Source organism: Botrytis fragariae, assembly GCF_013461495.1.
Source record: "Botrytis fragariae strain BVB16 chromosome Unknown tig00000075, whole genome shotgun sequence".
Classification (NCBI taxonomy): Eukaryota; Fungi; Ascomycota; class Leotiomycetes; order Helotiales; family Sclerotiniaceae; genus Botrytis; species Botrytis fragariae.
The window spans coordinates 1,234,630-1,461,350 of record NW_023500995.1 but is presented as its reverse complement, the minus strand read 5'-3'; the positions used below and the strand labels follow the sequence as shown (position 1 = coordinate 1,461,350).

The 226,721-nt window shown below is 42.1% G+C and overlaps 80 protein-coding genes across 80 annotated transcripts; 40 read left to right on the top strand and 40 right to left on the bottom strand.

Moving 5' to 3' along the window:
- Nucleotides 1-676: 676 nt before the first annotated feature.
- Bfra_005946 (putative serine threonine-protein phosphatase pp2a catalytic subunit protein) lies at nucleotides 677-1,837 on the top strand (the record flags this gene model as incomplete). The annotated part of the gene is made up of 4 exons (XM_037336321.1): nucleotides 677-692; nucleotides 751-975; nucleotides 1,046-1,300; nucleotides 1,374-1,837. The coding sequence occupies 4 exons, from the start codon at nucleotides 677-679 to the stop codon at nucleotides 1,835-1,837; spliced, it is 960 nt and encodes a 319-aa protein (XP_037191531.1).
- A 911-nt stretch (nucleotides 1,838-2,748) lies between these two features.
- On the bottom strand, nucleotides 2,749-4,039 carry Bfra_005945 (putative rho protein gdp dissociation inhibitor containing protein; the record flags this gene model as incomplete). The annotated part of the gene is made up of 4 exons (XM_037336320.1): nucleotides 2,749-2,879; nucleotides 2,932-2,980; nucleotides 3,041-3,366; nucleotides 3,946-4,039. The coding sequence occupies 4 exons, from the start codon at nucleotides 4,037-4,039 to the stop codon at nucleotides 2,749-2,751; spliced, it is 600 nt and encodes a 199-aa protein (XP_037191530.1).
- A 1,899-nt stretch (nucleotides 4,040-5,938) lies between these two features.
- On the top strand, nucleotides 5,939-7,414 carry Bfra_005944 (putative bouquet formation protein; the record flags this gene model as incomplete). The annotated part of the gene is made up of 3 exons (XM_037336319.1): nucleotides 5,939-6,002; nucleotides 6,061-7,315; nucleotides 7,381-7,414. The coding sequence occupies 3 exons, from the start codon at nucleotides 5,939-5,941 to the stop codon at nucleotides 7,412-7,414; spliced, it is 1,353 nt and encodes a 450-aa protein (XP_037191529.1).
- Nucleotides 7,415-8,023: 609 nt separating this feature from the next.
- Bfra_005943 (uncharacterized protein) lies at nucleotides 8,024-11,251 on the top strand (the record flags this gene model as incomplete). Its single annotated transcript, XM_037336318.1, has 1 exon — nucleotides 8,024-11,251. One exon carries the CDS (start codon nucleotides 8,024-8,026, stop codon nucleotides 11,249-11,251), a length of 3,228 nt encoding a protein of 1,075 aa, XP_037191528.1.
- Nucleotides 11,252-11,986: 735 nt separating this feature from the next.
- On the bottom strand, nucleotides 11,987-13,189 carry Bfra_005942 (putative mitotic checkpoint protein bub3 protein; the record flags this gene model as incomplete). Its single annotated transcript, XM_037336317.1, has 4 exons — nucleotides 11,987-12,678; nucleotides 12,738-12,820; nucleotides 12,876-13,122; nucleotides 13,180-13,189. The coding sequence occupies 4 exons, from the start codon at nucleotides 13,187-13,189 to the stop codon at nucleotides 11,987-11,989; spliced, it is 1,032 nt and encodes a 343-aa protein (XP_037191527.1).
- A 256-nt stretch (nucleotides 13,190-13,445) lies between these two features.
- Bfra_005941 (putative atp binding protein) lies at nucleotides 13,446-14,918 on the top strand (the record flags this gene model as incomplete). The annotated part of the gene is made up of 3 exons (XM_037336316.1): nucleotides 13,446-13,470; nucleotides 13,722-14,191; nucleotides 14,256-14,918. 3 exons carry the CDS (start codon nucleotides 13,446-13,448, stop codon nucleotides 14,916-14,918), a joined length of 1,158 nt encoding a protein of 385 aa, XP_037191526.1.
- Nucleotides 14,919-14,923: 5 nt separating this feature from the next.
- On the bottom strand, nucleotides 14,924-15,564 carry Bfra_005940 (putative rpp14 family protein; the record flags this gene model as incomplete). Its single annotated transcript, XM_037336315.1, has 2 exons — nucleotides 14,924-15,279; nucleotides 15,348-15,564. 2 exons carry the CDS (start codon nucleotides 15,562-15,564, stop codon nucleotides 14,924-14,926), a joined length of 573 nt encoding a protein of 190 aa, XP_037191525.1.
- A 181-nt stretch (nucleotides 15,565-15,745) lies between these two features.
- On the top strand, nucleotides 15,746-19,963 carry Bfra_005939 (putative molybdenum cofactor biosynthesis protein; the record flags this gene model as incomplete). The annotated part of the gene is given in 8 exon segments (XM_037336314.1): nucleotides 15,746-16,012; nucleotides 16,063-16,141; nucleotides 16,191-16,760; nucleotides 16,776-17,867; nucleotides 18,245-18,420; nucleotides 18,561-18,771; nucleotides 18,910-19,333; nucleotides 19,444-19,963. The coding sequence occupies 8 exon segments, from the start codon at nucleotides 15,746-15,748 to the stop codon at nucleotides 19,961-19,963; spliced, it is 3,339 nt and encodes a 1,112-aa protein (XP_037191524.1).
- Nucleotides 19,964-20,359: 396 nt separating this feature from the next.
- On the bottom strand, nucleotides 20,360-21,169 carry Bfra_005938 (putative v-atpase proteolipid subunit protein; the record flags this gene model as incomplete). The annotated part of the gene is made up of 5 exons (XM_037336313.1): nucleotides 20,360-20,462; nucleotides 20,514-20,822; nucleotides 20,876-20,967; nucleotides 21,021-21,055; nucleotides 21,112-21,169. 5 exons carry the CDS (start codon nucleotides 21,167-21,169, stop codon nucleotides 20,360-20,362), a joined length of 597 nt encoding a protein of 198 aa, XP_037191523.1.
- A 259-nt stretch (nucleotides 21,170-21,428) lies between these two features.
- Bfra_005937 (putative transcription initiation factor iia small chain protein) lies at nucleotides 21,429-22,121 on the top strand (the record flags this gene model as incomplete). Its single annotated transcript, XM_037336312.1, has 3 exons — nucleotides 21,429-21,472; nucleotides 21,538-21,685; nucleotides 21,776-22,121. 3 exons carry the CDS (start codon nucleotides 21,429-21,431, stop codon nucleotides 21,926-21,928), a joined length of 345 nt encoding a protein of 114 aa, XP_037191522.1. The 3' UTR covers nucleotides 21,929-22,121.
- Nucleotides 22,122-22,323: 202 nt separating this feature from the next.
- Nucleotides 22,324-22,882, top strand: Bfra_005936 (uncharacterized protein; the record flags this gene model as incomplete). The annotated part of the gene is made up of 2 exons (XM_037336311.1): nucleotides 22,324-22,424; nucleotides 22,747-22,882. Exons 1-2 carry the CDS (start codon nucleotides 22,405-22,407, stop codon nucleotides 22,880-22,882), a joined length of 156 nt encoding a protein of 51 aa, XP_037191521.1. The 5' UTR covers nucleotides 22,324-22,404.
- A 248-nt stretch (nucleotides 22,883-23,130) lies between these two features.
- On the top strand, nucleotides 23,131-24,093 carry Bfra_005935 (uncharacterized protein; the record flags this gene model as incomplete). The annotated part of the gene is made up of 1 exon (XM_037336310.1): nucleotides 23,131-24,093. One exon carries the CDS (start codon nucleotides 23,131-23,133, stop codon nucleotides 24,091-24,093), a length of 963 nt encoding a protein of 320 aa, XP_037191520.1.
- Nucleotides 24,094-25,531: 1,438 nt separating this feature from the next.
- Nucleotides 25,532-26,467, top strand: Bfra_005934 (uncharacterized protein; the record flags this gene model as incomplete). Its single annotated transcript, XM_037336309.1, has 4 exons — nucleotides 25,532-25,572; nucleotides 25,600-25,773; nucleotides 25,837-25,924; nucleotides 25,949-26,467. The coding sequence occupies 4 exons, from the start codon at nucleotides 25,532-25,534 to the stop codon at nucleotides 26,465-26,467; spliced, it is 822 nt and encodes a 273-aa protein (XP_037191519.1).
- Nucleotides 26,468-26,482: 15 nt separating this feature from the next.
- Nucleotides 26,483-27,376, top strand: Bfra_005933 (uncharacterized protein; the record flags this gene model as incomplete). Its single annotated transcript, XM_037336308.1, has 2 exons — nucleotides 26,483-26,543; nucleotides 27,132-27,376. The coding sequence occupies 2 exons, from the start codon at nucleotides 26,483-26,485 to the stop codon at nucleotides 27,374-27,376; spliced, it is 306 nt and encodes a 101-aa protein (XP_037191518.1).
- A 576-nt stretch (nucleotides 27,377-27,952) lies between these two features.
- On the top strand, nucleotides 27,953-29,322 carry Bfra_005932 (putative transcription initiation factor iia small subunit protein; the record flags this gene model as incomplete). The annotated part of the gene is made up of 3 exons (XM_037336307.1): nucleotides 27,953-28,440; nucleotides 28,640-28,736; nucleotides 28,864-29,322. 3 exons carry the CDS (start codon nucleotides 27,953-27,955, stop codon nucleotides 29,320-29,322), a joined length of 1,044 nt encoding a protein of 347 aa, XP_037191517.1.
- An 805-nt stretch (nucleotides 29,323-30,127) lies between these two features.
- Bfra_005931 (putative rad5-like protein) lies at nucleotides 30,128-33,127 on the bottom strand (the record flags this gene model as incomplete). The annotated part of the gene is made up of 5 exons (XM_037336306.1): nucleotides 30,128-31,106; nucleotides 31,156-31,326; nucleotides 31,382-32,414; nucleotides 32,490-32,601; nucleotides 32,657-33,127. The coding sequence occupies 5 exons, from the start codon at nucleotides 33,125-33,127 to the stop codon at nucleotides 30,128-30,130; spliced, it is 2,766 nt and encodes a 921-aa protein (XP_037191516.1).
- A 921-nt stretch (nucleotides 33,128-34,048) lies between these two features.
- Nucleotides 34,049-34,531, top strand: Bfra_005930 (uncharacterized protein; the record flags this gene model as incomplete). The annotated part of the gene is made up of 2 exons (XM_037336305.1): nucleotides 34,049-34,054; nucleotides 34,118-34,531. 2 exons carry the CDS (start codon nucleotides 34,049-34,051, stop codon nucleotides 34,529-34,531), a joined length of 420 nt encoding a protein of 139 aa, XP_037191515.1.
- Nucleotides 34,532-34,929: 398 nt separating this feature from the next.
- Bfra_005929 (putative histone h4 protein) lies at nucleotides 34,930-35,635 on the bottom strand (the record flags this gene model as incomplete). Its single annotated transcript, XM_037336304.1, has 5 exons — nucleotides 34,930-34,992; nucleotides 35,051-35,113; nucleotides 35,164-35,251; nucleotides 35,303-35,350; nucleotides 35,484-35,635. The coding sequence occupies 5 exons, from the start codon at nucleotides 35,633-35,635 to the stop codon at nucleotides 34,930-34,932; spliced, it is 414 nt and encodes a 137-aa protein (XP_037191514.1).
- A 270-nt stretch (nucleotides 35,636-35,905) lies between these two features.
- Bfra_005928 (putative survival factor 1 protein) lies at nucleotides 35,906-37,447 on the bottom strand. The gene is made up of 3 exons (XM_037336303.1): nucleotides 37,095-37,447; nucleotides 36,237-37,041; nucleotides 35,906-36,185 (listed from the first exon to the last, which is right to left on the bottom strand). The coding sequence occupies exons 1-3, from the start codon at nucleotides 37,439-37,441 to the stop codon at nucleotides 36,081-36,083; spliced, it is 1,257 nt and encodes a 418-aa protein (XP_037191513.1). The 5' UTR covers nucleotides 37,442-37,447; the 3' UTR covers nucleotides 35,906-36,080.
- Nucleotides 37,448-37,805: 358 nt separating this feature from the next.
- Bfra_005927 (putative mitochondrial 54s ribosomal protein 19 protein) lies at nucleotides 37,806-38,387 on the top strand (the record flags this gene model as incomplete). Its single annotated transcript, XM_037336302.1, has 2 exons — nucleotides 37,806-37,934; nucleotides 38,053-38,387. 2 exons carry the CDS (start codon nucleotides 37,806-37,808, stop codon nucleotides 38,380-38,382), a joined length of 459 nt encoding a protein of 152 aa, XP_037191512.1. The 3' UTR covers nucleotides 38,383-38,387.
- A 725-nt stretch (nucleotides 38,388-39,112) lies between these two features.
- Nucleotides 39,113-39,669, bottom strand: Bfra_005926 (uncharacterized protein; the record flags this gene model as incomplete). Its single annotated transcript, XM_037336301.1, has 2 exons — nucleotides 39,113-39,303; nucleotides 39,522-39,669. Coding segments are annotated over 2 exons (339 nt in total), but the record flags the coding sequence as incomplete, so codon positions are not given.
- Nucleotides 39,670-40,652: 983 nt separating this feature from the next.
- Nucleotides 40,653-40,937, bottom strand: Bfra_005925 (uncharacterized protein; the record flags this gene model as incomplete). The annotated part of the gene is made up of 2 exons (XM_037336300.1): nucleotides 40,653-40,818; nucleotides 40,906-40,937. 2 exons carry the CDS (start codon nucleotides 40,935-40,937, stop codon nucleotides 40,653-40,655), a joined length of 198 nt encoding a protein of 65 aa, XP_037191510.1.
- Nucleotides 40,938-41,229: 292 nt separating this feature from the next.
- Nucleotides 41,230-43,922, top strand: Bfra_005924 (putative protein kinase protein; the record flags this gene model as incomplete). Its single annotated transcript, XM_037336299.1, has 4 exons — nucleotides 41,230-41,278; nucleotides 41,372-41,625; nucleotides 41,898-43,287; nucleotides 43,339-43,922. The coding sequence occupies 4 exons, from the start codon at nucleotides 41,230-41,232 to the stop codon at nucleotides 43,920-43,922; spliced, it is 2,277 nt and encodes a 758-aa protein (XP_037191509.1).
- A 753-nt stretch (nucleotides 43,923-44,675) lies between these two features.
- Nucleotides 44,676-45,496, top strand: Bfra_005923 (putative 10 kda heat shock mitochondrial protein; the record flags this gene model as incomplete). Its single annotated transcript, XM_037336298.1, has 4 exons — nucleotides 44,676-44,717; nucleotides 44,963-45,190; nucleotides 45,351-45,409; nucleotides 45,472-45,496. 4 exons carry the CDS (start codon nucleotides 44,676-44,678, stop codon nucleotides 45,494-45,496), a joined length of 354 nt encoding a protein of 117 aa, XP_037191508.1.
- A 1,198-nt stretch (nucleotides 45,497-46,694) lies between these two features.
- Nucleotides 46,695-48,135, top strand: Bfra_005922 (putative glycoside hydrolase family 61 protein; the record flags this gene model as incomplete). Its single annotated transcript, XM_037336297.1, is given in 4 exon segments — nucleotides 46,695-46,887; nucleotides 46,954-47,139; nucleotides 47,256-47,866; nucleotides 47,881-48,135. The coding sequence occupies 4 exon segments, from the start codon at nucleotides 46,695-46,697 to the stop codon at nucleotides 48,133-48,135; spliced, it is 1,245 nt and encodes a 414-aa protein (XP_037191507.1).
- A 1,377-nt stretch (nucleotides 48,136-49,512) lies between these two features.
- Nucleotides 49,513-62,649, bottom strand: Bfra_005921 (putative dynein heavy chain protein; the record flags this gene model as incomplete). The annotated part of the gene is made up of 3 exons (XM_037336296.1): nucleotides 49,513-49,974; nucleotides 50,023-62,300; nucleotides 62,352-62,649. 3 exons carry the CDS (start codon nucleotides 62,647-62,649, stop codon nucleotides 49,513-49,515), a joined length of 13,038 nt encoding a protein of 4,345 aa, XP_037191506.1.
- Nucleotides 62,650-63,592: 943 nt separating this feature from the next.
- Nucleotides 63,593-64,530, bottom strand: Bfra_005920 (putative mitochondrial import receptor subunit protein). The gene is made up of 4 exons (XM_037336295.1): nucleotides 64,422-64,530; nucleotides 64,118-64,363; nucleotides 63,964-64,064; nucleotides 63,593-63,912 (listed from the first exon to the last, which is right to left on the bottom strand). The coding sequence occupies exons 1-4, from the start codon at nucleotides 64,480-64,482 to the stop codon at nucleotides 63,802-63,804; spliced, it is 519 nt and encodes a 172-aa protein (XP_037191505.1). The 5' UTR covers nucleotides 64,483-64,530; the 3' UTR covers nucleotides 63,593-63,801.
- A 530-nt stretch (nucleotides 64,531-65,060) lies between these two features.
- Bfra_005919 (putative exocyst complex component exo84 protein) lies at nucleotides 65,061-67,243 on the top strand (the record flags this gene model as incomplete). The annotated part of the gene is made up of 4 exons (XM_037336294.1): nucleotides 65,061-65,237; nucleotides 65,316-65,879; nucleotides 65,931-66,844; nucleotides 66,895-67,243. The coding sequence occupies 4 exons, from the start codon at nucleotides 65,061-65,063 to the stop codon at nucleotides 67,241-67,243; spliced, it is 2,004 nt and encodes a 667-aa protein (XP_037191504.1).
- A 619-nt stretch (nucleotides 67,244-67,862) lies between these two features.
- On the top strand, nucleotides 67,863-69,197 carry Bfra_005918 (putative serine threonine-protein phosphatase pp2a catalytic subunit protein; the record flags this gene model as incomplete). The annotated part of the gene is made up of 7 exons (XM_037336293.1): nucleotides 67,863-68,030; nucleotides 68,106-68,147; nucleotides 68,199-68,304; nucleotides 68,360-68,893; nucleotides 68,945-69,017; nucleotides 69,069-69,118; nucleotides 69,175-69,197. The coding sequence occupies 7 exons, from the start codon at nucleotides 67,863-67,865 to the stop codon at nucleotides 69,195-69,197; spliced, it is 996 nt and encodes a 331-aa protein (XP_037191503.1).
- A 743-nt stretch (nucleotides 69,198-69,940) lies between these two features.
- On the bottom strand, nucleotides 69,941-70,235 carry Bfra_005917 (uncharacterized protein; the record flags this gene model as incomplete). The annotated part of the gene is made up of 2 exons (XM_037336292.1): nucleotides 69,941-70,090; nucleotides 70,182-70,235. 2 exons carry the CDS (start codon nucleotides 70,233-70,235, stop codon nucleotides 69,941-69,943), a joined length of 204 nt encoding a protein of 67 aa, XP_037191502.1.
- Nucleotide 70,236: 1 nt separating this feature from the next.
- Nucleotides 70,237-71,882, top strand: Bfra_005916 (putative mutator-like element protein; the record flags this gene model as incomplete). Its single annotated transcript, XM_037336291.1, has 2 exons — nucleotides 70,237-71,338; nucleotides 71,395-71,882. The coding sequence occupies 2 exons, from the start codon at nucleotides 70,237-70,239 to the stop codon at nucleotides 71,880-71,882; spliced, it is 1,590 nt and encodes a 529-aa protein (XP_037191501.1).
- Nucleotides 71,883-72,821: 939 nt separating this feature from the next.
- Nucleotides 72,822-75,290, top strand: Bfra_005915 (putative wyosine base formation protein; the record flags this gene model as incomplete). Its single annotated transcript, XM_037336290.1, has 2 exons — nucleotides 72,822-72,873; nucleotides 72,931-75,290. 2 exons carry the CDS (start codon nucleotides 72,822-72,824, stop codon nucleotides 75,288-75,290), a joined length of 2,412 nt encoding a protein of 803 aa, XP_037191500.1.
- Nucleotides 75,291-75,365: 75 nt separating this feature from the next.
- Bfra_005914 (putative williams-beuren syndrome chromosome protein) lies at nucleotides 75,366-75,998 on the bottom strand (the record flags this gene model as incomplete). Its single annotated transcript, XM_037336289.1, has 1 exon — nucleotides 75,366-75,998. One exon carries the CDS (start codon nucleotides 75,996-75,998, stop codon nucleotides 75,366-75,368), a length of 633 nt encoding a protein of 210 aa, XP_037191499.1.
- Nucleotides 75,999-76,634: 636 nt separating this feature from the next.
- Nucleotides 76,635-78,175, bottom strand: Bfra_005913 (putative isoaspartyl dipeptidase protein; the record flags this gene model as incomplete). The annotated part of the gene is made up of 3 exons (XM_037336288.1): nucleotides 76,635-77,053; nucleotides 77,107-77,654; nucleotides 77,727-78,175. 3 exons carry the CDS (start codon nucleotides 78,173-78,175, stop codon nucleotides 76,635-76,637), a joined length of 1,416 nt encoding a protein of 471 aa, XP_037191498.1.
- A 930-nt stretch (nucleotides 78,176-79,105) lies between these two features.
- Bfra_005912 (uncharacterized protein) lies at nucleotides 79,106-79,729 on the top strand (the record flags this gene model as incomplete). The annotated part of the gene is made up of 1 exon (XM_037336287.1): nucleotides 79,106-79,729. The coding sequence occupies one exon, from the start codon at nucleotides 79,106-79,108 to the stop codon at nucleotides 79,727-79,729; it is 624 nt and encodes a 207-aa protein (XP_037191497.1).
- Nucleotides 79,730-81,798: 2,069 nt separating this feature from the next.
- Bfra_005911 (putative maltose permease protein) lies at nucleotides 81,799-83,440 on the bottom strand (the record flags this gene model as incomplete). The annotated part of the gene is made up of 3 exons (XM_037336286.1): nucleotides 81,799-82,890; nucleotides 82,941-83,204; nucleotides 83,261-83,440. 3 exons carry the CDS (start codon nucleotides 83,438-83,440, stop codon nucleotides 81,799-81,801), a joined length of 1,536 nt encoding a protein of 511 aa, XP_037191496.1.
- Nucleotides 83,441-84,112: 672 nt separating this feature from the next.
- Nucleotides 84,113-84,919, bottom strand: Bfra_005910 (uncharacterized protein; the record flags this gene model as incomplete). The annotated part of the gene is made up of 1 exon (XM_037336285.1): nucleotides 84,113-84,919. The coding sequence occupies one exon, from the start codon at nucleotides 84,917-84,919 to the stop codon at nucleotides 84,113-84,115; it is 807 nt and encodes a 268-aa protein (XP_037191495.1).
- A 2,305-nt stretch (nucleotides 84,920-87,224) lies between these two features.
- On the top strand, nucleotides 87,225-88,792 carry Bfra_005909 (uncharacterized protein; the record flags this gene model as incomplete). Its single annotated transcript, XM_037336284.1, has 3 exons — nucleotides 87,225-87,320; nucleotides 87,561-88,265; nucleotides 88,337-88,792. 3 exons carry the CDS (start codon nucleotides 87,225-87,227, stop codon nucleotides 88,790-88,792), a joined length of 1,257 nt encoding a protein of 418 aa, XP_037191494.1.
- A 1,014-nt stretch (nucleotides 88,793-89,806) lies between these two features.
- On the bottom strand, nucleotides 89,807-93,698 carry Bfra_005908 (putative voltage gated chloride channel protein; the record flags this gene model as incomplete). The annotated part of the gene is made up of 8 exons (XM_037336283.1): nucleotides 89,807-89,859; nucleotides 89,953-90,598; nucleotides 90,860-92,781; nucleotides 92,807-92,836; nucleotides 93,021-93,128; nucleotides 93,183-93,338; nucleotides 93,391-93,406; nucleotides 93,474-93,698. The coding sequence occupies 8 exons, from the start codon at nucleotides 93,696-93,698 to the stop codon at nucleotides 89,807-89,809; spliced, it is 3,156 nt and encodes a 1,051-aa protein (XP_037191493.1).
- Nucleotides 93,699-94,224: 526 nt separating this feature from the next.
- On the bottom strand, nucleotides 94,225-96,337 carry Bfra_005907 (uncharacterized protein; the record flags this gene model as incomplete). Its single annotated transcript, XM_037336282.1, has 4 exons — nucleotides 94,225-94,620; nucleotides 94,642-95,805; nucleotides 95,865-95,966; nucleotides 96,149-96,337. The coding sequence occupies 4 exons, from the start codon at nucleotides 96,335-96,337 to the stop codon at nucleotides 94,225-94,227; spliced, it is 1,851 nt and encodes a 616-aa protein (XP_037191492.1).
- Nucleotides 96,338-97,970: 1,633 nt separating this feature from the next.
- Bfra_005906 (putative 60s ribosome subunit biogenesis protein nop53 protein) lies at nucleotides 97,971-99,336 on the bottom strand (the record flags this gene model as incomplete). Its single annotated transcript, XM_037336281.1, has 2 exons — nucleotides 97,971-99,132; nucleotides 99,185-99,336. The coding sequence occupies 2 exons, from the start codon at nucleotides 99,334-99,336 to the stop codon at nucleotides 97,971-97,973; spliced, it is 1,314 nt and encodes a 437-aa protein (XP_037191491.1).
- Nucleotides 99,337-99,628: 292 nt separating this feature from the next.
- Bfra_005905 (putative ras small monomeric gtpase protein) lies at nucleotides 99,629-100,517 on the top strand (the record flags this gene model as incomplete). The annotated part of the gene is made up of 6 exons (XM_037336280.1): nucleotides 99,629-99,675; nucleotides 99,727-99,752; nucleotides 99,807-99,895; nucleotides 99,950-100,079; nucleotides 100,130-100,405; nucleotides 100,462-100,517. 6 exons carry the CDS (start codon nucleotides 99,629-99,631, stop codon nucleotides 100,515-100,517), a joined length of 624 nt encoding a protein of 207 aa, XP_037191490.1.
- Nucleotides 100,518-101,299: 782 nt separating this feature from the next.
- Nucleotides 101,300-102,333, top strand: Bfra_005904 (uncharacterized protein; the record flags this gene model as incomplete). The annotated part of the gene is made up of 2 exons (XM_037336279.1): nucleotides 101,300-101,341; nucleotides 101,410-102,333. The coding sequence occupies 2 exons, from the start codon at nucleotides 101,300-101,302 to the stop codon at nucleotides 102,331-102,333; spliced, it is 966 nt and encodes a 321-aa protein (XP_037191489.1).
- Nucleotides 102,334-103,355: 1,022 nt separating this feature from the next.
- Nucleotides 103,356-108,544, top strand: Bfra_005903 (putative sulfite reductase subunit beta protein; the record flags this gene model as incomplete). The annotated part of the gene is made up of 4 exons (XM_037336278.1): nucleotides 103,356-103,467; nucleotides 103,600-103,748; nucleotides 103,812-108,182; nucleotides 108,239-108,544. 4 exons carry the CDS (start codon nucleotides 103,356-103,358, stop codon nucleotides 108,266-108,268), a joined length of 4,662 nt encoding a protein of 1,553 aa, XP_037191488.1. The 3' UTR covers nucleotides 108,269-108,544.
- Nucleotides 108,545-109,841: 1,297 nt separating this feature from the next.
- On the top strand, nucleotides 109,842-111,843 carry Bfra_005902 (putative amino acid protein; the record flags this gene model as incomplete). The annotated part of the gene is made up of 4 exons (XM_037336277.1): nucleotides 109,842-110,317; nucleotides 110,376-110,444; nucleotides 110,498-110,675; nucleotides 110,746-111,843. The coding sequence occupies 4 exons, from the start codon at nucleotides 109,842-109,844 to the stop codon at nucleotides 111,841-111,843; spliced, it is 1,821 nt and encodes a 606-aa protein (XP_037191487.1).
- A 947-nt stretch (nucleotides 111,844-112,790) lies between these two features.
- Nucleotides 112,791-114,307, bottom strand: Bfra_005901 (putative nucleoside-diphosphate-sugar epimerase protein; the record flags this gene model as incomplete). The annotated part of the gene is made up of 3 exons (XM_037336276.1): nucleotides 114,228-114,307; nucleotides 113,968-114,173; nucleotides 112,791-113,635 (listed from the first exon to the last, which is right to left on the bottom strand). The coding sequence occupies exons 1-3, from the start codon at nucleotides 114,245-114,247 to the stop codon at nucleotides 112,791-112,793; spliced, it is 1,071 nt and encodes a 356-aa protein (XP_037191486.1). The 5' UTR covers nucleotides 114,248-114,307.
- A 2,325-nt stretch (nucleotides 114,308-116,632) lies between these two features.
- On the top strand, nucleotides 116,633-118,161 carry Bfra_005900 (putative 3-carboxymuconate cyclase protein; the record flags this gene model as incomplete). The annotated part of the gene is made up of 3 exons (XM_037336275.1): nucleotides 116,633-117,126; nucleotides 117,201-117,672; nucleotides 117,760-118,161. The coding sequence occupies 3 exons, from the start codon at nucleotides 116,633-116,635 to the stop codon at nucleotides 118,159-118,161; spliced, it is 1,368 nt and encodes a 455-aa protein (XP_037191485.1).
- Nucleotides 118,162-132,371: 14,210 nt separating this feature from the next.
- On the bottom strand, nucleotides 132,372-134,649 carry Bfra_005899 (putative alternative nadh dehydrogenase protein; the record flags this gene model as incomplete). The annotated part of the gene is made up of 2 exons (XM_037336274.1): nucleotides 132,372-132,515; nucleotides 132,579-134,649. 2 exons carry the CDS (start codon nucleotides 134,647-134,649, stop codon nucleotides 132,499-132,501), a joined length of 2,088 nt encoding a protein of 695 aa, XP_037191484.1. The 3' UTR covers nucleotides 132,372-132,498.
- A 738-nt stretch (nucleotides 134,650-135,387) lies between these two features.
- Nucleotides 135,388-136,660, bottom strand: Bfra_005898 (putative ctlh domain-containing protein; the record flags this gene model as incomplete). Its single annotated transcript, XM_037336273.1, has 4 exons — nucleotides 135,388-135,870; nucleotides 136,059-136,254; nucleotides 136,483-136,589; nucleotides 136,658-136,660. The coding sequence occupies 4 exons, from the start codon at nucleotides 136,658-136,660 to the stop codon at nucleotides 135,388-135,390; spliced, it is 789 nt and encodes a 262-aa protein (XP_037191483.1).
- A 483-nt stretch (nucleotides 136,661-137,143) lies between these two features.
- Nucleotides 137,144-138,998, top strand: Bfra_005897 (putative uridine kinase protein; the record flags this gene model as incomplete). The annotated part of the gene is made up of 8 exons (XM_037336272.1): nucleotides 137,144-137,299; nucleotides 137,359-137,486; nucleotides 137,579-137,723; nucleotides 137,784-137,826; nucleotides 137,921-138,034; nucleotides 138,127-138,168; nucleotides 138,220-138,451; nucleotides 138,515-138,998. 8 exons carry the CDS (start codon nucleotides 137,144-137,146, stop codon nucleotides 138,996-138,998), a joined length of 1,344 nt encoding a protein of 447 aa, XP_037191482.1.
- Nucleotides 138,999-140,271: 1,273 nt separating this feature from the next.
- Bfra_005896 (putative n-acetylmuramoyl-l-alanine amidase) lies at nucleotides 140,272-147,078 on the top strand (the record flags this gene model as incomplete). Its single annotated transcript, XM_037336271.1, has 1 exon — nucleotides 140,272-147,078. One exon carries the CDS (start codon nucleotides 140,272-140,274, stop codon nucleotides 147,076-147,078), a length of 6,807 nt encoding a protein of 2,268 aa, XP_037191481.1.
- Nucleotides 147,079-148,485: 1,407 nt separating this feature from the next.
- On the top strand, nucleotides 148,486-149,090 carry Bfra_005895 (uncharacterized protein; the record flags this gene model as incomplete). The annotated part of the gene is made up of 2 exons (XM_037336270.1): nucleotides 148,486-148,785; nucleotides 148,881-149,090. 2 exons carry the CDS (start codon nucleotides 148,486-148,488, stop codon nucleotides 149,088-149,090), a joined length of 510 nt encoding a protein of 169 aa, XP_037191480.1.
- An 843-nt stretch (nucleotides 149,091-149,933) lies between these two features.
- Bfra_005894 (uncharacterized protein) lies at nucleotides 149,934-151,699 on the bottom strand (the record flags this gene model as incomplete). The annotated part of the gene is made up of 2 exons (XM_037336269.1): nucleotides 149,934-151,000; nucleotides 151,051-151,699. The coding sequence occupies 2 exons, from the start codon at nucleotides 151,697-151,699 to the stop codon at nucleotides 149,934-149,936; spliced, it is 1,716 nt and encodes a 571-aa protein (XP_037191479.1).
- A 1,042-nt stretch (nucleotides 151,700-152,741) lies between these two features.
- On the bottom strand, nucleotides 152,742-153,971 carry Bfra_005893 (putative norsolorinic acid reductase protein; the record flags this gene model as incomplete). Its single annotated transcript, XM_037336268.1, has 2 exons — nucleotides 153,802-153,971; nucleotides 152,742-153,751 (listed from the first exon to the last, which is right to left on the bottom strand). The coding sequence occupies exons 1-2, from the start codon at nucleotides 153,869-153,871 to the stop codon at nucleotides 152,742-152,744; spliced, it is 1,080 nt and encodes a 359-aa protein (XP_037191478.1). The 5' UTR covers nucleotides 153,872-153,971.
- Nucleotides 153,972-155,345: 1,374 nt separating this feature from the next.
- Nucleotides 155,346-156,886, top strand: Bfra_005892 (putative mfs monocarboxylate protein; the record flags this gene model as incomplete). Its single annotated transcript, XM_037336267.1, has 2 exons — nucleotides 155,346-155,910; nucleotides 155,970-156,886. 2 exons carry the CDS (start codon nucleotides 155,346-155,348, stop codon nucleotides 156,884-156,886), a joined length of 1,482 nt encoding a protein of 493 aa, XP_037191477.1.
- Nucleotides 156,887-158,333: 1,447 nt separating this feature from the next.
- On the bottom strand, nucleotides 158,334-160,406 carry Bfra_005891 (putative argonaute sirna chaperone complex subunit arb1 protein; the record flags this gene model as incomplete). The annotated part of the gene is made up of 7 exons (XM_037336266.1): nucleotides 158,334-158,437; nucleotides 158,490-159,295; nucleotides 159,349-159,591; nucleotides 159,657-159,692; nucleotides 159,742-159,759; nucleotides 159,808-159,871; nucleotides 159,929-160,406. 7 exons carry the CDS (start codon nucleotides 160,404-160,406, stop codon nucleotides 158,334-158,336), a joined length of 1,749 nt encoding a protein of 582 aa, XP_037191476.1.
- Nucleotides 160,407-162,403: 1,997 nt separating this feature from the next.
- Bfra_005890 (putative inositol polyphosphate multikinase protein) lies at nucleotides 162,404-163,504 on the top strand (the record flags this gene model as incomplete). Its single annotated transcript, XM_037336265.1, has 2 exons — nucleotides 162,404-162,465; nucleotides 162,523-163,504. The coding sequence occupies 2 exons, from the start codon at nucleotides 162,404-162,406 to the stop codon at nucleotides 163,502-163,504; spliced, it is 1,044 nt and encodes a 347-aa protein (XP_037191475.1).
- A 985-nt stretch (nucleotides 163,505-164,489) lies between these two features.
- Nucleotides 164,490-166,141, top strand: Bfra_005889 (putative pre-mrna cleavage complex ii protein clp1 protein; the record flags this gene model as incomplete). Its single annotated transcript, XM_037336264.1, has 4 exons — nucleotides 164,490-164,528; nucleotides 164,591-164,695; nucleotides 164,773-165,778; nucleotides 165,843-166,141. 4 exons carry the CDS (start codon nucleotides 164,490-164,492, stop codon nucleotides 166,139-166,141), a joined length of 1,449 nt encoding a protein of 482 aa, XP_037191474.1.
- Nucleotides 166,142-166,398: 257 nt separating this feature from the next.
- On the bottom strand, nucleotides 166,399-167,031 carry Bfra_005888 (putative stress response rci peptide protein; the record flags this gene model as incomplete). Its single annotated transcript, XM_037336263.1, has 2 exons — nucleotides 166,399-166,820; nucleotides 166,974-167,031. 2 exons carry the CDS (start codon nucleotides 167,029-167,031, stop codon nucleotides 166,399-166,401), a joined length of 480 nt encoding a protein of 159 aa, XP_037191473.1.
- A 420-nt stretch (nucleotides 167,032-167,451) lies between these two features.
- On the top strand, nucleotides 167,452-168,513 carry Bfra_005887 (putative dna-directed rna polymerase iii complex subunit rpc37 protein; the record flags this gene model as incomplete). The annotated part of the gene is made up of 2 exons (XM_037336262.1): nucleotides 167,452-167,974; nucleotides 168,029-168,513. The coding sequence occupies 2 exons, from the start codon at nucleotides 167,452-167,454 to the stop codon at nucleotides 168,511-168,513; spliced, it is 1,008 nt and encodes a 335-aa protein (XP_037191472.1).
- Nucleotides 168,514-168,942: 429 nt separating this feature from the next.
- On the top strand, nucleotides 168,943-172,545 carry Bfra_005886 (putative cpsf a subunit region protein; the record flags this gene model as incomplete). The annotated part of the gene is made up of 3 exons (XM_037336261.1): nucleotides 168,943-169,037; nucleotides 169,108-172,132; nucleotides 172,192-172,545. The coding sequence occupies 3 exons, from the start codon at nucleotides 168,943-168,945 to the stop codon at nucleotides 172,543-172,545; spliced, it is 3,474 nt and encodes a 1,157-aa protein (XP_037191471.1).
- A 575-nt stretch (nucleotides 172,546-173,120) lies between these two features.
- Nucleotides 173,121-174,434, bottom strand: Bfra_005885 (putative 3-hydroxyisobutyrate dehydrogenase protein; the record flags this gene model as incomplete). The annotated part of the gene is made up of 3 exons (XM_037336260.1): nucleotides 173,121-173,855; nucleotides 174,084-174,253; nucleotides 174,308-174,434. 3 exons carry the CDS (start codon nucleotides 174,432-174,434, stop codon nucleotides 173,121-173,123), a joined length of 1,032 nt encoding a protein of 343 aa, XP_037191470.1.
- A 1,278-nt stretch (nucleotides 174,435-175,712) lies between these two features.
- Nucleotides 175,713-177,096, bottom strand: Bfra_005884 (putative acetyltransferase protein; the record flags this gene model as incomplete). Its single annotated transcript, XM_037336259.1, has 2 exons — nucleotides 175,713-176,596; nucleotides 176,946-177,096. 2 exons carry the CDS (start codon nucleotides 177,094-177,096, stop codon nucleotides 175,713-175,715), a joined length of 1,035 nt encoding a protein of 344 aa, XP_037191469.1.
- Nucleotides 177,097-178,195: 1,099 nt separating this feature from the next.
- Nucleotides 178,196-178,610, top strand: Bfra_005883 (uncharacterized protein; the record flags this gene model as incomplete). The annotated part of the gene is made up of 2 exons (XM_037336258.1): nucleotides 178,196-178,204; nucleotides 178,440-178,610. 2 exons carry the CDS (start codon nucleotides 178,196-178,198, stop codon nucleotides 178,608-178,610), a joined length of 180 nt encoding a protein of 59 aa, XP_037191468.1.
- A 624-nt stretch (nucleotides 178,611-179,234) lies between these two features.
- Bfra_005882 (putative epl1 protein) lies at nucleotides 179,235-179,687 on the top strand (the record flags this gene model as incomplete). The annotated part of the gene is made up of 1 exon (XM_037336257.1): nucleotides 179,235-179,687. One exon carries the CDS (start codon nucleotides 179,235-179,237, stop codon nucleotides 179,685-179,687), a length of 453 nt encoding a protein of 150 aa, XP_037191467.1.
- Nucleotides 179,688-180,012: 325 nt separating this feature from the next.
- On the bottom strand, nucleotides 180,013-181,531 carry Bfra_005881 (putative wd repeat protein; the record flags this gene model as incomplete). Its single annotated transcript, XM_037336256.1, has 3 exons — nucleotides 180,013-180,798; nucleotides 180,847-181,150; nucleotides 181,308-181,531. The coding sequence occupies 3 exons, from the start codon at nucleotides 181,529-181,531 to the stop codon at nucleotides 180,013-180,015; spliced, it is 1,314 nt and encodes a 437-aa protein (XP_037191466.1).
- A 1,176-nt stretch (nucleotides 181,532-182,707) lies between these two features.
- On the bottom strand, nucleotides 182,708-185,228 carry Bfra_005880 (putative c6 zinc finger domain-containing protein; the record flags this gene model as incomplete). The annotated part of the gene is made up of 5 exons (XM_037336255.1): nucleotides 182,708-183,278; nucleotides 183,338-184,484; nucleotides 184,537-184,579; nucleotides 184,712-185,048; nucleotides 185,182-185,228. The coding sequence occupies 5 exons, from the start codon at nucleotides 185,226-185,228 to the stop codon at nucleotides 182,708-182,710; spliced, it is 2,145 nt and encodes a 714-aa protein (XP_037191465.1).
- Nucleotides 185,229-190,132: 4,904 nt separating this feature from the next.
- On the bottom strand, nucleotides 190,133-191,264 carry Bfra_005879 (putative six-bladed beta-propeller -like protein; the record flags this gene model as incomplete). Its single annotated transcript, XM_037336254.1, has 2 exons — nucleotides 190,133-190,206; nucleotides 190,271-191,264. The coding sequence occupies 2 exons, from the start codon at nucleotides 191,262-191,264 to the stop codon at nucleotides 190,133-190,135; spliced, it is 1,068 nt and encodes a 355-aa protein (XP_037191464.1).
- A 2,315-nt stretch (nucleotides 191,265-193,579) lies between these two features.
- Bfra_005878 (putative integral membrane protein) lies at nucleotides 193,580-195,157 on the bottom strand (the record flags this gene model as incomplete). The annotated part of the gene is made up of 8 exons (XM_037336253.1): nucleotides 193,580-194,042; nucleotides 194,098-194,128; nucleotides 194,176-194,243; nucleotides 194,298-194,437; nucleotides 194,487-194,707; nucleotides 194,769-194,898; nucleotides 194,945-195,075; nucleotides 195,127-195,157. 8 exons carry the CDS (start codon nucleotides 195,155-195,157, stop codon nucleotides 193,580-193,582), a joined length of 1,215 nt encoding a protein of 404 aa, XP_037191463.1.
- Nucleotides 195,158-197,341: 2,184 nt separating this feature from the next.
- Bfra_005877 (putative cytosolic fe-s cluster assembly factor nbp35 protein) lies at nucleotides 197,342-198,373 on the bottom strand (the record flags this gene model as incomplete). The annotated part of the gene is made up of 1 exon (XM_037336252.1): nucleotides 197,342-198,373. The coding sequence occupies one exon, from the start codon at nucleotides 198,371-198,373 to the stop codon at nucleotides 197,342-197,344; it is 1,032 nt and encodes a 343-aa protein (XP_037191462.1).
- A 2,189-nt stretch (nucleotides 198,374-200,562) lies between these two features.
- Bfra_005876 (putative phosphatidylethanolamine n-methyltransferase protein) lies at nucleotides 200,563-203,887 on the top strand (the record flags this gene model as incomplete). The annotated part of the gene is made up of 3 exons (XM_037336251.1): nucleotides 200,563-200,737; nucleotides 200,812-203,534; nucleotides 203,822-203,887. 3 exons carry the CDS (start codon nucleotides 200,563-200,565, stop codon nucleotides 203,885-203,887), a joined length of 2,964 nt encoding a protein of 987 aa, XP_037191461.1.
- Nucleotides 203,888-204,650: 763 nt separating this feature from the next.
- Nucleotides 204,651-206,588, bottom strand: Bfra_005875 (uncharacterized protein; the record flags this gene model as incomplete). The annotated part of the gene is made up of 2 exons (XM_037336250.1): nucleotides 204,651-206,095; nucleotides 206,198-206,588. The coding sequence occupies 2 exons, from the start codon at nucleotides 206,586-206,588 to the stop codon at nucleotides 204,651-204,653; spliced, it is 1,836 nt and encodes a 611-aa protein (XP_037191460.1).
- Nucleotides 206,589-207,924: 1,336 nt separating this feature from the next.
- Bfra_005874 (uncharacterized protein) lies at nucleotides 207,925-208,620 on the bottom strand (the record flags this gene model as incomplete). The annotated part of the gene is made up of 1 exon (XM_037336249.1): nucleotides 207,925-208,620. The coding sequence occupies one exon, from the start codon at nucleotides 208,618-208,620 to the stop codon at nucleotides 207,925-207,927; it is 696 nt and encodes a 231-aa protein (XP_037191459.1).
- Nucleotides 208,621-209,207: 587 nt separating this feature from the next.
- Nucleotides 209,208-210,599, bottom strand: Bfra_005873 (uncharacterized protein; the record flags this gene model as incomplete). Its single annotated transcript, XM_037336248.1, has 1 exon — nucleotides 209,208-210,599. One exon carries the CDS (start codon nucleotides 210,597-210,599, stop codon nucleotides 209,208-209,210), a length of 1,392 nt encoding a protein of 463 aa, XP_037191458.1.
- A 199-nt stretch (nucleotides 210,600-210,798) lies between these two features.
- Bfra_005872 (uncharacterized protein) lies at nucleotides 210,799-211,294 on the bottom strand (the record flags this gene model as incomplete). The annotated part of the gene is made up of 2 exons (XM_037336247.1): nucleotides 210,799-210,990; nucleotides 211,100-211,294. The coding sequence occupies 2 exons, from the start codon at nucleotides 211,292-211,294 to the stop codon at nucleotides 210,799-210,801; spliced, it is 387 nt and encodes a 128-aa protein (XP_037191457.1).
- Nucleotides 211,295-213,603: 2,309 nt separating this feature from the next.
- On the top strand, nucleotides 213,604-215,239 carry Bfra_005871 (putative lipase b precursor protein; the record flags this gene model as incomplete). Its single annotated transcript, XM_037336246.1, has 4 exons — nucleotides 213,604-213,829; nucleotides 213,882-214,129; nucleotides 214,179-214,587; nucleotides 214,641-215,239. The coding sequence occupies 4 exons, from the start codon at nucleotides 213,604-213,606 to the stop codon at nucleotides 215,237-215,239; spliced, it is 1,482 nt and encodes a 493-aa protein (XP_037191456.1).
- A 959-nt stretch (nucleotides 215,240-216,198) lies between these two features.
- Nucleotides 216,199-219,380, bottom strand: Bfra_005870 (uncharacterized protein; the record flags this gene model as incomplete). Its single annotated transcript, XM_037336245.1, has 7 exons — nucleotides 216,199-216,557; nucleotides 216,633-216,688; nucleotides 216,782-216,888; nucleotides 217,413-217,546; nucleotides 217,596-217,934; nucleotides 218,550-218,726; nucleotides 218,774-219,380. The coding sequence occupies 7 exons, from the start codon at nucleotides 219,378-219,380 to the stop codon at nucleotides 216,199-216,201; spliced, it is 1,779 nt and encodes a 592-aa protein (XP_037191455.1).
- A 1,025-nt stretch (nucleotides 219,381-220,405) lies between these two features.
- Nucleotides 220,406-222,696, top strand: Bfra_005869 (putative spc97 spc98 family protein; the record flags this gene model as incomplete). The annotated part of the gene is made up of 2 exons (XM_037336244.1): nucleotides 220,406-221,020; nucleotides 221,074-222,696. The coding sequence occupies 2 exons, from the start codon at nucleotides 220,406-220,408 to the stop codon at nucleotides 222,694-222,696; spliced, it is 2,238 nt and encodes a 745-aa protein (XP_037191454.1).
- Nucleotides 222,697-223,218: 522 nt separating this feature from the next.
- Nucleotides 223,219-223,452, bottom strand: Bfra_005868 (putative nrps-like enzyme protein; the record flags this gene model as incomplete). Its single annotated transcript, XM_037336243.1, has 1 exon — nucleotides 223,219-223,452. One exon carries the CDS (start codon nucleotides 223,450-223,452, stop codon nucleotides 223,219-223,221), a length of 234 nt encoding a protein of 77 aa, XP_037191453.1.
- Nucleotides 223,453-223,503: 51 nt separating this feature from the next.
- Bfra_005867 (putative nrps-like enzyme protein) lies at nucleotides 223,504-224,929 on the bottom strand (the record flags this gene model as incomplete). Its single annotated transcript, XM_037336242.1, has 4 exons — nucleotides 223,504-224,049; nucleotides 224,096-224,536; nucleotides 224,591-224,754; nucleotides 224,815-224,929. 4 exons carry the CDS (start codon nucleotides 224,927-224,929, stop codon nucleotides 223,504-223,506), a joined length of 1,266 nt encoding a protein of 421 aa, XP_037191452.1.
- Between the last annotated feature and the right edge of the window lie 1,792 nt (nucleotides 224,930-226,721).

Genomic DNA, 226,721 nt, shown 5'->3' with positions numbered 1-226,721 from the left:
AGGGCAGCAGTTTGGGAATGGATGCTAATATTTGATTGCACTTGGATGAAAATGCGAGTAGAGAGAGAGAGAGGCCAGAAGAGATATTACCCTCCTCCGTAGTAAATTTCCTATGCAGCTAGGTACTATGTAGGTATCGACAAGGGTACCGGTTGGAAAGATCACGCTAATTTGAACGATTCATTCATTCCACTAGCTACGGTGAACCTTTGAGACTAAGAGCTCAATGTGCATGAGGCACCCAGGCACCCAGGCACCCAGGCACCTTGAGGCCATCTTAAGGCACCCTCAGGCACTCATCTGGCGCCACGACTCTCGAGCTACTAGAGGTCCTAATCAGTCAACGTACAAGGCCTGCCGGGGAGATAGATAGGTACGGAAATGAACCAGGTACCTAGGTATATTCACAACCAACGTAATCTTGATAATCAACTTTGTATATGTTGCCCGCCCGCTTCATATATTTGTTGATAAGTAACAATCTTTTTTATTCTTTCTTTACCTACCAACCAGCGTTTTCATCTTTGCTTATGACTTGAATACTTTCTTAAGCGACCATGTTGCTTTGCCAAAATACTATTCTCCAGAAAATCACAGGTGGTATCAACTGTCATTCTTCCACATTAGATTTCGGTGGCGCAAATCGGAGGTGATTACCTCTGAACCCTTTTGCAATATGCCCGGTCTGCCATGTAAGAATACCGCGAACCTTCTGAACTGACAAGAGGCCATGCTGATATGTATCCATAGCTTCCGTCGATCTCGACCAATGTATAGAAAGTCTCTATAAGAAAAATCTCCTCGCCGAATCTGTTATTGAAGCAATATGCGCGAAAACGAAGGAACTGCTTATGCAAGAGAGTAATGTGGTTCATGTGTTAGCACCTGTTACTGTAGTGGGAGATATCCACGGCCAATTCTTCGATTTGATAGAGATATTCAAGATTGGGGGTTCTGTCCCGATACAAACTACTTGTTTCTAGGTATGCCCCGCATTCCGACTCCGCACACATTTCCCCAATGCTAATATATGATCTTTCTCTAGGGGATTACGTGGATAGAGGCATGTTCAGCGTCGAAACGATTTCTCTTCTTGTTTGTCTTAAACTACGATACCCACATCGCGTTCATCTAATACGAGGAAACCATGAGTCGAGGGGAGTCACTCAGTCGTATGGCTTCTATACGGAGTGCTCCAGGAAATATGGCAATGCAAATGTATGGCATCATTTTACGGATATGTTCGACTTCCTTACATTGAGTGTGGTCATCAATGATCAAATATTTTGTGTTCATGGAGGTATGCTCCCCACCAAAATGCTACTTGGCTTCCCTTGTCCTGAAAGTCCTCACCTATTGACAATTATCTGCAGGTCTCTCCCCTTCAATACACTCTATCGACCAAATAAAAATTATAGACCGTTTCCGCGAAATCCCCCACGAAGGGCCTATGGCCGACTTAGTCTGGTCCGACCCCGATCCCGAGCGCGATGAATTCTCCCTCTCACCCCGCGGTGCGGGTTACACGTTCGGCGCGCAAGTGGTGAAGAAATTCCTCGAAGTGAATAAGATGTCGCACATATTGCGAGCCCATCAACTTTGCCAAGAAGGATATCAGGTTCTCTACGACGATCGATTGAGTACCGTGTGGAGTGCGCCCAATTACTGCTACCGATGCGGGAATATGGCAAGTGTCCTAGAAGTCAGCGACACTGGGGAGAGGTTCTTCAATGTATTTGCTGCCGCGCCGGAAAATGATCTACACAAGGGAGAAATGCAGCAAGCAGGGCAGGACAAGACGGCTGATGGCAATACGTTGCCAGATTACTTTTTGTGATTCGAAAAGAAAGCCGGCACGTAGACACTAGATCTCATTCTTTCGACACGCTACTCCTCAATCAACAATCACTCCCGCCATTCGACATCATGGAGGCATTTATTAAAAAAATATCCGGGGCAGCTGAGACAAAGTTTTCGAGAACCCGCTGTGCGCCAGATTTTCCTGCCAAGCAAGCAGTTGATGCAAATGAGCAATGTCCATTTTATTCCATTGTATACATACACGACACTGCACTCCAAAAACTGGATTGTAGTCATGATATGATGTATGTCATTTCACACCTACGAATTGCGTTTTTGTAAATCAAAATTCCATAGAAATACGAGAAGATACCCATTAATGGATGCAAGGGCAGGACCAGTCATGTAACATGATTCTCTCCATCCATTTAAACACATTAGATACGAAATACAATGAGATACGAAGTTCTATACTTGAGGAAAAGTGAATGAGTCTTTTGAATTTGAAATAGTGTATGCGCGCCTGTAGGGAAAGAATGCCTCCAAACAACCACAGTATGCTTGGGTACTTTCTCAAATCCACATCTCGTTCGTTCATTCAATCCAGATCATGTGCATGATATGACCAAACATCTTCGTTTCATAACTCATCTGATCATCCGTCCATAACTTATCTCATTATCCACCCATAACTTTTTTCTGTCCAAAATATAAATTTGCAAGGAAAACAAATAGGGAAGAAAACGATCGACTATACTCCTAGCCACAACACAATAGCAAAATCGTCCAAAAGCTAGCCGTCCAAATCGCATGCGCGCAAAGGTATGTCGAAAACTTGTCATGTGAGTGCTATGCTATGTGAGGATTGGAATAGGTATCAAAAGAGGCGAATGCGATACGTCAGGCGAAAAGCAGAAGATCAAAGGTGAAGGAAGTAGATGGGAACATCTACCAGTCCTTGGCAATATCGAAAGACCACTCGAATTCAAGATGCTTCTTCTTGTCATCATCGACGAAAGTAGAGATGGCGGTGTAGTGACCTCGGGCCATCATTCCACTTGGGGCATCCTCGTCGGCGACTAGAGTGTTTGGTCAGTTGGGGAATTTGAAATAAGTCTAATATGAACATACATCGCTTGGTGTGAACGGGGTTCTTGTCAGTGTTGGGTGCGTAACTTCCCTATTGGAGAGTCAGTTCATGAAACATAGTGTAAATATTGACGTGCGCGGAAGCACTTACAATCATCTCTTGCAATTTATCGATTCTGATACCCTTGCGCTTGATGACTTGGACATATTGGAGACCACTCAAAACGTTGTGTTGCACTTTGAAAGTAGCTGTAAGGTTGAACTTGGAACCTTCCTTGATCTTGAAAGGGTGATCCTTCAAGGTCTTGAGAGCATCAGGAGTAGAAAGCTCGAGCTTGACTGGAGGACGGCCTTCGGAGTTCATCTCAAGAGTGAGAATAATGCAGTCACGTGGATCTGTTGGGTCACTGAGGTCCTGTCCACCACCGCCAAGTCCAAGGGATTCCTTGTAGCGTTGAAGAGACTCATCTTCAGCATCTGCATTGAAATATAGAGTCAGCAAAACCTAGATGGCTATGATATATATCACGGGATGGGCCTTTGAGAAAGCAATGGGGTTCTGCTTGCACAGTAGATAATAAGTAGATAAGAGACGTGGTAATATATTATCTCAATATAAGTACTTCCTTCGAACTTGAGACCATTCGATGAACTTGAATCAAGTGGGAAGGGAAGCTTCTAGCCATTGTCCTGGTCTAATCGGGAAAGCTATGAGGAGTGAAAATATAGTGTTTTGGTACTCCCATAGTCGATGTGGCAACTCAAAGACGCTTGCAACAATTCTTGTACAAACTATTGCACATGATCAAGTTGCCGTGATCAGATAGACTCCAGATATCAAAAGAAATGTTATTTCGAATGAGATCTCCTTCTGTTATCTCTCATAGTTTTCTCCAGACCGCTTCGACTGCGGGGTATAGCTGGAGGGGTAGACTTGACTCCAACTAGGTCAAGAACATTCCCAAAAGCATTTGCTAAGTAAAACAGGAGCTGAAAATGATCGCAGGATCTGAAAAGCAACAACGAAGACAGGATGAAAGGGGTTTCAAAACGTACCCATCTTGGAATACTCATCCAAAGTCTTTTTCTCCCCCACCTTGAATCCATCAGTCGTCTCGGGCAAGAGCTCGTTTTCTTGTTGGTCGGCCATCTTCGATATGTTGTAGTAGATTTATAAGGGTAGTAGGTGTAACTTGGAAGAATGGATAAGAAAAGGAAGATCTGTAGGGAGAAGTCCAAACACAGAAATTTAAAAGCTGTTGAGTTTGTGGATGCTGCACTTTTGATACAGCAGCGTTGGCAATCGAGATGCAGCTTAGTGGGGCTTGAGCTATGATCCTTGCTAACCCACGGAGGTACAGTAGTATGCAAGAATCTCGTGACAATGAGGATATGTTTCTTTCGAGATTATTATGTGAAAGGAAGAAGAAGCTGTTGATGAAAGATTGGACTGAAGATACTTTTGAAAGAAATGGATGGGAGATAGTAGTATTTGTTGATCAGCGGATGTTTCCAGGTAAATATAAGAAGTACGGCAAGATCATGTCATGTGATATATTAACATTCATCATAAAAGGGGCATCCCCGTCCAATCAATCAATCAGCCAGACATACTGGACTGGTTCCAGAAGCTTTCCCCCCCGTCTCCAGTGTCTCCTTTTCCATGGTTGACGTTCAAGCCAGATAGCTCTACCTTGGTATAATGATCACAAGAAGAATAATAATATGTCAATAGAAGCATAGCACGAACTTTATACCTGGTTGTCATCGGATAGGCAATAGACATAGCTATAGCTAGGTAGGTAACGGTCGCTGTCAGTACCTATCTAATGCCAGTATCTAGGTAGCTGGAACTGTAATACATTTACGTCGAATTGTAGTAAAAGGATACTATATGTTGACTACTATCTACTATTTATTATCTATTATCTACTATTTACTATCTACCGCTATTACCTCCTACCTACCACTATTCTCTCCTATTACCTCCTACCTACCACTACCACCGACTACCTACTACCGACTACCGACTAGATACAGTGCTCGAAAGTAGGTAAATAGAAAGCATTTCATTCTTCGCACCTATGTAGATTTATTCCATATATCATTATTATTCTGTCCAACTCACCGTGCATCTTGGTGTAGTGAATTGTAAATGTACACACGACATATATACCCAGATAGTTTGGAGAATGTTACGGTACGAGGGTACTTGATGTCTGTCATCGAGAAAGCCGCATATGGAAGAAAGGATGAAAGCTCCGACTCTGGAAATAATGTTGCAACGTACATACACCGTACATACACCGTACATACATACATACATACATGCTCGTACATATATATCACTGATCATTCCTCCCCCCCACCCCAGCAAATCCACTTTGCAGGGTCAGAAAACCACCAATCCTCTTCTCAAAATGTCCCAAAGCCCTCAGGGATCGCAGAATCTCCCACACTGACTTTGTATTCTTTTACTTTTATACCATTCCCTCCCTCCACTTACAATTAATCCTTGATCATAATTCATCCATTCACGTCTGCATTCACAATCACAAATTCATCATCTTGCATTGCTTCCTGCTCGTTGTTGAATTGAATCAGTCTGGGGTTACTCCGATTTAAGGCGCACATTTTATATCGCGTACTTAGGTATATGTACTGCGATTTTTGGCGGGAATCTCCAATCAATTTTCTTCGATAACCTTTCTTTCCTTCCGTGTCCCGTCGCGAACAAGATCAAAGCTTCTTCTTCACACCGGATACTCCTTCCTTCAACGCCCAACGCGCAACATCTACATCAAGAAGGCGTTGATCGTGTTAAGTGTTTTTCATGTACGTTCCCTCTTTTTGTACTCCCCTTGTTGTATCAATTTGAATCAAAAGATCAACAAAAATGTGTGCTAATCGCGTAACCACGAAACAGAATTACAGTTTCTCCGAAATCTTCTTAACGAAACCTTTAGATTTATTCAATCTAATATTCCATCCGACAATCTTCTATCCGCATCCTTTCTAGCGTGTTATCACTGAGCCAGTTACTATCGCAATGCCTGCCTCGCGACACTTACCCGCAAAGGTCAATCCTTTGATGACCTCGGAAATTCCAGCTTGTAAGGCGATGCGCCAGTCGCGTACGTGGTTGAGAACCAGAGCTAACAATTTCCGCAGATGAAACTTTGGTCGCCAGAAGAAGACTGGGCCAGACAGATCTTGCTGTGAAGACCGGTCAACTCAACAAATCGAACTCTACCCAGCCCAAGAATTTGGGAACTTTCGATTATGCACACTTACGTGCTCCGCTGCCCAAAGGCATCCACAGCGGCATTTTCAAGCCTTCGCCCGCCTCGTATTTCTTGATGCGCCGTAGCAACGATGGCTTCATCAGCGCGACCGGGATGTTCAAGGCTACCTTCCCCTACTCGGAGACTGCAGAAGAAGAGATGGAACGCCGATATATTAAGAGCTTGCCAACAACCTCTGTAGATGAGACCGCAGGGAATGTTTGGATCCCACCCCATCATGCGCTTGAGCTTGCAGAGGAATACCAGATCTTGCCTTGGATCAAAGCTCTGCTTGACAATGCGCCAATTGAAGTAAACCCAACCAAAGACCAAACACCCAAATCAATTGCGCCCCCTCCAAAGTTTGACTTTAAAGATCTCGCTCCAATTCCCGCACCAAAGCTACAACTAGATGAGGCCCCTCAAATCTCTCCTCCTGAGGCACTAGCTGCACCAACTACCAAAAGTGGCCGCCCTCGTCGATCCGCATCACCCAGCAAGTATGCAACTTCATCTCCACGCAAGATCGCAAGGGCACGCAAACCAAGTGCTAGACTAGCAAGTTTGGAACCTGTTGCAGCTGCTACTAATAATGTACTCGAACAAGTCCTGGAAAACGGAGTAGTTGAGGCCGAAGGGAAAGGAGATTCTACAGACTCCACAGCTTCCCAATCAATTCAGGAGCAAGTCGAGGAGCAGGTTAAGGAAGTTCAGGAATTCAAGGAAATTAAGGAAGTTAAGACGCAAATTGAGGAACCAATCACGGAGGAATCAAGCGAAGAAATCTCGGAGCCAAAGGTCAGAGTCAAGGTTGATACTGATGTCGAAGTTAATGGCGACATCGAGACCACTCACACTCATGTTCAGGTTGAGATGCCAGCTGGTACACCAGATCTCCCTCTCCCAGAGGATACGGAGGCTATGATCGCCAAGGCGAAAGAAATGGTAGAGGCTGCTGTCAAGCAAGACGCCGGAATACCAACTCGCTCGAAGAGAAAGGCGGAAGAGTATGAGGAAGATGATGAAGAGGAAGAAGCTTTGGATGTGGGCCCAGCTAAGAAGGTTAAGGTAGCAGCCGACTTGAAGAAGGAGAGAGTTAAGACCCGGGCTTTGATTGGTCTGAGTGCAACTTTGGCAATTGGGTAAGCCCCCTTCCCACTTCATTAATTTTATACTTGGTGCGACGCAGTACTAACATAAATCGCAGTGCAATGATTCCATATGTATTTGGCGCATTTTAAAGTGATCACGCTGGACATGGGTTGTATATTGTTATGTTTTCTATTTCATCTCCTGTTTATTAGTCGAGGGGCGTTCATGGCAGGGACACTGGATTTTCGGATGACCTTGAAGACCTGTGGAAACTTTTGCTGGATCACTACCAAGTAAAAAGAATATTTTTCAAAGTAGATATTACAGCACTAGAAGCCACGACGACTTTCTGGGAGTAAACGCGGTGACGTTTCTTCCTCATACCATCATTGTGTTCTGATAGGCAAAATCAAATTAATTTGACCATGGGTTTCAATCAGTTCTTGAGATTCACATAATGCTGGGTAGGTGGATGTTGGTTCGTTCCTTTTCAATTGGTGAAAAGGAAAGAAAGGTCCTAATTGGGAAGTATCACCATCGTGCCTTCCCTAGGTGCTAGGTGGGTGCATTTCTTTTTCGCGACCTTTGAATTCTTATTTCTCGAATCTTGAACGCCCTTCCTAATTAATCCATTCTTCTATCTCTTTCTTCACTATATCCAAGATGTAAAAATGTGATCATAATTATACTCACCATCATTTCTACCTACAGTGAGGATTGAGCATCAAAAGGGTCTTTCATATGGCCACAGTCTTGCCATGGCACAACCAGAAACACCTGCAAGCGCATCGCGACATTCCATCATTTCACCTCTTGCAGGTGGTATGACCACCGCTCAATTGGAACAAGTGTTACAGAGAACTCCTCAAATGACTAGATTCAATCCTTTGAGAAGACATCTTCGGGCACCTAAAACTCCCAATTCTCGCATTTCCAAAAGTGAAATCATCGCTAGTGATGACGAAGCAGCGACCACATCACCGTCAGCCCCGATCGTGCAACCACCGAAATCTCTAAACGGTGAAGCTATAAGAGTTAAAGGTAAAGAAGTGTCTGTAGCTATCGGAGGGGATGATGTTGATCAAGGGACTTCAAAATTCATTGACACTCTGCATCCTTCCTCTCATGAAAATGTTTCGCGTTCGAAGCAACTAGGTGAGACATTGCCCAAGAGGTTTTTGAGAACAATCGCGAAGCGCAAAAAGTCCCGGAGGGAGCAACGTATCGCATCCAAGCCGGGTACTATACTCTCTGCCGAAGAACCATCGAGCAAATCGTCTCATGGAAAGAAAGGCGAAGAGAAAGCAATCTTAACCTCCAGTGGGTCTGGCCGCCCGGCTGAATTGAATAGACTTTTCAAGAATCCTGACCCTCTTAGCGATGAATCATCCGATGGCAGTCAAGAATCTACCAGTCTTGAAGAACTCATTCGAACAACTTCACGCACATTCAATTCACAGCCTTCTAGTGATCATGGAACCAGGGACATCAGTTTTTCATTTGGTGCTCCGCGGCTGGTTCGACGAACAATTATGGGCTCACACAAAAAGGTCAATAACAGTAATAATCTCGATGACCTTGAACTCGAGATTCTTGGATTGCCTGATGCTACTCATTCATCTGATTGTACGCCTGGCCCAAGCGACTCACAGGATGACTTCATTGACCACCATACATCTCAAAAATGTGATCGTCCAAGGCCAATGAAAAGGCAGAAGAAAAGGGTGAACAAGAGACCTCGAAGACTTCCAGTGGATGAGTTGCACCTGGTATCTGAAAGTGTGGCGGGATTCAGTCAGGAGAATGATGAAAATGGTATGATCAAAGTTTCACTAAGTTTGTGGTACAATATTGATCAAAGTATAGTGGAACCTTCAGCTGAAATTTTAGATGACCCAATCTCTCAAGACTCGTCGGATGCCCTAAAAATTGTACAGAGTGTTGGGCGGACAAAGGGTGAGAAAAAACTGTTTCAGACATACCATGGCGCCTTTGGAAATATTGATAGCAAAGCCTTTCGGTTCCCAAATCGTTACAACACGTCTCCTCGGGCAGAATCAAGCAACCGCCATGAGGTGAGCTCGTCTCATTCTGATGGTTTCGTGGGAGCTGAAGCAAATCCTACTGGCAGATGTATGCTGCTACCTAGGCAAAAGCGTGCTTGTATTAGTATATGGGGACTGACTACCCGAATAGCGCAATTAGAGTTGGTTCGCGAAAAGGTCCACGGGCTAGTCGATGAGCTAAATAGCCAAGCTGAAAGAAGAGTTCCAGCGAAAAATACCAAGAGGCGTTTAAAGAAGAAAGCTACACTCAATGCGTCGGTAATGATGAAACTCGAGTCTCAAGCAGATAAAACGGGCGAAAGTCAACAAGATGACCAGGATAGCCAAAGTCATGAAAACCGTGATGCCCATCAGGATGATCAATCAATGCGTGGATATCTTTCTGGCGATGAAATGATTTCGGTTGCGGAAGTTAATTCCCTTTCCCCGCCCACTAGGAAAGGGTCTCGAAGAGTCATCTTTGACGAAAGAATCGAGATTGATCGGCGTGTCAGAATACCTTCTTTGGACTCTGAGAATCCTGAAGATTCTTTCGAGGTGAAGAGAAGAAAAACTTCTTCTGATTCTGCGGTTTGGCACAATATGGAGACGGTCCGCTTGAACAGGTGCCACGACGAAGACAGCGAGCAAGATGTGTTATCTATCAATGAATTGAAACGAAGCATCATCAGTATTTCAAGTGACAACGACGAGATGGAAGAAAGCGATGGATCTGGCGGCGACAGTGGCGAAGAGACGGGCGACGAAGACGAAGCCGAAGACGAAAATGAACATGAGAACGAGGGAGAGAGTGGAGAATGCTTCAATGTGCTAGGAGTCCGTGAAAAACAATCAGATGAATTAATTGACGGGAATATCCTCTCCACTGAAGACGAATCAAGCGAGCAAAGTCAACAGTGCAACGGAAAGGATGACGACAGAGATGAATTTTATGCTTCTGAAGAAGAAACGATTCTGAACAAGCCAGTGGGTGGAGAAGAAGAAATTACCGAGATGTTTGTCTCGAAAGGCTTGGTCAGGAACAAGAAAATCTGTCCGATTGACGAGTCGCTAGTGCAAGAATCACAAACGACAAGAACTGAAGGTAAAGACAATAGCCAGTTATCACAGCTATCAATTGCCATGAGCTGGCACAATAGCACACAAGTATTGAAAATACCAGAAGCCGATGACTGGAGACCTCGAAGGCCAAAGTCAAGCGACGTTATGAACGAGACACAAGAGGACATTTTTGATAGTTCAAGTCCGATATCAACGATCGCCAAAAGGAGATCAACTGGTTTGCAGGTACGTAGATGGACAGCATTCCGGGGTAGACCGCTGGCCCTTACGGTCGGTAAACCTCCTACGCCACCTAGCCCTAAAATTCCAGAGACTCAGATTGTGGCACCTAAGATACCAGAAACACGACTGATTGCAGTTCGCGACATATCTCCTGAGCTTGGTGAATCGCAAGTATCCAATACACCTAACGAGTTCAATGAATCTATACCGGACGCATTGCTCCTTACCAGCAACAAGAGCCCGCTTCATTCTTCTCAACTTTCATTCATCCCAGATGAGATTCCGGAGGAAACCTTTTTTTGCCGAGCTTCTCAAGTACTGGGAGAACATAAGACACCTGTGTCTAGAAGCAAGTCAACTCCAGGTCGCTTCTATCCCGCTCAATTCAAGAGCATTGCGACTCCCATTTATGCCCAACCGAACACCGAGACTACGGAGAGCGAGACATCTGCCCCAAGCATGTCGCCCAAGTTCTCACAACAGTCGTACCGACCCACGCCTAAGTCAGAAAAAAGCTTAAGTCGTCTTACGCGACAGGCCAGTTCTGCTTTGGGGACTTTGCCAGGCTCCGCTAGAAAGAGAACAAAAACTTTACCATTCAAACCGCCATTCAAAAAGCCAATCTTGAAGATTTAGCAACGCCTGATTCACTAAGCCAAGACGAGATTTACAAAGGGACGAAGAGATATTCCTTGAGATTTAGCACATAATTACTTGCTTTTTAGGTGAGAGCATCGTGGTGTTAAGAGCATAAACATGAAACATTCGAGATTTGCATGGAGATTGAGCTATTGGCAGTAACAGAGAGGAGCAATTCGCAACAATATTCGAGAGGCTGATATTCACATTATTTTATTCATAATATGTACATTCAGGCTTGATATATCCATCATTGTAGCTTTTAAATATCTAAGTATCCTTGACATCACAGGTCCGCTTCTCACGCGGTGTGTTTGATTGATTAACTATCTCTCAATAATGTTGTGCTTCTAGATACAGGCCGAGATACTAGACAAGATGTGAAATGTGAGAATCTCTGCAATATCATAATTGATTCTCAGCTTGTACATCACTTAACATCTACTAGTTTTCAACTCACCTCATCATTTATGTTGCTAGAAGAGTCAGTCTTTCCTTACGTGAGCGGCAGTGGTAGAATCTTCAAGTTAGCGAGAGAGTGCGTTAAGATGTACAAAGCAGATTAGTAGACAAGGCGATAATTTCACCGTCCATTTCTCACAGTTGCAGTTCTCCACCTATCAAATTCCTAAGAGGAAACTTCTCATTCATTTTCTGTACCAGAACGCCTTGCTAAATGAACAATTTGGCTAGTACAATATCTTTCCAGGAGTAGACGACATTAGATCTAAATTATTTCGCACCTTTCCCCTTCGCTTCGTTCTCGCCTAGCTCCCTTATATACACCTTTGTCAATCCTTCTCCACTGTAGTCTTCCTGTCCGTTCTCGAACCCTGGGCATACGCCCACAGCTAAATACTTTCCATCGCTTGAAAATGAGAGAGCGGCTACGCTCGTTGGGTATTTCTGATATTGTCTAATTCTTCTTTTCGCAACGGCATCCCACAGTGCAACGACTCCATCTCCGCCTCCAGATGCGAATGTACCGTGCGTGGGGTGGAATGCGAGGGCGTTAACTGGATATACGATATCTGTTCCATCGCCTGCAGCATCAGGTTGGCGATGGCATTTGAAAGCGTATTTGCGGGCTTGGGATTCGGTGGATGGATCGAACCATTCGACGGCGACACGGCCTTCGATAGAGGAAGAGGCATAGCCGTCATCGTTGGGCATGCAGGCTACGGCGCGGGTCATGAATTTGAGAGAGGATTCGCGTTGTTGCCAGGGTTCTTGGGAGGGATTGGCAGAGAGGGGGAGGGAATAGATGTAGAGAAGTCGGGAGGACATGGCGACTACGAGTTTTGTGGCTGTGAGGGAGAGAGAATGCGGTTTGGAAGGGAGAGGAATTGTCATTGGGGATTGCGAGGGGTCGGAAAGGTTGTGAATGTGAAGTGTTTGGTCCCACGAAGCGGATATGAGGAGAGCTAGGAGGTCATATTAGTATTCTGTAACAATTGACATATACGAGGGCGGAGAAATTTACAATGCTCTTTACTATACACCACCGACTTAACTGGCGCCTCATGGGTACTCAACACTGTGTGTTCTCCGCTCTCCAAATCAATCCTATTTCACATTAGCATTCCAAGCCTAACTCAATTGTCCCGTTGATTGAACGCACCTCTTCACCTGCCAATCCATACCAGCCGAAAACGCCTCACTCTCATCCTTCCCAAAACAAACATCCAGTACCGGCGCCCGATGTTCGTAAGTTCTCATCAGCTGGCCTCCTTCAGAAACATTTTCTGTGTTGTATAGATAGACCTTCTTATCCCAGGACGAAACAAGTAATCTGGTAGGTGTATAAGGCGAGTATTGTAGAGAAGAGACTGCGTCAGTAGGTGGCTCAGAGAGTTCATATTGTACTGCTAAAGAGCTATGTTAGTATCCTTGCTTGAGCTTGGGGTGATGCAGAGCTTGCGTACCTGGCGCCATGTTTGTGTAATAAGACGAATATGATATTGAGAGCAGAGTTGATTCTTTGCGCGCAAGAATATAGAGTCTGTAATAAGGAACTTTTCAAAAGAGTGATTCGTCAACGATAATTCAGTTCGAATGTAACCAGGTTCCAGTGAAATATTTAGATTGATCTCGAAGCCGCGTTTCTGCAGAAGGCTTAGTGCAGGTATTCTGCCACACTCACCGCTGGGATGTTTGTCAGCCTTGCATTAAGCCTTTCAACTTTTGCCAAATGTGCCCCTCTATACTCAACAACCGTTCCTTCAAGCTTTCCAGATCGCAATAAAAATAATACTCCTCTCAAAGTCTCAAAGCTGAGAGTGCGGACAGACGTGCAACAAAACTCTTGAAAGGTTCTAAGGGTGAGCTAATATTGGTAGTGAGCAACAACTGCGACCTTCGCATCTCACCACTTTCTCCGGCATTTATAAACACACTTGACCGCGAATATCTGATATTTCGTGCGTTCGGAACCAAATCTGAAGGAGACATTGTTGCTATCTAACAGCACAAGAGAAACAAGCAGATTCCTTCTCGTATCTACCACTCACCAATCACTTCAACTTAAACTTCGACCATATACACAACATGCCTTTCGCACAGCTCGTACTCGGCTCTCCTGGCGCTGGGAAATCCACATATTGTAATGGCATGCAGCAGTTCATGTCTGCCATAGGAAGAAAATGTTCCATCGTGAACCTCGACCCCGCCAATGATCACACAAGCTATCCCTGCGCCATCGACGTGCGCAATTTCATAAAATTAGAGGACATTATGGAGGAAGATTCATTAGGTCCCAATGGTGGCGTACTATATGCACTTGAGGAACTAGAAAATAATATGGAGTGGTTGGAGGAAGGATTGGCAGAACTGGGCGAGGATTATGTACTTTTTGACTGTCCAGGTCAGGTCGAACTTTATACACATCATTCGTCTTTGCGAAACATATTTTTTAAGTTACAGAAATTAGGATATAGAGTACGTTATTCAATTCTTTATTGGGAGTCTACTTTCAAAAATGAAGAAGCTGACATTTGTGCAGCTTGTAGTTCTCCATCTTTCCGATTCCTATTGCTTGACTTTGCCTTCATTATACATCTCCAATCTGATCCTCTCGCTGCGAGCAATGCTTCAAATGGATTTACCACATCTGAATGTTTTGACGAAAATGGACAAATTGGCCTCGTATCCACCACTACCTTTCAACTTAGATTTCTATACCGAAGTCCAAGATCTTTCACACTTACTTCCCAGCCTTCAGGAAGAATCATCGTTAATGAAGGGTTCAAAGTTTGAGGGTCTGAATAAAGCGATCATTCAACTTGTCGAAGATTTCGGGTTGGTGGGATTCGAAACCCTAGCCGTGGAAGATAAGAGAAGTATGATGCATCTACTTCAAGTCATAGATCGTGCCGGAGGGTATGCTTTCGGTGGTGCGGAGGGTGCGAACGATACTGTATGGCAAGTAGCTATGAGAGAGGGTACCACAACGATGGATATAAAGGATGTTCAGGAGCGCTGGATTGATCGTAAGGAGGAGTATGATGAAGCATATCGGGAGATGGAGATGAAGCAATTCGAGGAGCAATCCAAGATGCAGGAAGAGGAAGAGAACTCGAGAGCTGCAGAAGACGATGATGACCTCGAGGAGATGGCTCGGGCGCCATTCGATTCAGGCGTAAAAGTTGTTAGAACAAATCAATGATACCCTCAACCATTTCCATCACTTAATTCTTCATCGTCTTCACTATCCACTGCATCCACCATCATGAGATCTTTCGCAGAGTCTGCCGTAGCTCCCTTTGTGCCAAACATCTTCTCCAAGGTAGATTCACTTTGTTCGCCCAGGTCTCTGCGGGCTTTTAATATCATCCCCCTCGCCCTTCTGATAGCTTCTTCCTCTGCCTTTCTAATCGTTCCACTAACCCTCACAACTCTGAAAACGCAATTTTTACCGTTCTTAATAGGTAAGCTATTCATTAGCGACAAAGCTGCCCAAACAATTCGATAATGCGCTCGCGAGACCCGTAGAATAAATGTCGACGTCGCAGATGACAAATATTTTACTACATTGCAATCGCATCAGTATCCACCCCGTTAGATCAAAACTTGTTTCAGAAGAAAAAGAACAAACCTGCAATACTATCTGCAATTGCACCGCTTCCATAATCTCCAAACAGATTCGCAACTTCCAGTTGGATACCTCTCAGTAGTGCGCGCGAAGTCAGTGCATCGACGGTTGGCTGATTGAACACCACTACATCTGGTAGTTTTTCTTTGCCGCCGGTATTTTTCTCCAGTTCCGGGTAGAGAATATTGACCAGAAGGTATCGATTCTTAATCCGTACCATGGTTGTTGAGACTTGATTTTATCAATTTCTTTGGTCTGGAACAACGCGCTGAACAAAAAAAAAGTCCGGGATACGCGATTTCTTGTGACGTCGGCCTAGGGATCGGTAAGTGGGGAAGTTCACTATCTGCCGAGGGGTAGCGATGACTAGAACCTCAAATCATTCGATGGCAGATTTCAAAATGGATAAACAGACTCTGAAGGCAGCAATTCTTATTGTGTCGACTACTGCAGCTAAAGATGCGTCAACCGACTCCTCCGGTCCTGTTTTAAAAGGCGTTTTCGAGGAAGCAGACAGCCAATGGGAAGTTGTGGAAACGAAGATCGTGAGTGATAATGTGACAGATATTCAGAGAAGTGTGATGTCCTGGACGGACCAAGGAAGTACTATCAATGTTGTGATTACTACTGGTGGGACCGGCTTTGCAGTCTCAGATAATACTCCTGAGGTAATACAGTCTCCAAGGTATTATGCGCATGCTAAAATCTACTATCATAGGCAATTACACCCCTTCTACACAAGCAAGCTCCAGGACTTGTCCATGGAATGCTTGCTGCTTCATTGGCAGTCACCCCTTGTAGGCTTGGAAGAATCACGAGTACCAACAGTTAGCTGACTGATAATAGTTGCTCTCATGTCAAGGCCGGTAGCGGGTGTTCGGAACAAGACAATCATCGTCACATTACCTGGATCTCCCAAAGGAGCAAAGGAGAACCTTCAATCAATATTGAAGCTTTTACCGCATGCTTGCCTTCAGGCTGCAGGAGCAGATTCCCGGACGCTTCATTTGGGAGGTGTGAAGAAGCTCGAGAAGGAAGCTGGTATTGGTTCTGAGGGTGCTTCCCTGTCGGTACATTCACATAAACATGATCACTCCCATAATCACTCACATGGTCACGGTCATAGCCATGGGCATGCAATGCCTGTTAGACATACTGCGCCAGATGAAAATCCTCGTTCAAATGATCCCGCTCTCGGTCCAACGCGACGGAGTCGTTCATCGCCATACCCCATGTTATCTGTCGAAGAAGCTTTGAAGCTAATAGAAAAACATACACCTGCTCCACATGTCGTGAAAGCTGATGTAAATGGAGACATAGTAGGATCTGTTCTAGCGGAGGATGTTACGGCAACTGAAGCTGTGCCGGCATATCGCGCCAGTATTGTAGACGGATATGCGGTCATTGCTACAGAAGGTAAATCGAACAAAGGCGTGTTTCCTGTGGCATCGATATCTCATGCCACCGCCGGTGAGCATCCTCTTCTGCTAGAAGGTCAGATCGCACGCATTACAACTGGTGCACCACTTCCGCCTGGGGCTACTTCTGTAATAATGGTAGAAGATACTGTGCTGAAGACGATGACCGAGGATGGTGGGGAGGAGAAAGAAGTCGAGATATTAGCCGATGGAGTAAAGCCTGGTGAAAATGTTAGAGAAGTCGGTAGTGACATTGAAGCTGGGTCTATTATCATGCGCAAAGGGGAAGAAATATCTGCCAATGGTGGCGAACTCGGTCTACTCACGTCTGTCGGCAGAGCAGAAGTCACTGTTTACAAAAAACCAATCGTCGGTGTGCTCTCCACAGGAGACGAAATTGTCGAACATAATAGACCTGGCTCTCTTAGAATGGGAGAAGTTCGTGATTGTAATAGGCCAACAATCATGGCTGCCGTGCAAGGTCTAGGATTTGAAGTCATAGATCTCGGTATCGCTCGAGATAAGCCTGGAGATTTAGAACAAACACTTCGGGATGGACTTCGAAAAGTTGATGTTGTTATCACCACTGGTGGTGTATCGATGGGCGAGCTCGATCTTCTTAAACCTACCATTGAGAGATCATTAGGGGGAACAATTCATTTCGGTCGTGTATCAATGAAACCTGGGAAACCTACAACTTTTGCAACGGTACCAGTGAAGAACAACGATGGGGAAAGAGTTTCAAAGGTCATATTTTCTCTACCTGGTAATCCGGTCTCAGCTATAGTTACCCTACATCTATTTGTTCTACCTTCTCTACATCACGCTTCTGGAATATCTCCTGTGGGATTGCCTAAGGTTCCAGTAACTCTATCACACGATATTCGTTTGGATCCCCAAAGAGTTGAGTACCATAGAGCGATTGTCTCAATAGGGAGAGACGGCATTTTATATGCAAGTAGCACTGGCATGCAACGCAGCTCAAGGGTTGGAAGCTTAAAGAGTGCAAATGCATTATTATGCTTGCCAATCGGATCGAAGGATTTGCCGAGAAAGACAAAGGTAGAAGCGTTGCTGATGAGTATGGTCAGGAGTCAATATGAAGGTTGATTGAATTTTACAAGAGGGCGAGAAGATTCAATTGAGATGGATGTTGGTGGTTGGTGGTTGAATGGATGGATTTTAATGTCATGATGAGTAAAATTACCTAAATGGGAATCAAAAGTGAATTAAATGTAATTCTCATTCTTTAATTGGAAGGAGCTCTTCCTTTCTCTCATTCTCGGTATCAAAAGTTCTAGAACATCCTTAATATGGTCTTTTTCTCTCCTTCCCAAACATTTACATTCAAGCCTTCTTTTGTTTTTTGACTGTCCACAATCATAACAATATTACTTTCATTTAAATACAGATACTTCATAATGTGTCAATACGAATACTATCAATGGCAAAAATGTGGCCATAAATCTATCGAAATCACAGAATACTGCAATACAGTTTTCTGGAGAGCTGGTATGACAGCTCGCCTTAATCCATGCCCCGAACAAAATTTCAGAGCATTTTTTGTGAGGGTTGGCATCTTGGATGGCTTGGATTTTGGTACTTGTAAATGGATCGGACAATCTGGATACTGCAAAATGTGTGAAGAAGAATACCATGTATGTTTAGTTGTGTTGTGTTGTGTTGTTCTATATTCTTGGTCAAGATTATATACACCGGAGAACTGGTAGCTTTTATAAAGATCTGCTTGAAGTCTATGAAGCACCACGAATGCTACCACATTACTAATTATTTGCAGATGCCAAAAGCCGTTCCATTCCGCACCTATGAAGACTGTGAATTTCTCGAAGGAATTGGCGACCTCACCGGCCCAATCTTCGCAGTCAAGTTAGCTGAACCGATCACATACCCTCCTCCACCTCACTCAATCCAGTTCTCCTCTACTCCAAATGAATGCGTGTCCAAAGACTTTCTTGACATGGAGATAGCCAAAACATCGACTCCCCCACGTGAGTACAATTTATCATTATAAACCCCACTCCGTTTGAGTTTTTCCAGCTTCTGATCAAACCCCTACGGCTCAATATCCAGATATGCCTTGCTTTCCAATGTTTCCATTGAAAAGTACTAACCACACAAGGTTGTAGATGAAGCAACACCACCCACTGGAGAAAACTTGTTAGAGCGTAGACTCAAAGCTTCATTACACCATCCCTACATCTTCACGCCGTACATCAACAATGCCGTTGCAGACTTGATCTCCGTTAAAGACCAGGACCTCGCAATTTTGATCTCGATTCAAGAGAAAGACATTCCCGAGGGAGCTTCAGAGAAAGGTTCCATAAAAGATTTACGAGAACTATACTTTCCAGCAAAGATGCAAATGTATGAACTGAATCAAGGTGTAGATGGTGTTACTCAACAATGGAGTAGCCGAGGTTATTATGAAGGACTAATGGTAGAGGGTGTACCCAGCCAGTACTTCTGGAATCACTGTGGAATGACACCTCAAGATGAGCAGTATGTCGTGGATAGGTTGAAGGACGGCATACCATTGCGACACATTTGGCGGTAAGTACGACGTTTCTCTGATTTTGACTGTGCTTATGCATTTAAAACATCCACTCCCTTTAACTGAGTGCTGCATATCAATATATAAAGGCTGATTCGTACTCTTATAGTGAGAAGTTCAAGGAGAGAGGCATGGATATTGCAATGTTCTATCAATACGGGCGAAAGATGGAGCAGCACTTTGAAGCTCGTGGAGTACGGGTAAACTCCAAGATGGGAGAAATTCAACGCGAACTTGGTACAAGATCCCAAGCAGCCGATGGCATGCAGCCATTTGGTACGTATCGACAGGGTGTGAACAGTGATTTACAACCTGGCTATGGGGTATCTCATGCTCAAATCAATCCTTTTGGACGAAGCTTAGAGGATCTCAATCAACAACATCGGCAGCAGCAGATGCAAGAACATACGCAACAAAATGTGATGCAGCAGGTGATACAGCAGCAGTTAGTCCAGCAACAAATTGCCAAGCAGCAGATTCTCCGACAATACCAGGTGCAGCAGCAACAGATGTGGCAACAGCAGATGATGCAACAAATGCAACAACTACAGGAACAATCACAAAAGGCCATGGATATTGAAAGGGGCCCGATTGTGGCTGCGGAGGAAATCGAGTCGTATGAGCTATAATGGAGCAGGGGAGGCACAAAGCTTGTGACTTCGAAGATGATGATAAAGCAATAAAGCATGGCGTGTCGCTAATTGAATAATACCCGTTGGGGCGTGTAAGCTGCAGTGGAATAGTCATGAAATGTTGCACTTTGGCACTTAATTATGTTCAAGAGCACGAGCGTTCCATTTACTACAATGGCATTTTAATAATACAATCTAGCGATACCACCATTTGACAATAGTAATATTAATGCAACCTTGCCTAAAAACCCAAAAGTGCTTGAAATCGATTTCTCCCTGAACGCCATTTGTCGGCTTCCACTTGGATGATATACACGGTACAAAACAGTCATTTATCTAACGTCTCTTTCCACACCAGAACTGCAACTCTCCTTCACGCCCACAGCTTATCCTCTACTCGAAGTCCGGTGCCTTTGATGAAACCAACAAGCCGATAATGAGACCAAAAAGTCCTAGTACGGAACTGAAAATCTCGATAACCAAAATCTTAACAAACCTGTCACGGATTAGCATCTTCAAGCAGGTTATATCGACATGCTACACTTACAAGCTTGGGTCAGCAGCATCTGCTAGGGCAGCACCACTACCATTGATGCCGACTGAAACACCGCATATCAAGTTGCACATTCCAACTGTTATGCCAGACCAAAATAGGGCGTATCCGGTGTAGTAGTTGCTGGCAGAATAAAGGTTTTCGCTCTCCATGAGACCGAGCTTGGATGAAAAGACGATGGACATGATGACACCGTAAATGGCGACAACTTCGCAGAAAATAATGGAGATAAGATTCTTGGTTCGAATGCGAGGAGCTTTAACACCACCACCGAGAATCGAAGAACCGGTAATCAGAATTCCCCTACATACTTTGTGAGCTGATGATCGAGAAAGAGGGGCGAAGTTGTTGCGTACCATGCTGCCCCAACAACTGACAATCCTATACACATGCCAATACCCATGTCTGCCCACGCGTATGGCGATATCTCCTCGAGGAATTGTCCGAACTATTACTCTTATTAGATTCACTGTTTTGTAGATCGCGCTTCGAAATTCGTACATTGAAAGCTTCTCCATCGCCAGTAAAGAGCATATCTAGCAGCACCTGTTAGCTTTAAATCATCGAACCAAACAGGACATCCAAAACTTACAAGCCCCAACCACCGCCAACGCGGTGGTAGCACCACCAATTCCATATGTAAGGCTCATCTTGTCCAGATAATCTGCGTCAACAAAGTGAAAGGAATTGAGTATTTATTTGATGTCGACAAGCTATGGTTTGGGTGGTCTGGTCTGTACCTCATCGAGCTCCAACCGAAAGAGTAACCTAAATCGCCAACCGTAGCTAGCGCCAAACGCTGCGCAACACAGCCGCTTACTTCAGCCTTCCCTCCATATATAAACAACAACCATCAACAACATCAACTTTTCCCCTTCGACCGCAAATCTCAAAATACAATCATACAAGATGGCGGCTCCACAGTCTTTCTACGAGCTCTACCGCCGTAGCAGGTACTGTGCCTTATTTTGCTACACAAGTTCACAAATATATCTACATTTACTGACAAAGCATTAAGTATCGGCATGGCGCTCACAGATACCCTTGACGATTTGATCAGCGAGAGACGTATCGAGCCTCAGCTCGCAATGAAAATATTGGCAAACTTTGATAGAAGTATTACGGAGGTTTTGGCAGACAAAGTCAAGGCGAGATTGACTTTCAAGGTATATGCGCCCAGGGTCTTTACAAGGAACAACACTTTTCGACATGAGTGGCGACAATGAAACAGAATTTTAGCTGACTGGATACTGAAGGGACATCTGGATACGTATCGTTTCTGCGACGAGGTTTGGACTTTCTTGATTAAGGATGTTACTTTCAAGATGGAGAACTCCAGTCAGTCAGTCACGGCGGACAAAGTCAAGATCGTGAGCTGCAACAGCAAGAAGCCCGGTGATCCTCAGTAGATATTAGGGAGGACTCTTTACGGGCATTCGACATATTAGGGACATAGTGGTGGATAGATTGGGAGATACAGAATGATTTTCGGATGATCAAGAATGGCATTTACAGATTGGGCTCTTCAATGACTTTAGAGAAAGGATATCTCGGGCGTTTATTGGTTTCCGTGGCGTTTCATGGCGCTTTGCCGGAGAATGAGGAAAGCATGCCTAGCTTGTTCGTATATAGCGGCATGGTATCAAAATCATAGACATCGCAATGCGATGCGTCACTAATTTAGTAGCAGAACCATGATAATTCTGTTTACCAGTCTTTCTCGAAAGAGCCACACTATGCTCCAGTAAAAGTGATCATGATTTATAAATCAGAGAGACAAAGCAATTCCAACAGAGCTTTTCAGTGTCCGAATGCTGTGAACAATTGAAGATACTCCAAGGAAAGAAAATAAATAATCCCTCCATCACTGAGGGTTCCTTTGTCAATGCTACCATTTATGAATCGGTATATTTACATTGGGTAAAGTCGACTATACTAGATAGGTACTAAGTTGGCACCCAGTACATGATCATGAAGGAATCTTTCATCGATTTTCTATTTCTCTTCCCTCTTTACTGTCACCTAATGCCCAGTTTATCCATTCAATTATAGGGACTAGTTCATACATTGAATGTTTTGAAGAGGTTTACTCTTTCCACTTGGAGCATCTTCCAGCTTACCCATCATGATTTGACCATCCAAATGTTTCTTGAGGTTGCTGATCAATCTCTCTCAGTATTGAAGCGATTTCAATGAAAATACTTGCGCCAACACTCTCTACACGAAGACAGACTACTCAGCTCATGACGATCCATGGGGCTCAGCTATATGTGTTTTCTTTCCAATTATCTCAAGTTCCAAACTCGAGACCATCATTCAGGTATTCTCACCAAAAGTCCAGACCAAGATGCTTGGCTAAATAAAGTTGCCATTGAAACGCCAACTGAGCATGAGGATCAAATCTGATTTGACCCGGTACCAATACGAAAGCCCGATATATTTGACTAAAAAGAAACAATTGATATTATTTGTCAATGGCTGAAGTTTCAATACAAATGATGGGGTACCCCATACTATAGCTCCCATATATATACTTTGCGCTACCTAACGGTATTCGTCATTTACCTAGTCTAGTGACTTTATGGGCAACTCAACCGACACACCTCTCAATATGTTCGAAAAGAACTTTCAACTGAACAATAACCTCATTGTATCCAGATCTCCCTTCTCCCTTCCTCCTCGAGTTTCAAACATTGAAACCATGCCGTCTCCGGGACCAACGATCAAGAGGCTCTTTGTAGCTGCAAAAAAAGTAGTGATACAGAAAACAAGACCTAGATCCTTCTCTTCGGCTACCAGGTCTTACTTGGGCTTTTCGCCACCTCTAATCATCCTTCGCAATAATGCTGTTCCATCCCCTATACTCACCACCGATTCTTTGATAGCTTGCGAGGAGGGTTCTGTGACTGAGGTGCCAAGTGATATGTATAGGGGTGTAATTCCTGAGTTTGAACATCGACCTTTGACTGAGAACCAGTTTCATATACTGGATTGGTTGGATGAGTCTGAAATTACATTCTTTGAAGAGAAAAAGATATGGAATGATGTGTCCGAGCATGGAGTGTTCAATGATGACCTGTATTTCACTGCAACCGAGAGTGAAGCGTCTCAGGATGAATCACAGAACGAGGGTGAAGAATTCGAGGAAAACTACGGTATACCAGAAGGGGATTACAGCGAATATTACTGGGAGGCGATGGTGGAAACGGGCGATGAGGGAAGAGATATTCAGCAGGACCTCGACGATGTTGTAGTTCGGCTCACGGTCATTGGCCTAATGACAGAAGGCCGTAAGGAGAACAGTTCGGCTGTTTCTGCCCTGGGATTGTTTGATGAAGATAGATTTGAGACTGTCCCATCTGTGTTACCGGGTGAATTCGACGAAGGAGAGATGGAAGACATGTCGCGGGATTTCAATATGCGCCTGGAAGAGGCACAGACACAGATACAGGAACAGGAGTCTCGAAGAACTTCGTTAAGTTTGAGAAAGACGATAAGTAACAAGTGGACTGAAGTTAGAGTTAGCCTGCGCTGGAAAATGTCATTTTCGTCTTTACAGACAAAAGATACTTGAGAGCCATCGACATTGCGCGCAAAAGACTAAATCTCTGGTAGCTGAACATTGCGTACATTGATATGCGAGCTTTCAAGATGTTGACACAGCTACTATGAATATTGTCGATAAGAACAAGACTTCACCAGCATATTCAATCTGGCAGCTCTCACGTCATTCTTTCTCCTCCTATAAAAGGCCAGTGAAATGGAGAGCTAAGGCAGAGAGACTGCACCCAGGAAATCATACGCCAACCCAACCGACTTACAGTTTCTAATAGAACGAGCGTTCGATTCCAATTACCCAAACACTGCCTGTTAGGACCGCGCCTCTACGTAACCCGGTAATTCCCCAGTAGCAGATCATACAGAAGCGAGGGCAATAATGTTGTACCACTAAACCCGAACGTTTCGACAACTGAGCTTGTAGTTTCCGAAGCTTGCTTGGGAGGAACAAGGCTTGAAAGTGGCGATCGAGTAAGACCATGGGGGTTTCGATATGTGACTGCTCTACTCTTCTTGGGAGGAAAGTACCCGTAGCTACACAGGCGACGAAAGGATTACTTGCATTTGATATCGGCAGTTCAAATGGGGGTATTTGTAGGAACCCGTGAAAGAGTCGCCGAAGAGAGATGTGTGAGGTATCCTACTCGATAATTTGAAGGGAAAGATGCTAAATGGTATAGACTTCATTTAGTTATCTTATATTTGTGAAGATTTGGAAGATGTACGAAGTTTGAACATTAAAGATATGCAGTATTATGATGTTAAGATTTTAATGAGTAATGATATCAATATAATTAACTGTGTATCTTTCACTTCAAATTTCACTCCCAATACCATCATCTGGCTCGCAGCTAGTATACTATCAACAATACTACTCGATCTAGAGTAGACTATCGCACTCCCTACTCCACAATCTTTTCCACCAATTTCTAATCATGTCTTATTAAAATCAATGTTATTCAATGCGCAAAATTCTTCTTTGCCAAGCCGGTTAGATTGTGTTGTCCGTGAATGAATCCTCATGAACTTTTGAAATATGTCAAGCTTAAGTCTGTTTCCGAGTATACAGTATATTCTTGATCTGCATTTTGTACCTTTCCATATCCTCGGAAGACTCAAAGCTTCATCTTGAGAGTGCAATTCTAGTCATAGAGATGCTATGATAATTCTAGCATTAAAGTGTATGAGTTGATTCATTGATTCCTAGTAGGGAAGCTTCGAGTCATCCAAAAGGATGTTTTGATTCATACCCCTTTTCCACATTATGATTCTAAAGACCATAGTCTTAGTGCGAGAATTGTACTCTTAAGCTTCGAGATTTCCTGAGGAGAGGGGAAAAAAGTTGAAGTACCAGGAACTTACTTCCTTGGACTATTAATAGGATTATTTGCATATTCTCGACATTCTGAAAAGATATTTTCAACTGTACGCTCATTCACAAGAAAAAAGCAACCATGTCTCAAGATCCTAAGTTCAACAAGAATTATCTCTACTCGTAGGTAGCAGATCAGCCGTCTCCCAGTTCAAAGCCGTCCATGAACAACGCATTCCCTGCCTTTTCTGCCACCGTTAATGCTCCAGATCCTCGCTACAGCCAGAACTTTCCCCATCCCTCAATAAACCGTCAATCCTCTAGCGCATATGTGGCATATTCTACCTCTGCTTCTACCTCTACTAGTAATGCTTTAGCTCCACAGTACAACCAACCCCCCCCCCCCCCCCCCCCCCCCGCACTTCTTTAAACTTGCAAACGCTCCAGCGCATACTCGCCAAGCTCCACATCCTCTACATATGCCTCTGTTTCTGCTTCTGCTGGCGACGCCGCAGCCGACTATGTCCTCCCAGCAGTGACTTATTCTAACACTGTTTAGAAAACACGCCACCATAAATACGGTTTCTCATCGAGACTGTCCCAGGCCTCATGCTCTTCAGACACATGTTCTCAACCATCCTTACCCCCCTCTCCTACACCCTTTGACATGCGACCTACTCAGAAATGGCTCTCTCAATTGCGGTATGACATCCCAGTCAAGTTGACAGCTCAAGGAACAAAGGGTAACTCAGACAGTTTCCGTGACCGAGAAGTATCAGGCAGAATTAACCGCTCGGCTTCGAGATCGAGCTCCCCGACACCAACATCAGTGGGTAGCTCTTCTAGTAGTAGAGGACGGCCACGAGTAGGTGGGTTGTACGAGATTGATTACATCAGACCGAAGAGGAGGCCCTGCGTCTCTAAGGAAACTCGCAAAAAGGAGATAACAGAAAGACAGGCAATCGCGCGACAGTCGGCGGGAAGACAGACAGCTGAAAGCCCAACAGCCGACGAGGAGGAAAGAAAAAGAAAGAAGCCGGAGGATTGGAAAGAATGGCAGACTGATGAGAAACATTAAGGCTGGTTTTGATTAATGGTATCCTCGGCGGATTTCTTGAATCGAGGAGGGTTTTCTTATGTCTTCGGGCCTTTGCGTTATCATATTTTTATTTTCACTCTTGAAATAGATAACAAATTACTTGTTAGATGAATGATAGTATAATGATTTTACCTTATGATCACAGAGACAGTATGATGACTTGAGTGATCGAATTAGTGAGACCTTGAGGCATTTGCATATCAATGTCTTGTGTCATACTCTTTTTCAGTATTATGACTCCAAAGATTGTAGATTTCGAATTCTCGAATCCTATGCCTTAGAGAGAACTATCACCTGCTTTGTCAGAAGCGAATGAAACCGTCGATATTAAAAATGAGAATGGAAATTCTTTGATATCATATGGATTGCTCACACACAAGAGCCAAACTCGGTAGCTGATACTTCGACCTCAACCTCAACACACGTGGAGGATCCAGGATCGCACCACTGACGCTTAAATCAGCTCTATGAATTCGTTCTATTGGTCGTAAATCCGATCGGAATGCATTAAATGAGATAATAATGGTATGTATTCAAAAGACTCGGAATATGGGGTTTCTTTTCAATGTCTATGACATAGACATCGTCACAAGAAGATGGATCGTCTCCTCGGCTTCCTACTGATCCCTTGGACCATCCAAAGAACCCGAAGAGCTTCTCGTGGCAGTCACTAGACCATCGACCCCAATACCTGAGACCTGCTCTATCATAGGCACTTTATCCGCACCCAACTCTCAGGTTCCTGGTTGTAATACCAATTCCCCGAACGCCCTTCATTGCAATTTCAGCAACTGGCTCACGGTGGTTTCTTATGTGGGAACTGAAGAAAGATATGACTCTCGAAGATGGGCTTGTGTATTCGAGAATAGGGCGTACCGTGTAATTTGAAAAGCTGAGAGGAAGCACCTTGGTTCTTGAGCAACTGGCGCTTTAGTGTTGAAACGGGGGGAAGATATGTGGAAACGGAGAAGATGGTAACAGCGGGTGAGAGAGGAAGATGATGATCAAGTTTCGAGCACCAAAGCATAATAAGTTTTACTGAATACAGTAGAAATGATGGCGATGAACCTGGAGTCCAGCTAATTGAAGCAAAAATGAATTTGCCCCAGAAGTCCTTAGATACATGCTTTTGAAAACATGGCGTTATGCAGTATCTGTGAAGAGGAAGGTGCAACGCCCTCGACTCACTAATCCAGAAAAAGAAATAATTCCGATGATATGCAGATGACCTACTTACTTACCATTAAAACTGTTTGACGACAATTATCAAATCACATAATTGCTAGTGAGATTCTTCAATGACATCTATGATTTCCCGAAGCCCCTTGCAATCAGCATCAGCGCAGTGTCCAGGCTCATTTCCGGGCACCGTAACTTACTACATCACCCCAAACCACACCTCAAACAAAGGGATAACCACCTCTACCTTACCCTAACAACGCCCAACACTATAGGCTCTTCACCATGCTCCGCCCTGCCAAACGCAAAACGCAATCCTCTACCCTCTTCACCTCTGCCTACGAATCCGACAATCACGAATCCCCAGGATCCGTAGAAGCCAACGCCGGTACAACAACAGCACTCACTACCGGTTCTACCATGTCCGCTCTCACACCCGAGGCTGATGGTGGAGTAGACGCACTGGGTGGAGTTGGGGTGGATGATCCACGTAAACCCCTCTTGGGCACAACAGGAGCAGGGGTTAGATATAAGCTTCAGACTAAGAATAGGATTCTGAATGACGACGGGTCTTATAATGCAACTACGATTTCTGAATCAACATCTTTTTCACATCGTGAAGGGAATGAGCCAGAATTGGAATTAGAAGAAGACGAGGACGAAGAAGAAGAGCAAGAAAACACAATGGAGAATATTAGTCGGAAATCGCAGTGGATTTTATTGGCGGTGGCTAGTGGTGCTTGTGCGGCTTTCAATGGAGTTTTTGCGAAATTGTAGGTTGTTTTTGGATTATTTTTTTGGCTTCAGATGCGTTGCGCGGACTTGGCGATTCAATGGAAGGAACAGTATAGAAGAAAAGCGATTATGGATGCGCCGATGTACCGGATTGGTTTCTTTTCAAAGCTACACGGAATGATCGGATATGTCATGTCATTACTAGAATTCAATGCGCTGACACTTTATTGAACCCAGAACGACAACACAATTAACGACTTCATTCGCAGAGCATGTTGCAGGATTTTTTGGATTGGGGGAGGGTGAAAAGGTTGTTGAATATGGTGTGCGAGGAGTGAGCTTCCCATTCTTATTCAATAAGCAATGTTGTTTCTGGATGTTACCTTTCATGAGAAACGGAACACCAACACAACCACAAGATTTCTTAGACTGTACACATTGCTAATCTACAACTGCAATAGATATTTTTCCTCCTCAACCTGGTCTTCAATGGTATAATGTGGACTCTCTTTACCAAAGCCCTCGCTCGTGGTACCTCAACCGTTCAAGTTTCTATCATAAATACATCGTCCAATTTCATGATAACGGCCGTTCTTGGCTTTATAATATTCTCGGAAAGTTTGCCACCATTATGGTTTCTAGGCGCGGCATTGTTAGTTGCAGGGAATGTGATTATTGGGAGAAGAGAAGAGGAAGAGAAGGGAAATGGTGGAAATGATATGGAAAATGGAGAAAGTAGACGGAGAAGCGGAAGCGAAGGAGAGGAAAGGGAAGGACTATTAGGGGAAGAGTTGGAACTGGGCGGGGGTATTGTGGAGGGTTCTGATGACGAACGTTCTAAAAGAGATGATGATGTTCTGGATTTGGGATTGGATGATGAGGGGAAGAGTGACGAGGAAGAGGATTTATTAATCCATTGATTGGAAATTCCATTATTTGTATAGATGTGTTTTTGGCATATATGGCTCGATACTATACGGGCGGTGGAATGTTGTTTGGCGTTAACCTTGGGCTGGACACGATTTAATATGATGTTATGGTATGGTTATTAGATTTACTCGCTGGTTCTCATTCTGAGTCCCAATCATACATTCTCTAGATCTAGTAGAGAACTAGGATATGGGCAATCACTTATATAAATGCGATGTATGAAAAAACAAGACCAAACGTCGGAAGTCCAACTCAAACACGATCAAAATATCAAGATATTGTATCGAAGAGGGAAAGCTCAACCAAAGGCGACGAAGTTCGGCATTCAGATTTCGATCAGAGCTCACCGGGAATTGATTTGCAGAACTCCCTGGTGAGCTTCTCAATTCTTATTCCCATGGGCCATCTCTTTCGTCACATCGCCGGGCTCCGGCGTGCTTGGGTTTTAATGGGTTGGCCTACCTTGTAGCTCTTGCGGTGTTTCTTTTTACAAATGTGCTTCCTGTGCTTAGAGTGATATTTCACAACACAAGAACATCATTTCACTCGACGTATATGCTGAAATTTTACATTTCACAGATCTTTATTTCATTTATGTAGGTATGTTTGTACAATTCGCACAGGTTCATGAATCTATCCAAACGCCACGAGGCGAAACAGAATCATCTCTCTAAGTCATTCACACCCACCCACCCTTAACTCCACAAAATACGAATTCGCCATTCCCACAGATCCAAACCCCATCAAATACCCATCACCTACCCCAATAATATACAAATCCAACCTACTCATCACTCAACGCAACAATCTCAAAATATCTCCCATCCTCGTCTCCTTCCCCTTTCCTCTACCCTTACCCGCCTGCTCCTGAAATGCTCTACCGACCAATTTTCGCTTCTCCGCCTGAATCTCCAAAACTCTCTCCTCGATACTTCCCTCCATTACCAATCTCCAAACCTTGCATTCACGCTTTTGTCCCAATCGATGCACGCGATCCACCGCCTGATCTTCGATTGCCGGGGCCCACCAGGAATCGGCTAGGATGACTGTATCTGCTGCTACTAAATTGAGACCTACGGAACAAACGGCCAAACTGGCAAGGAGGATTCGACATTCGGGATCGCTTTCGAGGGAATGTATGCCTTTGTCACGTTGCGGAGCTGTCATTGAACCATCGATACGAGCGAATTTGATTCCAGCTTGCTCGAGTTGTTTTTGAACGATGTTGAGAAATGAGGTCCATTGCGAGAAAATGACGATTTTGGAAAGTGGGTCGCTGTGTGTGACTTTGATGATTTGCATGAGAGCTTCGGTTTTGGAAGATTGCTCATCTGTATTGATTTCCTCGTCTTCTGCTGTTTCGACAGCAGGGTGAACGAGGACTTCTTTGTTCTCGAGATGGGCACGGCACATTGGGCATTTATGTTGTATTTCGATAGTGCGTTCGATACATTCCTGTCCAAAAACGTGTTTGCAGGTTGTGATGACCGGGTTATGGAGTTCTTCGAGACAGATGGAACATTCTTCGTGGTTGTCAATGTTTAGTTGAAGGAGCATTTGTAGTGCGAGACGAGTCTCGGCGTTGAGTACAACTACGTCGTCTTTTTCAATAATGTCCATGAGGGTGTTGACTCTGTTCTCGCAAAGCTTCCAGTGGTTACATACTTGACGCATGCGAAGCAGAATTTCAAGAATGTGGGTATATTGGATTTTGTTCTTCATGAGAGATTCCGACTGCTTTTGATATTGATCGGCCATACCTTTAGCTTGTTGACTGATTTCTTGTTAGTATAGGTATTGGGAGATTGGATGTTGGTACTCACACTAAAGCTTCATAGATCTTCAATTCATCATTTCTGAACTTGACCTTGTGGACGAACTCAGACAATTCTGGCAATCTTAAATCGACAAACTTCATATCCTTCTTACGTCGCAAGCACAAAGCTCTCATTGTTGTTTGTAGAAGCAGTTCTGATTCACGATTCCTTGACGCCCTAAACGTAAGTTAGCATAAGTAATTAATGTGATGCTCCTTGAGTGAGCACTTACAATGGACGAGTAAACACGGCGTTGAAAACCTCAAGCTCATTGAGGCCACCACCAATACCCAGAAATCTGAGCATCGAGTAAAAGTCCTTGATAGTATTGACAATTGGTGTTCCTGTCAGTACCCATTTTGAAATGGCACTGATACCTGTTGCTGCAATCGCACTCTTTGTCTTCGGATTACGGATGATGTGACCTTCATCCAAGACAATTCTGCGCCAGTTGAAGGAAAACAATCCAGAAGTAGTCGGAAGTTTCGCGGGAAGCTTTGAACCGCGAGGGAACAATTCTGAGCTGAGTGTGCCGTAAGTGGTGATAACAACATCGTACTTTTTAAAGTCACTCGGGGTCATTGCCTTGACCTTGCCTTGGCTACCATGGTAAGTCAAGACTTTCAAGGCTTTGTCTTCCTTGATATGTCTTTCTATTTGCTGTGCCCAGTTTGACATAACACTGACCGGTGCAACGATCAAAGTTGTACCTGTTCCACCCTCAAGAATAAGGGAGATAACCTGCAAAGTCTTTCCAAGACCCATATCATCCGCAAGTATACCACCCGAGGCCAACTTCGGAGCTTTATCACAGTAGTTGGTTGCGATATTTTTGTAAGTGCCTTTATGTTCTTTTGAGGCTTTCCAAAGCTGCACAACCTTGTCTGATTTTGCATCTGGTAAAACTGGATTCTCTTTCTCAAGCATCCATGCTAAGCCTTGACGCTGATATGGAAGTAATGTAGCCTTGAGATCTTTTGGTTGCTCTGCCATGGGCATTTTTGAGAGTGCATCTTCAGGTAAGCCCAACTCTTCGGCCATCTTATCCACTTCTCTCGGATTGAATCGCTCGCTGTTCGCAACAAAATGTGCAAGATCAATTACTGGTTGAGGTGTTGGCTCTATTTGACTTGAGCTACTAGCTTGAGAAGATGTGAAACCCATTTGCTTCCTCTGCGGCGGTAGAACTGGAGCCTTCGGCGGCTTTGGCGGCGCCACTTCTCGTCTCTTCAATGGTAATCTCTTGGCCGCCAACTGCTTCTCCACTAGTTGTATAGTTAGCAAGCAGAAACATCATTCTAGAAACTTGCAGCAGATGACTGCTTGAGGATATAGCATACAGTTAGCTCTCACGGCAGGATCCGCCGGTCCATAAATCTTAAGCAAAACAGGGCAATCATATGCTCTCTTTTCTCCAGTAAGAACTCCCTCCATAACAATTGTTCTCGCGTCCTAAGTTTTGCATCAGTCTCCATTTCACATCGCCAATATCTTCAGAAGTACATACCAAAAACCCTGCCAACTTAGCAGCCAGCTCCCTCGGCAAGTGTCCGATCTGTGTACCTCTCACATTATTAATACGAATCGCATTCGAATCATACGGATTTCCCGGTTCTCTCCTAATCATGACTTGTTCACCAGCCGTCGCATATCCTTCATAAAATCTAACGCCCACAATCTTCCCATCAAGAGCTCCAACCAACACCCATCCAAACCCCTCTTCAACATCTTGGCTCAAATCAATAATCTCATCTTCCTCACCCTCGCCCCACTGATCACGGACATTCAAAGCTTGACTCGAACTTGAATTTCCAGCCGCCTGTGAAGGTCTTGAAGAACCAGAACCAGCTCTTGACAGACCAGGTGTAGAATTAAGTCTCGGTTGCTTGGGCTGAGCGCGCGGTACCTCATCCTCTGAATCCGAGTTTGTCAAATCGACAAAACCAGACGACGCGCTGCGTTTGCCTAGATTCGACATGATGAGTCCAAAAACCGATTTATCATGTACCAAAATTGCAAAATGTGGTTGTTACGAGAGAAAGCTTGACGCGTTTGCAAGGTTCAATTGGTTTCAAGAGCATCGGTGATTACATGGATCTATAACGCCTGAGCACGTGATTATGGGTTTTGTGTTCAATCGATTTGTTTGTATGTTTGGGTGAAGTGTTTCTCAGTAAGTTGATTGCTACTCCTCATCTGTTTCTGTCAACGATGTGGCTATTTGTTCTAGATCGCTATTGCTAGCTGGGTAAATGCTAGCATCTTCTACCCCGGCTTGGGGCCGCATAACCTAATGACTCCATATGCTAGCTCTCTTAGCATAGGTAGGTAGTTTTAGCTAATTTGATATACCACTATTCGCCATTGCGAACTAAACATCGATATTGCATTGTTATAGACTCAACTATTATAAGCATAGATACATTAACTCATGTTCTCTTTTCCTTTTCTCACATTCTCACATGCAGCTCATCGTCATCGTCATCAACCAAAACCAAGCTTCTTATCCCTGCTCTCTTCATTCGAAAGAACAGGATCCAACACATTCGGCTCCTAGAATCAATAGATAGATAACGCAAGCCTGATAAAATACTTGAATTTTATTGTCTTCCAGTTCCCAAGGTCTTTAAGATTAAGTTGATCTGATATTTGTGATTAGAAAGTCGTGTATTTTATTCCATTTTTGACAGCTTTTGCGAACTTTGGTGTGAATCTGTATATTTGAACAGGGCAAGCGAATTGTGTTTACGTTGTCTTTGGGATTCCAAGTCAAGATGATTCGAGAAAGATTATTGATGTTTTTGATTAATATTTTCTGTACGTACATTTTCTACAATTTTCCATCATCGAATTATACAATTAGAAAACTAATCGAATCAAAGGTCCGCCCGTGACAGTCATGGCTGTAAGTCTCTTTTCCACCTTTCTCAACCTCAGTGCCACTCACCTAGACTAAAATCTATCCTAGATCGCAGGCGTGGGTGCCGACTGTCTCCTCAACACTATCCTTTTCCTCCTTGGTGTTATTCCCGGCCACATCCACGGTTTCTACATAACCTGCACCTATTTCTCTAGAAAGAGTAAAGTTCGAAAGGGACAGTATCCAGGCGGACCGAAAATGGGTATTTATAGCGAGAGAGTTTGGTATGGGGGTGCCAGCTCAAGACGCATAGACGAATTGTGGGAGAAAAGGGAGAGTGAGAGGGTGGAAAAATTGGAGAAAAAAGGGAGAGGATCTATGGGAAGAAAGAGTCAAAATGGGAAAAACAATGGGAGAAGTGAGGTGCTGAGAATGCATAGTGATGTGGGAGTGGAGAGGATGCATTCAAGTGCTGGTAGAGGAGGTGGCAGAGGAATGGAGAGGAGTACGACTATGGCGTAGGGTATTGTAACGAACAACATTCAATTGGGTTTGGCATTGAGTTATGCTCACTTGAGCACGGAAGAAAAGTAAATACAGACAGTTCATCTTTCCTGGGCAAATAGAAGAGGACCGAAAAAAGTTGAACACACTTTTGCATAGAGCCTGCTCATAACCTAATGGCCTCCATTTGATTCTCCTCCTTCCAATACCATATAATCATCAGAATTTTGATACAAACGTACTTCTGCCGCTCGATATATCCTCAATATCTTGTCAGAAAAAAAGAAAAACTCATAGCTTAACAACGAAAAGTGTTGCGCGCCAAGATTCCCATATCCATAAATAGTCCTACAAATACGCACGCAACGGGTATCCTCGCAAAATAGTCGAAATGCACATCAACAGCGTGCAGCTGTTCACTTGTCGATGTTGTCAAAACCATAGAGAGGTCTTCCTTGTCGACGCAACGCCCAAATGACCTAACATGGCATTATCAGCTTTGAGTCTCAACCAGCTACTTTAGCACAAGGAACCCACATCGTTGACAGTGACCGTCTTTCTCTTCGAGTGCTCAACTATTGCGACACAATCCTTCAAAATCTGCAAGGTGTTAAAAACGACGATCTCAGTATTGTAACGAGTGCACAAACCTCATTCAAACGTGCTTTAATTGCCTCACGGACATCGCCATAGATCATCGATGAGATACGTTTGACACCGCCTCTGCGTGCTAGACGTCTATGAATTGTGATTAAATCGCATCTTCAGCCTTATCACGGAAGTTCTAACCGAATGTCACCTTTGGTAATACCATTGATGTTATCTTTCAAGACCTTTCTAAAATCAGAAGCATATTAGCAAATTGTCCATTGTATTTGTGAACTGTACAATCCTTGACAGTGATGAATGAAGTAACTTCAAGAATCTCCAAAGCATGGTGAAATCACAGAGATCGATCCAGAAAACTTACCGATGTCTTCTCAAACGAGAACCACCTCCAATTCCCCTACCACCAAGCCCGGTCTTGCCCTTGCCTCCGCCAAGGCTTGACATCACGCTCTTCCCGGCCATTGAATGATGTCCTTTTCGAGGGTATGGTGAGGATAAGGTTTGTGGTGCCATTTTACTACAAGGAGTTGATATCCGGCTTTAGAGGAGGTAGCAGTTTATTGTAATATTATTACTCGATCATACATCCAATGGAGTCGAGACAATTGTATGAAAGTTGAAAGGGATTGAACAAACGAAAGTTGAACGCGGCTGGGAAGCGGGGGAGAGCGAAGTCACGGGACTTGAAACTAGCGCGTTTTTCTGCTTTTTCCTCTCACCCAGGTCTCACTTTCAATACTAGATATGTACCGAGCGAATTTATTATTCTGAAAAAGAACTTCTGTTGATATCCAAGCCTCCTAAAGAGACTCTATTACCCCATAAGGTATCTCCAAGCCCTAAAATGTATGTACTTATTCTCCAATGCACCCATGATGTCTCTTGTTCTGCAGACGCCCAAAAACCAAAAAAATTGACAAGTAAAAACATCAATACCATAAACTCAAGTCCCAAGGTATCATTCGGAAATAAACGTTGCTTCGGTGTAGAGAACTCCCTCCTCTGTAATTTCTTCATCTCCAATCTTCAGTGTCAAAGTGGTTGGCTTGTTACGCGGGGAGTACTACGTGTAGTATTAGTATCACGGAATTTCGTAAAAGTATGTATGACAAACCTGGTAGATATATGGTCTTGTTCCAGCAACATTGCCCACGATTTTCTTCACAAACCCAGGGACTTCAGCCATGACATCAACTCTATCGAGTCTTTCCTCGAGGTCTGTTTCGATTAAACCAGAAACGGATTTTCCATCCTTTGTCTTTCCTTGCCAATCGAATTTGACAGCCTCTGGTTCCAGCCAGCCAGCATCCTCGTCATTCTTGATCCTGGTGTGTTTTGCGGTATTTCCAGCTCCAGCACAGATGATTTCGCCATCCTTGACTATGCCACCGACACTGACAACGGTAGAACCATATGCTGGAGGTGTTGTGTATTCCATCATTATGGCTGAAAATTGTGGACCTTGATAGTTGACAAAATTCCACTTTGCGGCAGCGTGATGTGGTTTCATTCCCTGGAGCGCATGTATAAATAATGCCTTGCCCTTGAAGTCTATTGACCCATCTTTGGTGGTAATAGAACCTTTGGTGATAGTTCGTGGCCAAAATGCATGTCTCATCGAGCCCCAAGGAGCCTTTGGATCCGTGCCATAATATGATTTGCCATCTTTACCGACATGGAAACCCGGAGCAACTCGAGTCACTGTGAGGTTGACGATGGATGCTTCATTCGTCATGGATTTGATAGTATATTCTGTGCCATCCTCAGAAAGATCAATAGCAACATCGTCTGCGTAGAAGCAGGTTTTATCATCGCTGAATTCGACGTTGCTGAGTTGATCGGAACTCCATAGATTAGGCTTTGAACTACCTTTAGGATAGGAGATTTTGCAGTTGAACTGAGTTGTCGTTCGCACGCCACTTCCTATAGTATTAGCATCTCATTCTTTCGAGGGGAGAAGTGTAAATCATACATAACATTACTGTGTATAATTTGCGCCATAGCAATATGTCCACTATCAGCCATGAAATAGAAGGTCTGAGTCTCTACGCTCGTCGAGTCCATAGCGGCCCATTTCATATCTTCTCGCGAAAGTTCAGTGTATGGCGTGGTTTCTGCTTGCTTGCCGACTGGTATAATTGCTGACGGTCCATAGATCGGTTCCGCTGTACCGGCAACATTGGCCATCGTCTTTTTGGCCCAGTTCATCATCTTGAATATTTGTGTTATTGCAACTTTGGGGGTTGAAATGATTTGTTGTGATGTTTGACTTTGAGAGAGGGGCAACCGTCCTTCAAGTACCAAGATGACCCCCATCATCTTGTTCCTGCCTAATGCATCCATCATCCATATTTAATCACGTGCAAGCCCCTTTCATAGATTTAGAAGGGATTAATCTTGCTGTCGTTTGCGAAGAATATCAAATTGTATACAAATGACGTATTATTGTAAAAGGCATTGTGTCGCATCATTTTACAGAAATCAAATGAGTTTCGGCATGTGGATTATCTAAAATTTGGGGTAACCTTGAAAGGCTGAATGGATCCTTGACCAAAAGAACCCATGTCATTTTCGGAACCTTATCGACAAGGCGACAGACGCGGCCTAAAATTTTAATTTATCAAATTGACCTCAAGAAAGCTTCATTGTCAGGACATCTTCCTCAGCCAGCACCTTGATAACGATGTCGAAAGCACGCGCAGCTTCAGATGTGATAGTGAAACTCATAGTAGGAGCAGGACAAGCCAGTCCTAGTCCTCCAGTTGGTCCTGCATTGGGAAGTAAAGGTGTGAAGTCAATGGATTTTTGCAAGGTACGCACATCCCCAAGTTGCGCAGTTCCTGAATTTTGCTGCATTTTCGAGTTCATTTGTATCATAAATACAAGCTTTGTCGTTCTCAATTGGTCAGTTAGTCTAACAGTTTCGCTAGGAATTCAATGCGAGAACTGCCCATATGAATCCAGGAACCCCAATTCCCGCGAGAGTTACAGTACGACCAGATCGGTCATTCCATTTCGAACTACGCACACCGTCAACGTCATGGTTACTTCTCAGCGCTGCGGGTGTTGAGGCGAAAAAGGGAAAGCTAAAGGGAGCACCAGATTCGACAACGGTTGTGGGTACTGTCAGTTTGAAGCACATCTACGAGATTGCCAAAATAAAACAATCGGAATTGCGCCTATCAGGGTTATCTTTGGAGGGGCTTTGCAAATCAGTGATTGCGCAGGCGAAAACCATTGGGGTTAAGGTTGTCGCATGAAGGGGGCGAGGGGTTGTCGATCAGGCTGATTCGAATAAGCTGAGTCAATTTACACGTGTGATATCATTGCGGCGGCGTTGGGATTCATATGTACACTACTCTCAGAGGGAAACCTGAGATTACATGGTGTAAAATAGACGATTTTCATGACGGTTTAACCTCGAGAATGTTTCGACTAGGACATAAATATTTCGTTAACAGTGTTGATGAATCCGAGCTATGAGTGTTTGTCCAATAGCATGCTCAGAGATGGACTCATGTAACAATACAAACTTTTCCAACACCATGCACACTTGGCCGATTTGTTTCATTCTGCTCTTCATTAAAACTGCGCTTCCAAATACTTGATTATTGGGCGCTCAGCGAGAGTAAATACTTGAGTAGGTAGGTCATGCTTCCTAAGATGTCTCTTCACGGAACGGATGTCTCTCATTGGAAATCCGAGACGAACTCCGGATTGCTTCGAGCTAATTGGATCACGTGTAAGCATCTCCTCCAATCCTTCTGGAACGCTTTGCGCAACCCCAGCAGCGAAATCGGGGCTTCAGGGGTTGTCCTCGGTAACACTCGGTATCACTTAGGCTTGGCTTTGACAGTGGAGTTCTAGAAGAAACCTAGAAGAATCGTATCCCAGCGAGCCCAGCTATCTACGACCAATGCAGCCTTAAGTGTCAATAAAGCAGGAAGATCTACAAACCAAATCGCCCCCCAAGAATGTACAACGATCCACTCATAGACGATGCTCAGTATCGGATGTGCCGGGACCAAATACGATGCTAATGTTGTACAAGCAAGCAGGCGCCTCTGTAGACTCGACGTGCATAATCTTGTGCCTGCTGAGCTGCTGTGCAAGATAAAGACTTTGGCGAATTAAGCAATTAGAGATGCCTGGTGTTAATTTGAGTCTTTTGATTTGAGCGACTCAAGACGGAACCAATTTCTCCATTGTAGGAGAATTGCTGGTTCCAATTACATAGAGACATATGCCTTATTTGTTGTAATGAGTTTGCTGTAATGAGTCTCAGAAGTAAAGATGGCATGCCAGTCAGTACTTATTGATAGGTCGCCCCCCTTTCTCATCACGGTTTATAAGGCGGTTTCAAGAATACAGAATCGCCAGTCAGCCACATCTACTGAACGACCACAGTCTACGTGCCTCTGTAGAAGTGCAGTTCTAGGTTGGGCTTTACATTTTCTCCATCTGTTTATTTTTATCCCGCCGGTGTTAAAATTTCGATCCACCTCTCCACAATGCCTGGCTGAAAACGGAATGATGGTGGTCGAGACCTAGATAATCTCAGCTTATGTGATTTGCTGAGGGCAAGAGTATCTATCTTCGTACGTACGTAGGAAAAAACTCGATTTTCTTTCTTGCATCACATGTGTTTAGAGAATGAAGCGTTTTTACCAGTAGACCTCGTACCTCGTACCTCGTAAAAACTTTTTCCTTTTTCTTTTTCAAGCAGCGACGGCCCAGCCTGACCGCATGTAGAAAAGAAGCCAAGACTTGTTTGTGGTGTGATTAGTAAGCCATGTGTAATCCAAATGAATGCGAGTCAATGGAAATTACCTCCAACCCTGGGAGTACCTTGGTAGACCGGCGGGTGGGAGGTATCCATTGAAGTTTTCTCATCTCTTCATCTCTCATCTCTTCATCTCTTCACCACAAACCACCTGCCGGCACTCGAGTAATATCCTTTTTGATGGATGCTTCTGAAATCTGAAATCTGAAATCTACTGTCCCGTTCTTCTCCATCTCACCAACCGTTTACATGATTCCTCCATAGCCGCCTTTTTGTAACATTTTGGTACGCTGTACATATCATCTCGATCAATTCAATGTAAAGTATTATCCGGTTTACATCATATATCCCACCAGACACCACACACCACACACCATACATCATACACACGAATTCGAAGCAAGTAAAGAAGGCACCGGAATATACCTAGCACATGCCTATCGTCACACTACAGTCCTCCATCTTCCTGTAGTTATTAAAGCCGATGCAAATCCGACCCATGTCACTTTACATTTTCCGTTACAGATTACCTGGTACACATCTTCGTGTCTCTACCTCTTATTAATATATCGACCTTTCCTACTTCATCAAGCATCGAGTATTACCTTGCCAATTCCAGTTTAGACATTGCTTATGATCTAGGGTCTCTTGGTCTTTTTGCATTCAAGGTTCAATTATTAACCGGTAATCCGTCATCATCATTATTCTTGTTCCACCCACCACCTAGCATTCAAAATCCCTCCTCCACTAAAACTTTGACTTCGACTTTGACTTTTTGCTACTCCAGTCGACTACCCACCATCCATTGAAAATCCTCAAAGATCCGGTCTTGGTGTTCCCGCTACCTCCGCTACCAGTTCTTGACCATTTGTTCATACTGTTCCTGGTACATAATTTCTTGGTTGTACATGATCTAATCGAATCAGTTAGAGAAGATTCTTCACTCGAATCTTCAAAGACTTCATTAAAATAAACAGTCAAAATTATACACAGTACATACTTTGTACGATTAATTACTTGCTTCATTTGCATTTTCTATCTATCTCTTTGCTGAATATTCAACCTGATGGTTAATCATTCATCGATTGGTGCAAAACTTATCATCTCGGCTTCTTCTTCCGTTTAGTCTGCTTTCTTACAGTGTTGTATCCGCTTTTGACTCAAGAGAAACGCTCCGAAAGCCCCACCATCAAACCTCCAAATTCTCCTTTCAGATTCAACCTTCTCATTTACAACCTGCCTCGACTTTCGTGAAGGCTCCGGAGGGCTATCCTCGACCGTAGTGCAATTGCTCCAACATCCTATACCCCCCATCGCTCTCATCATGGCTGAACCTCAAGAATCATCATCGTCTACTCAGACGGCCCCGCTTGGTGAGTCTCTGCGCTTACTCCTGCTGTTGTCGACCCAATCACGACATCTTATCGACATACATTGAGAAAATGAGGCTAACACTGGCCACGCAGGCTCTGCACCTTTCAAATTGAACGGCAAATCCTCTACTGAAGGTTCCCCACAAGTCCGGTTCGCCGCGGTCAACGAGCAAATAGCACCGGATGCAAGCTTCGCTGGTCTGGATCATAGCACGGCTACGCAGAACATGTTAAATAAGGAGCAGGTAGATTTAGATCAGTTATCGAAGACACTTCAAGGAACTCACCTACAAGAACGTCGCATGAGCCATTTTGCATTCGAGCCTGTGTCTCTACCAGCTTCGAGAGTACGTCATTTCTCTTTGCAACATTCCATATTTCAACGGGTTCTGCCAATGTGTGGTTTGATAGTTCAGCTTGAAGTGTCAAACTGTAACAAAGTCAAAATTTGGCTGAACCACGGGCTAGATTTAGTAGACTCTATGCATTAGGAACCACAATTTGCTTTGCAAGGGATACGCATTATATGGCCCACAATAGCGCATATTGCTATTGTTCATAATCTGACTTTGTTTCTGTTTGGAGTCTTGTACTATCCTACTAACCCGTTGAATTGTAGATACCCTCAACCGAAGAGAACTCGCGAGAGGCTAGCCGATATAACACACACAGTTCTTCGAGTCGACCCTCCCCCCATCAAAGTCCTCGAACATCATCCATGCATTCTCCACCCATAACCCCTGCTGCAACACGATCGAGAGATGCTCCGACCGAAGCAGCAAAGGGGGTTCCAGCCCAGAAAGTGGCTGCGGAGGGGGATCCGGCGGCTATGACACCTCAGATTTCACCACCTAGAACCTCACCCTCAACTACAAACGCTGATGCCTCTCGACCTGGATCCTCTGGACAAATAATGGCTAGCCCTACTAGCAATTCCAACGAATCATCTCAATCAAAACCACATCATACTTTTTCGATTGGTCCTACTGCAAACGACACCTCCGTTCCTGCATCTAGAGAACCTAGTCCCGCTCGTTCTGCTACTCCCTCGGCCTATAGCAGACCTTTTACACCAGCCGGTGATATAGATGATCCTTACGCCGCATCTAGAAGAGTCCCGCAGCCCAAGAATGCCGAAGCTATTGAGTCGAGGTTCAGATTTGGCGCGGTAGGCGCAAAAAAGCGACAATCTCCAAGCTCATCCACAACTAGCTTACCTAGATCCTCTAGAAGTGCGGCAGACGGAAAGACAACAGCACAAGGTGTCGAGAAACGACATACTGGATTGTTTGGACATAAAAGTCATTTATCAGGTGTCCACGATGATAGTGCATCAACAATACACAAAGCTCACGGTTCCATGTCAGAGCTCAAGCGATTCTTGAAAATTGGTCAACACAAAGTCAAGCGTGCTGGTTCTCCAACACCATCTACTAAATCCGGTACCTCAATAAATAAAGCATCGCCATCTAGCAAAGGACAGCAGCTTCCATTTGGAGATGACCACGGGCTAACTTCGAAATATGGCAAGTTTGGAAAGGTTCTTGGAGCTGGAGCTGGAGGCTCCGTACGTCTGATGAAGCGAAGTAGTGATGGTAAAACATTTGCCGTAAAGGAGTTTCGAGCCAGACATTCTTATGAATCAGAAAAGGAATACACAAAGAAAGTAACTGCCGAATTCTGTATAGGATCAACTCTACACCATGGTAACATTATTGAAACATTGGATATTGTGCAGGAGAAAGGAAAATGGTACGAGGTTATGGAATATGCGCCTTACGATCTATTTGCCGTTGTCATGACTGGTAAAATGTCGAAAGAAGAGGTTACCTGCTCATTCCTTCAGATTTTGAGTGGTGTCACATACTTGCATAGTATGGGTCTAGCCCATCGAGATCTGAAGCTTGATAATGTTGTGGTCAACCAATATGGTATTATGAAAATTATCGATTTTGGCAGTGCTAGCGTGTTCTTGTATCCCTTTGAAGGAGGCATTACGCTATCCAGTGGTACGTTACTTTAAATTTCCTCAAAAAATTATGCTAATATTCTTGTTCTAGGTATTGTTGGCTCCGATCCTTACCTCGCTCCAGAGGTGTATGACGAGAAGAGATATGACCCACAGCCAGCTGATATCTGGTCTCTTGCAATTATCTTCTGCTGCATGTCTTTACGTCGATTCCCATGGAAAATGCCTAGAATGACGGATAATTCCTTCAAGTTATTTGCCTCTCCTCCATCACCAAAACCAGAACATCAAAATGGAGCAACCACACCAGCCACAAAGGAGTCGGATACCAAATCTTCTCATTCGAAAAACGGTCCTAACGGCTCCGGTTCTGATGTTGACATGCTCACCTTGATTAATTCTATTGAATCAAGGAAGCCTCCTGAACCACCAAAGCCAGAAGTGATTAAAGGACCAGATAGATTACTCCGTCTCCTACCCAGAGAGAGTAGAGACATTATCGGATTGATGTTGAAGCTGGATCCAAAAAAGAGAGCTACGATGGCACAGATACTGGACAACCCCTGGGTAAGAGATACAGTGATATGCCGTCAAGATTCAGATGGCAAGCCCATATCGGCTCCAGGTCATACACATACTCTTGAGCCACCAACACCACCTCCTTCCTCGAAATAACGAATTTTACGTAGCCTTGGATGACTCCATTTGCATAGTCAGGGTTGGGATTAGGGGGCGTTTTGGGTGGGATTTACATAGGTTGATTGGTTCATATTGATGGCACTACTTCACAGTGCAGTGCATAAGGCTCATTTTTAGATAGTAGAGGAATTGTGGTAGATTGTATATCCATAGGAGTGCTGGAGATTTTATATTATTTTTGGAATCGTTACTAGATACATACCTCGAGGTCGTTTTAGATAGGAATGTTGTTGAGTCCTTATTATATTAACGACTGTTTTTAATTAAAGCATAGCTATATATATATATATAATTCTTGAAACACGATTGTAGTCTTCTTGTTCTTTGCTTACTTGAAAAGTTCAAACGTGAAGCATTGATAGAATTCGGCTGCTAAAGTGACATTTCGTCAATGTCATCCACTCCCATCCCTCTGGCGTAACCTTAATATATATATATTTTACAACTAGCACGACGCCTACCACTTCTATTCCCTCGACGGCCTCCATTAATGCTTGTCTCTCTTCTTGCTCGTTGATCCGGAGTATGCGCGGTTCTCGAGGATAGCATGTCAGCCAAGATTCGACAATTCAACGACTGATCAAGTTTAGAAGTTGCAAACTCTTCTTTGTTCCTCAAGCATTATCATCTGATAATTTGAGCAAATTTCCATGAAGGGTTCACTGCTGTGTATTCAGAAATGCATACAGACATGCATGATATCATGTGACCAGGTGGGTGTCTTGATCAATGGCCGATGTTCGGTTAAAGAAGATTCGAGAAACCCGAGAGGTACAAATTATTTTTCTCCACACCCAGTCCTCCGAGCTTCAATTCTTTGATATCACTCCAAACAACTTTCTGCCAATTACTTTCCATTCAAACTTTAAATACCCTCAAAATGGTGAGTGAGCTTCTCGATTCACTTGCGCCTTGAAGACTTCAAAGTTCAGGGCAGTTTCAATCCTTGTGAAAGCCTACCGAGCATTTTAGCTTTTCCTCTGTATTATATTTACTAACGAACGTTGATATTGCAGTCTACCGCCCTCAAGTCCATCAAATCCCTCGCTCCTCTCCTCGACCGTGTCTTGGTCCAGAGAATCAAGGCTGAGACCAAAACCGCCAGCGGTATCTTCCTCCCAGAATCAAGTGTCAAGGAGCTCAACGAGGCTAGAGTTTTAGCTGTTGGTCCCGGAGGTTTGGACAAGGATGGAAAGAGAGTTAGCTGTAGCGTGCAGGCTGGTGACAAAGTTTTGATTCCTCAGGTAAGCTCGATGAGTGTGTGGTAGATGAGGCGGGTGGTGCGAAGGTGGCTGCTTGGGGCCATTCTTGCAGATGAGGTCGATATCTGCAGCATGGATTATGAACGAGGGTTTTGGAAGCTGTGGAACATGTGGATCGTTGGGCTGCGCTAACTAGGAGTAGTACGGAGGATCGCCAGTTAAGGTTGGAGAAGAGGAATACTCTTTGTTCAGAGACCATGAGTAAGTACAATGTTCTTCGCGCATTCTACTGCCTTGCAACATGTTTCTGACATTAGATACAGTATCCTTGCAAAAATTAACGAATAAATGCTTTCACGATATGACGAGTTGATGGAGGGTGTACCATAAATGTATTAAATCGAGCATAGCGGGCAAAGAAAAAAGATATCAAGTAAAAAGGATGTTGGAAAAAACATGTCGATGAACTGGCCTAATACTAAGGGGCTCAAGGGGACGAAGTTTTTGTGTATACCTTGACCTCCGCCGGTGGATTGCCGTGCATGAATTTAAATGAATCTCTTCTCCTCAAATCTCAAAGTGTTTCGGGGTACGATTTTGATCGCAATCCAAGGGATTGTGTTTGCATCGGACATTTATTCGCAGGCATTGAAAGTTATGTCGTGCTTGTGTTAGAGGATCATTCCCGTATTGTGGTTCCTTTTGATGCAATTCGCAATGAGTAGTGAGCGATAGGGCAGAGTAAACCCCTGATGGACATGCAAGAGGTGCATGCCAATTTATTGCGGCTGTAAAAATGCAGGTGTAACTTTTGGGTAGTTGGGTAGTTAGGTAAGTGATATATGGGTAATTGGCGTTTGTTTCTCAAGCCAAGGATAGGGCCGTTTTCTGAAACCAAACGAAAATGTTTTACCGCCCTGCTCAATTTCTCGAGGAAAACGGAGAACCAATGAATGATGTTGTCATACATGTAATAAACATCCCTCCAGCTGCGCCTTTGACCCTACTACTTCATGTCCAGATTGTTCCATGGGTCATTTTGTAGGTTATAGGATTGATATGCATTGTGTAGATGATAGGATTGATACATTTCCTTTTTAGCATGCCAGTAGTTTGGTCTGTCTCTGAATCGAAACACAAGAATAAATAAAAAGTAAATTCTTACATACTTGTATCACAAAGTCCGCTTTCTTAATCACTAATAATCTAATCATTGTGAATGAATGGTTAAACCGTTGAAGTGAATAGGAGATTCGAACCCATAAACGAAAGCTTCGTCATATGGAAACAATCACAATATAAACGACTATTGTTTCTGTACAATAGCACACCGAATCCTTCTTTTTCTTGTCAGCCAGTACTTTTCGAATCATCACGATTCTGTTTACTTTTTATTCACAGCACCACACTCCTTTGGTTCTTCAGAAAGGAATCCTCTTCTTTGCAGTTGTTTGTCTTACTTCTTCTTACATACTACTCAAAAACATCGGTACGAAATTCAAGACTGTTTACACATCTTCTCCCAAAGTTGATCTTTCGAGGAAAAATGCATCTATCTCTTTTCACACTCGTCCTGGTGGCATGTTACTCTTCTCAGCTGGTAGCTGCGCATACAGTCTTCACGACACTTTTTGTAAACGATGTGTCGCAGGGCGATGGAACTTGTGTGCGCATGCCCTCAGATCCTAGCACGGCTACATTCCCCATCAACGATTTGGATAGTGATTCCATGGCGTGTGGTGAGTTTTCCGCTGTTGAGATCTTCTATGTTGGGATGTATTGAAAGGTGCTAATAATGAGGATAGGATTTAATGGGACACGAGGAGTCGAGCGCGTCTGCGCGGTTAATCAGACGGCGAAATTGAGCTTCTTGTTTCGGGAGTATGCGGATGGTTCCCAGGAGGGCGCTATCGATCCGAATCATAAGGGTCCTTGTGCGGTGTATATGAAGCGTGTGGCTTCGGCTATTAACGATACGGCGGTGGGATCTGGTAGGTGTTTTGCTTTTTTCTTTCTCGTTCTTGGATTCCTGAAAGCGGGAACCCTAGGGTTGCATGACTAGGTGTCTTTTTGTTTATATTTCTCGGTGAAACTAACTTGTCTATAGGCTGGTTCAAAATCTGGGACGAAGGCTACGACAATAGCACACAGAAATGGTGCACCGAGAAGCTCATCCAAAACAATGGCTACCTCTCCGTCAACATCCCCAGCGATCTAGCAGGTGGATATTACCTTGCTCGGCCTGAACTTCTCGCCCTCCATCAAGCTGACAAAACTCCTCCAAACCCCCAGTTCTACACCGGCTGTGCACAAATCTATCTCGATTCCACCGAAACCGCCGTCCCAAAAGATACAGTCAGCATCCCCGGCTACGTCAACATCCACTCCCCATCCGTCCTCTACAACATCTGGAATCCCCCACCTACACCCTACACCATGGCAGGTCCCGCTCCCTACCAACCTGGCACCTCCAGCATCTCCAACACCACCGGTAGCAAGGCCGCGAAATTCTCAACCTATACTGCGAAGCAAGACGAAGGGCTTCTACCGCAAGACGCAGCAATCACGAATGCGAATTGGTGGGGCGTCGAAGTCGCTGCTTACACGAACGAAGCTGGGTGCTGGGATGCCAGCGAGAATTGCTGGAATCAGACGACGGTGTGTTATGATTGTGCGCCGCCGACGGGGATAAGGGGTGCAGGGCGTGGGAGGCACATTGTACGGATATTCAGAAGGGGTGTGAGGGGGGAGATTTCAAAGGGCCGCCTGTGCTTGTTGAGACGGAGGGAGGGGTGACGATGACGGCGACGATTGCGCCGGCGGCGGAACAGACAGGGGGAGTGTATGCGGCGGGTTCGACGGTGGTGAGTGCGGGGAGTTTGGGGACGAGTGAGGATGGGAAGTGTGGGGACGGGAATGGTCAGACGTGTAAGGGGAGTGGGTTTGGGGAGTGTTGTAGTCAGGTGGGGTATTGTGGGGGAGTGTGAGTTATTGTGGGGTGGGGTGCCAGGGGGACTTTGGGGTTTGTGGATGAGTTTTGTTCGATTGGGGTGGGTTGAGTTGGGTTGGGTTGGAAATGAGGGGTGAGGTGAGGAGAGGGTGGATGAGAAGAATATGATGGACTGGGCTTGAACAAGCTGGCAGGTCTTTGTAGTGGAACATGGAATGGGGGAATTGGGGACGGGAGAGGGAGGGGGGATGAATATTCTACGTCGACTTTTTATGATAGTTTGAGGGAATTTCTCATTGCATTTGCATCTGCATTTGCATTTAGGCCTGGGTTCCAGTTCCAGTTTACTGATACACGACGACGCAATTTGAAAGAGAAAAAGGGATAGGAAAGATCGAGCAGACTTCGACACTCCTTCCTATATCAAGATGCAGATCAAGATGGAGATGGAAAGTAAGAGCATTCTCTTCTCTTCTGTACATATTTTTCCACACCCTCCTTAGATCCTCGATCGAACAAATGAAATATAAGGATTCAAACAGAAAATACCTCACCTGCTCGAGTAAATCAATATTTATGTTGATATGCACATTCATATCTGTATTTATCCTTCTTCAATTCGCGATTCACAAATATCGGAGCACGAAATGGGAGAGCGAGTGTGCGGTCATGTATACCTGTGTACATATGGATCACGATATCTATCACAGTAAACGCCGTCTTTGAATCTAGGTAAACATAACTTTATCATCACTTTATCATCACTTTATCATCACTTTATCATCACTTTATCATCAGTCTCATCATTAGAATCAAGATCGTAGGTATATAGGGTTCAGCTTCTCTGCTCCCCAAGGAAATACTCTCACAACAGAAACTACCCCCTACTTCTCCAAACCGGAGTTACAGGCTCAAAAGCCAATTTCATCTCATCTCATATCAGTGATATCACTTCTATAACTTCAAAGTATCTCATATGCGCAACATCTAGTGGTATTACACGTCAAGAAATCTCACATGCCAGAAATGATGCAAACACGAATGTGCGAGTTCCACGCTGTGCAGCTCTTCACATCACTGTATCAAATGCTACGCTTTAGAGCCATGCTGTGTCGAAAACACTGATCTGCGTTCTACGTATACATCATACTAGTATAATATGAAGTGTATTACCACAAAAGTACTTTATTACCAACATATCTTCCCTCAATCGTTCACCCTGCAGGCTATGTTGTGCTATGCAATAAAATCCCATAGAATATCAGAATCTTCGCTAAAATCTACAATCTACAAAGGAAAATTTATTCACAAAGCCCTTCAATGTAACTTCTTATCTTCTTATTAACCATCCTTTGACAAATGAAATCTAACATCCTCCTTTCTCTCTCATCCATCAAATTAACCTTAACAGCTATCAAGCAGCTTCCGCCATGATCTGTTCACCCTCATCCAACATCTCAGTAATCTTACCAAGATTCTGAATCATGCTACGACCCTGTCCCACCAACAACAATTTCTCCGCATTAGCCGGTAGACCCAAATAAGTAGGAGGTTCACGCTCGGGTAATTTCTTAACCCATTCTGTGAAATCTTTCATTGTAGTTCCGCTTGGTACGACTAAGTTTCCAGTCTCCGATTCATCACCTGCAACACCTTCGACCAATTTATGACCGATGTCATAGGCGGCTGGAGTCATGAAAGAGTGGACAAGTTGTGTGAGACGTGCGAAATCTCCTTCGTCGTCGATTTTACCACCGTATGTCTCCACGATCAGTGTTCGAAGCATATCCCAAGGGAGGTTTTGTGGGGCCACATTAGATCGTCCTGCAGCCACTGTTTCCACCCAGGTATCGATGATATATGCAGAACATTCATACTATAAGAGGTTAGTATAGTTAAAGGAAATTGGGTATGGCAAACTTACATCACTATCGTTAAACTCCCAGAACCCTTTCCATCCAAGACTAGGAGCGTATCTCAAACGCTCTTGAACGACAGCGTGCAAGAAAGACAAGAGAAGATACAATCTTGTTCTCTCCACAGGAGTCTTTGTACCTCTGGTAGAAAGCGATGCCATAGAATCCTTCATGTTGGCTCTGACACCGGCTGGCTGCTCATACATCAACACTCTGGATGCTCGCAACAAATTGACAGGAATCTTAGGACTGGATTCCATTGACAAGAACAATCTAAAGTTTGCATGGGGTTTGAGTGAATCCATGCGTTTCTCCAGACTCTGTAGCCAGGTTGGTGCCAGATGAACGTTCTTGACAAGGACCCATGATCCATTGGCAGCTGCATTACTGATAGCCTTATCAGCGGTTGCTAACCCTTCATTGGAACCCATAGCAATGTTTGTACACGCGGCTCGTGATTGCTCCACGAGGTTCTCGACTTTGTAACTTGCATCGAACCCAGGGCTTGAGCAAAGTGCAATAGGGCGGCTTGCAGACACTTGCTCGACAATTTGCTTAAGGTCCTCAGTGATGTCAAGAAGGCCAGAGCCAAATACTGCAGTAACAAATCGCTCAGCGGCAGGAACAAATCGATCAAGCCGGAAAAGCTTGATAAGCAATAAGGATATAAGCTCTTGATCTCTCTTTTCAACATTATCATCCCAGACTTGAGGAACGAAGTTTTCTGCCAGTTCCTCGGATAAGAAACGGTCCCAAGCTTCAGAAGACACACCCTCAAGTTTACCCTTGAAAGCAGGAAGTTTAATTGCATTGCCCATGACTTCATCCCTCATGTCACCATCTGTTGACAAATCAGTGCCCACCACAGTCTCATCTAGAATGACGTCAATAAGACTCTTGTCCATCTTGTATGGAGCTGCTTGGGCGAGAAGCATTGCTAAGGTAATCTTGTCTTTCTGGAGTAGTCCCAGAGATGTACGCTGGTAGGCGGTGACAAACAAGTCTTCAACGATAATATCCCGACGCCTATCGTGGTTCGTCTCTGATTCTAGTCGCTTATTACCCTTCAGCACAGAGTGGAAAATGTCGAGGAAGTACTGTAGAGAGAATTGATAGAAATGGTTCAGGTAGTGTAATTGTTCAAGAACGGCGAAAATGGCACTGCAAGAGCGTGCGATGATATTGTACTGGAGTGTAATCTCATCAACCTCAGCCATTACACCTTCAGTGTTACCCATCTTCACGGAGATTTCTGCAGCTTCCTTCTTCAAGGTCTCAAGAGTTTCAATAACGTTGTCATCATCAAGAATATTGCCACGTGATTCGTTCAAGGCTTGCAGCAAGCGCTTCTCGAGCTGCCTAAGATGAACCTTGAATTCGCCTTGTAACTTGATAAGATTAGAGCGTCTCTCGTCCACATCAGGTCGTTCAGATTTGAGAACGTCATTGAGTGACTGTGTTTGCAAACTACTCTGCGTGACTGTGAAATTGACGAATGTTGTGCGACTGCAAATGTCCGGTGCGAATGTTGCAGATGGATCTCTGGTGGAGAGGTAAATCTTGAATGCGGGCGAGAAATCGATTTCTTGCTTTCCAAGCTGGATGAGCACACGCCCACCAGTCTTTTGGTACTCTTTGTTGAGGACGTGGTTAAGAATTGGGTCCAGGTATTCAGCATCTTGGATAAGAATAGGATTTCCAAAACGAAGGGAGCTTTCTAGTTGTTTAGTGAAAGAGTCATCCAAGAAACTGGTGACGGTAAGCTTTCTGTCCTTGCTCTGCTTCTGCAAGAACTCTGTAGCACGACCAGAAGGATCAATAATCAATGGATATCTATTGAATCGTTTCAATATGATAGCATTTTCAGTACAAAGATCATCCACTGGTAGAGTGTCTTGTTGCCATCCAAGTCGCTCATCGGCACTTGAGAGATATTCAGTGACTGGGTTATGTTGTTTGTAACTGACTCCAGACAAATGGAGTTGATGCAGCCAGTCTTCCATCATGTTCTTCCGGTATTGCTGATCATAGAGACCACTGTATGCAAGAAAAGCAGCGGCAACAAGGACGTCACCCACAAGTGTGCTGATTTGTGTCTCAAACGACTTGCTTCCCTCTTCCCAGCGTATTCGTTCAGAAGAAAGACTGTCAAGCAATCGAACACTACGATCAACCTTGAATTGAACCTTTGACATCTCAGACTTGATAGCCTGTGTTTCACTGATCAGAGCTGCATATTCTGTCTTGTAAGTTGCAATACTTTGTTCCAATGTGTTGATAGTGTTCTCAATGGCCTGGGCCTCAGCTTTGGTTTGTAGAGCTTGTTCCTCGAGCAACCCAACCTCCTCTCTCAGTGGCCCTACGCGATCAAGAATTTCAGAGTAGTTGACTTGAGCCTGAACCCATTGAACGAGCGGTCCACAAGCTTTGCTGGCACGGTTGACTTTTTCGTAAGTGAAGTCATCGTTTGAAAGAAACTCGTTGCGCATCTTTACACGCAGATTCTTCGTCATCTGCCTCTCGTTGTCATAGTTGACAATGCTGGCAATGAAGTCATCTTTTCTGATAATACCCTGTACTGTCTTCCAACTCTCGATCTTATGGCCAAGGAGAGTGCAGACTGAGTCCAGAGCAAGTTTGACACCCTGAGGTGGGTTACCCATGGAACGAACCTCAGTTAGATGTTGTCGCTTGATGTTGCTAACACTCTTTTGAGCTTCGATAACAGCAGGCTCAGCGTTGGCCAAATCGTTGAGTACAACCTCACGACGTTCGGCGACTTCCTTTTCCTGTATTTCTAGAGCAGCTTGAATTTCGAGTGAAGTCGTTTTACGTTGCTCAGCCTCTCTTTGATCCGCTACCATGCGCTGCAGTTTCTCATTGGCTTCTGCATCTTTGCGTTCCAATTGACCTTTCTTGTCTGCTAAGCTAACTCTAAGATCACGCACTTTATCGACAGTATCTCTGAGCTTTTCCAAACCGACATTAAGATGTCTTTGCTGCTCCTCGAGATCATCTCGTTTCTCCGTGTACAGTTTGACGTATTGAGCCACGAAGTCTAAGAAGTGTCTAGGTGTGAGAAAAGTTACTTTGCCTTGCTGCTTAAATAACTTGACATTGAATCGGTGTAGTGAGTAATGAATGTACACCATTGAATTGATAATCGTCTCTCTATGATTTGCTGGCAAGCTAAGGTCTCGATATGCAACTGGAATGCTGTCTGGAGCTGTGAAGTTTGGTCGATCAAGATCAACAGATTGAGTCAGTTCTGTGCCTACTTGGAATAGTGCTTGATCAGACCAATCTCCAAACCAATTCAGTACGCAACGATTGAAGAGAGCAGGACTAGTTGCAGCCTTAGAAGATAAGCCGTCTTCAGGAGGGTTCATGGTGAAGACAACGTGCAGATTCTTCACAATTTGCCCGGTGAACCATTTGTAGAGCTCTTCTTGGGAATCCAGTAGGAGTCCTTGGCGCTGGGCACCTTCTTTGCAGGCTGTCATCAACGATGCGAATTCATCGCCTTCGAAAAGACCTGGAACTTCAGCATTTGCCAGTAGAGTGTTCATTCTTTCCAAGAAACCGGAGTCGAGGACATTTGATTCGTCCATAATGAAACATATCTTCTCTCCCTTACAGCCACATCGACGTAGTACATCACGTAGATCGTCATCGAAGTCTTCAGCGGAATATTTACCATGAACCTTGATTTGGAAGACTCTGAGACCATTCATCCAAGCAACAAATCGAGACAGCGTTGTCTTACCACTTCCACTGACTCCAATAAGGATTAAGTGACCCTGTGGTTGTCTGAAAACACGATCAATACGAAGTACGTGCTCCAGAACATCATTGAACAAAATAAGTGGGACGTCAACCTCCTCTTCACAGAATGTCTTCAAACGCGCCTTAACAAACTCTCTCAATTGCTCTCTATCGACTGGAACGTAGTTCTTCGAGAGCCAGTTGGAGAACAGAATTGGTCCTCCAAGAGCTTTATCTTCATCGATAGTAGGGAAGAAGTCAGTTGCAATGCGATGGACAGCGTCGTCGGTCCATTTACGTTCATCTTCAGCCACGAGACGGTCTTGAAATAATCTCAGAGCTTCATGAGCCCAGATTCTGACTAGACCTTCAATACTAAGTGTCTCAAGCGGTCGTATGGCTTCGTAAATGCCACGAACCCAACGGGTAAGCTCACGAGGACTGTACACATAATGAGGTTGAATTTTAGGAGTAAAGCGTTGCTGTGACTCGGTGTAAAATCGGACCATAGCTTTTGTCAATGCTTCAGAGTAGCCTCTCAATGCGGGAATAATCTTGAGAACAGCGTTATTGAAAGTGCCGTAAATCTGTTGGAGGGACAGTTCTCCTGGATAATCAACCATGATGAGTGGTGCGTGTCGCAAGAAACGATCTCCCATGGGTGTTCTACCAGCATCTGTTGGAGGATTACAAGCACCCACAAACTGAATGCGATCAAGTGTGACCCAGGTCTTATCTGACGTGCGCCAAAATCCGTTCTGCTCCACGAGCTGACGCAAGAAAGAGATGGCTCTCTGCGTACCATACTTATCTGGGGCGGGCAAGTTGATTTCGTCGCAGAAAAGCACAAGCCAGCGACCAATTTGAGTAGGTGAGAGCATGACTCCATTCACAGTTTTCTTGTACTCACAGTATTGTTCAAACGTCTTGATTAACAAATCCGGAGTAGTTGCACTAGAGAAATTAAGTCCAACGACCTCCATATTAGGAAGTTTACGTAGAGCACTGAAAAGAGTCATGGTTTTTCCGGAACCAGGAGGACCGCACAAAAGTAGCGGCTTGTGTTCTGCTAGCCAGGAGTATAAGACATCCTCGTGACGCACTGTATCAAGAGTAGGAATAACCACATCAGTTTGCGTGATGGAGTGCGTATTGACTTCGATAGTGGGTACTTGATTTTGCCATGAAGACCACTCTGCTTGGGGTAGAGTTACATCAAAATCGATGAGAGAAGAGTTGTCGCCCAATATTGGATTCCCAAATGTAGCCAACCCGGCGAGGCAATCTCCAAAGCTCTTACGATCTCCTAATGGACAATCCCCAGTCAACGACCAAACAAGCGCGAGAAGAAGCTTTTTGGCGATAAAAGATTCGATTTGATCTGGGTCAAGTGGGAAGTCGACATGTTGAGAATTATACTCGATAATGTCTCGCACAGCCTTGTTCAAAAGCGAGAAAAGTGTGTTGAGAACGCGAGCTACAGTGTAATCCATGATGTGGTTGAATCCTTCGGCGCGTTCTAAAGCATTAATGATGAAATCTTCTGTTGTGAGGAATGTTTGAAGAAGGTCCGCCACGTGAGATTGAATCTCAAGCGCTTGAGCGGCACTTTGTCCTGTTGCAACGGCATCTTCATCCAGATCCTCGAACGCCTCAGACCTCAATTTTTCTAGGTAATTGGAAACCATCATGTTGGGAGTAACAGTGTCCTCGCTAAACCAGACCATACCACATCGACTTACAGTTGCCAGAGTAGCGTACTTCAAAGTTTCGACTTCGAACATGATTCTGACATTTCCGGGAAGATTGAGACGTTCACCATTAGGTAAGGTGAGCAGTTTGTTATCATCCAAAACACTGTTCAGATTCTCAACCCATTCAGGATCTACATCACCATCAAAAACGATCCAGTGTCTCTTTGACTCCTCACCACGCAAATTATCTACAATCTTGCGGAGGATGCTTGTGAATAGACCATCGGTCCATTCGCGAGTAGTTGAATCGAGGTTACCGTAGAGAGCTTCCTTCGACATGACTTTTGAGTCTATGATATGGCACACCCCTTCGACTCCTTCAACCTGCTGCAAAGCTTGTAAGAGGACCTTCCAAGCCACTGACTTTCCAGAACCAGAATTCCCAACCATCATCACACCATGATGGATGCCTTGAATTTGGTAGAGCTGAAGAATTTTAGTCATCCAGGTATCATTTACTACCAAATGCTTCTCTTTCGCAAGGCTCTTGATAGCATTCTGAAGGTCGTCTAAACTAGCGGGAATGTATTCAACGCCGGGGAATGACTCTGCTTCGATGGCTCTCATGATTTCCACGTCGCTCTTGATCAATTTGGGGGCAATTGTCTCTCGAAGACTCTGTACAATAATTTGTGGTTCTACCTCCTCTTCAGGCCCGAGGTTACCATCGGAATTTGTTAAACGAGCACGTTTGAGCCCACCAGAACTGACAAGCACACTCTTCAAGGCACGCAACCCAAAGTCATAATGAGCTTGTTTGGAAAGTCGCGCAGCACAGCTATCGAAAAACGGTACAGTCTGCTTAGAAAGCTGTTTCGCTTGATTGAATCCTTGTGAGTATAACATGACTTCCGCGATAAGCTCTTTGTCAGGCTTGGACATAGCAACACTTCGGAATAATTTTTTCAAATTATCTGGCAAATTTGATCGGCCAGCATAACCTGGATTCATTGTAATGAATAGTCCGGTATTGGCGTTCACGTGCAGTTGTCTGCCAACCAATTCAATTTGTGCCTTCTCATCCTCCGCGCCTTGCTTTAGACCGAGCTGGATGTTCTGAACTTGTTGAGAAACCGCAGATAATATACGCTCCTCAAGTCGATTGAACTCGTCAAAACAACCCCAAGCACCAACTTGACAGAGACCTAGGAAAATACGTCCCATAGCCTGAAAGTCGAAAGTGTCATCACAACAGAACACCAGGGTGAAACGACCTAGCTGAACACCCAGAGCTTTCACGGACTCGGTCTTTCCCGTACCTGCTGGACCGTAAGGCGAGCCACCTAGACGCTGACAAAGAGCTTGCGTGAGCGTTAAGAAACATCGATCTGTCAATGGTGTTCTGACAAGACGTTCTGCTACACCCAAATACTCGAACCCATAATTGAGCTTCGCGTTGGCCATTTTAATGTAAAGGCGTTGCAGGAAATCGCCTTCTGGCTTGTAGACATATCTCATTTGCAGAAGCCACATATAGTGATTAGGCGTACTTGCATTGAGGTTACGTAGCTTTTCGATGACATCTCGTTGGTGGACACACTCAGTGATGAGGTGCTCGCATCGTTTTCTCTGAATTGGGTCGAGATCACCTAGAACGGTGGATGCAAGGAGGCGAAGTACTTTGACCTCCTGGTCGAATAACTTTTGCAAATCGGCGCCTTCGTTTTCAAGCGCTTTCTCTACACAGGAGGTCCAAACAGCTTGCGTACCTAATACAACGATTTGACTAGGGAATGCGGAAATGTATTGATTTAGGGCTTCTTGGTCTACATCATCCGCAGTGAAAATTGCCTCATACTGTTCAACAGCCTCTGCAAGCAATTCGGCGAGAGTTGACTTCATGCTGTTTTCAAGCAAGGTTAACCAGTCGTTGATCTTTGGAGTCTTGATCAAGGATATCTCTTTCTTGAGTCTGACCTCTTCGCCCTCTTTTGAGGTGAATCCTGAAATTACTTGCTCTTCATCCATGATTAGACCAGATAAGCCGGCAAACATCTTCTTGAAGTGCTTAGCAATCCGTAATGTATCGTTGCTGTTACCGATGATTTCAAGCAGATCTTCATCACCAACAAAGTAAAATCTTGGGAATGACACACGCTCTCTTTCAAGGTACTCGCCAAGAGCCTTTTGGATCTTGTTCAAAAGCTCTGCAAGACGTTCTAATGATTTTTGAACACCGGATATGTTGAGTACATCCAATACAAACGGTTGCTTGTAAACCTTTTTCATTACTGCGAAGAATTCAGAGTTGATGTTCTGGAATCTTGAAGATTCAATTGGTAGGAGATGTTTGATATCTGCATTTCCGGTGAAAACTCCTTCAAGGTAAACCCACTGGCGCTGGACGTCAATCCATACATCGAAAAGTACGTGTACGCGATTGAGTTTATCTTCCCATGACGCAGCTTCTTCCTCGAATTCCTTGTAATAAGGAGAATGCTTCATTGCTTGTAAGGAGTTCAGATTTTCACTGCATTTCGCAAACAAGTCATCCCAACCACGAATAAGGCGGCACTTGTTCTGATAATTCACAAGATCTAGTGAGTAATTGGACCAATCTTCGCGAACCTGCCTCAAGAACTCTTCCAAAGCCATTTCGCCTTGGGCCTGTGCAATAATATCTCTTATTATCTTCTCGGTGGAGACAAGATTCAGATCCCAAACTTCGCCTAGAGTCATTGATATTGGCGAATAGCGTTTCCCGGGTTTCAAATTTTTGAAGATTTTGTTCCAGTGGCGGTCTCTCACAGCCTCGGATTTTAAATCGGTAACCACAGGGTTGACTTTAAGAAACTGTCTAAGAACATTTTGAATATGCTCAAATGCAGCATATTGTCTCATTCGACTTGGCATTTCCTTGGTCATCTTAATGAGGCCATCAATCGCGGATCTCAATTTTCGGGGCTGAACGCTTGTCCACAACATATCGCGGAGGTCATTAAGGCTTTTCCATATGGTCGACAAAGCAGCCCATACAGACTTGAAGTCCTGGACTTCTTCGAGAATAGCGACAAGTGCTGTATCTGCAGTTGCCGGAAGATCTAAAGCCTCTTTAGCGCGAGCAACCATTTCTGACTCCTCATGCAATTTTGTGATACGACTTTCGAATGAAGTGAGAGTTGCAGATGCCACATCTGGAGCAATAGTGCCAGATACGGGCTTTTCTTCGTTCCATTGGGCAGTGATCTCTGCAATTTTCTCTCCAACTACCCTGTCCTCTGCAGTAATCTTGGCACGTAACGCGTCGGTCTGATCTTCCACGATTTTAGCTTTTCGAGCTAGGATTTCATTGAGAGCAGTCCACTCAGAATCGATTTGCTCCACTCCTAGCCAGTCCACGGGAAATTGATATCGTTGTCTAACAAGTGTGGTTTGTCCTTGCCTGAAAGTTTCTACCTCTGGGCCCCAAGCCTTTACCCTCCGCTTACAGGTCTGTACGATGGTGATAAATTGCACAGCTTGTGCCGTGGACGATGCTTCTAAGGATTGTACTTCGAGATCACGTCGTGCTTTTTCAATCTCAGCATAGACTTCGCGAACACGGTTTCCAAGGCGACTTCCAAACTTGATCAAGATCTCGTGTTGCCACTGATCATATTTGGCATTGACCTTTGTCTGGACCTGATCGTAGTCAATGGTGAGATGTCCGAACGATCGACTCACTTCAGTTGTGTCGAAAGTGGAGCGAGTTTTCCTGATCTCTTGCAAAAGCTGCAGCCACTTTGAGAGTTGTTCACCCAAGGTTTCATACACGAGATCAGATTGAAGATCCCATAGTGATTGAAACTGTAGCCATTTGTCAACGTAGAGGCTAACCTCGTGCAGTTTTGCTTCAACGCATTTGTAGGCTCTCAGAAGTTCATCTGCACAATCTCGCGGGAGTTCCGTAAATAGCTCTTCGGGATCATTAGTCGTTCCCAAGGTCATGACATACCGAGAAGCCTTGACTTTACGAAGATGGCATACGACCCCAAGCCACTCATGTAGTTGGGAAAACCAGCTAGCTCTGGCATATTCCAAAGGCGGATCCAAGTAGATGACTTGGTTGCGCATGGAGATCTCGTGTACCAGTCGCTTCATGGATGGTTTGTTCTCAGGTGGAGACTCGGTCAAGATACTGAAGTGCTTCCTGCGGCTGTCGTCGTTGACACCGTCAGATCGTTCGTTTTCAAAGGTATCAATCCACACTTCGATTGCTTGTTGTAGACGCCTCAGAAGAGTGACCTTAATACGGTCATTCATTTCTCTGACCCAATAAGGCAAGTTGACATAGTTCTCGAGGTTCAATTGATCAACAGCCATCTGAATCGTTTCCAAACGGGCCTGGAATGCAGCTATCTCGTAAGGACACTTATCTAACTCTGCCAAGGTTTTCTGAATCGTCGCATTGATAGAAGCAAGAGTCTCTGTCTTGCTTTGTAATAAGGCAACTGAGGCAGCGATTTCGCGAACAAATTGCACGTGTTTGCTCTCGGTTCGATTGGCAATGGCAGGTTCAATTGAACCCTTTGTATAGGTGGGTTTGATGTGGATATCATATGAGTGCACAAACGACTCCCATTTCAGAGAAACTCCACGAGCAATCAAGGCCTGGACTTCGTGCTGGTACCCACTTAGAAGTATTTGAACATCGGCCATTTCGGCTATTTGACGACTGGTTTGTGTGAATGTCCGAACGGTTTCCATGAGACTCACAGCATAGGGATATACACGCTTTGCATCCTTCGATATGTTGTTGATCTGATGAGGAACAGGGTAATTCAACCACTGTAAGTTTCGCGTCTCTTTAAAGAGCGCGATTACTTGATGGTCGAAGTTGACGGCTAATTCCAAAGCATTATTTGCTGCGCGGATCTTGTTTATGTTAAAAAGCCTGCCAGAAATGGTAACATGCTTTCGCTGTACATCATGAAGCCATGCCTCAAAGATTGGTCGAGTATCCAACTTATTGCGAAAAAGATTACTATCACTGAGAAGCTTCTGTCCCTCGGCGTGAAGCGCCCATTCAGTCCCAAGTACGTCCTCAACTTTTTTCATATATCCATTGAGTTGTTTCTCAATTTGGCGAGCCCAAATGATCGCTCCCGAAACAGGAGGCAGATCTCTAAGCTGTGCCATTGCATGAGCTTCGGAATGGCCATATTGCTGCTTGAATCGCTCGTGTAGGGAGGATATATCATGTTTCACGTTGTCAATAAGTTGCGTTTGATATTCTGTGATAGCTCCACGGATTTTTGGTCGGACAAATAGAGCATTGAACTTAGAAAATACTCGAAACATCTCGCTTGCTGTCTTGGCAGTGGCTAATCGATCTCGCAATCGGGCAATGATTGAGTTCTCGACGCGCGATGTTCGTTCATTATAAGTACTCTCTGCTTGAATCCACAATTGCGTTCCCTCGGAAGAAACATCGAGCATATCTATATTGCTCAACGCAGCCCAAGCTTGTTTGATTTCTTCAACAGCATCCACGTCCCCCATCTCTTCAACTAAAACAACTCCATTGGCTCCACCCTCTGGAACGTCATCACCAACCTTGGGTGCTAAAACATTGATTATTGTTCGCTGTAGCTGTTCGTGGTTATCTCTGAAGGTGCTCACATATTTCAGACGTGCTTGCAGCTCTGCGTGCTTTCCGATGATTTTTATGGGCATGAACTTCTCGTTTCTTCGACGTGTGACTTCTCGGGCAACGTTGGTGAACTCCTTTAGATTGTCATCCCAAATGGCCCAAATTGAATCGGCGACAGACATCAACTTTCTGAAATCTCGATACTCCAAATGCATCAAGGAGCGACCGTGAAGTAGAAAGTGAAGTCGATTGTCAAGATCTGCAGAAATTGCTTCTACCAGTGGCAAAGCACGTCGAACTGGGTATGGACAAATGCGTAATTTTTTGTTCAAGTGCCCAAAAATAAGGCCCAGTGCATCACCAACCTTCTGTAACGAAGTTGCTGAAAGCAATTCATCGAGAGGGAAATCTCGCATAAGTTGATTGTACTTCTGTACTTTATCGGTCGACTCCTTCAACCCAGTATCGGATGTGAAACTAAGAGTAGCCTGGAAACGTTTGGCGTGTCTTAATATCTCGAGAGTAAGCATTACTCCATCGCTGGCTAATTGTGCACCAATATTTTCGAGTGTGGACTCCATAGCGAGCCAGAACTGAATTTCCTGTGATGCAGTACCGCTTGTTGGATCCCGCGACAACTTTGTAATAGCTTGTATTGACTTAATCCATCCGTTTACTAGAGACTGCAGGTTATTGAGGAAAGCACTGTCGTGCATCAATCTCTCCGGAATGAAATCCACTGATGGCTTGCGTTTACGAGCGACTGCTTCATCAAGTGCATGCTGCACCATTGGGTGTAGTTGAAGTGTCAAATCGGGAATATCGACATTATCCTGAAGATGTCGCAAAGCCAACTCCAACTCTGCCAACTTCTTTTTGGTGGCAGAAACACCGGTCTTAGCCTCAAGTTCTGATATACTTCGATTCCCACTCGCTGCCTGTTGTTGTTTTGTATATGCATCGAAGTATGGCACCAGCGCTAGATGCACAAATGAATGCAAAATAGAAGCTCCCGCCTGGCCGTTTGTGGATTCATTCGGCAATGCTGCGCCCGGTAAATTAATAAGTTGTATTTGAGAAGATATGGGTATCGAAGGGTCTATAGGTTGCGGTCCTTTCATAAAAGCGACAGATCCGGTTGTTGAAGAAGAGGAGGATATATCAGAAGCCAAACTATAGTTGTACAAAATAGAACCTGCACGCTGTTAACAAACGTCCTTCGGGACCAAATGAATGCGGCTCTTACTTGGTTCATCTGGGGAATCCCCTTCCTCTCGTGGAACTGCATCTTTCTGTACGTATATTACAGCTTGGTGAGATTCAGATGCAAATCTGGTGCATCGCTGAGCTGTATCAGAGTATTGGGCTTCAGAAAGAAGACTACCAGTATGCTCAAGGTCATCTCGTGTTGCTCCTAGAGTGATCTCAAGAACAGATGCAAGAAAGTCAACAAGTACCTTGGGTTCTATCGAAGGAAATGTGCTTGTTCCGACCCCGTTTGCTCCATTTCCGGAGGGACTTGCGGTGGAGTCAAGCAAGCTCATGGCTGTTAAGTTGGTAATTTATAGGGTTGTATTCATCACCGGTGTATTTTATTTTTTCTATGTCATAAAGTGATCTTAGTAAAGTAAAGTATTTACAATATATTGTAAGGGGGTGAATCTGTTGATTTCTGTGGTAGGAAAGTGGGTGGTAGGATGGTAGAACCCAAATATCGATGCTGTATTTAATTACATTGATTTTGTTGTCGCGACCGCGATTTCAACCCCTGTCGCTCTAATCATCCCGCTCGCTAGTGCCTAGTGTCATGCAATAATTCTTGACTTCCCTCTCGCTCTCCTATTAATATAACTCCGGCTTCTAGAATAAAACAGACATTTCACTGCCGATACCGATTACCTATGTAGAGGTAGTCAGTCTTTGATATCTTCTTGTCACAGCGAAGACAACACGTCGTGGGCTTTATTACGATTCCGAAATGGGAATAACACGGTGTTGTTTCTACATAGGAGACAGAAAGTACAAGACTCATGTCACATTTCCATAGTAAGATCGAGCACGCATTGAGAGTTAAATGCCATGTGGTAGAAGTGTAATCTTATAAGCATTCACATTCATTCAAATAACCAATTTTTTTTTAATGTAGATATCCACACCCAATTGCATCTTCAAATCTGTCCAAGCAGTCATATATATCCCAACATTCGCGTGCATTTGTACATTCACATTCATATTTGAGACACTCTAGGTCTTGCAATGCAACCCAAAATTTCAATACAGATCATATAACGTTTACTCAATCGCAGTAGCATGCTCAGCATCTTACACTTGTCAAACTACAGAGCACTGAATGCGGGGAATGTAAAACAAGCGATCTGCACGGTGCTAGGTATAACAATGAATCTGGCTGACCTGATTTGCATTACATACCTACGTACGGCTTTTTGCAGTCTTGCAAATAACAACCAGGCCCATATTGACAGTATGGATACTATGTACAAATTAGATGTGATGCGTAATGCGAGAACCTACGGACGCCAAGCATGCGAATTGATGTACATTGGACTTTTATACAGTCCACCCTGGGGTTTCGGAATTTATCCAGTCGCCGTTCGTGAAGTCGGTAAAAAGTTTGGGTGATAAGGAAGAGTGGAGGGGTTCAGAATACATGTATATTGAGACAACAACCAAACTAATCAATCAAGGCCAACGCCAGGAATTCCACTATCCGAACCACTGCCGCCAAAAGGTCCAACATCTAAAGCTGCATCCGCTGCAATCATTTCTGCAAGAATATCGAGGACCGGCTAGTAATTTGTCAGTCTCTTGGTTAATAAGATTGGGATGTGAGAAGCTACCTTTGGCACTGTCTTGTCGTAGATAGATATTAAATCATTTGGTTGAGGATAAACTTTGAGTGCCTTGTAAAAACAAAGTGCTGCTTCTATGGGGTCGCCACCTGTGATCGAGTGTTAGATTCGAGACCTGGCTTTCTTCGTGAAGATCACTCACCCTCTGAGCTTAAGCCTTCTCCTCTAGCAACTTCTGACATGAAATATGCCTCTTTCTCCTCTACATCTACGGGGAACCCATCTTCCTTGGCTTCTACAACCACTGCCTTGATAACTTCTTTTTGTCTCTCGTTGTGAGCTTCCGCTTCCTCCTTCGCGGCTTTTGCTTGTCGTTTCGATTCTTTCTTCAATTGTTTGCGAAAGTTTGGATCGGTGCGTCTCTTATGGTCGAAATAAATTGCGTAGGCTATGATGAGAATTGTGAGCAAATTGAGAAATTCTATTCGAGGATAGAAACCACCTACCGACCAATCCTGTAGCAACTGTGCCAACACTGGCAGCGACGATTGTGGAAGTCTGAACCATTTCGTAGAATTTTATGCGATATTAAAGAAAGATTCGGGAAGAAAAATGAAGTAGCTTATCAGCTGTGGTCGTCTACGGTATTGATGGGGCTGATCTCAAGTCTCCAACGCTCAGAAATGTTTCTCACGCCAAAGCTATCGATAAATTTTGGGAATTTTAGGTCCAGCGGCTCTCGGACCAATCTAAATCCACCCACCAAATATTTTGAAAGGACAATGGTCGCGTCCTTGTCAGGTTGATTGATTGGCACTCAATACGGGTAGCTAGTTCGTCGTCATAATCCTCTTACCTAGGCATTGGCTTCACAATTCAATCAAATTCTTCAATACATTTTATTACATGACAATTGGAAATATCATTTAATTGACTTTCTTATTTTCAAGTCCAATTGATCAAATTAGGTACAGACAAACATAGGCGTGCGGGAACGCTTGCTCCTTTCGGTTACTCCTACTCTGGGATATATGTCCATAGACCAACCTGAACCTTAAAACACGTCCCTTTCGATATATAACTTCCTTATACTCATCAACTCAACCCGCCTCCTTTTCTCTTGCTGACGCTGTAACTACAATATCATGTCGGACGAAAGGAAAGGCGTGTCTCTAAGGACCAAGAGGAAGGGTCGTCCAGCAATAAGTGCCCCCAAACAGATATCTGGTCCAATTCCACAAACCGGAGGAGATGCTTCACGAAGTGCTGGGCAGCCATCCTTCAATGCCCCGCCCACGCAACGTCCTCAGCCTGGCGGAAAGGTATGTCAAAGTTTATCTTGAGTTCTCTTGTTAGAAAGGCCTGGTTATTTTTGGTATAGCTGCTAATGGAAGTCGCAGACATCTGATCTAGTGAAACGGCGATACTCTACTCGATTTAATAATCTTCCCTCTGACTTCGACCCTTCCGCTCCTCCTCTCCCATCTGTTCCCAATTTACCAGCTCAGTATGCTCCAGCGAACGACCGTTCACGAGGTCCCTCGCCGGCGAGAGGACCTGGCTTGGTAGTAGACCAGAGAGCTCTGCGCGATCCCAATTTGAGGCCAGATGTGTACGTAGCGGGACTACTAAGTGATGCATCGGAACAAGATATTGAGGACTACCAAACCAATCTAAGGAAGATGAAGAATCGTACTTCTACGGATTTACAGCAAAATGTGTACCAAAATCGAACGCAGTTCATCAAGATTAGTAAAGAGGCAGAAAAGCTCAAAGGGGAGATGCGCGCACTTCGAAATCTGATGGCGGAACTCAAAACAAATACCACTGCGCTCAGAACTACCTCTTCACAAGGTCCATCATCCTCGTCGACTGATTTTGACGGCTTTCCACCAACTCTGAGCAAAAGGGACAAGAGAAGTTCTGTTGCAGACCGAACTGCCATGTGGAACTCGCAGCTTCAAGTAGGTCCACGTTTTTCAAGTGTTAATTGGTAGGAGTACTAATTTTGCTAGGCTTTATGGAAGACCATTGAGGGCTCCCAAAAATTTCTACCTGCGGCCCCTGGTCGTCACGTGGTACAAAATGCCGGGCTTTGGATAGAGCTTGATAACGCTACTTGGAAATCTCGAAGAGCCATGCAGATTGTGCTGTTGAATGATCATCTTTTAGTTGCATCAAGAAAAAAGCGCAAGGTCGAGGGCGCTGATCAACGACAAGCGCCATCAAAGTTGGTGGCAGACAGATGCTGGCCACTATTAGACATTGAAATTGTTGACCTTGCAGGGACGAGTGAAGGGACTAGTGTGCGTAATAAGTTGGCCGATGCGATCATGATTAGAGGTGTAGGTCAGGAATCTTTCACCTATCGAACGGAAAAACCAGGTGACACGGAAAAGTCCTCTCTTATGATGAACTTTCGAAAGGCAGTAGAAGAGCTTCATAAAGGTCTCAGATCGGAAATGGAAACGAGCAACAAGGCCAAAGAAACGATTAACTACTTTGCTTCTCGTGACCCGGGATTGTTAAAAAAGACAGATTTACTTGAGACTCTTTCGGACATCAAAGATATGCTTATAGAAGTTGATGGCAAGCAGCAGAATCTGCGGTGGGTGGAAAGTCAGGTTGATGAGTTGGATATCGAAATCGCACTGCAGCATTTTGACATGGCAGTCCAACGAGTTGCAAAACTAAATTCCTTAGCCAAGGGTCTTAAAAGCAATATCGTGGCCCAGGACTTCATTAGTTTTAAAGCGGATGAAAGAGCCACCAGACTTGCAGAACTAATCACCCGTGAACTTGTTGATACACATAATGAACCGAAAAAGGTTAGACGCAATATCAGCTGGTTAACAAGTCTTGGCTTCGAGGATCGTGCAAGAGAAGCGTATCTTGAAGCTCGGGGGGAAATCATTCATAAGAGATCAAGGTATGATTCAATAACTTTTATTTGATCGACTTCACTAATTTGTACAAAAGACAATGTATATTCGAAGGCAATCTTCACCAATATATCTGGGAGGTATCATTCGTGTACTTCACAATAATACGGAATACTGTGTCAACCTTTCAAGCCTGCTTTCCACAGCCTCTTATGAGCGCATGTGTCAAATGGGCCAAAGAGCAGGTCGATGCGTTCAATGTTATTCTTGCACGACAGCTTAGCAGCACCGAGAAGAACGGTCAAGTATGGACTGATTGTATGGATCAGGCGAGAGAGCATGCAAAGATGCTCTCCGAAGTTGCTTTAGACTTTAGCAGTCTCATTGGTTCAACCCCGATAGATGTTCTCAATGGAGCCAGAGGCGTAGGGTTAGGCTTGGCGTAATGCTGTATCGAATGGGCAAACTGGTATACCTGTGAAAAACAATTTTAAAACTCGGCCAAAGGGATCTATACAGAATGTTCAAGAAATACTATCTACGTAGGTGTCTATCTACACTCCTACAGCAATTTAGTCATTGGATTTATGAATTTAAATAGATATTCACATCCCTTTCGCTGTTACTAATACTTAATCTTGCTTCCGTAATTCATTGATAAACAAAGTTGAGAAAATAAAGCTAATAAATATGACATCTGCATTGACGCATGCTCTCTTGCCTCTTCCAAATATAAATGCCAAATCCTCTCCATTGCGATCTTGAAATCTGCTTATTAAGCGAGGAGCTGTTCCTTTCAAATAATCTGCGCACCGCTTCTACAACCTGAAAGCCCCTCCACAAACATTTTTGCACGACGAACGCCCTGAAATCTTATGATAAAATTGCTTTTGCGATTCTCAACATAAGATACTAGTTGAAGTTGCGCGGACCGCTTCCCGGAAAGAACAACAAACTAAATAGCCCTTTTGACGACCAACCCGCGCGCTTGTCGTCACCAAGCTCGAGCAATTCAATATCGACAACCAAATCAACAACAAACCATCAAATTTATCATACGATAGAATGAACACAATGGATACAGATATGGCAGATGTAGGCAGGACGGTAGAGCCCACGGGATTATCTCCAGTAGCAGAACCTGCTTCAATACCAACTCTTGATGGGTGGATTGAGAACTTGATGGCGTGCAAGCAACTGGCCGAGGTCGACGTTCAGAGGCTTTGCGATAAGGTATTATTGTTTGCGAATCTTGTCATGTTCTCAGACTGCGTAGTATGAGCCAGCTAATCAAGAACGCGTTACCAGGCACGAGAAGTGTTGCAAGACGAGTCGAATGTACAGCCGGTGGTATGCTTGCCCTTTTCGTGTTGGAATTCAAAGAGCTGATCAACGATCTAGAAATGCCCTGTTACTGTCTGCGGAGATATTCATGGGCAATTCCATGATCTGATGGAGCTCTTCAGAATTGGTGGACCAAACCCAGATACCAATTATCTATTTATGGGTAAGCCTCCTATCCCTTACTGTCATTTCCTGGATTTACTGACACGTTATCATAGGTGATTATGTTGATCGAGGTTATTACTCAGTCGAAACTGTCACTCTTTTAGTCGCTCTAAAAATAAGATACCCCCAAAGAATCACCATCCTCCGTGGTAACCACGAATCCCGCCAGATCACTCAAGTTTATGGATTTTACGACGAGTGCCTCCGAAAATATGGAAATGCAAATGTTTGGAAGTACTTTACCGATCTCTTCGACTACCTTCCCCTCACCGCTCTCATCGACAACCAAATCTTTTGTCTCCACGGAGGTCTTTCCCCCAGCATTGACACGTTGGACAACATCAGAGCTCTTGATCGTATACAAGAAGTGCCACATGAAGGTCCTATGTGCGACTTGCTATGGTCGGATCCAGATGACAGATGCGGATGGGGAATATCCCCCAGAGGAGCAGGTTACACTTTCGGACAAGACATTTCGGAGGCGTTCAACCATAATAACGGATTGACCTTGGTCGCAAGGGCTCATCAATTGGTCATGGAGGGATATAATTGGTCTCAAGATAGAAACGTAGTGACGATCTTCTCAGGTATGCTACCTTTATCTCCTTCAGCGGTGTCTAATGCTAACCATAAGACAGCCCCCAATTACTGCTACAGATGTGGTAACCAAGCAGCGATCATGGAGATTGATGAGCACCTCAAATATACTTTGTAAGTAGCAACTTTATCCTCCTCGATCTCGCAGTGTCTAATATAACGCAGCCTACAATTTGATCCATGCCCAAGAGCTGGAGAGCCAATGGTATCACGTCGTAAGTACCCTACAAATTCAAATCTGTGTTGCATCTTTTGCTAACTATGGCGACAGGTACTCCTGATTACTTCCTCTAGATATACAGATGGAGCGGCTTAAGACGAAACACTTTGATATGCGATATTGCGTTACAATGGTTGGGACAGAAGCAATGATCATTCTGTTCTCTGTATGTGAGGTTCTATGGCATCCTTTGGGAATAGCATTCTAGTTGGCATTGCCTACGAATAATACATTGGTGGCCTAATCCGGAATTCATCCAACTTTTGTAGACTTGCATTAGACTACTTATTATACCAAAATGCAAAAAAGCAGTTGAGGATATTTTCTTTGAAGGGGGGTACCAGCGTCGTGAATATACATTCCTATTATTGTAATTTGATATGATACACTTGAATGCCAGTTCCTTACTTGTGATCATGATTATGATGATGAGGATGTCGTTATCTTCGACGGGTTCTCTTGTTTCCTTCCATAGACGAATCAAGGAATACCTTGCTTTGTCCAGATCTATTGTACAATCAATTATTTCGTGGAGTACTCACCATCAGTTTGAATTTGCTTGGTCATAAGTACCTAGTAGATATCTTAAAAAAACATCAGGTGTACAAATCAATTTACCTGAATAAGTATATATGCTCAGGAAATTGACTGTACGTATGAATCTACCTAGTCCTTTCGATTAGTATATCCTCATAAATTTATTATCGTGATTGCGTTATCTATCCATGAATATTATATACTAAGTATGTCTTCACAATACTTCCACCTAGATACTGAACTGATGCTCCAGCTGTACTTAACAGAACCCCACCATCCATTACACTGACGCCATTTCCGTCGATTTTGCCGCACTTGCCGCCTTAAGCCTTAGCTTTCGGGCTATTTCCATTCCAAGGTTCATGATACCAAACCAAAACCCCATCCTCGAGCCATTGTTGCCATTTGTTACATCAATCTTCAGTGTTCGCTAAGCCATCCAATCATCGACGACTGGTCTAAAGTCAGTAAATTTCCTGATGAGTCCACACTCCAAAGTTCTTCTCTATTGATACATTCACCACTTTTTGTTGACCACTTTGCGATACGAGCCATCGAGCTTTATCAATTTCCATCATGTCTTTACCACCTCAAGATCCTACCAGAAATTCATATCAACAACCAAATACACAACGTCACATATTCCCAGTTCAACAAAATCTTGGTCAACAAAACATTGCTTACCCAAGACCAACTTCAACTGGTATTCGCGGTCCACCAATTCAACAGCACAATTCTCCATACTCAACTCCATACGCCAATAAGCAACCAGTTCCGCCGAGACAAAATGGCAACAATGGAGTATCTGCAGAACAACAAATTGCTCAAGGTATTTTGAGTAATACTTCGAATGGTCAAACTGCTCAGCGACAGCCTCAGAGACAAAATGGACCACCTCCCATGGGTGCAGCAATTCACATGGCGCCTCAGCATACCCCGCAAAATCAATCCATGACCGTCACTCATGCCGTTCACCCAACTCCCCCATCTGCCATGAATCAATCTCGAGATTTCGCAACGCAGCAACGGCAATCACAATCCCCCGCGATGCAAGGACAGAGTCTTGGTGTTCAACGACCCCCGTCCATGAACCCCTCCCCCGCCAACTCAAACCTCGGATCTACGAGACCACAGGATTCACCGGTAAGCTCCACTCAGGATATGTCCATGATTGATCCACAGCTTGCGCTTGATCAACAATTGGACCCTAACGGTTCTCTTCTTTCTCCGGCGGACGAACATGATCAAACCGAAGCTCCGGAAGTGACTCCTGGTGAAATGTTATCTGCCCCACCAGGAGGTAGCTATCCAACTTTCGAGGCCCTTTTTGCAGCTGCGCAAGCACATGCTTTGACACATGGTTATGCGTTTGTCATTGGCAGATCTAAACGCGACAATAGAGGTCTGAAGAAAGTGTTCTTGATTTGTGATCGCGGCGGAACCAATAAGGAGAAGGTGCCCGGTGAACAGCGACAACGTAAGACCAAGTCGCGTAAATGTGGTTGCGAATTTGGAGTCTTTGGTCTCGAAAACAAAACTTCTTGGCTTCTACGAGGTCGAATTGATGGAGAGCATTTAACACACAATCATCCTCCGAGCGAAAGTCCCACCGAGCACCCGGGAGCTAGGAAATTAGATCCTAAAGCAATTGCTGCTGTAAAGGCTCTTGAGGAAAACGGTATATCATGTCCTGCACGCTCACATATATGAATGTATTGCTAACACTATTCTCAGGTGTCTCTGTAAAAGAAACCCTCGAAATTCTCCATCGTGACAACCCTACCATTCGCTTTCTTCCTCGTGACATCTACAATGCCCGAGCCGCCATTAAACGCGACCCTTCTCGTGTTGAACCCACAGCCATGGAGTCTCTTCCCACGTTTTACAAAAAGCCCCCCATGTCATTTGAAGAGAAACTCCGCGCCGAGCTTCGAACTGAGGTAGCGAATGCCCAAGCAGAAGTAGAGAAAATCAAGGCCGATTGGAAGCAAGAAGTAGAAGATTTGAAGGAACAGTTGAGGCAAAAGGATTTAGTAATTCACAAGTTTGAGCAATTCATCGATATCTGTAACGAGCGGGTAATGATTAGAAGGGACGAGTTGTCGGATCCCCCCGCCGGCGCAGAGCCAGGCGCAAACGCTATAGCAAATGCTATGGGAAATGCCATGGGAAACGCTATGGGTAGTACCATGGGTAGTAGCATGGGCAATACAATGGGCTAAATTGCTTCGGCCTTTATCTATTGATTAGATGAACGTACTGATGGCTGACTTACAGATGAATCTTAATGGACATGGATTAAGGAATGGAATGGACTATAGGGTAGGGGACAAGGGAGTTCCACTTGCTTTACTTTTCTTAAAGGCCGGTATAATTGGGTTTGTGGTTCTGGGAAAGGTACTATTATGGCTGTTTGGTGTCTGGGATTGGGAGGGAGGACGGATTTCTGCATTTTTTGTGTTATGATCTCTTATGATGGCTGGTATTCGATTTCGGTGTTCATGGCATGTTCATATATGAGATGAGACACAGATCTTCACTTATTAGGCGGCTGTCTTCAGCAGAGGATTTTTGGCACAAGGATTAAATGCGGGGGACACGGGATACATATTGTATTCGTTGTCCGTTAATAAAATTTATATCATCTAAAAGATTGGTCTTCTTGATGATTTTTGTGACTACTTGCGCGTAGGTATTATCAAAGACATTTCTTATCATTCATGCGCATATTTGAGGCTTGAAGATTGCTCACACGTGATTGCGGCTCAAGTAAATGAGGGGATAGTTAAAATAAAAAGATCAAAAAACGCAATATATTACAATTGGAACTCGAGAATAGATGAATATTACTCATATGTCATAAAGTTTTGAATAAAAAACAAATAGTCTTTGACAATTTTGGTAGACATACATAGCTATATATCTAGGTAGGTAAGCATATAAGAAACGGGTTTGTTCCAACTTATTCGAGACTCAAGCATTGCTCCCGGTGAGTGCCCAGTGAGCATTTACAAAAGATGCATTGCGAATTCCCATTCTTTTAGTGGTGGCGTGGGCAACGCTAGTATAGCAGCGGCCGCATCATGCCCCACGATTTTGACTTCCCCTCCAAAATTTTGAAAGTTTATTGTAAATCCGCGCAATATCGACATTATATAGAAATGGCTTACGATAGCTGGATTTCGAGGCCAATCTGGTCTTATGACATCGATGGTAAGTTATTCGCTTTCCCATGTGCATTGAGAAAATACTAATACATCTACAATGTAGATATCGTCGCATTATGGCATCTTTATCGCATTCCAATTATTCTTACGACGGCCACGATCCTCATACTCGTCAGGGTAACCCTTCGTCCGCGAGCATTGAGGGAGAAACTATCTGCATCGCCTTTGCCCGCATCACCGGTTTTACCTGCAGTGAAAGAAAAGATATCACCACCTGTATTTGACGAAAAGAAAGCCAATGGCGTCAAAGCCCCACGAAGAATAGTCGGAGGCATTAAAAAGCGCAAATCTTCCGAGGAAAACCTGCAGACTGGCCCCGAAAAGATTCAACCACTCGTTTTCTTTTCATCATTGACTGGCACGACAGAAAAGACCGCAAATTCTTTCGTGGAGAGCATTAGAGGCGATCTCTCTGGACGTGCCGATGGGCAAAGAATTCAATTTCTCGAATCTCAACTACTCGACCTGTCATATATTGACTATGATGACTACTTCATTAACCCACCAAAGGGCGAATCTGGAGTTAGTTACTTTTATCTAGTACTTATTCCCAGTTATAATATCGATACTGTGTTGGACAATTTCCTGGAACATTTACAAGAAACACATAATGATTTTAGAATCGATACAGCGCCATTGTCGCCCTTGGTAGGGTATTCAGTGTTTGGGTTTGGGGATAGAGAGGGTTGGCCAACGGAGGAAGAAGGATTCTGCTCGCAGGCTAAGGACGTGGATAAATGGTTAGCGAAATTGACGGGAAGAAAGAGAGCGTTCCCTCTGGGAATGGGCGATGCAAAGACGGACGCAAAAGAAAGGTTGGCGGAATGGAAAGAAGGAGTGTTAGACGTGCTGGAACATATTGCAAAGACTGGAAGTCTAGGCGAAGGGGTCGTCGGAAGTGGAGATGCGGTAGAAAGTGACGTGGAGGATATTGAGGATGACGATGATGGGGAAGTTCTTTTTGATGAACAAAATGTTGCTTCGAGAAAAGCCAAGACGCAGAAGAAAGATGACAGTCTGAACGATTTAGAGGATATTGGAGGCGTTCTGAATAATACAGAAACCATAGACAATACTACTGGTGAAGAACCGGAAGAACTCGAGATAGACTTCACGACAGTCGGATTGAAGAAGGGCAAGGCCAAGACAACTCCAGTTGTCGCTAAGGAGATGGTTCCAACAACTTCACCTACATATGCAGCTTTAACAAAGCAAGGCTACTCAATTGTAGGGTCACACTCAGGGGTCAAGATTTGTAGGTGGACAAAATCGGCTTTGCGAGGCAGAGGCTCTTGTTATAAATATTCATTTTATGGCATCGCATCTCATCAATGTATGGAGACTACGCCATCATTGTCATGTTCTAACAAATGTGTTTTCTGCTGGAGACACGGTACTAACCCCGTTGGAACCACCTGGAGATGGAAGGTAGACCCGCCCGAAATGATCTTCGACGGTGTCAAGGCTGGACACTACAAGAAAATCAAGATGATGAGAGGTGTTCCTGGTGTCCGAGCCGAACGTTTTGCGGAAGCAATGCGCATTCGTCACTGTGCTCTAAGTTTAGTCGGCGAACCAATTTTCTACCCTCACATTAACGAGTTCACGAGCATGCTCCATAAAGAACACATCTCCACCTTCCTTGTTTGCAATGCACAGCATCCAGATCAACTCGCCACCCTTCAGCCCGTCACTCAACTCTACGTTAGTATCGACGCTTCAAACAAAGATTCTCTCCGTAAAATCGACAGACCCCTCCATCGAGATTTCTGGGAACGTTTCCAGCGCTGTCTCGAAATTCTTCGTGAGCGTCGCTTTGAACAGCGTACCGTATTCCGTCTTACGCTCGTCAAAGGTTTCAATATCGAAGATGAAGCGGAAGGTTATGCCGACCTTGTCGAAAAAGGATTGCCTTGTTTCGTGGAAGTCAAAGGAGTCACATATTGCGGAACATCGTCTTCCGCTGGCGCAGGACTCACAATGCAAAATGTACCATTCTATGAAGAGGTTTGCGCTTTTGTCGAAGCTCTTACCGCATCCCTCAAGAGGAGAGGATTAGGGTATGGTATTGCAGCAGAACATGCTCACAGTTGTTGTATCTTGATTGCATCTGATAGATTCAACATTGCGGGTAAATGGCATACGAGGATTGACTACAAGAAGTTTTTCGAGTGCCTAGAGAGTGGAGAGAAGTTTGGCCCAGAGGATTATGTGGGTGCCGAGACTCCAGAATGGGCAACGTGGGGACAAGGTGGATTTGATCCAAGGGATGAGAGAGTATATAGGAAAGGAAAGAATAAGGTTCCCTTGCCGGAAAGCCAAGGCATGGTTATGGGAGAGGTTCAAGATGGTGGTGAGGATAAGGTTGCTGAGGACAACACCAAGGATGACCTTGCTTTCTAGGCAGTGCCAAGCAATAAATATTGATATTAAGACAAAAATACCCCCACCCAATGTACCATTATTTTCTTACGTCATTTAAATACTACCTTTCTTTTTCAAGACAATCATATGCGCTTTATCACATCCCTTTCGATAATCCTTTAACTCTACACTAACAATCTCCAAAATTCCTTCTACCTCCAATTTCTCAATCTCAGCTTTATAACCCTCCGATTCCCAAGCCTCCTCGAGAACAGTAGCAATAATGAGGCCACTTGGAATAAGTATCCGAGTAAATTCCTTTAACGCAGGATCAGGACCAACATGTCCATGGGTAAATGTCCCAGCACAAGTCACCAAATCATACGTTCCATCCGGCACCTCGATCTTCTGCAACAAGTCTCCTACAAGAAGATTGCGATAACAGCCCGTTAGGCGTGCTTGAGCGAGCATAGCGGGCGAAAAATCAAGTCCATCAATGACCATAGCACCGCTTTCTGCAAGCGCAACCCCCACGAGCCCGGTGCCACATCCGGCATCGAGAATGCGGAGGGTGGGATAGTGAGGAGATTGGCGGGCGATCTGCGCGATGAGAATGGGGGCAACGTAATTTTGGAGCGCGACGATGTGCGTGTTGTAGGTGGAGGCCCATTGGGCATAGAAGGCTTGGAGATCGGAGGGGGGAAGATTACTGCGGGCCTGGGCGATGAGTTGGTTGGCTGGGATCATGGTTGTGTTGATTTGGAGGTGGTGTTTGGAGCGCGGTGGGAATGTGTTTTGAGACGGAGGGTGAAAGGGGAGAGGTGATGTGAGGGTTGGAGATGACTTGTTTTGGCCCTCATGAGAGAATTATGTTGGGATATTGGACAGGTAACTTTCACCTTAACCCCGCACATTAGGTAGCACCAGGTCGGACAATCGATGTTATACATTCCAACTAATCATGAGATTTCAGCTAGACAATGAAGAATAGTAGTACAGAATAAGATTACCTGAGAGATCAGTTGCACGAAAACCCCCGTAATCCTAAAAATACTCCTTTTCTGTAACTTGAGAAGTTCCAAGATGTAAGATTATATTATTCAACTCATCAACTATAATATCAAGTTTTACTTCATACATCAATAGAAAAGATGAATCTGAAGTATTTAGAGAAATTATTCTTATTTATTCTTCGTTTTAAATTGGATTGAACAGGTAAATGAGAAAGTCATCAAAGTCAGCTTAAGAAAGTCTCGTCAAGACGTTCGCTTCTTGAGTCATCACAAAATAGATTTCTTTTTTTCTCTCAACCTATTGCGCATTTGAAAGATGGGGAGAGGGAAAAGGAACTGGAATGCGGGAATTGGGAATTGTTTTTTTAATCTACTTCCTTCCCTCTCCCTTATGTACTCTCCCATTAATGACAATCACATTCAACTTCTCCTGGTCCTGCAAAATCGTGATATCCTCCAAAGGATTTCCATCAACCAAGATACAATCGGCATAGAACTCCTCTTGAATCTTCCCTAACTCATGTTCTCTCATGAAAAGCTTAGCCACTCCTGCAGTAGCAGCAATGATAGCTTCCATAGGAGTAAACCCGAGAAGATTTACGAAATGAGCGAGATCTCGTGCGTATGTTCCATGAGGTGTCCACGCAAATCCATAATCACCTCCAGGAAGAACCACGATTCCTCGTTTGTGCATTTCTCGGAGACCGTGGATGGCAGCTTCGAGTTCCTTTCGATAACCTACTTGTGAGGCTTTCTCATGCGAGTATCCAAATTCGCTGGCGTCATTTACTGTTCCCCTTTTCAGTTGGAATCTATACAATGAGAATCAATAGAAAACTTACAAGTTGCAATCAGCCAATTTATCCCAGGTGCAACGATGTGTTTATCTTTTTTCGCTTCAAGCATATCCATACCTTCTTCGTCAATATAGGATGCGTGATATAACACGTCAACGCCATGTTTCACGCACATTTTTACAGAATCTCGAGCTCGTGCGTGCGCACAGAGTCTTCGTCCGAGATTATGTGCTTCTTCTACACATGCTGCTGTTTCTTCGTCGGAGAAGTAACAATCTTGAGCTGATCTATTTTCTGTGATCTCATAATTCCCATTAGTTTGAGGGTTGATAAGAAACAGAGGCGGACTAACCTCTTCCCCGCTCATACTCAGCTTGATCTGATCGACGCCAAGACGAACGTGCTTTTTAATAACTTCCCTCATTTCATCTGGACCATCAGCATACGCTGTGATACCTGGAACTAAATCTCCATCTCTCCTCGCTATCTCCATACCATTGGCTAGGTACCGAGGTCCGGGGCTATCTCCCGCGTTAATAGCATCGCGGATGGCCACATCTAGATCGTCTTTTGCGGATGCCGCTCCAAAACACCTTCATGTTCCTCAGTTGATTAGATTTCTTATATAAAAGATCCACCGCAAGATTAAATGAAGACACACATACATAGTATACCCTGAATCCAAATAACACTTCGCACTCTTGGCCGTAAGGAGCATATGATCCTCCCATGCCAGTTCCCCAAGCGCATTCAAATCTCCCCCGTTCCATGTGAGATGTGTATGAGCATCCCCTAGTCCGCTCATTAATGTGCGACCCCTCCCTTCGAATATCTGCACATGTGGGTCCTCGAGTAACTTTTCTCGCTCAAGGTTGGAGAGAGAACCCACGAAGCTGATTCGTTCACCACATATCAATACATCACCGGGAAATGGATCACGACCGGTAGAGTCGAGAATGGTGATGTTGAGGAAGAGAAGTTTGGAGGTGGGAGAGGTGCCCAGGATTGAGTATGGGATGGGGAGGAGAGAGAAGTGGAAGTTTAAAGAGGCAATGGGGTCCATATTGCGAGGAGTAATGCTGGAAGGCGGAGAGATGGTGGATAGGGTTTCCATGACGGATGGATAAGCAACTCGCAACAGAATGCTGGTTCTCTGAGTAGAATGGGAATTACTGCTGATGCTGGTGATAGTATGTCGAGAGCTATCAAGCCTAGCCCTATTCAGACATATACATCACGAAGCAATAGCTCCAAATCATTCTTCGCACTTCCAGCATATGTTTCTTCTAAATCCCATCAATTTGCATTGTGGCCTCTCATCTTCATACCAAATTGCCGTAGGCTACCTACGTAACACTTGTCTGACAGGGTTCTCCGCATCTTCGACTTGAAGCTGCATAAGCGTGCCAGAAGATCACCTGAAGTGTACTTATTCTAAGTCTTCTTCGTATGTCTCAATATGAACGAAAATTTTCGCTCTATTTTATTGAAGACTATATCTTCGAAGAACCGATCAGCACGAGGTAAGAAGACCTGCTAAGGATAGAGGACGCTATCGCTCCCATTATTTTCTTGCATTTAGACGAATGGATTCATCAAACCTCTTGGTGGTGCTGATTACAGTCCGCAATGGGAAAAGAAGAAGATTTTCATAAGATCAAAAAGAACAAACAAAACAAGTAAGTGCGTGATATAATATATCTTCTGGTTGACGAGGACAAGCTGGTCCCAGATCATTGAGCATGTTGCTTGATTGCTGGGAAGAGTTGTGTGACAAGGGGTGGGGTTTTGAAGGATGTTGTTATTATCACATGTAATATGGGACAACAGCTTCTTGTCTATGGCGATGATTGCCAAAATGCTAATATTCAACAGGCAACAAAATGGAAGCCTAGTGATAAGACTCAACTATTAAGAGTACCTTACGAATACCAATGCGTATCTCGCAACTACTCTTTCCTTACCCCACTCTAGGAATACATCTATAAACGGACTCCCATCGGTATCTTCCTTGACAAATTAACACAAAATCCCAAAATCCAGTATGAAGTCATTAGATTCTTCAAAGCTTTTCACAGAAGATTGGATAATAACTGTTCCATCTCATCCCCACCTCCGCTTCATTCGTCTAATCCCCAGCCGCTACGACCATCTAGTCCGCATTTTCAGCAACCCCTTAAACGACCCCAACAACCGTACTCCAGACGATACCAGCTGGAAAGAATCCGATTCTGTTGATCTAATAAAAACCTACACTCAGCGCTTTTCCACTTCCAAAACCTCACATAATGCCCTAGCACTCCTAGTAGAGGAAAATGGCAAAATTGTAGGCATAGGACTCATGCATGAATTTGAACATCAACCCCGCTTCGCGAATATCGGGACGATTCTTGAGGAAGCGGGTAGGGGTCATGGGATTGGCAAGATTTTGATGGAGCTACTTTTGAGGTTGAGTTGTGAGTTGAATGTAGATGTTTTGGAGGCGGGTACGATGAAGAAGAATGCGGCGATGAGGGGGTTGATGAGGAGTCTGAGGATTGAGGAGGTAGAGGAGGAGAAAATCATGCCGGGGAATAGAAAGGTTGCCGAAATTATGTTTAAGGGTATTGAGAGGCAGAGGTGGAGAGATTTTGAGATTCAAGTTGAGTTTTTGGGAGAGGTGAATTGATCGTGAATCAGACCATGGTGGTCAAATCACTTGCTTGATACATGTATTTTATAGGATTTTAGTTGAGTTGAATGTGAATTTGGACAAAGAATGTAGTAGCCTGTTACTTTGTCACCTCCCTTAGCTCCCCAGTTTGACTCGTAGTACTCTCTCCTTCTCTCCTGAAATCTACAAGGCACCTGCACATGTACGACTTCTTATCCTGCAATCGGCATCTTGAAGTTCATTCATTACTCCGATGGTTTAGATTCGTCTCCTTTCGCGACTTCTTCAGCTGGCGAAATCGAGTTCTTCCACAATGAAAGCATTGCTTGGGAATGAAGTCTTGTACCCAAACACTCTTTCCGCAACCTGAAGTGCCGGAGCATTTGTATTCTTTTCCGGATCTCTCCATATTGATATTAGGTCCTAAATTGAAGGTGTTGAAGTTTCGTGATGATATATGTGGAATGGGTGGTTAAATTCGTTTGAATACTCTTGAAGATCGATTTCGGGTGATTAATAGAGTTATGCGCTGGAGTTAATACTTGTGACTGATATTGTAAAGGTGAAACAGAATGGTGAGAAGTAGGAGACTAAATAGAAGTCTAATTAGAAGCTGAGACGGCGGATGCGGTGGTTAATTCCAATGCAATGCTAGACTGGGCTGTGAATAGCGTGCTCATGATATTAATCTTGTGGCTGTACTAGAGCTAATCAAACTTATAGATCAGTGAATGGTGGTATGAAATGCGTATCAAGATGGCTATTCTGTACGGCTGTACCATATGAACAGAGATTAAACCTCCGACAATCTTGCCAATTTACCCCAAAAGGCTAACTGCTATGGCTGTACGATATTTGGTATAATAACAAACCCGTACCGGTCCAGCTAATTTGGATCTTGATGCAGCAAAATCCGGCCCGTCATAATAGTTTCGGGTAGTAACTCCGCCCACTCGCCCATCCGTACATGGCGAATAGATGATCCGGTATTTGCTATAACTCTATTTTTTTTTGGACCAGCTTGGCAAACATCCATACCCATCAGGATCTCCATTGACGATGATCCGGGGACCGAAACTGGGTCGATCGCGCGGATATTGTCAAGCTTCGGGTACCCAGTACTATTTGGACCCTTCTTCGCTAGACTTCGATAACGTTAGGTCGGTAAGATTAGCATCCTCCTCGCATGTACTACATGCAGCAGCGTTTTTCGAATCATCCTATTATCAAGACCATGACACATACAGACAGCATTTGTAGAGCCGTCTACTAATCGCGTGGAGAATGTAATGCAAAGTCTTCGTTGAAGTCCGTCCACTTTAGGACTCTCAACTCCGCAGACCGTCGTCGTCTACTAATTGCGCGAACAATCTAACGCAAAATCTTCTTTGAGGTCCGTTCGCTATAACACTCTTAGCTCCGTAGACCTTGGGCTAGATTGAATATAAATGTCCACGACGCCCCAACTAGCCCCAACGGCCCCCCTTCATCGTGAAGCTATGACAGTCTCCACAATCCCCAGCTGTGGGTGCCATTTGTCACAAATTCGGGCCGATTCTTGTGATGTGTCCAGAGTATTGGTAGACTAACAGGCGGGACCGACCGAGTTGATGGATTAAATGGGGTACGATGAATACGGAGTTAAAGTTCATATGGGGCGATTGCTTCAATCGTTTTCCAATGTGCGGTGACCGTTATCATGTCCCTGCGGGGCAGCCACCACGCTTTGATCTGGCCATTCTATTGAAAAATCAGACAACATTTTCAGCTTCATATGCGACTTTGTGGGAACTTAACGAAATAGGCGGTATTCAAGTGGAATCTGGGTTATTGAGGGAATTTAGTTTGAGACTTGGGAGAGGGCTAAGTGACATCTGATAATCATGTGTTCAAGCGAACCGTTTAGGGACTTCAAGACTCAATCATAAAACATTAAAATTTTCATATACCCGGTCCTTCCAAAGCTATTCTGTGACGTAAGAGAATATATCCAAAATTCAATCAGCGCCATAATTTTCCTGCTCCCATAACCGTAAGATTTAACATAACTCATATCGCTGACATAACTTTCCAAAGGCATTACTTCATAGAGGCACATTATACCCCTTAAACTTTCGCGCCGGTATTCCTTGCTCAAACAACCAATCCAGCTCATCAAATTTCCTCCCGTTAGTTTCTGGAACTCTTAGCCAAACCCATAACGTTCCCAAGGTTGATGTCCCAGCAAAAATGAACCCAATTTTTCCTCTCAGATTTGCTGAGTCTGGGTTTATTAAGAGTGGAATAGCAATATTCATGACAATACCAAACACACTCTGTACCACTATCCCCAATCCAACTGTCCTTGAACGCAATGAAGAAGAAGGAATTTCAGCAAAGAGTGCCCATCCCATTGGTCCAATAGTCGAGAGGTAGATAAACGAGAAAATGATTACACAAGCTACTTGACCATAAGCTGGTCCTTTGCTGGAATAATTAGGTAGGATATCCAATATACCAATGAGCAAGAGCAAGAATGTCAACATGGCTGTTCCGACAAAAGATGTAGAACGACGTCCACATCTATTGATAAGAAACCATGAACAAATGACACCCATTAATCCCAAAATCGTAACTCCAACTGATAATGTAAATGCATTAGAGTCAGACATGCCAGCAAGTTCAAAGAAGTAACTCGAATATCCAACAGAGAAAACGACACCAGTAAGCTGTGCGACGGCGAAAATACCCATCGAGATTTCGGTACGACGGAGGTTGGAGCCTCGGAAACAATCAAGATAGGTGGTTTCGGAAGAATTCTTGGACTCTGTTGAAATTATTGTTGTCATCTCTTCTGCGGTGTCAAGAGGAGATTGATAGCCTAATCGAGCGAGAGTGGAGGTTGTGTTGTCCATGTGGGAATGACGGAGCAGATACCAAGGTGATTCAGGGGCAAATGGGAGACCGAGAAGAATGATTGTTGGAAATATGAATTGGAGAGCAAAAGGGATTTTGTAAGCATTCGCTGAGGCAAATGTTCCCGTGCCCTTAAGGACGAGATTGCCCGTGAGTTGACCGATAGAAATAAGTAGTTGAACTCCAGAGGTGGTTAGGCCTCGTATAGTCGCAGGGCATATTTCGGCAGCATAGCTTGACGGAATGGTGAGAAACGCACCCAAGGCAAGACCGTTGATAAGCTTTGATATGTTAATTCAATCCAGAGTTATAAAGGGGTAATCGATCTTACCTTGCCTACGAGTAAAACCACTGACGACCGAGCGAACACTTGCAAGAACACCCCAATGATGCTCAATATGCACCCTACTCCCATCATCAACCGCTTCCCAAATCTATCGGTAAGATATCCGGTGGCAATGGCTCCGAATAATTGGCCAACGTAGGAAGCAGAATTGAAACCCGTTTGCCATTTTGAACTAATTATGTATGTGCCTTTGTAATTATATCCAAAATCACGCTCGAAAGAAGCAATTGATATTGCACCACCAGATATCTATGAATACTGTTTAGCCATCAATCGTGTATGTTGAATCTCAAGCGTCTACTAACCTGAATATCCATGCCCCAGTTGACAGCTGCCAAGGCAAAAAATCCGGACCAAAACACCGCTACTTTGTGTCTCATCACCATCTGCCATGTCGAAAGTTTTTCTGGTCCCTCTTGAGTTTCCAAACTCGCGATCTGAGTAACCGGCTCCTCGGAAACAAGAACTACTTGTGTGTCCTTCATTATCGTAGATTCATTAAGTCGTGCTCGAGAAGAAAAAAAAAGTGGTCGTGATCAGTTCATTTCCTGGGGATTGCCTATGAAGATATTATACGAATGCTGATCTTTATGTGGGAGCCGTGCTTAATGATGTAAAATCTGGGGAAATCCCGGAATAAAGTATATTCCACCTTTTATAGTCAAGAGCATTAGGGGATTAAAACTCAAAATGAGGATTACTTATCGACTAGAACTAATGTTGTTGTCAAGAGGCTGGGGTTTCTACAAAAGCCGGTGAAGGTCGCCCCTTGACTTTACATTCTTAGGAAAGGGGTCAGACACCTTTTGTTGAATTTGATTTGTTATGGATGTTGGGCTTGCTGCATGAAGGTTGACATAAAAACTAAATTCTAAATAAGTGGCCGCACTCTGGGGCTAGAAGGCTTCGAACTCTCAGACCGCGACAGCTAGACGTTGACATTGTTCCATAAAAACTCTGAAAAGTGGACCAACCAATGAAATGCCTCAAACTATTCCCAAATCTCTTTCGAAAATTTCAACTTCCTTGTAACAATTGTTGACAATGATTCAGGCTTGAACACTCAAATGCAAATAAACGTGGCTTTGGACGCCGAAGAGTTTGGATGATAAGTTGATAACGGGAAACTTCGCTAAAAATCAGAAGTGCGGAAAGAACTATATGACCCCTGCAAATATCAGAAGAATGAGTCTCCCCAATTCCTTTTTTTCTATTTCCCAATAATCTTGTGCAGACTTCATTAGATCTTGCTGGTCGAGACATGGTATTGTAGCAATGAATCGTTTAATAGTATCAACATCGTGACCGCTCATTAACACAACCGCTCGTAGCAAGATCAATACTCCGGCACCTCCTAGAACATGTGAAATCATCGGTGTAAGCCAATATGCTGTTTTGATGAATTCATAAAATAGTAACCCATCGTAGGCACCAAGTCTCCGATCTTCTAGCAATATGTCACTTATTGCCTGGAGTAGGTGCAAAATTTGTTCCGCCGCGAAACTTTCCATTTGCAGGTCTCCCAGCAAGCCATAATGGTGCATATCATCAATGCGAGAAAATAGAGGATTTTCTATATCGCCGAATGAGACCCCGAATGGATTTGGACAACATTGCGTTTGTTCCGAGCTGCTTATCACTGCGCAAATCCATTGCCCAGCCTCTGAAAGCTTTTCACGATCATCAAAATGTTCGAATGTATCACCAAATATTTTCATAAAATCGATTCTCGGATTGCCTCTTTCACGAGCTTGATGGTGAATACCCGGTAGATTGCGTTCAAGTGCAATTGACCGCATCTGTACATCACTTCCATTTGGAAAGCTAAGGACTACGGGAGGTGAAGTCCTTCCAATATGCTTGACGGGGCCCTTGTGATGTAAAGGGGGAATTGGCAGATAATTCGGGGCGTAATGACGATTATTCCGTAACCCAGCTGTGATAATTCCATGATAAGGAGCCATTTGAAAGACTCGGCATTGGCTTGATTCCTGAAAGGTTATTTTTCCGAAGATGAGGAAGAGGGATTGGATGGACGGGGAAGCAGGAACACTTTGAATAAACTTGTATTCACAACAAAGAGTGTTTGATTATGTTATGCGAAACAATGGAGGCAATCAGACACAACGAGTTGATTAGAGTTCGAAGAGATGTCCATGAGCTTAATATAAACAAACTTTGGTTCAAAACCTTCATACAAGCCACTACAATCACTCTCGGGTTCAAGTCACACAAGTGCAACTTCCAAGGTGCAAGAAACACAAAACGTAAAGCGACTCAGTATGAGTGGCTTGAGTTGATAGTTCAAACCTCTAGTATTGAAGTGATCTGCCTTATCGTGCTACGCAAACATCAAAAAAACGCCCAGATACTATGTCGCTTGATTGCGGATATGAGATATGAGGCGGAATGCATATGATAACATATGATAATGGTGGTGGATGAGAATGGGACACTTGACCAGCAATCACAGCACAGTGTAATATTTCGTGTATGCAGAAGTAGGCTGATAAGGAGGTCATGTTCTAGGAAATTCCGAGGTAGCTGCGCTTCGGGCGATAGGATAAGTTTTGAGGGACATTGCCTATCGAATCAATTAGAGTATCGGGAAGCAAATGTGACAGCAGCAAGTAAGTTTAACTGCGATAACAGTTTCGCCGAGAGCTTTACTTGTTTGGCCATTAGTATGTATGGTCCTGAAACATGAGTCCAAAAGATCATCAACTCTGATGTTTGTTCAAGTTGAAGAATTATTACTGAGGTATGAGAAAGGACTCAGTCAAGAAAGAATTGACTGACTAAGCAGACATGCATAGAGGGATCTTGATCACGTGTGTGTGAACCTCTTATTCAATTCTTATTATTCACATTCATTTATTACTTCCAGTAACATTTGGAAGGCAGATCAATGCTATTCATCTACAAGATTATGTATCGGAGTATAGTTATCACTTATCAAAATTCTGGTCTATCAGCGCTTTTTGTAACAGGAAGTAGTTTTTGGTTACCACATATCGAATTGGGCCTGTGGAGTGGAAGTTCACTCAACTCCCATCAGCATGAAGATGCGTAAATATCAATGAGAGATCTACCATGGTCGTTGGTTGCTCACAAGATGTTTTGTATCCCAAACTTGATCTTTTGCTCCATCTTTCACGGCGATATATACCTATAAGATCTTCGTGCAGGCTATGAAGTGACAACTTCTGACGTCAGTGTTACCGAAATTGTCCAGCAAATACACGTCCTTATCATAGGTCTAAATAAACTGGGCAACCGAGGTCATATTTAGCATATTACACACTATTATCTGTGTCTAGTCTAGGAATTTTATGTGTCATGATCCCGATGTTTCGGCAGTGGCTGTTGGAAGAGCTTGCCATTCCATGCTATCGCTCACCTTCAATGTTTAGGTTGGGTTTAAAGAATGCTTTAATCTCCTCACAATTTATCTTTTGCTTCTTGATTCATCCAGAAGTGTGTATCTTCAAACATGTTGCTTGCCGACCAGAAGTTTCCCGGCGGGTTACCAGTGCCACAGCTCACAATTGAGGGCATCGAAATATGCTGACTGCTCTCCATCTTTCGAATATCATCTCAAGCGTTAAAGTGAACCAAGATCTGGAGGTGTTTCATTCATAAGTACATAAGTACTTACTGAATAGTATAAAAAGATGCTGAATTTGAGACATGTATGTTGGGCTGGGACTTTATCAACATTGTTTGCAAACTTCACAACAAAAATATTCGAGAGCTCTCTTGGATTTTCATACATCTTCCTACCAATTCCGGAATCCCGAGGATCTTCACCTCTCGTAGCCTGCTATGCTCCTACCCGAACCCCTTGCCAATTTTCAGTCTCCGACCAATCACAAGTCAAGATTGCCAACTCCCAAAAGCAACAACAATATAGATAGGCACCAAGAATTGATAGTTGCCTAGCCTAAGGCTTTATACCTCTCACTTCAAACACTTCCCCTCACATCCAGAACCAACTCGGTGACTTCGAATGATTCTCAACAACTCTCAGTAAATCCTTCGATCATCAGGAGCTCGAGAAATATCGGGAGGTCTCTTTCCTTTATTTTTCCTTGAATCTGACTTACCAGTGCCTTTCTACTGAACTTCAACATATCTACTTAAACTCTGATTTGCCAAAACTGACGGTAGAACCGAAAACCACTAATACCTAAGTACCTGACAAAAGCCGAAAAACACGGCATACCACGCAAAGTTTCCAACAAGTCCTCAAATCTCATACCTCTCAACATGTCTTCTGAGTCCGACAGTATCTCTGTCAATTTCAGAGCTGAAAGTTCCCCGATGCGCCCTACTACACACGAAGTTTTGGTAGACGGATTAGATGTAAGTTTGTGTTTTTCACCCCCAATTCTTGCAACAAACATCCTCTCGATAATCTTCTGGTCAGCATATCCCATGATTTGGAAAATTAGAAACTCTGTTTATGGATCAACTTTAACTTCGATGACCGTCGTTGCCAAACTCAGCCAAGCTGGATACCGTTAGATTGCATTCTTTCCAGTCTTCCTCCCCACTTCATATCCTAAAAAAAAATGATCTCAGAATTGACTCATTATACTCTAGACCCCCTCACCCAAAAGGTCATCGCCAAGCAAATCTTCAAAGAATAAGACCGCCACACCGAAGAAACAAAAAACGGCAGACAAAATGATCAAAGTTCCGACCGTTTATAAGGATGAAGATGCTTCTGATGACGATAATCCAGGCCATGAGAATGAACTCAGCTCACCAAAGGCCGGCACTACTCATGGAAAGACTCTATCTACGGCGAAGTCTGTCACTAATAATAAGGATGGTGGTGATCATAATAACGATGATGATGATGATGCTGAGGAAATCGTTACGAAGAAACCCGCAGCTGCTCCCAAGTCCAAGTCTTCTACCACCAACAAGCTAAATGTCAATCTCGAGGAGAAAGCCAAACAATCAGATGAAGTAACTCCAAATGTCTCCGATGCTGACACCAAAAAGGCTGCACCAACTACTCAGTCCAGAAAGAGACGTGCGGCTGCTACTTCCACGAACGGTGGAGCTCGCAAGAAAGCCAAGTTGCCAGCAAATGCTTACAATCCCGATTGTTATACCCAATTGAATAGGGAAGACAAGTTGTTGTTTGATCTCAAAACTAATAACCCAGAGGCTCCATGGAAGGAACTCATTGTTCAGTTTAACCTGGAAATGCAGGGTAAACCTGAACTCAAAGCTGATGCACTTAGAATGAGATGGCCAAGAGTCAAGGCTGCAGCGACCGAGATCGAACATGCTGATGTATGCTGGCAATCGGTTCCCTATCAATTATATTTCCCTAACATCTTGTGATTGCTAACTTCTCACACCAGATCCAAAAGATGTGTATCTCAAAGCAAGATATGGAAGACCAACTTGAGAATACGAGAGATGAGCTCTTGGCAAAATTTGAAAGAGAGAGAGAAGCTGTGTTGCGAAAATTCAAGACAGAAATGTGGACCGAAATTGCTAAAAACGTTGGCCAAAACGGTGGTAACGATTATGAACCAGCTGTTCTGCAAAGAAAGTACGAACTCTATAAGCGCCAGGGTCGTATCGATGACAACGATAAATACTTGGCATGGACTGAGGAAGATGAGAATAGCGTGAAAGCAGAAGCTCAGGATAACGAGGAAGAAGACGCCAACAAAGAAGAAGATGATGACAACGAAGATGACGAAGAAGACGACGAAGAACAAGCCGGCGCCCAAGAGGATGCAAATGGTGAAGATGAGATCGAAGTTGACATCAAAGGAGAAGACAGCAACATGTCTGAAGCCGATGCTTGAATGATACTCAGCATCTCGACCACTAGCACCTGAGGGTGTCAGACTCCGTATTGGAGAGTTGTTCTCTTATGTGAGTATATTTCGCGGTAGGGAAACCCTTAGTATCGCTAACGATTAAGAAAGCAGAGCTAATCACTTATTTTCGTTGCCATCGAGATCTTACAGTTCAACCTTCTCTGCTTCTTCTCAAGTTTGCTCTAGTCGTTTATCGGCTGGGAAGTACACGGTTTATGATGCCTTCACTACTTTTTTGTTCTTTGGAAAGCATGGGAAACTTCGTGGGATCTGTGCTATTTTTTACTTCGATACTGGTTGCGTTCATTTTAATTGGGATGCGCGGATAATGATGTGACGCAGAATGGAAGAGAATGATACACACTGTGGGTAGGCGGAAAGCATTAGCTGTGATTCAAACTTCATCAAATTGCCATAGCACAAATGAATTTGTTTCAGTCTACCAATCGAAATTAATGTCTTGATTCTCACATATTATTGACTTGCCATAGTGATATGTCTCCATCGCATTCAATATATTTAAGATGATAGATGACCCAAGCTTATCTCGTCTCCCTCCGAGGTAGAGTGGCCATACCTTATCTAGATGCCATATTACAATGACATCTATCCCGTCTCATCATCACACCCAATTTTTTGGACCATAGTATCATCTCACATATTCCGACATACCACCTCATATTGAATGAAGGCTCATAAATTGGGCAAACCATGATTCATTTGGAGAAAATGCCGATATCAACAATATATCATCCCCGATAGCGGGAATCAATTTTCAACGCCATCTTGACTCATAACATAAGAGTTCGGGACCAGTTGAATACTGATCAATGCGTGGCGATCCGCTCAACTTTAGGCCCATGGCCAATATACAATCCGAAGCAGGCCATGCAAAGGACTTTCTGTCATATCAACACATTACATCTGAGAATGAACTCATAAATGCATATTCCCCATCCTCTCTATCACACCGACCGAAAAGCTCCTACTCTTTCTGGCTCATAGCTTGAGGTCTGCCGCAACAATCGCACCACGAACGCAAATCATCATTCCTTCCAGCCAGCTTCCATACCCCAGAAGAAGTATGCCACATCCCACACACCATAACAACCCTCTGTTCCCATCACACCAACCCCGTCATTAACTCATCCCCGACTCCCATGAATCTACTCCCTCCCCAACTATTGTCTCGACCATCGACAAACTATCCAAACACTGCACTCCAAACCTCTCACATAGAACCTTCACATACCCCTCCTTCCAAAACCCCTTTTCCACACAAACAACCACCTTCTGTCCTTTTCTCTTCAACGCCGTCCCCAATTCCACCAATGCCGTCCCTCCCGCCCCTATTTTCCCAGCGCGAACATCCGCTCCTATGAGTCCCACCACAACAATATCCGCTAATTCCAAGCCCTCCAGTTCAAAATTCACCTGTGTGACAAATCTTTCATCTGAGGGATCTTCACGCCAAGTCGAGTCCCAGACGGTGTTGTAGGGGTCGATTATTGTGACTGGTGCAAAGCTGTTTGGTTCGTTGGTAGCATTTTTGTTATCTGTGGATGTGAAACGAGAGCGGGCTAGGAGGCGATCTGTGAGAATCTCTTGCCAGCGGCTCTCGTCTTTGTTGTAGTTTGTGGTGCCGGAGAGGAAGATTACTGGGTGGGGTATATTGTGGGGGTCGATGATTTTGCCATTTTCGATTAAGTCTGAAGAGGGGGTTAGTAAGATGTTTTGTTTTGCCGACTTGATGGATGTTGACATTGCGTTGGAGATTAGTGTGTTGACGTACTATTCCGATGTTGAGTTATGAGATGATGTAATATTGCCGGACGATCGAGGCTGTTAATTGTTTGATCCACGTTACATCGCATCTGCATCTGCATTTGTCAATTGGCCAATCACGGATCATTAAACCTGGTCATATCACTAGATTCGTGATAAATACAACCCATGTGAACCTCCATTAGATTGTCTTCTTGAAGTATATAGGATATAAATTCAATCATAATAGTCTTATCTCCAATCTATCTATCGATCCTCTAACTCAACTCCGTCATCAAAATCGTCTTCTGTCCCTTCCGTTATATGTTCATTTCTATGATCTTGCGGGAACCTTGGGCTCCCTCTCCTTCCTATCGTCTCTCCACTAGCAAGTCTAATTCTTCCCCCACTAGCACTATGTACTTTGTTACCCACCCAAGTTCCCACACTTCTCATTACACCCCATAGCCTTTCTTCATTGTTTGATAAGACGGGACCTCGTTCTTCTCTAAATCCTTCGTTGGCCTCCACTTTAAACTGGTATTTTAGGACGTCTTTGACAGTTACCAGGCCTTCTAGTTTCCCATGGTATTCGATTAAAATTACTCGAGGTCCGATCTTTTGGAATAGTTCCATGACGGTTTCCAATGGTAATCGAGGATGGACAGTAACGGGCGTAGAATCTATGAAGCGGCTGAAATCAACCGATGATGATGCCATGCCTTCGAATGTTGTAGAGGCTGCTGGTGTAGTGGGAGTCATGGGATCATGAGTTGAATTGTTGTTCAGAGGCGAAAAATAGCATTTTGCCGAAGGAGAGATAGTTCTATCCCGTTTAACACGATCGATTGCATACCTTAATTCTGTCCGGCCAATGTATCCGACTAAAATCTTTGAAACGCGATCTTCTACGATTGGAAATCCTTGATATCGATCTTCGAGGAGCAACTTTTCCAAGTGCCTCATTGTATAGCCAGTTGTCGGCAAAATGACCACATCGCCTGTCATGACTTGAGATACTGGCACACCGAAGGTATGCTCCTCTTTATTATCGAGGAAAGGAAATCCGTTGAACCAAATCATGCGATCCGCTATACCACCCTTTCCAAAGAATTCAGAGACGGCTTTCGTTACGCCGACAACAATCATAGTTGGAAGAATGTAGGTTGTTGCGCCTGTAAGCTCGAACATAATAACGACGACAGAGACAGTAATGTGCATGATTCCACTCAGAGCGGCAGCTGCGCCAAGGAATGCATATGTTCCTGGTGTGATGCAGGGCACATCGGGTTGACAGGCAGCGAAAAATACGGAGGCGGGATATGCTTCATGAATCGCCTGGACGAGAATGCCGATAGTACGACCAAAGGATGCTCCAATTGCCATGGATGGGACGAAAATTCCAGCTGGAACTTTGCATCCATATGAGATGATTACGAGAAACATTCGAATGATTGTTGCCAAAGTCAATGAAAAGACCATTTTCCATCGGTTCTCTTTATCACAAAGACCATTGTAATCCTCCGCACCTTCACATTCCAAAAACAAAATCTCCATACTCTCGGTCATATCGATTCGCAAAAACATGTTCGGATAGCAAATCAGAGCAGTTCCAGTCGCAAGTAAAGTCGCTTCGAGTATTGCATATTTGGTGAGATACTTCTTTCGAAATGCTTGTGCTCTCAAATTCCATTTGATCATAAATGCTCCATAAAGTCCACCAAATATACCTAATACGATGTAGAAAATTACCTCGAAGAAATGCCATTCACGATCATAATGAACTTGAAACATGACAAGTTGGCCTGTTCGAAATGGATTCATTGCCGCAAGAACAGCTGTTGCAACCAATGCGCAGAAATAACTTCGCCACATAGTCTTAAGGGGAAAGTATGAGGACATCTCTTCGAGGGAAAACAGAACACCTCCTATTGGGCTACCAAATGCCACAGCAACACCAGCTGCTGCACAAGCACTTAGAATTTCTCGAGTTTTGGAGGCATTTCGTTTATATTTTTCGAAAAGTCTGGAGATGACATTGCCGGTACATACTGCATAATGAACACTTGGTCCTTCTTTACCTACTGATAAGCCAGATGCAATTGCTAGAGGGAGTGCAATTGATTTAATGATCAAAGTCCAGAATCCAAGAAATCCTTTCATGACAAATCCAGCAATGATACATTTTATTTCAGAAATTCCAGATCCAGCTGCATAAGGGGCAAATGATCTTACGAGACTTGCTGAAGTCAATGCGAATATCGTCTGAAGAGGTCAGTATCGATGCGACTAAATCGAACGAAGATACCTACAGCAAATAAAGTATATATCACATAATTGACTGGTGGGAAAGAGCTCCACCTATGCCAATCATCACATCCTATACTTAATCAGCACCATATTCCTCATCTTCTGGTCATAAACATGCCTGTATCTTCCCCCCAGCAACAAAAGCTCTCGTTGAGGTAGAATCCAGTCTTGCAATATCCCAACTTAATATCTGAAAGCCATTCCGTGATTATATTCAAAAATGCAGCATTAAGACCAATTGCAGCGCCTAAACGTTCCGCATCAGCATATTACCCGTCACCAAATTGATACCATTCCGTACCTATAATAGTAACCACAATCCAAGCTTGCGCCGCATCATAAGATTCCCATAATTTATATCTCCAACCCGCATGACCGCCTCTTTCAAAAAAGCCCGCGGTTTCTCTCTTTCGCACTTTCCTTCGTATTTGTTCTTTCGCCGCATCTTGAACCCAATCTTGAGAAGTGTCAACTTACTTGTCGCAAACCGGATAAAAGAGGGGTATTACCTATAGTCGTAAAATCCTATTAAATCATAATTAGCACAAGGCTTCCAGAGCCGGCAATTTTAGCGCATAAGGTAGCATCATACCTCATAACGTTTGATTTCCTCGATTTCCTCATCTATCTGACGTTCTGCGACATTCGGCACATTGGTAGCCTCGCCTTGTTCAGCACTTGAGACGGCAAAGGATAGGCGATGAGAGAAAGAAGGACGTTGGTGGAGGCGCACTGATGGCACAGAAAAAGAAGATGATCGTGAGTTCATGGCCCCATTTGTATCGACACCATTGTGGGAATTGCAGTCATGATACATAAGAGCTCGATGCTCGAGATGGTGGCTTATTGAGAGCAAGCGGTACATGCGGCCGCAAGCGTCGGGTAAATGCTCTCGGTAGTCAGTCTTTATATCAGCGAGAATCGACCACCATTTAAAAGAACATTAACATTTCAGATCTCTCTTTAAAATAATATTGAATAATAAGAATTCCAATTTTCAGTATAAAAAAGATTCGAACTTTTGTTTAGTTTTCTCAGATTTCAGCATTCATTTTGAATTGATTTTATAATTCAACAAACAAGTGATATCGAGATAAACTCAAAAAGAGCAGTTTCCGCCTGTTTTTCCACTTGCGTAGAGAATCAATCTCGCTCTATTAACACTTTGTCTAGATTTTGACGCCTTATAGATTAGTTGCATCTTTTTCTGAGATCACGTTGAGAAGGTTGGGCACCGAAAGCTTTGGGTAGTCTCATCCTACGCGAATCAAGATTTCGCTCCACATACATCTTAATGTTCAATCTTAAGTTGAATGTTACGATGGGATATTTCTACGTGCTTGCTAGCTATCGTACTTTCGCGTCTTCTTCTCAAACTTCTTACCGCATTTCACCTTGATTACAGACCATTGGTGCCACCCTTTCCAGTTGTGAGCTTTACATGCTCTGTATGCTCTATAGCTTGCTTCATCAGAAAGTGTCAAGTCTCCCATACATTCTGGATAATGTCCACCACCACTGACACATTTGTCTTCCGAGACATGACCATTTCGAAGTATACCTTCTCGGCTGCCTTGGCATATTCTACGAGATGTTAAGAATTCTTTGCTTTCCCCAACAATGTGGGATGGGCGTCTACATGCCTCGTTCCCACAAAGCTTGTTTTTCGTCAAGTAGCTACCATCCGATATATATTTCGCTTCCAAAGCTAGTAGACCCTCTTTGGGTGGCATATGATTCTAAATGAGCAAGACGACCACCTCGTCCAGGATCAGCAACCACTTATGATTCATTAAGCAATGTGAGCAGCCATATTTCAACTCAATTGTCGCAGATGCTACCGCCCCCTCTAGAATGCATTTTTTCGGGTCCGGGAATGCCTTACTTTCAAGCTCCAAGAAACTTTTGCGAATTATGCCTAGCGTTTTTTTCTCTTGAAGACCTCTTTTGAAACACTTTGCATGATGAGGAGGAGATGAGTAACCTGAGACCCTTATATGAGATTTGGATTTTTGAAACAACTCGTCTACCCATGCTATCTTCTTACTCCGCCACACCCCTTCATTCACGAGAGGTGAAAAGTTTGGTTCTTGCTCGTCTGTAGAATCGTAGATATTAACATATGAGTCCTCGGCAGTGAGGCTATCATCAGTAAGATCACCCTTTGCGGAAGCATCCTCTGCTGCAATATTTTCTGTAGCGTTATTACCTTCCTTCAGGTGGACCAAATCATGTCTATTGACGTCAGCAGCTCCATCACCATCGCCATCATCATCAGAAATTTCGACAATTTCTAACTTGCGCTTGATACCGCTACCATAAGCACTCTTTTTCGGGTCACTTGTGGCTATTCTGACGCCAATTACTTCTTTCTTCATAGCCGCTGTGAATGCTTTGCTTTGAGTATGGCTCGATACCGTCGGCGTCGCAATGATGGTTTCTGTCTGTATTGCTGTTGCGACCATCTTGCCCTTCCTGTCGGTCGGATCTGTGGCCTTCTGGATTTTATTATCCTGTATATTATTGCTCATTCGAAAGTGCTGCCTCTCAGTCATCGTCGTCTTCTGTGCAGATAAGCGCGCGGCACTCCTGAAATCATGTTTCCACGACGATGCAAGTTGTCTGCTTTTACTTTGGTGGGACTGAAGACCCGGCGACCAACTTGAAGTTGGAGCTTCCCCGGATCTAACGATACTTGCCGACTTGTTTGATGGTAGCGTAGCTTTGGCTTCTTCGATGGCATTCGCAATAGTGGACGCCCCCTGTGCACTTTCCGCCATCTCTTTGCTTTGACTTTTACCTCCATCTACAACTTCCTCTAAAGTGGACTGCTTCTGCGTGGTCTCATTGTTGCTTTTCTCAACACTTCTGATTGATGCGGCGGTTTTTTGCACATTAGATCGAGCTGGAGTACCAGAACGGGACTTTATAGTATCATTTGTTAGCTGCTTGATGAGCACCCAATGAAGAAATTCGAACCTACTCTGGCAAGAATCTTCGAAGCTTTAATCTGGTCATTTTCTGCAATCCAAAGGGCGAACTCGAGAAGTCCTACTGCATCCCCCTTATAAGGTTGGCTTTCGAACTAAGTTGATAGTTAGTATAGCTGATGGTGAACTTTTTGAAAGTCTCATATAATGCGTATATGCCTCGAATCAAGGGAAAACTCCACATGTAATTTGGACATCTCGAATCATATTTACACAATGAATAATCTAGGCGTTCCACCTCATTCAACGCCTTCAAACATTATGCCGAATCACTCACCCTTAGAAGCACATCTGCAGCCTCCCAAATGGATCCACTCGTATGAAATACCGCGAAACGAATCAGTTCATTGTCAAATCCCAACCCCGCAACATTTTCGACGGTCAACTGGGGAGCTTCTTGAGCAGGCTGCTCCGAGACAGCTCTTTGTGCTAGAGGCTTACTTGCGCTTTCATTGGGGTTGGTCATGGTGTTTTGTTCTAGTTGAACGGTCAAGATCAATTGAGGAAGTCAGCGTGTCCTTTTGCTAGATACGTGGTGTGGATTGCTTGATGAATTATTATTGAGTGTGTTGTTGTATCTGTTTAGACAAAGTGAGGGGAGGATTTGAGACTTATTTTGGTCCAATGGGTTGAAAGGTGGAGGGTACGTAATGAGAAAAGGGTGGGGAAGGTGATTAAGGTTGGAGAAGCGAGAAAAGTGAACGAAATATAGAAAGGGGAGCGGGACAAGAGTAAAATCTCATCCCAATTTAAATTTGGCTGTAGCGTTCTATAACTTATAACGCATCCGCTGATATCATATAGCATGATTTACAATGTCGTTGCATGACTTAAAGGTCATGTACATTGTCGATTTGTTGGTTTTTAGAATACATACACAAGAGAAGCTTGATGCATCTCGCTTAACACAATAATCTCGTTACCATGCTTCATGCTGTATGCTGCTAGGCTATCATGGATAATCTTTTCCCCACGTCATGATGCCCCTGATGCTAAATAAACACACCCCCTCCTCGTACTAACACCGCAGAAGACACAAGGCCTTGCCGTCGCTGGAAATGGAATATCGCAACCCACACAGACTTCACAAAACTGAATAATAAAACTCATAGCAGAAAAGAAATGTTGTAGTGTGCCGAAGGCCAGCTTCGATTTTTTTGAGTGCAATTGTGCCGAAGGAGGATTGTTTAAACTGAGTCGTGGCGATATCAAAGTGAAAGACTTTTCACCTTGTTCGAATTACGAGGAGATTGCTCAGTTGCCAGGCAAATTTGTAGTGAAACTTCATTTGATCTCGAAGTGAGTGATGACACTGATGAGTAGACCAAGCACAAATCGAAAGTCCTTTTACAGAACATGGGAACCTTCATGCGCATCTTGACATATAGCCTGGCATGCCAACAAGTTCAGAATGTGTAATTCCCCCTCTTGTTTGACCCGTAAGTAGACACGGGGAGTTATGAGAAAATCTATTGGCTCTACCCTGACAACAATAATCAAGTCTATTTCGGGCATTGACGCGACATCTTCAACGTGAGATGATAGTGATGTGCTCTCATCCAATAAGATTCAGAAGATTCGAGTTGATATTGAGTTGGTTGGGCCGAGACTCGAACTGTTTTCTATCTTAGCATCTCAAATTCAGAGCAAGATTAGGGGCCCTAAGCTACAGACCTCAAGCAAATTGTCTACGGCGTCGAATAAATCATCATTTAAATGGTACACAGCAAAATCGACCAGTTCTCCCCTAGCTGTAGAGCGTTTCAGTGGTCAAGTCACCACCTTTAGGAGAAGTAGCAATCTTGCGTTTAGGCATGGGTAGTTTTGGAAGTTCAGCGAAAGGGGTGTGGTGCATTATAGCACCCAACAGAAGAGAGATGAGTCGACAAGCCTGGTGGATATTTTTTGGAAGCTGTCGAGATTGTTTACTTGTTAGAAAAGATAGGGAAGAGTGTCTCGACGTCTTGAGTGCTTGTTTCGAAATAAACAAACTCGCATGCAAAACCTAATAGACAAACGCTGGTAAAGTGTTCTATTGGATATTAAATAACGTGTTATCACGTGAAGCTGCAATTTCCCGCCCATCTAGGACTTTTTTTTCAATGTAACATGAAATCCTTGTGAGTCCACTTCTCCGTAGCCTTTCTCTTCGCCTTCTTTGCGAAACTGATAGGACGTCTACTTTCGACTTTTCCACGAACCAGCATATTTCTGTACCTATCTTTCAACAAGTTACCCTCGGGTTTCAGCAACCTCAATGATTCTTGCAACTCGTCTGGTAAGACGAGCTCAAGGTCCCTCTCTGGCAAAGAAATCTTTCCCAGTTTTCTTCTTCGCAGTTCCATATCATCGCCTTCACTACTATCGTCCTCCACAACCGTCAACGAGCGAGCCTTTTCTTTCTCCGCAAGAGCCTTAGCCAATTTCTTGATTTGTGCAGCTTGTTCTTCTTTCTTTTTGTTATGGGCAGCCATTTTAGCTTTTCTTTCCTCTTCCTTTCTCCTCTTTATCCTATTTCGTTGAGCTTGAGTTTTCCTCTCAGGCCTCTTAGCGTTCAAACGAACATCTTCTGCACCACTCTCAAAACCTTCCCAAGCAGAATCTTCTTCCCACTCTGACATATCTGCTCGTGCTTCCGCAGCTTCTGCCTCGGCCGCAGATCTATTCGCTGCTTCTCGCTTTTTCTGTTCTAACTCAATAGCAGCCAATCGTTTTTTCTCCGCTGCAAGCTCCTTCTCTCCCTCAGTCATCAACCTCTCTTCGTAATCTGTGAATACTGGGTTATAACTGTATCCTCCTTCCGGCTTTTTAACCGCAGGAATATCTTTTCCACTGGCTGCCAACGAAATTGGCTTTTGCTTCCATGAACTGGGGATTGTTGTCTTTTTTGCCTTCTCGAGAAATGAGAACCTTGGATCTTGTGTCGCTTCTTCTATGTCCTTCTGCTCGTCCCAGGGATCGAATGAAGCTTCCGTGACTTCAACCGTCTTCTCTTGATGCCCATCGGCAATTTTGCGTAGTCGAGTAAGCTCTTTGTGTGAAATATAACCGGTTCTTTGGCGCTTCGATTCGATAATTCCATCGGTAGTACCTTGTCCTGGGCGCTTCTTCATTGACACAGCTGGAACAGCAGAGCGTTGAGCAATGATTTCATCGGCTTTGAGTGGCTTAGAGGCTTTCAAGTATTTCTTCGGTATCGCAGCATCTCCAGCAGTATCCAAGGTGAAAAGATCAGCGGAATCCTTTTCAGCAATAACTCCACTGCAATTGAATTAGTGATATACCAATGATTGATTTACAGATGGTCACTTACCCTGCAATCAATTCATCTCTAACTTCATCCAAACCTTCTTGGACTTCTGTAACATCGACATTCTTTCTCCAAGCCTTCTTTCCTTTCCTTGACTTTTGATTGTGTTGTTGAGGAGCATCTTTAGAGCCCGCAAGTGGTTTAAGGACAGGCATTTTGTTACTGTTGTGTTGCTGAAACTTTCGAAATTCTGGCGATTGCGAGAAAAATAATTTTGAGATTACGATAATTTTTCTGATAGCTACGGTAGCCTGTTCGAGCCAAAGGCCCAGCCTCGGCCGCCTCCAACAATTTACGGTCAGGCTATTGAAGCAAGCTTCTGAAAGTCGTCCTCCTTTGTTTAAAAGGCGATACCGAAGTAAATTTACGACTTTCAGAGATTCCCTGAAAACATCTTAATCAATTAATATAAACTTCTTGACCGTCTTCATATTCTGGAACTTCAAAATGGCGCAAGCAACTGGAACCTACAATAATCCCCTGAAGAAGTTCAAGTATGTTGTTTTCTGTCTTGTCTGATACCACATCACTAATTATGATTGCAGATTGGTCTTCCTTGGGGAGCAAAGCGGTATGAACTTCATGCGGTATTCTATATGGTTGACAAGTTAATAATGAATTGCAGTTGGCAAGACTTCTCTTATTACACGTTTCATGTACGACTCTTTCGACAACATGTACCAAGCAACGATTGGTATAGATTTCCTCTCTAAAGTGAGCATTCTCCGAGCACCGTGTCCATAGCAATAAGTCTAATACTTTCTTCAGACTATGTACCTGGAGGACAGAACTGTGCGATTGCAACTATGGGATACCGCTGGACAAGAGAGATTTCGAAGTTTGATTCCTTCATACATTCGCGATTCTAGTGTAGCAGTGGTGGTTTATGATATTTCAAGTACGATATTATATTTGCCTTTCAAACTACATACTCTAATGTCTTGTTAGATCGAAAATCATTCCAAAACACAAGGAAATGGGTGGACGACGTCAGAGGAGAACGAGGAAACGATGTCATTATTGTATTGGTTGGCAACAAGACAGATTTGAACGACAAAAGAGAAGTGACCACAAGCGAGGGTGAAGAGGAGGCAAAGAAGAACAACTTGATGTTCATTGAAACGAGTGCAAAACTGGGTCACAACGTGAAGACTTTATTCAGGAGGATAGCTCAGGCTTTGCCTGGGATGGAAGGTGCTGATAACGCAGCGACGCCGAACCAAAGTAAGTTCGAATGTGGCCAACGGCATTGGAGCGGCAGTTGCTAACCGTGGAAATAGTGATTGATGTTAACGTCAACCCAACTCCTGCAAGTCAAGAAGGATGTGCATGTTAAACGAGGAAAGTAATAATGGGAGTAATCAGATTCTTTTCGATGCTTGTCTTAATTGGGACTTTGAAAGGATTAGGAGCATAGCATTTCACAGCGTATTTATATGATATCGATAGCGTACATCTTTGGCGTACCTACTTAATGAGCTCTTGAAGTTATTGTAGACTAGGGGTAGAAAGCTAAGTGATCAGATTCTGGAATAAAAGAACACACTTTACCTCATCGAGTCTTACCGTTATGAGTGCCCAAGGGTGGATTGCATGTTGAATTTACTGATCTAACAGTTTTGAAGCCTCTCGCAAGCAATCCCATGATTTCAATGATGAACGCGACCCTCTCCGAACGGGCGGAAAAAGTTGAACACCAAAATTCTACATCGCAATCTAAATTTGATATCAAAACATTCAAGTGATGTTTCTTTTTGGAATTACCAAACCCAATAAACCTCCAAATAACATTCCGTCTTCATCTCACAAAAATTGAATACGTGAAGATAAATTTAGATTCGATTTTAATTCAAGAACCACTTTCAAACTTTGCTCTTCTGTTTGCGGACTTGCTGTTCGGACTTCTTGTCTATCGCGAGCCCCTCTAAGATTGTGCCGATCCAAATATAGGTTATGGCTTACATAAGTAACGCCAGTCCGAAGATCCGAAAAACCATCTTCCAAGTTATCAATCAGGAACGACTTTGTATCTTTTCTTTTGGCGCATCATTGAATCTTTTTGCTTCTCGTCGCAACACATTGACAAGTCAAATTCCTACACACCTATACAATTTCATGATGGTCTCCTTACCGCGATGGGTGCGGGTTCCTCGCCCCAGGGTAGGTAATCTCTATTTATCAATCTTTTGTTGTCCATGGCAGAAAGAGCAATATTAATTAGTGAACAGACTTTCCTATATCTTATGACTTTACGTACCGGAACAGAAATGATTTCATTATCAATGATCTTCAATAAAGTTACTGGTTTTTACGGTCTTCTCGCAGTGCTTGCCGGCTTGAAATTGTCGCCTCTACAACTTTCAATGTACATATATTCCGTCGCGGCTCTCGCACTTACCGCGTTCCTTATGCCTCACATCCGCAAACAAACACCGTTTCAATGCTTAGCCCTCGCATGGTTTTACTTGTTCGACACGATCATCAATACCGCCTTCACCACCGCGTTCGCAGTAACATGGCTCCTAGCCGTAAGCGCCGATCAATCTAATAAGGGTATTCCAAGCGCCGCTCCAGGAGGTAGCACGATCGATGAAACGGCAGGCTTTACAAGCCCAAAATTCAATGTCAGCGCAGTCAACGTTATTGCCTCGCCGGCTTCAGGTGCTGGACAAGATGCGGTAGCATACGGAACTGCAGCGGGAGCAACTCTTGAGCAGAGTGTTGGGATCGAGGAAAGCGTTCCTAGTATTATCGTCGTTGGAATCCTCACATTGATTCGAGTCTACTTTATTTTGGTAGTTATGGCATATGCACGACAAGTGTTAAGGCAGAACATGTACTCTGCCTCTTCAACAAAATTACATCTTAACACCGATGGTAGCACCGATGCTCGCGCAGAAAATCCATTTGCGATAGACTCGCCCCAAGGGCAAGGTTGGAAGGGCAAACTTGGTAGACTTATGGTGAAGGTTGGAGAAGGATATTGGCTTGGTGGTCAAGTAGACGAAGCATGGGCCAAAGGTTTAGATGGACGATTCAAGACCCAAAGAACATTCAATGGGCCTCCAGGTACCATAGAAAGAGAAAGAAGAGCGAGAAGTGGAACAGGACCACCTATTCCTGCCAAGGGTCTCGGCATTGGGAAGTTGTAAGACTATCTATCTTCAATGTGATGATGGCCGTTTGGGCTGTGAGGAATAGATATGATAGATGGATTTCTATTGTGTTGGTACGATAATGTAAGCTGTATAGGAAAGCAATGGTGTAAACTGGAGGACGTCATTGGCATGCCATTCTGTTGATACATTTCAGAAGAGCTTGATGATCAATCTTTCGTAACCTCCAAGCTGGAAGAGGTTTTCATAGTACATATGGCGTTCTTTGGGTACATTGGTAGGGGGTGCTTGCAAGCAGTCAAACTTTTTTGGTGGATTCTCGAATTGCTTATGGTCATGGAATAGGAAATCATTGATGACGGCAAATACTATTATATAATGATTTAGGAATTAATGCAAATTGATAGTTGCAAGCTGTGAAAACATCTCGTGTTCGGGTTCCAAGTCCAGTTCAACTTTCTTGCCACCAATATTGGCCTCACTTCGATGCTTTCAAAGCCCGAATGCAACGAGGCAGCCAAGAACCATTCAAGCGTCAAACCAACCACGCTTTAAAACTAGACCAGGCACAAAACAAGACATCAACACGGGCAAGACGGGCTTTACTCGGAAAGTGCCTTATACTAAAGTAAATAAAAGCATTTCGGGATTCTTCTCCCTTGTTAATTTTGATATTCTCACCATCAAATATTTTGATCAGCATCGATGGCGTGCTCAATTGTGGCTGGTGTTTTCCTTCAAAGCCGTTTTAGATGACAAACGATACTTTTGTTGATTTCTAATTGGTCAATCACATGTCCCTTTCTCCATGAATTTATGTCCCAAATCCTTCCATTCCCTCACTATCCCCTCTGTTTACTACATACACTTGTTGACTATACCATAAATGACAATAAATCGACTGATTGCCGTTGGTCAAATGCACTTGATAGCCTCGATAGCCTCGATAGCCTCCAATATCTAAAGATATACCCTTGTATCATTCGCCGAATATCGCATCACATTAATGGCCCTAGGAGGAGGCACTTGATTAGGAAGAGAGAAAAATATATTTGATCATGTCGTTCCTCTTTCGCAGTCTCGAGAACACTTCTAATACTTCATCTCATTCTCATTCTTCTAACAAGATGGCGACGAATTCAGGAAAGATTCGTACACCTGAAGAAGCTGGTATGTCTATCCTCTCTGTGCTATCAGTTCTATCTATCAGTTCCACAACCCTGTTATGCGGCACCTTTCCCCTCCATTCACCCCCACTTCAAGAGATTCTATGACACTGATTTTATTATTTACCGTGAATAGTGGCAAGAATTGCATATTTGTCCAGCGATGTAATCATTTCTGTACAGCCTGCTCATTCAATTGAGTCGGAGTTCTCTTCACACTTACACAGATATGCTGGAAGAAAGGATCTGAGTCTTGTTGCTGCAAATGAGAGTGGTGTCCCAGAGGTAAGTTATCTCAGGTTACATTCATCCAGTGTGAATTAAAGTATTGACGTGATATTCATCTAGTTACAAACGATTCGACACAACAATGATCCTTTATTATCAGTATTTACACCAATCCGCAATGGAAAACTTGTTACAGTCACTACAAGTTCCTCAATCCTCGTTTCCTCCGTACCCCACCTATACAGACTCGCCAACTTTCCAGTGGTCATTCACGTCTCATTACAACCCTCACAGTATCCAGATTACTCTTCGATAACTTCGATACGAAATTCTGGCTTCACATTTTTACAGTCCGAGACATTACAGGAGGCACAAGATATTGCTGTGACTGCACATGCTCTCGCTATCAAGTCAGGGAAAGGTGTCATTCATTTCTTTGATTCCAGATCGGCAGCCAACGATGAAGATGTTGATTTCGAGGACCCAAATGTTGTCTCAAAGATCTTGAATATCGATTCTGTGAGAGTGTTTCAAAGCAGCAAGATTGGAGGCTCTAGCATATATGCCGATGATGGAAGAATTGCAACTATTTCCGAGAACGTTGCAACAGGCGTTACGTCCGGAGGGGAGAATAGTACTGAGTCCGCTGTACCAGGCCAGACAACCACTGAGGTACCATCTAAGGCTTCATCTGTAGGATCCTCCAAATCCTCTTCAGTACGAGCAAGCAGTGTGGATAGCAGTGCTTCTTCTGCTACAACAGTCGATGCGCCAAATGCACGGGCTGTAAGCTCGGACGATATTTATAACTTTGTCTCTGGCATTTGGGATCAATTGAAGTTGATGGTTGGCAGAGAGTATACTCCTTTTCAATACACTGGCCCTTCGAATGCTGAAAATGCCTTGTTCATTTTTGGATCAGATGTTGGATTATTTGGCCGAGCAATTGACGAAGGAGCCGACGAAGTTTTTGCCAAAGCTGGTATCATTACTGCACGACTGTATAGGCCATGGTTGGGCTCTAAATTGATCGAGGCCATCCCTAGATCTATTAAGAGAATCGCTGTTCTCGAGCAAATTAGAAGAAAGACAACCAAATGGGGACCTTTACTTTTGGATTTACTTACCACACTCAAATCGGGACCTGGAGGCGGTGTAGAAGTTATCGTTGGACACCAATTGGGATTTATTGAACCGGATACAGTACGACAAGCACTTCGTGGTGTTGTACAAAATTTGGTTTCCGAGAAGCCGGTTCAGAACTTGGAGGTCGGGAATCCCGATGGACCTAATGAATCTTCAAGCGATCCTGCTTTAAGCCAACCAAAAGTCGAGTCTGCTTATATGAAGATCTTGGACCAGGTCTTCGGTAAGAGACTTCATTTGGCAAATCAAATAGGTTCCCAAAATGCTGGTATCTCGTCCACCATTGCGTCAAATCCAGAATTTGGTTTTGGTTCTCTTTTAGCTAGAAAAGAGCATCGCCAAAGGTTTACCGAGGAAATCAAGGAGGCGGCCCAATCTAAAGAATTTATCACAGAAGCACCTAAATCATGGCTTTCAAAATGGTCTGCAGATGCCAGTGATGATTTAGCAGATGAAATCATTGCTCGCCTCGAAACAGATGGATCTGCGTTATCACGAAATTTACTGTCAAAGAAGGGATTGTTCCGCAAGGAGTCCCCTTGGCTTGTTGGCTCTGATGCTTGGGCGTATGACCTTGGAAACTCTGGTGTACACCATGTCATCGCATCCGGTGAAAACGTCAACATGCTCATCATCGACTCCACACCATACTCTGAGCGCTCAGCCGCTGATGCCGAAAGAAGAAAGAAGGACATTGGTCTTTATGCCATGAACTTTGGTAACGCTTACGTTGCATCTGTTGCTGTGTACAGTTCTTATACTCAAGTGCTGCAAGCAATGATTGAGGCAGATCAATTCAATGGTCCATCTGTTGTCGTTGCTTACCTTCCATACTTCAAAGAGAATGATTCTCCTCTCACAGTTCTCCAAGAAACCAAGAAGGCGGTAGACCTTGGCTACTGGCCATTGTACAGATGGAACCCTGACAATGAAGAAAAGGGCGAAGTCAACTTCTCTCTGGATTCAGAGCGAATCAAGAAAGAACTCAAGGACTTCTTGGCTCGTGATAACCATCTCACTCAGTTGATGAAGAAGCATCCCCAATTCTCATCCAATCTTTCCGAAGATTACGGTACAGAAGTACGTGCTTTACAAAAGAGAAAAGCCAAGGATGCATACAATGAGCTTCTTGAGGGTATGCTCGGTGCACCCTTGACTATTCTCTTTGCTTCGGACAATGGCAACGCTGAATCTTTATCAAAGAGATTGGGTAACAGAGGTAAAGCCCGTGGCTTGAAGACAATCGTCATGGCTATGGAGGATTATCCCATCGAAGATCTTCCCACTGAAGAAAACATTGTCTTCTTGACGAGTACTGCTGGTCAAGGAGAATTCCCACAAAATGGTCATGCATTCTGGGAAGCCATCAAAGATAACACCGACTTGGATCTCGCATCAGTCAATTACTCTGTATTCGCCCTTGGAGATAGTCATTACTGGCCTCGCAAAGAAGATAAACACTATTACAACAAGCCAGGAAAGGACCTCGATCGTGTCTTGGCAAATCTCGGTGGAAAGCGTCTTGCTGATGTTGGACTGGGTGATGATCAGGATCCAGATGGATACCAAACTGGTTATCAAAACTGGGAACCTATCATTTGGCAGTCTCTCGGAGTCGACAAAGTTGAAGGTCTTGAGCCTGAAGCTCCACCGATTACCAACGAGGACATCAAAATCGAGTCCAACTACCTTCGTGGTACCATTGAAGAAGGATTGAAAGATATGTCAACTATGGCCATTTCTGCCGCTGATCAACAATTGACCAAATTCCACGGTACATATATGCAAGATGACCGTGATCTTCGGGATGAACGCAAGGCACAAGGTCTCGAGCCTGCTTATTCTTTCATGATTCGTTGTAGATTGGCTGGTGGTGTTGCCACTCCAAAGCAATGGATTCAAATGGATGATGTCAGCAACGAATTCGGAAACGAGACCATGAAACTTACCACCCGCCAAACCTTCCAATTCCACGGTGTCATCAAAACCAAGCTCAAGGGAGCCATGCGTGGTATCAACAAATCTTTGATGACCACCATCGCTGCATGTGGTGATGTCAATCGTAACGTCATGTGCAGTAGTTTGCCAACTGGTTCAAAATACCATAAGCAAGTTCATGCCATTTCTAAGAAGATTTCTGATCATCTTTTACCGTCTACAACTGCTTATCATGAAATTTGGATCAAGGATGAAGATGACAAGAAGGTTCAAGTCGCTGGCGAAGCTGTTCAAGATTATGAGCCTCTCTATGGTCCTACTTATTTGCCAAGAAAGTTTAAGATCACTATTGCCATCCCACCACACAACGATACTGATGTATATGCTCACGATGTTGGTCTTATTGCTATCAAGGGCGAAGACGGTAACTTGGCAGGATTCAATCTTCTCGTCGGTGGTGGTATGGGTGTTACACACAACAACAAGAAAACATATCCTAGAACTGGAAGCAACCTTGGATATGTTTCCAAGGAACAAGCTCACATTGCTTGTGAGAAGGTCATGCTTGTTCAGCGTGATCACGGTGATCGCAAGAACCGAAAACATGCTCGTCTCAAGTACACTGTTGATGATATGGGTGTCGATGTTTTCAAGGGCAAGGTCGAAGAATTATGGGGCCAGAAATTCGAGAAGGCTAAGCCATTCAAATTCCAAAGCAACATCGACACATTTGGCTGGGTAAAGGATGAGACTGGATTAAACCACTTCACTCTTTTCATCGAAAACGGTCGCATTGAAGACACTGCCGACTTCCCAATGAAGACTGGCCTTCGAGAAGTCGCCAAGGTTCACAAGGGTGAATTCAGATTAACCGGTAACCAACATTTAATCCTCAGCAACGTTGCCGATGAAGACCTTCCAACGATGAAAGAGATGTTAGCTAAGTACAAGCTTGATAATGTTTCTTTCTCCGGAATGCGTCTTTCATCCTCCGCATGTGTCGCTTTCCCAACATGTGGTCTTGCCATGGCTGAGTCCGAACGTTATCTCCCACAACTCATTACTAAACTCGAAGGCGTCATTGAAGAAAATGGCATGCGTCAAGATTCTATCGTTATGCGTATGACAGGTTGTCCTAACGGATGCGCTAGACCTTGGTTAGCCGAAGTTGCTTTCGTGGGCAAAGCCTATGGTGCATATAACATGTATCTTGGAGGTGGATATCACGGTCAACGTCTCAACAAACTCTACAGAAGCAGTATCAAAGAAGAGGAAATTTTGGAGATCATGAAGCCATTATTGAAGAGATACTCGTTGGAGAGAGAAGAGGGCGAGCACTTCGGAGATTTCTGCATTAGAATTGGTATGATTAAAGAGACGACTGAGGGAAAGACTTTCCATGATGACGTGAGTATTTCTGTTCCCTAACACATGACTGAGATTTGTCCTAACGTTAATAATAGGTTGCTGAGGAGGAATCTGACGAAGAATGAAGATATGATTGATTGATTGAATAAAATTCCAATAGAATAGTCCTTTCTACACTGCACGTGCGCATGGCGTTTCAACGGGTTTAAAATTACCAAATGATTTATGTTGCTCTTCTTTTCTTGTTCATATCTTCTCAGATATGCTATGAATGTATTTCAAACAAAGTTTGGCATTCAACTGCACATCCGATGGGGTTGGTTGGTTTTCTCAATCTGTACATATTTGAGTCACTGGCAGCATTGTCTTCTTAGATTCAAAATAAAATGTACATTACAAAATTCAGGAAGAAATTTGACATCTAGATTGTCTTTTCAGTATTTTATGATGCTGTCACAGTCGAGGACAAGCCAAAGCCAAGATGTCGAACTTTAAGTGAATTTTATCATATCTTGGAGATGGGTAATGACTGCAAAGATCGTCGAGGCATTCCATATCAAAGTCAAGTAAAGCTTGTTTCTAGCCAGTTAGGATGCAATTCATAATGAGATGGATTGGTATTCATGGCGCAACATTCAGGTGAGATGTTATTAGTTGTGTTAATGGAGTGATTCTTTGATTTCCTACGGTGGGCTTAACCTGAAGCTGTTGAATTACTTAGGGACGACATTGATGAACTGAAGTTGGCACATTCATGGGTTCAAGCAGAAAGAAGCGCCAAACGGGTCTCTATATGTCATCTAGTGTAATGTAAAGTCATTTGCTATGCATACTAGGTTTTTCCTTGTGTCTGAAATGTATGTTGATACTAGGGACTGCTTTCTGTGGCTGCAATCTATGAATTATAAGTTACTTACTGGAGATGGCAATGCTGGTATAAGTTGTACCATTTCCATGCAGCTCGAATTGTACGATGAAGTGGATTGGGTATGTTATGGTTGAGAAATTTGTGTAAAAGCTCATTATGGTGTCTGGAGTATAATCATCAGTAACTGACTTGAAGAAGATGTGCCAGTCTCTTCTAAAGTCTCCTTCACAAGCAGTTCCTTGATTGTTTTTTCAACAATCTAATGCAAGATTGCATCCCTTCCATCAGATTTGATTTAGCGAGGTATCCTTTCACAAAGGAAGCCCGTGTTGTACACGGAATAATGTTGTTACTACTACACAACAGAGGAAGGAACTTGGTCGCACCTATCATTCTGATATAACTTCTCGCACCGAATAGGATCACCTCGATTTGATGGATACATTGAATTTGAATAACAGGTAGGTACGATGGAAGCTAAAAGTTTAGTTTCGTACTCCTTCACTAAAATCGAGGGTCCTTCTATGCGAGATTAATTCTTTTTTCCCCCCTACAACTACGAAACCCTCTCGTCGACAACACTTTTTCTTTCCACAAGTACTCAATTTTTTCCAATTCTTCAGTTGTAATTCATGTTCTTGATACACATTGTGAATCGTACACCCTCTGTCACACCATCTTGATAATTTCCTGCCAAAATCTTCCTTCCCCTTCATTGTCACTTTCCATTCGCAATACCATACAAAGTTTCTATAGCGATCATTCATTTCATTTGACGAGATCCGCATTTCCAGTGTACCATAACAAATTACCAAGACGCATACATAAAAATGGCTACACCCGCTGTACTGGCAGATTCTGCTGGTGATCCTCAGGTCGACGCCGATAATCTTAATGCAATGGCGTCTGCATATGTTCAGCCCCAACATAAGAAATTCCACGATTCTTCAGTCACTTTTGAGGAATATCATTATTATGCCGGTATCGCACGCACAGAAGAGGATGCCAGTACTAATGATGATATTAGCGACACCACTTTGTTTTCTCTTATTGTTCCACCCAAGAATTTAAAGGGTCAAACTCCGGTCAATTCCGTACCTGTGGCGGAGAAGTCGAATGAGGGAAATGCTAAGAATGGAGCTGCAAAGATAGATATTGAGAGAAATGTACATGATATGTCCCATGGTGATCGTTCGACGATTGCAAATGATGAGTGGACAAATGCCAGTAGGGCTTTGAGAACGGCTACTTGGTCTTCAGTTTTTTATCTGATTACCACAGATATCTTGGGCCCTTTTGGTGTTCCGTAAGTGATTGAATGGCTGCTCTTTTGATGCAAAATCAGCTAATACTTTACTTGCTAGTTTTGCCTTAGGTACTCTAGGCTGGGGACCTGGTATCGCACTCTATACTGTATTTGGAGGATTGGCAGTGTAGTAAGATATTTTTGATATCTGTACTTGAACCACACGCTAACAACTACTAGTGGTGGGTTCCTTTTATACTACATGTTCCTCGGGCTCGATTCCCATCAGTATCCATTGAGAACGTATGGAGATATAGCTTTCCGAGTTTATGGAGCACCTGTTCGACACACAGTCAATATTCTTCAATCTATCCAACTCCTCTTCAATGTCGGTGTGATTGTTGTTGGCAGTGGGCAGGTGAGCATATCTCTACTTGATGGACTTTCTACTATTTTTTAAGTCTTTCATCATTCTAACATAATCATAGGCACTTTCTCAAGTCTCAAAATTCAAACTATGCTACGCAATCTGCTGTCTGGCATTCGCGCTTGCTGGTTTTTTCCTTGGTCAAGTTCGCACTTTACAAAAGTTTGGCTGGTTAGCCAATGCCGCCATCTGGATGAACGTTTTCATCATTTTGTGTTCGATGATTGTCATTTCACATAGTGCGCCAAATTACTTAGCTGTGGATGCTGCTGCTGGAACTGCACTTGGTGGTGCACTCGTCATCCCGGATGATGCTGGTAAATTTCCACCCGTCACAACATTTGGCAATCTCCCTCCTTCAACAGCTGGTTTCACTGGTGCCGTGAATGGACTCATGCAAGCCGTTTATGCATATGGAGGAGCTATGTTATTCACAGAATTCATGTCGGAGATGCGCAAGCCCCGTGACTTTTGGAAGGGTATGATTTGTGCTCAAGCATTCATCTATATTCTGTACATGATCTACGGATGCTTCATCTATGGCTACCAGGGTCAATATGCTGTCAATCCTTCCTTTCAAGGTGTATCCCCCTATGCATGGCAAACTGTCAACAACATTATTGCGTTCATGTCAGCTCTTATCGCAGCGGGCCTATACGGTAATATCGGTATCAAAGTCCTATACAATAACATATTAATGGATTTCTTTGGTGCACCACCTCTCAACTCACATAGAGGAAAATTGATTTGGATGAGCATTGTTCCAGTTTATTGGTCAATCGCTTATATCGTTTCTGCTGCCATACCAAATTTCTTTGGTCTCTCGTCCCTTGTCGCAGCCCTCTGTATTCTACAATTCACTTACACATTTCCGCCTATCCTCTACGTGGGCTACTGCATCCGAGTTGATGCTATTCTTGATACGGAAGGTTTCAATCCCACCACCGGTCAAGTCACACTCACGGACACTGGGTTTAAAAGAATCCTGCGAGGTTTCAAAAAGAGATTTATTTTGAACACCTGGAACATCATTTACTTCTGTGGTGCATTGTTGACGGCTGCTTTGGGCGCGTATAGTGCTATTGAAGCATTGATTGCGGCCTTTAAGGAGCCTAAAATCACGGCTTTTACGTGCAGGAGCCCAGTAAATGCTGGATAAGGCAGTCCAGGCAGAGAGAAATTTGTTTGCTTTTACAAGACTGACGAATTCGAATGCCAGGTTATGCTGGGGAATCATACAACATATGAAGTGGTTCAATGGATGCGAGGAAATCGAAAGTTCACCTAGCTAACTAAGAGACGTATTTTGGGGTAGTTTTGGTTTGCTGTTTGTAGTATTACGGGTGAGGCGAATTACTAATTATGTGTGAGAAATATGTTACATATTGCTAGCGAAGAGTGGAAGAAATTTCAAAGGAATATCTATATATTCACAGGTACTTTATTTGCTTAAATATACGATACTAAAGGGAAAAAATGGGGAGGTTGATATCATTACACTTATGTCAAGATATCTTAGCTATACAAATAAATGTATTTTGATGTACAAGAACATGTTTAACTTGTATAATAGATATCCTTGAAACTTTTAAGATTAAATACGTCAATGCAACCAGTACAAATGATTATAAAATTATGGATATACTGGCAATATGCAGAAAGAATGTGGAGTTTACGAGTATTTGAAATTGTGAGTAACAACTAGTTATAGATTTTATTTACTAGATATAGATATATAGTAGTATGATAAACAATAGTGATATTAGTAATATAGTAGTAGTAATATAATAGTAGTAGTAGCAGTAGTAGTAATAAAAATACCTAGCATTCGAAATTGTAGCCTAGCTCCACTTGATGGGTTGGGATTTCTATGATACGCGTGATAGATCTGGGAACATGGGGAATTCTCTGAATCATACGTCCTCTCTCTTTTGGGAGGAGAAAATATGGAATTATCTTGTTGAATCTTGATGAAAAAATGGTGAAGGATCTCTCTCTAGTGTGAATTGACCGGTAGAGGGTTTGTGAAAGAGATTTTTATTTTCATTTGGTTGGTTGTTTGTTTATTTATTTATTCATCTATCTACTACTACTCCCAATGAGCCCTCACGCCTCCCCAGCCGCCTTCTCCTTATGTCCCTTCACCAAACCCTCTCTCCTGGCCTCCTCATCCACAATGTACGGAATCTCCTCTTTCAAACTCCTCCCGGTCGGGTTCCACCCCAGATACTTCCTCGCTCTCTGCGCGAACCCCTTCGAATTCAACCCCCAGGAAATCGCTTCAAATCCCGCTAACTCCTTTGCTTCATCCACATCCATCGCGGCTACCTCTTTCGTGTTGATAAGTCCTTTGGCGAATGCGTCGGCGCCGACTTGTTGGGAAACTTCGCCCCAGACATGGTGACCGTTTTCGGCGAGGAAATACCCTTTCTCGTTCCAGATTTCTACGTCCTCGGAAGATTGGGAGTTTGAGACTGCGCGCTCGGCGAGCAGGAGGAAGAGAGTGCTCAGATCGTGGACGTGTACGTTATCCCACTCGGTGCGACCTTTTCCGAGTTGGGGGGCTTGGCCTTTTTGCAGGGTGATGCGGACGAGGTTGTAGACTTGTCTGCTGCGTTGGTTGCCGGGGCCGCGGCCGGGGCCGTAGATGGTGGGGGGACAGACGATGGCGGTTTTGAGGGAGGGGGAGCCGGCCGAGAGGACCAGCTTGTCGATGTCTCGGTGGAAGGCCGAGTCGGGGAGGGAGGTCAGTTGAGAGACGCCGGTGAGATCGTCGTAGGGGGGTTGCGAGGGGGCCTCGCCGTAGGTTTGCGTTTCCATGTCTTTCCAGCAGAGGATGCCGGTGCCGGAGAGGTGCAGCCAGTAGCCTGGGTTGGAGGGGGTGTGGCCGCGAGCGAGTCCGGTGGCGATGGCTTTTGCGGCTATTTCGTGGTCGGAGGAGTCGGCTGTGTCTGTTTGTGTGGGGGTTTGTTAGGGGGGTTTTGGGGTTCTGGTTTCTGTAGATGGGATGGGGGGTTGGTTCTATTTTATATGATATAATATAAAATGGAATAGGATGAATAGAATGGAGGTTTGGTTCTATTTTATATGATATAAAATGGAATAGGATGGGATGGGATAGGATAGGATAGGATAGGATAGGATAGGATAGGATAGGATGGGGATTTGGTTTTATTCATATGATGTAAAATAGAATAGGATAGGATAGAATGAGGATTTGATTCTATTGCATATGATATGATAGAATAGAAGGGGAGAAAAGAATAAAAGAAGGGGAACATACGTAACACAACATCGGCCTTGGCAGCTTCTTCTTCAATAATCGACGCATCTTCCAAAGTACCATATACTAAATGGACTTTTGGGAAGGCGGCGGCGACGGGCGCCCCTCGATCAGAGTTGCGGACGAGAGCTGTGAATTCCCAGTCTGGGTGGGCGTTGTAGAGTGTGTAGAGGGCATCGCCTCCGGTGTACCCTGTGGTTCCTGTGCTTTTGGGGAGTGAGTTTGAGGGAGTTTTGGTGGTGGTGGGATGGGTAACTTACATGAATATTTTGGGCGCCATTGTTTGTGTCTTGTAGATTTTACGCGGTGTTATTTTATCGAATTGTAAATACAAGTTTTGGTTTGCTTAATTGATGTAAATATAAGAAATCCAACAGAATAGAGATATCTTGAAAGGAGATGGGTATATATAAATAGTGAGCTCTTCGATCCCGTCATTGAAAATATTATGGGGTCGTCATGACGTAAGATACTTTTCGCATGTAAGTTATTTATAAGCAAGCAATAGAGGGGTAAATATTGAAATTGCCCATGTTTTCGATGTTTTCGATGTTTTGTTTTCTCTTAAGAATTTATCCATCGTCTTTCATTACCCAGGTGTGAAGTGTGAGTGCGTGTTATGTGAATTTGATAGGACTCCTACTAGCTTTATGTGTAAGAGAGGATTTGACCTCCTCTCCGGAATCTCTCTTTATTCATTGTTACTTGCGAATGAATGTTTTCACTGATCTTATTTAAAGAAAGAATACTGTTTTTATGGATTTGGCCATTTGATATATTTAGATATATATATATATATATATATACATACCTATCTAGGTATACTCTGTCTGCTTTATTTACTAACTTGTATTGATTTGCTATGCTGATGTAATCCTACGCTCGTAGATTACCAAGAATGATATTGCAGGATTTCAACTTGAGATCCTGGAGACAAGTAAAGGTCCTGTTTTGATAGATACCTCAAGTACCTAGGTAGCCAGGTCTATTTGTACTTCCCCCTACCGGGGATCTATCTCTTCGATCTTCATGCGGGTACCTGTCAGCATCTTCTTGGTATGTATGGTACATGGACCAGCTCGACCGGCTATATTCACTGCTCTTCGGAATTTCGGATGAGGAAAGACAGTCCGTCAATGGTACAAGTGATTTTCATTCAAACAAGGCGACTGGAGAGTGAGGTCAAGATAAAAGGTCAAGATAAAAGGTCAAGATAAAGTTCAAGATAAAGGGACAATATAAAAAGTCAATATAAAAGGTCAAGATAAAAGGTCAATGTAATCCTTACTCGAATCCACAACATTCTAATTGCCCCAGTTGCCCAGTGTAGTGTAATTAACCTTAATGTTTGGCTCGGGAGTGAGGAGGATGAAGAATATGAAGAGTCAACAGCTTGAAGTATCAGAATTCGGTGTTGAGAATCGAAATGGATGTTGAGGACTATTTGATATGGTACTTGGGTAAATATACTACTATGGTAATCTAGGTCGGTAGAGGGGATTTCAAGATAGCTAGCTCTTCAGTCAACCAAAGCGGTAGATGATTCAATAGCTGTGATTAATGGCGTACTCTCGAAGGTTGTTTCACTGACTGACCACCACCGAAATAAGAAGCTCACCAAACTTCTCACTTCCTTCCTTCCTTCCCTCCCTCCCTCCTTGGCAAATGGGCGGGGGGAAGTTGGGAGGTGGCGAAGCTTGGATTTCTTCCAACTACTAGGTAACAATCAATGCGATAAGGTCTGGCTGTGGAGAAAGAGAGGGAGATGGAAAAGGGATTGAAGCATCTCATCTTGGTGTATATATACCTAGTACTGTTGGTTGGTGAACAACTTTGGAATTGCTTCAGAATTGATGCCGATATGGAAATTGATTCGATACCACTCGAATGCTTGATACTGACTCTACTCAATTACCAATCGTTCTAGTAACCAACTTCATACTCGGGCAAATGAGACCAAACGATCTTCCCTCTTCGGTCACTTTCACGGTCCGACTCGCTCGCACGATGAAACTTTATTAGAGGCAATCCACCTCCAATCAACACAACTTCTTCAAGACAAACGGACACTCCTGCTAATCTGCCATGAGGACCAACCAACTCCACCCACCTATCAATCAACCACTACCGCCATCTATCACAAGATGTAACAGAAGAGTATGACTGCGGAACATTCATTGCGTGGGTCTCTACCGACCTACCTAGTCAACTTGACCTCACTCATAACCACCTGGCAGCTAATTATCCTCCTGTTCATCCATCCATCTTCCCTACCATGTTTCATGTTTCAACCTCCCCTCCCTCCTCCCCGCCCCCCGGATGATTATCCTTTTACAACACAATCTTCATCATCCCATCCTTCACAGGTAAATGAGTCTCGATTCGGTAATAAATCACCATCACACAAGGATTCATAAATATAAGCTTAAATTCTTAAGCATATTTCCATCTTTTGACCAACATTTTTATCATTTTTAGGTAAACATATTCCGTAACATAACCAACAATCAACCCAAATAGCCACACTCACACTCACACTCACACTCACACGCAAGTAACCATTCACCAATTCTGAGATCCTCATTGCCAAGTGACTGATTCCCCGCCCTTCATCTATTAAACATGCACATACATAAGGTACACATTCATAAATCTTTCCCTCAAGATGGGGGTATTACTCAATCTTCTCCTGCAACAAATTTCTTTTCTTTCTTCTTCCATTTCCTCCATTTCCTCCATTTCCTCCATCTTCTTCTTCAGTACACACTGCGTGAAACAAACATACACCTATTTCATCATGCGTTTCAATCCGAGAGACGTCTTTGTGAATGGTACCATTACCGCAAATCTATTCGTTTCCTCATACATTGGTACCATCAGCACATTACAATTATCCAAAACGTTAAATGGTTCATACTCGCTCAATACGTTATCCGTCAACAATGTCACAAGAGATAATCCTTCGTGGTTGCATAAAGATCCTAAAAATGGTATCTTGTATTGTTTAAACGAAGGTTTAACTGTCAGTAATGGAAGTATCTCAAGCTTCACCATTGCTGATAATGGTACCTTGAGCTTATTGGGAAATGGTTTGACCATCAGTGGTCCGGTCAGTTCGGTTCTTTTCAATGAAGGAAGAACCATGGCGGCTGCTCATTAGTAGGTTTTATACTTTTATCTTTATTCAGATCTTTCTACGAAAGAGATCAATACATCATACTAACAGACAACAGCAATGGTGCCTCTCTCACCACCCACAACATCCAAGCAGATGGAACTCTCTCCCCCCTCCAAACCATCACCTTCACCATGCCCGGCCCGGGACCCGATCCCCTCAAGAGACAGCTAACCCCGCATCCTCACGAAGCCCTCCTGGACCCAACCGAGAAGTACATCGTCGTCCCAGATCTCGGCGCCGATCTCGTCCGCGTCTTCTCCATCGATCCCGCGACCGCTCTCCTAACAGAACTCACCCCCTACACGGCTCCTCCAGCGAGTGGTCCCCGTCATGGCGTCTTTCACGTGACGGATTGTGGTGATACTTACTTCTATCTGGTTTCGGAATTGGCGAACACGGTGTCGAGTTTTAAGGTGACTTATGGAGAGGGGTCTGAGGGATTGACTTTTACCAATATTGATAGTCATGGTATTTATGGTGATGAGAAGACACCTGAGGGCGCGGCAGCCGCGGAATGTCTTTTGACTGTAAGTTTCTTGAAGCTTTTATCAGCTTTTGTTCACAAAGCGATAAAAACACCATGTAAAATCCAGAGCACACACTAACATCCCCAGCCCGACGGAAAACACATCCTCACCTCCTCCCGCAACGCCACCATTCTCTCACTCCCCCAACCTCCCACGCACCCACTCAACTCCACCGCTCTCCCCTCCGACACCCTCCAAACGTGGAGTATCAACACCGCCTCCAATGGTACTTATGGCAGTCTCTCTTTCTCGCAACTCTTTCCCTCGGGCGGCATCTACCCGCGTCAAATGTCGATGAATAAAGCTGGGACGCTTGTAGCGGTCGCGTTGCAACAGAGCGCTAGAGTAGGGATTGTAAAGCGTGATGCGAAGACGGGATTATTTGGGGATTTTGTGGCGGATGTGCAAGTGGGTGTTTTTGAGGGGGTGGCAGGGTTGAATGGCCAGATCACGAGTGTGATTTGGGATGAGGTGGAGGAGATTTTTTAGGTTTGAGTTTGGAGTACTAGATGGTTGGGTGGAGATGGGTGGGGAGGGGTTAAGGAGGGAAATGGGAGTTAGATGATGTTCATACTGGTTTTTGAATATTCATCAATACTACTCCTAGTGAGGGGATGAAGAGAGAACAGAGGACCTTTATTCTTTTATCGATGATATCGTTTCATATCACATCACATCACATCACATTGCATCATACCAGCGACGAAACATCAACGAATAAACGAGGAGAGATACCCATTCATCCATGTACATACATACATTCAGTTTTCGAGCTATGAGTTTACCTAGATACATACATACCTACCTACATTCAAATTAGATTAGAATAGATGAATAATTAAATAAATCGTTGTATTATTTATTAGTTATTTTGAGTATAATAACTAACTAATTGTATAACTAGCTTGACTTGATATCTTGTTTTACTTTACTTTACTTTACTTTACTTCCTACATCTCTACTTACCGAGGCCGATAACAACCATTTTGCTAATATACCAAAAATAGAATTCTACTTAATACAAAAAAAAAATCTAAAATTTGTATGGTATATCCATACAAATCTTAGAAAAATAATTTGTACCATGCAGAGTACAATCTTATCACATATTATTATAAAAACTATTTATAATATATCTTTATTTTTTAAATAAAATAATAATAATAGTAATATTATTATATATCAGCTTATATTATAAAAATAGTTTTTTCTTTTTCTATACCTATTAAGTTTATGTAATCATTTTAATGTATATAATCTTAAAATAAATAAATATATAAAATGTAAATAAACAATTGAATCTATAAATATCTCAATTTAGATTATTCAAATTTATTCAAAAATGTAAGTATTTAATTGTATAAGCAATATTAAAATGATATCTGTTTTTGTTATAGTTAATTATAATAACTTTTATAATTCTATTTTAATTATCTTTCAAATTAGTTTTTCTTTATATTCCTCTTATGCTTTAGAGGATTTATTAGGTTTAATTCAATTTGAATCTCTTTTGATTAATAAAAATCGAATTATAAACTATTCTGTTTATTTTATATAACCCTTTATATATTCTTTAATTAATATTTATTAATTTTTTAATAATTAAAATATTATTTTATACATGTAGATTATCTTACTTTTCTCAAAAAAAAGATTTTATATAAAACAAAGTTTTGACACAATAATACTCTAAATAAATCCCTATATAATATCTGTATTATTGAAGTTTTAATTATTTAATTTTGATATAAATTCAATAATATAATAATAATTTTTATAATCTAATATCTTATTCCTTTTAGTGATATAATGAAATATCGATTTTATTAAAAGTACAAAAAAGGGAATAGTATTTTTGTAGTATGTATAAAGCTAGAAGAGTAGTTTAAAAACACTTATATTAATTACAAAAGATAGGATAGATATGAAATATACACTATATGAGATATAGATTCTAATAAATTTGTGATTCAATTAAAGATATTTAAAGTAATAATTAAAATATAATTTAAAAGATATATAATTTGTTTTATATTATGTTAATCTATTGATAACTATAAAAGATAAGCAATTAAGATTGATCTGAAATAATAGAATTGGATTTGAAAAAAGAGCTTATTATTAATATCTCGATTTTTATATATTTTATAATAATATTAATAATTCAAATAGATTTAATATTAATAAGCCTATTCATTTTCTATATCAGGTATAAGAAATGATTTATTTTTTTTTTTCTTTTTTGAATGTAATATAATATAACATAATTAATAAAAACAAAAAATTTAATTAATATATATTATAATTCAGAATCCTTTTTGTCAGGGTACGGGTAAAGACTTATATTGTATTATAAGAGTAAAAGGACTATGGAAGGAAGGGACTCTATTTATAAGAAGTAAGGTATACTAATTATAGAAGTCTTAGGTATAAAGACAACTAATGAATAGATAGTTAATACTGTAATAGTATTTTCTATTTAAGGTGATCGGTTTCTGATTATAATAATTATTTAAACTAAAAAACAAAATAATATCAAAATACTTTTATTTCTACTATTAGATTAAAATAAACTTTCCTAGGGATTATAGTAATTAAATATTAAAGCTTTTTTGATTTGCTTTAGCCTTGTTTTGAGAGAATAATATTTGTATTTGATATAATTAATAAAAGATTAGTAATTGATTTCTTGAATTCTATTCAAACAAACAGATTAGATTTGATTAGATTCGTTAAATGAAAAGCAATAATTATATTTTTTTAGTTATAAAGATTTTTAGTGAATTACTAAAAGACTAAGTAATATTTCTATTTGATTAAATAATAGAATCCGTTTTTATTATAACAATCGAGAAGTTTATTGAATTCTTATCATTCAATTTCTTTATTTATTTTGTTATTGTATTCAAAAACTCAGTTCTAGTTTTATTAAGATTTAGCTTTATTGATTATATTTTAATTAATTAATTCTAATAAATAATAGAGCAATTGTAATAAAGAATTATAGAATACTAAAAAAATCTTGAAGTTAGATAAAAGCTAAAGGAGATAGGCTTGTTTATAAACTTTTAGAATTTTATAGAAATTGTTCTATTTGTTATTATCTTTCTTTATAAATTAATTAATTTTCATATTCTGAGTATTAATTTATACTTTATTGCCCTCTTTATATAGAGAAGTATTAATATAAGTTTTATTAATATAGTCTTTATACCTTTAAATAGATTAAGTAGTAAGGGTTTTCAACTTCGTTAAGATTAAATCGAATTGATTTACAATTTCGTTAGTTTTTAGGAATTCATATTTTCTTTGATATAATAAGTTTGGAGATACAAGCGAAAAAGGTTTGATACTAAAATATAGATAAAATCCATAATTAATAAAGAATAGAAATATATTAATAATCTTTGAAATAATATTATTGAATATGAATTCTACAAGCGAAAGCTAATTATATTAATTATTCTAATAAAAGTTTATAAAGACTCAAAGATATTATTCTACTATAATATTGATTCTTTTTATTTAATTATTGAACTCAAAGTAAAATAAAGAAAATTATTTCAAAATAATTGATAAACATTTAGATAAATATTTCTAGAATTCTAAAACGAATTATAAGCTTTTATTAGATATAATATTGTTAGACATTTTATATAAATAATAAATCTTTTCAATAAATTAATTAATAAACTTCTTTATAAATAATTCTATAACTAATATAAAATAATATATTTTTGTTAAACAATAAATAATTGTAATAATATACTGATACTTTTTTCTATAGTATTTGCTAATTGATAATAGTATAATATAATCAATAAAGATATCAAATTAGAAGCGAAATAATATTAATAGAGGTTCAAGGAATCCGAATATTATAAGATGAAAGGTTTTGATTTAGAAATAGAGTTAATAGATTTATATAAAGGTTTCAATTTCCCTCAATATATTAGACTACTAATATATATAAAAAATAAAATTGATAATCTTAACTCAATTAGAATATCCTATAGATTTAATTAAATATATTCAGTAAATTATTTGTATATAAAGCTTAATAAAAAAAGGAATAAAAAAACAATTATAATAAAAGATTTTATTATTAATTAATCTATAGTTTTGAAAAGCAATTCAGAAGTTTTTTTGGATTAATAATAATTAATAACGAGTAATTGGGTTTTGAAGTATTTTATATATAATAATAATTAAATCGGATAATTTGTATATTTTGTTAATAAGATTATTAATCAGCTTTTTAATATCAGGAATGATTATATTTATAGAGGCTATAGTTAGATTGATATTATTATTTATTTATTGAATAAGATCCGTAAATATAATAATATTGAATACTTTTTTTGAAAGAATTGTTTATAAGTGGTTTTTGATTTGATTGTTATTAGGATTAATATAAATCAGATAATCTTTTGCTTTTCAATTCAATATATTAAGGCGAATTGTTTTATAATTGGATCGATATATAATACGAAAATTAAAACCAGATAGGAATTCAGTTTATCTTACTTATCTTTGATTCAGTATTTTTATTGATATAAAGTATTCTAGGTTTTTGTAATTAATAATAATCTCGAATAGTTTTTGAGTACTATATAATTTAGGTTTCTATTTTTCTAATGATTTGATAATAGCTAGTAATTTCTTATTATAAATCTTATAATTATATTTGACAATATTATATTTCGAAGAGAAATAGACTATTGAATATAAATAGCTCTTATTATTATACTGTAAGAATATATCACCTGTAATCTAATTTAAAGTATTTATTTTGATAATTATATAATAATAGTAATTAAATATTGTAAAAACTAAAGTAAAGGCAAAGATATATTTTAATATTTTGAAGGTATTTTTTTGATTAATAATCTAATTCCATATATTCTCTTTTTTCAATAAACAATTCAAAGGTTTTATGATTTTTGAAAAGTTTTAAATAAAATATTAATAAAAGTTGATAAACCTTAGGAAGTATTAAAGATCTTTCAATTTAATTAATAACTTTTATTTAAGGATAGTCTTAATCTTATTAGGATTTATTTCTATATTACTAAAAGTAATAATTAAACTAAAATACTTTATTCTCTTTGTTTTGAATTTGTATTTATTAATATCGATTTACAATCTAGTATTGATAAGCCTCTAAATAACTTCATAGATTTACTTTCAATAATTTATAATATTCTTAAAATAAATCAAGATATCATCTAAATATACTATATAGTTTTTATTTAAAAGATCGAAAAGAATATAATTAATATAGTTCTGAAATGAGATAAGAGTATTACAAAGACTAAAAAGCATTACTAGAGATTTGAACAAACTAAAACGAATTATAAAAGTAGTTTTCTATTTATAATTTTCTATAATTTATAATTTATTGAATGTAATAATAATATTCAACTTAATATAAATTTTAGTATAATATAAAATGTTAAAGGTTTCTTTAATTAATAGTAATAGATAACAATTCTTAATAATAATATTATTTAGTTTACAATAGTTTTAGCAAATTCGAATATCTCTTTTTAGCTTTATAACTAAAAGAAATAAAATAGTTAATCGAAAGTAGAACTTATAAATAAATCCTTTATTTAGATTATTATTGAGCTATTTATAAACAATTTAAAGCTTAGCTAGAGATATTGAATAGTCTTTATTATAAAATAATTCTTTTTCTAATATAATCTCGATTTTGTAATCCCAGGATTATTATAGTAAGAATTCATTTGCTAAAAAAAATAGGAAGCCAGAAAATAAGTTATAAAACTATAAAAGTAATTTATTCTAAATCTTTATTGTAATAAATATAGATTAATTAGTTTTTTCTATAAATTTATTAATATTACTATTTATAATATTGTAGTATAATTAAATAAAATCTTTTATAATCATTTGATATAATTTATAAGTTTTATTCAATTTATTTTATAATACTTTTATAATATATATATCTTTTTTATAGAATTAAATAAAACTATAAATTATAAGGAATTTTATATTCTTTATTTCTAATTATATACTTTATAAAATATTATTCAATTTATTTAAGAGTTTAGATATTATTGAAATACTCAATAATAGTAAAACATTTTAATTTTATAATAGTTTTATATAGATTTTAAAATTGGTAATGATTTTTGTTAAAACTGATTTCAAGACTAACTGGTTTAGGATTATTTTAGTATAAATCTCAATCTTATCATTTCCTTAATAGGTATAATAATAATTTGAGTTGGGTTATAATTAATAATTAATTTTAGAGTTTTTATAAGTAATCTTATCAATTAATATAAGGTTAGAAATAATAGATTCAAGAAGTATAAACTAATTATAAAACAATAATGAGGTAGCTTTGAAACTTTTATTAATAATTTCCTTTATAAAAACTTAATATAGATTCAGAATAGACTTTTTTAAAATAGATTTTCTAATAGATAGGTTTAGTTTAGGGTTAGGTGTAGTATTAATTAAGGTTAGTGTATAATTGGGGATAATAGTTGTAGTAAAATTGACTAAATAATAATATTTAGAATAATATATAGAAATGAACTTTAGAATTATTATTATTTAGTTAATAAAAGGGTTGTAATACTAAAACTATAGGAGTTTAAAAATTATAAAATCCTTTTCTGAGAGGTTTATAATATAGAATAGATCTATTTCTTAATAATTATTGATTTATATATCTAATAGAATATAATAAAATAAAATATTAAAGGGTTTTTTATTAATCAAAAATAGATAATAAATATAAAAAAGAAAATATATTAATATACAAAACTTAAAAACAACTTTTCGATTAATAAAATTATAATCTATAGCTTTATTATTAATAAGGCTAATAAGTAAAATAATTATATTAAGTATTAAAAAGATTTCCATTGAGATTTTAAAAGATTTATTATTTATTGATTTAAGATATAAAGGATTCCTAAATATAATTAATCTTTTAATCTATAAAGATAAAGTCCTTACAAAAAATCTCGATTTGCAATTGTAAACTGAAATTAATCTTTTAATATATTCAATAAAGGAATTAAATCTTCGCTTTTTTTCGAGTGAATAGAATCTTTAATATATTCTTTTAAATCAAGCTTTTGAATAGAGCTGGATAGGGTTGGAGAAATGTAATATAATGATATAATTGGAAAACAATTGGTAATTTGGAAAGAGATTTAGTATAAAGCGTTAGTAACTAAGGATCGATTAATAGGTGTAAATAAGTTCTGATATAAGGGATTAGCAATATTAATGTTTTGATAGGATCTAGAGCTTTGATATTAATTAATTATAGAGAAATAATTAATGTGAAAAGTATATCTTATATTAGTGTTAGTATTATACTTTATATTATTAATATATTTCTTTTCGTAATTGTTTTTGAAATGATTAGGCTTTTTATAATAAAGATAAAAACTAAGATTAATATATTACTTTCAAGTATAATAAGATTAAGGGTGTTGATTTTGGTAAGTAATATTTAATTATATAGAATCATTAAAGAAATCAGGTGTAAGGAAAATAATAATAATAATTTGCTTTTTGTTATAGGATCTCAATTAATTGTAATTGAAATTCGATTAATTATAATTAAAATTGATATTTTAATTTTTTTATTGATTATTAAGATAAGTTTTTTTCTTCAAATTATTATAAATATTTTGTTATTAGATTATCTATATATCAATATTAATAGCAAAAAGTTTATTAAAATAATTGATTAAAGTATTAATTAGTTCTTAAGAAACCTTAAATTTGAGATTAATGATTTATTGCTTTATGATTTTCTTATATTTAATAATAAGCTATTTGAACTTAATAATGAAATTATCAAATAGGGTTTTCTTTATTTTATATTTATTATAATCTATAATAATCTTATAGAAGAAATTGAGGGTTTAGTATTATTTGTTTAGTTTGTATTAAATGTTTGCTATAATATATTATTTAGGAGATTAGAGATCGGAATTATATGAATTGTTAATAATTATATCGAAATATATCTGATTATTTATATAAATAGGATTAAAGAATAAATTGGTAAGGAATATAATCTTTTAGAATTCTGATTTGTTTTTGTAGTTTGTAGTTAAATAATAATTGATTATACTATAAAACGCTATATATTGGTTTTAATGCTTTATAATATTTTATTTATTATTACTAAATTTCTTAGGAGTAATAAAATATTTTCAACAAAATAGAGCTTACAGATTATTGTGAATAGTAATCTTTAATATTTTAATTGTATCTTTTAATTCAATGATTTTGGATTAAGTATTAGCAATTTGAGTTTATATATCGGCGGCTTAAGTTTGTAATAAACTTATAATCAATTTGATCAATTCGAATATAGCTTGAGCAATTACAAAATATATAGTATTCGGATTATTAAACAAATCTATAAACAGGAAGATATTAGTTTCGGTGGAGTTGAGAATATAATTCAAGAAATGGAATTATAGGGATAGATTAAATACAGATACTGAGTCAGCCATTTTCGAATACTCTTATAATTGTAAAACAATCTTATAGAATTCCTAAATAATAATAGTTAAAGTATATAGTGAATTAGTAATAAATACAATCAATATAATCGAAATAAACTTCAATAAAATTCAATTGAAATAAAGCTATAATAACTTCTATATAAATAGTACAAACTGTTAGAGTACAGATAAAGACTTATATTATACTATAAGAGTAAAAGGATTATGAAAAAAAGGGACTCTACTTATAAAAAGTAAGATACACTAATTGTAGAAGTCTTAGATACAAAGACAACTAATGAACAAGTAGTTAACGCCATGACACTTTTGTTATTTTATAATTATATATTTCAAATATTATATATTCAAATAAAGTATTTATTGTATAAAAGAAAAATAAAAGAAATAATAATAAAATAGCTTTATAATTCTAAAAAATGAATATACCAGATTTCATTTTATTTACTACTATTATTCCTTATTAGTTTTTTTATTAATCAATCTTTTATAAAATCTACTTTTTTTAAAAGAATTATTTCGAAACCTAATATATTACAATATATACAGAATTGGTAATATATTAGTAATCTTTATTAAATTACTTTAAAATAAGAATTAAGAAAGCTCTAATTTATCAAAAAGGGAGGATTTAATATTAATAGATAGAATTATAGCATCAAGAATACTTTTTAATTTGATTAGTTTACTATTTAATATATAACTTAGAATATATAATTTACTAATAATATCAATGTAAATATTAATACAGGATTTAATATTTGATTATTGTTTTAAGTTTCTTTATATATATACTTAGAGGAATAATTGATTATTTGAGTATTATTGTCTTTAAATATAATCTTTTATATTAATTCAGTTTTAATTCTCTTTTTTAATTACTTATCTATTAATTCAAGCTTAATTTTGGAATCATTAATAAACTCCCTTTTAACTAAAGATTTAAAGAAAAACTTGGATTTCGATATTATTCTTTTAAAACTACCCAGCTCGAATTTGATTGAAATCCTAGGATTATTCGATTATCAATATATATAAATATTTTTATTAATTTTTTATATAATATAATTTATAATATTCTATTTTATAAGAAAAAATATTAAATATATATCCCCTTTCCCCTTAAAAATATTTTTAGTTTTCAATAAATTATATAATATATTAATATTTTGGAATATATTATCTATAAGTATTTTATATTCTATTATAATTGATAATAAATCCTTAAATTGAATTTTTTTAATATTTTCAATAAAATACTTATATTTAAAATTGTTTATAGAATCTATTTAATAGTTATCCTTAATAAGTAATAGAATAACCTTATTTTGAAACTAAATATATGGATTTTTAAATAAATAATTATCAAATAGTAATATAAATTCTTTTGTATATTGATTAGTTTATATATAATCAATTCTAATAAAAATATTATATATAAAAAATAAATTGAAGCAAAATTTAGAGAATAAAATATATTAATTAAAATCTATTTAAGAAGAGTTTTGAGATTATTCTTTAAAATATATATATTAAAATAAAAATAAGTAATTTTAGTTAAAATAATATTGATAATAAATTTAGTACTAGTAATTTGTAAAACATTTTTTTTGTTTTTATATTTCAATCCTATATTTTTTATTAAAATAATATTTTTAAATTATTTAATATTTATTTCAATATATAATACTTATATTTTTATTATTTTTTTATTTTTTTATTTATTTATATAATTAATTATCTTTTGTTTTAATTATATATTATTTTAAAATATATTTATTATATATTACAATAATAAAGTAAGCTTTTTATAAATCTTTATTTTTAATAATATTTTTAATAAAAAAATTTGAGAATGATTTAGAAATTAAAGAGTTAAAGGAAATCAATATAATTTTAAGAATTTTATTAGAATTTATTATATTATAGTATATATAGAAATTAATGGAGGAATTATATTTTTTCTTTATATTAAAATAATAAAATATTTATTAAAAATATTAATTTGAAAATCAATTTATTCTAAAAATACAAAAAATGAATAAAAAAATAAATTATATAAAAAAAACTAATAAAAAGAAATAAAGAATATTAAAAAAAATCATATTTCTAGCTTTTATTTAGTTTAATTCTGATCTATAATTTTATTATCCCTAATCTCAATATTAGATTTATTTTTAATTAAATAATTTATACTTTTATTTATAGCAATTTTATTAATATAATATCTTTGAATTTATATAAAACTTAAATTGTTATATATTATATTATTTATAGTTTTCTTTTTTTTTATTATTCTATTATATTTATTTATAGATACTAAAAATAAATATAAAAATAGTTTTCGATTTAAATTAATATATCTTTGTAGATACTTGTGAAGGAAGTAATATACTAATATATGTATAAACTCATTTTACTTTATTTTATTATTTGACTTTATAATATTCAAGTTATATTCGAGATTCTAAATAAAATCTTAATAGAATTCGATTATAATTGGTGATAGATATTTATTAATATTTATAAAATTAGTTGAATGTATAAATAATAATATAAGGATAAATATATTTTATTTCTTATAATTTATTAAAAGCTTTTTATAAAATTTAAATGAAATAGTTCTCCCTTTATCCATATACCCTTCTTGAAGGAATTAATACATTATAAAAGGCTTTCTAGCATAGTAATGAGAGCATATTTTATTTTTTCGAATATTGTGTATATTTTAAAGATCTATATATCCTATTATCTTTTTTTTTATTTATTTTATATAAATAATAAGAATTACAATTTGATTTTTATATTTGTTTTTATAATATTAATTATTCTTTATTAATTCTTTGAAATAATTTTAGATTGTATTAGCAATTGATTATATAAAGAATAAGGAAAATAGGAAAGAAAAAAAAAATTAATTTTATTAGAATTTAATTAGGAAAATTTTTTATTTATTTGAATAAAAATTGATAAGGGGTAGGGAAATATACTTTTTATCAATATAATAATGACATTTGAAATTCTTGTTACTAATTTTCAATCTATTGATTTTTAATATTTTTTTTGAACTAAAAGTAGTTTTTAATTTCTTTTATATTCTTATTAACTTTTCGAGATAATGTAAAGTGAACTTTGATTATAAGAGGAAGCTCTATTCTTTTATTTGCTTGAAAGAACCTAGGTATTATATTAGTCTTAAAGCAAAATAATAAATATTGATATACAATTAATATTAATTATCTATTTGCTATTTCAACATATATCCATAAAATAAAGTATAAGTAAGCATCAATATATGTATAAATCTCAATTCCAATTAGAAATAATTTATTATGTCTATCTATAGATTAAATGAAATTTGGTTTAGAAGTTCTATATCCCTCATACACTAATTAAAGATATTTCATTTGTTTCTTAATACCCTAAGGATCTAATACTTGAAATATATAAAAAAGAATATCTCTAAAACAAATATAGAATATTAATAAAAATATACTTTATAATTTTGAGTAAATAAGTAATACTATATCATAACACAAGCTTTCTCTTTTTATGAAAATAAATGTATAATAGCTTCCTATTATAACCCTGAATATAACTTAATTCTAAATCCTTTTTTAGAATATTAAAAAGTTATTGATTTTGTGTATATCGCTTTTTAATTATAAGTCTTTTGTATAAACTAAGGGATTTATATATTTTTATAATATAATTTCTATATATATTATACTTATTAGTTTTAAAAACTATTTCTATTTTTTGATTATTTAATAATAAAATGAAATATATTGTAATTTGATTCCATATAATAGGATTATCATATTCGATTCTAGATTTTTATATAAATCCCTATTCTTTAAAATACCTATCAATAATTCTAATTCTAATATTGATATCAAATTCAGTAAAAAGCAACTATTTGATGCCCTTAGTATTATAACCATCTATATACCATCACTTAATTAAATCTTTATATAAAGGTAATAAACTTTAAGACTTGCCCATATTAATTATACAAATAAAAATAAGATATAAAGACTAAAAAGAATCAAAAAAACTCCAATATTTATTGAAAAAAAGAGATATTAGTTTACTAATAATTTGGAAAGGGAAATATCATATCACAAAAAGGAATTACGAAATAATACAACAACAAATAATTTATTTGATTAGAAATACACATCCTTTTATTATATATACTTTTAGCTTAGGCAGAATTCTATTTTTGGTGTATTAGCAAAATGGTCGTTATCGGCCTTGGTACTACTACATATCATATCATATCTATCATTTTACTTTACAACCTTCTTTTTCTTTCCCTTCCTTTCCTTTCCACTCATCGTAAGATTACTTCGTACATCTTCATCTCTCATACCAAGGTCAGGGGAGGGGGTGCTTACTATACTACTCATATACTTCGCTCCCATATATATTCATATTTCATATTTTGTACTTCATACTTTGTGTGAGGGATCTTGGGAGGGAGGGAGGGGTGTTTATGATTATATTTAACTTATGACTATATTTATAATTATATTTATAATCACATTCATAACTATATTCACAATTACAAACACCAACAATCTCAGAAGAAAAGCATCACCCAGCTACTTCTCTACCATCACACTCTCTATTCGTGCTCCTCTCACCTTCCTTTCTACCTACCCCACCCATCCCATCTACAGACTAGAAATACCAACGAAAAACAGAGAGGAAAATCCATGATTAGACCGGGAAGAGGAAGGGAATAACTCACTTCTTATTTCTCCATCCTATCCTATCCCATCTCATCTCATCTCGTTGTGAGGTGAGACCTCGCGAGACTATTTGGGGAGCGGGATATATAGAATTAGAATGTAGATGTAATGTTGAATTTTTGGAGTGATATTTATCTATTTATCTATTTACCATCTAAATACACTCATACATATATACTATTTCATCTATAAATTACAACTGCCTAGGTAGATTGATTTATATTTATATATATACACACATAAATCCAAATATAAATTCAACCCCCCTTCCCCCCAAACATTACCCTTTCCTCATCTTCCCCTCTCTCCATTCCCCCAAAATCGCAGTAAGTATAACATTTATTATATACATATACTGCTTTTGGTTTCCCTTTCCCCTTCCCTTTCCGTTTCTTCCTTTTTTCCCTATCTCTCTCTTTTTTTTTCTTTCTCTTTTTCCTCTCTTTTTCTTCTCCCTTTGCTTCTTCCTTTTTCTCTATCTCTCTTTTTCTCTCTTTTTCTCTCTTTTTCTCTCTTTTTCTCTCTTTTTCTCTCTTTTTCTCTCTTTTTCTCTCTTTTTCTCTCTTTTTCTCTCTTTTTCTCTCTTTTTTCTTTTTTTTTCTCTTTTTTTCTTTTTTTTTCTTTCTCTTTTTCCTCCCCTTTTCTTTCCCTCCTTCCTTTTCTCTTCCCTCTTCTCTCAATTCCCTCCTCTCCTCTATCATCTCAAGACTTATAATAATAATACAATACAATGAAATAATCCAATACTATATAATAACATAATACACATACAATACCACACACTAGAAGAGAAGGGAAGAGGAAAAGGGAAGAAGGTGACAAAGTATTTACCTCATATATATATAGTTCCTTATATACATAGTTCCATATATACCTCTCTACCTACCTGTATATATACATACATACACACATACACACATACACACATACACACATACACACATACACACATACACACATACACACATACACACATACACACACATACACACACATACACACACATACACACACATACAATACCGATATCAATAGAATATGTCTCCCCAAGCGAAAACGCATGCATGCATAAGAAAGCAAGCCAGGAGAAGAAAAGAAACGGAATGAAGTAGAATATTTTCATACTTTCATACTTTCATACCTTCTTTCTTTCTTGCCCCCCTAAAAAAATCCGAAAAGAAGAACGAAAAAGAAGAAGAGGAGTGATATATTTCTTTCTAATACCTACAAAGGTAACTGAATACCTACTACCCAAGAGTACCTACCTACGTACCTATCTACACAAACAAACTAACAAACAAACTCCACCAACTCACTTCAATTCAATTCAATCCACACCAAAAACCAATATCAATTATTCTAGTATCTAGAGTCTTTTTCCTCCCCTATAACGCTTTTTGAATGTTCTAGCTAATCAGTACCCGTACTGTTGGAAGAAAATTTCTGATCCATTCTCCAACCATCCTATCCTATAATACAAATCCACCACTGTCAACCTTTCCAAGCACCCCTTCCCTAGTAATTCCTCGGTAGACAATTTACCAATTCATCAAATCTATTCAACAATTAGCCATCAAAATCACTCACTCCCTCTATCTCAATCTCAATCAAAACATACCTCTTCCGAAAAGTGTTCTCTTCGCCCAATCCATCGCTAACAAACATCTCGTTCTAAAGCTCACACTCTGCGCAAAATAAACACTTCTCCAAGCATATACCGCCCAAAGTCCTCCCGCAAAACTCCATCCTCCTCCAAGATCGAAGACGGCTGAATTCCCAACATAAGCCAAGCTACCCAAATGATGATATTCAAACGCTTTATAGACAGCTTCATCCAAATCGCCATCACGCATATCATTAGCTCTCATTCCTGGTTCTGCTCTTGCCATCTTATTGAATTTGTGTCCTAGATATTGACCTTGTTGATGAGCTCTTTGGGCGGTGGCAGGGAGTGATGTAAGTTTACTGTCGATTTGCATGAGAAGTGCTCTTAATTCGCCAAAATCGAGAGTGCCGGATTGATCTTTGTCGAATTCTTGGAAGAGTTTATCAACACGTTTGAGATGATCTGCAGCTTGAGGAAACCTCTTTCGGACTCTCTGTGCAACGTCTCGCCAATCGCGGAATGTGAGTTGGACCTTCTCTGGATCTTGACCTTTTTCCCATGCGAGAGTTCGGAGGAAAGTAACCAAGTGATCAGCAACGTTGTTTTGAACGGTTGCGCAGTCACCAATTGCATAGACGTCTCCTAATGGTGTACCATTTAGACGAAGATGCGTATCGGTCTCTAAAGCATGACGATTGGTTTGAGAGGAGCCAAGTGCTGCAGCAATTCTTTGACAGAATTGGGTTTGAGAAACACCTGTAGACCAAAGACAAAATCCCATGGGCAATTCCTTGATGACTGATTCACCATTCTCTCCCTTTTGAGTGAAGAGAATTTTATCTGGTCTGACCTCTTGGACTCGAGAATTGGTAAGGATATCCACCTGATCACGAGCGAATCTTTCCTCGGCGTATTTGGATACCGCTTCATCATATGTATTCAGAATATGTCCTCGACTCTGAATAACATGGACGGAGATCTCATTCCTGAGAATACGAGGAAAGTGTGCTGTAAGATCTTCATTCAAAAGATCGAACAGTTCGGCAGCAAATTCTACTCCAGTAGGACCACCTCCACTAACAACAAAAGAAAGCAATCTCTTTCGTTCCTCGTCAGTTGTTGTTGGTAAACATGCGTATTCCAAATTGGTCAAAATAGAATTTCGAATGGTTTGAGCATCATCAATATCCTTCAAGAAATGACAATTTTCCAATCCCTTTACTCCGTGAGGATTTGTTGTTGATCCAACTCCAATAACCAATTTATCATACGGTAGATAAAATCGAACTTCTTTACCATCTGGACTTTTCCCGGCCAATTCTACCAACTTCTCCGAAAACTCAATGTCTTCTGCCGTAGCTCTTATGAAATGACCTTTAACTCTTGTAATAATCCGTCGAATTGGTTCCACCAAAGATCGAAATTCCAATGTGCCTACCGTTGCAGAAGGTAACATCGGTGTGAAGAGGAAGTAATTCGTGGGCGAAACTAAAGTGATGTGATAATCATCTGGATTCAAAGTCTTCAACAACGCAACGCTTCCCCATCCACCTCCAAGAATAACCAATTTTGGCTTATCTTTCTGCTTTTGCATTTCCTCAGAATCATCATCGTCAATCTGCACTTCAGCAATGGGTAAATTCTTAGGACCTCCCAATCGAGGAGACAAAGCAAGCTCTGAGATTGAGATGTCCGAGTAAGATAAATCTTCACGATATGTCGTAGCATCATAGACGAAGAAACCAATAACGCCGAATCCCAAAACTATTAATGAGCCTCCCAGCAAAGCCGCAGATCGATATAGAAAGTTTAAAGCTTTTGACCGTCGTTGTGGTAAAGGTTTACCGGATACGAATCGAACATTTCGTGTTATGGGAAGATTGCCCCATTTTGTCTGGTTTGTGATGGCTGTTAGAGGTCTTTTTGAACCCGTAGAAAACTTTTGACCCGGCAGAGAACTGAAGGATAGTGCAGATCGACCGAAAGAAGAATATGGCGATCTGCGAAGTAATAAGGAATGATTGTTGCCAATTCTCCCAAGAGATGAGGCGGGTTGACGAAGGAGCATACTTGTGTATGTCATTAAATTTGCTGGTGAGACTTTCTTTACTCAATTAATAACTGAAGCTCATAACTCAAATAAATATTAAGAATGTAATCAATCAACAATTCGATATAAGAATTATTCTAGTTAGCTTGGTCTGCAGGTAAAAAGAAGGTATTCGTATTAATGAATTTCTAGCTGTGTGAAGCTTTTGCCAAGTTGTAGGGGAACGAGATTCTGGGCTTCTCTTTTTCTCTGACGTACTCATTTCACTCCTCCCCACCATCACCCCATCACCCTCAGTCCGTCTCGCCCGCTCACGGATATCTCGGAGAATGGTCCCCACTAGATGCCGTGAAGGCGGATGAATTTTTCTTGTTATACTTCGAGTGTAGAATGTGGAAGTGACAGGAGGTAACGATGATTATGAATTATCAAAAACTATTCTTCGTTGTACTTCATAGGGCTTCTTAATCGAAATGTCTAATGTAGGTATGCATCGCTTCTATCAATGAATAAATGAAGTACACAATTTGGGAATAGCACAAAGTCTCCAGGAAGCATCATGTGCACAGTAAATTATCAAATGAACTTTATATTAATTGAATCCTGTATCCGGATTTCTTATGTACTGATAAATAATGATTGTTCCTACCGTTAAACACCAGTTCCATCCTATGACATTTGTGAAGAAGTTTTACCTGAAACAACTTCGAAAAGGGTATAATAATATTGGCTAGAACCCAAACGCCAAATATAACCAATTCAATACCCCGCTCATGTCATCATCATTGCTTCATTCATTGTTTGTTGTGCATGGGATCCATCACCATGTATATTATCATGATCATGGTCATCATTATCGAGACCCAGCTCGATGAGAGGCGGGATTTCCTTTTTTGCATCCCGTGCAGTATTCTCAACCCAGGCACGTAGGCGGACAAGATCTCTAATGGCCGCATCTCGACGTTTGTTCTGAGATTGTAGTATAGCTTTGTTAACTTTATCAGCGACAGACCTTCGAAGGTCAGGGTGTATCAATGTAGCTAGCTTTGGCTCGAGGTTATCTGGCTGAAAGACTAGTAGAGCCATTGTCCTTTCAAGGTCTTCTAGAAAGTCTGGATTGGTTGCAGCTCGAGGTGCAAGTTGAGTCCTGGCAAAATTTATGACAGGAGCGACATCACTACCGGAAGTCCGAATGAGCTCAACCAGTTGAAGTCGCAAGAGTGAGAAATGAAGGGCTGGATTATTTTCGAGAACCTTTTGGTAATGTTAGAAAACATCCAACGAGCATATGAAGAAGAATGATAATAGGGTTGAAAGTTGCTCATACTGAGGACTGAAGTATGGTATTGTATCTCATCAACGACCCGAAGGCTATATGAGTGGTGCATGAACTTGTTTAATCATAGCAAGGAAATGATGAAGAGAGATTGGATAGTACTAACCTGAGGATCCAACTCATTTACTGCGTCGATAGCATCTTGTATGCTTCCCAGATGTATGGAATGCTGTATGGCTTGACGAGCTTTGACAAACTCTTCTGCTTGTTGTGGCTTAAGATTCGCTTCTTTGGAGAACCTTGCAGCTGCAGATGGATAACCTTCGGTTGTAAGATAATCTAATATCAAAGCATTGATGTCACTATTAATGAATATAAATGTTAGCTTGGCTGCATATTATCAATTCATATCAGGCTGAGCGACAGCCAAATTGGTAAGAGTGGCAGTATATCAGTTAACAACTAATTTGTTCTCCGCATGCGTAATTTTTAGGAGAGATTCCCAGTTGATGATAGTCATCATATAAAGTTTGCCAATGATGGAGCTTCAATGAAGCACAGAGGTAAGAAAGAGAAAATGTAATGCCTACCTCTTCATTGGTTTTACATTATCGACACGCTTTTCGAACGCAGTATGTGAAAGCGGTCTCTCAAATGTGTTAAGTCTTGAGGGTGTTGCGGTAGCTGTTGAAGAGGCCTATGATTTGAATCAAGTTAGCTACTGATAGATATCTACGAAGCTATCAAGAGTGTTTGTTTGCGTACCATTCTTACAACACCAAAAATTATCTCTTATCCATAAAGAGGTAGAGAACAATTGTAAGTGATCTTGAAGTGTCCAGCACTGATACAATTATTATAAGTTTTTATTGGTGTGAATAAAGAAAAGATGATGGTTGGTAAAGAAAAAATGAGGTTATTGGAAGAATAGAAAGGAAAGGAAAGCTTTGATTTGAGATTTAAAGTAGAAGTAGAAGCTTGCTCCAGAGTCTAAACCTTTATGGGTTAAGTTTCAGCCAACCTTACGTAACTAGGCACGTGATATCTGAAAAAGACGACCGTAACCCCTCCTGCGCAAAAAATGTAATGATTCAAGTGTACATAGGTAGAATTGCTTCTGTATATATTGTGCTGCCGTACTCAAATTGCTCACCTAGTCTTATATTCTTTTTCTCTTACTGACATGGATTGCTGAAGTCTCCAGATACCTAGAACTACATAACATAATCAGCATTTTTTCCAACTTTCACAATGGCTGTATGTGTGAAAGAACAAGCTCACTACTCTCCTCCATGGGCTGGAGTTAGTATCATAGGTATAGCTGGAAGTTCTGGATCAGGGAAATCTACTTTGTCTCATGCCATTATCTCTCAAATGAACTTGCCATGGGTTTGCATTCTTAGCATGGTAATTCTGTTTTTCCTCATTCCTATATCAATCGACCCATTAATGATTGTGAAAAAAAGGATTCGTTTTATAAGTCTTTAGACGCGGAAGGATCACGAAAAGCATTTTTGAATGAATATGACTTTGATTCACCGGATGCAATAGATTTCGATAGACTAGTCGAAATATTGCAAGACCTGAAAGCAGGGTAAGTGTCATCTACGATGCTACATCTGGAGAGAAGCGAATTCCATGTATTCCTACTGGATACATTGTCATATGATTAATTTTGTTGCTTAGAAAGAGAGCAGAGATCCCTATCTACTCATTCGCAAAGCATGCTCGAGAGAAGGAGACAACATCAATATATTCCCCGCATGTACTCATATTGGAGGGTATTTTTGCATTATACGATCCTCGAGTTCTTGAATTGTTAGATATGAAGGTAATTTTCTTCTTCAGTTCAGAGAAGGAGTTAAATTCAGGAAGGACTAACTTGTCTTAGGTATTCTGTCAAGCAGATGGAGATACCTGTTTATCCCGGCGAAGTATGATTCCTCCTCTATGTTAAAAATGCATTTCAAGCAGCTAAATGATAAAATCTAATTGCTTGACTATAACTCAACTGATTTTGTTTGCTAGTCCTTAGAGATGTCGCAGAAAGAGGTAGAGATATTGAAGGTGTTATAAAGCAATGGTTTGGGTTTGTGAAGCCAAACTTTCAACGATATGTAGAGCCTCAGGGAGAAATTGCCGGTAAGATCTCACATAATATGCCACGAAATGAGCTATAACGTTGATTTGTGGCTCCATCATGTTTCACGGCAGATGCCTAATCCTTTGAACAGATATCATTGTGCCACGAGGTGTAGAAAACCGAGTTGCTATCAGTAAGTTCCACTTCCGCTTCATGAATTCTGCACTGTATTAATTTTCGATAGATATGGTCGTACAGTACATCCAGCGAACATTAAAGGAAAAATCAATAGCACACATTATGGCTTTAAAGAAATTGGGTCTGGGTGCTGAGGATGAGCCTCTATCTAAATCAGTTCTTCTTTTGGAGCAAACGCCTCAATTCAAAGGGATGAATACCATCATCCAAGATATAGGAACTCCGGCAGAAGAATTTGTTTTCTACTTTGACCGGATTGCTACTTTACTCGTTGAACAGTATGTTGTCATTGTATTGTTTCAAGATATTGATTTTTTGGTCTCGTTTCTAATAAATTATAGTGCTATGAACAATATATTCTTCACAGAAAAAACTGTTGAGACACCAATCGGTAACAAGTACCATGGTTTGATAGCTACGGGCGAAGTTAGTGCAGTTGTTATCCTTCGGGCCGGAGGAGCTCTGGAAACTGGCTTAAAGCGGGTCATTCCGGATTGCAAAACTGGAAGGCTGCTGATTCAATCGAATATCCGAACGGGTGAACCAGAATTACATTTCTTAAATTTACCGGACAATATCAACAAACATGATAGTGTTTTGTTACTTGATCCACAAATGTCAAGTGGGGGAGCTGCACTTATGTCGGTCCAAATTCTTGTCGATCATGGAGTACCGCCCGAGAAGATTGTATTTGTGACTTATACTGCAGGGAAAATGGGATTAAACAGACTTACAAAGGTCTTCCCTGAGGTTAAAGTTGTGGTATGCACGATAATTCAGGACTACGAGGAGAGGTGGATCGAGAAGAGGTATTTTGGATGTTGATCATGACGAGATGGTTCGTAATAGCCTATTCTGATGGATAGATCAGCGACTCACTAGTAAGTAGTATATATATTCATAATAGGACATTGATCCAAGACTTTGGTTCTGACCTGTTGATTAGATGGACCAATGGTATACTACTATCAAATATTTTACTACCAATTCAAACAAAGTTTCAGGTACCAAGTAGACGTCGGTACTCGAACAAAGTTTATCTCCTAACGGTTTTCCATTTTGAGACTGGTATATAGTTTACCCCTTCTTGATATCTAAAACCCCACAATATCAACTTGAGCGATATTTTGGAGTCTAGACAACCGGTGAACGAAGAGAATAAATAGTAAACACCGTCGGATGGTTCCATCAATCGATTTCTCTTCCTTTCTGTTACATTCTACAGTGTTTACTATGAATCATCATCCAATCTTGGTATTAGCACCAAAACTTTCCTTTCCGTACGATCAAGTCTAAAATATACCAATGGCTAGGATTTTATTAAAACCATCTATTCTTTGAGCTATAGTGTGAATGCTATGACACTATCTATTGCCTTAAATCTCAATGCAGCTCCCGATTCTTTCCTTTCTTTTGCTTCCTTGAAATATGAGTTTGTATTCGATCACCCAAATTATTGATATAATTTGAAGCAGAGTGTTCGATAGTGCGAACTACAGTTCAACAGCCAAAAGCTTTGAATATTGAAATATATTCAGTTGAGGTTATTTCAAAAAATTCAAACCATCTCAGTCATCAAAGTTATCTATACATTGAAATCATTTTAGACATTGAAGTCATGTCAGATATCGGAATTGTTACAATTGTCGAATCCGTTTGTAACCATAACTGATAGGAATGTTCTCAGAATAACAAAATTATGATATGAAATTGGACGACACTACAGACTATTGGAAGTATGGAGTCGAGGGGCTTGCTATGATTTTGAGCTTCTGTTTACTCATGCATGTATAGTAAACAACAACCTTGATATCTAGATCCACCGAAGGTTAATGGACCAAACCACATATTAGTCTCAAATTTCTTCTTGGTATCTTATAATTGACGTATAGTGTGTCCTAGTCAAAGGGAAACAAGAAAATTATTGCTTGTAGAGCTACTAGTAAGTCAAATTCGATCACCACTGAAATTCTTTCTCATATAAGTTTATCCCTCTTAATTTCAAGCTTTTATTATTTTCTACTTCCTTACTATCCAAACCACGAAAGATTCGAGATTTGTCTGACCTACTCTCTCCTAACTACAAGCATCGATCAAGATGCGCTGCAAAGGCAATACCCTCATCGCGGTTGCTGGACTTGCTTCCACTGCCAGTGCCCATTTCGAAAAGCCATCTATTCATCATCCGTCTGCTGTTATCCCATCAATCACCACAGGCAACTCAGTTTCGACCCACTCATCCCACCTACCTCCAACTCATACACCTGGCTTATATTCGATCCACTGGTCCAATGCAAGCCCTGTTGAAACTTCCGCTTTCCATTCGAGTGTGACTTCTGCTTCAGTTCACCCATCAAAGTCGGTTTCGACTCACTCAACCGATACTGTCCCTGTAATAGGTTCGAGTCTACACTCTAGTGTAGCTTCTGTTTCAAGTCACTCGTCCAAAGTGCTGCCGATTCGCTCCTCACACTTGGCTTCGGTTCACTCATTGAAGACTGCCCCCATAAGTTCGAGTGCCCATTCCAGTGTAGCTGCTGTCTCGAGCCATTCATCCAGCTTACCGTTGATTCACCCATACTTATCTTCAACTCATTCGTCCAATGTTGTTCCGGTCAAAACTTCAACTCCTCATTCTAGTGTAGGAACTGCTCATCCATCCAAATTGCCGTCGATTCATTCATCATTGGCTTCGAGTCACTTGTCCAGCGAGCCTTGGACTCATCTATCGAATGTCCCCCATGTTGAAACTTCTACTGGTCATTCTAGCAAAGATTTGATTCACACTTCCCTGGCTCATCATTCCAATACGGGCCATAGCAAAAGTTCTGCTGGCCATTCTAGCAAAGCTTCGGCTCATACTTCCTTGGCTTTCAGTGATCATTTTCATGCGATCCCTAGTTCAAGTTCTGCCGCTCATTCAAGTAAGGCTCCAGTTTACGCATCCTTACCTTCGAGTCATACAAGTTTAATCTCAAGTCATCACTTCAACACAATCCACAGTATAATTTCTGCTAGTCATTCTAGTAAAGCTCTGACTCAGACTTCTAAGTCTTCGAGCCACTCAGTCTCAACTTCGAGTCATCACTCGCAAGCTACTACTAAAAAGAACTCCATTAGTCACTCCAGTGTCACTCCGGCTCACAAGACTATACCTTCGAGTCACTTTTCCAACTTAGCTTCAAGTCACCAGACGGATACTATTACTAGTAAACATACTGTTGGCTATTCCAACGTCGCTCCGATTCATACACCCTTGAGTTCCAGTCACTCAACCTTAACTTCGAGTCATCATTCCAATGCGGGCCATGTTTCAACTCCTAGTCATTCTGGTGTGGTTTCGATTCACTCATCTCATGCGGAACCTGTTGCAACTTCTAGCCATACCAGCGTAGCTCCGACTCATACTTCCTTAGCTTCCAAACACTCCACCTTAACTTCGAGCCACTTATCCAACTTCGCATCGAGTCATCACTCTGATGCGAGCCATGTTGCAACTGCGAGTCATTCTGGTTCGGTTCCGGTTCACATGTCTTTGGCTTCGAGTCACTCGTCCTATGCAGAATCCATTGCAACTTCTCGCCATTCTGGTGTAGTTTCGATTCACTCGTCTCATACAGACTCTATTACAACTTCTAGTCATGCTAGTATAGCCTCAGAACACTCATCTCATGCGGGTTCTGTTGCGACTTCTAGTCATACCAGTGCAGCTTCCGAACATTCAGCTCTCCACTCATCCCACTTGGCCTCCAGTTCCACTGTTCATTCGGTGTATCCATCTAATGTGGCCTCGGCTCATCATACCAACCTCGCTTCGAGCCATTCATCTCATATCGTCCATAATACAATTTCCGTTATCCATTCCAGTGTAGCTCCGGTGCCTCAATCAACCTTGACCTCCTCTCTTCATTCTATTACGGATTCTGCGCATCCATCTCAACAAACCTCTGCTATCCATTCTAGTATAAATTCGGCTCATGTATCCAGCTTGGCCTCTCTTCATTCCAGTGTATCTTCCGCGCATAAATCCAGCTTTACTTCCGTTTTACATTCTAGCACGGCTTCTACGCATTTATCCAATCAAGCTTCTACTGTTCATTCTAGTGTGGCTTCGATACATCCATCCAGCTCAATTTCCGCTTCACATTCTATTGTATCTTCGGTTCATTTCAGTTTAACCTCAGTGCATTCATCCAGCCTAAGCTCTGCTATTCATTCTAGTGGACCATCAATTCATTCAACTGAGCCATCGGTTCATCCATCAAGCCTAGCTTCTGCTTTACATTCTAGTACGACTTCTGTTCATTCTGGTGGATTATCGGTTTATCCATGGAACTCGGCCTCTCTCCAAGCTAGTACGGCTTCTGCTCATTCTAGCATACATTCGGTCTATTCCAGTGAACCATTAGTTCATTCATCAAGCTCGAACTCTTTACATTCTAGTATAGCTTCGATTCGTTCCAGTACACAGTCGGTTCACCCATCAAAGACGGCTTCTCATCATTCTAGTGGGCAGTCGGTTCATCCATCAAGCTCGAACTCTTTCCATTCTAGTATAGCTTCAGATCATTCCAGTGAACCATCGGTTCGTCCATCAAGCTCGGTGCTTCTTCATTATGGTGCACCGTCGGTTCATCCATCAGCCTCAACTTCGGCTGTTCATACAAGTTTATCAACTTCGGGTTTGCCATCCAATATGATACCAGAGGAATCTTCAGTTCATTCATCCAGTTATGTTCCTGTTAAAACCTCCACTCTTCATCATGTAACTTCGGACTTGCCATCGTATACTGTTCCAAAAGTCTCTTCAAAAGAAATTTCTAGCACACCAAGAGTTTCTTCTGTCATGACCTCAATCCCTGCCCCAACTTCTACTCATTCATCTGATATTGCTACAGGACTTTCTTCGACTATAAAGTCATCGATTACTAACCCAGGTTACATTCACTCATCCAGCGTAGAATCACTACACACAACCCTGGCCTCCTCTCTATCATCCAGCTGGGTGCCAGCCATCTCTTCCGCTCATGATTCCTCCGCTCATGCTCCCTCTGATCACGGTCCGTCTGCTTATGGTCCTTCCACTTCTGGTCCTTCCACTCCTAAACTTACTACTCCGAGTACCAGTATGTCAGTGCCAGTCGACTCTGTACCAACTTCATGGTCATCAAGTGTTATCACTTCTCAAACCAGTTCTGTCTCAATGTACATCAAGCCACAAACTTCAAAGTCAAGTATTATTAATTATGGCCCTACCGAAACCGGCGGATCCGTGCCAAATGATGTTACTTCAAAATCTTCTACCATTTTCTCAATCTCTTTATCTAGTCAAAGCAGTATTGAACCTGTCGGATCCACAAAGACAGATGGATGGGCTTCGTATACATACTCCTCATCGCCCAGCAAGACTACGAGTGAAATTGAGAATGAGAAATCCAAAACTGCCCCTTCATCAAGTATTTCGGCATCTAATGGAGCCTCTCAATATGGATCAACTACTTCCGACTCATCTCCAAGTGCTTCGGCCAAATCAACAGAAACCGATAGCACAATCGCAACTGGAATTTCTTCTACCTCATTCAACTCTTCGGTCTCCAAAGCCCCTCATGCCTCAACCTTCTCATCGATTCCAATGTATTCTACTCCATCTATCGATTCTTCGAAATCTAAATGGACTCATACTACAACTGCAATTGGAGCATCTTCCACCCTATCAAGTGGAAGCTCGTCTATTCTATCTGATTCTTCTACACTTGGAGTCTCTTCTGATGCCCCATCAACGACAAAATCGCTCAGCCACAAGACTACCAATGGCGCATCAGATATTATTGAATCACACAGTCACCGACCTACTGATGCCCCATCAACACAATCATTCAATCACAAGACTACAAATGTCCTATCAAGTCTTGTTGAATCACACAGTCACCAAGCCACGAATATCCCATCATCAAAACAACCGGTCCATCACAAAACTACCGATGCTCTATCAAGTGTTGTGCAATCACACAGTGACCAGACTACCCACGTTCCATCGACACAATCATCCAATCACCATGATACCGATGTCCCATCAAGTGTTGTTGAACAACCATCTGTAACTCGAGGACATCAAAGTGTATCGGTAACTTCAGCCGCTACCTCATCATATACCGATGTTAATACCTTTAAATCAGGTGAAACTCTATCCAGCTCAAACTCTATTGGTGCAAGTTCTTCAAACACACATACTTTCCCGGTATCTGTCTCAACTGCTCCATCATCCGGATCATCCTTCCCAGGATCAGCAGCTACCACTGTGCCCTCTTCTGGTTCAACCAGTGCATCTAGTATTTTGGGATATGGAGCTGGAATTCCTTCTACACTATCCACCTCTCCTGATAGAGCTTCTTCAACCTTATCCAGCTCTTCTCATAGAACTACTCATGCTCCAATACTCTCACCTATTCATGAATTTCCACCCACTTCATCGACCCATAGAGGTCCATGTATAGCCAGTCATGGAGGTCCATGTGTGCCATTCATTCATGGAGGCCCATACACCTCCTTGGCACATGATACTCCTTCAACAAATGGTATCTATTCAACGGATGTTGTCTCTTCGATGACACACAGTGTAACTTCAGAACATGGTATTCATTCAACAATACACAGTGTGTCTTCTGCAGATAGCGTATCCTCCACACTTTCTTCCGCACACAGTGCCTCTTGGACGCATAGTGCTTCTTACACACATGGTGTATCTTCAACACACATTGCCTCTTCGGAGTATGATATCCATTCCACGTATAGTGCTTCTTCGAAACATGCTTCTACCCATAGTGTCTTTTCTACACACGATTACCCTTCGAAAACACACAGTGCCTCTTTCACACATAGTACCCCTTCGATACACAGTATCTCTTTGACGCATGATTCCATACATAGTGTATCTTCCACAAATGGCAACCCTGCCACGCATACTTCCACGCATGATATCCCTTCGACACACGATATTTCTTCGGCGCACAGCATGTCTTCAACACATAAGATTTCTTCCTCTGAATCAACTTTATCTATACCTTCCGCTTCTTCCACTCACGAAATACCTGTTTCATCTACTCATAACGGTCCATGTATATCATCTGTCTATGGAGGTTCATGTAGCCCATCAATTTTTACCGTTACTTCCACCCTAGTAACCTTCTCTGGACCTTCCGCTTCTTCTGTTCACGAGATTCCACCCATTCCATCTACCCATGGTAGTTCATGTATTCCACATATTCATGGAGGCTCATGTACCAAATCTGTTCATGAGATCTCTTCTGCTCCATCAACTACACCTGCGTCTTCCGCCTCTTCTATCCACGAAGTACCACCCACTCCATCTGACCATGGTAATTCATGTATTCCACATATCCATGGAGGCTCATGCACTCAATCGATTCAAGTTACTTCGACTTTATCCAAACCTTCAACCTCTTCTATCCATGAAGCCCCACCTGTCTGGTCTACACATCAATCTTCATGCACCCCTGACATCCATGGAGGTTCATGCACCCAAACCATTCATAGTAGTTATTCTACTCCCTCAACTTTATCGAAGCCTTCCACCTCTTCTATCCATGAAAACTCGCCTGTTTCATCTACCCATGAAGTTTCATGCATCCCACATGTCCATGGAGGTTCATGCACCAAGTCTACCCATGATTCTTTTTCTACTCCATCAAATTTACCCAAACCTTCAATCTCTTCTATTCATGAAGTCCCACCTGTCTCTACACATGGAAGTTCATCCACCCATCAAGACTCATGCATCCCTCACATCCATGGAGGTTCATGTGCTGAGTCCACACATAGTCTTTCTTCTACCCCGTCAACTTTATCGAAACCTCCCACTTCTTCCATCCATGAAGTCACAACCGTTTCATCTACCCATGAAAGTTCACCTCCTCAGTATGGTCCATGCATCCCTCACATCCATGGAGATTCATGCACCAAGTCCTCCATTACTCCATACCAAAGCTCGTTCACCACTTCGTTATCGGCCCCCGCCAGTTTCAAAACTACCTCCGCACTACCATCTACATACACTGTAAAATCAGGAGATGTTCTTTTCAGTGTCGCTCAAAATAATGGAATCCCATTGGCTACTCTTGAGGCTTTGAATCCACAAATAGCAGACCCAGATTTACTACAACCTGGACAGGTTATCAACCTCAAAGCTCATACCCCATCCTCACCAAGTACATATACTGTCAGGCAAGGAGATAGTCTGTATAACATATGCAAAGGATTAGGGTTTTCACTGGCTGAACTTGAAGCCGCAAACCCACAAATTTCTAACTTTGAATTGATTCAACCTGGACAAGTGATCAAACTCCCCTCCAATGGCGCTACCGTTATCGTAAAGCCAGGAGATACTCTCAGTTCTTTGGCCGCCGCAAACAAAGTTTCAATCCAAGCCCTGGAAGCCGCCAATCCAGGTATCCATGACTATAATTCCATTGCCCCAGGTCAAACCATCAATTTCCCACCCAGCAATGTTGCCCACGGCAAAGAACATAAACACGTCGTCAAACCAGGAGATACACTCACTGATATCGCCAACACCAACGGAATTACTCTAGCCGATTTGAAAGCTGCCAATCCAAACATCATCATGGTCAACTCACTCTTGCCTGGCGAGACTGTGAAAATTCCCAGTACCGGTGGAGATGACCATAAAACTTACACTGTTAAAGCAAAAGATACCTTGTTTGATTTGGCGCATAAATTTGGAGTTTCCCTGAAAGATCTTGAGCATGCCAATTCACATATCCAGGATTTTGAACAGATCAAACCAGGAGACGTCATTAATGTTCCTGAGCACAAGCCAAAGTCAAAGAGAAGACTTAACAGTGTTAAGTTCAGATCTTTATTTTAGTTGCAAGATTGATGTTTTATGAAGAGGTATGTTTGATCATCTTATTACTTTAAGGTTTTGATAATCCAGAACAATTACTAATATAATTTCTTTTCATATAGATGTATGAATAATGACTGATGAAATTTAATCTTAATTACGCTCGCATTTTCCATCCTTCACAAAGAGAGACACCACTGCATCTCGAATACCCAAAACATTCCACTCCCAAAAGTCATTTCATTTTTATGTATTTTCCAATTCTATTTTTTCCAGAGAGTGCGAGGGGAGGCAACTTGGACGTGGTCAGCGAAGCTCACCCTTTTTCCATCTTCTGTTTCTAGAATTAGACTCGTGGTAGACAAAAGCCCGACCTTTTTACCTTCAATTCTTGTACCAGATTGTGCGGCAGACACCTTGAATATTTTATATGTTGATTGGCCTTTTTTCTTCTTGTTTATCAACACCATTCTTTTCAGATTTATGGACCGTCTCTCTTGAGGTAGACGATTCATGATTCTTATATAGACATTTAGTAAATATGGACAACAGTACTCTCCTTAATTATACATCTTTCTGTTTGCTTATGTGCCGATAATGGAACATTGAATCCGAATGGCTATTTTGCCTCGCATATATAAGATATTTCAAAAAGTAACCCAAGGACAATCAATACATTTCAAAGAGCCGAAAAGCAAATTCGAGCAAAATAATCCCATTCCCATAGCGTATTACATCTCGCATCACATGTTCTACACTTCCCACTTCTCACTTTCAAATCCGGCATCACCAGAGAGAAGAAGTAATCGACTACTAAGGGGTTAGACTCTTTGATCAACAAGATCACCATTAGATCACCCAAAAACTAAAACTAGCTCGCTAATTAGCGAGAGACCTACACTGATCAGGGGAGCTGAGAGTACAGGGCTTCAGATGAACGAAATACATCACATATCAAATAGATTTGCAACAAGCAAGGTATTATTCGCGAACAAAATTTAGATGGGATTATCGAAAATATTTAATTATTCAACTCCCATTGAGAAATTGAAATTATCTAATTGTCAGATCAGAATCAACACATTAGAAAGTATATAATAGGATTCAATATCATAGGAATCAATATTTTAGATGCAGTTCTAGATATCACATAGTTTTACTTGAGTATCATATTACAACATAGACATCTCTTTCATACCTACATACAGGTATCAATAGTATGGATATGAGAACAATTCCCTCATCGCCCACCAGGGTGTACGTACAAACACACAGCAACATGCCAAACCCAACGTCATCAGGTCCGAGCTCCCTAACCAAATTTAAGCTTTCTAACCTCCATCTCCCAAATCCCCAATCCTGCACAAGCAGTAAACACACCTACGCAACTCTCACCCCTCACCCCCATATCCAACCACTACCACAAAGATGTCATCCCTGATCCCAAAGTGTCTCCCACGCACTCTCGTCCGCAAAACCCCTCATGTTTCTCCGCTACGCGCTACTTTCTGTAAGCACACGCAACGAACGCTATTAGCGGGGTTCTCCACACGAACTCCAGTTGGGAAATCGACTGCTGCACATTTTCCACAGCGCATATCATTATGCAGTCTTTCTCCGCAGAATAGCTGGAATGCCGGAAGGAGAAGCTATGCGACTGCGACACCGGCAGATGCAATAATCGAAGATTTGACCGAACAGTATGGAGTTGCGCGGGATGAATTCGAGGTTTGTTCCTCCCCCTCTTTCCCCTCCCCCTCTTTCCCCTCCCCCTCTCATTCAGGGATTCCATAACTAATTCCCCCTCTCTTCTTAATAAACAGATAGCAAGCGAAGAAACCGACAAACATTCCGTATACGCCGAAGCCGACCGCGCAGCCGCAGTAGAAGAGTTGCAGAAATTAAAAGATATGTATACATCTGCGATTGAGGGGGAATATGGAGAGGAAATTAAACGACGCGTGGGATCGAGGGTGAGGGAGTTGGAACAGGGGGTTGCGGCGCTGGAGGCACGAGCGTTGGAGGATCATTAGAGTGGTTGGGAGAGGAGGGGAGGGAAATTTGAGGGGAAAGGGGATGGGGGGGGATTTTGAGGAATTGAGATATGAGCATAGGGAGAACTTTTATGGTGGATGTTTCGTTTTGGGGATTGGAGAAAAAGGAGGCTTCGATTGCATTGGGATTGCGGATACCAAAATTATTGCATAGCGAAAGTGACAGATGTTATGGGAGGTTCGAATGAGCGATGAATATACTTGCACTCTACAGGCTGTCATGCTTTCATGTTGGAAGACATGCATAAACCTACCATATACTTCTTTAGATCTTGATGTTTGTCTGACGCAAAAACGTATCACTGTCCGGATAGGCCATAAGGCCTAAAGAACTCACCAGACAATTCATAAACTCAGTCAATCTTGTGTGTATCAATGTATACATGTTCAGAAAACTCATGTAGTTTTAAATATTTCTGCTTATTATCATTATTGCAGTAAAGTAAAAAGGGGTATTTCATGATTTCATGACAGGAAAACAGCTAGAGGAAAAATTAAAAAATTGTAATCCATAATGATTCCTCCCTCCACCCAATCCCTTGCCTAGTATTATCCTTCCTATGTATTCCATAATGTACCAATATCAGGGAGCATTTGATAAATGCCTCAAAATGATCTTTTCAAAGCCAGTTTGCTCGAGTGCATTCTCAGTACGTCTTGGCTGAATCGACCCTACAGTGGCGTGACTGCTCCGTGTTGATGCGCGCGAAGAACCTTTGAAGGAAAGAAAAATTGAAAGTAGTAATCTTACATCCAACAAAATAATCATACAAAAAAGTGAGATGTATGTACTTTTCAAACAATAATAGGGCGATAGCGTTGCTACAATTCATCAGAGCTTGCTGATCTAGGGGTACGTCCAGTTCTGTAATGATTGACGACTTTAACCTTTTCGTTATCGCTTTCGTTGCTAACATTGCTGTCGTCTGGCTCATCTTCTTCTTCGACACCATCTTCAGCATCCTCAACATCCTCGTCGCTTATTAATTCATCGGCACTTTGCTCATCGTTTTCGTTTTCGTCTGCATCCTCATCAACCTCAACCTCCATTTCTTCCTCTTCTTCCTCATCATATTCCGACATTGATGGTCGATCGTCCTCGAAGTCTTCCTGTTCTTCTTCTTCACCCTCAATAATTTCCACTCTCTCATACTCCTCGATGGACTCCATAACATTATCTTCCTCTTCTTCCATCTTAATTTTATTCATTTGTTGCTCGAGTCTCGAAAGGTCTTCCTGGCGCTGACGCTCTTTTTCTCGCTCCAGTATCTTTGCTTCTTTCTGCAGTCTCTTTTCCCTCGCACGTGCGGATTCTAGTTCATTCTCACTACACGAATCTGGTTCCTGCGGATCATCATCCTCCAATGTATCAACAATTGACATCATGTACTTTTGCGCAATTTTAGCCACTATAGCAACAGATATAGCATGCCAAAAATGCTTGCTTGTGTCTAAGAAATCACAAACGTGAATATCTCTAATCTTTGCTTGTGGATCCGAAGAGTCGAGTGTAACGAAAAGAGCTTTGGCTTGTACGTAAAGAATTCCATAAATAAGAGGAGGGCGTCGAAAGTAAATTTCTATCTCACCAAACTCATTGACAATGGGCGAAGGACGTTGTAGCGTTCGACGCCATGATTCGGCATGGAAATTCATTTGATCTTTGAGGCGTTTGGTCGTTTCTGCAGCGGGCGCGCGCCATCGACCTTCAACGAGGCACAGAACTGGAATAAACTTCTTCTTATGATACCCTCCATCTCTCTCAGTCCATTCAACGTATTTGCCAATCCATTGCCGCATCTGTGCTTCAGGTGGTCCAGATCCCCCATAGTATCTATCATGTACGCGACGAGGTAGGTAGTGAACGAGGAATTCTAACATTTGGATAGCTGCGCAACGATTAGTCTGGAGCAATTCAAGAGTTCTAAAAAAAACTTACATTTGCTACTCTCACCCAAAAGGGCATTATCATCAGGGCAAAACATAGCCTCAGGAACTGTCCGAAAATTCCGCTCCTTTGCCCAGTGCGGCAAAAGTCCTTCATGGCCCATGTATTGAAGTCTTTCCAATAGAAAAAGTTCTTCGGAGGACCATTCGCCATCCGCTCGAGCTCTTTCTACCGTCTCTTTTGCCATAGCAAATTCCGCAGCTTGCTTTGCAAGATATTCATCTACTTTTTGCTGAGCAGAAATTAGATCCTCTTCCTCTTCTTCATCCTCGTCTTCATCCATATAATCTGTGGTTTCCGATTCTTCACCACTCTCAGTGACGTTGTGCGAAGAAGCTTGCTTTGGTGAGATGTCATCTCCTGAAAATACAGGCCCTTCAGCTTCATCGTCTTCGCGAGGACGTTTGAGGGGATTTCTTGTGGGTGTCGTTCTGTCTTCTTTCGAGCCATAGTTTTGTTTCATGCGACCATATGCGAAGTCGAGAGATCTCCTATTGTTTTGTGGTTCGGAAAAAAATTGGTGTTCGTCGTCGAATTCGATGTAACCTGGTGTTTGAGGTCCCCCCATTGTTCTACGACGTTTCGCAACGGGAGAAAGGTAATTAACGACAGCATCTTTGATTTTGAAAATTTGATCCATTTTGAGATCGAGTAAATCAGAATATGATTGGATCTTGTTGCAATGTTCTCTGTTGCAGGTCTTGTTGTTAGATCGAGTCGCGTTTGTATTGAATTGAGTCTCCTATTTCAACTCGAGGCTGAGGATCCTTGATTGTTGTGAAATACTCCTGATCAGCATTGAAGTTGCTGCAGAAACTCGATTGAAAGATGATGTACGTTATTCTTTCGAGATGATGACTTTGTAAAAACAAATTTCTATTATTGAAAATGTTAATTACCTAGGTAATTTCAAAGATTTTGATATTGATTATATCGACAATGCTTTAACAAACAAATAATTATTTTCAGCCTTGGGAACCTTGGAATTTGTGGTGAGAAAGTCTGGGGTAACATAATTTCGGGATCATGATCTAAGCTAGTAAAAAGGTACAGCGATGTTCCCCACTTACTGTATGCGGCTAGTTGTGGCTGATTTTCAGGTACGGCGAGAGGGACCCATCACGTGGCCCCGTCAAGTTGTGGCACATTTTTGAAATACGATGATTATAGAATCGATATCTAAGATCAGCAAGATGATTGGAAATTGTCCAGTTCAGAGTAGCAGGTTCTACATCTTGAATCAACATGTTGTTGAGTTTTGCTTCATTTTAGAAAGAATTGAATGTCAATTTCGTATGCTCCGTTTTGGTGTGATTGTATATAGAAAAGCTCAGATTCATGCCAAATCACCTTCTAAACTTCAGATGTTCATAACTGGGTACCCAACATACTCCAGCATACAAACGATTTCATTTTGAATTTGCATTACCCTTCCATCGTATCGTCGTTTACCTTCACGACAAGAAGAAACTGAGTAGTACACCAGCGATTCAACTGCTATAGCCTTGAATCAAGTCCACGAATCGCGAAAGGTACAGTCTGTTTATTGTCCAGTATCATTCAATCCGTTGAACTAAAGCATATGAGGTATTGATTTTTTCAAAACACAAAATTGAGATTGTTTCTACTTATTGATCCCTGTATATACGTATCCGAATTCCATCTGCTCTTCTCTCGACCATTTACTGCTTCTTTGGTGAAAAAGGCTTGTATGGTTGAGCATGATCCGTTACACCAGCTCCTGCCATCAACCACACATCACCTGGATTCTTCACACCGTTTGGACCCCCTAAGAAACTTTGAGGGAATCCGATATCAAACGCATTTGCCTCCTCAATTTGTTTGACATCATCATCACTCAGCTCCAATGATAAAGCTTCAATGTTTCCTTTGAGATGCTCAAGCTTTCTTCCACCTACGATTGGGAATACATACTTCGCCTTCCTCAACACATATGCCAATGCTACACTGGTAATTATGGTCTTCTTCTCGTTGGCAATCTTCTCAAGGACCTTAGATATCTTGATGGCAGCCTCGGTTGGTTCCCACATCTTTCGTCCTTCATCGGATTTGCGTTGCTCCTCACTCTTAAAGTGACCACCTCCCAATGCGCCCCAAGGAGCTAATCCCATCCCTTCATCAGCAGCCATATCGATAATGTCACGCTCAAAATCACGGTTCTCGGCAGACCAGCGTCCTTGATACACCGAGAATTGACGGAATCCATGATCACGAGCATATTGGTTGCATTTTGATACAATCCAAGCTGGTGTGTCTGAAATCCCAAGATATAGAACCTTTCCGGACAAGACCAATGCGTTCAAGGATTGCATGAGTTCTGGAATCGAGCAAGTAAAGTCCCACCAATGAACATACAGAAGATCAATATAAGATGTTCTCAACTTCTTTAAACTTGCTTCAAGAGATAAGTGGAGAGATTTTGTTCCGTTTCCGGTGGTATTGATCAAAATCTCTTTGTCACCATGCCCAGCTCGGTAACAAGTTGTGAACTTGGTGGCGATAACGAGTTGGTCTCGAATTCCGCGCTTCTCAGCCCATTCACCAATCCATTTCTCTGATTCTTCGGCTTGATAATTGTTGGCGGTATCAATGAAGTTTCCACCAGACTCATAGAAGAAGTCCAATATCTCCTCGGTTTGTGTTTGATCGCAAGCTCCCATGAAGCTCTCCCCTTTATAGTGTTAGTGACTATCGAACTGAGTCTTAATGAAGCATCCTTACAGGCATTTCCAAAGTTCATTGCTCCCAAGCATAGAGGGCTCACTCTAACTGATGCTGAGGGTGAAAGCATTCTGTAGTGACCAAGAGCAGTTTTTGGGGCGGGGGTGGAGGGAAAGCCATTTTGTGTGTTTAGTAGAATACGCTTATATTAAAAGAGACGGTTTGAAATGAGGATCAGATAATGTGTATAAGTGTGTATCTCAGAGATTTGAAATTGATCGAGAGGGTGAATGAAGACATTTTATATCTGGCTACAATGCTGTGATCTCATTCTTGAAAGAAAGCATTCTTAATCATTCTCCACATTCATACTCGCTGACAGAACTTTAATCCTTAACACCGGCCATGGCATACAACTAAGCCCCATAATTGGAGCTGGAGTTAAGTTATCTGCGTGAATTGACGGCAGTTATTAGACTTTGCGTTGACGAAACTTGGACGTTCGCCATTATTATCGATACATTTCGGCCGAAATGTAAATTATGCACCGTGGTCATTGCTTTGCCTTGCATCCCTTTCCCCCGTCGTTAATCCCGAGAGCCAAGGAACTTTCCGTTAGACTATATAACATCCATATCATGGGTCCAAGTCCCCTTCATTCAGTCAAACACCTCATCACGTCGGTGACTAAACGCATTTGATCCTGGAAGACGACGCGACAATCCAGGTAATGCATACCATACACACATGTCACTGCGGTTGTGAAAGGCAATCTCATCATTTGGGTGTTGGTGATGCTTATGATACAGAACTCCTGCTACAGGGTAAGTAAACAAGCACTTGTGTTCTTGTACTTGTGGAACTTTTGACTATACATGCCTCTTCACCACACAACACAACAGCTCGCTCATTCTATACTCTGCATCTGAACAACCTTCCGTGGCATCACGTGAATATTCATCACGTGCTACACTTTCTTTTCGATGTTCATGGTCATCGGCAGTCACCCACAAATTGAAGACTTGTTCTTGTTGGTGTAAATAGGGAGTTGAATTATCAATTCCACGAGTTGAACTTATACAAATGTTGGCTGGTAACGATTTCCATCTCAATGACTAACAACAACACGAGCAGCGGTCTCAATTCCTGATCAGGTATATCAAGGTTTTGATTTTAGTGCAATTTAAGAATAAGTATGATGGAATTGTCGAGGAGTGTCTTAGTTACGAACTCCTACATTTGCTTTTCCGTCTGATCATCACGGACATGCTTTGACTTTTCAATACTTCCAGCATCTTTTTGCTTCCTCCAGTCCCACTCAGAGCGAACATCATGCCTTTTCCAACACATTGATCTTCTCAATATTTATTCTGCATCACGTGGGATATCTACTACCTGTGTCGGAGGTTAAACTATCCCCTTGGCATCGGAACTGACCGATTCTCGAATAGGAAAGCTTGAAAAGTCTAAATATTTCTCCACTTTCTCTCACCTTTTTCCACAGTGCACCGCTCTTCTTGAGTTGTCAATTACATACATCTTTATATCATCGAGTCGATTCTGGTATCCTTACTGTTATAAGATTTCACCATAAGGTGTAGCATATGACACCGGGAGAGAAAAACGATGCAGAGGACAGCTGCTTAAAAAACCCAGGCGTCTTTGCACCAAGTGCAAACGATTGTTCTCAAAATAAAAAATTCGAAAAATCTGGGGTAAACTCGATTTCACCTAAATCGGAGGGTTTAGACAATAACAACAACAACGCAGAGAGCCCTATAACTTTCAACGAGAATCTTGAAAAGGGTGTTGTTCAGAATGGTTCCGAACAACCATGTGATGGAACTTCAATTTCAGATGATGAAAAGGATAACTTTCCTGACGGCGGCTTGAAGGCTTGGTCAGTGGTTGTAGGATCGTTCTGTGGCTCATTTGCAGTCTTTGGAATCCTCAACTGCAGTGGTATCTTGCTCGACTACTTCTCCACTCATCAATTGCAGGGCTATGCCACTGGTGATGTTGGGTGGATCTTTGGAGTATCACTCTTCTTGACCTTCTTGGGTGGTACACCAGTTGGTCCAATATTCGATGCATACGGCCCCAGAGTCTTGATCTTCTGTGGAAGCATCTTGTTGATTTTGTCCATGATGTTGCTTGGATTATGCGGCGGTAAGTTACACTAATCTCTGCAAAACTTCATATCTACTCTACCTTACTAATTGTTCCAGAATATTGGCAGATTTTCATAGTATATAGTGTTCTCAATGGTATCGGTGGAGCCATGGTGAATACTCCATGTATTTCTTCAATCGCTCAATACTTTCAAGCAAAGAGAGCTTTTGCTACTGGTATTGCAATGACGGCTGGAAGTGTTGGTGGAGTTGTGATCCCTCTCATGCTGCAACGCCTCTTTCCCACGATTGGTTTTGCATGGGCAACACGGATATTGGGATTCATCCTTCTTGTGCTCCTCATATTAACAAACCTCCTCGTTACTAGTCGTCTTCCCACAAAGCCGCTTCCTAGCATGAAAAGCATTCTTCCGTATTGGCCTGCGTTCAAGGAGCCGTCTTTCGTCTTCCTTACCATAGCGATCTTCCTCCTCGAATGGGGAATTTTCGTCCCTCTGACATACATCACACCATATGTCGTCGCAAATGGCCAATCAACATCATTTGGTTTTTACATAGTTTCCATTCTCAATGCAGGTTCATTCATCGGCCGATTGGGGGCAGGCTATGTGGCCGATCGCCTTGGTTATGTGAATACACTCATTATCTCTGTCGCTTTCTGCGTAGTAACATGTCTAGCGCTGTGGTTACCAGCTGGTGATTCCCAAGCTATAGCCCTTGTTTTCGCTGTGCTATTTGGACTTGTGAGCGGTAGCAATCTTAGTCTGAGTCCAGTATGCGTTGGTCAGTTGTGTGGGGTTGAAAAATTCGGTACTTACTATTCTACATGTTGGATGATAGTTTCATTTGGCACCTTGACTGGATTGCCTATTGCTGGACAGATCCTGACGGCCAGCGGAGGTGACTATACATGGTTGATCGTTTTTGCCGGACTCTCATATGCACTGGCTGGGACCTTCCTCGTTGCTGCAAAAGTTGCAAAGCTCGGATGGTCAATTACTAAGAAATACTGATGATACTCAATTGTTTATGATGTAGATGATTTTGCATCTCGTATTTTTCTTTCTGGAAGTTCACACATCTACCTAGGAAACATCTTCCATCTGAGGCAAGGAAACGTTACAGGACAACACCACCTCGCTTAAGTGGAGTCCTGGTACGATCATCTCGACAATTCTATTTCTTGACGCTCATTCCACATACATTTGCACGCAATTGTTTTCTTCTTACAAAACCGAAAAGGAGATGGATAAAACAATAGGATGAACCCAGAATGTCAGGCTGGAAATACTAAATAGGGAGGAGGATTTAGCGAGTTATTTGTGATGCCTATTTACTGGATCAACCTTACCTTCTCTTTACACATATCTTGGATATACAACATACATACACACATACATATAGCAATATTACACACTCATTTAGATCCCTACATCCATATATATTCTTACCGTGCTGCAATATACTTTGCTTCTCAAGTCTTACATTTTTCTCTCCTTTCCCATACTATTTGATGGAGAAATGTACTCAAGTACTTGCCAGTAGACATCCAATTCCTCACCACTCTCAACAGAAACGGCCTACATAGGTATTCATTCTCCAAATATCATTCCGCTCCCTCCCTCCCTACCCATCACATCGAATTGAATTGAATTGAATCGAATTGAATCGAATTGAATCGAATCGAATCACAAACACCAATAACTTAAAACCGCATACAAAACTTCTCGCACAGTCGCTCCATCCACCCCCCTTCATACCTATATAGTAAATTCCACTGCGGATCTTACATGTAAATCTTTTGATAACTACTAGCTAGGTAGATAAGTCCACGGTAATCTTACCGAATACTCCAGCTAATCTTCCACCCTGTTCAAAAAAAGCTTTTGCCGAGATAGAATGGCTTGATGGCTTTTCTAACCGGGCACAACATGTGAGATCTAGCACCCACTGTGTTAAATTACAATACGTGAAATTGTCAATCACATTCGACTCATAGACCACCTCAATTCATTGCACATAGCTTGCAATGATGATGCCATCAAATTTAAAGACCACTGTTATATTATTCAGTAATTTATTCTCAACGCCAGAAGTGACTTTGGCAGATCGCTGAACCATTTATTTCCCATCCTGATGTGCATCATTTTTCCATCATTGACTCCAGATATCGTCCTGTTTTTTCCCTTGAATCTTCCCCCAAGTTAACTCCTCCATTCTATGAAACCCGGCGATGCAATCATATTTCTGGTCATACCTCATAAAATCGTATATTCATGCAGACGGCCATTCGCCCTATCGATGCCGATATGAAGACAATTTGAAATATAACAGACTTTGCCAGCCGCAAGAGAAACGAACTAGACTTCCCCAGGATACGAACTATGAAACTAAACGAAGCTCACGAAAGCATCACCATGTGCTTTAACCGTCAACGCAATAAATATCAAACTTAAAGTGTTAGATACGTTCTACCCCATCGGCAGCATCCTTTGCAATGGCATCCATGACTTTTTCCTCGGCATCAGGGTCGTCCTCGGTTGGTGGCGGTCTCTCATTAGGAACTAGCAATTATCAACACACTATTTCCGAACATGTAATGATTTAAATACTCACCAGGTTCTTTCCAGCCCATCATCTTCTCATTAGGAAGGTAAAGATGGAAGGAAGGGAAGAATTCCACGACTTGATCAAAATATTTGACACCGATGTTAAGCTCATGAACAACAACTTCAATTTTGAGGCCCGGATAGCATTGTTGCAAGATTTCGTCCTCAATCCAGAATTCTTCGATGGAATCATCAAGCTCATCAATTCCGTCGTCCGTCTTGTCTTCGTAGGCATAGCCAGGACCCTCCCAAGATTTGCACGAGAGCTTTCCGATTGGCTTTAGAGCACCCAGTCCTCGAGGATCTTTAACATGCGAGAACTCTTTAACCACGTTTGCCGAAGCTCGATGAATATCTGCCACCTCCAGGAATTTGGTTTCAATTGTTACGACATGAATATCACCATTCTTGGCTTTCTCAAAGTGGCTTTTGTCGCCAATGAAGGCAACAATTCCTCCGAAGACAAATTGACAAACAGGCAGACTGAGTACTGGTATGTTGGAATTCCATTGATCTAAGTCGTCCTCGGAATTAGCCCAGGCGGAATTGATCTCAAAGTTTCGCTTGTAGTTTTCACCAAACAGTGTTGAAGCGGCTACGTTGAAGTCGCCGGGAAACATTTGCCGGAGACGTCGGATTGCATCGAATTCCCTTTCGGCTACGTCACATAATCGCCGTGCGGCCATGATTTCTTTAGTGTATTCTTTACATACCTCATGAGCCAAGACATAGTTTAGGAAGTTTTTAACCACGCCGCAAAACATAGTCACTTCCTCTGCTCCATCACCAAGTATTCTGGGCCCTCTGTAAGATCTATGGAACTGTTAGTGTATTGGGCAAGATATGCTCATAATACGGTAACTCACAGAAAGCCCTTGGCAACTCCCTCCCAATCTACAACCCAATTCTCGGTATCTGAGGGATCATAGTACTTGACATTGCTAGCTCGAACAAAATCTGTAGCTTGAATAGCGGCAATTTCAGCTGCAGTGGAATTGTCTAATGTTTCTTGATCGAGACCGCCATTGAAGGTTTTGGCGCCAGATTCGATTCCACCCAAAGCAAAATACTTTGTGAGAATATTCGCACGAGTGCTATCAAACTTGCGCCTAACAATAGTCAGATTATTAGCTAACAAATTCTGCACGTTGACAAGGTATGTATGAATGACTACCGTGCTCTATATCTCTGAATGCATGTTTCGATACGCCTTTACATCTTGTCAGTTTATGAAATCTACTTCGGAAATGATTGCATACGCAGCGAATGGTCGGCCTCTGCAGAAGTTGTTAGCAAAGTTGACTGAGAAAGTGTGAGGCACTTACTCGTGGTAGATATCACATTCCTCTTCATATTCATCTGGAGTGAGAGGTGGGTCGGCATAGAATTCTACAAGGTCACGTTAGAGGTATATTCGAGCTTTCATGTGTAACTGGTCTTGCACACCCTCAAATCCCGTTGGGCCTGCTGCCTTTTTCTTTCCACCGCTCTTTTTCTTCTTTTTCTTGGGTTCACCCTCTCCACCCTCAGTAACTTTTGCGTCACCATCTGCGCCTCCATCAACTGCGCCTTCTTTCTTCTTGTCGGACTCTTCAGGAGTAACGGGGAGTCTAGCGACCGGTGTGTTTGTACCAGAAGCGGGGGTAACTGATAAATGGACTGGGGTTGGAGGTGGGACTCTTGGAGGGGCTGGTGGTGTTTTCACACCGGTCGTAATCTCTGGGACGTTGATGTGTATTCTCTCATCGTCGCTGGAGCTCGACTTTGAACCGATACTCAACAGCTGATCTCTTGTATAGCGCTTGCCCATTTTGATGTCAGATTCATCAGTAGCTCCATCAACCCCCCGCAAGACAGTCAAGTCGAGCTCGCTGATGGCACGAGATAACTCCTCGGGTTCAGGACCTACAGAGTGAGGCGCCATGATGTTGAGCTACCTAACCCAAATGAATGGATCAGTATCTTAACCAATAATGTAGAACCACTTGGTGGAGAAGAACTGTCAGTACTTACGACGGTGGATTTTGGTTGGTTGGGTTTTATTACCAGAGGAAGAAATATAGAAGGCTGTGCAAAAATTAAGAGTTGGGTTACACTACCTACCTTATGTTGTTGGTTTGGAGTGGTTGTGGGGAAGTTGCGAGTTCTTTGCGAAGGACTTTTAAGAAAGTGATTGAAGCCCAATATGATGAGTCAAGTCAAATCAAGTCAAGGTGAATCTTATATTGTGGGTTAAATAATCCCAAAGTGAATTCAAATAATTTGATACAAGTGCTATGAAGAAATAGCAAAGAAAACGAAAAAGTCAACAACTGCGGCGACTGCGGAGTGAACAAGGGTCAAATGAATTAATTAAGACCTGGTGTGATAACGGTAGATGAATTGATTGTATAGATGCGATTGTTTTCACCTTTTCGTTTGCAATTTTGGTCTTGGAGATGTAGTCAAACCATGACACAGTGGTGGAAGTGAAGAGTGAATCACATTGACTCGATATTGAATTGTGTGTGTGTGGTTGGATATAACAGCTGATGTGGTTGGAGTGAAAACAACTGTTCATGTGTGTATGATGCAATGGTGTGGTGACTGAGAAATGCCAAAAAGGGTGAAGGAATTATTATACAAAGAGTGAAGTCGCCGGGAAGGTAAGGTCGACAAGGAAGGCGCACACCAGATAAACGACAATGATAATAGTAATGAAGATGAAAATGCCCTTTTCAATATAATTGCCTAGCATCTTCTTTTAGAAACGGTGCTACCAAAGTCAAGTTGAATCTCGATGTTGTTACTTATTGCTATCGACGCACCTTTCCACTTCTACCTACCTATTTTCATTCATTGGATTTGCTAATATTTCAACGTTTGGTTCGTTCTTGGGGTTCTTCTGGTTTGCAAACGAGCGAGCAAAACATGAGACCCGCCTTTCCATCACCAGCACCGCCGAGTACCTTTTTCATAAGGTTTGCCGTGGAAAGTCAAGATCCTGGTTGCGGGGAACTGCAGATTGTGGTGATGGATGGTGGTGGTAAGTACCTAGGTAACCTTAATGCTTCATGCCCTGTTCCCATTTTCCTATTGGATTTGGATGATTCTATTGATGCCTCGACATCGGTCGCCATCCGTCCGCCATGAAGAATGCCTTGTGGACTTCATAAAAACTCCTGTGCCCACACATTGCTTCTCCTTCTGGTCCTGACAGTCCCCTTTCTCACACTACTGCAAGGTGGCACATCTTTGCACGAGAGTTGTTGCAGCTTACTCGCCCATGGATCCCTCCCTCCCTCCCTCCGTGCCATGTTGGAAGGATGTAATAAATAAGGTACTTGGTGACATTGAGGAGGGTACATTGCAGGTGGCAGTGTCGGATAAAATATGCGGAATCAGCAGGAATCGTGCATGTACTATTCTGGACTTATACTGGGTCTCAAAGGAACATCTCTACACCTGATGAGGGGAGGCGCTACACTTCCTGTATGAGGAAAGGTTCCAGCGGTTTGCCATCTCTCGGCAAGGTATTTAATTACTTCCCGCATATAAAATTGTCTCTTAGCTCGTCTGGGTTCATCTTGCGCGCCCAATGTGAAATCGGAAATCTGATTAATCTCGATAACCACCGGTGCACTCATGATCCTCAAATGCTCTCTGTTCATAATTAATTATTGTTGAAGCCACGACAGACAAACGTCTCACTCCAATCGCCCCTTTACCACGCACACACACACACACACACATCCTTACAATACTCAGCCTACTCTTATTACTCCTCCTCTTATATTAAGCTTTCTTCTTTCCTAGCGTCAGAAGACAAATAGAAGGAAAACCCTATTCCTGGTTCTTCCTTGACTTGATACATATATTCTAATACATTCCTTTCAATAATGATATTCTCTTGAGACTTTGCGACACCCAAAAAGATCAACAATGGCCAAACCTCTCCCTATTCATGCCGACTTGATCGACTGCAACTACGCTGTCGCAGGGCAGTAAGTGTCAAGGTCACCTTCGATCTTGTGAAATTCAAAACATTAACCCTCAAGCAGTGACGGCACTCTTTCCGATATTGATGGCGAACTGTTTATCAAACCTTGCACCGACACCGAGATCGCATTCTACAACGACACTATAGCAGGGCACCCAGACTTTTACGATTTTATGCCCGAATTTCTCGGAACTTTGCAACTGGATCAGAACCAGAATAAATCATTTGAAGAAAAGGCGACTGAGTTGATTGCGCAGCATGCCAAACCTGAAGTTTCATACCCTGGCAGGACTAATGGCAAGAGAATTACTACCAATCAAGCCGTGGTTCTTATGAATGCATCGCACGGTTTCGTGAAGCCCAATATTCTCGACGTCAAGCTTGGTGTACGGCTATGGGCAGATGATGCCCATCAAGAGAAAAAAAAGAGGTTTGACAAAGTTACGCAACAAACCACACACAAAGACCTTGGCTTTCGCATCGCAGGTATGAGAGTATGGCAGGGACCCGATGCGAAAGGCGATGATATAGACGAGGATGGCTATAGAATATATAATAAAGATTACGGCAGGTTCGAATTAAATAATAGCAACGTTCACGAAGCATTTAAGAATTTCATCTTCACAGAATCCGCTGGTATCGACAACGAGTTAGGAAGATTAATATCTCAGGTTTTTCTCTCAGATTTGAGAAGAATACAGGATGCCTTGGAAAGTCAAGAGAGCAGAATGTACTCTGCTAGTCTTCTCTTCGTTTTTGAGGGCGATGGAAAAGCATTACGCGCTGCAATGGAAGAAGCTAGCAGGACCCCACCTCCGACCACTATGGAACATGCTTCATCATCATCCGGAGAGACTCACTCATCTTTTGAAGATGACGAGGAGGATGAAGATTTAGAAGAGGAATCCTTTCCCAAAATCTATTCTCTAAAGGTCATAGACTTTGCTCATGCTACATGGACTCCTGGCTTAGGACCGGATGAAAACTCTCTTGTGGGAGTACGTAGCGTGGGCGAAATTCTGGAGAAGCTGGCGGAGTCGTAACGGACAGGATTATAATAATGTCCAATGGCATATTGAGTATACTATGCTCTAGGCGAGCTGCTGGTGTGCGGGAGTTGTAGGAGTCATGGGCTTGTCAAATGCAAGATATCTTCATGGAGTTGCTTGGACAGGGCACACAACTATACATGAGCATGGCTGTTTATTAAAAGATTAAGATACCCCACTGCGATTGGACATCTAGAAGTCTGCATATGCAAGCATATGCGTTCATTTTGCTTTCACTTCTCATCTATCCGATTTAGACACAATTAATAATATATGCTCAACTTTATGGTCCGCGCTCTCCTCGTGTCTATATTTGAATATGTATGCTTATTAGTATGGTTGATGGTGAAGAATGCGCATCTCAGCTTCATGACGTGAGGTGATGGTGGCTTTGAAAGTGTGTTGTCCCTATCGGCCAAGCCCGGTCTCTGACGTACTGTCGTGAAGTACTAATGAGCTACGGTATGCTTATTCTACCGACTAATCAAACAAGGGACTAGATTGGGAGTTGGGCTTTGCATTTCAGGAAGTATTACATAGCAAAGCTGTAATTGTGTGTCAATATGTGGACGTTCAAAGATCGCTGAGACGATATTTCTTTGGCAGCAGTAGGCGCCCATTTAATCGTTTTTAATTCATGTCGAGTCTACCAAGGTACCTGGCTGGGTATCCAAAATCCACTGCAAATATTCATCTACCTATCCAAAGTTTATTCGATGATTTTTGAAATTTCCTTGCTTCAAATATATTTAAATTGATATCGACTAGTAAATCCAACCAACTAATAAATTTCACATGACAAACGCGTCGCGTGAATGAAACCACCATAGCGCACCGTAAGGCTGAGAAACCCCTGCCACGGAAACCTTGAAACCCCATATCTTTGAACTGGGAGCTCGACACTACACTCCCGCTCCCTAGCTAAAAACTTTACCCCATGCTCCACATCTTTCCAACGTAACCATACCTAGACACAATTATGTCGATACCTGGGCTTGGTCAAGCTGTTCATGCTGCTGTAAGTAGTAATTCATGCATGGAAGTCCAGAATTACTCAATTTATTAACTCGTTGGATGCAGAGAACTGCAGCACCAGCAGCTGTTGCGCATACGAATATTCATGAGCTTCAAGCTAACTCGGAATGGCGCTTTGAAGTGGCGATTGGGGCGAGCATTGAAGTTAAGGTATGGATTCTATTATATATTATTCAACTATAATTGCATTCTCGACGAACCCCCCCGATCTAACCACTCACCCCCAGGTCCTCTCTGGCACCGCAGAAATCTTCGGCACAGAACTCGCAGTCAACCACACATACACATTCCACGGCACCAAATCCTCCATCTACACCTGGCACGGCTGTCGACTCGAAGTAAACGGACCATGCGAGGAATACACCGCGGAGGAAACCCCCATGATCTCCTACATCAACACGCATTTCGCGCTGGAGAATTTACGGTCTGACGCTAAGAAAGCAGGACGAGATGGTCCGCGTGTACTCATCGTCGGACCTAACAATACAGGGAAAACCAGCTTGGCGAAACTGCTCACCGCGTATGCGATACGCATGGGCCGGCAACCAATCGTCGTGAATACGGATTCGCGCGAGGGAATGCTGAGCATACCGGGGAGTTTGACGGCGGCGGCGTTTAAGAGTATTGTGGATGTGGAGGAGGGGTGGGGGAGTAGTTCGACGAGCGGACCGAGTCCCGTGCCGGTGAAGCTGCCGTTGTGTTACTATTATGGACTTCCGAGTCCGGAAGATAATGTGAAGTTGTTTAAGCCGGTGGTCACGAGGCTGGCGTTGGCGGCGACGAGCAGACTGCAGGATGATGCCGTGTGTAGAGAGACGGGCATGATTATTGATACGCCGGGGGTGATTAGTCAGGGAAAGGGAGGGTATGACTTGATTTCTCATATTGTGTCAGAGTTTGCAGGTGAGTTTATCGGCTTGGGGAATCGAGGTTTGAGAGGAGAGTACGGACTAATGGGATTGACAGTTAATATTATTCTGGTCTTGGGCTCGGAACGTTTACACAGTGAAATGTTACGGCGATTCTCAACGCACAAGACTGATAGCGGAGAAGCCATTACTCTCGTCAGGCTAGACAAGTCAGGAGGCTGTGTTGATAGAGATGATACATTCATGCAACAGATGCGGGAAGCAACTATCAAGGAATATTTTTTCGGAGACGCAAAAAGAACCCTGAGTCCGCATACACAACTGGTGAATTTCGACGAGCTTTCGATTTACAAAGTCAAAGAAGGTATGCAATATTCTTCTTTTCTCTCTCGTCTCATTGTATCTTCAGAACACTAACACTCCACAAGCACACTCAATGCAAAGTGCATTCTTGCCCGGAGGAGAAGAAGAAGCCGAACCCACACAATATGAAAAAGTAGAGCCAACACCCTCCATGTTGCATTGCATATTCGCGGTCATGCACGCATCGACTCGCGATTCTCAGGATACTATTCGAGATGCGAGTGTCATGGGCTTTGTATATGTAGCAGAAGCCGATGAGAAGAAAAAGAGAATGAAGATTCTGGCACCGCTTAATACGAGAGTCACAGATAGACCATTGATTTGGGGTAGCTGGCCTGAAGCCCCGGTAAACTTGATGGGATAATCAAATAATACACAATCTTGCCGAGAAGAAAAGTTCTAATACATGTTTTTGTGCTGGGTAGTGTGCCATGTGAAAGCAAATCAAATAGTTAAAAACTCCTGCGAACAAAGTAAAAATATCCTGCCCGCGTTACCCAAATTACGCCGTTTCGCATCGGTCTGCTCCTAATCAAACCAACCTGGATATTCCTCGTTCATCCTTCATTCTTAATTCATATCACAATATCCCATCTCTCATTTCGCCACTCATCTACCTCTCTAATCCCTCGACTGCACCTTGTGATCTCCCCTAACAGCCTCCGCATACGTGGGTGGCACCGCCCCTCCACTACTTCCCTCTCCACCCTGTCCCTGTCCCTCTCCCGCATTCGTCCACGTCCCATTCTGCTGTTGCTGAACCGTAGGTGCTTCCATCGGAGCATTAGTTCCATACCCTTGCTGTTGTCTCTGCGATCCGTTCGATTTCTGGGGCACGCGCTGTGCTCGTCCATTGGGGCCTTGTACGACGACATATGTCACACGAGCATTTTCTGAGTCGGGAATGGCGTCGTATTGAGCGTCTTGGTCGGGGAATTTGGCGATGATGTACCAGGCGTGGAGAAGACCCGGGAGGAAACCGAGCATGCAGAGGAGAATGTTGATGAGGGAGTCGGCGGAGCAGAGGCCGCGTTTTACCCAGACTGGAGGAGGGGTTAGTGGATGAGATGGTGAGATGAGTAGATGGGCGTGCTATTGGGATTGGGAGGGGGAGACGTGGTAGGAGGGGAGTGTGCTGTTATGTGTGGTTGTTGGATTCTTGGGAGGAGTGGAGAGTTGGGAATAGATATGCTTACCTGCGAGAGGGGGAAAGAGGATGGCGATTAAGCCGAGGAAGATATCGGATGAGCACATTTTTGATTTGTTCGATGTATGTATGTGAATGTGTGTGTTTTGTGAGTTTGAAGGGCTCTTTTATCCTGCAAAGAAATGGTGGTTGGTCGAAGGAGCGGTTTTGGATTTATGCGAAATCAAATGTCTCTGTTCGTGGGCGAAGCAGATTCTTGGTTGTGCAGGTGGTTCGTCATCGGAGATCGGGCCTTGCGAGTCAAAGGAGGCACAAGGAAATCATCCTTACCTCTTTGAAATTAGTGTTAATGCAATGATGCAGCCTTGGTAGGTTTATCGATAAGGATATCGGAAAGTCGGACTCAAATATTGCAGCTAGATAATCCTTGTTGCTCTTTAATAAGTCCAGACATTTGATGATTAAAAAAGTTCAAGATTTGATCTGTTGCGCATTACGATTGTACATATAATTCACGAACGACAAATATGCCGGGAAATAATATGGGTGTCGATATGGAGGAAGAGGATGATCCAATAGTCAGCTCTTATGATATTTTCATTAAACCTCATATCTCTGAAGGTCGAGAAATTTATGTCTTACAATTTCCCAATCGCGACATTGAGCAACGATACGCTGGTTCAAATGATGCCCAACCTCTCAAATTTCGAACGAAACCAAAGGCCGGAATGGTCGAAATGGATGTTCCAATCGATGCGCGCAGGAATTATGACAAGGATAAGGGTGTGAAATGGGGAGATGCTATCAAGAAGAGTCAAATGGTTAAGGGCGGAGGAAGTCATGGTTTACCAGGTGGTTTTGGAATTGGAGGAGCACAACCAACTGGCAGAGGAAGAGGACGCGCACAAGAGCTTGATCCTGAAAAAGTGATGGCGGATTTTGAAGGTGCTATTCGGACTGAGCAGGTTTTGGTTAAGCAAACTCTTGGTGGTCAAATCATTCCAGTCGACCAAAATAGTCCTCAATACTTTTTGGGCGCTTTTCAGAGTGGTAATTGGAGACGTTTTCCTTTTCATTCTTGGGAAAGCTGCTAATTCAATCTAGATAAACTTCATCTCACCCCAATTGACCATATGGTACAAATGAGGCCTCAGTTTCATCATATCGACGCACATGTAGAACAGGAAAAGCAAAACCGACCTCGCGAAGGACCTGCACCAAAGGCTACCGAAGCTCGAGCTATTCACATGACGGTTAAGTCAAGTATTGATGGAGAAGAAGATGGAAGTGATAACATTGGCGTACGAATCGCTGCTGCGCAACAAGAGCAATGGGTAAAGCACCGATATGTTGACGAGGATCATCAATCTGCTTGGGAATGCTATCATGAAAATATGTTTATCTATCCGGAGCCAGATGAGAAAGGAGAAGAGCAAGAACTTTCGCCAGATGTGGTTCCAAAGTTAACCACTGGGATAGATGATATGGCATATATGGATACAATCAGTGCGCCAAATAATGCTGCGAAAATGTCAAGGGCTAAGGTGGATGCACAAACGATTGATCTTGATGCAGATGATGATGAATAGAATTGTATGATATGGGTTCATTCTCTGGCGTATAAAATCAAAAAAGATACCCCGCACATGTCCTTGGTAGACGAGATAGACAATTGAACATGCTTCATTCAGCAGAACAATCTTGTAATTGTATACTCCATTTGAGATGGAATGAATATATTTTGGTTGTATATGCTCGAGTAGGCAACTCTTTTTGTATTTCATCTATAAATCTACTCTAGCTAGATGTCAATCAAAGCACTGTGCGTGAGGTTTGATATATCTTAAATCCGAATACAGCCAGGCGATAACGATAAAAAAGTTCCGGCGTCATGCATTATCAACCATAGCTCGGCCGATAGTAGCTTTATACTTACTTGCCTGCCATCCCAAGCTCGCCATCCCACCCAAACAAACCATTTTTACCTCACTTTCTTCCACGCAATTTACAGATTCAATATGGCGTATCTGGCCCCAATACATAGACCAAGTAGTGTACGACTTACACTGCGATTGAATCTTTTAGATCACAGAGAGGAATGTCTGGTACTTGCGTAAGTAGCAATCTATACAAGTTTCCATGATTCAAATGCACAACACAATGGAATACTGACTTCTTCACAGGAAAGCAAATCGATTGGAAATATGGAGGCCCACAGAAGAAGGTCTCACGATGGCATATTCGAAATCCATATATGGCCGTATATCTATGCTGCAAAAGATTCAACCTGCGGGATCTAAAACCGACCATCTCTTCGTAGGGACCGTTCGAGCACAATATTTTACCGTGATGTGGAATCCCCAGACGCATAAACTAGATACCATGCAATCGTTCGTCGATGTCTCTCAAGAACACATGCGGGATTCGGAAAGTAGGGATAGATGTCTTGTGGATCCGACGGGGCGATTATTAGTTATGGAGTTGTACGAGGGAGTGCTGAATTTGGTAAAGATTGTAAAGCCTAGGGGAGGCAAGACGGATTACTTGGAGAACCCGGAACAAGTGAGGATTTCGGAGATGAAGGTTCGGGCGAGTGCGTTTTTGTATACGGATACTAAACAGCCGAAATTGGCTTTGTTGTATCAGGATGCGAGGGAGAATGTGAAACTGGCGACATATAGGATGATGGATGATAAGGGACAGCTTGTTTTACAGTTTGATCCGAAGAAGGATAGGGAGAATGATGTGGATGATTTGTGTGTTGGAGCTATGCATATCATACCGGTTCCGAAGGCGAGAGACGAGGCGAGCAAGAGATATATTGTTAGGAACGCCACGACGGCAAAGGCTAATCTAGGAGGGCTGGTTGTCTTGGGAGAAACGAAGTTTACATATCTGGATGATGAAAGTAAAGCCATTGTCGAATATGCGTTGGACGAAGCGGTATTATGGGCGGCGTGGGAACCGATAGATGAGAGAAATTATCTACTAGGGGATGATTATGGCTTTTTATACATTTTAACAATACTGGTCGATGGGGCTACAGTTACTGGATTACAAGTTGTAAAATTGGGTCAGGTTTCTAAGCCTACATCTTTGGAGAACTTGGGGGATGGAATCTTCTATATTGCTTCACATGAAGCGGACAATCAGGTTGTTCAAATAGGTTTGGAGAGTCCAGAACATGGTGTTACGTTGTTACAGACACTGCCAAATATTGCTCCAATACTTGATTTTGCGGTCATGGACATGGGCGGGCGAGAGGGAGAAACCCAATTGAATGAATATTCTTCAGGTCAGGCTCGATTAGTCACGGGTAGTGGGGGATTTGAGGGAGGAAGTTTGAGAAGTGTTCGGAGTGGAGTTGGACTTGATGATACTGCAATACTTGCCGAAATGGAGGGTATTCGTAAGGTCTTCGCGTTACATTCTGGTCCAAGTCTACCAAATGATACTCTTGTGGTATCATTTTCTACCGAGACCCGATTCTTTAAGTTTGACACACAAGGAGATATTGAAGAAGTGGAGACTATTAAGAATTTGTCTTCTACCTCGGAAACATTACTAACTTATAACCTTGACGAAGGCCGTATACTACAAGTCACACAACACGAGGTAGCGATACATGGCAAATCTCCTGGTCATCGATGGCAACCTCCTGACGGACAAATAATCACAGCAGCTTCAGGAAACCAGAACTATATTCTACTTTCATCTAATGGACGTACCTTGGTCACTTTGTCAATTCAACAAAATTTAGCAGAGGTTGCATTCCAGAAGCTTGGAGATGATCAAGTAGCTTGCATACATGTACCCCAAGTATTGGGTGATATAGGTGTCATTGGGTTGTGGAAGTCAGGGTCGGTATCTCTTCTTGATCTCGTAACTCTTAATACTATCGTATCTGAGGATTTGCGACGAGCCGACGGTGCTTCCATACCGAGAGACATTGCTCTTACTCAAATTCTACCCCCAGAACTTTCAGGTCCTACATTGTTTGTTAGTATGGAAGATGGTATTGTGTTGAGCTTCAATGTCGACAAGACAGATTGTTCACTTTCGGGACGAAAAAGTATTGTCCTTGGGACACAACAGGCGCAACTTCAGATTTTGCCACGGGATAATACAACTTTTAATATTTTTGCAACATGCGAGCATCCTAGCTTGATATATGGTTCTGAAGGTAGAACTGTGTATTCTGCCGTCACAGCTGAAGACGCAATCGCAGTATGTTCATTGAACAGTATAGCGTATCCAGATTCAGTAGTTGTGGCTACAACAAATGAACTCAAGCTCGCAGCCATCGACAATGAAAGAAGAACACATGTCAGAACTTTACCAATTGGTGAAACTGTAAGAAGGGTAGCATATTCAGCTAAAGAGAAATCGTTTGCGATTGGAGCTATCAAACGCGAATTGACGAAGGGACAAGAAGTTGTCACGACTTCTTTTAGACTTGTCGACGAGGTTGTCTTCGGTGAGCTAGGAGAGCCATACTATTTGCCACCAAATAACGAAATTATCGAGACTGTTATACGAGCGGAACTTTCAACAAAACACGGCAGTGGCGAATTAGTCGAGCGCTTCCTTGTCGGTACAAGTTTCCTTCATGAGGAGGAAGCGAATGTTCGTGGCCGTCTTCTTATTTTTGGTGTCAATGCCGATAGAGCGCCATATATTATCGCTTCTCACAATCTCAAAGGTTCTTGTAGATGCATTGGCGTACTCGATGGTAAAATCGTAGCAGCGCTTAATAAAACAGTCGTAATGTACGACTACGAGGAAACCTCCACAACTTGCGCCAAGCTTAATAAACTGGCCACATATCGATGTTCTACTTGTCCCATCGATATCGATATTACAGATAATATAATAGCAGTAGCAGATATTATGAAATCTGTTGCGCTGGTCGAATATACGCCTGAAGCCGATGGTCTTCCAGATAAACTTGAGGAGGTGGCAAGACATGCACAACAAGTCTTCTCGACGAGTGTTGCAGAGGTAGATACGGATATGTATTTGGAAACAGATCATGATGGGAATTTGATTTTGTTGAAGAGGAATAAAGAGGGTGTTACGAGAGAAGATAGATCTAGAATGGAAGTTACTTGTGAGATGAATCTTGGAGAGATGGTCAATAGGGTTAAGAGGATCAATGTGGAAACATCGAAAGATGCTCTGTTGATCCCGAGAGCTTTTCTCGGCACTGTACGTTCCCCCTCCCCCCCTTCTTCAACTAATCGATTTCTGATACTAACAACCCCTAGACCGAAGGATCAATCTACCTCTTCTCTCTCATCCCCCCACGAAACCAAGATCTATTAATGCGTCTCCAAACCCGTCTAGCATCTCTTCCTTCCGCCTCTTCCCTCAAAGGATCCTCAGACTCCACAACCCCTCATCAAATCGAACTCTCGCCCGGTAATCTCGATTTCAATAAATACCGTTCCTACAAATCTGCCACGAGGGAAACAAGCGAACCTTTCAGATTTGTAGACGGGGAGTTGATAGAAAGATTTTTGGATTTGCAGGGTGAGGTGCAGGAACTTGTGGCGGAGGGGTTGGGTGTCAAAGCGGAGGATTTGAGAGGTGTGGTCGAGGGATTGAGGAGGTTGCATTAGAGGGAGTTGTAAAGGGAGGAGCAGAAGCGAGAGTGGGAGAGAGTCTGAATTTTGGGTGGACATCTAGAATACGGATGTGCATATCGATATTAGTGGAATGAGATAAATGAGTAGAATAAAGCTATCCAAGGTCAAGGTAAAAAAGGCAAGAAAATAAGCTTTCTACACGCATCAAAAATGAGCAAGGTTATCAATCACGTAGAGGGGAGTGTCGATTGCTGTATAGTACGTGCCAAGGTATAGATGATAGACTTGCATAGATTCATCTAGAGGACGGGGGAAATAAGAATACAAATTGTGCTTTGCAAAATCAATGGACTACATGGCTGCTGAGGTGAGGCGGGAGAGAAGGTATTCTACGTGACACATCTTCCTTGAGTTATTTGAGCGATGGAATAGCAAGGTGAGTGATTAGTTGATTCAAAAGTTTGGGAGGCTGTACACCGAATGATTAATTAGTAAAACGTTGCGTGACTATACTTTTCACCAAGTCACCCGCCAAGTTCACACATAGTACGTCCAGAACACTTTTTGTAGAATATCTTCATTTTCATTTATTCGACTCCGTGATGTGATTACCCAGAACCGCTGAGATATCTATAAACAACAGAAAAATCCTTGCCTTTACAATTCTCCTGTTGTTCCACAGTTTCATAAACCTCTCGAGCTCTATTACCAAGCTCAAGTTTGGCCTCAACTTCTTCTGCTGCTTTCAAAGCAAGTCCTAGATCTTTCTTCATCAGACTTATGCCAAAACCTCCACTGTAATCTCGTTCGGCTGGTGCACCAGCTACAACACCCTTGACAGGATTGTTGAGTTCACTTGGCCAACATTTGCCAGTACTACTGTTGATCAAATTACCTAGGACTTGTGGGTCAAGACCCCACATTATTCCCAAGTTCATGGCTTCAGCTGTTGCAATGTTATTGATCGCCAGAAGGTAGTTGTTGGCGAGTTTCCCGGAAAGACCTGCACCTTGAGCTCCGCAATGCAACACCCTCTTTCCCATCATCGTGAGTATAGGCGTCACACGATCAACTAGATCATCCGAAGCCCCAAGCATAAAGGTCAGAGTTCCGGCAGTTGCGCCAACAACACCTCCTGACATCGGCGCATCGACGAATCGACCTTGTTGCGTAGTATGAACTGCCCTAGCAACATCTCTAGAGGATGTTGGATCAATTGTGGAACAATCAATGAAAAGACGATCAGGATTGGCGACTACAGATGTAGAAAGTGGAGGCTTGAGTATTTGACTGAAGACATTCTTTACGTGTGCGGGTTCTGGTAAAACGGTAATGGTGGTTTCCTGCAAACAGTATCTATTAGCAATTGAACCAAATGTTTTCTTTTCCAGGCAAAATAGACAATTGATTGAAATAGAATCAGAGGATTGGCTTTGTTGTATAATATAAAAATCATTAGAAGATCAACCAAGACGGTTGACCCCAACTTAGATCATTCATGGAACAAACTCATCACATAAAACAGAAAAAGCAATTTGGTTGCGAGACAGAAATGTAGTGGTATAACTTACAGAATTCTCAGCAGCTTCTCTGATACTACCTGCAGCCTCGACAGCAGCACCAGTCCCAAGAGCTTTTGTGTCTTTTGTGAATCTCTCCACTGCTTCAGTATTGATATCATAGACTCGAATCGTATCGGCAGGAGGTAGTTTAGCTTGGAGGTTTCTCGCCATATTGTATCCTGTCTAAGGTTAGCGATTAATCATCTTTTTTGGAAGATTCAAAGCAAACATACCCATTTGACCAAGACCGATAAACCCCCATTGTCTCTGTCTTCCTACTGATGATGAGAAGCTCCTTTGGTGAACAGATCGGAATAATGACCGCACAAATGGCGCCGATGTCCTCACAGTTGCCCTCATCTTCACAATCCAACTCACGTTGTCCAGAAGTCAATTGAAAAGAAGAAGTGGGAATTTTAATAACAAACAGACGGTTGAAGCGGATACGCTCCGTACGAGCGACCGTACAAGCTGACGAATGAACGAATGCGGGTGCTCCCTCGGGTGATATTTAGTTGAATGGGGAAGGAAGCATAGAGAATGTGGGGAAGTTAGTCTGGTTGCGCTGCCCGAGGCTGCTTTGCTTCCTGAATCCTTGAACCGTTACCCCGATACCCGACAAAAGCCGACAAGATCAGCAGTTTTGCTATCAATCCATGATAGGAAATACCTCACATGAGGTTAAACCTTGAAAGCTCCATGCTTGCTAACCAATACTAATTGTGAGATTAGTTTGAGGAATGAATGTATAGCAAATGAATGGATAATTGATAATTGATTTCTCCGTACTTCGTGCTTTGCAGAGAAGCTAAGAGGTAAAAATGGGAGAGATATAGAGAAGAAGTATGGGAATAAAATTAAAAAAGAATTGGAGAAAAGTTTGGAGAAAAAAATGGGAAATGTATGCTTAGTCACTCAATAAGCGAAGTAGCTTACCCCTGTCAAATGAAAAGCACTGATAAGAAGCATTGAGAGTCCCGTCAAAATCCAGTTCATGATCCATCAACTTGCACAGTTCAGTGATGGGGATTCGGGGTCCATATAAATCAACGCCAGCGCGTCATCAAACAATAACAATTATAGAATTAGAATTTCGATCGTCATCATACTGCTACACTAAGATCTCCTCAAATTCGGCTCAGATACTGCGGGGTAGGAGGTTCTGAACTCAATATCGAGGCACATGTTGGACGAAACAACCCACATACCAAACTTGTATACCTGCGCATATGCTTCGGATCGTTCTTCGGTTCACAAGTGAGATCGACTATCAAGTAGTTTCTCGTGCCTATGTATATGCTGTAAATATTAATGGTGGATTCTAATTTGGTACACAATTGGATTCATCCGTTGCGAGAGATCCATTAAACATATGAAGCGTAGTGAAACCCGCGGTTCAACGGAGTGATTATAGTAATATAATTAATCTGTACCTATCCCTGACCAAAAGACTGACTCGCTATGCTATTAACGATTGTCAAGAGCACCGAGAAGTAGCTCATTCTTGCTGCCATGCTATTCTATGACCGAATCCTGTATGATGTCCAAAATCCTGACCCAAGCCCGAACCTATATCCGAATTACCACCGGGAGGAAATTACATGAGTCCTCATATCTATCCCATCTATACCCATTCACCTACCTCTTCTTTCCTCTTCCACCCTCGACCACCGCTTCCAATGCTCCTGCAGCCCGTCTCTCCCTCTTCCTGAACTCCCCATTGAACGTTTCCGGCAATATCATCTTCGCATTTGCATGTTCTTTAGCAAAACCCACCTCTGCGGAATTTCCAAATTTCGCTCTCGTTACCCTAACAGCCTCCTCCAACATCTCTGTTCCCACGCCTGTACCTCTGTACCTTACTCTTGTAGTCCATGCCCTGATTACACCTTTCCCTCCCTTCTTCCCACTTTTTCCTTTCCTTGGCGAACCATTTACATGAGGAGCTCGTTCAATGCGCAAGATAAGTGCTCCAATGAGTTCTTCCCCATATCGAGATCCAATAATAACATCTTCCTCTCCTTCATCATTTTTGGCAAAACTCCAATTGAACTCCTCAGCCGTGTGCAAATACCCTGCAGAGGCAGCGCGAACTGCTACCAAACATGCCATTGTAACTCCTGCTAGTGTGGTTCCAAGCAATCCCAAATCGCTGGTGTCTGTGTATTGCCATTTTGTAACAATTCCAATTATTAATGCGTAAAAAGTGAGAGTAAGAGGATGAAAGATTAATGCTTGAGCAGCGATTTGACGCTGTTGGGCAATAGAATCTGCGACTAGTTTTAGAGCTTTCGTTTTATCCTCTTCGGTGTCTAACGTGGTAGTTGTGAGAGAGGGAACGCCGTCGAGGGGATCGGGAACAATGGTATCGTCATCGATATTGGACGACATAGTTGCGAGAGATGATGGGCGCAGTGGTGGAAGATTGTGAGAAAATGATGCGCCCAGAATTGGAGTTGAGGTTGTAGAATTGAGTGTTGATGGTGGTAGGACCAGATTTGCTCGAAGAAAAGTAAAGAAAGCTGGTGGGGGTTTATTGTTAGCAAAGCTTGACTAGACTTTTTGTGAATTGGTGTTGGATGATAAACTATCAACGTTTGCGAAAATAAAGTATTTTAACATGTGAAGAGTTTCGTCTCACTCACAATTGAGGGATAAAATCCACAAAATAACGAAGGCTATTATAAATTGGATTGGTTGAAATAGCTTCCCACCTGCTCAGACTGAAAGATTCACAGAAAACCTTTTCAAAACTTTTTGTCTTCCAAAAACCACAAACTTTTTTCGTACAATGAGAACCAGCGACTCGACATAAAAGAGAATGCAAAAGGAATACTTCGAAAAAGAAAAGATATAAATGAAGAAACTCACCAGCACTAGCTAGAAATCCAGGGACAGCATTCATTTTATCCACCACAATATTGGCAGTAGTAGTAGTACTATTCAATGTCGTACCGCCACCATATTGCGACCTTCTCAAATCCAATCCCCTGGGAATAGACACAGGCACGTGTCTAGGCATTTTCCCCAAAGAGGTAACTGTTACCAAATAACTCAACCTTTTTCGGTTCTCTTTCCAATTTCCGATACCATTCGCGTGAGGATGGATGATTTATTGAATGGGATCAAAACTCAAGGATCTTAATCTTTTATATGGGATTTTGGGATACTTACTGACGTATGAAATCTGCACGTGGGGTGTCCCAGTTTAATTGGTGAGGAGCTTGTTTATCTTCTTATCGATGTGCCAAGGGTTTAAAGTTTGATGGCCATCAAGGATTGATTTGGAACCAAGACATGGGACATCTAGACACAAGCCATATTAAATCGTTTTGAGTGGATGAAGATAGGGCTTAGTAGGCGAGGGGATGGAGGGGGAGGGTGTGGGATAACATCCAGACTGGTCAACTGGTGCATATGATGGTAGGCGATTTGATAGTTAATGGCTGTTGGCTGTTGGCTGTTGGTTGTTTGACTTTTGACTTTGAATTTTCGCTTTTGGCTTATCGTCAATGATAGCAATGGAGGTCGGTGACTGATAGTGATATTGATGCCCAGTGGGTGGGCAGTGAGTGGGCAGTGGGTGGGCAGATGTTGTGTAAGTGTCGGTATCCAATCAGCCTCGCTCCCAGCTCTCGGGATATTTTTATGGAGAGGAAAGATAACTCGTCCGTGTGACCAAATCTATCAGACAATCGTTGCCCATACTGGCGTGCTTGATCAGCTCTGTTTCCAGGGACCTTTTCACTTGTATCTGAACTAATGCGCGGTCGTAGGAACTTGTTGTGTAAAGTAAATCACTTGAATATGCGAGCTTCAGTTCACTACCAATGATAGATGACTTTGATGAATATCCTAGATATCAGTCAACATATCCCTGGGGCCTCGATGCCGATGAGTTAAACTCTCTGTCAGGATTCTGTATGCGTATATTACGTATCATTGATGAAGTTTCATACTTCATTCAAGGATCTTCTTGCCTCGTGAGCAACAACCCACCTTTCGATCATGCTCTGAAACGGTTGAGAACAAGTCCTAGGCTGTCCAGCGCTATATCGGTTAGGGCGCCAGATTATCCAGAAGTTGAAAGAACATTCCCATAATACCATCAAGCCAAGAAAATGTCCATGGTACCAGCCACCAGTACGGACCTCCGGAATTGAAGCACTGCGATTGTAAGCACAGGGTGTCCAATAGTCCGGACTGCAATTCAACAATCAAAAGCTCACGTACAATATCAAGTATAACAGGAGTTGAGATGGGACTTGCTATAATTTGCAATCCGTGTGGCCTCTGAAGCTGGAGCGTCTTTAATAAATCGGAGTGGTGCACGGACCTCTCGACATATATCCAAACTTCCTCCAGCTTCACAAGCTCATCATGTTATATCTTTTCCTTATGTCCTTATTCAAACTTGCGTGGATAAAGTCGCTCAGTACCACAACTTCATACTCAGTAGCATTTTGGCGATCGCGTCGAGAACTTGGTGAAGAAACAGAAGGCAAGCCGCCAGACCTCCATGATTATGATTATTGAGAACGTTTTTAGTCGAAACATTTGAGAGTGTTCAAGCCTTCAAGGAAGCCTTCTATTACAGTGGGAATGGAGATTGAGAGTGATCCATCTATCTTGGGGACACCTGATGTCTATATTTAGGAAAGAGTTGAAATCTTGGTCACAAGCCGCACGACGCTCACTTCACAATCTTCTTTTGCACTTCCAACATTCCTAACATTCTTCTCCACCCCGCTTCAAGAACGTGAAGTAATAACCATCTCCTGGCCAACTCTTATGTTTTGATTCTTTCTATAATTATAATATCAAAATATGCACTGCATTGACCACTCAATCAGTCTCCATAATGGAACATCTTCATGAGATCTACCTAATACTCTAGGACTGTGAGAAGCAAACGTCCTAGATATGCGTAACATAGTAAACAATCAAATCTACAAACAACAGAAGCCATCATTATGAATATAAATTTAAGCAAGAGTCCTTCAAGGAAACAGCATCAACAGCATCAACTCTCGACAAGAACTTTCGACATCTCGACAAATATCACATCACATCACTACACCAAACCACCTTCCAACACCAATCAACCAACTACCACTCTCCCAAGACCAAACACAAACCCCTCAAAACTACCCACTCAAAATGCAATTCCGCAACGCCTTCACCCTCCTCCCCCTCCTCACCTCCACCCTCGCCATTCAAGTAACCTACGACCCCGGCTACGACAACGCTGCTCGCTCCCTCTCCGCAGTCTCCTGCTCCAACGGTCCCAACGGTCTCGAAACCCGTTTCCCCCAATATAAAGTCCAAGGCGATCTCCCCACCTTCGCCCGCATCGGCGGCGCATCCACAATCGCCGGTTGGAACTCTCCTAACTGCGGTACTTGTTACACCTTAACATATCAAGGCGTCTCGATCAATATCTTGGCGATTGATGCTGCGGCTACGGGATTCAATATTTCGGAGAGCGCGATGAATACGCTGACTAATGGGAGAGCGGTTGAGTTGGGAAATATTGATGCGGATTGGACTTTGGTGACGCCTGAGGAGTGTGGATTGCCAGCTGAGGGGGGCGGGTCGCCGTGTGAGGCTTAGATTTGAGGGTTTGGGGGGGGGGGGGGAGGGGGGGATGGATTATGAGAGAGGATCTAAAGGGGTGAGGAAGGTGGTTTGGTGTAGTGGTGTGATGATTTGTTAGATGATCAATATCTGTTCGATTGTTTCACTGTTCGATCTTTCGAGCTTTACTTTTAGTCCTTTGAAATAAATCTAATGTTAATTTTTATCTGAAAATTTGATGCGGCTTGCACGTATATTTCTCAATTCTCTAAGAAGGTTATCAACTTATCTTTATGTCATGAATTTATAGCCTCACACAACTTGTACGCTCGAAAGTGTATATGGATTCTTTCCGAGTCACTCAATAGACATCCCACAAACTAACCTTCCCATCCTTCCCTCCCACAGCAACCCAATGCGTTTCCCTCGCCTTCCTCAGCCTCTCCCCCTTAACATCCAATTGTCCCAGTCTCCCCACCAACTCCCTCCCCTTCTCATCCCCTCCACTCTCCACCTTTTCCCCTTCCAAAACATCCGCAACAGCAACCGCAAAACACCCATCCTTATGCCACTTCAGCACCGCCAATTCCCTCATCTTCGCCACTCCGTAAACTCTCGCTCTCCCGTCCCATCCAGCTGTCACGGCAATCTTCCCATCATTTCGCACTTCTATGCTTTGTTGTCCCGCATGTGCTGTTTTCAGCATTTTGGGCTCGTCTTTAGCGGAGCTTAGTATTGATGTTGAATTTGATTTTGATGTTGAAGGTGAAAAGGGAGTGGTGGTGGTGGGGATCACATATTTGATGATCCGATCATCAGCACCACTAGTGAGAAAGAATTTGCGGTCGGGGCTTGGATCGAGAGAAAGGGAGAGGACCGGCTGGATGTGCGATTTGGAATGGTATATGGTGTTCCATTGTGGTGATCGGGATGAGGATGCAGTTGAAGGAAAAGAAGAGGATGGAGAGAGAGAAGAAGTGAAGGAGAAGATGGAAACTGATCCATCTTCGTAACCGGAGAGAATGGTTAGGCACTTAGTGATGGGATGGAAGAAGAGTGATAGACACATGATCATGCCTGGCTTCTCTGGTCCAGGCGAAGGAATATTGTGTAGACGGTGGAGAGTGGGAATGTGGAAGATATCGATCTGGAGTTGTTAGTTTCTCTTGCTTATTTCACGTGGATGATTACTTACTGATTCGGATGTCAACGTATTTGGGACTGCGATCAACAATTGATCTTCACCCTTCTCGTCTTTTTCAATTTCTGCTTCCGCTTTTTCGTCATTCCTCTTCTCTCCGTCCTCATTCGCTTTGATATCCGAATACAAAGGACACATAGCGAAGGCGCAGAAATTCATGGTGTTGACATCTAACATATGTAGAATCCATGGTTTTCTCCTCTCTTCCGAGACGGTATCAACGGGAAGAACTTTACTCATGAATTCCTCCTCTGATGGGGGAAGCTTCCATATCATTAGTTTATTGTCTTTTCCATGCCTGCAAGATATCAGCTGGGCGTCCTTCTCTGTTCACCTCCCCTTTCCCAAACATGATGATGGCTGATTAGTTCCACCCCCTCCCCTTCTTCTTCCCCCAACCACAAATCACCAAACCCCTAAAACTCCAAGAGGAAAGAAAGAAGAAGAAAACTCACGTAATTACCCCCTCCCCCCACTCCCCCACGCCCAGCAAAACCCCCTCATGCGCCCTCCAAACCGCAGTCCCCCTCCTACTCTCCAAACTCCACATCACAACCCATCCCTCCGCATCCCCCGTAACCAGTCGCGTATTTCCTCGTATAAACTTCGCTACATGTATTGGAGTCGCATGTCCACGGAGGATATATGATGGTTGAGGTGCGCCTGGAGGTATGGACATTGCGTCCGTGTCAAACTGCTCAAGAATGCCCAAGATGGAGAGATAAGAAATCCGCAGTGTTTGTAAATCAAGCTTCTCATAGAATCATTGATAGCAGTTTATTGATGAAATTGTTGTACGCCAGAAGCCTGATCTCTTGAAATGTATAGGTTCGTTACATAAGCATCACTGGAACCCACGAAAACGATTTCTTCTTCCTCCGCAATATAGCAATGAGAATTATTGTCATTGGAAATCGTACTCTATCTAATGTTTCCGAGACACCTACATTGATACTCAAAAGTAGATACAGAGCCTAATAGCTCAGTTCAACCCAGAAAATTCGCCTGTCGTGTGCTAATCGCCGTATAATAAAATTCCTTCCGACTGCCCGCTCCCCCAAAAGAATTTACCAAAACATTTTGAAAACGTTTTTGAAACGTTTGTGAACGACCGACACATTTTAGATGTGCAACAAAACTTTTCAAGATCATGAGAATCACGTGTCGCTTATATCATAGGTTAATTCCCTTCATCACGTTGATGATGTCGATGACTAATACAGGTGAGTAGGTAGTTGTGAAAAGCAATGTTCCTATTGAACTGACAAGTGAAACGCGGGCATTTGTATGATGTTGAATCGTTGACCGTCTACAAATAATTACCGGATTCGCTTACTTGTATGTGAAATTGGCAAAATTAAAGTACCTAGTAGCCTCAATCGTTCATTCAAAATGAGTTCACCTACTCACCAACCTCAAACTATTCAGACGAGAAGGGTGTGCATCGAACAAAATAGGTACATTCTTTAACATTCAGAGATAATACAATTCATGCATAATGTATATACACTGTCGTCCAATGTCACTCGCTCTATAATACTACAATATCCAAGAACAACGCTGAAAGAATAAAGCCCTCCATTCCATCAAACTCCAAGGTTTTATGTTCAAGAATACCTAGGAGTGCCCACCAATCCGGCGCCGATTGTTTATTCCCCAAACGCCAATTTGACACCAATGTCCCAGTTCATAACGCTAAATTGAAAATTTTGTGCCCCTGATTCCGTATGCAAAATGGCGTCCATCCCTGAATTTGTCCTCTCAGGTATCATTTTGATTTGCGTCTCCCATAGCGTCGTCGAAGAAGTAATGAACAATGAAGATCTCGCTGGTCGTTTGTAATATGATATATCAATTATAGATATGTATGAGTAAATTGATTTGTTGTGTTTGGTGGTTGATAATGTTGTTGATATGGATGATTCGGTAAGGAGAAGTCCGCAGTTTTCAGAAGAGGATTTAAGATACCGCTTGGAATGGACGGCCTTGCTGGTGCAGGTGGTAAATTTGACGTTGGTGCTGGCGTATTAGAAGGGAAAAATTGTGACAAGGAATTCGCTTGTGGCATCATCTGTTGCTGTTGTGTTGTTTCATCTGGCCAACCCCACTTCGTTTTGAGTTCTTTGTGTAAAAATCCGACTCTCCAACCCGTCTCTTTTCGAATTTTTTCGAATATGGTGAGCACTTCTTCTTGTTCGCGACGAACAACTAAACATTCGGCAGCGATAGCTAAAGAGCGAAGCGCGACACTAGCTACTCCCCTGTCCTTGACGTGTGCTACAATGCCACATATGGAACGAGAATGGTCTTGTTGCATATCGTGCATTTCCGAATTTTCTGGGCTCAACAACGGATTGATTTGAGGGAGAAGGCACATCGCTGTGTGGTAGAACAATCGACCAACGATTGTGGCACGTTTGAGAAGCCTATAAATTTGTGATTAGTAGGTTACTTTGTACACCCCACTTAGTGGATAGATACTCACCAGACTTCTGGGAAGGCGGAACTTGAAGTGGTCTGTGACGGATACAAATAAGCCATCGGGTGCATAGTCCGAGGTATACTACTGTTCCAGCTATCACAAAGATTCTTTAATTTTTGCCACTCCGCATACCTAGATTGCATTCGAATTTGTTCGTCGTGGGGTGAAGCCTCCTGAAACCGTGGAATTGATGCCCGGAAGTTTGCGATTTTACCAATGATGTATAGCATCCGATGAACCCAGACTTCCTCTCGTCCAGCTTCCAATTCTCGTGAAAAGTCCATATCAACTCCCCATTGATCCGGTTCCCAAGCAACCTGCCAATTAAAATGCAAACAACTGAGCAATTCCATACCAACATTAAGCCAAAAGCATGCGGCCCCTACACCAGTACTTCGTGCATTCCATCCACATTCCTTAATCAAAGCTCGTGCTCCGGCAATATGGTTCATACGTTGCATCGCTCTTTCGGACATGATCTCATAAACGTTAAGAATGACAGCTGTAGTTGCACAGATGACAGTATCTCGATCGGGATTTTGTAACGATCGCAACAATTGAGTAGTGGCTGTATCATAATAATATAATGCTTTGTCCTCCTGGTAAACAGGATTGACAAGAGTCAAGTGTCGAGCTCCACATGCTAGGAAAGCATTGAGAAGCATGGGTTCTCCTAGAGAATGGAACGGTAATAACCTGGAGAAGTGTTTCATCGGGTCCATACTATCCATCCATAATCCAACTTCCTCAACGAAGACTTGCATATATAGAACTTCTTCGGGAGTAGTAAGATAATCCCGAGATTCGTTGGGTGGCGTGATAATTTGTTCCGAAGCAGTGTATGCAGTCGGCGCGGTCAAATAACTAGAGCTCTCACTACCAGCGTGAGATAAATGTCTACTTGTATGCCTAGAATGTGAAGAATGTGCCATCTCTTGCTTAACCCCAAGATTATTTTCCATGAAAGTACCAGTAGTCTGTATTGGTGGAAGCGCATTCCCTTGCATCATAGGATCAACAACCACAGGTCGCATAGGATATTCGGTGGGCGGGTCTCGAGGGGGCGTAATCGTTTGTTCGATGTGAGCATATCGACTCAAGCCGCCCTTGTATTCTGAAGCGATTTCGCGGGATTCATCTTGGAATTGAACTAACAATGCATGAGTAAATGTATGGTGAAAAATGTCCTTCAATCTACTAACCTGACCAATCTGCTGTAGGAGGGATCATTGGTGGTGATTTGATCTGGGTATCGATAAAATTTAATCGCACCCCTCTTTTGCATTCCCTACTAGATTTCCGGCAATTCAGACAATTTGGCAAACCCTCATCACATTTCAAATGTCTTTCTCTGCATGTCAAACATCCCGTTCGTACCCGTTTTGGTTTATTTGCAGCGGTCGTTGAAGCCTCCGCAGCAGTTGCGGAAGACCCATCATTTCCTGGCATCTGATTGTCTATATTCGCTCGAACTTTAATCTGCTTTGGCTTTCCATTAATCTTTTGACGTTTTGTAGGTCTGGGACTGTTGTCGCAGATAGGATAAGCTGGGGAAGCGTATCGTTGATCGTCAATGATAGTCAAGTCCGATGTGGTACTGGTAGATCCCGAATATATTGGTGAGGGGTTCGATTGAAGGTATTGATATTCCAGATCGAATCCTGGCGCAAGATAAGGCTGGTTATATGCCGCCACGATTGGGTATGCTGCGAATCTTCGCAGAAGATTTTCTCGTCGTATCTCCGTATTCCCAATAACATTGGCCAACGAGAAGATATTTGAAGTTGGGATGCAATGGCAGATGTTATGCAGATGAAGATCGAAGCAATGTCACGGTAGAAACCCACAATGATGTTAAATTTTGATTAATATTGTAGTGCGATATCGATTTCATGGACTAAGTAGAACTTGGAATGGAGTTGAAGTAAGTTTTGCATAGGAAGCACGGAAAGCTGTGGATCCGATGTCAAAAAAAAAGATGATCTTGATACTACTCAGGTATCCTTGTGAGGGTCGAGAACAAAGATGATGTAGATTGCCTATGTCGATGATGGAGATAGGAATGTTCGAAAAAAGAAATTTGGAAGTAGAGAATCAATTGTTTACATCCATCTCTTCATATAAATGTATAAAAATGGCATCTGCTATTTTGTTGCTTTTTTCAACCATGTAAATAGTGAAGTTATTTTGTTAGATGTATTGTCATACCTACAGAGTACATCCGCATCCTCTTTATTAATTGGTGGCGGCTGGAAATTATGAGTGAGTGAAGCAAGAAGCCTGTTTGAAGTGAAGGTACGAAATGTACTGTATAGGGATAAATTCCCGAACTGATGTATGCAAGTACCTAGCATCTCAATGATCATCGCCCCCCTTGATGCTTTGATTCGGCACGACTTTCAATAATTTGTAAATAAGGATCAAATTCTAGACTCAAGATTTCCTTGTTGATGGATATGGATGGTACGATAGGATGGGATTAAGAGATTCACAGATTAACCAGATGAGAAGAAGATGAAGCTATACTCAGATAAGTTTACCGTCTCCGGTTTTCTCTTCAAGGATTCAACGCCGCCATTCTACTTTGGAGCCGATCTAAGAGTTTGAGTGGAAGGAAGAATTTAGCCTTGTACGAGAGCGAGCAAAAGTACACACAGAGCACATAATAAGTGTGGAACTAACTACGAGTGAAAGCAGAGAACTTAGAGAAGTACTCCTGAGTTTGATCGATGTTGTGTAATGCATATTCTTACCAATGTTGTAGTCCTGGAAGTCCTGGAATATATCATACTGTACCTACCTACCTGCCTACCTCCCTGCCTACCTACCTCGCCTACCCAAGGAGGCACAGTCGTACGTAGATCTTATCCTGGGTTACATTGTGAAAGATCTATTGATTTCATTCAGAGCATAAGATGATACCTTTCCAACAATATCTTGGTAGTCAGCGTCAATGAGAAAGCATCTATGTATCTCGATTTAGGAAAAGATCTTCCTCAAGATATCGAATGCCTACAATGCCTGTTTCATGGCTTTTTTATTATCCATGATACTCTGGATGGCAATTCCTTTTTGCGCTCAATGGACAATATGGACATTACAGCTGATAATTGTCCTTGAATTCATCCAGAGGCGTTTCTTATATGGTTAGTAAGTGATTTTGATATATTACCTTCCTCATATAGTAAGGTCAAGAGCCCAAAGTAAGATCAGTGTGTATATCCATCTAGTATCTTATACGAGCACTTTCTAGAACTCCACGAGTACAAAAAATGTTTGCCATCCAGTGTCGACAAGAGATACAAACCTCTCATCATGTGTATTGTACACCATGTGTACCACGTACACAAGAATCGCGATATTCTCACCGCCGATCCATGTTCATATCACAAGCCTCGGGATGTACATGTTCGATTTCCCTTCTTCTCGGGATGTGACAGTATGTATAATGTAGGATTGACTTGCAGGACTTTTAATTCTCTTGGCAGATCGGCCCGGGAATAGATCTGAAGGACCCCCTTTGCTTTAAAAAGAACATGTTGCATTCCACGTGACGAACTTAATCTCCACTTCTCGTTAGAACGATCTCAGAGATCTTTGAATTAACGTTGAATCTTTTTATGCATCAATAATACATAGATGTGTTAAGCGTCACGTATTTTTGATCTACCAATGTTAATCTATATGCTTTATTGGAACCGTATCATGTCAAAGGTGACTGCATCAACGAAACGACTTTCTATTCTAGCTTCGTCTACGTCAGTTATGTATACGTGCATATGGGCGTGGATCAGGAACATGGATAGTATGGATTACTGCAGTCATCAATAAGTATGACTTCTTCAAGCAAGTCAGCATTAGACCTGCATATCAGAACTCTATGGGAGTTCTAAGTCGACAAGGTTTGGGCGCAACCAGGATTCGGGTGTCAAATCTGACAAGTGTACGGGGTTGATTCATGCTTACAACAGGCGTAAAGATTACAAATCTACAACTCTCCAGCTAAATTCTCACTCACTGTTCGTTTCTTACCCATCACCACTTACTTCGCTGACATCCTCCCCTTTGATCTATATACAGAACCTTCCCATTTGTGAAGGACAAAGTGAAGGACTCTTCTATTTCCGTTGATAATTGAAGTTTGCAAGTCCTATGAATATCTCTACTATCTACAGAAGTCTCTGCATTACCACGCGGTTGGAAGTTGTCCTATTCATAGTCAATGAAATATCATCGAAATGACACTACCCCGGAAGCGAAGATCTGTACTACCTGACTTGTAAAGTTACATTACCATTTCTATCCTGTTGAGCATACGAACCTCTATAATTGCAACATCAAGCTCAAAACGCTTTCTATAGTGTTTTCGGTCATGTCTGGATAGGTGGTACAGTTGACAAATCGGATAAAGCTAATTCGGACCTGGCCAAGCTATGTCTTGCTATCCTGAATCCTCAAACATTTAGGGCAACCGCTCTCTTTCTTTCATTGAAATAACCGTTTGTATTTATTTCGAGAATGGAGCGTGAAGGCCGAGGTAGGATTAGAGTGTGAAGGCCCATTGGACTTTCCACGCTTCATCAACAAATAGTATTATTCGAAGCCACACTTCCTGATACCAATATAAGATGCATTAATGAAGGTATCCGGTCCTTTATCTCTTGATCTTATCATCCATGAGGACTGAAGCCTTTGGATGTAAAGGCTATTGAAAGTACGCGTTTTTGAATTTTGAACTTCGGCGCCGGTCCTCGTCGTTCCCAAACGCGTGACAAGATGTAGATGTGACTGCTCTACGACTTTGCTTGCTCTTTGGCTATTCTTCAAAATGGTACAACCTTGAATGCTTTAACAATCTATGTTGCGAATATAGCCTCTTTACTCCCTGATGAGATACCACACACATACCTATGTCTGCAAGCTTTTCAAGTTGCTCAACACATTCACCTATGTATTCTCATATCTCCCCTCCTTCATTGCACCACTTTGGCATGAGGATTGAATATCTCACCCTATTTGAGACTTCCGACCCGCTTCAATCTCTCGAACAAACCTAATTTCTCACAGCATTTGAAGGGGAAAAACTATCTTTTCACATTACGGTTTCATTCCATGTTAAATCGATATTTCCCCTGGTTTTTTATGATCCTTTCACCCAACTAGTATCTGTCCTCCGAAGCCTTTCCTAAATAAACCTCCTGAATATAAATTTTTCGACAGACAAGCATTTTGTATAATTTCATTGACGTTATGCGAGAAGACGTCTATCGTTTGCGTGTAGTATGATTCATCCCGTACCATTTTTCCGTTAAAATTTGCCTACCTCATCAGAATCAGCTAGCCGCTACGTTGTTGATGTTCAGAAGCGTCTGGGGTGCTTGATCTCGGCAGTCCCGTATCACATATCGCATTTCACGTAGGCTCTTTCTTGCTAGTTCGAAGGTCGACAGAAAATGCGAGGCAGATTATATGAGAAAATAAGCCGCGATGTCCATCAATCTATGTCTCAGTTTAAAGGGCTCAGTCAAGGTAGTAGAATTTCACATCGTACGTCTTTATGTAGCACCTGAATGCCCAGTTTGTGTTTTCCCAGCTCCGCTACTCTCACCTTCTCGGTTTAATCCAATGTATCATATCTCAATACCAGGGCATTGAGATTCATAGTATTTGCACGTTATCCATTCATCTGATCTCTCGAAACTTCTTTGAATCTCATACTCGGCTATTTCAGTATTGACACATGTCGCTTCAGCATCACCTTCTGGTCTGATGTGCACAAGAACCCTTCAGAATAAGTCCTCTTCTCTCGGCGACTTTCTCCAACTCATCTGCTCGTATTTTAGACAGTGATAATAATCGTCCAGACAAGAATGAGAACTTCGGATATTATATAATCGAAGCAGGGACGAAAGATATGTGGGTACCTAGGTACATTGCTGTGAAAAATTCTTATCATCTGATGCTCCAAGAATACAAATGAGGATCTTGGACAGCTGCAAACCCATATCTTCCGATTTTGACTGGGAGATTTCACGCGAATTTGTTTAATCAATGGAAACTTCAAGAATAGACGCGCGGCAAGTTCAGATGCTTTCAAGGAAATCCTTGATATATTGCGGGACGCAACAACTTTCTCAGACATACGATCAAAGACTGAGAGAGTTGGAGATGCAATCCACATGATGTTTAGTGCAATATTGCAGACTGGCACTGGGGAACAGAGTAATTAGAAGACAAGGATCAGTGAGTCCCTACTGTTAGTTACATTACACTATGCTCATTATGTTGTTATTTATGCGTAATACGCGGGTTTTGGATCGCGCTGGAGGTCCAAGGAGAACTTTGAAAACTTGGCTAGTTTTCACATGTGAATGGTTATGTATGATGGCCCTTGGCTTACGGTATAAAATATATTGGTCTATTCGAAATTAATTGTATCAGATCTATAATTCGAAGTGGGGGTGCTTTAGAATATATTGATATTGGTATCTTGCTCATTCGCGTGGACCCCCATACTCACCGTTTATACCTGCTGCCGCCATTTACAGAACTCGCCCCTTAGGAGCTCACAAGCTAGCGGTGCTAAGAATATTTAGAAATGACAGTTCAGAGCACTGGTTACGGATAGGCACATGGATTATTAGCTATTAAAGATATTATTATTCTATATTTTCACATATATACATATATCAATTTCACATCAGCATCAACCATACATTCATACCATTCTATTCTCTGGAAATACTATTCCATATCTCCAGCACACTCATCATCGTCGTCACTCCCAGGCGTTAATGGCTAAAACCCAGTGGTGTCGATTTTGACGATACTTCCTGCTACGGTCACGGTTCCGTTGATGGGTAATGCCAATCCTGTTTACAATTAGTATCGTCAAATTTCCAAATGACAAAACGCAGGGGGAAAGGGGAAACTCACCACCACTAGTAGCCATATACAAAATGTTAGCATCATTGGCAGTTCTTCCAAAATGACCCGAAGTAACACCAGCCAAGGTAGTCGAAGTATTGCTTCCAGCGACCAAAGTAGCTTGAGTAGCTCCGACAGGAATATAACTCAATTCATCCATTTGGTTTTGCGCAACCCAGATAGTACCGTCACTCTTGAAAATAAAATCATCTGCTTTGGGAACATTGCTTACGACGACGGAGCTGGAGCCGATTGGGGTTCCATCGCTTGCAATCTTGATTTTGTTGAGAGTACCAACAGCCGTGTTGGTCCAGTAGAGATAGGAATTGGAGATTTTGATACCGTTGACCCCGAGATTGGTGGAGGCGCCCGCGGGAAACTTCATCTTGGGATCGTTGACGATGATGGAGTAGGTGCCGGTGGCGACGCAGACTTTGTAGACCCAGCCGTTGTAGATATCTCCTACGAGCACATTTTCGTCGTCCAAAGTGGTCATTCCGTTGAGGAAATCGGCACCGGGGATATCGACGATCTTTGTTACGGTGGCGGGAGAGATAATGATTCCGTTGGACTGGACGAAGGTGTTCATGTTGATTTTCCAGATGGAGTTTACGCCGCTGGTTTTGACAAAGGAGTCGTCGACTTGAGCGGAGGTGATAACGTAGAAGACATCTTCTGTGGTTTCGGAGATACCGAGGGCGCCTTTGTAGGTAGTGGCGTTGAAGGTGGTGACGGTGATGGGCTCAAATGCGTTTGCGGGGGAGACGAGGAGGACCTCGGGAGTATCAAGACGGGAGACGAGAAGGTTGCCGTTGGATCTGATGGCGAAGTTTTCGCACCATGAAGGGAAGTCAAAGGTCTTCACAACACTGACTGTTAGGGGGAGGGATGGAGTAAGCTTGGAGATGGCTACTGAGCTGGGGCTTGCGATGGGAGTGCACGTGCTCAGAGAGGGGAGGAAGGTAAGGGCTGCGAGAGCCGTGCTCATTACTGAAGCCTTCATCCTGGCGAGAAACGGTACCTAGGGCGAACGGGTAGAGTGGCAAATGAGATGATAAAAAGAGATGAGATGAGAGAACAAAGTAGAAAAACGAGATGAAGAAGATACTGAGATAAGAAGCACTATCAACACGGGAAGAAAGTAGACGGAAGTATATAGGCTCAATAAATTTCAACCTTTGAGTTCTCCAACGCTTGAACCACGGATATTAAACTACTACATCTAGAATACCAATCAAAAACGGGACTATTGAATGTACACATCAGACCATCCAAATGGGAATTGGTATCGAATGGAATCGATGCTTCGGTCCCGATCAACTCTACATGCGATTTAAGAATATGAGCAACGCAAGAAAGCAACGCCAAAGTACATCGATTGAATGAAGGAAGGATACAAAAATTCCATGTATTTTTCGACGTCTGGGTTCAATCTCCGTGTTGTGGCTGGGATACCCGGAGCTTGCTGATAAACTAGGGTATATGGGGGAGGTCGGTTGGTTTCCGTCTGCAAGGACCAAGGGGTTTCGGGTGGAGTGCTCTGGGTTTCTCGGGGGCTTCGCCTATCTGGTATCAATACTGTTGCGCTAGAGTGGAGGAATTACTTACAGTAGATACACGCGCAGAGGCAATCTTTTGAGTATCTTCTAGAATTCAAGGATCTATCGGTTGAAAGAAAGAATTTATATAGTCCGAAAAATGATAATAACAATCTGTTATCAGTGCAGTCAGTACAACACAGTACAGCCACCAATTCAACAACAAACAAAAATCGCTTCATTTCCGTGTGCACAAGTAAGTACACAAAACAATCACAGATCCGCATCCCCCATTCCGGCCCCCAAATTCCGAGCCCATCCCGATCCCACATTGCACATTGCACACGCACCTCCAAATCCACAAATCATAAGTTCATATAACGGGCCCTACTCTGCGGAACGCACCCCAGTCTGGCACCCCAAATGCTTGTGCGAGAGAAATTAAGCTTCAACGCTTTTGTACGATATGGTATAGAAAAGCTTATTCATTCTCAATGCTCAGCCATCCTTCATTATAAATTATGGTTTACCCGCTATTCCATATCATGTGGATAGTGCTGAATCCAGCCCGCTAACTATCCACAGATTATGGAGTACATACAATACCTCCCTGGAACGGAAAAATCTAGGACACCAAATGATTTGAGTAAAATCATACCAGATGTTGAATGTATTTCATTCTTCATAACGATATACTTTTTCCATTCAAATCCATTCAAATATAGAAAGTATACCATAATTACCTCTACAAAATACACATAAACCCCATTAACAATCAACATAACCACCTAATCCCAAATCCTCAATCCCAAGCCCAAAATCCCGATGATCAATTTCTATTTCAATACTACATATCAAGAACACCATACATCCAAATCTCTCGATATCCCAAGATCTCAATTCTTCCATCCTACCAAAGACTTCCCTCTCCTTCGTTACAAAAATCATGCCTCAAAAACAGTCTCACAATCTCCCCTCTCATCCTCATCCTCATCTAAAGCTCAGCCCAGCCAGCCCAGCCTACTCATTTCCCATTGGCTACCGAGTCCCGACAACATGGTCGAAGCCAATACTATGTAAACTACTGTGTAATATACTCTGTAAAATACAACACTGATTGCATGAGAAATAAGACATGGGGTACGTACACATCTTCCCTTCCCTTCTTTTCCCTTCCGCTTTGAGAATATCCATTTTTGTTTCGAGAGAGAATTTTTATTTTTTCTCTCTTGAACGTGACTTGGTTACTTGTGGGGATGGATGGATATTGATATTTGTTGGAGTTGTATTTTTATTTGATTTGATTTTGGTATGGTTAATTACTGAAGAGAGGTGGAGAGGTGGAGAGGTGTATAGTGAGGGTGCTGTACTTTTTCCAGTACGGATCCGAGTAATGAGATGTGCGGAAGGATAATGCTCAAATGATGATGATGATGATGATGATGATGTTTTGCGCGAGCGGGAGGAAGGTGGAAGTTTATGATTGATGGTAAGTGTGGTATATAGATTCAAATCAACGCGTTCCTCACTGGTGCGTATTAAAACTCGAGATATGACAGGAAGATTAATGTGAGATTACAAAAGCTGACTTTGAGGGTATTTACAAAAGAGATAATTTGCCCGAGTATATCCATCCATCCATTGCTATCCATCCATGATCATTCAAAATTCCATTCCTAATCCATTGCTATCCATCCATGACCATTCAAAATTCCATTCCTAATCCAATACCTAATTATCCCTCAATAAAACGTAGCCCAAAACTCACAATGAGTGATTTTCAAGCCATAGAAACATGACTCAGAATACTCATACTCCCTTTACTCGCTCTTTTCGGCACCATGAATGTATTGTTTCTCCCTCTGTCCCTCTCCGGCTCTCCCTTTTCGATATCCTCGTCTACCGTCTTCTCAACCCTCACACTATAACTAACTTCCTTCTTCACCACCCACGGTTCCAAAACCCTTTCCTTCTCCCCCTGTATCGGTAAGATATGATCTTCACTCCCCTTATCATCGATCGGCATCCCATCACGCGAATCCTTCAGCCCCAAATCATCATCGCTTATCTCACTAAACATATGATTATTCTGTATCGATTTCCGCTTATTACTATAGCCTGACATCTCGAAGGTAGGAGCCGTGGAGCCATTTTGGGTGCTGAAATTGCCGGCTCTAAGACGCACGAAGAGGGGACGGAGGAGTGGGACTGAAGAGGCGATTACGACGAGATTGGATTCGACTCTGTTTTTGGAGGGTCAGGAAAGAGTTATCTGGGAAAGTGCAGGGAAAAACTTACTGTACCCAGACGAAGAATGGGACTGTGTTGTCTGGTATTGTTAGCGGGTTGCTAGTCGATGAATATTGTGATACTTACAGGTATAATCTCCTCGGTTGGCAAGTACACGAATATACACAATTTTCATGATGACTCCCACAAAGGCGCTGCGAGAAGCTTGAATTAGAAGATGTGGTAGACAAGGCACAAGTAGAACTTACAGCAAACTAAGACTTAACAAGAATACCAAGCCAAATTTCGTACGACGATTCATTTGTAAACTCCACAACATTGTTGCTGGTAGACAAGTCAAAAAAAGATCTGTGAGACCATTCCAACTCGTATGTGCGTAGCCAATATACTAATTTGTCATTAGAAATGATTCCAGCGGTAATGATGTCTATACTCACGGTTTGGTAAGACTCGGGCCAGCATGAAGACACAATCGATGTATCCCACAAAGCTCGAATATCATTACATTGAACGTACAATGTGACGACAACAACACAATTTGGAATAAATTGTACCCAAAATAAGGTCCATAGAGCTGCGTGCTTTAATTTAGAAGTTCCAAATAGCTGTAGCATGAGGATAATGAAGGACATCCGACCAAAAGTCGAGCCCATGACACCTGGCGCACACAAAGTTAGAGAGTGATCTTGTATTAGAGACTCGTACTGAAGTAAAATTACCAAAAGATTGCCCAATTGCGTTATATTTCATTGCCTCAATCCTATCAAATGGATCGAGATATGCGTAATGTCGTCCCCATCCATAGTGATATTGCACTGTGATCAAAGCTGCCATGGAAGAAATAGTACCCTTCATCATTAGTCAAGACCCGTGGCTCACGAGGTAAAGAACATACCATCGATACAACGACCAAAGCATCACTAAGTCCCAGTTGACGGATGATGAATCTTTGCGTCATGCATCTTGCGATAACGACAGTGATTGAGACAGCATTGAGAGCCCAGATCACAGCCAGACCTTTTCCGCCTGTAGACTGAGTTAGCGACAGCGAGCCATTGAAGATTTGAAGTAGCTCACCGATATTAATATCAGGCCCCACAGTCGCCATGTTGGAACGTCGATTTTTACTTACTCAAAGTATATCTCGATCGACAACCGAAAGAGCGGGGTCTAAGCAGGTAAAAGTAAACATTGGGAAGCCATATCGCCACGGCTTATTTGCCGGGGCTCATAAAGATCCATCAATCATAGAAGCCACCAAGAAAGACCGGATGAACCGTTTCTTCCCTATCCGTTCGTGCCTTGCAGTTTCTGCTTGGGTAGCGACGCAATGTGATCGCGGTTTGAACAAGCCATTGTCATTCGTGAAAACAGGCTCAAACAAGGACTGCAGGGAGATACGAAGCCTCAAGTGATTAAGCTTAACCACCAAAAACAGAAAGAGTAACCGCGTAGGTTCGTATTTCGGTTTATATCGATCCATATTAAAACAAGGGACATGAAATTTCGTCTCAAGGAAAAGTACCGTGCGTGCAGGTGGATAAATCCACATGTGGAAAGGAAACCGTGCGAACAAGCCTCTCAACCGAGTTGTAATCTTGACCCACATCACAATCTGACATACAGGCCCCAGGGGTATCAAAATCTAGCTGCCCTACAAAGGAATCGTTCTCCGGATGCTCAAATCGTTCCGGTCTTCGAAACACGGCTAAATGCTTTCCTCACAAATAATTGATCCCCACAAGCACTTTGCAACAGAAAATTATCGAATGATAATCCCTAGAATACATCCGCATGCAACTCTCGAGCTTACGACAGCTTGCATCTGGTGTGGTAGGTTAAGAGATTCATATGAATTTTTGTAGACAATGGGTTCGGCAATCGTTGGCTCGGTGTTAGGCGATAATAATTGGTACCTGCATCTGACTGACTGTTATCGTATGAAACCTTCAGTCTTCTGGTGGATACGATTCCGACTCCATGTATAACTGGGAGAGCACCTGGCGCTTCCCTTTCCCCGTACGCCAAATTGGCCAATATTGTTTAATGTTAATGATTGGGTATGTAGAGAGAGGATCCAGAGTCTTTCGACTCAAATCACGATAAGCAGGCTTGAGAAAAGCGGACGACAAGATGAGAAGTGTAATCGGCTTTAACCGAACACACTTGCTCAAAGGGGCCACCCTGATTTGTCTTCGGATAGAATCAAGTTCGCGCAAGTGATCTCTGAATGTGATAAGAAGCCCTTTACTCCACATAACATAGACATTATAGAGGAACATAAGCGGATCCATTGCTATAGCAAATGTATTGTATGGAAAGCTCGGAGAACGCATACCACCACCCATCATCCACATTGTTATTCGAGTTGCATATTAAGTCACAAAATGTAAGCAAATCCAGTAACTGCCGTGATGGAAAAAACATCAAAAGATACCCTACTTCCCAAACCGGGTATTGCACAGCTAAATCCCTGATCATATCGGGATTAGAAGTGCACCTAGAGGAATTTGAAAACCATCTCGTGATTCCAGGCCTTGCCAAATAAAAGAGTGAATTCTCCGACGCATAAGAAGCTCCGATATATAATGTTCCGAGATGTCTAGGTACCTCAGGCACATGCATACAAATCAATGTTCATATTCGGCCACGACTACCTGAATCGGTGGTCCTTCCTTCTCAGATATCTGGAATAGGAATTTCAATGTAAGCGAGCCAGACCAGATTGCCCGGATTCGACTCTCGGGACGCATAAAGATGCTAGCATCTGCAATTTTGGCGTATGGATCACTTTGCGACAATCTGTCCATTTGAAAAGATGCGGGTAATATGTGGAGTAACGCTGATACGCGTTGCTTCAATTGTCAGTGAGCTGCGCGGGGAGTGAAGGACTTCATGGTTTCAAATGTCGCCGAGAACTAAAACCAGCAAATGTATTTAAGCTAGTGTGGACATTGCAGGTGAGGGATGAAACATAGGTGGGCACTCGCCGCCCGAATCACACTGGATTGCTAAGCTCACTGGACTGGACAAAAATCATGCTGTTTGTTGAATCTTATACTTGGTCCGAATTCTATATGCTAATTATATTTGATATTATATCAGTATCTGTCGGCATTCTTCGCTTTCTGATTACGGATTAAAGCCATGGCAAAGTCGATGGACTGTGTGTGTAGTACTTTGGTAGACACAACAGGAAGCTGAGTACCTCGGAGCGGATGTTGATCACGCTTTTCTGACCGAATCATGTTATCGGTTGACCTGCGAGGGAGTGAACTTCGTGGAAGACTTTTCAATCGTCAGGTAGTATGCTCTTGGGATCGAGTCCAATCTCTTCACCAAGTTTTCTAACGACGGTCTTCAATGCCGTGCAGGCTGGACTATCAGGCCAAGCATCAAAAAAGCTCTCGCCATAATCGCAAGACATCCCAATTCGAGGATCTAGTGGTACAGCTCCCAGGAACGGAATATTCATCTCTTTAGCTAAAGCTCTCGCACCTCCCGTTGTTGCTTGGAAGATTTGACTTTCGTGTGTGCATTTTGGGCAGACGAATCCTGACATATTTTCTACGATCCCCAATACCTTGATCCCCGCCTTCCGACAAAAATCGATTTCTTTTCTGACGTCCAACAGTGAAACTTCCTGTGGCGTTGTAACTACTAAAGCCCCATCTACGCCACTCTCCTTGAGAAATGAATTCACGCTCAAATGTTCATCACTGGTTCCTGGAGGTGTGTCCACCAATAAGAAATCCATCTCTCCCCACTCTACATCCTTTAAGAATTGCTTGATCAATCCATTTTTCTTCGGTCCTCTCCATATCACGGCATCGTCTCGATTGGGTAACATAAACTGCACACTCATCACACCCAAGTTCTCCATAACCCATACTGGACTCCAACCTGCACCACTAACATGTATCTGCTCCGTTTCCACTCCCATCATCTTGGGTATACTCGGTCCACAGATATCGGTATCCATGATCCCTACTGTATTATCTTCATTTGTTGCGAAGGCATGAGCAAGTAAGCTTGTAAATGTGCTTTTTCCCACACCACCCTTCCCCGATAGGATTAAGACTTTATGTTTGATGCCAGCGAGACGTGCGGTTATAGCTGGGATATCTGGATCGGGACCCTTGGGTGCAGATGCGCATATAGCTTGGTTGGGACAGCCAGCGCAAGAATCTGCCTTTCCCGCAGCTTCGGACTCTGGACCGGGACAATGTTCTGGTTCTGGGGCGACAAGTTTGGGAGCATTTTTGAGAGGATTCGAGAGGACGTCTTGCACAGCATCTGGCCTTTCCTCAAGAGATGGAGCCATAATTTACTGCGACAAAATCAGAATAAAGTTGTTAATTACTTATTGAATGTAAAATGTGGGATGGTTGATGGGATAATAAAGTCGTAGGATGTTTACAAAGCAACAATGGAATTTTGCTAATGATAAGATTGGTTTATAATATCAGTGACTTAATTGGTAAGGCGGTGAATGTGGGCGAGGTTGTTTCTCCGATTACCGATTACCGGCGGGGTAGCATGAATCCATTAAATTCATCGCTTTCTGAACCCGTCCATCTCTATCAGATTCTTTTCAACTCTCCAGCTATGAAAACAACATATGGATTGAGAAGCCAGTCCGTCTCTTTCCCAGAACACAAATTCTAAGACTCTATCAAATTCTATACTCTCTCGCCTCTCTTTGTCGAAATGCTTATCTCATCATATGGAATTTGCCCGTGAATCTACAGACAGAAGCACTGTTATATTAGCTGAGCATATTCCAGTGCCTAGTCGAAGAGGTTCTCGGAGAGATCGACATCTGTCAGACATTGAGCGAAGGCCTCGGAGAACATCATGTCGAAGTCTTCTACCATCTTCGGGTCAGAGCCTTGTACCTCTCTTCTGTCACTCCCGTTCTGTGATCGGGTTTCTAGCTCGTTCGTCAGCTTTGGCAGTTCTAACACCATTACTTACCCGTTGGTTACAGCCTCAAACGTTCGAACGAATATGGAGTTTCGATGTTGCAGGGTCACACAATGAAATGAATTGCTTGATGTTTCCGTCATCGCGAAGTTTACCTACCGACGAACGAGACCCTGTATCTGAATACACTTTAGCGTTCATATGCTCTGGCGGATAAGGTCTTCGCCCAGACGGAGGTGGTCAAACTACACTTTGAGTCTTGTTACGGATGCCAACCCCCACGACTAAGACTCTGTTGGTGAACAACGGTAAGACATCACTCCCGAGGGAAACGTAGAGCAGGCACGGTAACCTTACAGTCTTTCTTATCATCTGGATATTCTCCGTCACTTTCAAGGGGGCAGGTCTCTGATTGGCTCCGCTCCTGGTGACTACGTATCAAAAGTCCGAAGCTCGATTGCAGAAATGCTACAGTAGTGTTTTGTGAGTAACACGACAGATCAGAAAAACGTGGATGATAGGGGATGGCAAGGTGAGACGGGATCCTTCCGTCAAGCCGAGCCTTGTACAGAGGATGAATCTGATATAATAAACTTTACAATTTCAATGTTCTCCATCTTTCCCCAGATATGATTTTGGTCGGTTACCAAAAAGAATGGGGATTTTCGAAGTATCCTTGACCATGCATAGAAAATCACATCATTGATCGTCCATTCGACTGGATCTTTCACATGTCAATTAATTGGCACTTGATTCTATAGAATTCCATCTGAATTTTTTTGTTGAGAACCATCTCGTGCATAATTAGATTGAATACGGAAGAACATCGTGTGTGCTGGCAGTTTCCGCGGATATCAAATAATCACCCACGGAAAAACGATGGAGAGTGTCTTGAAAGAGAGATAGACAAGTGCAGTAGGTAGCGATGCACAGTATTGACAGGATCTGATTGATTAGATAGAGAAGAGAAGAGAAAACGGTTACAAAATCCCCCACGCGTTTCCCCAACTTTCATGGACACATCAAACGGAAAAGAAAGAAGAGATACATAAAATATGTCATACCTTCCTCAAAAAATCATTCATACATACACACATCCTGCCGAGTAGCGACTACCTAGTAGCTACTACTTCATCGGCATTCTCGTGATTGATCAATATGACAAACAAAATCCATATTCATATCTAAACTGGTCCCGTACATCCCATTTACCAGCCAGAATTAAATGTAAAACTGCCGTATTCTTTGTGGTGAGCAATATCATTCGTCAGAATCACCTCCACTCTGATCGTTTCGGAGAGGTGCGAGGTGCAACTTTATTAATGAATGAACCCCATTGAATTGAACTCGAACAACCTTGATCTCGCAGAAAAGGACAGCATCAGCATACGGTTCAACCCACTTCTATTAATTCAACATTTAGAAACATCTATTTGCTTAGCATAAATACATGCTAACCTCCACTTCACCTACATTCTTTATACCAACGTGTTGTTCCTTTGAAAACGCTCAGAACTCCTCGATTGTCAGATCTAAAGCCTCAACGACATTTGGCTGCCGTTTTCAACACGGCAGAGTCCATTCGACATGAGTACTTCTTCCATGAAGTCCCCAGACTCGAATGGCTTACGGGAACGAATTAACAATGCTCCTACCGCAAATGAGGATTATATGACAGCCCGTTGCGGTTCCGAGCCACCGTCCGAAGACTTCGAACTCGACAAAGGCAAGAAGACCTTTGGCAGAACGCCGGATGGTACCGGTAAGTGAAGAATTTATTCTGACGATTGCACATGCCAGTATCAGTTAAGAAACTCGAAGCTAACAGGTCTATAGTATTTACAGTGCCCCAGACTCATGATATGGTTTCTCAATTGCTCGATCCTCGACAGCCCAAGAACCTCTCTGATGTAATCGTATTGGTCATACTTGCCCTCCACATATTCGCACTTTATGCGCTTCCTAGTTCACTGAAGAGACCAGTGTTCGCAGTCCTGTTCCTTTTCTGGCGAGGATGCTACAATGTTGGCATTGGATATCTCCTTCACATCCAATCGCACCACAAAAGAATAGTAGCATGGGCAAAGAAATGGAACCTGTTTGAAAACCCAATTACGGGCAAAAATCCTCGACCATGGTTGTACAAATTGATCAAGACTGAACTAGAGACTAAAATCCCAGAAGATTACAAATTTGAGGAAGCTCCCATTGAGTATAATACATGGCTAGTCTTTCGAAGGGTGGTGGATCTCATTCTGATGTGTGATTTCACATCATACTGTCTCTTTGCGATTGCTTGTGGAGGCGCACCATCTGATGAAAGTCTGGTCATGTCAACACTCCGATGGGGTGCAGGAATCATACTCGTTTTATTCAACCTATGGGTTAAGCTTGACGCACATCGAGTCGTAAAAGATTATGCATGGTATTGGGGTGACTTCTTTTACCTCATCGATCAAGAATTGACATTTGATGGTGTTTTCGAAATGGCACCCCATCCAATGTATTCTGTTGGATATGCTGGTTATTATGGGATCTCAATGATGGCTGCAAGCTATAGCGTGCTAGCAATCTCGATCGTTGCACATATGGCTCAGTTCGCATTTCTCCTCGTTGTGGAGAATCCTCACATCGACAAAACATATAATCCTCCACCTCCCAGAAAGCACCAAGATAATCCAACCCCAAGCGACATCGATCATGCAAATGCACTGGCATCAAGTAAAGAGGGTCTTGAATATAGTGTAGATTCATCACCCACACAAACACCTCCACTTAATACTACCCAACCATTAGCCGTCCATAATCTCATGGGATTGGGCAACATTGATCTTTTCCGAATCACAGATGTTTCTATCCTCCTACTCCTAGGTTACGTCTTTCTCATTACTGCTCTCACACCCTCGACTCCAGTTTATCAGGCACTTTTCGTAATCAGTGCTATATTCTGGCGTTTGTGGTACTCGGTGGGTCTCGGAATCATTCTTGATAGACAATCGAACAAAAAGATGTGGACACGACATTTCGTCAAGTATGGTGATAGCACAGAAGAAGCTTGGAGACAATGGAAAGGAATGTACTACTTAAGCATGACAATGTGCTACGCAAGCTTCATTGCCGCAACCTGGAAGATGTACTCAATGCCATCGGATTGGGCCTATGGTCTTGTTTTGTTACGACATGTGCTGGGTGCTGGTTTAGTCTCGCTTCAGCTTTGGACGGCCATTAGTATCTATGAGTCTTTGGGTGAATTTGGATGGTTCTTTGGGGACTTTTTCTTCGACCACGCTCCCAAACTCACATACAGCGGCATTTATCGATACCTTAACAATCCAGAACGTATTATTGGGCTTGCTGGTATCTGGGGAGCAGTTTTCATCACCGGCAGTCGAGCTATCTTTTCCTTGGCGCTTCTCAGTCACACGCTTACCCTTGCGTTCCTCCAATTTGTCGAAAAACCTCACATGCAGAAGTTGTATGGCCGAAATCTTAGGTCAGAAGCTGGTCTATCAAAGAGTATCAAGAGATCACTGCCACCTCAAATCAAAAAATGGCATGGCAATGTTGATAGAGTTCTAGAAGAAACGGGTCATTTTGTCGAAGAATTTTTAGATGCTGCTCGACCGAAATTTGCGGCGGGTGTTTCAACCATTTTCAGAGATACCTCTGCGCTCTTCAGTCAATATCCTGCTCGTCTAACATTGACAAGGATTGCACCAGATTTGGCCGGTTTCGATCCCAGAGATTACTCTGTTACGATCGAGGGTACATCGTTTGACTCGGCTATGCACAAGCGTACTACTTCTAAAGAAGGAATCACGGCTCGTCTTCCACAAGAACGAATGGACGGATTCAAACCTCTCGTTTTCGAATATGGTGCACCGATCAAAGTGAAATGGACAGCACCAATAAAACACAGCAATGCTGATTGGGTAGGTATGTATATGGTAGCTGACAATGCATCTCGAGAAGTAACTCGAATTCCTTCAGCGGGCCGTTGGGTTGCCACGGTTCCTAATGAATACGAATCCAGCCCAGCAGACAAAGGTATTCTCGTTTCAAATAGGTTTGTTTCGGGCGCAAAACGTATAGATGGCTCAACTCAAGATTACATGGAAGGAGAAATGATTTTTGAGGGCGACAAACTCTTCTGGACCCAAGGAGTTTTCGAATTCCGTTACCACCACGATGGCAAACACAATGTCATGGCCATCTCTCTCCCATTCGAAATCCGCATCCCCCGCTTCGACGACGAAAGCTCAAACTTAAACATTTCCCTTGATTCTGACAACTCTCAATCTCAATCTCTCATCCGCAGCGCAGTCGAGCAAGCTTTACTACCTGTAGTGCGCAATTGTTTCGATCGAGACCCAGATATTGCTCCTAACTCTGTAGATGAAAGTTTCGGGGTATTGGTCGCAAGAGATGGAAAATTCCCTAGACGCGTAGTTCATGCTGTTCATTACATGTTTGGTATTGAATTTGCGCCTGAGGTGGTCAGAGCAGATGGAAATGTGAGGAATTTGGCCTGGAGAATTTGTAATGCGAAGCAGGTATTGGTATGCAGATTTTCTCAAACTCGTCCGAGGTCACTTTCTCGACCGGCGTCATTACGTCAAAATACTTAAGTTTCTTTTCGACTTTCATTATTTTCATTCTTCTCGACACATCGATTTCCGAAACGAGCCATTAGTTTTGGGACTTTCATACAATTTTTATTTCCATCCTTATTTTCTTTACTATGATATCCTGGGGTTTAGACGGAACGGTTCGAAGCAATTCGACGGACAAGATTGGAGAAAGTATCAAATTTAGAGAGAATAGGCATTGACCAACACCTTCGCAGGCACCATATAGCATGTCGCATTCCAAGGGGACGAATACACCTGACGGTGAAGGGGAAAAGGCTTAAGCAGTTAGTTGTAGAGTACGTGAAGAATTTGGGCGGAAACGTGCCAGTGGATGATTATATGGAAATGATATTTACATGATAGATTTCCAAGAAGATATGGCATGGGAAACGGGGCAGGATGGGATAAATGTGTGGGTAATAGTTGAAGTATAGATACCCTGTATTGGCTTGGTTGATTTAAACTCACGAGCATTATATTACAAAATCAAAAAGAATAAGGTTCACAGACGAGATATAGTAGTTTAATTTTTGTATATTTCCATTGTTGGAGATTTATTGTGAATGGGCTCATTATTGATATTGATGTTGATGTTGTATTTGTCGTGATTATCCGTATATTCACGTCTAGCCAATCTATCTATCTGTCTATGTAGCCAAGTCCAGCCCAGCTAACCTGGAAACCCAAGCAGATGAGTAATAAGTAGTAAGTTTCTGCTTGATATACAATACGCGAATTATACAATTTTGTAGTATCTGTCTGTTCGTCCGTACGTCCCTTCCTGCTCTGCTCTTTTTTGTGGATTTTTTTCTCCTCTAGTGTGTGTGGTTTATTTGTATGATTTGTTCGATCGCTTGGTTGTTCCTTTGCTCGGTCGGTCCTTCTCTCTTTCCTCATTATCCTGTATTGTACAACTTTTTCATTCCTTCCTTCCTCCCTTCCTACCTCATCACCCCATTACGGGCTACTGTCACTCTCTTCCTTTCTTCCGACTTTAATTTCAAACCTCAAATTCGAATTCCACTCAATCTCATTCCCCAAACCTCAAGCCAAAACTAAATTCAAAACCCACCCCCCGCCAAACCAACCCCACGCAGCGGTCGCGAGAGAGAAAACGATGACGAATTGGAGGAAGAGAATTATGGTTTCGTGTGCTTCTTCATCATCTTCTTCGTCGGCGGGGTTGGTATTGGAGTTGTGATTTGGGTAGTCGAGCTCCCAGATTTCGGAGCCGGGGAGTTCGTGGATTGTGGGGGTTTGGGTTTGAGATGGAGATGAGCAGGGAAGGTTCTGAGGTTGTTCTGGTGGAGACTCAGTATCGGAATCGGACTCGGAATCGGAGTTGTAGTCGAATTCCCAGATTTCTTTGTAGGAATCATTTTCCTTTTTCTTTTTCGTTTTTGCTGCTGGGTAGAGACATTCGATGATGTTGAGAATGTCGGGGAGATCGGTGTCGATAGATGGTGGGGATGTTGTTTGGGTTGTGATTGTGGGGGGCTTGGGGGTATCTGGAGTGTCCTGTGTTTCGTTTTTGGGTTCCACAGGTTTCTTGCCGGATTCGGATGTGAGGATTATTTTTGGGGTCGCTTTTGGGGTGTTTAGGATCTTCTCATCGACTTCCTTGACTTCTGATGTCTCGTTGTCGCTCTTCGAGATTATTTCTGTAGGGGGCGAAATCGTTTTGAGATCTGAGGAATCCGCCTGTCGAAATGATCCTACCTCTTTAGACGCAGATAATTTTTCATCCTTGACATCCAATTTCCTTTGGTCATCTTTGGGAAAGATCTCTGGAGCTATCGGAGCCTTTTTAAGGTCAGAAGAAGATATCTTTGAAAATAGTCCTGACATTGCAGACGAAGACAATTCTTCAAATTCCTCAAGCCTTTTGATTTGTTCAGATTCTTCCGATCTTCTAGGCTCTTTTCTTACTTCATCTCTGTTTGAAAATGTGCCTTCGGATCCATGTTCATCCCCGGAATCCTCCTCACTACCAGACCCATTGAATTCAAATTCAAGACCCATTCTTTCCCCCACAATTTGGGAACTCCTGGTACCAAAATCCATTTCCTCCCAAGGCACTCCCTCTTCCTCGTCCAATCCATCCAAACTCATGCTTAGTCCCATGTTTTTGACTTTTCTTTTAAAAGTTGCCGCCACCTCTTTTTTCACCATCTTCAATTCGCTCTCTAGACTTTTCATTCTCATGTCATCGGTGAAGGCTTTAATCTCCTGAGCGGCAGTCTTTTGAGCCTTTGAAAGCTTGTCACAGTCTTTGCGCATTTTTTCAAAGCGCTCCCGATCTTTTGAAAGCTTATCAGAGTCGTTGCGCACTTTCTCAAAAAGTTCCCGATCTTTCAGCTGGGATTGGTGTAGTAAGTGAGCACGACGACCATGATCGTAGGCACGTCGTCTGATGGAGCTAGTGAGCGTTTTACGGATCTGCTCCAGATTATCATAGTGGTGCGATGGATGGGAAGATGGATTTTGTACTGTGAAGGTTGTCAGTTTGAATTTTGTGTATTTGGAGTCAAGTGATTCAGAATTGCCTGAAAGGTAGTTTTAAGATTGAATGAAGAGAAGGGAAATCTTACCGAGCTTTTGAAAAGCCTCTTCAATTTCCTCAGTGGTAACCTCAGGAATCTCTGGCAGTCCAAGAATATGGTAGTACGACGTAGTGTACCGACTTGGCACTTCGGGTTTCACTGCGGAAGTTGGCACGAATTCAGGTTCGGGTGATGAGTTCCGGTCATAATCTATGAATTGATCGGAGGTGGTACCGATCACAGGAGCTGTCGCTGATCGTCGTGCTAGAGGTGGGACTGGCACAGTCTTGACATTCATGGAATTTGAGCGAGCTGATTGCCAAGTTTTGTATCTTTTCATCTCTGTTGGAAGAGGAAGAGGCAGTGGCCGTGGTGTTTGTTGGGAGGGAGAGACTGGTGGAGAGGGAAGATGAGATTGTTGTCTTCTTTGGGCAGCCATTTTGATTTTGATTTTTGCTTTGATTTTTGTTATTGTCAAAGTATTGATAGGTAGAATAAGCTAAGTTGATATGATCAGATAATAGAATCCAAAGTGTGACAATTCTTATCACGGTGCAAAGATAATTATTGAAGATTGCTAAGTTGTTGAAATGGGAAAAGTAGACTTTGTCGTGACTTGTAAATCTGGTCCCGTTCCTGGTATCTTTTGCAATTGTAGGAAAAGTTGTAGTGAAGAAGAAAAAACAATTGCCAAGAAGATCCTTTTATGGTGGAAACGAAAGATGAGTGAAGAATAATACCGTATTGACACACGCGCTACTGAGGGGAAACACTACAGTCGATGAAGGACTCGTACTAGCGAGATGTAAATGAGAAGAAGAGGTTGAGTGAATTGCAATTTGTGGCGTACGGTTCTGGTGGGGTTGCGTGACTTGACTTTGAAGGTGGAGTGAATTTCTCTTTCTTTGCTTTTTGGAAGTTGGTGCGGGGAAGTAGGAGTGAAGTGTGGAGGTTGGAGTTTTTTGTGTGGTGTAATGTGATGTGATGAAGGTGAAGGTGAAGGTGAAGTGAAGATTGAAATTTAATAATGGGTTTGGAGTGGGAAGTGATGAGTGATTGAAGTGAAGTGAGATGAGGTAAAAAAGTGAAGAAAGAAATTGATATCTAAGGAAAGATGCATAGAATGCGTAGAGTGATGTAATACGTGATAATGCATGTATGAGTAAAGCAAAGTGAGGTCTGAGATGAATATGCTAGTAATAGCCACATGATACAAGGTTACTTGTGAAAAAGAAAAGAAGATCATTGAGGTTTCTTTTTCTGTACAACTAGGTAGGTAAACAAGAGAAGGCTGCAGGCTACAAGTTTGTTGATCGTCATGATTCTTTTCTTTTGGAGGGGTTTGAGATTTTGCTTTTCTGGTGGTGGGATGGAGGGGTATGGAGGGGGAGGTGCTTAATCTGGAAGGTGATTGAGTTACCTGGTAGGGGATCGGGACCTGGAAATGCTTTCGGATTTTGTCTGTGGTTGTGTTGCGGAAGATGTGGTATATAGGCAACTACCTAATCCTTCAAGGCTGAAGGTTGGAGATGCTGCAGCCGTCGAGATGAAGAGGTTTCGGCATCTTCAATGTACGGACATATGGCATATGAGCTGTTTACGGCTTGATAGCTGTACACTCAAAGCAGTTGGTTTCTTTGGTGTTGGCAGCACAGTGGAGATCTTCATCAGAAACCATAAATTCAATCTTGACCCCGAACGGAAGATCCGACAAAGAATTTAGATTCACTTACAGAGATAGCAGATTACTGAAATTTTTCCTCTCTCTTCCAGATCTAATACAATCTCCTCGTATCCGGACTGCCAGCATCCATATCCTCCCATCTCCCTTCATTCCACCCTCCGTACCGACGATCATTTCCAACTCGACCACTTCCTCCATTCAAAATCCTCTCCGCCAATATCCACTCTTTGAAGTCTCTCTCCCTCTCCCTCTCTGCATCCCTACTTTCTCCCAAGACCTCCCACGCCCTCTCAAGAAACATCCACTCATCCTCAATCCTATCCTGCTCTCGAGATATCGCGTCCTGCAATTCTATTATCCCATCGATTCTCCTCTGAATCTCCATTTCCATTCCCACTTCTCTCTCCCTTCCCATATTCTCAATACCCTTCCTGCCATTTGGTGTAGCTGAGAAGACCCCATTTCCTTCACCGTATCTTTTTGAAAAGTTTTCAGTCCTTCCACGTCTTGAAAAATCCACTTCATTTCTCCTTCCGCTTCTTGTACTTTCCCCTTTGTTGAAAGATAAGCTAGGATTGTATTCAGAACCATTTCTCTGCTGTCTTTGTCGTCGTCGTGGAGAGCTATTCAATTCTTCGGACGAGAGTGTGATAGGCGACGTAGCAGATTCTGGACGATAATACCATCCTGGGAGATGATGGTACGGCTTACTAGTATTGCTGGTCTGTCGAGAATGGCTGGGGAAGAAAGTGTGGGGATGAGGAAAGAGGTTGCGGACGGCGTTCATGGTCGAGGCCTGATTTGATCCTAATGGTATCTGGAAGAACCTTGATCCCGAAGGGAAATTTCAAATGAATGTGAGATGGGAATTTTTCATGTTTTAATAGAATGACTGCCACTTGGTTGAACTTACAAGTCATGGAAAGATAGAAGCATATGGTCTGACTTTCAAACAATTAAAAAGAGAATCCCTTCTCGTTCAGGAGAATCTCATGTGATGGATATTGAGATGGAAAAAAGTTTGCTCATGCTATGGCAAACTCACTGACAAAACTTATGTAATGGTTTGATGTCTGCAATTTGGAATAAAGAGACTGGCAATCATATATGAATAGGGAGGTCATCAGCACATGACAACCGGTTCTCCTAAAGACGACTTGAAGGAAAAATCAAATCAATCAAAACATATCATTCGCATGAAAACACTCGCAAAAGTCAACATAAAAAAATTTAACTCATCGATTATCATGGGGTGAGCAAAAATAAACTCCCTCCTTCTGGTCGTGGCAGCTGACGTCAAACGTCCTTGAAATATCCCACTCAACTTGACTAGCAAAGATATCACAACCATTATCATTAAAATCCAACATCTTTTTAAATAGCCCTCAATTCAAATATTATCTCCCTCTCTGTCGCTTTCCGATCCCTCTCTTCCAAGTACTCGAAAAGCTCAACCCATTCATTAATTTTCAGATGCTTATAAGGACCTTCTTTAGGATCACTGAAATATGCCTGCAAATCTTCATAGCCCTCAGAAATTTTCCATCTTTCTTCATATATTTCCTGCACCAACTTCGGATCGAATCTGAGATCTGATTCGCGAGCAGGTCTCAAATGAGGTGGAATGTCTTCATATTGAGAGAGTGCAGACGCAGGGAGGGGAAATCGGTCTGAACTAGGCGAATCTACACGTTGAGTTGTTCGTCGGAATTCTTGGTATGTGGGGATCGTGTCGCTGGGTGTGAATGGTTGTTGACCGGCGTTAATTCGCTCATCCCAGAGTTTGGCGACTTCGGGATCGGTGGGTACGGAGGTGCGGTCTAGGGAGCTGGCTCTTCGTCGATGAATGTATTCTTTGCTTGAGGGATGGTGTCGACTGAATCTACTGTCGTCTTTCTGGGTTGCGTAGAAGAGATCTCGATTCTGGGGGAATTTAGACGAAGGTCTGTAGATTCCTTGGTCAAGACCGCTGATTATGGATGATGATCTTTTGTTTCGTCTTTGGGGTTTTGGTTGAGACGATCCGGGAGGTAACAGTAGTTGCGGTTGGTACTTTTGGGAATGAGAATTTTGAGCATCTGGTTGTTGGGGACTTTGGGGCAGGAGATTGATTGTCGGAACAATATTATGCGCGGATCTACCTGGGCGTATATTTTCTGTATATTCCGGGAAAAGTTCCGATGTGCCCTCGCCCACGGGAGATTGAGTGAGTTCCGAAAGGCGAATCGACTTAGGTGAGCTGGGAGGTTCAGGATGCATATCTCCTTGATATGCCGAAGCTTGAGGGGTAAAATCTCGAGAGACACAAAGGGGGTCGGGTAGAGCGCTATCAGGATATATCGAAGATGGAGAACCAATCATTTCCCGCAAGTCACGCTGAAAGCGCGCAGAAAGAGGTACAGGAATGTCAACGTCGTATTCAGAATATTTGGAGGATACTCTCCTATCATTCTGAGTTGTGGATTCTGGTACCGGAAGCGCCTTGTTCGAGTCAGATGCGAGAGGGTACGCCAATGGATGAGATTGAACTGGAGCTTGTCTAGCTGCCAACTGAGATGAGTCTGATGGAAAGAAGGATGCAAGAAGATCTTCTCTAGGACGTGCATTTTGAGGATAAGCGGTCGAGACATCTTCATCGACCCATATAGAGTTGCGTGTCGGCAATGATACCGCGGTGAGTGGTTGTTCTGGGTTGGCTGGTGAGTCTGATGAGTTGTCATTCAACCTAGGCCATGCCGTCGTAGGAGCTGAGTTGCTGGGATCCATCGTGAAACTTCTTTTCGAGGTTGCTAGATACCTAACCTCGAGAGGAATTGACAACAATGAAAAGGTACTGTATCCGAAAGTAAGAACTTTGAGTCATCCCTGAAGTGCACCGAGACCACACCATTTTCGCTCGGCTGTATTTTCCAGGTCGAGTGAATGTCACAGAATCATACCATCCCTTTATACCTCGTTAATCCCATTATTCCTCATCTTCTCCTTTCATAAAGCCCATGTGTAATCTCCACCACTTCCTCAACTCCTCGTCCTTCCCAACCTCTATCCCATAATCCTTTAAGCTTTCCAATTGCTTAACCTTTCCAGCAGGCACATCTAATCGCCTCCCATCTACTTCTTCTTTCTTCATTAATTCGAAGTTCTTATACCTTAGATTCTGTATTTTCGACACATCGTCAGCTGTTCATCCGTATCTCAATTATGCTCCATTTCCGAACCAGGCAATTTGATTCCTATTCCAAGAAATTGCACGGGGATTAACCCACCTTCACAACGTCCAACCATTGTTCTGCATTCCCAATTTCTCCCTCAGCAAGCATCACTCCAGGTGGCCTTCCAGTCTTTAACAATACTGCACAGTCTAGTTTCTTCGCTGATTTAGTTATCTTTTCAATCTTTTTGACGGATGTCATGTGATGAGTTTTGATCAAAATTCTTGCTAGATTTTGTCCTAGCAACATTGTTACAGCTTTCTGTGTCTGTATAAGTTGTACTTCCGTCAGTACTCCACATCACTGTATCGTCCTCTGTCAAGCCTTCGATTTCTTGATCGCTGCTCCAGCAATGCAGCCAAAATGATACTGGAAACTTGGTCATGTGTAGAAGGTGGAGCTGATTATGTCATGGAAGCTTGAAGCGGCCCCTCACCCGCTAGTCTACAAAGCTAGGGGAGCAAATTAATTTAAAAGTTCTCGTTTCTTCTGCATTTCCTGTTTCTTCTTCTTCAATTACAATAAGAATCATCACCCATGGAATGAGCACAATGCAACTTGTGTCATCTTTCCAATGCACATAGAACCGGTACAACAGAGGTACTGCAGGTGGTGAGGTCGGGCTGGTAGCCTTCTTCACCATCTCGCGCCGACATTTCTACTAACTTTACCACTTCAACTTTCAACACATGTTCGCTGAACACCACAACAAAGGTTAGTCACAACTGTCTTTTTGTATATATCGCATACCATCCACAAGCTTTGTGATGAACAAATCATAGCTTTTTAACCCCGAGTGCATCGCACCCTGAAGACCAAAAACAACAACTCTAATTTTTTCCTGAATGCTTTCAATTCTACTGCCTTGTCACACAACATAACATGATCATGATCACTTGCTGACAATACATATAGAAATCTTCATTAGTTGGAGGTCTGGGATCATCCCCCACATCGGCATGGATACTCTATTGAAAGACTGCTGCTTTGCACAACTTTGCGCGACCTGACACTGCTCTGTAGCCCTACTGAGTGGAGGTTCCGATTGAATATTATAAAAGCACCATAGCATTGAGCATCGGGATCATTGCAAGTATGTTACGGGGCTGTAATGGCGCTGCAGTTTGCGGATCGTCCAGGCCAGTATGCTATCGTCTGCAACACGGTAAGTTTTCAATGTTCAATTAGATAGATGGAATACAACCTATAAACTTCACGCTTGCACACTATTATTGACTCATGTGAATGACACCATGCTTGCGATCTTCAGAATTCAATGAGAACTATTTTGTAATGTGGCTGCACTTGTGAAAAGAATCGCTTCCAGGACATCTCATTTCTTCAATGTGAGATTGAATGAAGAATACAATATGCACTTCTGGATGAGATTGTCAGGCCATCAAATGGGGAGCAGCGCTTCGGCTCCTCTATTCCTCACATTCATGTTGGAAAGCTCCAGCAAGAAAAGGCCATCTGTTTGAATTTGAGTATCCAGTGGAACTCTGTTCTATATCACTAGTCATAATTGGTATCCATTTATCCCGAGGCTGTCGAAAACCTTCCGGAAATTTACGATGAGGTCGATGCTGCCATCGATAACAGCCAGACCGGTCACCACTAACGAGTGAAACTAATAATGGCTCTTTGGTGCCAGTTGAACAGCAGCAAAATTCGAAGCTTGTTGGGTGTTACTTGTTGATCTGCGAATGATGACATACGAAGTATATATATCCAAACGAGACAAAAACTGCCATAGTCGTTGACAGATTGCCTAACCCTTTACGATTTCGATAAGATAACCACCATTTCCGAATGACGATGAGGCTTTGTTAGTTTCATCAGGTCGGATCTACAATACCGAGGCGCCAAGAAGTCCTTATTCTATTCACTGTCTACTTCTCCGCTTTTGATGTGGAATACATGTTCATTTTACAGTTGATATAGGAGAGATAATCTCTTCATACCTTACCCAAATCTACGGAAAGAGCCGCTTTTAGAACCCTCCGTTCATTTCCCCTCGATGTTGAGTACTGAACATTCAGATTAACTACTATCCGGGGCCGCCATATACATCATGGCTCTTCGCTCGCTAATATTCTCTCCGGGCCCCTTGACCCAATGCGATGTAGGCGGACAACGCCAGTTGGCTTAGCTCACCCTTTATTCCGCACGTCTAACCATTTCCAGTTCAGCACCGTCGAATTAGGACAACGTCCACTCGCTGATCCTTATTAAAGACGCGGGTGGCTACAATTAATTCATCGATCGTTCGCCTCGATTGTGCCGTGGAATGAACCACAATACACTTGTTACTCATACGATCAAGTGTTCTGTCGCTGAAGCGGAAATTCAGAACGTACCGGAAATCATGGAGCGCCTCATGACAGTGAAATCTCCGCCGCACAGAACATCCAGCAGATATATTATAATGCCTCATTCCTCAATTTTTATCAGAATCTCAATTTATATTCCTTATGCACGCTTTCACTCTTACGTTTACTTATTTAGTTCTCCGCTCAGACACTTGACAAAATCTCAACGATTGTCACAGACAAAAGATGTATCTACATGCATTCTTCGCAGTTATAACTGCATCTTTAGTCCTAGCAGCGCCAGCTCCGGTTCCAGCACCTTTCCCACAACCACAGCTTATAGGAAATCCCGTAACAGGTCTCGTGTCAAGCGTCGGGGATGCAGTCCTTGATATTGGTAGTTTATCCTCGGCCATTCCCGCAGTGTTATCTGACAGTGGGGAAGTATCGACCGCTGCGAATCTGGTAGTAGGTGTGTAGATTTCATTTCATCAAGCAAAGATAGTTTTATTGACATAACACAGGGGCAATTGCAAATGGAACGATTTTGGGCACTGATGTACCAGTGATTGCTAAGAAGTTATTTTCGGCCGCTCAACCTACAGCCAAACCAAGTAGTGTTTCTCAAGCATTAAATTGGGCAGCTGGTGCTTGGGGCGTATCTGATCCTTCTGCTTCCCCAACTCCACCGGCAAATATTCTCTCAAATGCTTTGGGACTTGTTCTTAATGGTTTCACTTCCAGTGATCTACAAGCTGTCGCATCTGGTGCTGTAAGTCATGTATTGTTTTGATATATGTTACAATACTGATTTTCTCCAGAGCCCATCTACCAACTCTGTCAATAACGTGAATAACCCAGTGCCTCCCAACAAGAGATTTTACAACAACGTAAATGGCAATGCACGATTTTCTATCGACGAAAAAACCCTCAGGGCTGCAATTTACGTTCCTCCTGAATTTACCTGGGGCAAGAAGCAACCAGTTATCATGTCACCTGGTACGGGCGCATTTGGCTATGGCACGTATGCTTCTAACATAGGCAAACTTCTTGCTACAACTGACTATGCCGACCCGGTCTATTTGAACATACCATTTGCTTTGCTTGACGATGCACAGACCAACGCAGAATATGTAGCTTATGCGCTTCAATACTTCTATGCCATGACTTCGCGAAAAATTGCTATTGTCACATGGTCGCAAGGGTCTCTCAATGCTCAATGGGCGTTTAGTTAGTATTTCCCAATATTCTCTCCCAGATATTTAGCTAACAATACCTCCCAGAATATTGGCCATCGATCCCAAAAACTGTTACAGACCACATCGCCATCTCACCTGATTACCACGGTACAATCTTAGCTTACATTCTCTGTCCCGGGTTCGAAAGCGGAAACGACATTGCGTGTACTCCTTCCGTCCTCCAACAACAATACCAATCCAACTTTGTCAATAGACTCCGCTCCAACAACGGCGATTCAGCCTATGTTCCCACCACTACTGTCTATTCCCTCACAGACGAGATCGTCCAACCACAAAGCGGAACCGCTGCCTCGGGCTTCCTGCAAGATGCTCGTGGCGTCGGCGCTTCAAATACCTTTCTCCAAGGAGCATGCTTGGGACTTCCGGCCGGGACGCTATATACCCATGCAGGTGTATTATTTAATCCCGTCGCTTATGCATTGGTAACAGATGCGTTGCAAAACGACGGGCCGGGTTCGTTTGATCGGGTTAGCGATCAGTGTGGTAATCTTGTTGCGCCGGGAATTAGCTTGGCAGATGTTATTGAGACTGAAGCGTTGATTCCGTTGGTGGCGTTGAATATTTTTGCGTATGAGAAGAAGGTTACTAATGAGCCTGCTTTGATGAGTTATGCTACGTATTGAGTGGTGGTTTGAGAGAGGATCTCCCGTAAGGTGGATATGAATTATGATGATTTGTTTTAGCGAGTCTGTTTCTTGTATATGTTGAAGTGCGACGAGATGTATGATTAGCTAGGACAAAGGCTTGGGATGGTTCATCTTCTGTCCTTGTATATATATGGAGACTTTTGGGAAATTTTCAGTAAATGAAAGGGGCCGGTAATGGAAAGGGAAGAGGTTGAAAATATGTATTAGCTTTTAATCATAATCTGAAGTGCAATTTTCTATCTATATTTGAAGCAAAGCATGTCATTTCAATGGCTGTATACGCGTGGCAACCTATAGAAGTATAACGTGCTACAGAAAACTGAAATTTCCTGAATATTAAGTTCCCTGCAACCTTCCTTCATCCAGATAGTTAATGGTATCACTATCAGGAGACTGTTCCCACATCTTTGTGTTTAACAGGCCAGTGCAATTTTAGGATTCTTAGCTTTGAGATCTTGAAGACTCTATCACGAGTCTTATAGATACATTTTGCTCACATCACTTTGATGGTTAAAATTATTTCGAAAATCTTAACGGGAATGAAAAATCTCAGATATCTTAATTGTTGGACTTGACCCAGACAATTGGATGTCCTGTTTGCAAGAAGTATTGTGAAAATATGAGTTCTTTCGAGAGGTGATATTTTTGAATTTTGGCATTTCTATGGATAGATGAGATGTGTGAGTGAGTTTTTGTGATCTCTTGGGATTGAGGAATGAATGTATGGAGTAAAGCATCTACAAACAAGTTAAGCCACGTTAAATTTAAAATGTAGGTAAGGAGAACGGCGGGTCCATGCATATAGTGTGGTATTTTGTGTGATTAGAATTCGATGATTACTTATTGGCCGAGAAACGAAAGACTTCTTTTTTTCTCGATCATATTATGATTGCGATGAGTTTGCTACACTGGCTTGATAAAAAAGACGATCATGGTCACTTCCTTGCTTCTCGCAACTCTTGTTCGGTATGAATATGAGCAGGACGTATCACACCATGAATTACTTTGTAGCCCATACTTCTAATTCTGACCAGAATACAGAAAAGTAACGCCAAAACCACACAAAAAGATACATACCCAACAAAATCTTGCAAACTGGCCCAGGTATTATTCATCCGGATTGATTTACTTCCCCAGAAGAATTCAACAACGCTTCGAATACCCAAAAAGGATCGTACCGCCGTATGCAATAGACCAAGTCTATACTCACTCATAGCGGCAATTTGTAAATATGCAAATGAACTTCTGATAGCATCATTACAGAAGATACTCTGAAACAAAGATGTAATAGATACTATGAGAAAGTGAGTTATAGATCATGATTCCAAAAATTTCAGGCTCGCTTACATGCTTTCGGTCCTAGACGAACAAAACCTGATGAATAGAGGAATGGGCCACCCGCCACAGCTAGGGTGAAGAAAGTGACTATATTGATGACATGATGTTTTCGGAGAGAGTTGGAGGTGGTTGGTTATACTTCTTGATGGATTGGTAGAGAAAGATAATCGTGATGGTCACTAGGAGCAATGCGATAGGTTGGAGGATCGCGGTATTCTGGTAGGGTTTGTAAAGGTGGGGTGATTGAAAGAAATTTTGAAAGAATTGATCGTAGTTGACAATGAGATCTGTTTTATATTCAAAGTGGAGGTGGGAGAACTCGGTAGACATCTGGAAGAGCATTCCATGGAAGAAAACCAGTGGCTTGAAATTGAGCGGATTGTGACCCGTGTATTTTTTCTTCCGGCAATTATGATCCTCTTGATACTCTGCAACTACCCATATGTTATATCGCATGTGCGAGTTACAAGGGTCATATTTTATCGCTTCTTTGTTGAGCGAGCTGAGGAGATGGAGTCTCTATGACTGTCTTGCAGGTGCCTTTGCTTCTAGAAATCCCGATATATTATGATTGAAAATGTAAAGTTCGGCCTGCAGAATGCTGGTGGACTAATTTCGATCACCCTTCATAGGTACAGTTCTCAGCTTTAATGAGAGTGTTTTCATCAGTTCCATCAGTTCCATCGGTCCCATCAGTCCCATCAGTCCCATCAGTCCCATCGGTCCCATCAGTTCCATCATAGCCTTCACCAGTCTCTGCATCACCACTTCCCTTAGCCCATTCCCATAACCCAGCACCGAAACTACTCACAACAGCTGAAGTCTGTACAGCCGTATTCACAGCCGCAGCCGCATAACCACCCATACCTGCACTCTGCATGAATGAAAACCCACTCTTGGCTACAACCACACCAATTTTGCTCTGCCAGAATGTCGCAAGAGATGCTATGATGAAAATTAGTCATACGTCACGTCACCTAAGTATTCCACTTACCAGCTCTAGGTCCCATGGAACCGAAACCCAACAAGTATAACACAGGGCCACTGGCCGCGGCTGGGGCGAAGAAAACCACTCCACTGACGACGTGAAATGCTGTTTGGTATGGGTGTGCCTTGATCCAGTCCTTTATATTGTCTGGCAGGTTCTCCCATGGTACACTGTAGACTCTAGCATCCTCATTCTCGGCCTCCCTCTGCAAGTCATCAGGAACACCCGGAGTATTGGTATCATCAGAGGCATCTGTATTTCTCGTATCTTCTACCTCTTCAAGAGCGATGCTTTGTCTCTCAGAAGACTCAACGATATCATCGGTCCGTTCCTCACTTGGCTGTTCTAATCCAGCGGATGTGCTAGATTGATCGAAACTATCAGAACCCGCATTGTTGGCATTGTCGCCCGAGGGAATGATAGAAGCCATTTGCGTCAGTGATCAACTGGCGATAGTGAGTCGAAGCAAAATCGCTGCGATTTGGCACAAAGCGTAGAGCTTGAATGTGAATGCTAATGTTATTGGGCGTGTTTAACTATGAAAACACTTCCGAAAGTGAATCAAGATGAAAGCAAACACTCGAAAGCCAGCCTTGTCAAGATGCAAACGTGGAGTTCGCTTCCATGCATATTGCCTGCGGTGTAACCTGCATTTTCTTCCCCTGTTATCTTAATTCTTCTAGCATGCAACCACTCACTCATGCGAGACACGTGTACATATCTGAATTTTGAGAAGCTGGGGGGATATCAGATGTCTGGTTCGTGGTGGTAGTTTATAGGGAGCAGTGACCTATTAGATAACGCGGTATAAATTCTCGTGATCAAGATATCTCATTAGCAACGTGATAAAATTCAACGATTAGTCACTCACGGCGCTATGGAATGCAAGTAGAAATTTATTGTTCCTCAATTCAACCTTACGAGAGCATGAAACTCAAAGCTTCGCAGTAATTTTCCTACCTGTATTCCGCGATCCCCACATCTCACCAAAAAGACTACTAGCAGCGACAAAAAGTCTTGTTACCATATTTACAGCAGTAACCCCATAACCTCCCATGACAGCATTCTGAGCATGGTCATATACGTCCTTCGCACTGACCGTGCCAAACTTTCTCTGTAACATCGATGCAAATGAAGCTATTCAGAAAGTTAGCGCCATAATTATTTGGGGACTGCCCACTTACCAGCCCTTGGCCCTTTGCCAGAAAATCCCAAAACCCATAGAATTGGGCCACTAGATGCAGCTGGAGCAAAGAATACGATTCCATTCACAACATAAAATGCTGTCTGATATGGATGTGCCTTAATCCAAATTTGGATGTCCACTGCTAGTTTGTTCCATTCGATTTGATAGACCTTTGCGTGCGCCTTCTCAACCTCATCACGAAATTCAGGGGGTAATTGGGCATAGGTTACTTCTGCGGTTCTCCTGAGTGCAATACCGTGTTTCTTGAAGGCGTCGACAACACCAATAGTCCACTCGGCGACGCGTTCTTGGAATTCCATATCTTCTGGGGAGGAAATCGCATCCACGAGTCGACCATGCACCTTCTCCACTTTATTCCGAATTTCTGGAGGCATCTGTGCATAGGTTGCTTCCATCGAATCTTTGAGTGCGGTGCCGTGTTTCTTGAAAGCCTCCACGGCACCGCCAATATCTTGAAATCCAATATTTTGAAGAGAAGAAAGTGCTTGCGCGAGCGGAGGACTATTCCTCGTGGCTTCAGTGGGGGCAGCGGCAATTTCTGCGAGAGTGTGGGCCCAAGCAGCGATGTCTCGAAAAGTAGCCATAGCTGGTCGTAGAGTTTGATATGTACAAAGTAAAATGCTTTCAGATATCTTGATCTTTAGATTGTATAAGAGAATCAGGAGTAACAAAAGTCAATGGCAACTTTAAAAGGGATGGAATCGTGTCAATGAAAGTGTAAAAACTAAAAGATTTCGCTTCTGCTGCACCTTCTACACATCTACTCCGCCGCGTAGCGGTAGCCACCTTTCAGAACCCAGCTTTGTTTCATGTCTCGAATATCCTCTCTTAAAAGCGTATCTCTAATCCCTTCTCCGGATGGCTCAGTGTTGTGACAGTGTGGGGGCAGGAGAAGAGGCGGTGGGAGGGAAGGATTTTGTGCATTCTCACATTGTCTGCATAGTCTCCTCGGAATAGGCCAGTACATGAAATGACAACAATGTATAATGGATAGTGGATGATGGTATTTAGGATCACTATTCTTTCCCAGATACCTAAGTGTCTGCTACCTCTATACGATCCTAACAAACCCCTATTTGGTTTTGACGGTATCCATGAAACTCATTTGATTGGTGGCGAGAACAGCTGTACGACGCACTTGCAGAATCTGAGGATCGGTGTGATAAGCAGGGCCTCTAGTTAGGCGGATAACTGGTATCAATTCTAGCAAGTCATCCCATGTGATTCGATGAGTTCCACGTAAATATGAAAACGCAGTCGTGAATAAAATTATGATTGAAGTGAGGTGGTGGGTTGGAACTACCAGGTGGTGCTCCAAGCTTCCGCGTCCCCGCAACGCGCCTGCAACGCGATCTTAGGGAAATTTATGACCTCAGTGAACCGCAGCTTAGTTGCTACACACAAGTCATGTTTGGCTGATGCGCCCTGAAGAATGAGTATGCTGTGAATCAAATGTGCCGTTTTGAGTTATTGGGTACTATTCTATTGTTATATTACGACTTAGTAGATTGGTTCGCGGGCAAAAAGAAAAGCCAGTACGAGGAACCACTACACTCCACAGGGACTTCTGAGTTTGCTGATTGTGAAAAAGATCTAATCCTGAGCCAAGATGCTCCACGAAATACTCCTCTCCCTCTCTGGACATCCTTCTCCGCTCCTCACTGCCGATCACACGTCCTCATCCTCCATCCTATCCCCCTCCGAAAAGTCCCTCCTCTCCTCTGTCGCCCATTTGAGTGATCTTCACTGCAAGCTCCTCGCGCACACAAACACCATATCTTCAAAGCACTCTTCGAGTATCTGCCAAGCTGTCGCTACATCTATAAGCTCTGTACATCTTGCAAGCTTTCAACGCAAGGTACTTGAGGTCGAGAATGGTATTTTGCGCAAAGATGCTGGGAGTGTTGGTGCATACAATATTGTGCCGTTGACATTTATCGTGGAGAAATTCTCTGGTTGGACGAGACGAATGGAATGGTTCTTGGAGATTGTAGACTTTATGATGCAAGATGTGGGTGGAAAGAAGTGTAGTGGGGCAATGGTCATTGATAGGTTGTGCAATGCTATACAAACAGGATATGCGGACATAGAGGAGGCGGCATTGAGTCTGGTGAAGGTTGCGCAGACAGCTTGGCTGAAGCAGGTATCGGCCTGGATTCTATATGGGCGGTTACCAAGTTTTGGACGTGGGGATTTTTTGTACAAGAAGACGATTCAAATGTATGTTTCCATGGTTCACAATTACGATAGATAAACAGCTGACTGGTCGGATTATAGGACTACACGAACGTTAAAGACTTGTTACCGGCGTTCGTGTCAGATTCTACCGCATCGTCGCTTCTTTTCATTGGACGATCCTTGAATCATATTCGAGTCAAGGGCATCTCATCTTCGTCCTCCCCGGAGCTTGACCTATTATCATCTCACTTGCGACAGTTATCAACAATCAAATTCCCAATAAATGGCGCCAATTTCGCACGGGTCATAGCCGCTATACGTCTTTCCCTATCTCAAACTACTTTACAGAAGCTGCTACCCTTAAGCAAAGTAATTGAGGCCTTGACTTTATTACGGGAATTTTTTCTACTTGGCAGAGGAGAATTTGCCATAGCTTTGATATCTGAGGCTGATGAAAAGATCCGATCAAGATGGAGAAGGTCTGACACTTTAGGCTATGAGAAGAAGGATGGCCTGGGGAACATCGTCGTTAAGGAAGGGGAAGTCACTGCAGTCCTTGCTAGGACCTGGGCTGCGATGGGCGCACAAAAGGGTCAGAATGACGAAGAGGATGATGACGATTTGCTTGAACTTGCAAGAGACCTTGTTCAGTTGAACATTATGAAAGGGAATACGAATACGCCAGGGAAAGCCAACTTGAGAGCTTCGCAATCTTCTCTAATTGTTTCCACCCCTTTCCGAAATCTCTTACTTTCCGTTCCCGTTGCCCTTACACTTCACATTCCATCACCATTAGATCTGTTCCTCACTCCATCTGATACCCAGATGTATTCCAGCATTAATGCTTATCTTTTAGCAGTCCACAGGGCCCATCTACGGCTCACTAATCTTTGGAAGATAACTTCGTTACGTCGCGATCATCCTGCACCTCCAGGTCCACCTTTGGGTAGTTCGACGTTTGGTCGACAAAAGGTTCTTACGCTTCGAGCTAGAGCTAAGGAGCGTTCTCACGCTATGCGCAGCGTATGGGCAACTAGTAGCGCTGCAGTCTTTTTCCTAGGCGAGACGGAAGCATACCTTCAAGGCGAAGTTGTGCAAGGAACTTGGTTAGGCTTCACAGCCTGGCTTACAAGAGAAACACGTGCATCAGGATCCCATGATGAAGATGAAGATGTCTGGTTGCAGGCTGCCAATCAATCAACATCGAGGAACGCTAGCCACAATCACGATCCTCAAACACTCGCAGATGCACATAGGAGATACCTCACAGCTCTCGCATCCAACCTTCTTTTAACCACTTCAACATTTACGGACCCACTCTATTATCTACTCCAACAAATCGATCATCTAGTCGCTCTTGTCCACCGTATCCACTCTGTCTGGCAATCTCTCGATCTCGAGGCTGATGAAGGAGTGGTAGATGCATTCTCTGACTTTCACAAAGAGGAACAAGACATCAAAGAACAACTTGGAACAATTGCAACACGTGTGAAGGACGCAATTGAAGAATTGGTCAAGACACTACGGGACATAGATCAAGATAAAAATGGCTGGGACAGTGGATATGAGGAGTTGGTCTTGGGAGAGGAAGGTGCATACGTCCCAGCTAAAGTCGGCAGAGTAGACAGACTGCTGATGAAGCTTGATTTTGGCGGTTGGTTCGATAAAAGAGGTAATGGGGAAACAGGAGATGTTTTTGATGATTTTGGTGATGATGAATAATGAATTAATTGTTATTTTATTTAAAATTTCGGGGCAGAGGATGGGGGAAGGGACAATACCCAGGCGTTCAGGCACGAATTATAACATTTTAGAATCACAATTAAGCGGATTGGTCGAAACTGATCCTAAAAGTCAACTTCCTGGAGCACGATTTTTTATTGAATTTGAGCTAGAACACAAATCTGCCCCATGAAATAGCACTTTAAAAGCAGTCGCTCTTGGAGGAAGCAAGGTAAGAGAGGTAGTGCCTTTTCCATTCGTCAAATTTGTTATTACTACTTGATCCGCCCTTTTCACTCATATTTACCTCATCACTTTTTCGACTCTCAATTTCTCGTGAAAATCCCGATTTAGAACATAAATATTTTCACCAGTCAAGTTCTATGCTACTCAGAGACTCTCCAGCTCTTTTGTATACAATTCCATAGCTCTAGCCCTTTGAATAAAACCTTTCAGCTTTCTCGGAAGAGGTTTCTGTGGTTCAGCAATAATGATGCATTCCTTTCGCACCCAAGCTTCTTCTCAGTATTTCTCATTGATACCATTTACAATAATCCAAATTTCTTCAATCAGCCTTCTTTTATAATCAAGCTCTGCCGCATCAATGCTATCTTTCAAATCAACAAGAAGAGCCGTTTTCGTTGCAAATCTCACGTTGAAAAACTTTCCAGCCGGAACCATAACTCCATCTTTAGCATCAGGATGGTTTGTCATCACATGTTCCATGTATTGTGGATTGAACGGACGAGTTGCCATATTATCTACAACAACCAAAATCATATCGTCGGTACGCCCCCGGTATATCCATCAGCCCGCCTTTGTGGGATGAGGAGAGAATAAATCCTTGGTAGAATACTCCTTCAAATCCGGATAAAGTTTAAACACCGGGTTTTCAAACTCTGGATCGCAATTTCGTTCGTTGACAGCTTCATAAAGTTGATCATCATCTGAGAAAACCCGATATTCCAAACCTGCAGCAGGATGAGTACATTTATATTTCCAATATTCTGCCGGCAATTCTCCTGACTTGTAAATATTTGGAAACGGGGAAGTTTCCGTAGATTCATTTGAATTCCAGAATTTGAATTTAGAGGTTATGATATCACCGAATTGTTGGGGTAAATCGCCGCCGCCGTACCATATAGCGTCGAGTTTCCGGGCAACCAATTCTTCTAAGATTTCGGGACTGGTCGCAATCTCGTGCACCATCCCTGGAGGTGCACATAGTGCATCTACTGGCGTGTATTTCATAATCTCGACCAGCGATGACGCAGTAGCTCGTTCCATTGGTAGAGGAAATATGACGATGTTTTGATTGGCTAGTGATTCTGATAGTGCGTTTATGCTTGATGCCTATCCTGCAGTGAGTTCTCTGTCGAGCTCGGGAGCTTCACATAACAGCAAACGGAAAGTTGAAAGAAGGAGATATACTTGCATGAAATGGTGGAAGATTCATAAAAACTCGTGTTCCTTGGTACTGCTTTTCTCTTGATTCAAACCCTTCAGGGGAAACTAATTGCGCCATTCTCATATATGTCGATACAAAGTCGTGAGAATAGATAACAAGTTTTGGTAGACCCGTCGTTCCAGATGTGTGGAGACAGACCAGAGGTTCATTTTTGGTCTCGTTGTAAGTTTTGCTAAAGGGAAAATGTTTGTAGCTTTTATCTAGAAACTCGTTGACATTTGGAACGGTAATAGTGCGTAACTTGGGCATGCTATTGGGTAACACAGGCACTCCTAGCGGGGCTGGATCTGTAGTTGCTAAAACTTGACAGTCCAGCCCGTTGAATAGACTGATATTTCCCTCATTACCGTTATAAGGCGAGACGAGAAGTATCTATCAATCACATACCAATATGTTTACATACACGTATCATAAAAATGTACATACTTTATATCCAGCTTTCATTGCTCCCAAGACCATAGTAACGTATCTAAGATCGTTCCAACCCATGTAACAAATAGTTGGAAAATCCTTTCCGAATCCAAGACCAAGCTGATCAGTCAACCACCACGCAATACCATTGACGGCATTCGCAAGTGCGGAATATGTCACTTTTCGAAAACCTTCAGAGTAGCTGGTGGATGAGACGGGTACTAAGGCCTAGAGTGCACTGGGTCGTGTTCGAGCCATGCCGTCGATGATATTGTTTAAGAGCTGTTTTTTGGTTGGAGTTTCCTGGGCGTATTTTGGACCGGGGTGCCCTTCGTTGAAGAGGATTGTGGCCATTGTTTCTTGGTGTCTTGGGAGTAGGAAATGGAATGTGGTCATAGAGATTGAGGTTTGTGGGATGATATATACCTAGCAGTACTTAGATGTATATCAGTTGGTACCAACAAACTACGCAATCATACTTGGACTGCCAAACTTCCACCCCACCAACATACATTGGATTGACTGACTATATGCTGTAAAAATTTACGGGACGACGGCACATTGATGTTAATTTGGATTGCTGGACCGTCTGACTGCATGAGTACTCAGATTATTTATTTGATTTTACTAAAGACGAACGACTGTTGAACCATCCGTGGGTTCACGCCACATTTGCTTCACAGTCTAATGCTTTTTGACTTTCATCTTGGGGTCTTACTTACGACGCCGTGTTCTATGTCAGATTTCTCGAAGTTGTCGTTCTGCTCAACTTTGGTCGTTTGGATAAGGGTGATGAGATCTAGAGAAAAATTCGGAAATCTCATACGTGATGCAACGAAGATAATCTTTTTAGATAGTAAGAATTTGGGGATTGAAGCACTGTTCGTTGTTCTGCTACTGTTTTTAAGGAGGCTAACTGTTGTCGATAATCTTCTGCCGTTGTTCATAATTGCATGTCGTTGACTCGTTGCTATACTGAACTACTTTTAATTATTTTGTTCAAGAGGCACATCGTTCTCCACAAAACGATAGTCGAACTACATGTCACACAAATTTTGCGGTGACTTTCCCAGCGCCCACGCAGAGATATCATGTAGAGCCGCAAAGTTTGGATTTATTTGTTTGCTTCTGGAGTTTAAATAATCCTTCCATGAAATCTTAAAGGGCGTCCCTGCTGTCATTAGACCGGGTACAGTTAATCATCAAGTGAATGTAGCCGCCCAAGACAGGTACATGAATAATATGTTGAGCCGATAGTAAAATCGAGTTTTGTTGCATATCTGAGAAATTCTGACATTCCTATCCTCTCGAGATGGATCAACGATCCTGAAGGTAACAGAATGGACCCCATCCCAGTTTTATTCTATGCCATTTAATGATGGTGAGCGCACCTAAAAGAAGTAACTAACGGGTTTGGAAGCCACAATGGACCCGTATATCGATAATAACGACTGGGCCACTTCAGAATGATAATCGTGGCTATTGTTCTTTTCCATTTTTCTCCAACGGTGATAGCGTGGCTCGAGCAAGTTCAGCATGAATGAGATAAGTTCATGTTTTTGGCCATTAAAAGAATTCGTGCTAGTTGCTAAGTGGTCTATATGAGTCCCCGTTTGTTGCTTGAGATAAATCAGTCAGTCTTAAATATAGACCTAAAGTAAAGATAAACTTCAGTCATACTTCGTCACAAGTAATGTGATAATAACTTATTGGGTCGGAAGTTCAAATCATATGTGTAATCTTATGAGATCAGATGTTATCGCATTTATTGCCGTTGTCATCTCGATATTATCATTGAGCATCCATGACGAAGGTAATTCGTCTAGTAATAAGAGATAATAAGTAAATTCTTGGTGGTCAACTCTAAATAGTATCTTTTGGAACCAATTAACCAGTTCAGTCCAAACGCTACTGTGCGGAAGAACATCGACCGTGAACGTCGAATTCAAAATTGCAATACATAATACGCACCATACTGCTGAATTCACCCCTTATACTCCACAGGAAATTATCGGAAGCCTTCTATCTGTAAACAAGTGTGAGAACCGGAGTAAATGACATTTTCGGCGGCTGTATACAAAATTCTTCCGAGGATTTCATCAGAATATAGGGGGTGTCTGGCGGTAAGAATGGCACAAAAATAAAA

What these genes read in the sequence shown, in the direction of transcription:
- Bfra_005928 (XM_037336303.1), bottom strand. Translation starts at nt 37,441, where the DNA reads ATGATGGGGGTCATCTTGGTACTTGAAGGACGGTTGCCCCTCTCTCAA. An exon ending in ATTATACACAGTAATGTTAT is followed by an intron (nt 37,042 to 37,094) that starts GTATGATTTACA and finishes TACTATAGGAAG; the next exon opens with TGGCGTGCGAACGACAACTC. An exon ending in CAAGACCATATATCTACCAG is followed by an intron (nt 36,186 to 36,236) that starts GTTTGTCATACA and finishes TACTACACGTAG; the next exon opens with TACTCCCCGCGTAACAAGCC.
- Bfra_005920 (XM_037336295.1), bottom strand. Translation starts at nt 64,482, where the DNA reads ATGGTTCAGACTTCCACAATCGTCGCTGCCAGTGTTGGCACAGTTGCT. An exon ending in AGTTGCTACAGGATTGGTCG is followed by an intron (nt 64,364 to 64,421) that starts GTAGGTGGTTTC and finishes TTCTCATCATAG; the next exon opens with CCTACGCAATTTATTTCGAC. An exon ending in ACGACAAGACAGTGCCAAAG is followed by an intron (nt 63,913 to 63,963) that starts GTAGCTTCTCAC and finishes ACAAATTACTAG; the next exon opens with CCGGTCCTCGATATTCTTGC.